Genomic DNA, 234,706 nt, shown 5'->3' on the forward strand with positions numbered 1-234,706 from the left:
GGTATTGAAAAAAGGATTCTCCGCCAAAAGGGGGTCCATTTTTTTGTCTACTTTGAACGGGTTTTCATGGAATTTTGGAAAATCACTTATCAGCACTGATTTCATGAGTTCCGGATCTTGAATCATGAGCACGGGCTTCTGAAGCTGATAAAATCCAATCATGCTTCGGCCTTTGTTCGCTTTGTACATTTTGTCAATGAAACAAGCGAAGGTCCTGTGGTTCCAAAATATCTCGATCGTATGGCCGAAAAATGGTATTGCACCAGGAAACGTTGGGATTCCTTTTTTCTCCCAGTATTTGTGAACTTGAATAAAATACTTATGGAAGAGATAAATAAGCAGAAGTATGGCGACTGTCCCGAGAACGAATTTCAGCTCCATCGTAATATTCGATTTGAAAATTTCACTTCACTTTTGAATGATCTGATTTTTTTTTTATTTTTCCCTAAATGACTTTTCATTCGAGGTGTAATCGGAGTTGAGGACCAGAGACGATAATCTCGACTGTCCTCTCTTCGACGTTGCCTCAGCGAGACTGACTCTGACTTATCCATTTCATTTCGCGCGTTATCGCCGCTCCAGCCAAGAATAGAAGCAGATAAACATATGCAGAAATAACTTGATACAGGTTCACGCGTTGTAGCGGTGCTTGCAAAATTCAAGCGCGTAGTTCCCTCCACTTCTGTAGCTCGATTCGAGCCAACAATTAGCTGATCGATGTCATATGCGTATCAATAAGGAGGTAACGAGTCTGGTAATCACTGATTATAAACCATTTTTATAAAATAGAGATGGGAAATGTCGATGTAATCTTTTTATCAGACGATGACAGTTTTCTTTTTTTTTATTGGTTTTGATTGAATTTTTTCATTATGAGATTTTAATTATTTAAATGGTTCGTTATCGATAATAGTTTCGATACACATCTCTACTTTGGGAAAATATTTCATTTTTTGTTTTTTTTGTTTTTTTTTTTTTTCATTCGAAAAGCTGCGATAATAATTGAAAAAGTAGGGTCCAACAACAAAATTTGAAGTGGAGACTTGGAAGAAATGATTCTAAGGAACATTGATGAATTTATTTTTAAACCATTAGTCAAATGATATTTGGCCTCGAACGTAAAATGTCGAGATAAATTGAGAAAATATCGATTAACCATTGTTATTCCCAGTTTTTTTTTTTTTTTTTTAGTTTTGTATCGTCAAAACTAACTTTTGACTTCAATTGAATTTTCTTTGAGAATCTCAACTATGCTAGGATCAAGGTTGTACCGTAAAACTACGTCGATTGAACTTAACGAGAAGTGTCGAGGAGAGACAGATTAGAATTAATTCGGATCTGTGTCAAGAGCGAGTGAAATTGATCGTTGCATGGTCTTATTTATCTGTTGAAGTTGAAAATTCTTCAAATCCTGAACAAGTACGACTTGAACGCAAAAATTCTATAAAAATACGAACTTTGGCATTAAATTGATTTTTTTCAAGTTTTGTTTTTTCGTGCTATTGAATGAATCATCAAAATTGATTTCATGAAATAAAAAGAATTCATAATAGAAGTTAAACACATATTTTGGCTTCATTTCGCCAATCGAAACGAATCTAGACGAGGTTTAACTGAACATTTAAAAACAATTTTGTTGTCAATTCGGTATTCACAAAATTCGCCAAAATTTGTTGTGCGGATTTTTGTGTAGGTGAGAAACTGGATATCGTGCCAAGTAAATTTGGCAAAAGGATACAGGTCCTCTGCATTTCGTCAATGTTTACATCAAGTTTTGCTGGTAAGTCAAGTTCCGGAATATGTCCAAGAAATAAGATCGATCAAGGGACTTGATTGTCGTTGAACACGTGTTCCTCGAAGCGTAAGACGGGCCGTGAACGCATCCCACGATATCTGGGCAATCCTCAGGTTAATTGACCCGAAAAGTGTCCAAAAGGAATTTCGACTGGTCCCGGCTGATTTCAGTGCGAATAAAATGCTTCAAAAATCCATAAGAACTACGACATTTGCAAAAATGAAATGTTGAGCGGTAGGATACATGTGTACGCCTCTAAACCGGATCAAAGATTGCTCGAATCAATAGAGCGACCGATGGAGACGCGATGTGCGTCTGCGCAGCACGTCGTGTCGATCGCACCCGAACAAGGAGACTATAGGTAAGGAGTGCAATCTCCGTATTGGGCGCCTGTTAGAAAAACGTCCGTAAAAATGTCGGGCAACCCGGGTTCGAGGAACGGCCACTACGCGTCGCATTGTCGTTTGGTACGGCTATATTGTAACGGTACGTTTGTGATGCACACCGTCACGCCAAGATTCGAGCAATTCTATAATAAAGAAGAGCGGGCATGAAGGAAAAACAAAAGTAAAATGAAATTAGATTGAAATGACAAATGATTTATTCAATTTTTAATTGTTTTAAACCAAATTACAAAAATAAAGGCTTTTTATTTGAAATCGAGTTTTTCCGCTTTATTTTAATTGCATGAAAAATTTTATTTCCGGTATTTTTCTTTGTAAAAAGAATAATTTTCGCAGAATTAATTATCATAAACTTCGCATGAATTTACGCTCGCTTTTATTAGAATAATAACAATTAATAGTTTCGCTTGCAATGATAATTTTTCAATGTAACAATCATTCTCTCGCCAACGCTTGCTTGATAAATTTTCAATTAACTTATTTGATAATTTGATAATTGAGCTCTAATTCTCACTTTTTGACTCTATACAATACAAATTAATTGTTCGAGTGGATTTTTGTGGTTGATCTCACTCTTTTGACTCGATATAATTCAAATTATGATTTTTTTTAGTGAGATATTTCGCTTTTGGAATGATTTAATTAGCTCAGAATAATAAATGACTCGAAATTGTTTCGTTTTGAATAATTTTGTTAGTTCAATTTGAAAAATAATAGCTGATTTGGAACTGTCCCGCTTGAGAATAAAGAAACTTGCTTGGTTTTAATAATTTTTAATGAATTTAATCGCCACTCAGAAAGCAATGGTTTGTAGATGGAAAAGAATCCACCCAGAGATCTTGAGACAGAACGAAGCCGAACTGTCCCGGCCCCTCTGGCGTGGAAAGGTAGGAGTCCTACCCAAGAATCTTGTGACCGAACGAAATCGAACGGCCATGGCCCTCTTGGATAGAAAAAGGATTGGAAATCTACCAGGAATCTTGAGACAGAACGGAATCGAACTGTCCCGGCCCTCCTGGATAGATCGGAAACTCACCTAGGAATCTTGAGTTCAAACGAAATCGAATGAACCCGGCCCTCCTAGCGTGAGGAGGAAAGGTGTTATTCTGTTTGAATTCTGAGTGGGATAATAGCGATGTTATTTTGCTCTTTGATTTTAGAGCGATTTTTAAAATGAGTGAAAAATTTGATGTTTCTTTATTCTCGTTTTATTGGCGAGTTCACGCGGCGAGATCCGGAGGCAAGACTGGCTTTTGGTTATGGTATGCGAGTCGAGCTCTCAGGGATTCGAGACGTGACTGGCTCTTAGCGTGGCGAGATTCGAGACGAGACTAGCTCTTAGCGTGGCGAGATTCGAGACGAGACTAGCTACCGGAGCTTCTGCGCTCGGGTTTTTATACTCTCTCAAACAAAGGAAATAATAATAATAATGCGCTTGGACTTTGTCCCTCACTCTAATTCGCTGCGCGACTTAATCTCGAACCAGGGACTCCCACTCTAAATTCTCTGATTGGTGCGCTAACTCCCCCGCGTGGGTCCCAATTGGCCGAGTTGAGCTGCAGTCACACTGCGCATGTGCGAGAATTTAATGAAATTTAATAAACTCAATTTTTATTGTTTTTATGCACAATTCGTATCTTTTTCAATTATTTTGCTATGATTTCTAACAAATTTCTAAACAATAACATTTTTATTTCATTTTAATTAATTATTTGATCGTGACTGCGTCTATTGCACGTGCCTGTGAAAGTAGGTCATCGCGCATGCGCATTGTGCACGCTCGATCTTTCAAAGAAAAGTTTTCTTATGTTTTTAAATAATTTTAATCTGAAATTTTCACCAAATTGTCCACAATACGTTTCTTTAACAATCCGCATCATTATTTTCAATAAGAAAGAGTTTATTTAATTGAAATTGAATAAAATCAAGAACTTTGAGAATCTAGGGAGTTTTGGTAAAATGAAATTGAGTTGGCAGCGCTGAGCGCCTCGCTTCCCGAGCGCCGCTTCGCGAAGTGACAGTTTTTCAACATGGCCGCCGGTGTAAACACTCGTGCGTGCCATGTCGTCGAAATAAGTGTTTAAGAGTGTGTTTCGCTTCAATATATATAGTAATAAAATCAATGTCGTTGGTGAAACTGACCGTCATGGCGGCTGATGATGGCGGCGGAATCGTGGATTTAAAGAGTTTGCCCCTATAAAAAATTGTTGAATCAACAATTATGACCGCTCGTGATCGAAAGTACTAATATGTATTGTAATAATATTCTCCAGCGACGTGAAACCCTGTGCTTCGCACATTCAAAGTATCAGCTGATCCCCCCTCGTATGTCGCGCTGTTAAGAAAACTATAGCATCCGGAAGATTGCCGGTTCATATATACTCATGTCGAAAAAAATTTTTTCTGTTACAAATTTTTTTTTGAATGATATTTATGAATGTTTGAAAATTAGATTGATAACTATAACTCTTGTGACCACAGTTATTGTTTCATAAAACCTTAACATATCAAGCGGCCCGGATAAGCCAGTAGCATTTTCTGCCGTTAGAATATCAAGAGTTTACGTGGTGTGACGGTTCCATGTTGGGCTTGTACTCGTGGAGTTGGCGGTTCGAATCCTCGTTCGTTTTATTTTTTTTTCCATCATAGATGTTATTGTTCGTTGACTATAGCAGAAATTAAAAAAAATCAATTGATGTTGTTGAATTATATTTTTTTTTATTCATTTATATAAAAAATGACTGCAATTTGTTAATGTATTTTAATAGTAATATCACAGTGTCAGCTGGCAGCAACGCATGCGCGTATATAACGCGTACATTGTGCGCATGCGCCACCGTACGAAACTACAACAGCGCCGCTCGAGAGGAACCCTCTTTCCCGACACTTTTACGGACGTGCCCGATCGCCGAGATTGCACTCCTTACCTATAGTCTCCTTGGCACCCGAATTTGAAGCCCGGGAGGTGGCGACGCTCGCGACAGCGTGAAAAATAACTAAATAATAATTCTCCCGACTCTGAGCACACGTATGAGGCCCGTTTACCGAAGTGACTACTCGAATCCAGAAAACTAATTACTCTGGCTTCTCTCCTGCCTTTTCAAAATTGCTTTACTTTTTTTCGCCTCGATTGAAGCTTCTTTCAGAAGGTGAACTATGCAAGAACCGATGGCGTACTGTAAAACTACGTCGATTGGACTTGATGAGGCGCCGGGGAGATGGATAGGAAATAATTTGGATCTGGGAGCCTATTCTCGAATCGACACGATACGTTTGTGCGCATCTTCACGCGTCGAGTGATACTCGTGTTACGCATTAGGCGTGCACGTTTCAATAGAAACAAATGCGAGTGACAGCTCATCATAAATTAAAAATTTTTTTTTTCAATTTAAATTCTAACCAAAAATTGAATGACGGTCCTTATGGAATCGATTTATTGGATGAAATGCTGAACGAAGGTCAACTCCCCTTGTTGATTTTGACCTTCGTTGACCTTGTTGATGTTGGATTATACACGGATTTTTCACGATCGTTGTGATCCGTTTGATCCGTCAGATGGAAAATTTATTCAAATATTTTTACTGAAGGAAACAAAATTTCTTAATTCTCAGCAATGCGAACATTTGAATTCAAACGTCCGCGCCTAATGCGCCCCTCGCACACGCGAAGATGCGCACGAACGCATCGTGCCGATTCGAGAATAGAGCCTCCCTGGTCACGAGCGGATGACGCTGATGTTTTTAGGTACAGTTGATCATTTCATGGTCAATTTTGGTTCATCAATTTCATGCGTTAATATGACAGTTGAAGATTTTTCGAATCTTGAACAGTGAAGAGTCGAACAAAAATTCGAAAGTATAAACTTTTGTATTACATTTTTTGCAAGTTTAATTTTTCTGTTCGTTCAGTTAATCGATTTGAATCTAGCCCAAGATTGATCGAGGATTCGAAAACAGTTTAACTGTCAAACCGCTGTTGGTCAGCTTCAATTTTATGCTGCTCATTTATTTCAGAGTAGATTTGGAAATTCGATTTTTGTTAGAATTAAGGCTTAAATATTTATTTAACACTAATTTAGTGATAATTCGATAATAATTTTATGAGGAGAATGAGTATCGAAGGAGTTGTCAAGGTAACGAAATGAATTTTTATTTGAAAACGAGGTGTTATTTAAACTTCAAATATTGTCACAAATAGTTGATAGATAGTAACAGAGTCAAGGTCGTTTGAGGGACCTCAATTTAACCCAAACGCCTCCCTCTATGCTGGTGAGTATTGCCCCGGGGCCGTAAACCAACGGTCGGTTATTTTTCGAGGATTTTTCAATGCTGAATTCCTTGAGGATCATGCTAGCGGCTGCTTTTATTTGCAACAAAGCGAATCTCATGCCAACGCAAATTCTAGGGCCTTCGCCGAATGGCAAAAAAGCCATTTTAGGACGTTCGTGTTTGCGTTCGTCGTTGAACCTCTCGGGGTCGAAAATATTTGGGTTCGGCCAATATTTTGGGTCTCTGTGGATCCCTTGAACCGAAATGACGAGGTCGGTGTTGGGTTCGAGCGTGCATTCGATGCCATCTTCGCCTACGATTTTCAAAGGTTCGCTGGATTTTTTCTGGAGAACACCAAGAGCCGGGTACAATCTCATCGACTCGTTGAGCGCTTGGTCCATGTACGTCATTTCTCCGAGGCACTCGTAACTCATTTGCCCCTCGTGTTTTTCGAGAATCGTATTAACTTCGTCCCTCAATTTTGTTTGTACGTCTGGATTTTCGGCCAACTGATAAGCGAAGAAGCCCAGAGTTATCGCCGAGGTTTCGTAACCATCAAGGAAAAAAGATGTCGCGCTCGCGGCTATCGATTCCTCGTCAATTTCCTCGCTCTTGCTCTTCGAGTTCTCCAGCATCAGCTGCAGAAAGTCGTTGCGGGGAATTCCGTCCTTTTCCCGAAGGCTGATCATCTCACGAATGATACGCCGGAAGAAACTGTCCATTTTCTTCGGCAGAAAAGGAAGCTGCAAAACTGTATTTAAGCGCGGACATAAGAAGAGCATTGTTTGCATGAAACTGTTCAAGAAACTCGGCTCCATAAAACCTTCTACAGCTTCGCGAAACGAATTTGGTCCAGATCCATTAACGAAGAAATCACCCTCGACCCCGAATCCCGCACTCGCTACTACTTCGCCGGTGAAACAATTGCTGAATATCTTAGTATCGATCTCGCAAATACCGTCTTTCGAACGTTCGACTTGATCGGCTAAATATTTCGTGAATTTTTCGCACACTCTGGCGATCGCGAGGCACAAAATACGGAGTTTCTTGCTCGACATGAGAGCGTAAGAGAGACGATTGCGTTGCAGCTTCCATTTATCACCGGAGGTGAAGAAAGGATTTTTGGAGACGAGTGGATCGATTTTTTCGTTCACGTTGAACACGTTCTCGTGAAACTTCGGAAAATCCTTGATCAGCACTGTCTTTATGAGCTCCGGATCCATGAGCATGAGCGTAGGATTTCGTGCTTGATAGAATCCAACCATGCTTCGACCTGTGTTCGCCTTGTAAATTTCAGCGCAGAAGCAAGGAAGTGATTTGTGGGTCCGAAATATCATGGACAGGTGACCAATCAATGGAAGGGCACCGGGGACCGTCGGGACACCTTTTTTCTCCCAATAGTTGTTTATCTCAATGAAGTATTTGTAGAAGAGATAAACAAGCAAGATTACACTCACTGTACTAGCAACGAAAGACAGCTCCATCGTTGTCTTTTATTTTACTGTTTTTTTATCGCATAAATTTTGACAGTTTGCTCTGAATAATCGTTCGCGAATGTTCATTCGAAGATCAAACACCGGAATCGATCGATTTTTAATTTATTCAACTAACGATTCCATCTTGCCTACTGCGAAACGTTTCCTCGATGCTTGCAAAGTTCAAGCGCTTTCTCGCTCCAGCTGTCGAGTCAGTACTGCTGCACGATTATTTTTTTTCTCACCGTTATCATCTCGCTCTCCCACCACGGACGTCATTTCGAGACTGATTTCATGAAAGTCATTCATGGTTGATAGTCTGACGGGACTGCGACGCAGTTTCTTGTCACGTCATTGCTGGACCGAGGCTCGCCGAGTTTAAACTTTCGTTCAACGAAAACGCATTCGAGGTGGCGAGAGCAATTCGTTCTTTACGTTTCCTTGATGACGAATTCGAAAAAGTATTGAGCGGCTTGCACAGCAGTTTCAAGTCCACTGCAGGATTCTCGATTGGAATTAGAATGGTTTTCGGCCAAGTTGCTGAGACAGAAATCGCACGCAGTCAAAGTATAGACAATGGTGATATAATACTAATTTTTTAAAAAAAGATCTTCTACGTTTTATTTTATTATCTTCTGCGCTTATCTTTCGAGTAGCAGTTCTTTTAGCATTGATCCATCGAAGTCGTAAATGTGGGGTCGAGCGCTTGTTATTTGTAGGAAATTTTCTCATAGCAGATGAATCTTTGGAACTTTGAGCCACTTCCAACGATTTCAGCGGTACATCAAATGTGACAGCACTTGCTCGCAGTCATTCACTCGTGACTGTTGATTTTTTCATTTTCATTGAATCCGCGCTCTCTCAGATCGAATGAAAAATGATGTTCAGTCAGAAATAAACATTGTTTCGCGTATAAAAACATTGATCGAGTTGCTTTTACATTTTTTATTTTCCGAGGAAATCGACGCAGCTTGTTAAGGCGATTTGCGCCATTACCAACCTTCTGAATAATCGATGTTATCTTGAGCTCGTTCGTTGTTGTTAAGCTGGATGAGCTTCCTTCGCAACTCTGACGCAACTATATAAACCGTGTTTTGATAAGGTCGTTACGGGCTGGAGCGCTTGTAAGCATCGACGTTTGCTAATTAAGTCACGATCTGGATCCAATGTGACAGGCAAATTGTCTGTTCATTGGGAGCACTCGTAACTCTCTGCTATCGACGCTTCGTCCTGATGTCAATGGACCCATCCTTCGTAGGAATCCAGTTTCGAATTTGTAGTGAAAATATTCTCTCCGTGTGAGAATGCAATCGAATCGAAAAATTTGATTAAGTCAATGGAGACTTTGAAAAAACTTTATTCTTTGTCGATTTTGTGTAATCGGTTTCAACAAATTTTCGAATTTCCGCCAAATTATTGACTCCAAAATGAGACTTTTTGTCGTACCTATGAAAAGAGTATCTATTCATTCGGCTGCCACCATTTGACGATGGTAGATGAAAATTGGAAAAAACGTACAGCGAAAAAACAAAATATTTTTATTTACAAATGAATACAAGAACGCCAGTTTTCACGATATTATCTTTGCATTGAAATTCCTTTTCCTCTCTTTTTTGCGAGTAGGGATTTCCGAGTTTCGTAGAAAAGCCTTCGGCGATTCCTTTCGCTGGACCTACTGCGAAGGCACTCCTTTATCTTTCCATTCGCGTCTTATCGCGTATCCCTTGATTTTTCGTTATGCTTTGACACTCGGTATCCAGTGTATTTTTTTTTTTTTTTTTATACAGATAACGACAGTAATGGAAAATAGACTGCGAGTTGTTGCGGAATCTCACCGGTGTAAAGAGACATGAAAAATATAATCGAATGAAAAAAAAACTTGACGAAATTTTATAAATCCGAATTGAAAATGATTGCAGTGCCCATAGATTTTTATAGGGCGTTACAACTTTTCAAACGTTTGAAGTTTCAACTCCTCCATAAGTTCGTTTCTTAATAAAATGTAAAACTTTCCCGTCACGTCCTCTGATCCTTAAAAAATTGTGTGCTGAAACGTTGTTCGGATTTTCCAAAATTGATTTCCAAACGAGGAGCCCCAAAACTGAGGGGTTTTTTCAATAAATGAAAAAAAAAAATTGCTGAAAATTGGTGAACGGTTGGGCAGGATTTTGGGTGACCCAAGTTATTAATTACCGTTTGGGAGAATCATGCGCGCACGTGCAAGTGACGGGCACCACAATACAGGGCAGAGGGCTTGAGAGTTTAGCATCGGAGGAATCGATCGTCAGCAGTTCTCTCGGGACTCCTCTCTAACTCTCTCGTATAATATCTGCAGCCTTTCCCCCGTATATCGTGTTTAGCGAATGATTTATATATTCCATACTACCAGGAACTAATTACCTTCAGGCCTGATGTTTAAAACTTTCGTTTAAAGATTCGATGTGTTCGAGAAACCCCCAAGGATCAATGTGTGATTTTTGATTGATTTATCATCTGCTCGAGCATGAAACATCACAAAATATCAACAAAATGTACAACGATTTCATCCAATGCTTGTATTTTGTTTGCTATAAAACTGGATATTTGTCGAGGAAACGATTTTCTGCATTGAAATGTTGTGCATAATGCTCTGGACGAAGTTTACGAACGAATTAATAAACTGGAATGATCGAAGACGGTTTTTTTGCCTTCGATTCGTATGCTCACACGTCCATTGTCACACCCTTTATAGCTCGGCCTCAGGGCGCGTGAAATCCTTTCGAGTTTCCATGCGAATATCAAGCTCCCTTTCTCACCTCTCTCGCCCCTTCTCGTTTTATGTAGCGGCTGCTGCTTTCTGCAAGTTCAATTGTCTCTGCTCGATTCTCCGAGCTTTTGTTCTACCGAAACGTATCCGGATTGTCGTCCCCGCTGCGTTCTCTATACGAGCTCTCTCAGCACGCCCGACTTCCTGGTCGAGTTTAACTCCCTTTTTCTCTCAACTTCTCTATTTCTCACCCTGGTCCTCGATTACTTATAAGCTTCGAAGCAGGCTTATTCAGAATTTCCTATCTACCGTGCCGAATCGAGCTTGAAAAATCAAAGAATAAAGTCCTCAAGCATTTTTTTTTGGGGTGCACCACTATCGAGATATCGGTGAAAACAGTCGAGAGCCAATCCCGTGCGCGTGGCTGCCCCGCCCATTTGTTGTGTCGAGCGCGATCGATTGGCTCCTGCTCATTTCGAGGATAGCTCGTTATCGACGTATCGGAAAGGAAAATGGAAAAGGACTTATCCTTTTCAATATTTCGTACTCGACCTGCCCTCTGGATCTCGAGTGTTTCTGTCGTGATGGTCCGAAGGGCATTATTACTCGACTGATGATCATTACACTTGATTAATAATAACCATGAAGTTAGAGCACGACTTTCCTGATTGCAGAGCATTGAATGATAGATGGGTGGGAATAAAATGTTAGAATGACTGAAAATTTGAACAGCTGTAATCTCGAATATAGAACCTTTGAATGATATTATGGAGATGGATGAATTCGACTAGAGCTTTGAATATCGAAAATATATAAAGTAGAAACTTTAAAGTTCGAAGAGCACGTTTACGTCGAAAATAGAATGTAACAATCGGCCATAGAACGACGACCAAAATATCGATTTTCCGAAAACTCGACTATCACTCTTTCGATTCATAAATTATTGCAATCAGCAATACTGAGAATATTCACAATTTCGAACATATAATAACGGAAGAGCAAATATTCTTCAGGTTGGAATACTGAAACACCAAAAAGTCGAACGGTCAAAATGGTGAAACGCTAGAAAGTCGACCGATCGAAATAAAGAAATGCAGCAGAGCTCAAAATACACGCTTCCTCACTCACTCACTCACTCACTCAGACTAGCGATCCTCAATTTCAACCATCGCCATTTTGACCTTCGTCTTTTCGAGCCATCGCTATTCTGCATATCCAAGTTTTGTAGTCTCAAAAAATTCACCTTCGATTTTTCGCTATTCTATATTCTGGTCTGTCTATAAAAAACAACTACTCTCCATATCGAATTCGAAATTATGAGCTTTTGATATTCCTATGGCCTGTAAAAATTGCATTCGAAATGCAAACTATCGAAATATACATTTTCGAGTAAATACGAATGCAAAGAAGGAATATACTATCAGACACGTAATCTGTTAAATAGTTGATAGGGAATAAGAATTTCGAATTACTCGTTATTCTCCACTCTGATATCACAACTTTTAAAACTTCGAAATATCGACCATTCTACAATTCGGTTATTCGACATACTGAACCCCACCCGGATCATCAGCCCTCAAATGATCCTGATCGATCTCATAGAATCATACTTGTTCACAGTAGTGATAATCGCCTCGAAATTGCGGCGTAAATGCATTTCTCATTAAAGAGCGTGTTTCCTAGCCGAAAAATCGAGGCCAGTGTATACGAGGATAAAAAAAATGGATAAAATTAAAGAATAAAAAAATGAGAAAAGGAAGAATAAAATGAAAATGAAGTGGTGAAAACTGGTGGTGGTGGTTAGCGTTTTGCACGCGCGAAGGTTTTTGTCCATGCGTTTGTAGGTGGTGTGCGGTACCATGAGAGATTGAGAAAAAAGGGGTTGAAAGTGAGAACGGCGGGGGAGCGGTCGGCGGGGATCGAGGGGCTGGCGTCGGAGCTTTATCGCTATGCGCTGACTTCATTACTCGGCAGTATTAATAAAAGGCCGACGTAAAGCACCGAGCGTAAAGCTTCTTTTTGCCATTTCTCACCCCCCACCCCGCTCTCGGAGCCTTTTATTTTTTCCCCATACTTTTTCTCCTCTTTTTCCTCTTTCTCCCAAACTTTCCTCTCTCGCCGTTTCTTTTTTTCTGCATTTTTCTCTTTCTCCCTTTAACTCATTTCCTCTCATCTCTCTCACTCTCACCTTCGCATTTCCTCTTCTTTTTTTGTGCATGCTCAGCGTACCGTTAAATACAGAAATGACCGTATAAAAAGTACAGTCTGCTCGTGGACGTTTATAGGAAAAAGTGATATGCTCGGGCCAGCAACCAACTGAAATATATCCGCGTTAAGGGTGATTGAGAGGAATAGCGACGCCCCGGAGGGAGGGGGATGCGGAACTTCGGCTGAGAGCGACTAATAATCGTTAACGAAGGGTAAACGTTGCTCGGAGGATTAACCTCCGAATGAACGAACCAAAAGAGACAGCACAATTAGTAAGGATCTCGAAACTGACGCAACTCTTCGAGCAGATCGTTTTCATAATCAGCCTCTGATTTTACGTTCCATCGCTCTTCTCCGTGCACGTTATCATTCATTCCGATAAAATTGTGTTCCTAACGAATGGAGAAAAAGTCACTACCGTAAAAAGTCGATTGAATTTTTGCACCCCTGGTAAGTTGGACCGTTCGAACGACTTTGGATCGAACGTGGTTGACATTACCAACGACAGCAAAATAATAATAATTGATAAACACACGAAAAACATTCGTCTCGATCCCAAGAGCCAATTGAATTGTTAGAAACACCGAGATTGCCCGAAACTCAACTTCAGGGAGTTCACAGAATGAGGGACCGAATGAAAATTGAACGGGGAGCCGGAGGGTTCTTCTGATGCCTACATAAGCAAACGATGGTTAATCTCAAGAGCCTCGCGAACAGGCAAACTATTCCTGAACGAGTCACCCCGAGTTCCAACTCGGTCACTTGGCGTCTCCCGAGGTTTCCTCAGCAACCAGAGTACGAAGATGAAATGCACTCTTCGTATGGAAGCGTGCACATTTATAAAATCCGCGTGTATCCAGTGAGTTTCGGACTCTATTCTTGGTAATCCGAGCCGAAGTTTTGCACCTTCTCATGAGACAATAAATAAGTCTAGACAAAGGGAACCCGATTCTCCTCCGTTTTCTAACATTTATACATTTTCTATTAATTTACTCGTAATTCGAGTTTTAGATTTAATGAAAAATTCTTTTTATAGTCGAAATTTGAGTGGGAAAGTCTTAAGGGAAAAAATTGATTGGCAACAGGCTTTTTCATTAGCGAAAAAGTTTGATGAGTTCTTGGTAATTTTCCTTTATTTTTCTCTTCACAAGAACGCAAAGACCGAAGCTCGAAGAAAATGTGTAATTCCAACACCCTGTACATCGTCGAATAAGGAGTAAAACAAAGTTTCGAGGTTTTACTCACCTGAGATGATATATATTCGAAACACCAACACCCGGCAAAAATAGCTTCGTTGACGGAGAGCGGAATGAGAGTGTCCTGAGATGAGAGGTCCATGTGGACTCGTTTGAGAACCGTCACTCGTGTAAACTAGACCAAGTACTTCCACCTTCACTCTTTTCAGACTTTTCTTGAGCGTGACGAAGTGGTTCGCGTCTCTTTTTTGCCGCCCTCTCTGATTCCGACTCGTGACTCCAGCCTCGATAAATCGAGGCTGGAATTATTTTTCTGTCATCACAGAAAATTAGAAAAACCAATGTAAGAATGGTGCTCAAAGTACCATAGGGAATACTGGAAAAATGCGGTTTACTTTGTTTTTTTTTGTTACTATTTTATCGTCGTTACCCGTTCTTGAATTTTCAACTGTTTTTTTTAATAAATTCCATCGACTGAAGTGAATGTTCGCCCTTTATTTTGAATAATTGAAACATTCCCGTCGATTTTTCATCACGGGCATTAGCACAATTTTCAATTTTTTTACACAATATGCTCATCACATCTCTTTCAATCATTTCCACTCTTTCTTCGCTCTTTGATCTTACAAATTCTGAACGAGGAGCAGCCCAGGAACAGCTGCAACTATAACCGCAGCTCCCAACTGGCCCCCGAGTACCTGGCTTCCAAGTGGAGGTCTCGTGTTTCGACTTTGAACGACCAACTTTAATTACTCACTCACCCCTTTCGGTATATAAATGTATAGAACGTAGAGTCCCTCTTTTGGCATCGTTCTCTCGGTCTCTCTCCCTCTCGCCTATTCTTCTCCAACTGCCATCATCTGTCATTGCTGTGGCGCTTGATCGTGGCGTGAAATTAGCAAAATGCAGTTGGATTCGTATGTGTAGAAAAGTAGGAAAAATTCGATGATCCAAAGACGCAGGAATCACGTGCTTGATGCTTCGTTAATATTTAGCATTTGACTTTATCGAAATATACGAATATTTATCAAGCACTGCGATTCGCTTTACGAGAATTCACGTTCAAACAGAACTTTCAGTTGAAAACAAAATCGACCATCAATGTCAAAGAAAAAGAAAGAAAAGAAATAGAGTTAAGGTAACTACTGTACTGCATGCTAGTCAAATGAGTACTAAATTTTCTAAACGCTTTTAGGCCAAGTTCAACGTACCGATTAAGGAGGGTGGCTACCGACGATACAATGTTGCCATGCTAAACCATGTTAAATACATTAAAAATTTCAAAATGATAAGAATTTAATAAAATTTGGTGAACATATTTTTTAGGGCCAAATTTGACAGTACAAATTTTTTAAGATTTTTCTTCTGTACAGTTATCGAGTAATTGATCACTAAAGTTCAAGTGTATAAGCATAGCGTTTCCATATATATAGGTATACATTCCGGGCATAAGAAATCTGCTTTAATCCGTAATTACTCGATAACTAAGCAGAAGAAAATTTTGAAAAAAATTGTGTCTTCGCACTTGATGTTGAAGAACATTATCACCAAATTTGATCAATTTCTTATCAATTTGACGAACGTAGTCACCCTCCTTAAATGTATTGTTAGTGCATTTGTATTGCAGCATATCTTATTAACATGTAAAAATATTAAAAACGATAGTTTTGCAAAACCGTCAACTGACAAATGCGAATCTCCACGATGACATATTTTCACTAGTATTTTTCAAAGAATTATCAGCATTTTTGACCGATTTTATTGCACCGCGTCTCATTTTGTTCATTAACTGATCTTCTGCAAATCCACCACGTAGTTTTTTTCTCAACTTATTCGTTTCACTGTTGCAGCTAATTGTTCATCTAGCGAAAAAACTTTTTCATTCATAATTCCTAAAGGAATGAATTTAAAAAAAAATTTACGTGGTGAATTCGTAGGGGATCAGTTGAGGAACAAAATGAGGTTTGGCGCAATAAAATCGGTCAAAAAATACAGATGATGCTTTGAAAAATACCAGTGAAAATGGGCCATCGTGGGAATTTGCATTCATCAGTCGATGGTTTTGTAAAACTATTGGTTTTAGTATTTTTTCACGCTTATAAAATATGCTTTAAGGCATATTCACTAACAATACGTTTAATCAGTGCGTTAAACTTGGTCTAAAAGCGTTTTGAAAATTCAGCACTTATTTGATTAGCATGCAGTACAGTAGTTAGCTTAAAAGGTTGAATTCGGCGAATGAAAAGTGTGCTGGATTCAGGTGGGACGAGATTTTTTAATTAGCTCAGTTGAATTTTTTCTGCTACATCTCGAGAGACCGAACAATAAATTTCATTGTGCTCCAAAGTAACATGACGCATGGCCATTATTGACACCGACTCAACCACGAATGTAGCAATTCATGGCTATGGATGCTTTGGCTAAAGTGTTGGAGAAATCGTATCAATGCGAGAGTGAAAACGAGAAATATATTTACAGGGTTTCTCTCGCTCAAATTACCCCGCGATAAAGCCACTACTCGAACAAGTTGTATCGCATTTTTCACACACGCTATATACGTATATTATAAACGTATGTATGACGAATTGGTTTGGCGCGAAATCGGACGAAACGTTATTGGATTATATGAGAATTGAATGATCTGACAGCCCGCCGGCTTTTTCATTTTTATTCAATTCCGCATCCATCCCATTCCCACCGTTAACTCTTCAATCGTGCAATTATTTTTTGCTGCAAATCGTCCTTCATTTTGATTACGACTTTTTAAAACCACTTCGCAAGTTCATTCTCTGCGTCGAATGGAACTGCGTGAATTCGATGATAAAAAATGTTTTCAAATGTTTTTCGTGCTCATCTCGTTCTCTTGTTTTTTACGCTTAGTCCATAATAATAATTTCTTTCCACTAGAAAACTCTGTACAAATATTCGTCAATAATTCTATCACTGTCACGTCGCGTGTCATTCGAGAGCACACTGTGTAGGTCACTCCAGCATTCGTTGGAAATTTTAGTTCCCCTGAGGGCGAAGCCGACCAGATCCAAAGTCGAAAATCACAAGAATTACGTCCTTTCGTTTCTCAGTTGGCGATGCATATTCGAAGCCACAGTGCGAACGCTGCTCTCGAAGCTTTATTTGCTCACCGTTTTTCCATGTACACTAGCACCGAATCAAATACCAGAGCAGAGTTCAACAATCAGAGAATTCACTCCACTCACTAGAGATAATGTTTTTTTGCTAATACTTTTGTTTTTTTTTACGTCGTTTCAACGCCACCCACGAACGTTGAAAGACTCGAAGGGCTCGACAACGTGTTTAACACGGTGAACAACCATTTGAACAATTGTTCGTGATCACCTCGAGTCCATTGTTTTCAATTGTTGGTATGAAAATTTAATCCATTTGCTAATGGTAACTAAATAACAATGACAATGACACTGAACAGTCAAAAAAGGGAGAAAAATAGTTTCACTTTGAAAACGAAGAGCTCTGGGTGCGTTTAGATTCAATTTTTTGAATCCCACTTTTTTCCAAAAAAAATTACTTCAGGTTTGACAATGGAGCGAAATTTTTCGTGTATTTCTGCTTTATCGAGGGAAGCAGTTCAAGTTTGAGAATAAAACGAAATTTTTGGTGGATTTTCGTCCAAAATAAAATTCGATTCGATTTTTCGTTCGCTAATCAAGCAGTTTAGATTCTGGGGATTAAAATTGGAATTGGAAATTTGTTTAATAACATTATTCCAATCGTCACTGATCAGACACTGAAATTCAGTGTCTGTTAAATGAGGTTTATTTCTGATCACACATTAATTGGATATGAAATTGAAATGGACTCATCGTCATTCAAAATAAGTGAATGAATATCAAAAAATATGAAGCCATAAAAAGCTAGTGAACCGACAAAAAATGTACAGGAAATTGAGGGATTTGAAATAATTGGCTGTTTACGAGACAATTTTAGTTAGTGAGAATCGAGGAAATAGGAATATGAGAGAAGCTGCTTCGCGATCGTTTCGGACCTCGTTCGTTGTGTCTGCACCGTAACCGTACAGAACTACTTACCGAGAAATATTGTACGTGATTCGTTTCTTGCAAAAGAGAGAAAAGTTGTTGTAGGTGGCGCCCTCGTGTCTCGAATTCACGCTTTCTGGCAGAGGGTGCTTTCGCGAAACGGCAACCGGAGTCTTATCGTAATTGCATCGTAATTGCGAGACATAAAGCCTTTGGGCGGAAAAGGAGAGAAAAAGGGGAAGAAAACTTAAATGAGAAGCAGACACAGACTTCTGGATCGAAGTTTTCTCAAATTTTCTTTCGGCCTAAACTTTCTTACATATTTTCTCCCCCTTCGGTCTTTCCCATCCGAAATTAGCAATTTGTATTTTTCGTTTTTATTCTCCATCGTAGAAGTGTTTTTATAGGACTTCATTCCTTTCTATTTAATGACAAAAAGACGATCGTAGAATTTTCATTCGAGCATGAAGGAATACTGGGGAGGCAAATTATTTGCATTTTCTGTCTCTTCTTGTGACTGCAGGCCATCGACTGAGTCGAGTGTTTATTTTTCGTCATGACAGAAGTCCCATTAAGGTACTTCTTTAATGATCACGAATATTCTACAAATAACTCATTTTAAATAAGCGTAAAGTAAAAGTGCATGCGAATAGATTGGCCAAATTTCAGGTCAGGCTACCGAAAATTTAATAAATAATTAAAACTCCAAAAATCGTCAAATTTATACGGAAGCTTATGGAGATTCCATCATCACCACACGTTTCTATTCAATAATTCATATACTCAATAATTCTAAATTCCTTACACAAACTGTCTCACAGATAGAAAAAAAACTTAAGGAATCCATAGCGACGATAAAAATGAAGGGTTACCGAATGCTTAAAAGAGATATTAACGGTAGAAGTTGGAAAATATATAACCGCAACTTCTCAGAGGTTAGGAATCAGTCCAAATTTCGAGTGCCCTAATTTATGCCACCAAAAAATACGCTCATGCAAAAAAAAAAAAATAAATTTCTTTAATTAGCAGAAAATTGAATTCTTTCCCCTGAGGTGGATTATATTGACCCCAAAATTTTATTTCCGCTCAAATTATCCAACAACTTTCGTCCTCTTTATTTATTAGCTCCTTTCCATATCAGATCGCTCGATTGATAGATCCAATTTACTAATTAATTGCATCCAGAATTTGAATTTGATTAAAATCGTTCGGGGATTAACTCACGTCATTAGCCGAGGATTAATATATCGGGTAAAAGTTTACTCCCAATTAGTTTTGAGCAATTCCGTCGGGTGTATTTCGTAACCGGAACAGTCTCATCTTCCAAGAGTGTTTCCGTTTCGTTATTGCCTCCATTTCTTTCCGGTCGATTCCAAATTCCATTTTTTATTAATTAGCAAATGATTGCTGATCGTCAAATTTTTGTATTACCCCATTTCACTGGCCAGAGCGATCGATCCATTTCCAATAAGAACTTTCATACATTACGTTCATCAAAATACTAACAATACTTAATGAGTACAGTGAGAGAATGTTCGAGGGGAAAAACAAGGCCGAGAGTGCGTACGCCAGTGTTTTGATGTTGGTATTCATAAGCTTCTTTGTCATTGAGCGTCCAAGTGTTGAGGGTGTGTGAAAAACAGAATGAAGGATATTCATAAATGTCGAAATTCGCTTTGAGAACCCCTTGAAGCATGGCGCCAGGTTGGCTGGAGCCCTGACGCCCGATTAATCAACCTGCCCGCAATGCTTTTGCCCTGGGCAGCCCCGTTTTACCTTTCCTCGTACTGTAACCCTGCCGTCTTTTTCACTGTATAAAACTTGATACATATACCCCAGTGAGTCCGTAGACTCACCTGAACGAAGCACACCGTTGAGTCGATAAACGACAAGCCCGGCTTCCTCGTTGTGTGCACCCCTGAGGAGGGCTTGAATACACTTGTCGAGAGAATCACCTCCAAACGGTCAGGGCCAGTGAACTCTCTTTTCCTCTCCTTTATCCTTTCCTTTCTATTTTTATCCCTCAACTTCATTCTTTCTTATTTATTCTGACTGTATTCTTCTTATTTTCTCTTCATTTTTTATGTTCCTTTATGTTTACATCTTTTTTCGCTATTGTATTTTCGTACTTTTTCTTTGCTGTTCGTCATTCTTGTTTCTTCTTTTTTTTTGGTTTTTTTAAATTTTTTTTTATTTTTTTTTAATTCATTTGTTTCATTTTCTTATCTCCTGCTGTATTTTTTGCTTCTCTGTTTATTTTCTGCTGACATTTTCTCTGACCCTCGGTTTTCTTGCTCATACTTTTTGTCGTTCTTTCACGTATTTGTTTTCCATCCTTCTCATTCGACACATTTCCATATTTTCTTTTAATCGCTTTTACGGCATACCTCGATGCATCGTTTTCAAGGAAAAAACGCTTTTTTATTGTCGCTTTGTACTTTTATTTGAATAGGGCGTGATTTAAATATTGTTTCCTCTAGCGAATTGGGTCAGAGCTCGGTAACGAAGAAATATATAAAAATTCTACAAATGAGAAACTCGAGTTTCATACTTCCTCATTATTTCATCTCGTTCGTACGAACTCGTCGAGCTGCTTTCCGCGTGCAGCTTGATCTCCCTATTTTTCTGTACCTCGAGCTGGAACATTCGTTTATTTTCTCCCTGAATTCAACAATTTTAACATACGATTTTCAAATGAAGTTTTTATTAAAACGAACAACAAACTCAAACGAGTGCTACGTAAAAAAAAAAACATTCTGAAATTCCATGCTTGAATTTTTCTCACAATTTGATAAAACGGGTATCCGATTCAACAGCCCACATTTATTCATTGCAATATTTTTTTTCCATAGTAAGCAAATATTTCAGGAAAAAAATTCAATCGATTCGGAAACGTTCGCAGAGCATTTTTCAAACAGAATATTTTGCCAATTAAAATAAAACGTCATGAATATGGGAGAGTCGATATTGCTAAAGGAATTTTATCGGTTTTTAGTCACAATCGTGTATTTTCTATCGGAATTTTTTACTTACATATTTCGCGATGTATCGGATTTTCGTTTTTTTTTCTGTGAGTATTGACGTCGAACAGTAAACCATCCTCTTGTCGAGAAACATACTCTCCGACTGCGCACAGTTATGGGTAGGGGTGGTCGAGGCGAAATGGGATGGAGGGGCATAACAGAATGGGAATGTAAACATTTTTCTGGTTCTCGAATCGATGTTTCATTACGTCGAATGATTTCTAGTTCATGAAACGTCGATGATGAGTTAAAGTAGTTCATGCACGAAACGATTTTCTTAAGAAGGTCTTGAAATTTACATAGAATTTAAATCGCGGTAGTTGACTAGCACGCATATCAAATTTTAAAGGGCTCGTCTCATTGGTCATTGAGATAAACGTGTTTAAGGTTAACCTATCGCAAACTTCAGTATTAGATACAAACGTGATATTTTTTTATTTCATAGTTAAAGTGCGCAGGAAAATGCCTGCAAAATTTTTCAGCGCATCATCGACTAGTTATAACAATAAATAATCGATAAAATTTCAAAATTTAACGCACAGCTTATGAAGACCGCACTCCAACAGAGACTTAAGCCACGAATAACTAATTTTCCCGATTAGATATGTTTTGAAAAAGAATTCTCAAATGTTAAAAAAATGATCCTCATCATTTTTTTATAAAAAAAACGAAGTTTGCCGAACAAATAAAATAAAAATCTTCGATTTAGTCGAGTAATTACGTGGTGTGTCGTCGTCTTCTGCTACTACCGCTCTGACTGCGTAAAGGTGGCATCGCTGCATAACCTCGAATAACACGGAACAGATTCGAATATGTGAACTGTCAAACTGTATTCATTGAATAGTCAAATTGAGGGTTCTTAACCGAGAAACAGAATGCTAGGAAAAATAAATTTGTTTGAAGACAACGTTTCTGGTCAAGCCGAACATTGCGTCGATTCATGGTCAAATATAACCTCCTCACACAAAGGGATATTACATGGTAAGCAAAGGAAACAGCGTTGCCATATGTATTAGGAGTATGGCTGATTGGACGATGTGAGTCAAATGAGAATGACATTAAAAAACTACATAATAAATGATGTTCCATAAATCATTACGACACACACCTGAAAAATCATGGACTTTCGTAATACTAATAAAATAATATATAAATCCATCATCTATAGTTAATTTAAAGTTTTCAAAATAATAAGGTGTGTCTTGACTAGCTGTTGCGATAGGTCAACCTTAAATTTGAAGAAAAACACACAGGGTTACAGGGACGATGCTTAAAAAATCTTTTATTTTTCCATATAACGAATAAACTTCTTACGAAGTTCATGAAAAAGTACATAATAACAATGAAGTATATAATGATAGTTTGAAAAAAAAATTCGAGACGATTGTCTTGCTAGTATTAAATTTATTACCTTAAAGATTGAGCGAAATTGGTAATCTCGTATAAACTCGCATTTGTTCATTTCGGCATTTTGTTTCTTCTTGGCTTGGCCCATTCCTGTCACAGCTTTCTGTCTTTTTATTAATACTTTTTTCTTGATCCATTTCTCGTTGTGTTTCCTTTTGCGCTCTCGAATGCGATTTTTTACATAAAAAAGTAAAGTGTTTTCGCCAGGGACGAATGAAATTTCGGGTTCGATCAGTGATGAATCCCCGATTAATTAATGCCTTGTACATTCATTCATGAAAAAATAAATTGACAAAATTTATTAACTATATCGAATAAATAACTCTGACATTAATTTAAAGTGATTATATCTTTAATTAGAAGTAAAAATCAAGCCAATTTAGGCACCCATAAAATACGGTCCTTCGGGCATGATCTACTTTAAGATTGTCACAAAAATTGAATTAATCATTACTATTTTTTCATTACTAGCCAAGTAACAGCGGTGGGACTTCTCTCATAAATGTAGAACGTCGTAAACGAACGCACGCTTCGTTTTTCTGTTTCACTCCACCGGATAAATCGCTCGCTTCCAATTTCCAAAGTTTTTTCACATTCAAGTTTTCTCGATGACAGCAGCGTTGGACGATGATTAGTTTTGTGAATCAGAGAGCTAGTGATGATAAATGTATTAGTGGTAATCGTTCGGACTGTGTGAGTCTGAAGTGACACCGGAGCGTTGATATTCCGGTTTATCTGTCGGGTACCACGAATGGGTAGAGCCTAACCGAACCATTTGTTCCGGACTTCGATCAATCCTGGGTGACGGTTTTTTCGTTTATTTCTGGCCATTCGACTCTTGTCATGCAATCACGATGCCTCCGTTATCTGCGATGTTTTCACCTTGCGCGTCGACACTGTTCAGCTGCGATACGAAAACGGGAGAAAAATATTAAACGAATGATTCTGAGTGGGCGGCGAAAAAAGTTTCGAGAATTTTATCATTTATTAAGACACCGCGGTGAATTTTTCAAAGTATATTCGCAAGAAAATTCACGTTCATGCCGATCTTCGAAACGGTTCAGTTCCCATACTGTTCAATTATGCATTGCTCGCGTAGGCAGAATTTTTTTCAGTGGAAGCGTCCACCGATCATCGAGTTTACCATCCACGTCGCGGGTCTCGTCATCGAAGTTTTCATGTCTTGTTATTTCGTCAATAAAAAATCCCACAGCACCAGAATTCATGTCATTCGATCGATCATGATCGAAGCACCTCCTGAAATGCTGACAGAAAGATCTTGCGAATTACAAAATCAGAAATTTTGGTGCACTTCAACAATTAGATTTTCTCAGGATATAATGATTTATATATACAAATTAATGTCATTCTTTCTAATGTCAGAATTTCCAAAGTATTTAGCCACCGATTACAAACAGCATAGTATTTTTTGAATTTTGCCATTTTTCGTACCTTTAATTCTAAACAGCTTTATGTGGATAGCAAAAAGTGATGCACGTGAGAACTACATTTCCTCTTGTTTTCGAGTGTTACTCGCCATGTCAGACTAGCACTTACTAATAAGTGTAAATGTATTGCAAATTATAAATTTTGTCTGTCAGCGTAGTAAATTCTATGATAAACACACGAATATACACCAAATACGTGTGACATTTTACCATTCATTCAAAGTGACTTTCAAATAAAGAAAAATAAAGATTAAAAGTGACTGAAAACATTTTTTACTATGCTTATAGAGAAAAACAGTCTTGAGTCTTCTGAATAAAAGTTATGGGAATTGGTATTTTTACTATGGTGGATAGAACAATTCTTATTGCAGCTCTTCGAATTAATGCTGCAATCTAGTACGAATGAACTGTCCCCGAGACACTAGGTTCCTAGTACTTTCCTCTAAAATTTTCGGCCTCGTTTTCTGAAGGGGCTGAACTGATTTTTCTGCACATTTTACAATGTATAAATAATTTTTTTGTCAAAAAGATTTTTCGTAGTTCCTGTAAATTGAAGTGTTTTATATATCAAATGTATTTCGACGTTACTCGATTATTGCGAGGCTCGTATTTCCATATTTTGCGAAAGTGGCTCATTTTTCCTGGAATTTTAGGAGTGTTTCACTTTTCTGCCTCTCACTCAATCGCATATATATGTGAGGGGTATCGATATATCTATTATATATTTGAATATATATTGGATGTGTTTCTGCGTGCTCGTTGTGTAGCACGATCGTCCCGGAGCTCTTGTAAATCCTCGTGTAAATCCTCCCTTACGAAAATAAGCTGGTATCTCTCGTTCTTTCGGTGCCTCTCATCCCTCGGTACTCCGGTGAAATTCGATAGTCGAAACGAGTCGCACACATACACGGAGGCACACAAAATGTGTCGTCATCGACGTCTCGCATTCTCGTCGTTCTCTCGTTTTATATACCGAAGACTTTTTTTTGCATCCTTCGTTTTTTTTTCGCACGTAATCCTCGTTGTATACGTTCATCGATTCTTTGGCAAAAAAAATACACCCTTCCATTCAACCCTTGCCATAAATTAATAGAAAATTCTCTGACATCGGATATTCGATATGTTCGGATCAATTTTTTTTCTTTTCACGCCTCCACTTCAGTCTCATCTTCTCCTTAATGTATTTGTTATCCGATCGAATTTCAACCCCCGATCCTCGCGACTCCACCAGTTTCAACCTGTTTTCCATTCATTTTTCCCGTCAGGGGATTCGCTTTTTCATTTCGCGTAGCGGTGCAAAAACGATCGTTTCTTCATTTTATCAACAATTTTCTTTTACGCCCTCATCGTAGACTCATCTGCTCCGATGTGTTCTTCTTATCAAAGTCAACCTCGATTTTCACGATAACGTTACTACGAGAAACCAATCAAAAATCTTTTTCTATATACTTTACTTTTTTTAAATTTATTTACAGTTTCTGCAATTAGCACACAGAGAGAATTTAATTTGATAAATTACGGTCCAGTAATGACAGTGCGCGGTGACGAGCTGCAACTCATCATTTTGTTATGGAAAAGAAATTGAACTTTCCTATAATAAAATAATATTCATTGTTCACAGTAGGAACTTTTACCAGAGTATTTAGTAAATTTTGACGTCACGGTGAATTTTACTGTCCTGCGCTGTACAAATTTCCCTACGAATGTTTATGCTAGGATGCGGCTGTACTGGGAACACGGTAGGACTATATTCTCGCTGCATCGGCCTATTTCCCCATTGTTTTTATATGCTCAGCCCTTTGTTGAAGTGTGTAAATCACCGTTTCAGTGGGCTGCGAAATTTGGAAACGAGCGATCGTTACCTGCGTTAGGGCTGAGACATTTTGCTGTGATGCACCGTAAAATTCATTAAATGTTTTATAAATTTTAGTGTACGACCGTGAATTTCACTATCTGCAATATTTACTATTATAAAACTGAAAATTCGGCAAAATATTGAAAATTTTAGGGTGCGTTAGTGGAATAAATATTTTTCGTTAACTTGTCAGTAAAAAATATCCGGTAAATTTTACAGTTCATTTCACGCTAATATTACCGTTTCATTTTCTCCGTGCACGCAGATTTTCATGAGCTTATAACTTAATAAAAAAATGGTTGAACACTTAGAATGATTTGAGCTCATGGATATTTTCCAAAAGAATAAAATATCGAAAGAATGGATGAAAATTTTTCGAATTTCTACTGAATATTTAAGTATTTGAAGAAGAAATCTCATTCCCCTCACGATACCAATTTTATGGACACTTTTCTGTTTTTCGCTTCTGCGAAAGAGTTTTCCGCACGTGGGCCATTTTCCCCCATAATTTTTTGGAATACGAAGGGTAGTAAAGTCACTCATGTTCGAGGCTCTCCAAGAAAGAAAGAAGAATGAGTTCGGAGTCTGGATCAGGTCTGTCGTGGAAGGGGTGAGGGTGACGCGTAAAATTTTCATTGGGAAAAAGAAAATGAGGGAAAAGCGAAAAAGGTTGCAGAACGTGCTGAAGAGATGTCTTTGCTCGGTGGACTGTGACACTGACGAGAAGATTCGAGAGTCAATCTCACCTGTCCGAAGTAAAACGTAATTCTATTTGGCCAAAGGGCGAATGAGATTTCGTTTGGATTCCATTTTCACCCTCCCTTCCGCTCTCTCTCTCTCTCTCTCTCTCTCTCTCTCTCTTTTCTTTCTTGGTTTTAATCTTTTATTCTTTTCTGTTTCGTTGTTCTTGTTTCATTGTTCTTCGCGTCTATTCCCTTTTCTTCTCTAACAATCTTTCCTCATCTTCCTTCATTTGCACTTCTTTTTTATATTTGTGAGTTACTTCCAATTTATTTTCATTCTTTTTTCCTTTTTTCATTTTCTCTTTCTCCCATCGTCTCTTCCCTTAATTCGTCTTGGTTAGAAAAAAGTTTTTTCTTTTTTTCGCCCTTCCGGATTCTTCTTCGTTTATTTTTTTTTCTCGTATCTTGAAAAGTTTCCTTTTTTCCCCTTCCCTCACCTGTCATTCGATTTCTCAGGCTTCATTTTCTCAAATTACGCTCGATTTTGTGCCATCATTTTTCTCATTCCGTCGCCTTCACCCCGCCCACCCAATTTTCTTATATTTTCTCTTTTTTCTTCGTATTCAAGGCACCCTAAACACGACCCTGAATCCACTAATTCCAACGTATCTCATTGGCCCGTCTTAGTTCAAGACGCCACCGCTGGATGGCGCTACCATCAGAATCGAGTAAATTACATCCTTTCAGGTTAATTCTTTGGTTAACGAATAAAAAGGAAGCTTCATCGAGGCTCCCCGTCCCTCTCACGTGTCCTCAAATACTCTGCTCCATCCTTTTCTTATCCATTCACTTTCATCGCGTTCGGCCTGAAAATACACGGAGAAATTCTTTCGCCGAAAGGTAGAAGACGCTCGAGGAGTTCGCAGATATCTCTCGCTAATGGCTTTCTTTTGTTACGTAAACATTGTAGCTTAATCGAATTTATCAACGTCAATAAACACCGGGAAACTTATATCTTTAGAATAAAGTAGAATGAATCGAGATGAGGAAGCACGTGGAAAAGTTCAATTTCACGCAAGTTCGAAAGAAAAGAAGGCGCGGTGATCGTGGTTTCACTACTCAAACGCCACCATTTTTTTTTTTCACTTCAAAAAGAAACAAACATTTTTTCTGCCCTCGTACTTTTCTACTCGTCGATCAATTCATTTTTTCATCCCAGCTAATGAATTTTTTATTGATTTCAAATTCACATAGTTCGGCCGTTCGATATAGTATGGTGAAGGTCCACTTTTTTTGCGGTAAATGATATTTTAAGGTCCCCTGGTAACGATAAGCATAGTTCCGGGGCTTCCTACCGGGCAAAATTTTGAATTATTTCATTTACAAATTTTGAGTTTTCAACACGCTACCCTATGGGAGAACTCACAATAATAATTGTGAAAAAATTGTACGGTGTTCGAGCTTCGGAAAAGTTTATATCGCGAACTAAATCACAGATTCCGTTCCTTTAAAAAAACATTACCTTACGGGGATTTTAAGAATGAAAACATGAAAAAACTTTAGTTTTTGACGTATCGAAAGCGGATGTCAGTTATTACGTTGGACTGCTGGTAACAGCTGATTGAACTTCGGGCAAATTCGGGAATCGCGGGAATTTCATAAAATTTATTTCTGAGATTGACTCACGTACTTTTATTCGTCTAGTAGCTTCACTTTTTTTCAATGAAATGACCATCCCTTTTTCTCGGTGTCATTATACCGATTTAAACTTTCTTTCGCCCAATGAAAATGTTCCCTTGGTAAAATTTGATCTTTTACGATATTTTCAAAGCACGTAATTACATTCTCATGATAAAAACATTCTCAATGTAATTGTTTGTTAATTTTATTGATAATCTAGACTTGAAATTATTCAACATAAAGTAGTTGCAAACTTGGCTAGTTATAGAACTGCCGAGTGCTACTTTAAAATATTTCATAGAAATGAAAAGGTGTTAGAGGTCACGGCTGTTAAAATTATGCAACGTCGTTGTCGCGTCATCATTGAGGTACAGAAACTTTAAAGCCGCGAAAGTAAAAGCAAATAATCCCAGCACATTTGTGAAAAATGTATTTTCTTTCGACCTCGTTCGACGTTTCTTGTTCCACTACGCTTCTCAGTAAACATCGAAAGGATCTCTCGACGCTGATGTATTTTTGGTAAACTTTAAAACCAGGAAAAGTTGGTCTCTCAAATGCCCAGAGATCGAATATTTTCCTATCACGTTTCTCACAGTCACTTTTGATGCAACTTGTGCCCTGTTTATATGCGCTGTATACAAGGACGGTTGGAAAAACGTAGCCGAATATACGCGTCGATGCAGCTGCGAATTCCGAGGCGAAAATTCTCCTGGCCTTTCTCGCGATACGACGAAGAAGTGAAGCGTTAGCGACCGTTTGAAAACGGACCAATCCGCAGCGCGCTCTCACTCGCTCCGCCCACCGACGCCACTTTCCTATTCGCTCAACTTCGATCTTCAATATCTCGTCGCACGATAATCGCATTGAAAAACAACCGAATGTTTTTGGAAGCCCCTGTACATTTATATACGCGTTTCCCGTCTAAAGGGAGCTTGGCCATACTCTTCCATCAGCATACATGTGTGAGTGCAATCCTGAAAACGGGTTTCCATTACTAGTTTCACCATAGCGTGAGAGATCAACGAGCGATGTTGGCAGGACTCTTGAATCTCCGGTTCGAGATATTGAGAGCTTTTGCCCGAAGAGTCTTCATGCCAAAGTGGAATAACCCGTCGACTGAAAACACTGAGTTTCAGATTTTCATCGTGCGAATACAATATTTTGATGATATCTCGATCACTTTTCTAGCAATCATTCGCGATGCTGCGATATTTGCTATTTCTCATTTCACACTGAGAAAAAAAACCGTTGTAACAACTAAATGTCTTTAGTTGATATTTTTGTTGCTTAATTTAACTAACATCCGCTTGCGATAAATAAGAAATAGTTCGATTATCCGAATCACTAAATTTTTGTTTATGTGAATTACCTAAACGAGTCGAACCAAATCTTTTGTTCGAAGAACTCGAAACATTTGTTTGTTTCTGCTTAATTCACATACACTTTTATCATATATTTATTTGAATATCAAGCACCGAAGTATCCAAACGGTTTTGTTGAAAATGATGAATATCTTGTTAATCGAATCATACTGGCCAGTTCAATATAACCCAAAATTTGTTGAAATTAATTATTATGTTAGCCAACACGATTTGCGGAAAAAAACAAATAATTTTGATGGTCGGATTTTTTTGTCGTACAGCTTAACCAAATCTTATCGATCACGAACCGAGTCCATCGTCATACAAATGTCTGTCTCGAAAGAAAAGTTTAGTAAACTTTATATCATTTTGTTAATTAAGCTGAAGGTTTTCTTACCACAACACAATCTATGGAGATTTAATATACAATTATTTTCGTAGCAACAAAATATGACGTTAGAGTAATCTGCACTTTCGTTAATCCAAATCGTTATCTATTTGAATAATTATCTAAATATTTTGTGGAATTCCATGAATATTTTGTCGTATGAGATTAAATATTTCAGTTAAATTGAACATTTTTTAAGTGTTTCAACCACATTTGTTTATCAGTGCGTGTACAAAGTTGATGCAAATATCGTCGGGACATTTAAGTAATTTTTTTCCAGCTGTTTCCAGTACTTCAAGTTTTTACGGCGCAAGAGCTCGGTAAATTTTTCTTTTATTTTGTCTTTTTTTTCCATATGATTTTGGAATAGGAGAATCTTAGGTTATGGTGTAATGAAGACGATATTTTTATAGCGGTTCCCATGAAAAAAACGTTTTTGAACCAGCCCGACGAAAGAAGTACGAAAGCCACAATGTTGCACTTCGAGACTTAAAAACTTGTACTATAACTACTCACGGACGATGTTTACCCAGACAAAATGGGGGAGGTTAGGGATTTAGGAAGCAAAAAAACACAAGATCGGGAGAAAAAATCACGTAAAGACTGAGAGACGAGGAGTTTTAGGGGTTGGAGGCTAACGGTAGGAAAGGCGAGGTGAAAGAAAAGGCGAAGATTCGACCTCAAGCAAGATTTATTTGCAGACAAGGGGCTTTCCTTTCTCGCTCTTTCCCCTTTGTCTTCAATCTCTACCAGTGCGAAAAAACTCATGACTCCTCGTGCGATGCGTTGAAAGAACAGAAATTGGGGAAAAAGAACGTAAAATCGACTTTGATAAATATTCAAATATTTGAATATTATTTCGGTGCTTGCAGAAGAGTGGAGAACACAAAATTACGGAACGAATGAACGCCTGAGTCGTGGCAGGTTGAGAAAAGCTGAATAGAGATACGACCATCCATAATCATCCAATCATTGGAAAGCGTATTAAGTTGAAAAAATATTTTATTATTTCCTTTAAGTCTGTTTCTAAAGCCGGAGCTTTTCAACTAAATTTAAGGCATCGAATCCGAACAAAGAACAGCGGGTTTAAGGAAGTGAGAAAATTGTCCCACAACACCTATGCCAGATTCGATTTTACGGGTTATTGAAATTCGAAAGGGCGTACTGAACGTCATTTAACATGTCAAATGATGCGGTATAGACGCTCTTTTGACTTTTATCGATCGACACAAACCGCTATAGAGCTCCAAATTTGCCCCCCACCTCCTCTTCAGTTTTTCGCAAGCAGCTGGTGTATGTGACCTTTCTCATATAGAGGGTGGTCCATCACGTCTCTGTCACTATCAGCGGTCACCTTTTCGATTTAAAAATACGTTAATAAAAAATGAGTAAAAGAATAATCGATAATTACTTCAACTCAAATTTCATCTCCTTCCGTTGAATCTCCAAACGAGATGAAATATAAAAAAAAATATATTTTCGAATAGAAATATCTCTCGTAACATTCCTTTTTCGAAACAGATGAAATTTCGTCAGAAGTATCGAACTAAATCCCCTTCACGAACAAATGAATGAGCGTCGACTTCACTATTTTGATTTGAGCTTTAGAAAATTGGAAAGAACGTTAATATTGAATTTCCGTCAGCGATTCATAAACACTCTGAATCCCAACAACAACGAATATCAACTCTCATATGAAAATCTCTCTCTCTCTCTCTCTCTTTCTCAACTATCATTTTTGCAGAGAACAAAAGTCGAAAAGTATCATCCAATCCATGCGTCCAGAATCGCTCCATTAGCCTAAAACGATTTTCCCCCACCCCGACGATCGATTTAAAAAAAAAGTTGCATGAGAAGAAAAATGAAAAACAAACTACGAGAGGCCCCACGTCAGCGGGACTTATTTGTAATACAAACCAGTCCCAACATCCACTGACAAACATAGGAAAGCTCACATTTCGGACACCCCGTACGTAGATGTGTTCAAGAGGGTTGAAAATATATATAGATATACGTGAAGAGGGAAGCGACGACGGCGCCCAAACGTCTGCCGGCCCTGGCTAGCCTTCTTCGACCCCCTCGCCGTACGAGGGACCACCCGCTCTGCTTTCCCCCGGCCTTTTCCCCTTCTTGCCATCTCCGCGGTATCAAGCGAGTGGTCGTCGCGCGACTAGTCTCTCAGTACCGGTATCGCAGTACTGCCGAACAGCTCGCGATTCGACGAGGCCCGAGTTCACCCTCTTCCGTGAAATCCTACATTTATATATGTATATATATAGATATATATGGATATGTGTGTATATTTATAAATATATATCTATACGTCTTTAAAAATATATACACATGTATATGTACACTTGAGATTCGATACGTCGATGCAGAAGGAGCCTTTGGGCCACGTGGCTCGCCCTACGCCGTGGATTTAACATCCCTTACGTCCCATCGTATCATTTTTATAAACCGGTGCAAAACTGTTGTCGGGAAGTAACGAAATTCGAGAAGTAAAATGACCACGTGGATCGGATTAAAGTGTTGAGGGCAGAAAAATTATTTTTCATCGATTTTTCGCCGACGAAAGTTCGCATTCAAACTTTTATAGGGTGTGATTTCCTTTGAGTATGGGGCTACGGAAGGGGTGAATTTTATTGTGAATGTTGCAGTGCTGTGAGTGAACGCGACGGCGGGACGAGACTTTTCGACGCGAATTATTGGTTCGTATTTTCGATATTTTATTGCCCTTTTTTGGCTACTTTTTTCCTGAAGCTTCATTGCGAATCGTATATTTCGACACGTCATTCGCGTTCACGTTTCTCAACTTTTTTTCGGTTTCGAAAGATACAATAATACTCCCGTGCCGAACAAACCAGGAGTAATACGTTTATCGATCACTTTTGAAAATGTGGAACGCTGCATGCTCGTCTGACTCATATCCTCGTATAATCGAAGTAGCAGACAGAACCGTTGGCTGACGCAAATCCAACTTGTGAGTGGGTAATTTTTGCGTTCAAACGCGATCGTCTTTTTTCCCTGAATGCTTTTCATCTTGGGAAAATATTATTGTTTGATAAATTTATTCGTTTATGCTTTTATAGTCTGAAACTTTTGATATTTAGCGTTAAAGAATTTCGGATTTATTTATCGTGTCACAGGATGGCACGAAACAAGAATTATAGTCGAGGAAATTCTTCTTTTTCTGTATCTCTACTTTCATTGTCACGGTTTCATTGATTTTCAATTAGTCCTTCAGCATTTTATCATTTATTTATTAATATTTTAGTACTTCATACGAGAATCATTTGCATCGATCCACCCCCTTTTATTAACGTCAATTTTATCTACAAGAAAAGAGGCGTCGCTGAGTTTAATTTCCACGTTAAAACGCTCCAGTTCTGACCTTTCGTGCTTCGTCGTTCGATATACGTTATTTATTAAACGATACGTGTATCAAAATTCAACGATAGACGAAGCGTAAAATTATTCAGGTCTCGCTCGAGCTGACTCGATTTCATTGTAATCGATCAGTCGTGCTTTCGTCCTATTCTCCGGCCCAGGACACACTTCGATTTCGATTCAACGACCGTTTCCTCTTTCCTATTCCCATATCTAATAATCGATAGAATTACCACATTCATCGTCCCCGTTGTCTGAGTCACCATTTCAAAATCGATGACATTTTGACCCATTTTTTTTTTATTCGTGTTAAATCAATATTCCTGAATGAAACTCAATTCTTTTCAGATAAACGTTTATTCCAACGTCCTATTTTTACTATTTTTTATCATTTGTACTCTACTCGGCGGTGATTACAAAATTGGAATAAAATTTATATAGTTATGAAAACCCAAAAAATATCACACAGATGTCAACAATTCATAAATTAATCGTCAATATTTGGGCAAAAATAAATAATTAAAATAATGTTACTTCTCGATATATTTGAGAATAATAAGAATGCCAATTATGATTCATTAATTGTTAATTTTCAATTTCATACATTTTGTACAGATACTCGTGATCTGATTTGTTGCGTTACAACCAGTTTATTCAATTTCTTGACCGTTCAGTTTATTTTTATTAATAATTTCATCAGCTGTTATCTTTTTATTGAAAAAAAAACAAAATTTTTTTCCTAGTGTCAAATCTCTAAATCGAGAAATACCTGGTTTCGTTTAATTGCTCAAAAGAAAGTTTCATCCATGAGGAAGTGCAATAACGAAGTGATAATTCCACGGTATTATTTTGCGTGGCACGAGCCTCTCTCACTTTTTTCTCTATCTCTTGTAATGTTTTAACACACATTGATCCCAGAACCGCCTCTCTACTTTTCTGACCCACGCGCCCCCCTCGGTGTCGTCTTACTTGCGAGTTATTCACAGTGCCGCTTTAACGATACTCGAGGCCCTCCGAGAATGTACTCTTCACCAAGTGCATCGAGACGAGCTCACACGTGCTCAAGAACGTGTGGGAGCAAAATGAAAAAAAGTTGGCGAACTCATTAATCTTGTATATTTTTGCGTCTGAGCATTCCACACAATGATACATTGCAAGATGCAAGGTCATCTGTTGACATCTTTCGTATTCATCCATTCTTTTATTATTTTTACTCGAGTAACTTGTGCGAAGGATGCTGATGCTATTTGAAGAATCCCCAAGATTTTTCGTCACAAATGAAATTCCACGAGGCCTGTATGATTGAATCAATTAGTTTTGTTTCAACTAATTGAATCAAATGAACTCAACGATAATTCCGGCATTGCATTTTGGGAGCAAACTAAAATTGAGTTTACGAAAATCATTAATCGATTCCATTTTATTCAGGGTTCGATAATCTCAACTAGTTTTCGATTTTTCTTCCCAAAATTCGAAAAGGTCGTCAAATAAATTCGATGCCAAAATGCTCAATCATTGCAAGGTCACGATACCAGCACTACGAGTTACTTACTGTCTTTGAATAACCATAATAAAATTCAATTTTGAGTTTGAATTTCTCTCGAGAACGCATCGAGATGCTCACGAGAGTTGAAAAAAGACGATAAAAAAGGAAGAAAATAATTGAAAAGACTTCACATTGCAGAGAAAAAGTTTGTTTAATTTTATCGTTCGTCTACCCACTACCAGCAACGATGAAGACATTTTTTGTCTGATCGAGGTTAAGGTCTCTCGATTATTGTTTCGTTATTCGTAATAGCTGCATTCAATACGTGAATATATACAAAGTAGTTACGGTCCTGACCGGACTGACATCATTCCATGGGCTGCAAGCGCAGCAGCCCACACCCACACGTATCGTTTCGCTGTCCAGCAGGCGTCTGATGACGTCACTCTCTCTTCTCTCTCTCTCTCTCTCTCCGTCCGTCTCCATATTTATATAGCATCCGTCTCTCTCCTTCGATGCTCCGATCGTTTTTTCACTCGCCTTCGATTTTTCATTGTCACGTTTTCTCTTTTTCTACTTGGAGACTTTTGTGCGATTTTTTCACACAGAAACGTGTCCGGGAGGAGGGCAAGAGTTTCTTGAGTGTTCGTGTCAAGGCGCCGGTTTGCCGCCACCGGCTGTCGCCGATTTCCTGATAACGTAAAAAGAGCAAAGTGAGAGAACGCGGGAGAGAGAGAGAGAGAGCGCGGAGGATGGAAGACGGGGGAGCGGTCCGAGAAGAAGAAAAAAATGGAACGAGCGAACCTAGAAAATGCATGAGCAGGAGGAACAGAGAGAAAAAGGAGTGTCGAGAAAGAAAAGAGAAAAAATATGAGAAGATAATGAAAATTGGAAAAGACTTTATAAAAATTGAACGATCAAAACCCGGGACAACGCGTGAGAGAAGAGGAGCGAGTGGTTCAAAGGAATTGGATAACCCGGAGACAAAACAAGATTGAGGAGAGAAAGGAAAAAACTAAAAACCTAACAAGAGAAACAGCAAGAGAACAGTGAGAGAGCGAGAAAAAGAAAATCCAGTATTTTATCGACACATGCGAATGGGCCACGCGCTCGTTCACTTTAAGTGAGTTCAACACGTTTTTCGTCCTCCTCCTCTTCTTCTTCTTCTCTTTCGACTTCTTTTTCCCTTTACTATGGAAGCGCAAAACTTGTTGAAAGTTTCCAAGCAGGCATATGTTCATTGGTGAGGGAAATAAAGGAAAATAAAATAACGTATTCGTGACGAGCATAGGGCGGTGTTAAAAAAAAGAATATTGTAAAAAATAAGGGTCTGGCACAACTTTTTGAATTTTGCATTAACATCCTTCGATTTATCGTGTCCTGATTAGATTCAATGATCATTAAAATTGCTCTTCACCATTCAACATTTTCGTAAGAGGATAAAAAAATTTTTCAGTTTTATTATTGTTACCATTAACAAAAGTTTCATTTCGCTTGTTCTTTTATTTTTTTTGTTTTTTCAAACGAAGTTAGGTCGACTGAAGCCGACCGAAATCCAACTGTACGAAAGCGGGGATTGCTATTGATTGAAGTTTGCTCCGACCCAAACCAACCGAGTTCCAACCAAACCAATCTAATTCCGGTCCAATGGTTGGAATTTGGTTACCTCAAGATTCGGTTTTGCATGAATTAATTGGTTATTCAGAAGTTGGGAGCTGTTTCCGTAAATGTGCAGGGAATCTCCGACTCACCTGATTATTTATGTTTCTATAGCAATGAATAGAAAATAGTTTTGAAACTATCCCCTATTAATGGTCCAACGACAGGATAGTCGACTCTCATTCACAGGAGGAAAATACATCTCCATTGATTGATCTCTTTACACTGAACTTATCAACCTTTGAAAATTCTCATTTCGTCGGGAATTTACAAAATGAAACTTTCCAGCCACGGCTCAACTAATAACAAAAAGAATGTTCCAGCGCACCCTGGGCGATGGCAAAAGTAGGCTGAAACTTTTCGTATTTCAACAGGACGATAGAGCAGGAAAATTCGCTGCTGACTCTTTCGTATTCAGGGTGGTGAGATACCGGCTAAAATAGTGTAAAATTACACTGTTAAAAAAAAATTCTTTTTCCAAGTAATTCAAATTATTTGAGGGAAATTCATTGGCTACTAAAATATTTTCATTTGGGTTGGATAAAAAAATATTTTACGTCCAATAAATCATTTTTTTGGCAGTTATTGATTAGTCGTTATAATAAAGGTTCTTGAAACTAAATACCGTTATTTAAATTAAATACAGAATTGCTGCCCAGAGCAAATAATATATTTTCGTGGTAAATAAATAATATTTTTGGTGACAATATTTTATTTTGATGACATACATGGAAATTACTCATGAAAAATATGCAATATTTTTCATTGGAAACACGCAACGTACTTGAAACAAGTAATTGACTTTTATTCCAGCAATCGCATTACTCTTCGGTATAAAAATAAAAAACTTTAATCGAAAAAATTTGTATTACAGGAAGAAGAAAGAAATTACTTTCTAAATTAAGATTGTACATTTTTTTCATTTCGAACAAAACATACTTTGGCTGCAAAAATTCGAAAGCTCTGTCGAAATTTTTATTTAGTCAGCCGAATTAAATTGACGCATTGTTTGTAGTGAACGTGCAATCTCGTCTATTAACGGTCCATTATTTTTAAGAAATTTATATTTGTTTTCATAAAAATATTAAATTTATGTCAAAAACATATTTACATGGAAACAATAATGAATTACTAGATAATATACAAGTAATTCATTTATTTGCATTAAAAAAAAGTTACTTGTTTGAAAAAAATTTTTTTAACAGTGTATATATTTTGTGATACGTGCCGATTCAGTGGAAAAAGAATGAATAATCAAGTGTAGAAAATAGTCGATTCGATTAATGATTTACTAGCAAATTTCATTGAGCATCGATGTAAACGTATCTAATGGATTTTAAGAATAATAATTCTATGACCGTAGCACGCTTGCGTAACAGCAACAAATTCAGAGCTTCATTTTGTGAATCTATGAATATTCATTTTTACAATGGGTCCTTTGTATTATTACTACCGAAGGCAGTACTAAACATAAGCTTTTTAACAAGGTCGAATCATTCTCTTTAGCTTTTACAATCACTGGAGGATGTACGGTACGCCAGGTAATTAGGGGAGACCGGAGTTGGTTGGCCAACGGGGCAAGTTGACTGATGAACAATAACATACGAACTACGGAATGTAAAAATACGCCCAAAAAAACATATAAAACCGAATCTTTACGTCAATCTTATTTATCTCCTGCAGCCTCGAATTTTTTTTCCAATCATTACAATAATCCTCCGCATAAAAATTAATATATTGAATTGTGCACAGTATTTTTTCTCAATTATCGCTATAATTTGCTGGTAGAACGTTTTGTTGCTCAAAAAACGAGTGTGGGGAAGTTGGCCAACAATGGTATGGGGTTGGTTGACACATGTGACGACGTAAATGAGTGCTCTAAATGGGCCTACTCAAGGTGTGCCAGTAAAAACATAATATTCTATGTGTGTAGAAACTGCGATTCTGGTTGTGATGACGAGGGTGAGGATCAAATATTTCTTTTCCTCACACTTATGTACAAAAATCATCTTTACATTTACTTATGTCAACATTTTGTATTCATTGTTCGAATCATCAAGTAAATAATATTGATAATAATCCGCTTTTATCAATTTCACTAACACGCAGTTGATTATCAGGTAAAAATAGTAGCATAGTCAACTTGCTCCAATGCTTGTGTCAACTTGCCCCGACCGTGGGGTCGGTTGACACAAAAACGGTTCGTCAAAAAAGCGATTCAATAACTCATTTCGTTTTACATTGAAAAATTAAAATTTTTATCCGAGATAGCTTGCTTCTATTCGACACAACCTTTTGGGTTTCGAGATCATCTTCAGTTCCTTGTTTACAAGCAATAGTTTGAAAAGTTGGCCGGCCCCTAAGCAGTTTCATCATTTTGTGGCAGACACCTCATCATGCAACCAAACTGATCGGCTATAAATTAACGAGTCAGATATCGACGCTCTGATACTCGAATTTGCATTTGCGTTATGAATTATAAATTAAAACGTGATATTTAAAAGACAATAATATAGAAACAATAAGAAATTTACTTTGAAGCTTCGAGTATACATATTGAACTTTATATCGACAGCGACCGTTCCCGGTTGCTGCATGTTTGACCCAAAGGCGTTAAATAGTATGGCGTGATGGGTACAAGGCATAAGAAAATTAAACTGCAAATTGTGGAATAGTATAGACATATATCACGGTTGAATGTTTCATTTTTAATAGTCTTGAACTCTCATAAGCTCCAAGCTGATGGTCTTCAAGTCTGATGACGTTATTAAAGACCCATATGAAGATTCGTGACTGCAGTTAGATGCCGATTATTGATAAACAGAAATTGCTATAATTATTTACAATCTATTGATGGAGTACCGTTGTGAATTTTTAATAATTGTGTATAAATGCGGTTTCTGTTTTGCGCTACCGGTAGCTACGGTAACGGTTGTTAATCGCAGCAGGGAAAGATTTTATTACAAACATGTGACATTGAATCGTTGGAAGCCTTGCTGTCAACATCTGAATTACTGCATTTTCGTTATTAGCTTTTGAAGCATGAAGCGGTTCAATTTTCTGATTTTTATATTAGTTTTGAAAACAGTCGTGATTTGTTCAGTTGGTGAAGAGCCAGTGGCAGTGTTTGAGCGTTCCCCTGATCTCGCGGCAGCAACGGTAAGCTGAACTGTTACTTAAAATTTCGATACATTTTTCTGCTAGCGGTGCTAAGTTTTCGGATAAGTGCGTATACAAATTTTGGGGCCATTCTTGACCATTTGGCTGGGAGATTCCATGAATGAATCCAATAACAGTTCTCATCGATCGTCTCACTTCTTATTAGACGGGGACCACATTTTGAGAAGAATTTTTCGATACGAATTTTTTTGAGTAAGTTTTAGAAAAACGCAACTCGAGTATCGACTTTCCACAGCCAAGTTTTCCAGGCTGTTTTCCCTTTTCACAAAGATTTCGATCCCTTGCGAGAAATTGAATGCAAAACAGTTTTCTATCTACGCAAAATACTTTTTATGATTCTGTCGGAAAATTTTTCACCGGCAATGGAGTTATTTTTGAAAAATGTTTTGGAGAAAAACTATTTATTATTTTTGATTTTTTGATAGGCTAAAATATTGGAATGGTGCTACGGGGATAGTGTAAAAGAGATTGGTCTGGCTGGAAATGTATCCGATTCTTTCGTCGCTTCTGTTTCATCGAGTGCTCTGATCGCTACAATTTTACTAAACAATGATAAAACGTTGGAGAGTGATGCAGTCTCAAAATGGTCACGGTACAAACTGCAGACCTTCGCTATCACGGCCACATCGCCACTGGAGCTGAAGAAAATCCTCGACGACATAAAACGTTCTCGATGGTGGAACCACATGGCTCAATTCTACATTTTCGCTTCGTCCAGTCAAGAACAGGGGTGTTCGGAGATGTTCGAATTACTGTGGACAGCATGGATGATGAATATACTCGGAGCAAAAGTCATTTGCAATCGAGATGCTGATAAAATATCGATTTACACGTTCAATCCTTACACCACGTATGCCCCGAGTCCTTGGAAGTTAGAGCAGATTCATCGAGGCGTTAACGACCATCCATGGACTCTCCTCGTACGAAATTACCACGGGAAAATGAACATATGTAAAAACATTGATTTCGACAAGACCAAAGATCTCGGTGGATACGAAATGCGCTTGACAATTTCACGCAAAATTGTTTTGTTAGATTTTAAGAAAACCGGTCAGATTTCGTCATACAAACAAAACAATATTCTTTTGCGGTTGATCGCACGATATATGAATGTAACATTCAAACTAATTCTCTTTGATAAAAAACCCCTTGGTTACATCGATAAAGACGGGAAAGGTCATGGTGGACTGAAGGATTTGACTGATGGCCTGAGCGACATGGTCTGGGTTGTGGTCCCTTTAGCTACTATCCCGGAACTACCAAGGAACTATCCTCATTTATACAAAAAAATGTATGCCGTCAGCCAGTACACGCCTTACTTGACCCGATGGCAAAAAGTTATGTCTGCGATTGACTTTCCTTCGAGAATTGGCGTGTGCATCGTAATCCTAGTCAATGTCATTGCTCTGAAATATTTTTTACGTCAATCGTTCATGAGGTCTGTTCTTGACACTATTCGTATGATTTGTAATTCCTGTTTCACCAAATTGCCTAATAATTCCGGTCCGAGATTTTATGTGGCTGCTTTGCTCTGTTTTGTCGTTGTTGTTCAAGCCCTTTATCAGGGACAGTTGTCTGCTTTGTTGGCAAAGCAAATTCGTTTGCCAAACATCAATAATATCGACGATCTTCTCAAGTCGACTCACGCTGTTTACGGATGGAAAATTGACAAAATCGCTTTTGCGGATCCAGCTCTGAAAGCTCGTTTTGTTGGGATTGATTTCTTCCTAGAGAAGTGTACGGATCACGTGTTACTAAATTCGTCAATTGTCTGTGTGGGCCCTAGAGATTGGCTGATTAAAGATGCTATTAATTCAAAATTTTACATGTCAATGTATCCGGTTCTCGAGATTCCTGTGACCGCAACCATTAGAAACGATTGGCCATTGGAAGAGAGGCTCAATCGGCACAATTCTCATTACCTCGAGTCTGGTCTCTTTTATTACGATTACGCAAAGGTTTTTGCAGCTGATCACCGGACTTTGGAGTTGAATGAAAATGCAAACAGCGATGAAGACTTCAAAATTTTAACAGTCGCGGATTTGGATTTTGCTCTCGTTATTTTTGGCTTTGGAATGGGCTGCGCTATCATAACTTTTCTCGTTGAATTATCTATTGGGATGAAACGTGCGAACAAGATCAAGACTCGTCAACGTGTTCGACGTCCGCTCAGGATTTCGTCCTTCTTACGAAAGAATTTCACAGTATAAAAATTCGGGGGTTTCAACAGGGTAACAGGTCCCAAAATATTGGTAATTTTTTAAATCTTTGTGTTTCGTGGTATGTTTCAACGAAACTGTGACTTTGGAACACTACCGTGAGAAAAATTTAATCGATTGAATGATGTATAAGTGTACCGGAAACGAGGTCGTTAGAGTTGCTTCAAAAATGCGTGGTTACATAGGTTAACAGCAAATTGGTGACCTCCATGCCATCTGGATCTCGAGAACCGACGAAATTTAAGTAGAATATACTTTGACTATCGGTGTACTGTTGGGAACTCGAAAATTTCCATAAAAAGCAAAATGGAAAGTTTATAAAACACAAACATCAAAATAATTCTTGCTCGTGCTCGTTCTGGCGCCATAAGTGCTGGGATAAGGATTCCCAGCGTTATTCCCAGTATTTTTCCCGAAAACCACATTTCTTTCAACAAGTCTCGTCAATCTAATTTCACGAGTCGTTCGCTTTATCCGGCGCAATTACTTGAAATGTGTGAAAATAAGTACAAGGTCACTCCTATTTGAGATTTTAATAACATTAGAAGTTTACGATTGAGCGATAATCATTTTCGGATGAGAAACAAATTCCCCGTTAAATTTCCGAAATTAGCGTTGGGTTAATACGTTTGTAGAATTTATCAGCTAACCTTATTGCTTATTAATTACAGTTGTTAATAATTCCTCATAATATGCAAACGAAAACGAATATTTATTGGTTGTATGTGACATTTGTGCTTAGTTCCTATTCATAATCAAGGTTTGTACTGCAGTGAATGAAAATTATAACACTAATAACGATTTCCAGCATCGGTGTGTACGCATTGGGATTTTCCGATATTAATAAATAATGTGAAACTTCTGGCGACTTGTTTTCATATTACCTGCACGTTGAATAAGTTAATGCACGAGCGGGTTTATAACATTCAGCGATTTTCGTACGTATCGTTTCGAGATTATTTCATTCATAGGTAGGAAAAATTCTTTACAAAATTGTCGATGTTCCATACTGCATTTTGGGTACACGCAGAATCAACGAAATCTTTCACCACCATCAAGCACTATCGGGTCCAGAATCCCATTTTATTTCGTCTTAACCGCTGTTGGTTATAAAAATGTATATATTTTTTAACTAAAAAATCCTCATTTCGGGATCTTCCAGATTTGAGTTCTCAAACCCAAAAGAGTTCAAATTGCAAGTAGCCAGAACTTCGTGGGAAACGGACATGGTAAAATGAATATTACACAAAAAAAGTTGAATAGATAAGCGACAAGCGCTACAAATCAGTGACAATCACCGAATGTTCCCTCACCGAATGATTTTTCATAACGTCACATTCATTTTGTATGATCAACAGGTTTACAGTGGAAATATTCGTCGAGGGTGAGGAAAAAGTGTCGCTGCGGTGCGGGGCAAGAGGGGGTACATCGGAGGGTGAATAAAATTGTCAGTAACTGCTGAGCTACCTATGTTGTGCGGTGAACTCTTGAACGGTGGCTTCGTGAGTGCGGGAGCTGTACCTGCGGTGCCCTGTGGTCTTCTCGGGCTCTGGTTACCCGGTTGCCTGCGAGCCACCAGTCCACGCTTACTTACATCCCCCTACATCGCATTATTGGCCGAACTCATCGCCGAGGGTTATCTCGAGCATAATCCATCAGCTGATTCTCCCAACGATCAAAACAAGCACGAGCTTCACGACGATTATCCATATTTAAGACATTTTTACGAAAACATGGATCTCGCTCGACGTAATCAGCACTCGAACACCACCAATTGCCAGTCCGACGATCTCGACCTTGATCTTGACAACGACGAGAGCGTATTTCTCGGTGAGTCAAAGCGAACGTTTTCATTAACTTTCATTCGTCAAAAATGTTTCATTTCATGACTCAAAGCAAACTTGTTAAGAAAAAAAAAAAAAAAAAAAAAAACAAACAAAAACAAAGAATACGTTGTAGTTTGCCAATAAATGGCAAAACAATCGATTCGATGGGGAGGAATTATCGATTTAAGCTGATTTTTCTTTTGGTTTCTTTCTAAAAAGTAAATGTAGGATCGAAAATCGATTATTTGAAACATTTGCTCCAGGAGGCGAGTAATTGCTTCGAAATTTGCAGTGTTTGAACAACAACAACGAAAAAAAGTGTTGTGATCGATCCCAACAAGAGCAGAAAATCCTTCATTTGATTGAGACTCGAGCCAGCCAATGGTAGCGCGCGTCGGTTGTGAAAGAGCGTCGAATCGACATCGATGATGAAATTCTTCTCAATCCGACTGCAAATAATCGAATAAACTTTCTTTATAAGTGTCAATCCTCGTGGATGGAAGAGAGAAACGAAACTTATGAGGGAAACGCGTCAGTATTTTGAAACGTCAATCACGAAAGCATTAGAATGCGGAGCGTCAAACGTGGAAGTATTCGAATGAAAAGTATCTTATTTTGAAACAATGTCCCGACGGCTTCCGAAAGTTTGGGGCGGCTTCTCACAAAGCATTGGATTTCAAAAACAGACACGTAACCAATATTCCTATAACATATGTAATCCTATTCACTGCCAATTCTTATACGTATAGACTCACATATATGCACACGTATGCCTATAAAAACAAACATATACACGTGTATATAAAAGAGAAATGTGGAAAAGTTTATCCTGTAATAGGTGTCACAAGCTGTCGTGACATTTGGTGAGGAAACTCGTAGCAGAGCCGTCACCTTGCATGAAATTCTTTTTCCTTTTCTTTTTTACCTCCGACCGCCTCTTCCTTTCTTAGTTCTCTATGTTTTTCTCTCGAGCCGGAAATGCAAGACATAGCCACGACCTCGATGGGCTAAACTTTGTCGCTTTCAATAGGTGTCGGGACTTTGGGGTCTCGGGGTTTCGAAGGGACAGGGACGCAAGCCTGCTGGGGATGAGAATCTCGAGGCCACGTTACTCCATCCCTTACTGTGTAACACACGGCCACCCTCGTTTTCTCGGAAAGGCGATATCACTGGCGGAAGCTTCCTTGCAATATTCGACCACCCACTCGGCCCTGAAATCTCGAAACATTCTACTCCTTCTTGCTCGCCTTCTCAACTAATTTTTAACTTCAATTTTTTCCCCGACTCCTACGTGCGGGAAAAAACTTGGCAACACTTTTGCCATCGATTTCTTTATGTTCGAAATGATTTTCTAACAACTTTTGGGTGGGGTTCGATATGTCGAATAGCCGAATTGTAGAGTGGTTGATATTTCGAAATTTTGAAAGTTGTCCTATCAGATTGGAGGAAAATAAGTAATTCGAAATTCTTATTCCCGATCGACCGTTTAGCAGATTACGTGTTTAATCGAATATTCCTTCTTTGAATTCGCATTTATTCGAAAATATATATTTCGATAGTTTGCATTTCGAATACTATTTTAACAGACTATCAAAAAGTTTATTTATCAAAAGTTTGTACTTTCGAATTCTAAATGGAGAGTTAGTAAAAAATCGAAGGTGAATTTTTCGAGCCTATAAAACTTAGACATGCGGAATAGCGATGGCTTGAAAAGGCGAAAGTCAAAATGGCGATAATTGAAATTAAGGAGGGTGGCTAGGGACGATACAATGCTGCCATGCTAAACCATGTAAAATACATTAAAAATTTCAAAATGACAAGAATTTAATAAAATTTGGTGAACATATTCTTTAGAGTTAAATTTGACAATACAAATTTTTTAAGATTTTTCTTCTGTACAGTTATCGAGTAATTGATCACTAAAGTTCATGTGTATAAGCATAGCGTTTCCATATATATAGGTATACATTCCGGGCATAAGAAATCTGCTTTAATGCGTAATTACTCGATAAATAAGCAGAAGAAAATTTTGAAAAAAATTGTGTCTTCGCACTTGATGTTGAAGAACATTATCGCCAAATTTGATCAATTTCTTATCAATTTGACGAACGTAGCCACCCTCCTTAAGGATCACTAGTCTGAGTTGGGTGAGTGAGTGAGAAGCGTGTATTTTCAGCTTCGCTGCGTTTCTTCATTTCGATTGGTCGACTTTCTAGCGTTTCGACAATATGCAGTATTTGAACCTCAGGAATATTTGCTCTTTCGTTATTATATTTTCAAAATTGTGAATATTCACAGTATTGCGGATCGTAGCAATTTATGAATCGAAGAGTGATAGTCGAGTTTTCGGAAAATCGAAATTTGAAGTTTCTACTATATTGTCATTTTAAGTTTATAAACTCGAGATTTAAACTGTTGGAATTTCTAGTCATTCCAACATTTGATTGCTACCTTAACTATTACTTATTAAAAAATTGTTAATAATCAAACAAAATATTTATTCTTTTTTGGCATGGAACCTCTAGCTTGAGTTTCTAATACTTGATACCTTAAAGAGGATGGGAGAATGAACGAAAGAATGGAGTGGCTTGAAAAAAATGTCGACATTTCCATTCGCTCACAAAACTGATGAATCATCGCAGCGTTTTATCGAAAAATGTGTACTCCCAGGAATTATTACTACGGGAGAAAGAGAGCGAATGATAAATCATAGAGTGATTTCACGTACTTTTGGAAATGAAAAAAGTTCGATAAGCGAATCGGGGACTGGGGCACTTTCCGAGTCTCACGAGAATTTATTGCTAATTACGTTTCCTCCGCGTCTCTTCCCATCCCGCGACTGGTCTTCTTTGATAAATATAATCCCGAATGTGTGTATATAATTATCGTAATTCTTACATTCTGCTAGAGGGATTTTTTCTTTTCCATATACGTATGCGCGTGATCGATGAAAAAGTCTTCGATCCGATCTGCGGCTATAATTCAAAACGAGTATCAGACTTGTTAAAATTTTCCGGTTGAATGGATGTGGCCAAGAAAAATAGTGAACACACGCGAGCGAGAAGGTTCACTGAAATATTCACAAAGGAAAGATAGAATGGAGAAGGGAGATATCGACAAAAGCGAAGGAATAATAGAGCGCGAAGGCTTCGCGAAAATGGCCGACAATGGTGGAATCCTAGTTGGAAGCGTGACAGTGCGGTCGCGAATACATCGCTACGTGAAAATGCACACTTTTATTTGTCCGCATATACAAAGTGGCCCGAAAGTTGCATCGAAGATTGGCCAGATCGATGGACGAGGCAATTCTAGGACGAAAAGTCTTCAGTCATTTTTCTTTACGGCGCTTCGTTAAAGAGATATTCGTCGATTAGTGACAGCGTCTAGCGCGTCCGTGGAAAACGCTCGGAGTGGGGGGAGCGTGCCCCGCCCACTCGGCCGCGACGGATAGGCCCGCGCGCTTCTACTCGGCACCGCCCACGCAGCCGGATTGGCTCCGATTTATCGATGATTATCTCATCAACGGTTAATCGCAGGAAAAAAATTCCAAGGACTTATCATTCAAGAATTTAGTCATTAAACAGATTCTCAGAGTTCGGCCACATTTCGGACGCGTTGTAGAAACATCAGGCAGAACGGAAGTAGCACACAGTCGAGCTAGGCATTCGGGTGGAGAGCATAAACCGAGAGTAGATGAACCACGGGGGAAAAGAGAGAAGCAGAGATGTGAAAACACAGCGAGAACATAGGTATAGTGGAGAAGGAAGCATCAACCGAAATGGGGGAAAGAGGGAGGCGGGAGTGGAATAGGTCCAAGGAGAAAGGGGTGAAGTACAATGGGTTGCGCGGTATTATTTCTCTGTTTGCTGCGTCATCAGGCTTTCCCACTGCAGACTCACCCCTGCACTATTAACAGCGAAAACTTTCCTTTATCCTTCATTTTTTTTATGAACTCTCCCGAACGCTCCGTTTTTATTCATCACTTTTTTTCGTTCCTGCTGTTTTTCCAACATATGGAATTCTGCAGTTTAAATCTCTTGATTTATTCGCTCCGTTTCGCGTGATAATTCTGCATTTGTAATTAAGCAAGCGCGAACAACCCTCGCAATTCACTTGCGCCCTTCAGTCGTTGGATTAACTCAATCGGAATGAATCCAAGTCGGCGCATTTTTATAGTCAATCAATAACCGAGTGTGCAATGTGTCAATATTGCTGCTGCTGTTGTGAGCGAAGTATTCATCGGCCGTGTTGCTAATAGTGTTTTCAAACGTGCTGAAAGTACGTGTAAGGGATGAATATACTCTCGATACGTTTTATCGGAAAGGATTTCCGATTGGGGGGCTAAGCGAACGTCTTAAGAGCTCGCTACACACTAAGTTACTGATATAGGAACGAAGGAACGAACCGACCGATAGGAAATAACCTACCCCCCCGGGGTTTCGGAAGTACCCGGAGAGATAGTTAGGGATGGCTCGTTAGCCATCTATCCCTCCGCCATCCTTTCCCACGTATATATTTCTCTCGCTCGAGAAGGCAAACAGTCATCGATCTCCCGAGAAAGCCCAGAGAGGAATAGCACCGGGAAATTACGTATTATATCGGATGAAACATATTCCTAATGAAAGGCTACCAAGCACCGCATGGAAGAGGCTACAATGCATCACATTGATTGCGATCATTAATCAGGCTTTCTTTATTCTGTGTTTAATCTTTTTTTTTGTTTATCTTTTTTCCATCATACCAGCTCGATTTCTCTCCTCTTTACTAAACGTTAATTAATAGGTGATGTTCTCTATTAACGGCCTCTCGAACAGTCGATGTTGCACAGAATAATTCTTTTTCCATCTACTAGAATCGTTCATTCGACTTTTTTTTATTCCAACTTCAAATTAACTTTTTCGACTTCACAACTTCGAACTTTGCTTCTTAGACGCCACGTGGCACACGGTGTCGAGGTTTATTTCGAGATATGGATAAATATAGAATGTAGAGAGAATTAAATTTAAAAAATTACCGTCCGATAATAATTGTGCGGTGACGAACTGCAATTGATGACATTATTATGGGGAAAAAATCGAATTTTCCTGTACATTACATAATATTCATTGTTCAAAGTAGGAATTCTTACTGGAGTTTGTCTAAAAGACACATGTTCGGTTACAGGTGCCGTACTTGTGAAAATTAATTCAATCTTTATTTCGAAATACTACATTAGCGTCACGGTGAATTTGAGTTTTTATATGCTCAGCCTTTTGTTGAAGTGACTAAATCACCGATTTAGTGTGCCACGAAATTTAAAAACGAGTGATCGATACCTACGTTAGAGCAAAGACATTTTAGCGTGATGCACCGCAAAATTCACTGAACGTTTTGTAAATTTTAGTATACGTACCGTGAATTTCACTATCTGCAATATTTACCATTATAAAACTGAAAATTCGGCAAAATATTGAAAATTTTACGGTGCGTTACTGGAAAATAAATATTTTTCGTCAACTTGTCCCCGCAGTCAAATATATCCGGTAAATTATATAGTTAATTTCGTGTGATGAAAAAACACTCAAATGAGTGTGAATTTTTGTATCGACTCGAGGTCACAGATCTTTCAGTATGTATTTCGGTGATGAGTAAAATTCTTCGAGTCGCCGAGTCTTATTGCTGATTCTAGTTTTATGATTATTCCTTTCTTGTCTGATTTATTTGTAATGCAAATAAGAAAGCGAGACACGTTTGCAAGACATTTTGCTCCTGATTCGGTATAAACGACAAAGGAACGCCCGAGTACTTTTGTTTTTCGATTAATCCAACAGAAAACGAAAAAGGGTGCTCTAAACACGCAGCTGCAGGGTTGGCTCATCGGTGGTTCGTTCGACTCTCAGTAGTAAGGTATCTTGCCCGGCTCTTTCATTTATCTCTTCTGTTTTTTATCCTCTCTACTTTCTTCTTTTTATCCCTCCCTCATCCTCACAGTGCGGCGCTCTCTTTCTGTATCCATTTCGTATCTCATCTCTGCCAGACCCTTCTCTTTTTCATACGTACAGGATCGTCTACGTTTTTAACGCTTCGCTATTTTTTATTTATTTTTTCTGTTCGAAAATATTTCTGTACCGCTTTTCAGACAATCAGGCAGCTTCTAGGATTAGTTTTCTTTCAGTGTCTTCTAATTGTTTTTTTTTTAATCTTGCACTTGAAATCGATCATTTTTTAAACAAAATCGATAGATCGCAACTGTTGGCATGCTTATAATTTTTGGTCCCACCGATTGTCATTTTGGAATAACGAGCATCCGTTGCATAATGAAATAAATATATTTTTTTAAATACTGTACTTCTGAGCAAGTTTCACGCTAAAACAAACTTGAGAGCTTGAATTTGTTGAATTTCACAAAAAAAAATGCCAATAAATCGACAATGAGTCATCACTAAAGATGGGATTTGAGAAACAAAAATTTCTGACGGTCGATGTGAGTCGAACTGACCTATACAATTTGAGCTCTTGCGCCACTCACTCGTCTATTCCCCGAGCGGAGACCTCGATGGATGTTGCTCTCCGTCCCCCCGTTTAATCACTTCCGTGAGAACGCGCTGGAGCATTTCTCTTTTTTTTTCCATTTTTTTTCCTCTCGCCGTCGTCCCCGACGAGTGTAGCGAGTTGTCATGTTGAGAACGAGTCTATTCTCGCGATTGGGCATATTCAGAACTCCAAGGGTGGGATGCGTTTCATCTCTGGTTTCCAGGCTTCTATTTCCCTTGCCTGTTTCTTTGGCTTTGAAGAGGGAAAGAGCAAGAAAGAGAGCGAGAAAAGGAGAGAAGAAACGCAGCAAGATACAAGTTTTTCTATCTCAGAGACGAAATTCATCTGGATTTCACCCACTCATTCTCCTCTGACAACCTTTTTTTTTGGTAATTGGAAGCATGCTCTGTCATTCCGTACTGCAAAGATTGCAGATAGACGAAGCTATCTGCTAATTTCGGAATAATTGAACTCAGAAAATTAGGATTATTAGCAATTCTGTTCCACTTTTTCTACAACCCAAGAAACAGTAATTTTCGTGGAAACCCAAAAAAATCTGAATCACCTTCGTTTTGCATTGATTGAACAAACCTTCAACCTCGCGCAGCCTACATGCCTTTGGTTTACACTCTTACAGCCGAGGATGGTTGAACATTCGAGACGGTTTTTCAACGCCAATCATCAGCCAACGCTTTGCGCGAGTTTCCAATATTGTGAACCCGATTAAATTGCATCAACTGGAAAGGAAACACTTTGCATGAACGTTGGACACGGATGAAACTAACGTTCAGGCTTTTTGGTGACCGCCGATGGGTTTGTCGAGTTAGTCGATTTTTATTCAAACTCTAATTCGGGTCAACCTAATTTTCAGTTCCACCTAACTCGAAAGTTTCCTGGAGCTGATTGGCGGTTCGTTTATTCGGTTATCTATCTTCAACTTCGTCACGATCCCAGTTTTGCGGATACTTCGATCTGGACCACTTTCGTTTTGATTAATACTTGGTTCGATGAAGAGTTCATCGGTTTCGAGTGAAAAGTATTTTGGCGTTTGTTTGGAAACACAAAACGACATATTCGCCAGCTGATTATAGCATTTAACGAACATTAACCCAAACTCTACAAATTGAGTTAGGTTCAAACACGGTAAATCACTTTTGAGCCAGCTCGCATCCAACGACAAAACTGATCGTTTATCCACTGAAGTTTGTTCGGACTGGAGTTTCTCCACGATGGAGTTTCCTTGGTTAGAAGTTGTTGCTTGATGAAGTTTACCAGGAGATCGTAGCTGCCCGATAGGATTGTGCTTGTAAAACTTCCAATACCTGAATATCGAGAGACCATGGACGATTTATTGATGGCGAGAGTACAAGATTTCGGAGCTCTGATGTTGGTCGTTTTGGAAGGGTCGAAGAGAGGAAAACGGCAGCCGAGGACGTTCGCTCAATGGGCTGTCTTCCGAACTTGATTTCTTCCCAAATCACGCAGTCTGTAGGAGCTTCTTTTTGGAACATGAGCCCCCGGCGAGTAGTTATTCCCGCTCAATGACGACCTGTACGAGCTCTCTAACGGTCCCTCCATCAGCCTTCGTTCAAAGTCCGGCTAGAAGTGTTTAGTGGCGCCACCTACGAAAAAAGGACGGCAGCACTTTGTACTAGAGGAAATATGTTGCCAACAAGTTGCCGCATGCATTCAACGCTGCTACTGCCATCGTCGTCTGGCCATGAAACATCGAGACTGAGAACGTGTCAATTGCAGAAGTTTTCCCAGAAGTTGTTTCCTCAGAAAATGGAGGACAAACGCGGAGGTCAGAAATGTCAGGGCGCTCGTGCCCAGATACACTTGGCTTAGCCATCTCTATAAACCGAGTTTTCTCAACTATTCGGCAATAAAATTTCTTTGCTAATACCACTGAGAGTCCTCTGTCGGCCCTTCTATATCCGTTTAATCGACTCCATTCGTTAACACGTCCCAACCCTCAGGATCCCCTTGGCACTTGGACCGGAGGTTCTCTCGGTAGTTTCGTCGCGAGAGCCTCCCTTCTCGGCTCAGATCGAAGCATATTATCCAAATTCCGTTCGTAAATTCCTACCGGCTTTCTTCGATGAAGAAAAGAGAGTGAATAGAGAAAGGGAGAAATGCCATTCTCTTTTCAAGTCTACCGACCATCCACGAAGAGACGAGTTTGCTTTTACTCGTTCGTCGATCGAGCAGCAATCCCACAAGGAATCACGTTCACCCTCTTCTTGCGCGAATATCCTGTACAGGATCTTCCAAAAACAAACGTCCACATTGGATTCGATTCGCGGTATTCCTCAAAAATCTGGGCTCAAGGTTGGACCAATGGGAAGGGAACGTTGGTAGGGTGAGCTACCGTAAGCGCTTTCCAGTTCCCTGGACACGAGGCTGTCACAACTTTGGTCATGAATCCTGCCAGCTTCGTTAAGCATATATACAAGAAAATTGATACGATTTTACTCGAAATTTGGTGGCACAACGTTTTAACAACATTGACCCTTAGTCGAGGGACACCCCATGGATCCATGGCTACATATATGTATCATGTACGGAACACTCGGTACGAGAAAATCCAGCCGAAGTCCGTGCCGACCCCCGAGGTTAAGAAGCAATTCCCGCACGATGAATTTATGGGTGCTCGGGATTAGCGCGCTCGGGTGCAATAAAAGTCACGCCGCTTTTTCCTCGCCCTCCCACACGCCCGCCATCTGCCTTCCTCATCTCGAGCTTCGCTCTCGTGTTTTTCTTACTTTTTCCTCGATTCTCGCACGTCTCGAGCTTTTTGTTCCACCTTGTCTAGGCATGTCTCACTTTTTGGCCGTTCTTTTCTCTCGACCTGGGTTCTTCGTTTTTATTGACTTCCTTCGAGCCCCAACATTTTCCCATTTTCAGGCTAAGCCGATATAAAAATGAGCTCAAATGACTGGCATATTGAAATGTCCCCACCGAATCGTCTCTCGCTTTCTCTTTATTTTTCTTTTTTTTTCCAAATTGTCAAATTACGACTTACGCGATTGTTCAATTTACAATTGTGTAATCTCTGTAATCGAACGAACTGGAGTGCGTGCTCAGCAAATTTTTCTCACACGCAGCCCCACAGCAAGAGGGATTATAACCAAAAAAAGGTTTTATGCAAACACCAACGTTTCCCGATACTCTCGGTGCACGGTGCTCCCCCCACCCCTTTCCCCTTGCTCTCTCTTTTCTATTGCTCTGTACACACGAAGTAATTGTTTCGATTTCAATCCAATTCCTGCATGGACCTATCGCGGTTGTGCAGCGAGTTAGTCGTCGATGTTTCCAGCGCCATCTCCGGGGATTTTCGTGTATTCTCCTCCGTTCCTTTCCTCTCTATCTTTTGAGCTTTTTTGGTCTAGCGCACTCGCTCAATTTTTCACTGAGCACAAACAGATTCGATTATTTTCGAACAAGGTATTAGTTAGATCGCGAGTTAATCCGAATGCCATCGAGTAATTCCTGTTTTATGGCACCTCGTTTACCTACACGGTGCTCTGAAATTGATGGTCGAGTATCCTGAAGTTGATTCCATATGAAAATCTAAAAATCTCGACTCATTTTTTTCCCAACGCTTCTGTGCTGGGATATTAATTGATTTCTGATAACCAATCGGATCCGTGGGAAAGTGGATGTGGGTTGGGCCAAGTTGGGCGAAGGGCGCACTCGAGCAAGCTCGCTGTGGGCACTTTCCCCACTCCGAACCTCTTCACCCCAACGCACCTGATTGGCTGTTATCGAATAATTCATATTTCGGAAGCCGTGGATCGGCGAATAAAATGCCAAAGGACATTTCACTTTGGAATTAGAAGATTTTTTCATCTCGACAATCTCGATTGCAACTTATCGGGACGTCCTTTTTGAAGCTCCATAACCGGACGAGGGAGGATGCCGAGGCACAAAATATGCCCATCGAGCACGTGGAAATACTTGACTCGATTGAATTTCCTTTCGACTACGGAACACTGCGGGACCAGGGTATGGGAAAGATAACAAGAGTGAAGAGAGAAAAATAGAATCGCAAATTGTAATGAAATTACTGCTCGAGATTCTGTTTTACTTCCCTCTCCTCGAATATTAACGAAATTCACGTTTACATCAAAGATGAAACTGTCTGGTATAACAAGGACATTAAAGAGGAAGGGTGTAAGCAGAGAAAATGGACTAGGAGCATGGACGGTCACGAACGGAACCCTACTAACGCAATAATATTTCAATTCGCGGACGGAAATTACTCGAGAACTCGTTGTCCCTCAGTTGAATCTGGATAGATATTTTTCCCTGTCCTCGAGGAAAAGACGACTGGGCTCAAATTCTCAAGCACCAAAACTCTCCCAAAATTTGTTTTTTTTTAAAATTTTTTTTTTTTTCAAATCATTCATTAGGGGTAGGGTTCAATATGTCAAATAACCGAATTGTAGAAACGCGGTCGATATTTCGAAATTTTTGAAGTTGTAATATGAGATTGGAAGAAAATAAGGATAATTCGAAATTTTTATTTCCAATCGATTATTTAGCAGATTATGTGTTTAAGGAGTTTCGGTACAGGCGATACAATGTTGCCATGCTAAACCATACTAAAAACAAAAAAATTCAAAAAGTTCAGAATTTTATAAAATTTGGTGAACATATTCTTTAGTGCCAAATTTGACAATACAAATTTTTTAAGATTTTTCTTCTACACAGTTGTCGAGTAATTGATCACTAAAGTTCACGTGTATAAGCACAGCATTTCCATATACATAGGTATACATTCCGGGCATAAGAAATCTGCTTTAATGCGTAATTACTCGATAACTTGGTAGAAGAAAATTTTGAAAAAAATTGTGTTTTCGCACTTGATGTTGAAGAACATTATCACCAAATTTGATCAATTTCTTAATATTTAGACTTCTGTACCGAAACTCCTTAATCGAATGAATTGATCCTTCTTTGAATTCGAGAATTCACGGATTTACTCGAAAATATATGTTTCGGTAGTTTGCATTTCGAATGCAACTTTAACAGACCACAAGAATGTCAAAAGTTCATATTCTCGAATTAAAAATGGAGAGTTAGGAAACAATTGAAGGTGAATTTTTCGAGCCTATAAAACTTAGATATGCAGAATGGCGAAGGCCCGAAAAGGCGAAAACCAAAATGGTGGTGTTTGAAATTGGAGATCACCAGTCTGAGTGAGTGAGTGAGCCGCGTGTATTTTGAGCTCCGCAGCGTTTCTTTATTTCGATGGTCGACTTTCTAGCCTTTCGCCAAATTGACCGTTCGACTTTTTGGTGTTTCAGTATTCCAACCTCAGTAAAATTTGGTCTTTCGTTATTATATTTTCGAAATTGCGAATATTCACAGTATTGCTGATTCTAGTAATTTATGAGTCGAAAAAGTGATAGACGAATTTTCGGAAAATCGATATTTTAGTCGTCTTTCTATGGGCGATTGTTACATTCTATTTTCGATGTAATCGTGCTTCGAACTTTGTAGTTTCTACTTTATATATTTTCGATCTCAAAGCTCTGTCGAAACGATCTGTCTCCATATCATCATTCGAAGGTTATAAACTTGAGATTTTAGCTGTTCGAAATTTTAGTCATTCTAACATTTTATCCCCACCCTCTGAATTCTTTCATTAACACAAATCGATAAAAAAGTTGAGAATAATCATCAACAACAAAAAACAAAACAAACTACTACCGTTTGTATTCAATCGGTTATTCCAGCTAATATATTTCCCCATAATTTTCGACAGACTCACAGTCAACTTCGTATACTCTAATTTTCCAAGTACTTGTGACGATAAGATAAAAAAGAAGCACTTTTTTCGTATGCAAAGGCACGAAGAAAGCAAGGAAGGCAGAAACGAAGCTGCTCCTGTTAAAGATCTAACCGTAATTGCATCCCAGTCTACATACATATGCGTATACGTGTATGTATTATATATATAGTAGAATGTACATTGCTTTAATTAATGCGACATACTTTTCAACGATGAAAAGTGCCACCTTCTCGTAATGCGGCCCAGGGAGTCAGGCTGCTCTCTCTCGCTTTCCGCTTCCACTTCCTGCGGAGTTCCTGCAGACGGATCGACGAACTTTTCCTCCCTCACTCCTCCTTCTCCTTCTCCCTTTTTCTTGCCTTCTCACACTCTTTACTTCCCTCAGCGTTTCTCCATCTCTGTTTCATTTTTTTCTCTTACTCTCTCTCTCTCTATCTTTTAGTCCTCAGTCCTCCATTTCTGTGTTCCATACTACTTAATTCCTCCTCGTTCCACCGCCAGTACTCTTCGCCCTCTCATAACCCTCCCTTCGTTTTGCAGGCTGCGCGCATTCGTTAAATATACACGTACATATGCGCTGTTTCGAGTGCAATTGGAGAATTCTGGAATCGAATCCCTTATTTTTTCTTAATTAGAAAATCGTTTTCCAAGACCGTTTGAAAGGTTACTTCGCAGAAGAGCCGTTTCGAGGTCGAGTTTCGAGTTATCGTCGTGAGGCCCTGGACACTTGACCGGAAAAATGGGATGAGAATTCTTGAAGCTTCGACTCACCGATGGGTTGATGCAACCGATCAGGACTTTTGGGTGCTGCATACGCGTTGATTTTGAAATAAGAAAAATGGGGAAACCGATTTACCTTTTTCTCGAACGTTAACTTATTTATTTGAGCATTTTTGGCGTTTGAGATTGTCCAACTTGATTTGGAACCGCCTTTACATAGGCGCTATGCGGTATAAAAGAGACTTCGCTCCGGGGCGGTTCGGGGATTCAATTTCTACGGTCGCCAACCTGCACTTCCGCTGGGCTATGAGATCGTCGAAGTTTTGCGAGGCAAATCCGATAGGACATCCGATGGCTTGCCTCGGGGGAAAGGCCCTTTAGAAATTCTTTCGATTTGCCACTCCTTTTTCACTCGCTCCCTTCATCCCTTGTAGTCATCGTCGCTCTGCTTTTTTATTTCCTTCATTCCCGGCTCTCTCTCTCTCTCTCTCTCTCTCTTTCCTCATTTTCTATGAACGCGTGCAAGAGTATGAATTTGAATTTCTCACCCATTTCCACAAATTCACACGCACGCGAAAACTCCAGACGTCATTCATCAAATCGGGTCAAATGCTCTTATTTCAATATTTCAACTATTTTCAATGTAAAAATACGTGATATAATTATGGAGCGTATACCAACCTCGTATGTTGAAAGGAACCTCTAAATAGAAATAATTTTGTTTTTCTTTGCCTATCAATATTTTATTAAAATTTAAATCGTTGATCCATCAACGAAAAATAAATGAAATAAAAACTCAACACGTTTCAATTTCAATAATCGGGAATGCATTGATGCAATTAATTCGACCAAATTCTGAAAAATCAGTCCAGCGAAATCAATTTATTTCAATTGAATTTTTTCAAATCATTATCCAAATGCACGTTTCGCTATTCGTTCTAATTATACGCACGTTTGTTCATACCTAAATGAAGTTTTATAGAAAAAACAACGAATTAACATAAAATAAAATCCAATTGGACTCCTGCTCACAGAATCTTTGATTTTATTTATTATTGTGACTGAAACAATATTAATTTGCTAAACTCCATATCGAAACTATAATTTCGAAAAGAAGTCTTAAAGGTGGACAAAGCGATCCACGACTCTGTTTAAAAATAAATAAATGAACATATGCACACAAAAATAATTCGATTTATATAATATTTGTCATATATCCATAAACGGGGAACAAACGGACCGGGGAACAAGTATATTTGCATGCGGGAGTATTTAGCTGCATTCGTACGTGTACGTGAATGTTCGACAAAAGCTCTCGAGTACAAATGCAACGAGAGAATTGTGGGGGTTGGTTTGGCGGGTTGTCTGTGTCCTGGCCAGGCGTGCGTATGGCTAGGCCAGATGATTTATGTGGATCATTAAGCGAGAGCTGCTTCCTCGTCCGGTTTGCACTCTTTCTTCGTCCCTCTCACTTCCTCTCTCTCTCTCTCTCTTCTGCTTTCTCTCTTTTCGCACACTGCAGCACATACAGGGTGTTTGGATATCAAATGCATAGACTCCATCCTAGAGTTTTGTTTCTGTTTTTATTCTCAAAAATAAAAGTTTTCACCAAACGAGTGCGTTTCTCAAGTTCAGACTCTTTCGAGCTCCAATTGCCGTTTTGTTTTCGTACTTTTGCAACTTTACCGTGTGATTTATCAACGATAGTCACTCGTACGTCGATTAATTGAGTTTGTTTTTTCTATTTTCGTTTCTTTTTTTCTTTGTCGTTAATTTTATGTTGTTATTTTGAAAAGAATGTTCGTCTCCTTCAGGAAGTAGATCGCGCAGTAAAAATTTCATGATTTAGGATAACGCTTTTGTTTCGTCGAACAAAAAACCAGACCCAAAGTCGAAGCTTTGGTGAAAAAATTCATAAACCGGAGTGACGATGGGGACACCCTATATATTCGAATTTAGTGGGCGATGCCTCTCCACAGAACGATATATACGCCACTCATCATACACCGTATCCAGAAAATGTATATCAAACATTCCACGTCAAATTCTCCCACCGCAAATTAACGGTAATTCTGAGCTTTCGTTATTAATTAATTTCAGTTGATTAAATATAGCAACGATTCCTCGAATCTCATGTTGGCTCGAGGAGGAGGTAATCGTAAAAAATGGGCGCAGTTGATTGTGCGCGGATGTAAATTACTCATTCATGCCATTTGCTTGCTCTACGCAGGTATTATTGTTCGTATTAACGGAGAGGGAAAAAGAGGAATTCCATGAATTCGAAAATTATACGAATTCTGGAAAGTTCGTTAATAATGTAAATTTGAGGGATTTCGTGAATTTCATGGGTTTCGTCAGTTTTATTGAAATCCTGGATTTCACGATGGCAAATAATTTCCTATTTGGCTCATTCGATTATTCAATTACTCTTATTTGTCTGTATTTTCAAATTCGATCTTATTTAACGTCAAATATTTTCTTGATTCATTTTTAAAATGGTCAATCTACCACGGAAAGGTCCATATACACCGTGACGTTATGATTCCCTCCACCTACCCGTTTAGTCGGTTTTCCACTGTTTTTATTCCATATAGTTGAATGCACCTACTGTTTTTATCAAGCTACCCCTATCTATTTTTCTCTCTCGCTTTCCCATGCTTTTCCCATCTCACACTCCTGCAAAAGCCAGTTTTTCCTCCACTGTATAAATCCCTCGCCTCTGTGACCTTTTTCTCATTTCTCCTTCATGCTCTACTCTTCTCTCTCTCTCTCTCTCCCTCCCTTCACCTCTCTTCTCTCTTTTTATTTTTCATCAACCAGGAATTCACACACTTAAACTTGTTCTCGTGCGTTGATGATCAATTTCACCGGCATAACTTTACATCCGCATATCACAATCGATATAAATGTATACACGTTGACGGAACTCGATAGTATTTCTTGGTGCTGGGAAAATATGAGGCCGTGCATGTTTGCAATTATGAAAAAAACGTTCTTCGATCAAGTTGATATTTGTTTGGTTTTGTGGCAAAAATAAAAATTCATGGGACAACTTATTTCCGATAACTTCAGAACGAATAACTGAGAATTATTTATTTGAGTTGTGTCCTCGGAAAAACTTTGGAAGAAAATGGCGTCGCGATGATTTAACGATTCGGTCAGAGAGTTGTTTTTTCCTCACGAGCTTTTAATTGCACGGATCTGTTCTTTTGCCATCTCTCATTTGTCAGAATTCTCGTGCAAGCTCGTGTAACGTCGAGAGCCATTTCACTGCGAGGGATAACTCAAGCTTAAACTCACTATTTCAGCGCACTCTGTATTTTTATGTTCTCAAGTTTTCGTGCTTTTTCTGTGCACCTCTTTTATCCCCGTTGAGTTGACGTTTTTTATGATTTTCTTCTCTCACTGGAACGACGCTCTCGTTTTCTGTGGTATGATGATACATGTCGAACTTGCGGAGTCTCTCATAATTTCGTTTTTCACGTACGTACATCATCGGATACAGAAATAATACTCCTCAAGTTCTCGTCGATATGAGAACACGAAAAATCGTATGAAATCTGTAAAAAAATGCGTAGATCGTCCAATTCCGGAGGGAAAAGTCCTGAGGCATACTTCGCTCCGACTTTTCGTTTTCGAGCTATCGAATCAAAGGTCTCCAGCCAATCCAGAGCGATGCGATGTGGGCGTGGCGAGCGTCACGTGGTTGCGCTTCCGCGTATCCGCTCATTCTGGACTCTTTTTCTCTCGCGCTCCGCATTTGTATTCCTAAGGTATTCCTTTCGCATGAGCTCCTACATAAATTTTACGAATTTTGAAGTTTTAATTCTTTATTAAACGTTCGATAACGTGACCTGAAATTTCGCTATTCTATTCTCATGCACCTTTACTTTACTGTCATTAAAAATCAATTATTTGAAGATTATTCGGGTTCGTCAAAGGAATACCTTGATTCGTCGATACCTCATCAATTGTACATTGCGGAGAGAAAAATCGTCAAAGACTTGTCTCTTGAGAATTTCATAATCTTTGTGTTTTCCGAGACTCAAACATGCCTTTTGGTGAATTCTCCTTTGTTTTTGGAGTTTTATCAACTTGTGAGCTCTCGTCTTCCACGGTTCGCTCTCGCAAGCCTGTCTTCGTGTCAGACATGTATCAGGTGCAAGTTCTCTATGGCGGACAACGCGTAATTAAATTTCGCTTCACTCCGCTCTCGTCGACATATGTTTGCCGTCACGTTCAGCTATACGTATAATCGGCTGGTTCGTTCGCCAACTCGGACTACTACGTTCCTCGCGAAAATTCGATACAGCGTACTTGCTGATTTAATTATTCTCGTGGTCGGATCATAATTTCTACCATCACCGCTGGACCACTGTTCTCTGGTGTTCCGCTCACGCAGGAACAGAAAATTCCTGTAATCATACTCGTGCTTGGTAATTCAGAGTAAAAATTCCATGCTTTTATCGCATTGCGCTTTTCTCATAGCTCAGATTCCATCATTTTAATTCTATTTAATATCTCTTAATATTTATCTCACATTTTCAAAGTATTTTCTGAGTATCCACTCAAAAGTTATTTAATCGGTAATCTTACAGATTTTTGTAACTGTCTAGTTCCATCAAGTAAGGCTAGGTTGCACCAAGGTACTCATAAACCAAGAGATAAACTGTCTTATCCCATCGAAATATCAATATGAAGCCAGAGCGTTTCGTGTCGAGTTGGCACTGTGTGAAAACGTGCTTTAGTTATCGCAAAAGAAAAGTGAGTATCCATTTCATACTCCGAACGTTGTATCCTCTTAAAGAGAAGCTAATATGATGTATTTAAGGTGTTAGCTGTTAGATTCATTTGTAAATTTTCCTGATTTTTTCCCCGAGTACTTGGTGCACCCAACATTCATAAATTCGTATTTCCCAACAAAAAGACTAAAGTGTCACAATGGATTCGTAAACTAGAAAGTATTTTGAGATAAATTTATGAAGGGAGTAATTTTCCTTCGACGTGAAATAGGCCTCGATCTGAGAGGATTAAAGTGAAGAAATTTTTAAATCTAAAATCCTACATTTTTAGATGACGCAATTCCCGATCAATTTCCGCCATGATGGGGGGTTTCTTATATGGAAATAATGTTTCTTCCGGGAAAGCAAATTTGTCAGCAGGGCCAAAGATTAAGGCGAAATCATCTGGAGATCTGATCTTTATTAATCGTTGGATCGTTACCTCGTCCCTTTGCGGTTATTATCCACTTTTGGAAGGGCTCAAACGCTGAATGTCTCCTCATGTCACTTGAATAATAAGGAGGGGGGGGGGGGGAATGTAAGACAAGGGCGCGTCTGGAGGGTAGAAAATAAAGAAAAATGTAATCTTTATTAATAGAGACATCGATCCGAGCGATGGAATGGTCCAGCACATTTTAGGGCTGGATAAGTTGTGCAAGCTGATAGGTTGGGGCAGAAGGGAGGGGGGGGGGGGGAGGGGGATGCGTGAGTAGTATGAAAACGTGAAATATACACAAACTTATTGAGCCATTAAGGATATCAAAACTATTACTGCTCGTCTCATCAAAATAAATGGCTAAAATTATTCCTATACGTGGACAGCGCCAAATAATTTCATTCCAGTAAATTCATTATGATAATCCTTAACCTCAGTTCAATATGCAGGAAAGAGCACGTGTGAATGAAGTAAATCTTCACTGCAAATAATACGAACAATAAATAACATAGTTTACCTTGAACCCCTACAAAAACCATAAACAGGACCGATTTTTCTTGAAGTGTAGGTAAATATAAATTAAAAAAAAAAATCATGATAAAATAAACTTCCGTTACGAAGTAGTAGAAATATCAAATTATCAGTAATAAAAAATGAATCTCAACTTTGATGAAATAGTCAAAATGAACGATAAGATGTGATTCGAACCTAAAAGGTCGTTAATTCAAGTTTTAATAAAATCTGTCGTCTTCGAGATTCGTTGATAACAATCGAAGGAGTTATCGTAAACGTTTTAAGGCAGACGGGGAATAGGTTCTTCATTCGAATAGAGTCCTAACTCGAGACGCGAGCCACGTCATAAGGAATCAATCAGAAACGCGAAGATAGTAAACAGCTCGTTCACTCATAATGAGACCACTTCATCGAAAAGGATCAACTTTAGTATCAACAACTTTGACGAATGATCGTCATAAACGTTTCGAAGCTTTTCGAGTCCTCGAGAGTGCATCTGCTTGCTTTTGGATTCAAACTCATGCGGACTTATTATTAAACAGACAAGGCGAAGCGGTTATTACTATACGACGTACTTTACGAGCTCCATGTACGATCATTTATTTTTCCAAGTGTCTTTTTTGTTTCCGGGTTCCTAACAATGAATTTCAATTGGTTTTTTCCTTGTTTTTCTCCCATGCTTTTTCGTGAACAGAGAAAAGGTGAGGGGACGAAGGAAGAGACGAAAAAATGAGATCTGAACATGCCGTAGGGCTTTTCTTCCAGTTCTCTCGATTCACCGAATAATTTAGTCAACGGTTGGGAAAACGGATGTTTACCACGGGACTATTTATAACCTCTCGCCAGAGCAAGAGCAGGGGGAGGGAGGGGTTTGGAAGAGCGGACGGAGGGGGTATGACTCGAGCAAATTTCCAAGGGCTTCGAAATTTCTCTCGTCGGATATATGGAAAGGGCTACGTATGGGTGAGAGCTTTACGAGCTAAGGTATCCGAGCAGCAGCAGCAGCGACGTGATTATTTATCGTTCCCGAGACTGTAACTTCAAATTTTTCCGTACACCACTTGTTTTTTCTTTTTTCATTTTTATTACCTCCCTTTACTCCCTTTATTACGTGTACAGTGGGAGCCGAGAGGCTCCATCTGACCTGACAATTCCCCAAATATATGACATCGTACGCTTTTTTACGTCGGTTACAACGCGAGTTTGCGAATTACGGATTATGTCGAGGAAGTATAAACTAATGTATTATTAGTATGCCTTCGTATTGCATTTTCATTTTTAATCCTCAATTCGAATCCTTTATAGCTTAAGGCCTTATACGCATTTGCAGCGGGCGGAAAAACGTGATTTTCTTGATTTTTTTTCGACAAGAAAATAAATTCTGAAAAACTTGGAACAACATTCATTAGTACATATTTAGGGTGGCGCAAAAAAATCGACTATTTTTTTTTTCAGCGTCTCCTATGAAAATATGTTAATTTATCATGTTTCAAGAGCCCCCTCCAAAAATCAAGTCAACAAAAAAATTTTTAAAGGTCGCTCAAGATTTTTAAAAATTCCAAAAATAGTCGAAATTTGAATTGTTTTATTTAAAAATTTTTTTTGCTCGATACAGCGAAATTTTGTACCGACAAAACCAATGAGTTTCTGAAATTTTCAACTCAAAATATTCATTTTAAAAGGTCACTCAAAATTCATTTTAATTTTTATATACTTAAATTTTATTGTTTCGAGGGACCATTAAATATTCATATTGATTATCTATTTAAATTTTGAGTTCCAATTAGTAAGATACTCGATGAAAATGCACTACGAAACGGAGGAAAAATCGTATATAACAATGTAGGTAATAGACCAGAAACACGGAAATTTTTTTACCGGCGTAGCAAACCGTGTTTGAGCCTGCGTTATTTTTGCTTTCATTCAATTATAAAGTACTTGTTCGCAAACAACAACTCGAAGTATTTTTGTTGGTAAAATCTACTTCATAATTATTAAAACAAATTGTTCAAACCATCACTCAGTATTTTACCAAATTCACTCATTATGAGATTCAATAAATGTTTTGATTAAACAGGCATGCTCTATTCATAATTACATTTTCTCTGCTAACTAGTTCTCGTAATTGTTTGAATTGTTTAAATAAAAATATCGACCTATTGTAAAATCATACCTTGTTAAGTCATATTTTTCCTCCATCTCAGTGTATATTTCTAACCATTATCTTACTTATTGAAAGTGATAATTAAAATGAATAATCAATATAAATATTTAAAGGTCTCTCGAAGCATCGAAAGCAAAGCATATAAAAGATGAAATTAATTATGAGCGACCTTTTAAAATGAATATTTTGAGTTAAAAATTTCAGAAACTCATTGGTTTTTTCTGGACAATATTTCGGTGTATCGAGCAAAAAAATTTTTTAAATAAAGAAATTCAAATTTCGACTATTTTTGAAATTTTTAAAAATCTTGAGCGACCTTTAAAAATTTTTTTGTTGACTTGATTTTTGGAGGGGGCTCTTGAAACATGATAAATTAACATATTTTCATAGGAGACGCTGAAAAAAAAAATAGTCGATTTTTTTGCGCCACCCTAATGTTCATGTACTTGTACAATTTTTTTCATCCAAAAATTTGTCAAAATGGTGCAACTCCAGCTGCATTCCAGGAACACCTTTTTTGAGCATCAGTCGCGGTGGACATGATTACTAAAAAAAACTCTCTTAATCCGATCCGTACAAAATTTATACCACTTATTTATTATAATAGTAGTTTGGGCCTGGACAACGGGATTCGTAAAAATGTTGATTTAAAAAAAAGTGGCGACAGTTTTAACGAAAAATTCATTTTTTGAGGTGCTAAATTTTCAGTTTTTTTGTTACAATTTTTTTTCCAACGAATTACGAAATCCCTCGTCCAGGCCCTAGCTATTATTACAATAAATAAGTGGGATAAATTTCCGATCGGTCGGGTTAATAGTTTTTTAGTAATCGTGTCCACCGCAAAGATATTTTTCAAAAAAGACGATTCTGAGATGATCGCGTTTAAAAATTCAAGTATTAGACAACTGCGCGCACCGGGTGGTCGGTTCAAATATTCACAGCTACGAATCTAATGCTCCGATCTTTATGAAATTTGGTGAGAATATTCTTCAGACATTGTACTTGAAGAATATGTAATATAAAAATTTTCGATTTTTCCGCCCATCACAAGTGTATATAAGGCCTTAAATTCCTGACACATGGACGAGGAAATTCGTTTCTCCAATACCTGCCAATACTAGTCAATGGGATTTCGGACTCAATTATTCCGATTAATCACACTCCCATCGACATATTTAAATTTTATCTGATATTTTGATGCTCACTCATTTTTCATGGGCATGTCTAGCTTTGGGAAATCTGTTACTTACGCGATAAATATTTGTACTAAAATTTGCAACGAGCACAAGGTTTCCGCATGTAACGAAAGCCCGAGGATCTTTTTTTTTTATTATTCACATTTACATGAATTTTAAGCATTGTATATTTGAATAAAAAATGAAATATGAAACGTACGAGAGCGAAATTAAAAAGCGATAGTTCGCCTCATCACCCATTAAAATGGGATGCGAAAAAAGAAAGGAATAAATGTGGATTAAAAAAGACTGTAAAGACGAAAGAAACGATTCGAGTAAGTCGAGGAACGTGTCAGCGTGATTTGCAGCGCCCTAAAACTCTCGTGGTGTCCCTACGTCATAGATACATCGGGGCAAGCACGCCTACGATCCATTGAACCATGCCCCCCATCGCCGATTTCCTCATCGCGTCCCCTCTGACCTTTTGATCGTTATATATACGCGTACATATATGATTCCTCGAAGACGAGAAGGGCGTATGAGCTCCTGGAGCAATGATTTTCCCGCCCTTTAACTTCCGTATTCCGACAAATGGACATTTTCGTTGCTCACAATGGAAAGGGCTCAATACCGAAGAGCCTTCGCGCTAAGGGTCGTGCTCCGGAGCCCTTTTTCCTCGATCGATGATATCCATCGCCGCACACCCGCACACGTCCAAGTTCGAACAGACACACGCGTGCAAATATCTCTTTTGCTCTCGCGCATTGTCCCCAAGTGGGATATTCTCTCTCGGTCTCGAATCGAGCCCTCCCCCGGACTCGGTTCAGTTACTTTTTCCCACTCTTTTGGACGCGAGCACACAGTGCAGAGCGTCAAGCTGTGCGAGGGAGAAAGGCGAGCCTCCGCGGGCGCATAGTCAGGCCAGAGTGTGCGTCAGTGAGCGCGTTTTAGAGCTGCATTCCGGGCGTGCAGCGTGGGAAGGAGGCTGATGAGAGCCACTGCGTGGGCGGGGCCTCGGTCGCTCGCGCACCGAGTCACGTGGCGCTCCGGAGCCCCCTCCTGGAGCTGGGAGTGCCGCGCGATTGGCGCGGCGCGCAGGTGCGCGTGGGGGTTTCCCCCAGGTGGCGGGGCTCCCCCTCGAGCCCCCCGGACGCAGCGCGGCTCGTCCACGCTCGTCGAGGAGCTCGGTGGCGCGCGACGAGGAGGGGAGAGACCGCGGAGCGGAGCCAGCAGCGCAGGGCCGAGGGAGACGCGCGCCTCGTGTGAACGTGTATAATCGCTCGCCGAGGATACAACACACGAGAAAAGCGGGGACGAAGGCGGCTTGAGAACCGCTGGCCTTCCGATTGCGGTTGAAACGCGAGGCACCGATTGAGGAGGGGGGGGCGACGGCGATTCGCGAAAGAGGGATGAAGAAGGCGAGACGGAGAGGAGGATAGATAGAGACGGATCGGAAAGGCGAGTGTGACAGGGGCTGTGCGAGGGGAACGAGGGTAAACGATGTAGCTCGCCAGTCACTGCGACGCCCGCGACGCCCCAACGTCTACGGGGTTTTATTGGTCCGTTTTATTCGCCGGGCCAACGTTTCTCTACGCGGGACACCCCACGAGTTAGCCTTGTACAAATACACCTCGCAACCCTTTCGCTCCTTTCGTTCCTCATCAAAATTCACTCGAACGCTTTGCTTCGTTATCTCTTTTTATAAATATTTAAATAAATATTATATATTGAGGAAAATCATTGTCGCAAATGAGGGAATAAAATATAAATCTCGCGTTCGTGCTCGGATAGCCCGACGACGTGTTATTGCCGGGAACGAAACACGCGATATCATCAAACGCCACTGCGCGAACCACAAATCGCGAAACTAACTGCGAGCGAGAAAGAGGTGGGGGCGACAAGAAACGTGCGTGTGAGGAGGAAATATTCGGAGAGTGGGAAATATTTTTTAGCTCCAAGAAATGATTGACCCGGTGTTCTCGCGTCGTGACGATTATCGCGGTCACGATTACGTTTGAGTGAATCCTTTCGAATTCTTTTTCATACTGCGTACAACTGTTTTTTATTTTTTTTTATTTTTTTTTTATTTTTTGCAGATCGCTTTTTTCTAAAGCGTATTCTTGTTAATCCCGAAAAAAAACGTAACAGTGACTCTTTTTCACGAAAAATCGAGGCATGTTCTTCCGCACCGTACCTCGACCTCGTCGACCCTGTGAACGAGACCGAGCACAATTTTGAATTCGTCGCTTATCGATAAAACGAGCCGCAGTGCGAGGAATTCGTCAGCCAAAAATCATGTTTTCGCATCTCTGAGCCCCGTTTACGTTTAGTGCTGCGCCGAGTTTTCTTTTTTCTCGGTAATATTTACGTGCGCTCACGTGATTCGTCTGTTTTGGTGGCATAAATACAAAAATACATAAACTCACCGATTCGCGTATTTGCATACTCGAAGTTCGAGTTTTACGGGCACGATGGTACTCCACGGGACGAATCGTAAGTTTTCAAAAAAACAATCAATGCCCCCACCCCCAACCCGCTCTTGTCTCTTGTCTACCTTCCCATTTAGGAGCTTCCTGTAGTTTCATTTCCTCACGCCGAATAAATCAACCCGCTCCGTAGCTTAAGGGATGTTATCGAAATTTATGAAAAATTCTTCATTTTTATCGGTACATTTTTTGAATATTCACAAAATTTACACCCATAGATGGAATCACGAATTTTAGCTCCTCCCATTTCGGTTCGTCTTTGACGAAACAATTTTTCTGTTCGTCCGCGAAGATAAAAAAAAAAAAACTATTCCCTCAAATCGTTTTTAGAAATTTGAATGCCTGGCATACTCGTAATTCCGTAGTCAAATTTTCGCATGCCGGAATTTCTTTTAGCACGAATAAACGTTCTGTTTGTTTAAAAATGAAAAGAAAAAACTTCGAATTATTGTAAGTCTCAGGGATCCGGTGAGTGGCTCAAAATCTCGACTGGTTTTTGTTTTTTCTCCTCATTTCGTTGCTCCCTGTATCGAAGTAACCCTGACCAGGCTCACGCAAATTAGTCGAAGCATAATTCATGCTTTCGTACGTTTTTATATTTTGATATGTGCAGATACGGATACAATATACTCGAATGAAAGCTTATGGAGGAGATCGCGTGACAAGAAACGTCCTGGCCTCGGGCCACCGGCAAATCACGCGAGATCTCACGAGCTTGCAACAATAAAAGCGAGAGAGGGAGAAAAAAGCGATTTCCGCTGATCCGATGTTTCGTGTCGTCGTGCATGCTCATATGTATTAGATATTCATTGCTCTTTCCATGTCTTATAAATCTTCAGCTTTCTCTCTCCCCTTTACTGTTTTCTTGATGATTCACCGTTCGATAAATGAAGAAATATCTTTAAGGAGCGAGCTGGATGACGAACCGTGATAAAACCTCGTTGCTGAAGCGTGTCGAATATAAATACATAATTTAATTGCATCGATCCAGGCCGCCGGACGTTTCAAAACAACACGTGAACATGAAATTTTTATTTTCTTGTGTACTGCTTCGCTGCGTGGAAAATACTTAGCCTCAATTCCATACACAATTTCTTCTCATTTATGTGGTTTAATTAAAAAATCGTTGCCTTGAAAAAAGGTCAGGATCTTCGTGTGGACGTTTTTGATGTTAAAATCAATGAAGAAACGTTCAATGTACCTGTACATAATTTTATACACGTAAATATACGAGTTAGCATAGAACGAGGTGCAATATCCATTGAGCTAGGAATCGTTCGCCATTTACGGTCGGAATTTTTCCTCCAGAATGTTTTTCATTCTCATGGGGTCGGATCGTCGCTTCTGAATTGGACTTTATAGCCAGCAATTATTGAGTGTTCGCGTCGGCTCGTGGCGAAGTCGAGAGATTCGTCGGCAAAAATAGCAAATAACGTTTTTCCTGTTGGCAGCAGCGTCGGGGGCGAGCTGCCGTTCGGGGGGTGAGCGAAGGTGAAGAACGAGGCTGACGCAGCCCGGTCTCGGGCTCGAATTTTATATGAGACGATAAGAAAATTAGAAACAGACATAAATGGAGATAAAAAGTGGGGGGAATGATGGAGAATTGAAAGGGACCGAGGAGGCGTGGGAGAGTGAAAAAAGAAGAAGGAAGGAAAAAAAACTGGAAAAAATGTGATAAAATACGTAAAAAAGAAAGAAAAACACAGGCTCTCTTTCGGATGCATTAGCTAATTGTAGTAGCCAACCCTCGATACTTTATTTCTCTTTTACTCCCTGCCTCATCCTTTCTTCCCTGGAAACTGTCGATATACAGGCAATTTGTCCAATTTGTTCATGCGACACGTCGCGATTCCGCCTCCGATACCACAAATCTGTCAGAGAGCACATACGAAAGCCAACCCCGAACTCGGGTTATAAAACCGCCACTTAAATGCCCGATACGCGTTGTCCTTCGATTTATAACCTTCGCCTCTTCCCTTTTTCTCGTTCTCGACAAACGTGCGCAGTGCTCGAACATGCTGTAATTGCGATTATATTGAGGGATATGAGCAGGATATTAATATTTTGAATTATTGGGGACAAGCGCTCGGGACGTTTAGGGGCCGTGAATCCTTGAGCTACTTTACACAAAAATATGCGAGTTTTTCTCCGTTTTACGACGATCCAACTTACGCAGCAGGTTTAAACATTTTTATTTCTTTTCTCCACCGAGGAAGCTTCACACATTACTAAAATCGGGTTTTTTTAAATAAATTTATACATTCTTTGACGATGTTTTTCGGCCGTTCGATAAAGCACGGTGAAGGTCCACTTTTTTTGGGGTAAATAATAGATTGAGGTCCTCTGATAATTTTAAGCACAGTCCGGGGCCTCTAACGGGGCAAAATTTTGAATTATTTCATCAAGAATTTTGAGTTCTTAACACGGCACCTTATGAGAGAACTTACAATAATATTAGTTGTGAAAAAATTGTACGGTGTTCGAGCTTCGGAAAAGTTTATATCGTGAAGAAAATTTATCACAGATTCCATTTCTTTTAAAAAAAGGCATTACCTTGAAAAAAAACTTGAGTTTTTGAAGCGTCGAAAGCGGATGTCAGTCATTACGTTGAACTGCTGATAACGGCTGATTGGGGTTCGGGCAAATTCGGGAATCGCGGGAATTTCGTCAAATTATTTTTTGAGACTGACTCACGTGCTTTCATTCGTCGCTTTTTTAAATGAATTGATCATTTCTTTTCCTCGGTGGCATTACACCGATATAAACTTTCTTTCGCCTAATAAAAATCGACTCAATCGTTAACTAGTCAAGTTGAAGTATGAATTTGATCTTTTATGATATTCTTAAAGCATTTTATTACATTCTTGTGATAAAAATATTCTCAATTGGAGTGTTTATTAATTTTATTAATAATTTAGGCTTGAATTAAATCAACATGAAGTAGTTGTGAACTCGGCTAGTCATAGAACTGCCGAACTACTTCAATCAATTTTTTAAGCCCTCCTCGAAAACCGATGAATTTTTTACTGCAGGCTTTACGAAGCTGGAACAACACCGATCCCTTCCGTTCGCTCTATTAAATTCAACGATGAAAGAAAACAATGTGAAAGGCGACGCAGCGAAAAACGTTTCCCATCGAAACCAAATTCTTTCATTTGGAAGATTAAGAAAATATTCGAAAACCATTCCACCATCACTGTCCGCGACGATTCCAATCACATTAATCACAAAACCGACGAGTTCACATGGAGAATCATCCCCGTGCAATTCATACGACGCAGACTCGATGTTAAGTCCCGTAATAACGAGGTAACCCACAAACTCTTCTGGCAACGTCAAACTTTATGATTTTCCACGATGCTGGGATAAATTGAGGGACCTTTTGATGCATATCTTCCATCTTGAAGAGGGTGTACGTTAATTGAGTCTCGAGTGTTGCGAGCTCGTAGATCATTGGGGATGAATTACATGTAAAGGTATATAATTCCGTAACTATATACAGTTATATATAAACACGAATCCAACGAGGCTAGTCTATAAAGTATAGTTGAAGGAATATCTTCCAGGAACAGCTGCACCTGGAGCAATCTACCTCCTCGCTTTCGGTAAGCCAGTAAGCGTCACAAAGAGAAAGAGAGTGAGCACGATGGAGGTAGGGGCTCGAGGGGCTTCGAGCTTCTCTTCTGGTCCTCTTTCTTCAACCAGGCTCCACCTTGATAAAACACAATTACGTGCCTTAACCAAGTTGCAACGCACTTAATTACTGAAAAGTTCTAAAAGGAGCAAGCAGGAGATGTGCAAAGTTGAAACTTTGAGGTTCAGGAGACAGAGGGCTTCTCCTTTGTCCCTTTATCTCCTCCCCCCTCCCCTCTTTCCTCCCTCGCTTACACACGTTCAATGTAAAGTGACACATACTTCCTTATACCGTCTCGTAACTCCGGGGATTTCTCAAGCTTCGACTAAACTCTCCGGCCTCCTCCCTTCCCAGTTTCACTTCCTTCTCTCTCCCCCCCCCCCCCCTCCGCCCCCTTTTCTCACTCATCTCGAAAGCTCCTGTCTGCTGGAGTTTTTGGCGTTACACAAGGGAAGGAGCGTTAAGCGGGGCTAGGTGTCTGCGGCACCCCTGTCAGGAAAGCTTGCCTTCCGACAACCGGATAATCACGCTCTGACGCTTCGTTGCTTACTGACGCTCATTCCACGACGTACACGTGTCACGCCTAACTGAACGACCAGCCTACCTCGAGCTGGTGCTGAATTATTTAAAATTCTCTCGCTCTCCTCTCCCCCCATTGACGCCATTGATATGAGCGTGTCTGCTGGAGCTTCGGCCTCAAATTCCAATTACAAGACGTGCATGCCTGCTCCAGCTCCAATTTACCTAATGTGCGAATGACGTATTAATGTTTGACATATAATTGTTAATTAGAGCCGCAGTGGCTGAAACGTTGCTGAATATTTCATAAATTTCCTCCACTCACAGTGATTCCGAATTTACGTGTTAAGCTCCGAGCGAAATACTGAGCTGAGCTCTCGCCAGAAGACGCGTCTCTGAACTCAATTTTCTCAACTTCGAAACGTTGGAGACTGACAGTTCACTCACGATCGTAAGTTGAGGGCCTCCCCCGAGATGCGAGACATTTTTTCATCCACCGTCCCTCGCATACCTGCTTCCAAAACGGTTGAGAATGTTTGTATAAAGTCGTCGATCGAGCCTGGCCTCAATCTGGTTCCAGCAAAATAATCCTTTGCCACGATTCGTTGATCCAATGAAAAGATGGCTGAGTCAATGAGCTTAACCTCTCAGAGAATATCCGAATGTGCGCAAGAGTATCATTGCGAGGTCCCAGCTCGGCAGTCCAATTAAAAAGGATGCCTGCAGGGCGAATCCGATTAAGGGCTCTACCCTGATTAGAATTTTCGAAAAATCGATTTTTTTATTGCATTTTTCGAATGTATACATATTTAAAAGTATCGTACTAACGTTTTATAAAGATCTGAGCAGACTAAGTGCACTTTTGAGCGACGTTTACTTGGCTGTCTGAGCGCGCTAATACCCACCGCTCAGTGCGGTGCCGCCTTTGCTTAAACGCGTTTTTCTCAAAATTATGTTTTTGGACGGTTCGTTGATAAAATCTCCGAAACTGTTCAACCGATCCTTACCAAAATTTTGCCCCATGTTTTTTATGATTATAGCTGTAGCGCGTGTCATACGAATTTTGAAATTTAGAGTAGAACTATTTTTATTTTGCAAAAAACGATGAAAAGAACGTGCTTTTTCATAGTTTTTGTATAAATGGCCGCCATTTTGTCATTTTTGAAAAAATCAAAAATCTTATGATACGCCCTACAGCTATTTATCTAAGGAATCTAAAACCATTTTTTTCTCCGATCATCCATTTCAGAGATTTCATCAACAGTGCGCAACCATCTTTTTTGGACCTGTCTTCTCCTCCATTTTTCTGTACGAAAACTGAGTAAAATAAATAGAAAAAAAAATTTTTTTTCTGTACTTCAAGAGTATATTTTCGAGGCCTAACATTTTTTATATCCATATTTATAATTTATACCGTTGAAAAAAATTCGTGCATGAAAACAGTCTTCTTTTCGGCCGTCTAATTATGGTAGACTTCTTAAGTGTATAAAGTTGTATTAACATCTGCCGAGTAATTGTCATCTCCGGTTCTCCCTGGAGAGGTGTTACAGAATTCCAAAGCAAACGCCCTCCACATGGGTCTCGAATCAGTGTAACACGTACGTGCAGAATCCGGCCTCGCAACGTTAATTTGACCGCGTGCCTCCAAGCTCACTTAGCTAAATACGTGAACGAATCGAGGGTATTTACGATCCAGGTACAATTACGAATGGGGGGAGGGTCGAGTTGCAAAAATGAGGACGAGCGTCCCTCACGGAAGTGCCGAATTCGTCCAAAAGTGTATGCGTAAGTCGTTAGTCCGAAACTTCAATTATAAAGTGAGTCTCTTCGAGTGCTATTTGGCCGAGGTTAAGCGGACCGTTTATATTTTAATTTGTGAATAAGCGCGCGACCTCTCTCAAGGCAAAGGCGCGCAGGAAGCAAAAGTGTGATTCGCACACGAGTATAAAATAACGTGCACTCGGTCTCAGATCGTAATTCCAATTAGAAAACGTACCGGTTCAAATATGAATGGGGGGGCGGGAGAAATGGGAGGTGAAAAAACTGCGAAGCTCCCAAACGAGGAGAGCTTCTGTGCGAAGCAATAACTGCCCCGGACCATGCTCTGAATGCTCTGCATATTCATGCACCCCGCGTACATGTAAAACTATACTATAACGGATGAGCTTTGTAGTGTAACGGAGAGAAGAGCCGAGCATAAACAGCTCCCTCGGATGGAAAATCGCGAGTACCCGTAGACGCGCTTTCTCGGGTGTCGCGGGACAAATACAAAGATGAAAGCTTTGTGTATTCGCTGTTTTCTAGGAGTGCCGCAGCTTCGTTACCAAATATATTTAACCGAAGCTTTTCTTCTTTCCTTTTGTTGGGAGTAAGCGCTTTAATAATTAAACTGATACTAATTATGCTAATGAAACTTTATAATAGTGTTTTCACTTGGAATTTAATCGAACCACAAAAAATCCTCGGCCATCACCGACACTTGATGAAGAATTATTGACCAAATCGTCACCGTTCACAATCGAGACTATTTAATCCGCGGCTAAGGACAGGCAGGCATTAAAAAATCGACAGTTTTCTAAACCAATCGGGGCCCATCATCAGGCATTAAAATGTGCATTCAATCATACGGAAATTTTATTACGAGACCAAGAGAACAATAGAAATTGGGATAAGTCAATTGCTTTATATTTTTTTTGATTAAATATCAATTTGTTTGGAAATAAGAATTTGATATTTTCGGGATCATGAATCAGTCCAAGAAAAGATTTTCAACGTAATGACATCCGCTATCGACGCGTCAAAAACTATAGTTTTTTCATGTTTTCTTAAAAGCCTCGTAAGGTAATGTTTTTTTAAGAAAAATAAGATAAACAAGATAAATTTTCTTCACGATATAAACTTTTCCGAAACTCGAAGTAATATTTTTTCACAATTGATATTATTTTAAGTTTTTCCATAAGATACCGTGTTAAGGTATTACTGGATAAATTGTACCCAGCCGATAAATTATACCTGATCGGAATTTCCGTACTTCGTGATGCAATAAAAATCTGAAAAAATTCAGCAACATTTGGCAAGTTATGAATTACAATTATCAATAATAATATTACCCAAAAGTTATTAATAAATTGTTCAAATAAATAATTTTTTAACAATTTTACAGCAAACCCTTGTTTTTTTTTACGAATCGAATGTGCGCATTTTTCTGAATGCTCGTGATTTTTTTTAGAATTTTCATGGATTTTTGAAATTCCCTTTTTTAAATTTTTTAAGTGGGTTTTTTGATCCAGTAACCTTGAGACTTTTCAAAACTGATGGTAAATATGTCTTCTAAAACATATCCAAAATTCAAATTTTTAAAAATTTTTTTCAAAATTTTTTCAAGAAATTTCAAAAATCCACGAAAATTCGGAAAACATTCATGAGCATTCGGAAAAATACACACATTTGATTCGTAAATAAAAAAACAATAGGTCACCGCAAAATTATTGAATAATTAATTGTTTAAACAATTTTTAATTAACTTTTTGGCAATATTATTATTGATAATTGTTGTTCATAGCTTTCCAAATGTTGTTGAATTTTTTCAGATTTTTATTGCATCACGAAGTACGGAAATTCCAATCAGATATAATTTTTGGTCGAGCTATCCATCCGCAGTTTATACCTTAAAAACTCAAAATTGTAAATGAAATAATTCAAAATTATGCACCGTAAGGGGGGCCCCAGAACTGTGCTTATCGTTATGGGAAGACCTTAAACTATAATTTACCGCAAAAAAAGTGGACCTTCACCGCTCTTTATCGAGCGCGAAGTGATCCAGAATAACCAAGCAGCTTCATCTTACCACCAACTAATCGTAATTACAACGGTCAAGACACATGGACGCTGCGCTTTCGAACCCATTAAAAAAAAGGTGGCTGCAGTGATATTTTTACAATTTCTCTAATTATTCGTGCGTCGGTTCGTTTATATTCGCAATTTCGTGTGTGTTCCGCAACCCGTCCGCGTATATGCGTATCTCATTCGCAATGAGAATTTCGATATTCCCAAGCGCAGTATGCGACGTCGTTGGAAATACCGCAGCTATATAAACGCGGCTGAGGGAGGGAGGGATATGTGACCGCAGGGGTCATATTATGGAAGAGTGGTGGAGAGAGAAAGCGAACGGGTCGAGGAAAAAAGGAGGATAAAAACAAGGAGAATCTGTGGAGTACAGCAATATGGGCTCTGGGTTCGCTGGTCGAATAAAAATCTGATACATTGGTATTCCTATTGTATTATAGACATGTACAGCTCTCGTATTTCCCATACGAACTTCCTATGAAAAAAAAACCACGAAAAAGAGAAGAAAAAAAAAACAGGAAAATGCGAAGAAAAGCCTTTGGGGTTGGCTTTTCCGTAAACGTGGAGGTCGCGAAATAGGAATCCACGCAGCTCTATATATCTATAGATAAACATGGGAAATGAAGTCGAATGCGTGGCAAGCTCTTTGCCATTCCTTCTCCCCACACACTCGACGACATTATCGGTTTCACATCAAACCTACATTTTACACTGCTCACATGTACCATTCACTTTGTTTTTTTTCTCCTTCCATCTGCCAATTTGTTTATTTCATATTCATGTTTTTTTACATTGAAAAATACTGCTCTCCGTTGAATAAATTATTCGCTGGACAATCCTGTCTGGGATTATCGACACGAAATACTCGGTCGTTGCACGTTTTCATCCGTCTGTGTATAAATGTGTTGGGAATGTGTGCACGCGGATAAAACTTCTCAGACATTCGTGAACAGATTGCTCGGGTTTTTGCTGCGTTTTCAGCTGTAAAGAATCGACAGCTCTCGTTTTTTTCAAACGTACGAATACTGAAGTTAGGAAAATGTGGAGCGAATCTGAATTGTGCAGGACCGAAGTTCTTCGGCTGGGTTCAACAGTGAATCTGGATATATTTGATAATTCAAATTGATTGCTATTTTTCATTGAATTTGTCCGAGGAGAAATCGATTTCGCTCGACACCGAATGCTCTCGAGAGTAAATATCGGAGGGTCGAGTCCCTCCTACGCTTTAGCTGACTTGATTCGGGGTTTCGGGGGGCCGTAGGCCTTCGAAGTCATTATAATGAATTTAGTGCATGGAGGATCGATACACGGGGTGGAAAACGACGGAGGGAGAGAGAAGGAAATAAAAACAAAGGAAGTGCTCGCAGAAATATTCAATTCGATATTCAAGACATGCTCTACTAACTCGAGTCCAGGGGGTGGATTCACAACAGAAGACTTTTGCTGCAGGAGTCTGAGCATATTTCGGTAGGATTCGAACCGAGCAGACGAGTCATGGTTGCTAAGGAACAATTTTTCGAATTAATAGACTCCCCTTAAAGGGTTGGAAAGGGTGGGAAGGACGAGAGGGGTTATAAGGGTTTTTCCACTCTTAGCCTCTTTTCCTCTTGTTCTACTTCAAGCCTCATGCATAATACATCGAGTACGCTGGGCAATATGTCCTTCCTGCGCTCTCTACCCTTGTTTCATGAATCTCCATCTTCCCTCTCCGTTTCCTCTTCTTTCTTCCTCTTCTGCTCCACTCCCTCGATCATCTTCCTTGCTCTTCAGCAGCTTCCACTCCGCGAGTCCCGGCTCTTCGTCGTCCCTTGTGACCTTTATCTACTTCAGGAGAATTTCCTCTCTCACACTTTTCTCATTTGATCCTCCATATACTGCGAATGAAAGTGAGGAATATTTTGCAAATCCATTGATCAATATGAAAATGTACTTATCGACGAACAATATCGAGCACCCTGATCGAGGCGAGCGCAGGCTACGAATTGCGTCAAAAAATAAGGTGGAAAGGGAAAAAGGGGAAGGACAGCTTTTCCAGTAATCTTGTTCGGAAAACAGAATTCGAATTTCAACATGATCGTCGCGTAACCAACTCAAAATCGGTCGTGACGAGTAAATACGGTCGCTGTCACGTGTCAGACGCTTCGCGTCTGTTTTACCTGATCTCTGCGTGATTTTTTATTTAAATCAACACAATTTGGGATAAAATAATCTCTGCGACCGGCGTAAAAGGTCGCATGCCGTACGCAAACTGCTTCGTAGTTTGATTTATTAATTGCGTTGATGAGAAAAATCTGGTGCCCGAATACGGGCCGCAGCCGGAATCGGTTAATTAAATCACATTTTTGATATTTTTTATGTTCCTGTAATCGTTGTATTCGCGACGAAACCCGGTAGAAAGGGTTTTTAGTTTGATTTTTTAACACCTGGCGCTGCGTATGCTATCGCTCGCGATCACAAAAAGTCCTCCGGACGAGCTTCGATCATTTTCGGTCCCTAAATTATCTCGATTTTCTTCCACCTCGATTCTCCCTATTTTTCGACAAATACTTTCTGTATTATTTGCCATTATCTTCCGAACGATTTCACCATCGATACTCGGCCAAATCGACGCTTTCAGAATTTCACCGTCGAATCGGCGCTCTCGGTATATTTCCGCGGACAAATTTATGGCAAATTGTTTTATCCCGAGCTGCCACGGTCTACCACCTGGTATCGGTGAAATGTGACCCATATATATGTATGTACATAACACGAAAAGCCCCCTCGAGAAGAGATTCGAAGACTTTGCGTCTCGAGATGGCTCGAACGAAAAGCCGATTTTCCAGTGGTAAAAAAGCACTGCGGAGAGTAAGAATAGCGTAAAAAACGCGGAAAAATACACGAATATAGATGTATATTTGTGGATGCAACCGTAGAGAGAGAGAGAAAAAAACACCAGTCGAAAAAAGAAACGAAAAGGAAGAAGTTGGCATGTCTGCAAACATCCCCTATCTCTTTCCACTTTATTGGCGAGGATTTTAGTTGCGATGCTTTTGGCACACGCAAGAAAGACTCTCTTCCATCTCTAGGGACATTTTTGAGACGCAGAAGCCCATGAAGTACGAATAAATGAGAAAAAAAATGGACGCTGCGAGAGAAAATCAACGAGTGATACGACCGGAGAAAAAATCCGCTTGCTCTGAATCGTTGCATCGAAAAGCTGCAAAAATGGATCGAGCGCGATCGAGAAAGGAATGGAAAAGCCTATGAAGCTTCTCCCGAGAGAAAAAAATTGTCAAGCTTCCCGAGAAAATTTTGTGAAGTTTTTTCTTTCGTGAAACTTTTCGAAGGAAAGTTTCATTGAGGGAACGAGTAAGGAAGGACCCATGAGGACGAAGGGCCATTGAAAAGGGCATGAAAAATGCTCCTTATTACCCTTTTCGAAAAAAAATCACGGCCTTTTGAGCCAGAAGCGTTTTTGTTTGAATCCTCGAAATTTTCCACGTGGAAGCAACTTCGAATTTCTCTTTTCAAACTTCAACCACATTTTTCGTTAACTTCAGACCGTTTAGGAATTTTTCAGGCTCAGGAATGTTGAGTCGTACTTCTGCGGTTGATCAACGAGAAAAAGCAGAAAAAGCGGAATAAGTAGTCGGGAAAGCATGAAGTCTCGGGACGTTTTAATCTCCACAAATCAAAGAGGAAAGTTCGAAAAAAGAGTACAGAAAAATGACGAGGTAGCGAGAGAAGACAAGGTTTTTTTCTAGTCCAAACTGCGCAAGAAAACGTTGGCAATCTCGAATTGCAGAAGCTAAAAGAAAGTAGCTTTACAAGAGCGAAAGGAGGGGAGGGAGAAAAAGCTGCAAACCTTCCGACAGGGAGATGCTGTGCTCTCAGTTTCTACCTCGTTCCTGGATTCAGGGGGGCCGAGGGGAAGAGAGGAGAAGAAAATTGAAAGATAAATAAATGGGCGAACGAGATTATGTTTTGTCTAGCTGCTTTCTGCCAGGAAAATAGTAGAAAATGAGAGAGCCAGAGAGGGAAAGAGGGATGTTCGTGAGGTAATGAGGTTAAGGTATGAAGCAGCAAGATTCTCCATGCTGTAACTAGGCAACCCCTTTCTTCTTGTGGACTGTACCTGTCTTCAAGAAAATTATAACGTTGCATACGCAATTGTATACATTTTAATCTGTACTCGAGAATTTCATTTTCATCAATACAAGAAATTATGACGAAATATCAGATTTTGTGCACTCCTGAGAGTGGCATCACATGGAAGGAATTTGCTAAATGTTCAAGTGAATTAAAGTGAATGGTTAAATCATTGAATAATTTGAATTGAGAGAGGTGAAAACTAGCGTAGGATGTTCGAGAATTGAGCCTTTTTGGGTGGCATTTTCGTTTTCTCGAATTAGTCGGTTCTTTGAGATAAAATATTAAGCAGGGGATCCGAACCGGTAGATTGCCTCGTGGCTGACCGTGGATTTTTGTTGGAAAGGCAAATGGTTGTCCAAAGGGAGAAAAACACCCTTTTCATCTTTTCGAGCCCTTCAACACCGGAAATTCGAGGATTAAAGGCGAAAGAGAAAGAAAGAAAATGGCAGAGAAGCTCGGGCGAGAGTATCACGCCTCCTGAAATTCCTTCCGGGGATCGGAGACCATCCTTGAATATTAATGCTCCCTTCTTCAGTCCCTACCCTCGTTTTCTTCCTCAACCCGTCATCTGTCCAACCTCCGAGAAAATATAACCCTCCGAACAAGCAAAATTTTCTCGTATTACGATCTCTACTTCACACATTTCCTGTTTTCGCTGTTACCGTTTTCCCGCATACTGTATTTACCGCGTAAACAACCCTCGTGAAATTTGCATTCTGGATTATTTCGCCTTTGTTCAGAATTAAAAAAAAACTTCATTTTTCAAAATAGTGCCTTTTCGAGGTGATTTTTCTAGCACTTTTCTCCCTCACTTTTATTATATTTTTCTTGCTCATTTGAATTTTGACATTTTTTTTGAATATTCTTTCTGTTCTTCGACCATTTCATTTTTTCTAAATCATTTCTCGAACTTCTAGTAAAAAACATAATTTCATTCACTTTTATCGCAAAAGCCAATAAAGAACTAAAGTGATCAAACATCGTTTTTTTTAACTTTTTATAAAAAATTCAATTACAATAAATATGCAATTTTCATTTGACTCATCTTCAGTTTAGTCTGAACAAAATACAACTCGATTTGGAATGAAAATCCTTGAGCAATTTTTTTATCAGCATCGCACCTCACCAACCTAAATCGGTACTAAAAAGTGTTTAGTTTATTCCCTTGTAAATTTTTTTTCATTTTTAATTTTCATGCTTTCATTTTGTGCGTTCGAAGAACCAAATGACGGTGATATTCGTTTCAATGTCTTCATACACATTTGCGGTAGAATAACGAACATTTCAAGAATCGATCGTGCAGAATATTTTTGTAATCTCGGTTCTCAACCTGCGACGAGAATATAAGAGTGAGTCAGAGATATTACGAGAAAGAGAAAAAGGGCCAGAGGGAGGGTGGAAGAGGCAATGAGAAAAGCAGCTCTTTATACTCGCGTCTGCTTGAGCGAGCAAAATCAATATAGCAGGTGTATTTATATACCCTCGTCGGACCAACGTGTGCTTTCCTGGGGACTAGACATCCCGGTCGACATGCACGAGCTTCTCTTGCACATCCATTCGCAAAATAAAATACAGTCTTCCCTTCTTCCTTATTACTACACTTTGCTCCATTACAATACGAAGATTAGTGGGGAACTAATTTTTTTGAAATTACATTAACCGATGGGTTTCTCACGAAAAAACTTTCCGAATTTTGGAGCCAAAGGGGAGCTAGGAACTGCTCGAAAATTGCCAACCAATGAAATTCGCATGTTGCCTCAAATCAATGATCCACTAACGTAGAAAATTTCAGTGTCTCGATTCAACAGTTTTGGCTTGTACACGAAGCCTTCGGAATGGTCGTTACGAAATTAGTGAAAATTTGCAAAAAATGAAAATGCACAAATTTTATTGTATTTCAATAAAATTAGAAAAAAACGAGTGGGATAGTGACAGTTAAAATAATTAAAATTTTCAGCGTGTGTTCTGACGACCCTAGAAACGATTCCACTTATACTGAATTTATTTTTCATATTTATTTTTACATTCATACGTGATTTTATCTTTGTCGTTAACTATGAAAACGATTCTATTGTAAATGTTCAATTGAATCGTGTTTTTTCTTTAATTTTCTTAAACTTATGTTAAATATCGAGCATGAGCTGAAAGGTGGTCGTACATTTTTTTTATCGAGGGACATTACCGAATTCTCAAAACTCACATTTTCTCGTCTCGTTTCGATTAGATGGTCTTTTGACGTGAAACTTTGGAGCTCAGCAAGGGTGGAGCATGATATTCCACCCTTGGCGTCTTGGTTCACCCTTAAACTTTTTGGTCCCCACACATTGAACGACGTCGAGTTTTTCGTAGGATCAAACGATGGATCGACACGACCAGTACGAGTTTGCAAGGGACTAGGAAGTGGGAAAGGGGGAAGAGAGGGCAATGCAAATGAAATTACGTCCACCATTTCTGGTCTGTCGTTCATGGGAGTTTGGAACGGTGCGGTGATCGACGTCTACGGAACTTTTGCGAAAAGAGTGGGGCACAGGAGGAGAAAACGTTTGTCGCATTTTCCATTTACCTCACCATTTACCCTTCGCTCCCATGAAGTTCTCTCTATCTTTCCTTTCTCCTCTCACCACTAACTTTCTTTTCCATTCTCCGATTCCTTTCTCTCTCTTCTGTCTCTCCGTTTCACTGGATCTAGTTTTCTCAGCTCTCCCTTTGCCCTTTTTGCCTTTTCTACTTTACCCTTTCCTTTTGTAAATTCGGTTTTCCTGATTTTTCCATTCCGAATTTCTTGGCACTCTTCCCGCGTCCTTCCTTAATTTTTATCTTCTTTTTACTTCCCTCTCGCTCAGTCTCCTTCACAAATTCCATTTTCGCCGTTCCTCGATTGTCTTATTCTCTTCGTACTCCATTCCCGAATCGCTTTTTATCCTTCTTTTTTCACATTTTTTTCTCCTCCACGTTTTCCTCTCCTTTTCCCCATTCCTCCGCTCCCCCTTCCCGCCAGACTATTCACTCGCGATATTACTCGCTTCCTATTGCCTTCTGCTCGATTTTTTCCTCCCTTGTACCGGCTCACCCTCCTTCTATCTATTTCATCTTCTCATTCTCATTGTTCGTATATTCTCGAACTCGTTGTGCTTCTCCACCGAGCCTTCGATCACTTATCCTTCGCACACGTTACATGTCACGTCATTCGGAAACACGTATTTGCTCTTTCGCATTCGCGCAAGCTCTCGTGCCGCCGATTTGCTGTGAGGAAACTCTAATGCACGTATATATACATAGATATATTCGGGTGTAAAAGCGACGCGTCACATTGACGATCGATCGACTCTGCAAGGACGCTCACGCCAGCTCGGGAGTGAATAATTTCCAACAATTTTCAACGCTACTTGCACTCATGCCTGCCTCGTTTGTTTTTTTCAATCCATTCTTTCCTTTTTCTCTCTCTCTCTCTCTCCTCGTTTTATTCCTCTTCGTTAAGCCGATGAAATCGGGAGGCATCAAATTTAGTGAGAGTGAAAATTCGCCAATGAGCAGCAGAAAATGTGATTGTGCACGATCAAATAAATCATTGCTCCAAACTTGCGACATTCTATACCGAATTTTTATAAAAAGAGGCTATATAAATTTTATAAAAAGGGATATACTGTACTACGGGAGGTACCACCATCGATTTTGAGTTGATCACGTGAGCTCGATGAGCGGCAAAACAAGGAAAACAAGATGGTCAAGATGCACGATGCTTAAAACTTACTGTATGAGGTGCTATATTTTTCATTTTGGCTTCCTCATAGAGGAACCTTTAAGCATTGTTCTAAAAGCTTGAGAAAGCAATTTGTTATTTTTAAAAATTTTTTTCAATTAAATTTTAACTTATTTATCGACTTTTAACTTTTCCAAATTAATTTCCAAAAATTAAAGCGAATTTTTCGTATAACTCATATTTTCGTAAATTTCAAAAAATCATAAAATTTAAACAGCCCAACCGATATTTCCCAAATTCAATACCAACCTTCCCATTATGATAATCTATTTATAAAGAAAAAAAAATTAGTAATAAATCTTAAAATTTCCGGAAATTGGAGCATCGACACCCTTTTTTTAAAAATTTCAAAACGCGTCGTAGGATTCGTATTTTTTTTCAAATTCTGACAAAATTGTCAGAGAATGGAGAGCTTGTTCAGATTAACATCTATGGAAAACGGTAGCCCTGCATCTCAACACACACACACACACACACAAACACACACACACATCCGGAGATTTTTTCTAGATACAAATTTTTGGACATTTTGAGCACATTGACATTGAAAACTGGAAAAAAAAATGTTCATCCGTCACGTGGCTTCCTCTACGAGGAAGCAAAAGTAACGTTCATTATTCTGATGATTCATCTTCGTATTTTTTCGTTTTCTGCCATTAATGAATTTAGAGTCTAAAAAATCAGTTCACTGAATAATGACAGTTATGTAATAAAGCAAGTGAGAGGAACCGAGAGAGCGAGAGATGGGAGTGGGAAAGAGGCGACGAAATGGAGTTGAAGGGAGAATCTCGTCCGTCAGATTCAGGTAAAATCCCAAGCGAATATCCGAGCTAAGGAGAATGCACACGTTTCCAAGTCGGAATGCTCCTCTGTGCTCTACGTTGTAATCGTATAAATAGCAACACTGTATAGGTATATCGAAGTTTAAGATCGTAGCTGTTTCTTCTTGCCTGGCGTTTCCATCTTCCTCGGCGTTTATATAAACGCTGCAGAAGGATATCGAGTCCAGGGACTGAGGGACGCTTCTCCAACGGATCCACTTCATTGTTGTCCTGGAATTACGGGAAGCGACTTGGTCGTTTCCCATCCCACAACTCGATGCTATTCTCGCAGAGCTCGTCCAAGGCCCGCTCGACGACTGATGGAACTTGGGCATGTATAGAGCTACACTCACCGCTGTAGCTCTCCATCCGTAGAGAGAAGGGTGGAGAGGAGGGAGAAGAAAATGTGGTTGACTCGCTCTCAGTCCATGCTCGAGACAAGTCCCCAGGGCGTTGTCCTTGGGGAATGACGGAGTTCGCGAAACGTGAGAGACGCCTCTTCTCCGAGGAAACCTTCGTGCAGTGTCCAGCACCAAATTCACGATGCTCACGAACCTCCTCTCGGCCCCCTGGTGTGTGTCCTACGTTCTCTACCCTCGCCGAAATCCACCAACCGTTTTCCCTGATACCGTCATTGGAAAGAAATGAACCGGTGAGGGTCTCTTTTGCAGCCCGTCGAGGGGGTCCATTCTCTTATTTATTCTGGTCCCAGAGTGGAATCGCTGAGTTTGGAGAACCGAACGCTCCGGAGGTCCTTAATTCTGGGGATGGGAATTAAGAGCCATTTTTACAGGAATCGTTTAGAGATATTTGCCGTTGCTTCAGTCTGTTTGCTTTGCTGTATTTTCATCGAGATTCTCGACGATCCTTCAGAATTTTTGGAGTACTTTCCAACGGGAACGTTGGCCACCAGGATGAAATTAAATGTGGATTGAGAAAAGTCGATTGGCCATCCGAGGATGGTGAAATTATCGGGTAAAACCGAAAGGAAACTATTGAAAGAACTGGAGGAAATGCTTCTGATCTGCTGGAGTCCTCATATTGAAGAGATCGACGAAGCGTTCATCCGGCTCACGCTAGTCCTTCCGGAACATTTTTTCAGAATAAGAGCCGGGGAAGCTCAAAGTTGTTTCCCCTCACTGTTGACATTCGAGTCGAAACTGAGCGATTAGAGGCTCCCTTGAATAAGACGAAAAGTTGTGGATGCCAAGGGGACCAAGATCGGATGAATTGGAGGGTTGTTTTCTATGACTCAGAGAACATAAGATGTGATGTCCTTCCGTCGATAAGATGCGAACTATACGATAATTGAGAGGCTGGAGCTGGGAGCACGACGAATGCAATAACAGAGGTTGGTTCGAACTCGTCGTTGTAAGCTAGAGGCTGCCCTCCGGGACGAAATAGGTTCGCAGAAACTACCCTCTGACGGCACGAAGTGAATACACGGAGAATCTCGATCTTGGAGAATCACGACGAGCTTGCTAATCGCTGCTATTATCGAGGACAAGGAGACTCGAGCTCGATGCCAGAGTCCCCCATGCCCAAATAATTAAATGTTAGAGATAAGAAATCGGACTTGTCGGACCCTAGAGCAGGAAGTATTTCGTCTACCAGATAGCGTTTATCGATTATCTTGCAGGAGATCGATTACTCTACTCAGGTTATATGAGAGCTTACGATTTGTAGTTTATCACCGAGCCGATAATGCACTTAATAAGAATATCGAGTTTGCCAAACTAATGAATCACCGGCTGGGATAACGTTGGAGCTAAATGAAAGTCTGTTGATCAAGCGATCGGAGTGAAACGAATCCCGACCGTTTTTTCTTCGTATTTGCATTGCCTCCAGGCGCTCCGAAATTCTATATGGGTTTAGCTGGTTCGTCGAACGATTAGAAACTCTGCCAGACTTTGTAGACGAGAGAGCTTCGCGGGGATTATGAGAGGGTGGGCAGGAGGGAGAGCGGGTATCGCGCGCGCTACGGTAACAAGATTATCCCGTTTGTTGGAGAAAGTCGCGAGGGCTTGGGAGACCGAGAGGGGAGTTGGCTAAGGAGGGTTTCGTGAGTTTGTCGGAAAGGGTGGTGGAAAACGTACGCTCTCGAAGAGAGAAGGGGCGAGCGGGGGATGATAGAGAAAAGATGGAGAGAGAGAGAGAGTCCCGGGAACGAGAGCGTGCTCCACTTGAAGCCCTAGGTCTGAGGTGTGTCCGGCTGCCTGAACGTGTACCACACTGATGTCGTTAACGTCTCCCGTTGCAAAAACTTGCTGTAGGTTAGCTACGTGCGGAAAGAAAGCGAGGGAGGGAGCGAAAAGGAGAGCGGAGATCAGCGAGTCTCGAGGTTCCGGGGAGAGAGAGAGAGAGAGAGAGAGAGAGAGAGAGAGAGAGAGAGGGATAAACATGAGGAGAGTGTACGAGAGGTATATTAGGGCAAGAAAAATAAATAAAGTGGAGTGACACGTTTTGTGGAGGAGAAAAAATACGCGAAGGAAAATACTACAAGGGAGCGGCGACAACGAAGATTTTGCGGTGGCACAAAAGCGACGAAACGAGTCACGTGATCCGCCAATTGTCCAAGCATAATACCCGTACTTACAAGACTTTTCCTCCGTTGAAAACCACACGTGGGTTCAGAGAATAAAACACTGTCGACGTTGTTCAAAAGACGACTTGTAATTCGTGTTTCCCGTTGGTGCCGTATAAACAGACACGCAGCGAAAAGCATTTGTAGATTAAACCGTAAGGGTCAGAGTGCAAAGGATCTCGGCGTTTTATTCCGCAACAGAAATTCTCGGGTAAACGTGTCTGCAGGGTCGTCCGGATTCACGGAAGACTCTTGTAAAAGTGTCGGATGAAGAGATAAGGACTGGAAGGGCGAGGAAAAAGGGACGGAAAAAAGGATTATCAGGGATACACGCGAGGATGGAAAATAAAAACATGGCTACCGATGAAGAAAATTAGAAGACCTGCGGATGGGGCTCCGGTGAAAGTTGGACCTCGAAAGCACGAGGCGAGAGGAGGAAGAGTTCGTCGATCGTTGAAATCGATATTCCCGCTGCTCTCTTGGGGGCGAAACACCAAAGACGGGGTTTGCTGTTCTCGCACGTCGTTGCACGCTGTGTTGGACCGGAAATTATACCAGGCTCGTTGCCTCTCCCGTTGTTGTCCTCCTACCATCCTCGCCGATATCGTTTTCTCACCCCTTTTCTCTTGCCCCACCCCATCTCTCTCTCCCTTCGCTCTATCTCATTCTGGCTCAAATATTCTCTTGTCTCGTTGCTTCAGCATCGTGAACTCTCCTCCTGCTCGATTAGCGCCGTTATACGAGAAGACCGGCGCACGGCCGAATTAACGCGAAATCGCTAGATCTCTCGCTCCGTTCGCTTGTATATACACTCTCTGACTGGCATCTCGTTTGCCTCCCATGCCCGGAAAAACAAGATGGAGACCCCAAGCTATCGATACAAACTCCCCAACCTCCTACCTTCTTCCTTTTTCTTCTCTTCGACCTTCATTTACCCCTCATTCACGCCATTCCAGGCTCCAATCACTTTTAACCCCTGCCGAAAGAACGCTCGCTCCTTTCATCTCCACGGACTGATGCCTGTTCTTTGCTTCAATTAAGTTAAACGAATTCAGGGAACTGAAACTCTCCGAACCAATTAAAGCGACTCGGAAAATGGGATAATTGGATTTTGCTAAAGAAATATTCGGCATCAACATCCGTTTACGCCTTCCGGTTGGTCACTCGTCGGACAGCCAACCAATATTCAACTGCACTTGGTCCGTCGCATCAACTTTCGTTGCTGCCTCACCCAAAACTTGCGACTTTACAGTGTCCAAGTTGTCAAGAAACCTACGATTGTTCTTAGCCGTCCCTTCTCATTCTACCTCCAATTCCGTCGACCTTTGCAAACGGCATTTGTAGATCTGCTCAGGATCAATAATGCGTTTTTCGTTATGAAACGTTTTTTCGACGAACGAGTGGGTGCACTGAATAAGCGGCAGGGGATCGATGCAAGGTCGCCTGTTGCCCTACTGAATCGATCGATACAATGTCACGTCTGAGGACTCAGAATTATAAAGAATTACCAAGAGTTCAGGGCTGAAAGCAATGGCGAATGTGTGTTGGCGCAGTCGTCCGTTCGTGTGTGTTTTTCACTGGCGTATAGTGTCGTTTAAGGACGTCAGACAGCGTTGGTCAGAACGAATAACGAGCCGTTTGTTTGCGCTCGATCTACCGAGTCTCTTCGTAGCTTTGTCTCACGGAGTCTGTCCCTCGTTTGCCTACACTTTCCCAACCCCCATCCTCTGGGTCTAGTCGCTGTGTGCTCTCGACGCTCCGCCAAAGTGTCGAGACCCCAACCTAATTTCTCCCCTTAGAAGTTACAACTAACGCTCTAGCGCGCCTTCTCATGGGAACTCCTTTAATCGCTCGATGCATGAGACATGTTCTGCCACCTGGTGGCCTTCTCGTCGACTTTATGGCCTTTGATAAACAATTAGAAGCTGCGGGACTGATCTTCATCAACGTATTTATCATGCGGTTGTGTAATTGGACGATCGGGCTCAATCGTTTTTCACTCCCTGCAGAGACACCGCAGAGTCTTTGATCCTCCAAGTCTCTTCGGACTGTCTTCAGACCCTCGAGTATCCAAATGAATCGACGAATTTTACAAAAGAGAGCCTGACCATCCTGGTTGGTGGTTAAAAAATAATTAAGGGAAAGCATTTTGAGTGGGGTTCAATATGTCGAATAACCGAATTGTAGAATGCTCGATATAATTCGAAATTTTTCAAGTTGTAATATGAGATTGGAGAAAAATAAGTAACTCGAAATTCTCATCTCTGATCGACTGTTTAGCAGATTACGCGTTTAATCGAATATTCCTTCTTTGAATTCGTGTTTACTCGAAAATATATATTTCGATAGTTTGCACTTCGAATGCAATTCTTATAGACCATACGAATGTCAAAAGTTCATGTTTTCGAATTCAAAATGGAGAGTACTTGTTTTTTTATAGACGGACCAGAATATAAACTAGCGAAAAATCGAAGGTGAATTTTTCGAGCCTATAAAACTTCGATATGCAGGTTTCGCCATTTTGACCATTTGACTTTTTGGTGTTTCAGTATTCCAACTTCAGTAACATTTGGTCTTTCGTTATTATATTTTTGAAATTATTAATATTCCCAGTATTGCTGATTGTAGTAATTTATGAATCGAAAGAGTGGTAGTCGAATTTCCGGAAAATCGATGTCTTAGTCGTCGTTCTGTGGGCGATTGTTACATTCTGTTTTCGATGTAAACGTGCTTCAAACATTGAAGTTTCTACTTTATTTATTTTCGACATTCAAAGCTCTAGTCGAATCGATCTGTCTCCATATTTTTAGTCCATTCTAACATTTTATTTCCACCCAGCATTTTGTATCCTCGGATTTAGTATATCCAGAAAGAAAAATCAAACGAAAAATAGTCACATTCAAAAAGCTCATTTTCCTCAAGGCCAGAGTTCATTACCTTGCAGACATGGTCAGTATAAATTTGATGTATTTATCGTTGAATCGTCCTCTGATTTCTCGTGTCCACTTTCGCGTGCTCCTTCAACAAAGACCATCGTCTTGAGTCTCGATTCTCAGTGGTACGAGCCTCTTTTGGAGGATCGATCGACGCGGATATCGCGATATTGTTATCCGTCTGGAACGTCTCGAAGCTTTTTTGTTCCCGCCACAATTGACCAGACAAGCAATTGTATCGGTCGTATCATAATACAGATAGATTTGCAGGATAAGAAGCAAAGGACGTAATTTTATCCACTCGTATAAAGAAGAATAGTTAGAAAAAAAAAAAATCTTTCGAGCGAGTAGGCGTAAAAAGAGAAAAGTATAAACCCGACCGTGTTATCTTCTTGCACTCGTTTTTTCATCCCGAAAATTCTTCACTCTATCAGCTTTCTCCAGGGAAATGCTTCCTTCGCGGTGAGCTCACTTTTTCTCCCTCTCTCTCTCTCTCTCTCTCTCTCTCTCTCTCTCTCTCTCTCTCTCTCTCTTTTTCTTCATCTCTGGCAAGAGGTGTGCAAACTCGACACTCTGCCTCTTTTTTTTTACCACCCTCTTCTGTACGTCTCGACGTTTTACGTCGCTGCACATTTCCAGCACTCCTCTTCTTCTTTGCCTCGTTATACGGACGTATCAGAGTAGTCGAGTCTCAAGCCACTTGATGCATTTTCCGTTTTTCTCACCCGTTTCCTTATTTCTTGCCTATTTCTTCAGCTTTTCATTCTCCCTCACTAATTATCGATTTCTTTGACCGAACGTTGTACAAGCCGATTAAATATTAATTTCAATTAGCCGGCTCTCGACCTCTCTAATTAATCGGTTCGTTATTTATCCCGACGCACTCATCGAAAATTATCAATACCGTTTGATTGATTTATGAAATTAGTTTTTGTAGATTAAATTAAATGAAATAATGACAACAATAAGGTTTTGGTAAAAAGCTTTGTAAAGCCATGAAAAATCCAATTCATTTGAACCAGTTTAAATGTAACAAGATATAAGCAAATTGAAAATTATTGGTGTGAATAATAATGTGTGAAATATTCGACGGAGATTAGGAGGAAATTAGTATTGACTCCTTAGTGGTTTTGATGAGGATTCTCGACTCGTATGGACTTTTGAAGTCGCTTTTATCGAGGGTCAAACCTCGAGCTTCGAATCGGCTGGCCAAACCGATCGCTGTCGTGTTTGATAACAATTTCTGTTGAAATTGTTGTTTTACTTGTAACAATACTTGAGCAAATGTGTGCGTAGAATTGATTATATTCAAAACGAATATTAAGGTATTCCTTTTACGAACCTGAATAATACTCTACAAAGAACTGATTTTAAATTACAGTAAAGTAAAGGCGCATGAGAATGGATTGGCGAAATTTCAGGTCAGATTATTGAACATTTAATAAAGAATTAAAACTTCCGACATTGCATAATTTATACGGGAGCTTATGGAGATTCCATCATCACCACATTTTTATTCAATAATTCATATACTAAATAATTATAAATTCCTGATACAAACTGTCTCACGGATAGAAAAAAAACTTGAGAAATTCATAGCGACGATAAAAATGAAGGGTTACCGAATGCTTAAAAGAAATATTGACGGTAGAAGTTGGAAAAATGGCAGAAGCAGACAACTTTTCTTATATAACCGCAACTTCTCAGAGGTTAGAAATCGGTCCAAATTTCGAGTGCCCCAATTTGCGCCACTAAAAAATACGCTCATGCGATAGGAATACCTTAATAAGAACTTTTTAACTTTTTTTAACTCAAGAATGTTGCGTGTGCAGAGAATGATATCTTGAAGCCAACTACCTCTGTACTCGGTACTAAAACAAGAGTTTTTTTTTTTAATGTACTATCATATGTTTAAGGGGGAACATCAGCTTCACGTAAAATGAGGTTATGTAAATACGAATTTGATTGTTTTTATCCAAGTTATCTAGGTCATGTAAACTCTGTTTGTTTTCTTTATACGGGATTAACTCCCAAAAATACGTCATTTTTGGGTGGAATTTATGTGAAATATTAAAAAATGACAGAATGAAACAATCTCCAATTTTGCATACATGTTCTTTAGAGTTCAAACTGTGAAATAATACTTTTCTTTCTAACCTATCACCATTTTTTCATTTGTTTTTCAGTATAAAAGATGGAGCCAGTGGACTTATTTCCCATGCGTAGGTGTTAAATATTCCAAGTTTGAAAATGATTTACCGAAAAATGGCTGAATGAAACGGATTAAAAATTTGAGAGGCTATAGATAATACATCCAAAATTGTATTCTAAAAGTTTCATTAACCTATCACCATTTTTCTCAAGCTGATGTTCCTCCTTAATAGTGTTTTTTTTCGCAACCCTTCCTACGAAACATCATTTTTTATTCACATTTGAAAATAACTCAATAATCGTGATCCAAGGGGTCCCAGCACTTTCGAATTTGGTCGCATCGTTCGAACCTGCTACTTTCCAACAAAAGCAATAATTTTCGTCAAAACCGAAAAATCTGTCTGTCGTTGGACAGTTCGTTTCGACTATGAAGTGTCACAAGCTTCCCCCAGTTATTAGAATCCATGCGATATTCAGTCGCAACTTGATTACTTATCGATTCATATAAATTCATCTATAAGGTCGTTCAATTTTATATGTAATCGGATTACCTACGCGCCAACGCAAATGAAACTTTTCGGATGTCGATATAACGTCCCACCGAAAAACGCTAATTTCCGTTGTACAGTTTATCCCGGTGTGCATTCGCGTGTATAAACATACGTATATATTCATGGATATCAGATGATATATTTGCGATGTTCGCTCGCTCGTGTGTCCCATCAGTATATTGGCATTTATTTGAAAAGATACATACCGTTTCCTGTGTATTCTGTTAAAAACATATCCGTGTACATAAATGTCTATATTCTGAAAAGTATTGAGACACGAAGGCATACACAGGGTGTCCTCAAAGTGAGGGAAGGAAAGTCTCGGAATTCGGGTACTCGACGATTTTACTCAACATGGAATTAGTCCGACTCGATTATTAATTGACCTCATTATTCGTTGAAGCTTCCCATTGAACTCATTGGACCTCCAACTGGTCATTTTACTCGAAACAGTCTCCAGGGTGTGGCTTTCGTGTGGCTTTTTTGCAGCCATAAAATGACTGTATTAGCGAATGGTGCGAAAACATTTTTTCTCAGTACCTCGCGTTTAGAGTAAGAATTTTTCACTCATTCGCCGCCGTTCGTAATTTACGTTTCGGCCATCCCTTTTGTACGGATGTGAGTTTTCATGCGTATGTATAAGCGTTCGACTGCAATGTGTGTAATATCGACAGCCATCGACGAGCCGTGAAAGCGGATACAGTAAAAAAAAAATACAGGCGGATGTATACGTATATGGAGGAGTTGGTAAAATTCTGGCGTCCTTCGTCGTCGGTGTTCGATGATGTGTCCATCAGAGTCTCGGCAACACGCTCCGTTTCATCGCGAAATGCTTTTCCCGCCTGTTTTCCAGGCCATCTGCCATTTTACGAAATTGTTTCTCATGACGATTTTGCAAGCCTCGTGTTTTCTCTCTCCCCCCCCCCCTCCCCCTCTCTTTTATTCGTTTCTTTTTTTTAGACGAGCCACCGGTATTGATAGCGATATCGCTTTTTCCACCATTCACGTTTGCGAATATATAGTGAATACGCGGTGCAATCTGTGCGCCGATCATTGCCCCATTCGCTTTATCATCACGATTATTCATCACACTGACCGCAGAGACCACTTTGCCGAGAAAAAATTCACGCGGGGAAAGAGAGAGGAAGGAATAAAGCGAGAGCAAATACAAAAGCGAGATAGTAAAAATTCGAGCATCCCTGTCGGATAGCAATTTTTATCTGCGCTCCATATAAATCATCAGTCTCCGACACTCCTGACGTCATCAATTGTAGGGAAATATTATTTATTGGGGCAATAAATCGATGGCTTTGTTGCCCGGGAAATAATGGTTTGCCTCAAGGAAATTGACGTTCGATACAATGTTCAGTCTCGGTTTTTTTTTTCATCCCCATGAAATGTTCAGTAAAGGATCAAGATAATGAAATATAATCAATGCGATTGAAGCGTAGCGCCGATTCTGAGGGGCGATGAAACGTTTCGAGATGTAATTTTGGATTGACCGAGAAAGATTGATCAGCAATGATGCTCCGCAGGAGCTCAGAAGCAGAATGGGGAAAGAACGATTTAAAAAATTGGCCGGGCTGAAGAAAAAAGTGGGACAAATGAGCTAATAGAAGAGGCTTGAATAAGGGGAAAGAAAAAATAAGAGAAATGTAATGCAGCCAGAAGAACCAGGGAGAAGAACGCAGAAAAGAAAGGAAGAAAGAGAAAGGTGAAATGGGAAACGAGCAGACACACAAATAGCAAAATAACGAATGAGAGAAAAGAGGAACGAAGAAAGAGCGCAACGAGGAAAACGGACGCGAGAGAAAAGCATCAAAAAGGTCGAAAAAGAAAGAGGATAAAAAATGTATGAAGAAAATCGTGATAGCGGAGGCCAGAAAATTCACGTCGGAGGCACAGTCCCCGGTAACTCATCGCAACGAGCTTCGTAAATACGAGGAGTGGACATAATAGGCCCCCTTTCCCCCTCCCTCCGTGAATGCCATAAGGAGGATCTTTATGTCCCCATAACCTGTCTCGTAATTACGACAACGGAGGCTTGCAACGCGTTTCGAGCTTTATTGCCACCCTCCTCACTTCCTCTTTCGATCTTTCTTTCTCACCCCGCTCTTTTCCCTCTTTTCAACACCCTCCCCCTATTTCTACTCGATCTACTCAGAGGCGCACTCTCTTCTTACAGTTTCCCTCTTTATGCCATGTGTATTCGTTGCGCATGCGAGCAATAACTAGCCCACAAATACACTGAAACACGTACCGTGCACAAAATGCTCCGGATTTTTCACTGTCTGACCAATTCGTCCCTCCAGCCCTCTCTTCTTTCTCTTATATCCCGAGTAATATTGTCAACGATACTTATTTTTCTCTACAGTCTCCTACCGTCGTACTTTCTTCCATTATGGACCTCGTACATTATTTAGAAATTGCAATGACCGGAAAAATACAACTTTCGACATGCTCATAACTATATACTGCCGTATGAAGGTATATACATGGACTTTTACGGTAGAAAATAACGGCCCCAGGGCATTGACTCTAATAGCATTCTAATGGAACGTTAAAATCTTAGTGGGTTGTTAACTCTTATAAAAATCGTCGTCCCTTCTACGAGTCTCCTAATTATTTACCCACTTTTTCTTCATAAATTTGTTTCGTTACTTTGCTCCGAAAGTCCTGTGGCGAAAAGATTTATTCGGTTTTTGTAATAATTGTATTTTTCAGGCTGATTTACTTGTTGCTAAAGAGTCGTGAGTGGCAGGGAAATTTGGAAAGGAAAATTTATCTTGTAAGTTTGTGAGAGAAATAAATTCATTTCGGGAGATTTAAAAAAATGGATTCGTACATTAATTTTCGACAATTATCAGAAATCTTGAACTGCAGTAGGGAAAACTCTCGAAGCTGTGAGCTTTCTTAAAGTTTAAATAAAATTTTATCTCCCCGAAGCGTGTGATATCGCGTCAAACAGAGAAAATGTAAAAACAGCTGAATTTGGAATTCGCTGATTCCGCAAATGGTAGAAGCCGAAAATAAGCAAGTTTTGTTTCGCGAGAAAGAAGATTGGCCAATTGCAGAATTTTCACTCCCTCTCAGCCCCTCGACTGATCAAGCGAGATGAAAAACGGGCCACGTCCGCTTTCCTTCCCAATTAGTCGACAATTTTACGAGAATACTCTTTGCCACGGCGGGAGAAAGACAGAGAGAGGAAGAGCCAGGGAGAAAAAAGGAGGAAGAAGGAAAGAGCGCGTCACAGCGTAGCCCAGATTCTAATTAGCCTTGGGCTTCCACGATGAAACGAAGCTTTTTTCTTCACGGCCCTTATTTTCATTCTTCTTAATATATTCTTCTGTTTTTTCTTGGCACTTTCGTATATAGCATCAATTTCAAGAGGGAACTTTATGGATGTTTTGTGTGAATAAAGCTTTGAAGATTCAATTTCTATGAAAAAATAGTTCCAGACCTTAAAGAATTGATACATGTAACTAGATAAACAATCGAATCGATTAATATTTTTATAATAAAAGCTAATAATAAAATATAAGCTAATAAAATAAAAGCTATTAATAAAATCGCGTCGAGAGCAGTTTATTTTTAAAAAATTTCATTTGCACATTTCGCAAGATATTGGCATCCACGAATTCATGTATGTACAATGAACGACATAAATTTGCCTATGGAAGTATATACGTATAAATATTCTACATTTACTTTTTTTATTCGCGCATGTTCGAGGGAAGAGAAAACGAGAAAAGTAGATGTGAAGTTGCGACGAGGGAGTGACGATCCAATACTCACGACCCTTTAATAATATTTCATCCGCGAATAGCGAGAAGCACGCGCTTTTCATACGCCTGACACGCTTGTACAAAAAGGCGAAAAAATCAAGTAAAAAACGCCCAGAGAGACGTAAATAAGTTTTTTTTCACCTTTTTCCCTTCTTTTCCTACACTTTTCTCGCCTCGGAGAAACTCTTCTTGAGAAAAATACGTATAAAACATACGCGGATAGTACGCTACCCTGCCGTAAATAGTGTCGCCAGTTACCTTACGAGGAAGTAAAAAAAAAAAAAAAAAAAAAATTAATTTTTTTACTAACCTTTTCCGTCACAACTTTTTTATTTTTTATTTTCGTCTCGACTTCTCAACTTTTCCAAGAAGACTCACGTGGCGCAATATAAATTCCAACCTCTTAAGTTTGAATTCTTGAAACTAACGACTGACTTTGAAAAAAAATGCTGATTTTGTCCGACTTGAAACAGCTAAAGTCTACGCAGGCGAATATTGTTAGTCTTCGTTTCGTATTTTCTAGAAATGAACAAAATATTTTCTTGTAGATTCAACCATCGGGAACAGTCTCGAATGCTTATAAATTTTCACAGGGCTAAGAACGGATTTTTGTACAACGAGAATTTTAGGTATTTTCATGGAATTTTACCTCTCCAATTGTAAGAATTTTCAAACATTCAAGATCCTCACCGGTTCCCATTACAATTGCGGCAATTTTTAATCTCCTGATTCACTATCTTCATAGAAGAAAATCACTAACAATAATATAAATGGAAAAAAATATTTTTTGGTTTTGTTTTAATGAAAAATGTTTTTTTTATTGCAACGTGGAGCGTTTCGGTAAAAAAACGAGTGCACTTTTTCGATTTTTTACGAACGAAAAGGTCTCTATTTTGAGATAAAAAATATTCGGGAGACTTTATACTTATCTTTCTAGAAAGAAAGTGCTTTGCAGAGTTCAGTTCTATTTTTATATTTCGAACAAACGTTTTTCATGCAATCTCGAACGGAGGGCTGATAAAATGGGGGTAGCGAGACACGTAGAGGATAAAAAAAGAAGAAAAGTAGCGTGTAAGACAAGTAAGAAAAGGGAGCAAAGGGCGACGATCGTAAATCTCGACGACGACGTCCTCTCAATTCGACTTCGACGTAAATAGAGGACTCAGGACATTTCGAGAGTGAAAAAAAGAGAGGACGCAGGGGCCGGGGAAGGAGGAAACGTCGCGGAGGTTTTTGTCGCACGGGAGAGCTTGATGAAGGGAGTAAAGAGCGAAGGTGCTTCGAGGAAAAAATATATAAACGAGAACGCGAAGGACGAGGATGGAACGTCCTTTTTCGTCCTTGTTGCCAATCTAACTGCGAGCACACGTAATCCTGTCCACGGTTTATAGGTTAGGAAAGCGAAAGACTCATTTTCGCTTGTAGTTACAAGAAAATTAGCCGAGACGAGCCCGCGCGCGCGTGGATATAACAACGATGGGGACACACCCCCAAATCCTCGTTCTCGACCCTCCAAACTCCCTTTTCTGGCCTTTTCCTCATTTCGGAAACTTCATTCGTATCGACAACCGCCGTTATATCGTTCCTCCATATTCGGCCCTCGAGCGAGCTCCACTTACTCATTTTTTTCAAATCATACAACTGAACCACCCTACGAGGACTCGAACCCTTTCGTTTCCCATTCTTGCCTCGTACACAAACGTGACGACTTCCCTTCGACTCTGAGCAAATGTAAATTTAGCCTCCGAAGCTTCCTTTGACAATCAACAAGCTCCGCATTTCCTCCCGTAATAATGTACCGAGATTCAAGTAGTGTAAGTCGGCCTCCGCGCGTCATCAGCAACATTTTTTTCAACAGCGACGAAAATGTACGCGGTTTATTGTCGCAGAGAAATTTCCCGCTTCTGTTTCGGAGCTCCGGAGCCTGAAAAAGGGCTGGATCACTTTTCATCGAAGCTTTTTTATATTTATAGTTCAACATTTGTATCAACTTCGAGTAGCTTAAGCGTCGATGCCGATTTGATTTGCTGTGCAATCTCTCGACTCATTTTCCTCCCAATTTCATGGCAAGTCTTCATTCTTTTCGTTTTCAAATAAAAAAATTTTTACTTGCACTAAGCAAAGGAAGGAGAGTGCAAAAAAGTTTGCAGCGTTTCGGTATCATGGAAAGTCACATAATTTTATTTTTTATCTATCCTTTACAGGAGCGCTTTTTTTATCTGCATCATCGAATATCGTAAAAATTCTCTATGACCGAAAAATAATAGGGCGAGCCAGAAAGTGGAGAGAAACAAGCGCCGTTCCACCGGATTGTGCACAAAAACTCTGAATTGGTAAATGAAGAGACTGGAATATCCGGAAAAGAAAGCAGAAAGCTTATTCTCCGAGGGTTAAAGCATTGACCGTAAACGGGGCGAACGATACTTTTCTCGAAAATGTTGGGAAAAGTCGTAGTAGGATGAGATAGGGGTGGTTCCGATGAAAAAAAATGAAAAGAAGTACGGCGTTGGACGTGGAAATGGAAGAAAGAAAAACGGAGAGAGAGAGAGAGAGAGAGGGGGGCGGTTGAGAAGAGGTTGGAAATTTCAACGAAGCTGCAGCAAGAAAAGAGCAAGAAGGGTTGTGTGCAGAAGGTTTAAGGCGTCAGGAGGAGAGGACGGAAGGAAAAGGAGCCGGAGGGAGGGGGGAGGGAAGAAGCAATATCGGTTTTACGGTTGGCTGGTCCTCAGTTATATACACGGTTAAAACCGAAAGACGCTTAAGCTCGTCGTATACGAGCCGGACGTGACTGGAACCCCCTTAAAAGGGGGTGAAGGGTGGATCGGTCAGAGGTTGAGCCATCGTGAAAGCAAAGGGTTGCTCTTGGGAAAAGACAGCGAGAGAATTCCCTCTGCGGTAAAGGGACATCATCTCGGAAGTGCACACACGATACAAAAGGATCGAGGGGGGGGGGGGGGGAGGGGGGCACTGAAAAATGTAGAGAATAGGAATAAATAAATAAAAAAGATTGACGTCGAGATATCAGAGGATCGCAATACCCGGGAGGAAAATGGCGCTGAGTTTAACCTCCGGAGAAATTGAGACGTTGAATTTGCCTCGATGGAGCTTCGGTCAATGTTAACTTGGCGCCAACCTTCATAAACAGAAAGGTTGGTCGAAGGGAATCTTCAGTAAATGCAGAGCTGAAAGGTCGCGGGGATGACGAACTTTTTTTTCATCGGAAAAAAGTTGGGAAGCTGCTCCGGTGGGGATGAAAAATGTTTTGGAGGGTGTGACAGGACGAGAGCTGAAAGGGCTCGTCGAGCTGCACGATTGTCCCAGAATATTTTCTTCCATTCCGACAACAAAGAAATACCAGAAAAATGGAAACCGCGGGGTGTTTGTTTCTTTACTTTTGCAAAGCTCTCTGCATACGAGGAGAATTTTCATTTTTACGCTCCACGAATAACTCTTCAGCACTGAAATTAAAACAGCGGAAAAACCTCAAACCTCTATTTACGAAGGTTCTTAAAATACTTCAGCAGTTCAACTTTTATTGAAAAAACTATTCCACCGAAATAGAGAGTTTGCTCGGAACGAATGTTTTTATCAACCGAAGCTCCTATTAAATATTTCACCGGAAAACTCTTCAGCAGCCCAAAAAGAATCATTCCTCGAGCTAAAGCCTTTTCTATGAAGCTTCAAAAGACATAAGACTTTCGGGGGATGAAAAATTGACGAAGAAATAGACGAAGGCGAGGGGAACGCCGATAAGGATAGCTGCGGAATTGTTGCCAGGGGCCGGATTAATGCTCGGTGTATAAAAGAGGGCGAGGGGGTGGGGACAAGAGCGTGCAGATTGGCGGAGGTGAAGATTTTTCACTAGGAAAAAAAATGAAAAGATAAAAATATCGGACAAAAGGTGAAAGGGTTGGTGCGGTGAGTTGAGGGGGTGAATAGAATTTTCAGAGGAGGAAGCCAAGCTCGGAAGGACGAAGATGAGGAAAATAGCTTTTCGAAGGTTACATCGGGGGCTGGGCTCGGACGAATAGATGAGACAGGGGGTTGAACGAAACAGACGAGTCGTTCGAGAAATAAGTCCTTCGGCCATTTCGTGAACCTTAAGGGTGGAAAGAGGCACGAGTAAAACGTGCGAAAGAAAGAGACGAAGAAAAATATAAAGAGAGCGGGAAAAAGCAGAGATAAAAATAAAAAGAGAGAGGCATGCAGGAGAAAGGGAGGGCAAAAGAAAGATGGCGAATTCCCAGTACCTGGCGAAGCTCCAAGTAGTAGAGGTCGAGCTCGAAAAGCGGACGAGTTGCACGATCAGAAAAGCTCGTCGAAAGGAAGCCAGGCACGTATACCACCCCCTGCTCCAAACTATACCGTGTGGACTCTTCTCGCGTTCACCTTTCCTTCATCCCTCTTCCAAGCCCCTCCCTCCCCCTCCTCTCGTTCCTTCTTCTTTTTCATCCTCGAAGACGTGTTTACAATTTGCGGTTTAAGACCAATGAATTTTCTTGGCGAATGTCCTTCCTTCCTTCCTTCGTCTATGTTCTCCGCAGCACTATGTCACAGTTACTCGCTTATATAACACTACCGTTTGTGTATCCAATTATCCCCTGCGGGACTCGATATATAAAATTTATTATGGACTTATACACGCTTCATTTCATCGAGGCTTTCTCTATTCAGAGATTATGAACTCTCTGAAGGTGCCTTAAATTCTTACTTCGTTTATCAATGTTGACTTTTCGTTTTTTCACAATCCAATCTCCCCCCCCTCCTGGAAGGCCATGGAAAAGGAATTTTATTTGTACTCGACGAAGGTTCGTCAATCTCAAATCCAGCGAGGTTCGATGTTACATTTTATTGATCGATCACGACAGATGTTGGGGTCCGACCTTCGCAGGACAGAAAGCCACTTTTTTGAGCTCTTTTTCCGTAGGGTTTTTAGGTCCGCCACTATCACGATTCCCACTTGGCCACGCTCTCCTGGCCACGGAGTCAACGATTCGGGAATTATTATAGCAGGTAATGCCTCTTTTCCAACGGAGCATTAGGCGAGCAAACATGCAGAGAACTTGAGCAAGCGAGAGGAGGAAGAGGACGAGAGAGAAGGGAAAAAATTCAGGGCCGAAACTTTGGCCATTATATGCGAGACTGTTCGCAATCTAAATGCGAATCTAACGAGGACAGTTCGCTCAACTAAAATAGAGAAAGAGAGGAAATTTAGTATTAGTACGAAAATGTCACTGAAAAAATTTTACGTTCGCAACTCCGGCTCGACTCCTTCGCCCTGCGAGGCTCGAAGGGCGGCTGAGAGACCGGCAAAAACTACGTGGAACCGAGCGAAAGATAACAAAACTCATACCAACTTGAGCTACTAGTTTTCCTACATTTTTATCATGATTAATGAACGTTCCAAATTTATTTCCACCAATGAATTCGTCTGAGCAGCTTGTAAGCTTTTCGTGAAATGTTCATTCGTGGTAACTGCATTTATCCAATTATCAGTTTTCATTTGCTTTTGAAACATCCGCCCAAGAAAATAGCTGTAAATGCTCATTTTTGCTAAAACAATTTGTTGGTTTCTGTTCTGAGCTCAGTCGAAAGGTGAACTGAGTTTAAACATTGATTAAGGGGTTTACCCTAATGAGACGGGCGAAAAAATCTATTTTCACGATTTTTTCGACCGGTATATAAATGATAAATGTGGATATAAAAAGTGTTAGGCCTTAAAAATACACACTTAAAATACACAAAAAAAATGTATTTTCATTTTACTTAGTTTTCGTACGGAAAAATGGGGGAGAATGCAGGTCCAAAAAAAATTAAAATCTCTGAAATGGATGATCGGAGAAAAAAAATAAAAATGCTTTTAGACTCAATAGGTAAATGACTATAGCGCGTATCATACGATTTTTTATTTTCTTCAAAAATGACGAAATGGCGGCGATTTTTCCAAAAACTATGAAAAAGCACGTTTTTTTCATCGTTTTTTGCAAAATAAAAATAGTTACGCTCAAAATTTCAAAATTCGTGTGATATGCGCTACAGCTATAGTCATAAAAAACATGTGGTACAATTTAGGTAAGGAACGGTTTAATAGTTTCCGAGATTTTATCAACGAACCGTACAAAAACGTAATTTTGAGAAAAACGCGTTTAAATAAAGGCAGGTACACTGGGCAGTACGTATTAGCGGGCTCAGACAGTCAAGTAAACGTCGCTCATCAAAAGTGCACTTGGACTGCTCAGATCTTTATAAAATTTTAATATGATACTTTTACACATGCATACTTTCGAAAAATGCAATAAAAAAACGATTTTTTGAAAATTCTAATTAGGGTAAACCCCTTAAGATCATTTCCAAATGAAAGTCTCGATCAGAAGAGTTTTTTTTAGTAGGATTATAGTAAGAAATTGGAAGGAATCATTTTGTTTTAATAAAAAAATGGTAGAGTCTATTATTAGCCAAAAAAATGTTTATTGTATCGAAATAAATAATCGCCACAGATTTTCGAATGATTTGCTTTACGAAATTTTCAAACTGTTAGTATTAGCTTTTCGTTTTGTGTTTAAAAACAACTTCAATCTGACAGTAGTCGTTACGAGGACTCGTATAATTTTGGGATCGTCAAATCAATCCGGAGATGAGACGAGCACGTTTTTTCTGCATTCTCCTCCAATGGCTCGTATCTGTGCACTATCGATTTCTGCATGAGCAAGCGTGCTTACGGATCCGAGAGAGGGTTGAAGGGTCTCAAACTATTTCAAGATGGCGTTCAAATGCAGAGGGCTCGGAGTCAAAGTAGGCCGGAAAGACGTCGTCAAATTGGATTATAGTCCACTCGGGATACCATCTCGTAATACACTGATGCTAATGGACGTAGCTACGTGTCTCTAAACTTTGCATTAAATCTCGTGACTCTGGTCGAAGAATTGGGGTGGAAGAGGTGACCGGAAGAATATGAGGAAAAGAAAATTTTAACGGAGCTGTTGTCTACAGATCGAATTATAAAAACAACGAGTGATTTTAGTGAGAAGAAACATAAATTTTTCACGAATTCTAGTCTTTACTCAATTAAAGTTTAATTCGTGTACAAGGTGTCTCTAGACTCGAAGCTTGACACACCCACGTGAGGTGGTAGATCATGATTTTCCGGAGGAAAAAGTCCTTGGATATTTTTCTCCATGACTCACCGTTGCGGAGATATTCATTACGATCCATGAGCGCCAATGCGCTGCGCGAGCGAGACGAAGTGGGAGGGCTGGCAGAGCGCCCCCTGGCTCCGCCCACTTTTTCTCGCCCGCGCATCCCATTGGCTCCGACGAATCGTGATGAATATTTTCGCAACGGTACGTCGTAAAGAAAAATGTCCGAGAAGTTTTCTCTTCAGAATTTCTGGATCTATCTACCACATAAAGATCTACTAGTAGTTTTAAGGTACCCTATACATTTGCCTGCACGACGATAACGAGGAACTTGCCTCCTTCTTGAAGGCCCTCAGGACGATAACGCACGAAAGCGAGCTCTCGCCTATTAATTAAGAGCGACGACAGAGTTTAATCTCTGTATTCATAATGGCGGTGTACACCTTATCTAATATATGACGCGAGGCATGGAAAATCTTGATATACCGAATTATCATACCGAGGTGAGAGCTGAAAGAGTGGGAGGAAGAATTCCTGGTAACGCTTTCAAATATTTTCACATTCACGATGTATGCTGACTATTCAACGGTCACAATCGTTGTACTTTCGTTCGGTGACTTTTTGTCATCTGCCATTTCAAGCATTTCTTGATTACTCGGTTCCCTGCGCACTTTCTGCTTCACAAAATAATTATACGAGAACACTTTTTTGAGACAGAAAAAACAAGCTTTTCAACCACTTTATATCAAACTACAATTTTTTGTTGTGATTAACAAGTTTTCAAAAGAAGTCACTGAATGAATTGTGGAAACGGGACATTAAAGAGAAAAGTCGTATTCGTTAAAGTTCACATTGTATAAAACAATGACAAAAAGAACAACTCTTTCTTGAAAAACAATTGAAAGTGAAGAAAAAAAACATCAAGAGAAGTGACAGTTTTGTTCGTGAACCTCGGAGAACGAAGTCGTTTAAATAAAAATATTGTGATTCGTTTGAAATTGAATTTGAAAATAAAGAATTTTGAATTTGTTACAAACGTTTCTATAGAATCCTTCGAAACGTTGCTATCTTTCGGCAATCTCTCTTCGTTTCTAGGTAAATTTTTAATACTGCATTCTCTGAAACAGAAATGTTCTTTTTTGTTCGTTGACGAGCTTTTCTGTTTCCGAGTTGAAAAAAAAAATGTTTCTTTGTTCTCGCTCATCGTCTACAATCCTGATGTGAAAATTCTAGAAAAATGGTCTATTTATTGACGTTTCTGTTTTCGGAGCTGAAATTTAACGAAAATTTCGAGTTTTTTCGCTCAGTGCTAATCGTCGCCGATAACACTGGTGGAAATATTCAGGAATGAAAGCTTTTCTCGTGTTTTCTTTTACGCGCGTCGAAAAGCGACGCCGAGTTTAACGAGAATCACCTGTGCATGTGTACGTTGTGAAGTGAAAATTGCTCGTAGCGAGTCAGACGTTCGCCTGCCGCCTTCCGGTCTACGCGAAGTTATACATAATACGATGTATAATACCTCGGACATGCAAATTGCACGGAGCCTTGCTCGTTGCACCGTTCCTCCCTTCCATTACTTCGTTTCTATCTCACACTGTTTTTCGCTCTTTATCTTTTTCTCTTTCTACTGAAAATCGGATCGATTCTCGGTGGCCGAGATATCGAGCGAAAGCTCTGTGTATATCCAATGTTTCAACCGACACTGTTACACTTCGCTTCGACTTCCGGTTACGAAAAAAGCATTTATCTCAACCGCTGAAACGTAACCGACGAACTAATTATTTTCCCCCTTGCTAATAATTCCATCGAAAATGAATAAATTCACTTGAAAATTCATTTATTCGGAACAGTCAAAAAAATGTCTAAAAACGAAAAAATTCCATAGAAAACGTCATGAAAATTGGTTTTTTTGACCAATCTCAGGTGAAACATTACTTCCAGTCTCGATCGCAGTGACTCGAACTCGCGTCGCATCGAGGGTCGTAGAGGTCATCGTCATCTAGCCGGCGTTGAGGGCACGTGGAATTTCACTAGTACTTAAATAGCAGCCTTCTCCATATTCGATATCGTACCAGTAACAACGTTAAGCACGTACATCTATATACAAAAAAGTTGCCTTTGAGAGAGCTGAAGGGAACTCCTATAACTACCCTACACGCGGCTATACATATACATTACAAAGTAAGAGAAGCAGATATAAAGCGAGAAAGAGGAAGAGAGAGAGAGAGAGAGAGGGGAAGCAATGGAGAACGGATTAAGGGAGGGAGAGAGAGAGAGAGAGAGAGTAATAGCGTTTAAGGGAGGTTGCGTGTGGCGCCGTGTATGAACGGCGTCGCGACGTCTAAAGCGCTCGACGTACCTACCTAACGTATAGCTACTGTGCCCACATGCCTGTGTACGCTGGAATAAATCTCCAGCTTGAAGTGAAAAGAGCGTATAAAACGTGTGGGGGATGAAACTTACGCCTTTTCCCGACTCGAACCCTTTCGTAGACACATATTTATATATGTTTCCTATGTGCGAACTATATATTATGTATTTTATATACGTATACGAACGTGGCTTGTACATAGAGAGATCGTAAGAGAGCTGGCTTTGCCAGGGCGACCGGTAGTCTCTCTGCGGCATTACACATCGGTCTTTCTCCCTCTTTTTTTCTCTCTTTAAACCACCCATGCGTTTTAACGCTCGAAAACAAATATCTGTTCAACTTTGCTGCAGTCGCCTTGCTGAATATCCGTGTATATATGTATTTTTAATACGGCCGAGGTTTAACGTATTTCAAAAGCTTTTCGTGTCATTCCCCTTTGTCGTTACGCTTCGCTGGGTCGTTTTAATATGAAAAAATAAAAATACACTAACGATATATGAATTCTGCTCCAATTTTTCTTTTATTCTTTAAATGGTGATGAAAATTAATAAAATAACGAAACGATAGCGAAGGATCGAGGCTCGGGGAGCTCATGGAAACAGCCGCGGGCGAGGCCAGCACTCGGATCGGTGATCGCCCGGCCGAGCACCAACTCTTGCATGGATCGGTCCTAACGAGATGAAACGTGGGTGCAATGGGGGGGGGGGGGGGGGGGGGAATACAATTCTTTTTTACCATAAAAAACGTAACACAATTACGTTGGACTGGAGAGTAACAGGTAAAAAGATCGTGCCAGCTTTCTATTATGATTCCGTGCGTGCTACCAGTTAATTACCCCCGTATTTTGCACGCGATTTCACTGATAACAGCACCCTCCGCGATCGATAGCGGGGCTGCAGCTTCAAAAAACTTTCGGAGCGCAGAATGAGAAAAACAACATTTTTTCTGCGCCGTTGTTGACAATGATTTTCGACGCTAATTCTAACTCTTTTCGGAGCTTGCAAGCTCTCTCGGTTCCGTTCATTTCAGTCTGCCACTGTTGGACCGATGTCTTGCGGTTTATTTTTGGTAACCGGGAATTCAAACGATTTTCAATTCTGTAATTGGCCAAACTGTTTGACGGTGGAAAACGAACGAATATTCGGCAACGTTTGACGGCTCGTGTCCGAAAATTATTGGAAATGTTTTCCTTCATAATTATTTCCAACTCGCTCGCTTTTCATTTTAATTTTGAGATAACGATAAATGGCACTACGAGAATAGCGAAAATTCCATTAATCTCTCGAAGCTGAATTTTTCGTGCAATCGATACTTCGTTGCTCGATAAATTATTGTTGGAATGAAAAAAAAAAAAATAAAAAAAAATAACAAAAAAAACCCAACAACTCGGCCCTTCGTTACGGCCTTTTCTACTGTCTGACTCAATGAAGCATTCGTGCTTCGAGAACATTACACTCGTACTAAGCCTCGAACGATACTCGTTGAGGAAATTACGTAACCGTTAGAGAGTTACGGAACGAGGGAACGAGGGAAAAAGGTAAATTCTCACGAATAAAACGTGCGATCGCAATAAAAAGAACGATCCACATACGTAACGAATTTTCTTATATTTTTTTCTGCTACTTCAACCACGTATGGTTTCGTCAAACGAAGTGAAACCTTCGTAGTTAAGTAAAAATATCTGCGGAGGTCGAAAAACGGAATCACGTCGAAATCGAACTCGAATAATGCGCACTTTGGCTCTCGGCCGAAATGAAAATCGACCATCAAATGATCGGGCATTCCAAGATTTAAAATGAAGCTGAATAAAAATATTTTCGAACTTGGTTGTATTTTTATGCCTTTTTTTGCCGAAAAATATCGATCGAACGAAGCATTTCTGTGGAAAAACGTTTCCATTTTTTTTACTCCTTTTATTCTCGCTCAGAAAACTGTCCAGTGAATTTCTACGTTTCCAAGCTTCCCTCCCACTCGAAGCTCCATAATTGGGAACGGTCTTTTTGCTTAGATTCTCGTTCTTGAAGCACAGTCAGTTGAGGTGATTCAGCAAAATTACGATCGTTCTGTCTGACCATAATTTACTCTTACTACTTGAGAGCTCTTGAGCTAGAAAGAATACTTTCTATCGTGGAAGATTCCTTTGCGGTTTGTGCTTTTTTTTAAGTTTCTACGAACTTCATGGAGCACTCTGCCGTGATTCGACTCTTGACGACTCTTTATCATCAACGCGAAAGATTATTCAATTACTTTTACTGCCACAAATCACGATCGATGATCTTCCCACGATTAACTAATATTCGAGAATTCGATCGCACTGATCGGAGGTATTAAAAAAAAAGAATCAATTCTGAACAACAATTGGAAATAATTGATTTAAACATTGACAGCAAGGTGTTGATTCACCATAAATAATATTTTATTCAATAATCTCGAGTATTAAATTCGATTAAAAATGACCTCGCATCAGTCCACATGGACGCTTCACTCGTAAACAAACGAAATTCATTCCCAAATTTAAATCATTTTACTGCAAACATAGAGCAATTTGCAAATGAGTCACGATCAAAAGATTTCTATAATTTAATCATCGCACAAATATTCCCACGAATAATTCATCCCTTTTCACATTTATTGACTCGTCATCGAAGCAAATTGAAGCACTTTTTCTATCGAAAAGTGATCCCACTCGGATGACGTGCACCGGTAGGAACTGGGGCAAGCAAAATTTTACGTGACTCACAGAAATTGTCATCGACAAGCTGAAGTTCATAGAAAGCTAGACATTTTCAGAAATTGTGCCTACATGGAAAGTGATAACGGCTCAGAATACAAAAAAACAATGGAGAGAGAATGAGAGAGAGAGAGAGAAGTGAGAGGTTGGAAAGTCCCAGCCTCGGGAGAGCTCGTCGATTGGATCGATACGGTGACTCATCGAGGGGTGGTGACAAGGTCTCTCTAGTCTTTCTCTCTACTCTCGTTCTCTCCTTTTTTCCTCCCTCTTCCTCACAGTGCTGCCTCTATCGTCAACTGTATATTTCTTTTCTCTTTTTCCCCTCTGTCTCTTCTTCGTCTTCTTTCATCCCCTTAACGCTCATCCCTCCCCAGCTCCATCTTTCTCCTCTTCCTTTTTCTTTGCCTTCTTCTTTTCTCTCTCTTACTTTCTTTTTTCATCTCGTCCTCGTTCCATCATCCCTCGCCAGCTCCATCTTTCTCTCTATCTCTCCATCTCTCGTGTTCTAATACAGAAAGCGTGTTTGAAACTTCGCGAACGTAAATTCAACCCCGAGGCACGATCTTCTATCCCTCTTCCTCCTTCGCTCTCTCTCTCTCTCCCTTTCGTTCTGACTCCACTTCGCATCCGTCTACTTTATACCCCGGACGAACAAACTGAACGCCAATAGTGATTCCTCCTTCGGCTCTCTCCTCTCTCTCGCTATCTCACTTCTACAAGCTTTGTGGATAAAGTTTTCTATCACCCGTTGCATAACAAACAGATGCATTAGAATCAAGCTTTAGTTGCTTCGATTCCTTTATGCGGAAGGAGCATCGAAAAAAAATTCTCAGTCTTGAAAATTCATTTCAAAAGTCCTCTCATCTGCTTCATTGATATTTTTTTCACGAAACTCAGACCTTAAAATTTTTTTTTATTACTAAATATTGTAAATACTTTCTCAGTCTAAGTGATTTTGAGCCAAGCATTTGAATTGGACGATTTTTCGTCACTGTGCGAAGGAATTAAACGGTAATATTTCGCATGAAATTCACTGCTAAATTTACGATAATATATTTACCGTAAAACATCGATTTTCCGAAAATTTGACTATCACTTTTTCGATTCATTTATTACTACGATCAACAATACTGTGAATATTCATAATTTCGAAAATATAACAACGAAAGAGAAAATATTAATGAGGTTACAATACTGAAACACCAGAAAGTCGAACTCTCCATTTTGAATTCGAAAATATGAACTTTTGACATTTGCAGGGTCTGTAAAAATTGCACTCGAAATGCGAACTATCGAAATATATATTTTCGAGTAAATACGAATTCAAAGGAGGAATATTCGATTAAACGCGTAATCTGCTGAATAGTCGATAGGGAATAAGAATTTCGAATTACTTATTTTTCTCCAATCTGATATCACAACATTTAAAATTTCGAAATATCAACGGTGTTCTACAATTCGGTTATTCGACATATTGAACTCTATCCAAATTTCCAGTTTTACAACACTAAATTTGCACACAGGACGTCAAAATTTACTAAATACTCCGGTCAAAGTTCCTACTTAGAACAATAAATATTATTTAATTTATATGAAAATTCAATTTTTCTCCCATATAATAATATCACGAATTGCAGCTCGTCACCGCACTATCGATACTCACAGTAATTTTTCAAATTTAATTCTCTCTCGTGAAAAATCTCGAGATTCGTAATCAGAATCTCGATTACGAATCTACGATTATTTTGCCATCGTCCCGCGTGGACTGACAAAGTTTTTTTGTAATCGATCATGCCCCGTCGAAGATTGAAACTCTGAAAATTCGAGGTGAGCTCAGGTGCTTGATTCATACGCCTGGAAGAGAGCATCTTGCTCTCCTTCAACAGAACAGAAAATAATCGAACGTACATAATCGATAATGCAAATAGTTGATTCGACATTCGCTCGATGGTTGTACAAAAAGGGACGAGAATACGAAGAAAATTCGAGTTAAGTATAGTCTCGTGTACCCGAACTTTTTCTCCCAGTGCTTTGAGTAACTCGTCGCGGTTGTACATACAGCCGAACCGGGGAGGCTGAGATTCGCGAAAGGTAAAATAAAGAAAAGGCGAAAAACAGTGGAATAAGGAATCGTCCACTCGGTAGTTCTCGCCCACGTAACTCGTCGTGTTGGAAAGTTTCACGGATTCGTTACTTTTCTCATATATACACGTATACCTCGCCTAACTTCATCGGTAAATATGCTGCTTTACCTTTTCTCAAGAAAAACAAGACTTTCCACTTCTACCTGAAAAACAAAAGCTCCGAAAAGAATTTTATAAACTCTACTTCTGGGGAGGAAAACCGAGGCCTGGACACTCGAAGGAGGACAAAAAATACAACGAAATTCTTTTTTTTTTGTTTTTTTTTAATAATATCGACAACGGAAAAAATTGGGACTTTAATCTCAAACAATTTTTGAGAACAATTTTTTGGATTTTCTGAAAAAAAAACCACCTCGTTTTCCTCATTTTCAATTTTGTTTGTTCAATCATTACAAATTTTAGCTCACGAATTTGGTTTAGTAGTTACTTTGAAAATTTTCACTTTCCAAATGTTTATCCACACTCGACACTCACTGGAATAAAAAAGAGTGAGATCGAGGTGAAAAAAAAAGCGAAATGGTAAACTATTGTTGGAACGTGGCGTGTGTATAAAATCATAGGGGTTGCTTAATCTCTGGGTGTTGTAAAAGTACACGTTCGTGGCTGAGTGTTTAATGACGCGGGCAAGAGTGCCCGGCATCGGCCACAGAAAGAGCCTCTTAACCGTGAATTCGTGTTCAGGGATTTGAGACTCTATTCTGCTCCCTGTGTGTTGGTGTTACTTTATATTGGAAAAAAAAATTCGAAATTTTTTTCGACAGGAAATCGTTTTTAGTTGTTTTATTCACGCAGTCAAATATTGAACGATTAAGCAAGCAGCTTTGGTCACGTATCCTTTCGATAAAGTTTAGCAAAATCGTTGAAAATTTTGAACCTCAATGTCATAAATTATCCCATCAGCATTTTTGGAATCAAATTGAATTGAAGTTTCATCCAATTTATTTATCTTTTCTCAATTCTCCAGGATCATCTGCGTGGGTTTCACATTTTTGAGAATTTTCGTTAGGCAGTTTACTGATATTTAAAGTCGAGTGAAAAGTCACAGTGAATTTAGCTCCCTCCCAAAAACAGGAGACTAAGAGACACCACAAAAAGTAATAAAAAAAGATCGTTGAATTATCACGAAACTTACAGGCACACTTTTTAATTGAATTTGAGAACTGGCTCATCGCACAAACTTGCAACGCTCCTTTTGCGAGGAGTTGATCGTCCCTTCGATCGATCAGCTCGGAAAACAACTTCTTTGAACATTTTTTTCCGCCCTCATATTTATGAACCTCCGATTGAAGGATTCGTTTCAAAGTTCTCTTGACAGCGTTGCAAGAAAGTGCCTTTTTTATGACATCAAAGTGCTTTATTCGCCAGTTCTCTTTTTCAATTTACATTTTCGAGGCAAAGAAAAAAAACTCATGCGAAAATTGTTCCACTTGTGATGGAACGGCCGCTATAATTTGATGTAGAATAAAATCAAAGTTGCACGAGTTTCCACCGTGGCTATCGTCGGTTTAACGGACAAGATGAAAATCTCGATTTGGACGGGTTCGCAACCTCGTAACCCCGCTTATGGACACGCTTTGCCGATGGCTCTGCAACATCTTACTCGGTGCTATTCTACTGCTCAGGAGCTTGAGTGAGTCTCATTAATTCATAGCGCGCCAAACAAAACGTGCGTTTGTCTATCGCATTTATCGTCAAACTTTTGTCTGCGAGTGAAAGAGTGCTTTTCTCAAACGAATCAATATGCTTCGACCTCTCGATATCTCTGTTGTCGTCATTTATTTGCCTGTCATTTATCGAACGAATTTATTCATGCTACTTGCACCCCTGTATGCAGGCTTTGTACATTTTCTCATAGTGACACACACGTACACGCTGAACAAATAACTGTCTAAAAGTAGGTTAATAGTAGGACTTTGGTCCCAGCATATTTATGAATATTTACCTTTTGCCCATAAAACTTCAAAGTGGTTCAGACTTTCTTTCATTTCAATGTTTTTTCACACGAAATAATTATCACGTTTCATGACTGTGAGTGCGTCAATTATTTGCGAAGTACTTCGCTCCGTTTTTAACGACTATTTTTAAGAAGCTGTTGATTATTGGAACGAAAAAAGTAGTGCCTTAAAAAAAGGAGGGAAAATGTTTCAAAGGAAGATTTTAAGGGAATGTTTTTCAAATAATTCATCGAGGTACCACTCGATTATAAGACGCAAACGTACGATTTGTAAAACATCATTCCACGCGCTCTGAAAATCATGAATCATTGATCTCAATTCATTAATTCATCGACTCATTCATATTCCGTTTATTTTCGCAAGTGATTTATCGATGCGCAATTTCCAACTTGATTGAGACTTGAAAAATCGGGAGACGATCGTTTGACTTTTGGAAAATGACTTTCTGAAAAGCTCATTGAAAAACTGGCTGAATGGAAAAAATGAAATTAATGAATTTTTGAATTTATTATTAATCATTGAAGAGGATTGTTTTGTCGAATCGAAAATTTAATTTTCCTTTTTCATTCTTATTCGAACGAGTGTTTATAGCTTTTGGGCTTTTTTTCTTCTCGTCATTGCAGAGAACGGTTTGCTGTCTTTCGAAAACCCAAACTATCATCTGGACCCGGCCCGTCTGGACGACGCCTTGAACAGTAATGGAAACGGTAGCTCGATTTTCGACGAGCTTTATCAGGAACTCGTTGGTGGCAGTGGACGAGGAGGCGAGGTCACAGGGAACGGGGGTGGCGGTGGTGTCGTAGGCACTGGGGGTGGGAGCACGAGAGTCCAAGCACGCAGAACATACGCGGCTCTCGATCTCGGGAGCATGGGGGTCGATGTGACACAAGGACCCTTGACGGAGGACTCCACGAACGAGGAACCATCCGACAATACTGATAATCACAATCTTGGGTGAGTTTCAAACGTTTTTTTTGGTTTTTATATGATTTTAGAATTTTTATTTATCATTATTATTATTTTTTTTTTGGAAAAAAATGTATTTTTTCAATGTTTTGTTTTTTTTTCTTCACTACTTTGTCGATTGATGACGCATTTTAAGGAAGGATTTTCGAATGTTGTTCAATAATTGTTTCAAGCTTTCGGTGGAAATTGGGGAAATTAATTTTTTAATTGACTGTACTTGCTGGGTCAAATCTGGATTTATATATATTTGTCTCGAGGGTGGGAACAAAGAACGGTGAAATAAATAGCCGAGTAAAAAGCGATGAGGCAAAAAATCTTATTAACTTTAGTTTCCTCGCCTGTTTTTCTTTTTGCTGTAGGTAAACTTTGTTTCTTGGTATTCGTGAGATGAATCTTTACGACAACTTTGGGTAAATTTTACCATGGAAAAAACTTTTTTGTACTTGACCACTCGAAGTTTGTGCCAATTTTCTCGAGGAAATTTCGCAAATATTGCAATTTTCTTCCTACTTCCTTACACTCTTTTTACGATTCGAGTTTTCACGCAATCCTCGAAAAAGTAGCAACACTTTTTTCCTCAATATTCCAAACCACGATTCCAATAGAACACTCTCAGGTCATCGAGACACAGTTGAAGAAGAAAAAAACGAAATTAAAAAAATTAACAACGAAATTTGGTTAAAAATCATGAAAAATAGCGCGCAAGAACGACGAATAATCAAAAGCCAGTTTCGTTCTACTAATTACTCGGGCTCCCACGTCAATCAATCGCGCTTAGTCGAGATCCATGACCGGAGCGTTTGCCCGACTAAATGGTTTGCCATACAGTTTGAAAGATCCTCGACAAACTCCGACGAGCAATTGACCCGAGGTCATTGGAGAACAGAATCCATTGTTTGCCTAACGAGACTCTTTGTTCGAAACGTTACGGCGGGAAAAGGAGGTAGAATCGTTCCGATCGGGGGCTTCGCGACTTTGATCTCGTGGCGGTTTTTACTCTCTCTTTTTTCTTCCTTCACCCTTTCGTTTCGTTCTTTTAATGACTTGGGACGATAAAAAAAAACTTTTTTATCGCTCGAAAATGTCTAATTCAATTCCCGATTGATTAATTTCTTATTCTTTCAACTTTTACTATTAAAAAAGCGTAAAGTTTCAATGAAAACGAGATAAATTATGAAGGAACATAGTTCGGAGGTCGATCTTACGGTAAAAAAGATCTCAGAATCGTGGGAAGGTGCGATCGAACCGAGAAAACTCCATAAGAAAAACAAGGTTTTTTTTTGAGAATTCAAATAAAAAATGACAATTTTGGGATGATTGCCATTTTCTATTTTTTCTCTTTGCGCCATAAGAAACTTCGACATCTTTTACAAATTCTCTGAAATTTTCAAAGTAGCATCTTTTCGCTTTCTGTCCTTTTTTTTCATTACAAAAAAAAAAAAATTTTTTTCAAACCAGCTTATTTCCAATGGCACCACTTTGAAAATCTTCCAGGATGTACCGAGTACCTTAAAAGTTGAAAAGCAATGATAATTACAAAAATAAAAAACGATAATCATTGGAAAAATTTCAATTTTTTTTTTTCTTTTTAATCAGAAAACATAATGTTGAGTTGACAAATTGGCCACTTGGCCACCGCTGTAGAGTTGTCGATGTTGCCAAACTATGGGAGTTGAAAAGAAACGAATTGAAACCCAATGAAGTCGATAATACAAGCTTTTCTCACGTTTTAAAAGGCCGAATATCGAATTAGTTTAAAAATGATTTACTTACTGGTACGAAAAGTTGTATTTTTAGAAGTCGAGGTCTCCGCAAACAACGGCGAGTTACAAATTTCTGTATGAAAGCACAAAAAGAAAGAGAGGAAAAGACGCACAAGGCAAAAGCTGACACAGAAAGCCCCGGGCTTTGAGGAAAGGTTGAAGTTTCGTGGTAAAAGCTTTAGTTGTCACGATATAGAACACAAACTGCAGCGTGTGATCGTCGAAGAAACCGCTCGCGATTCTCTCCGCAATCCTCGGGAAACTCGCACGTGCCTTCCTGCTTCGACGCAACGTGGTTTCCTTGCGGCCAATTTGCTCCGTGCATTCTTCCTACACGAAATAGTTGCTGTACACTAGCTTTATACGAGATCTACCAATTTGTAGATATAATCTTGCCAACTGAGGAACTTGCTCATCGGGATAGAAAATCCTGAAAATTAAGCACGCCCCTAGGAACTTGGAGGGACTAGCGACTGGACGGTTCTCAATGTATAATTTCCAATGGAGGTGCGATCATTGATGACTGAACGATAGTTTCAAACTCCCTTTTGACCGGAAATTATCATTTTTGTGAAAAAGTTCGAAACCCTTCAGGGCTGCTCGGAATGCTGAGATCTCACGGAGAGAAAAGCTCTTTGACATTTTTCCGTCCGCGGAGAGAACAAAATTGTAAAAATTACTGTGACGCCATTGCGCTAGGCTTCTATAATCGCCCATTTTGCAGGTTTTTATCAAAAACGTTCTAATTTCCAAGTAAATTCCGAATAAAAATTTTTAAACTGCGTATTTTGCTGTGAAAAAGGTTCAAACTGTGCTATTTTTTCTGCGTACTTCGCCGAGGAAGCATTGTGAAATTTGTGTCGAGTCGATGATGAACTGCAAAGTAGAACAATTGATGCCGCTTCGCCAAAGTGTTTAGAAATTTACTATTGGACACGGCAGAATTTCATTGGCGCTTGTACGATAATTTATTTCGGTATTACATGAATTTTCATCGAGTTATCTTGCTTCACTAAAAACGATTATGTATGTTCGTAAGAATAAACAAATATTACGACATAGAATCCTATTCCTACGGGTTGTAAATTTTTTTATGACTTCTGTATGACCTGAAAGCTTCATTAATAGTCATGTCATGTTGACGCATGTCTTTTTTAGAGAAAAAATCATTTTTTTTAGACGAAATATCATAAATTTGTGAATACTTATCTCATGTTGTTTTCAAGTAATAAATAAGTCATGAAAACGTTTACAAGCCGGTTACAACTGGTGCCGCGATACTGAATAATTACCGCAGTTTTTACTGGAATTTTCTCTCCCCGTGCGATGCACAGTTGCGGTGGGAAGCTCATTGCTCTCTCGTCGGCGAATCCGAAGCGTCGATTCGAGAGAGTAGGCGTGGCCGTCTCGCATCGAATGCGGGCTGCAGCGCCGCGATTGGCCGAGCTTCGAATCCAGCGATATCGGAATCGGTGCATCGCACAGAAAAACAGCCGGGAGCGTTTCTCTCCGGAATTCCGAATACTAATTGCTCCGTTAATCCAGAGGCTCGAGGCTCCCATTGTGCTCCTCGCACACACAATAACACAGGTTCGAAGAGCGCACAGCCAGGCGGAAGCTCACGACGAGAAACGCGAGGAACTCACGTGCCTCTTTGTTTTCCCAATCGTCCTTTGAAGAGCTTTCACCTCCAGGGTGGAGATTGATGCCAGGAGGCTGTTATTCAACCTTCGTCCAGCTCCTGCCGAAGCTCGGTCAGCGCCGAGTGAAGCTAAAGACGGACGAAGTGAAATAAAGACAATCGTTGATTGGCTGTAACTCTTTTTTATTAATTTTCAAGTTACAACAAAAATTAGATGCTCAGATAACAATAATATTTTAATCCAACGATCACCGAGATTTCATTGGTGTTCAGATTTTAAACATTGTGAATATAATCATATCGGATCTAGTGATCCGGAACAGAAATTTCTATCGAAACATACAATCGCGCCTATATCACCCGCTCACACATACACACACATACAAATCCATCATTGAGATTTCGTCTCGCTTGTACAAACATGAGAATCTTGACGTCGATAAATTAGTCTTTCGGTATAGTGAAAAATTGAATCGGTGAATACAAAAACAAAATTGGACTTATCTCACAGAATTGATAATATTCCCTCGTTGGCTCTTGCCCGAGGACTGGAGGCTCAGATGCGATGTATTGAAATCGGTCAGATGATATTACGATGTGGCTGGCCAGCGGTAACGGGTGATTTTTTCTGTGCTTGGATGAAATCCTTTGGTGATCCGACCTCGTTGACGTCCCCGAGCGAAGAGAGCGAGGACGAGATAATCATCGGGATCGTCAGGTGACAATTTTTGGTGGGGGTGAGACAAACGAAATAAGTGGGGCCATCGACGGACGACTTTTGGATTGTCGATCAAGGCGCTTTATTCGAATTTCGTATCTCACATGGCCAAGAGATGAATCTGGACCTGTGCAAGCTCGGGCGAAGTTTCGCACAGGGAATAATGCTTGTTATGTATTTATCGACATGAGAAATAACAATGCGATTGAAGCGTGCGCGCACGACGCTGCGCAGCCGAGGGATCTTCGAGCCCTTTTCACTCACGATTTTCGTACTCACGTGCCTCGAGGAACGGCGCCCTCTTTTAGCCGCTTCCGCGGAAAAAAACTCTTACGACCCTCTTTTTTAGTGTCATGCGTACAAGCAGACGAGTAGCTTCGACGCACACGAGCACGAAGCGTTCGTGCGCTTCCCTTTTGTAAATACGCGAGGCCAACTTCGGCGGCACACGTACGTAGGGGAGTGAATAAACAATTTCGTGGGGCCGCCACCTCCATTTCGGGATCTTCCAAACTTTTTCGGGAAACAAAAGAACCTCGTAGGACTCCCGCAGCAGCCGTGGACGGGGAGCCTGAGAGACGTGGAACTTCCCCTCCAGCGATTTCTTCCGCGAGTCTCCGGGAGCTGGGACTTCGAGAAGGAACATTATCGGACGAATTTCGAGCGGTTTTTTCTCCCGGAACTCGCCGATCCTCGGAGCTGAAAACGGGGCAACCCGTCGCGATTCTTCGGCGATAGCGTCCCCTGTTTTGGCCCAACTGTCGAAATTCGGTGGGGCTTTATTCTCGCGAACGTTCAATTGCCGGGAGCAATTTCATCGAGATGGGAAATAACTTTGCACGGGCTCCATGCTTTCATCCAAAATTCGACCCATTCATCGGCGACGTTCAAAGTCATTTGGGAAGCATCGAATCGACGGGCAGATGAAATCTGAACTTATGATATTGAACTTGTCCAAGTAACACGTGTACGAGCTCACGTGTATGCGAAAAAGAGAGAATATCGAGTCGCCGTGAGTCTAAATCCTTCGCAGTATAGGGAAAGAGAAAAACTGAAGTCGCCGCTCCAGCGAAGAAACTGGCCGTGGGCAACTTCGTTCCCAACTTTAGATTAACTTCACGACGCCATTCTCGTCCTCGACGAAGAAGCTTGGGGAACTCGACATCGCGAGAGAGTACACGTCGTTCTATCGCTTGCCATAGGCGAGCGGCTTATCGTCTAACATCCACGGACGAAAGCCTCCAAAGTACCGAAATATCACGATTCCTTCGTTCCGCTTCATTTCCCCCACGTTTACACGCATGCCGCAACGACCAGAAAAGCTCCACCATTTTCGTACAAAACGGAGCTCCGATACTTCGTGTAAACACCGACTTTGAGCCCTTTCATTCGAGGGCACATACGCGGACAGGGGCCTTTCATCAAGTTTTCGAGACCCCGTTCCGAGCCGACTTTTATCGAGTTTCGTTCGCGTCGTTTCAACATTTCTTTTCTCTTTCAGTGTGCATGGGAAGTGCACGAGGCCCTCAGGAGCAATCGAGATCAGTTTTCGCCTCTCCCGATCCCCCCATTAATTTCTTCTACTTCCAGAGCGGTTCGATTGTAAAAACGTTGTGGAACGTGCTCGATGATTGACAAATAGAACGAAGCTCCGAGGCCGATAACAAGAGTTTAAATTTTCAAGGAGCAATATGATTTGCGAAGGGAGGCAATGGAGGAAGGGAGAGAAAAAAGAGGGGCGCAGCAGCGAGGACCGGGAAAGGGCGCGAGGGGTTTGCCGACACGGCGACGAAGGACGACGCGGATAGGTATCTTAACGATCGTGTCTGAGGCGAGCTACATTGGGCGTGAAATAAGGCGCCTTTGTTCAGGAGGAGCACCGCTTTCTTCGAACTCAGCCCTTCGCTCTTCGCACCCTTTTCCTCGGCCTTTTTCTTCCCGGTATCCTGCTGTGCATAGTGCCCGTGTATTTGTTTATATGCACATGCATAGCCCTGGTACCTGCGTCGTCATTTTCACGCTACTCCTCAGACACCCCTGCAGACTGCTGCCTTTCGATCCTGCACCCTCTTTCAGCGGAGATTCCATCAGCTCTTCTCGTCTCCTGCTTCCCTTTCTTGGCACATCGACTCTTCCCTCTCCCTCTCTTTCACACGTTCTTCTCTTTCCTGCGATTAAGATCCATTCTTGTCGTATTACTTCATTATGGTTGTTGGTAGCGGCGAGAAGCCGATCAAATGCAATTTCGTGACCCTTTGTCTCTTGCACCATGATTTAATCCCCCGCTTTCCTCTACGCTCTTGGTTCCTTCGAGCGAAATAAGGGCATCAGCAGACTTCGGAATGTCGCTTTTTCACTTCCGGACGTTTTTTTGACTTCCTGGATATTTGTTTGATTTGATTCGCGTGGAAAATAGATTGATATTAATGGAGCCTCGATGAGGAAGTCGATTGATTTTCTTCCTTCATTCGTTCGGCAAAGGATCGAAAAATATTCAGGCCAGAACTTTTGGGTTTGGTTGGCTCGGCCGACTCAACATTCAAGGTGAAAATTCCTGTGAGATGCCGAGAAGCGTTATTGCAGAAAGAGAGGAAGAAAGGGCGCCCGCCAACTGCCGGAGCATTGCCAGCCACCTCGTTTTCGCTGTAACGCTCTAAAAAGGGGTGCGAAAAAGTGTCTCGCGGGAAAAACGGAGGGAAACAGAAGAGGGATACGGTCTACTGGTTCAAACCGAGATCCACGCTTTCCCGTCGAAATTCTCTCCTTACGTACACTTCAACTTTCTCATTTGGTCTCTCTCTCTTTTTTTATCGTACTTACAGGGTGTCCGGATTATCTTAACTCGTCAAAAATTCATCGCTGTCTGGGCCTTAAAAATGTGGCAGTAACAATAACGAATCTTCAAAATTCTCCTCCAGTTACTATTGCATAGAAACACTTTTTCTATTAAAACGTTAATGTTAATAGAAAGTCTAAAAAATATACATTCACATTAAATTGAATTCAGTTTGAATCGAGCTAAATTAAGGTAGTTCATGCACGAAACGATTTTCTTAAGAAAGCCTTGAAAGTTAGGCAGAGTTTAAATGGCTAGTCGACTGATAAGCATCTCAAATTTTAAAGGGTTCGTCTTATTGATTATTCAGATAAACGTCTTTAAATATGAAGAAAAATAAAATATCTTTACCTTAAAGATTTAGCGAAATTGGTAATGAGCACTCTTGTAACCCTCGCATTTGCTTATTTCAGCATTTTGTTTCTTCGTCGCTTGGACCATTCACGTCACAGCCTTCTGTCTTTTTATTAATACTTTTTTCTTGATCCACTTCCCATTGTGTTTTCCTTTTGTGCTTTCTAATGCGATTTTTTAACATAAAAAACTATAGTATTTTCGCCAGGGATTAATGAAATTTCGGGTTCGGTCAGTGATAGATCCCCGATTTATTTTAATGGCTTGTTATTTCATTCGCCAAAAGATAAGTTGAAAAAATTTATTTACATTTTCGAATTAATAAGTCTGATGATAATTTAAAGTGATCGTATCTTTAATTAGGAAGTGAAAACGGTCCAATTTAGACGACCATAAAATACGATCTTTCGGGCATGATCTCTAACTTAATGATACTCAAATAAATGAAATTCAATTGAATTTATAAAAATTGAAGCGAAATCAATGAAATTCTAATTACATGCTAAAGTGAAACTCATTTAGAGTTGAATTTCTCTCGAGATAGAATTTAGTTCCAATTCAACTGAAAATTAAAGATAAATATTTAAAAATCTTGTTGATTAACTTTATTCGTTCATCTGGAAAGTGATTTATTGATCATAACTCAAGAATCACACTCGAAGAAAGAAGAAACAATCAGCACACCTGTCGCAAGATTTTCGTTGTTATTTTCCATTGATTATTCACTTCTTCCATTATTTTGTGTTCACCCACGAAACACCTTGTACATGAGTATACGTACTCCCAATTTTTGTACATATACATGAGCAAATATATAAATGAAGGAAAATGGAGAGCGCCATCAGGGACTGTATTACACTTTATTCAAATGAATTCATTTCGTAGTGAGAATTCCGTTACAAGGGAGACAAGGGTAGAAAGTTGAGGGTAGAGAGAGTGTACCAAGGGTACACACAGGGCAAAGTATCCTCACGAAGGAGAATCGGGATAGAATCTCGTAATAGGACAAAACCCATTCTCTCGTCACGTATAATTCCCATATCCGACGAAATCACTTGGTGCTGGCTCGTGTCTTCGTGTATACACAACGACGATGATACAGACATTTGAATAAATGGCGTGAAATTCTCTCGTCTGACCTATTAATGTCAAAAATCGTGTATTTTCAACGAACAAACCCTCGCGATTCTCCTACTGGAATAATCCACGCTATTCTCAGACCTTTTAAGTATATTCACATTCTTCCCCACCTATTTATGCTCCTGTAGAAATCTATATTTTCAACCTTATTGACGTTAAGGCTCGAAGGTGTCTCGTCTATAAATAATTCACACGAAAAGTACTGTTGTTGACGAGCTGACATCGAAGATTTTTATTAAAACGAATAAAAACAGTGCTGAAGAATGTACGCAATGAAAGTGTTTTAAAAGTTTACAAACCGCTTAAGGAGTTTCGGTACAAAAGTCTAAATATTAAGAAATTGATCAAATTTGGTGATAATGTTCTTCAACATCAAGTGCGAAAACACAATTTTTTTCAAAATTTTCTTCTACTTAGTTATCGAGTAATTGCGCATTAAAGCAGATTTCTTATGCCCGGAATATATGCCTATATATATGGAAACGCTATGCTTATACACGTGAACTTTAGTGATCAATTACTCGATAACTGTGTAGAAGAAAAATCTTAAAAAATTTGTATTGTCAAATTTGGCACTAAAGAATATGTTAACCAAATTTTATAAAATTCTGAACTTTTTGAAATTTTTTATGCTTTTAGCATGGTTTAGCATGGCAACACTGTATCGCCTGTACCGAAACTCCTTAATCTATTTGATTACTTTTTTTCAGTGAACGACCCTTTTCTTATTGAAATCTCGTTCAAAAATTCAATGACAATGAGTTAAGTTCGCGCGTATCTAATGGAAATCGAAAATTCCAACTTTAAGAATTGGAATTTGGAAATATGCTAGAAATATACATCGTACATCTATTCCCGGAATTATTATAGGATCTACCGTCTAGTTGTCGAAAAAACAATTAACGAAAATCACATTTTTTGAAGGGTTATACACAGGCCTTTATGGCAGGCGGCACCCTCTGCAACGATTGGGATGAAATAAGATCCTCCCAACTTAAAAGAGCCGAAAAGGAGAATAAGAAAAATATAATGTTTTTAGATATCAATGATGTCTTGAGAAAGCCTTGTTACTGGTGAAAATCACTTGGAAATGGAAAAAGAAAAACACTTGTTTGAGGTTGACGAGTAATAACGACACAAACGGTGGAAGATTTGACAACACCATGAGCCAGCTGGTTCGAAATATGGATATCCATACGCACATAAATAGAAAATGGCTGTTGTCTCATTTTGCTTGACGATTTTACTACGAAAGTATTTTAACTATTATCATTATATTAAAAATGTATCAATCTCAACAAACAAGTAACACATAATTTGAACAATTGCGAGAATAAATTTTATTCGTTTCTTTGATCATGAAAAGAGCAAAAAAGTTCAGTTGCTTTTTTGAATCATAAGTAACGCATGATCTGACTTAAGAATTTCAGAGTTCACGGAATAGGACGAAACTTGTTGGCAAAAATGAAAAAAAAAAAAAAAAAACAAAATCAAAGTATTTTGGAAGCGATCATCAAGCTTGAAAGCAGTTTTTTCAAGGCTTTCTTTTTGATTTTTTTAACAAAATTCTGAGTTGAAAAAAGGTTAACGATATTTTGGGATCAAAGAACAGAAAACATGGTCGTCTAAAAAAAAATTGGAAATGGGAATTTTCGGTCGAATCTCCTTGAATCACTTCGAGATTTTTCAACAACGTTCAGTTGTTTTCAAATTTTCAAAGTCGAGGCTCAATTTCACGCATCTACAAATACCAAGAAACGTTTTGATCAAAGGCCGTGTAATGAACAATGAACATTCGAGTCTAGAAAAATGGTCGACTATCGAAGACAAAGTGAAAAAGGAGCCTCATGACCTCCACCAGATATTTCTTGTCCAAGTTTTTTTCCCGTTCAAAGCAACCAGGCATGCAAGAATCTTTTCATGTGAAGCTACATTCATTCACGGTTTATCTAAAGTGCGGATGGAAAAAAATTGTAGCGTGTAGTAAATGGAGAAGAGATGCGATGCATCCATCGTCCCTCTCTTTTTCCTTTTCCTTTTCCCATTCAACCTTATTTCTCTCCTTCGAAATTTATTCGTCAGAATCCTTCTTCAAGCCCATTTCTCGTCCCTCAAATTGTCTACTTTCCTCTACTTTCCGCATTTTTCTCTCTACCTAAATTTCTTCCTTTCTCCTTTTTTTTTCGAATGAACTTTTTGTCCTCGAATATTTGTCCACTGCCCCATTTTTGGAGTTTGTCTCTTCCCTTTCAACAGGAAAAATTCCCCCTTTTTTCATGCCGATTCGTCAGTCCCGGAATTTGTTCTGCCCTCCTCTGTCCCCCGCAGCCCCCTTTTCCCTCCCAACATTCTTCGACCCCATTTGCTCCTCTTTACAATTGTTACAGCCCACCCCTCGCCCTGGCCGGTGAAAGGCCGGGCGTTTGTACACCCCCGTGATTTTTTTTCTCCTTTCGTCTTTCTTGCCTTGCACAATTTCTTTCGATTTTCCACCCTTTTACGCTTTTGTCTCCCCGCAGCTCCTCGACGCTCCTTTTCCTCGTTTTTTCCTCACTTCCCTTTCTCCGTTGTCAATTTCCCATGAAATTTACACCTTTATCACATTTTTCATCCCTCGCTACACTTTTTCAGAACATCCCGTACCAAAATTCGAGGAAAATGCAACAAAGCTGCATCACTTCGAATCTCGCACGGTCCTCAAACACATGAAAGTCCTGCAAGTTTCCCCCTCTATTCGCCCTGCTTAACTTCCTGCGCTGCAACCCCCCTTCTCCTGCTGTTCCCTTCGTGGGAGGATTACGCGGATTACACGTGTACGAGGAGCGTTCTACGTCAGTAAATTATCCACGATTACTAATGAATTCCGATTCAGGATAGGCGGAAGCCTCTCTTATGACTCGTAATCCCGAATTGTAATCCAACAAGTGTCCGGTCACTGTGTGTGATGAAAAACATTCGTGGATTTATCGTTAAATAACGGTTTGAAGAACGTTCGAATGAAAAGGAAGATAAAAAATGAAGAGGAAACGTATCGAGGTCACGATCCTCTCAACTCGCTGACTCGCTTCCTGAACTCGATTCGTGGTCGATCGTTGTGTGCCCTGGAACGTGATTATTGAGAAATTCGTTGTAAAACAGCGGTTTGTGTAACGTCGAAATGGGCTGAAACAAAAAAACAAAGTCTCTGATTCTTCTAATTCTAAACATAAAAATATGAAATTCGTTCATTTTTTTGTAAAATTTCAAACATTCGATAGAAAATAAACTGCTGGCTAAAATATTTGGAAAATTAGCAAAATGTGCGATTATTGGAATAAATATATTTCAGAATCATTCGTATATGAACTTTGTTCGATAATTTGAAGTTTTGCAAAAGATTTTCAGGGACGAAAATGTTTCTCGAGTTCAGAACAATCGTCTTTGTTCTCTCAGTGAAAAGTTGATGAAATTCGTCGAGTCTGAAAACAAGAAAACATCGATTTTCGAGGATTCGTCCTCATCCGTATTCGTCGCTCCTCGCAGAAGCACTTTTTCGAAAGGGTGCGGCCACGCCACGTCTTAAGTTTGTTTCCGTCCCTTTCAGACGACCATGGCGAATTGGTCATTTGTATTCGCTCGAGAATTGGAGCCACACGAGGGAAATGTGCGCTCTGTTTCACGTGTCACATATGCTCGAGATGCACACACACTTGCCAACACAAGGCAAATTCTAGGTCGAGTCCAGACCCTGTTTCAAACAAAATTGTCCCTGAAACGAGAAATTTTCGCTCTCTAGTTTCGTAACATGTTTTCCCTTCCCTGTGCACAAGCATCGGAATATTAGCTCTACAGAATCGACTGACCGTGTTTCCTTTCCGTAAACACTTGTTTATACTCTATTCCATATACAAGCTCCGAATACACTGATGTCCCATATCATAATTAAACCGAGTCACGTGATTATTAACAAAAGCACTGGAATTTCGGAGCAAAGCAATTTAACATTTAGCAAAACTCGTGAAAACGGTATGACGACAAAAATTTAAAAAAAAACGAATAGACAATGAAAATCGAGGGGTCATTTTTATTTCAGTTAAAATAGTTCAGCCGTTCGATAAAGTACGGTGAAGGTCCACTTTTTTGCGGTAAATTATAGTTTAACGTCCTCTGATAACGATAAGCACAGTTCCGAGGCCTCTTACGGGGTAAAATTTAGAATGATTTTATTTACAATTTTGAGTTTTTAACACGATACTCGAAGGGAGAACTCACAATAATATTAATTGTGAAAAAATTTTACGGTGTTCAAGCTTCAGAAAAGTTTATATCGTGAAGAAAATTTATCACAGATTCTGTTTCTTTAAAAAAAAAAAAAATATATTATCTTACGGGGCTTTTAAGAAAGAAAACATACAAAAACGTTAGTTTTTGAGGTGTCGAAAACGGATGTCAGTCATTATGTTGGACTGCTGGTAATTTGAGAATCGCGGGAATTTCATTAAATTTATTTTTGAGACTGACTCACGTGCTTTCATTCGTCTAGTAGCTTCATTTTTTTTTTAATGAATTGACCATTCCTTTTTCTCGGTGGCATTACACCAATATAAACTTTCTTTCGCACAATAAAAATGTTCCCTAGATTATGTGTATTTAAAGTAAGACCGGAACCGACTCAATCATGAACTAGTCAAGTTGTAGCATAAATTTTATTTTTTATGATATTTTTGAAGCATTTTATTAAATTTTTATGATAAAAATATTTTCAATGTGAGTGTTTATTAATTTTATTAATAATTTAGACTTGAATTTAATCAACAAATCCTAAGCTACAGGAAATAAAAATCCTATAAGCTCGCTGAGCCTGAAGGACCTGAAAATCACATCGAAGTCAAATCCCGTACTCGACGAAAATTATTTTTACCGATCACGCGTTGTTTCGGTGTAATAATGAAATTTCAGCGTTGAAAATTTGAAATGACTCGTCGACACTTGGTCTGAAAAGCCAGACGTTTGTCGTGCAGCATGAAGGATCGAAAGTAGAAAAAGATGAAAAAAAAATAAATTCAATTCTCTATCACTCCCTTAATGAGATTCCGCAGGATCGTTGTAGAACGAGGGAGTTTTCAATTTCATGTAAATCGCTGACTCGAGAGCCAGAGGGAGAAAGGATAAAAAGACAAAAAAAATGCAAGAAGAATGTAGGTAGAAAAATGGAGAGTGAAGGATCGTGCAAGTGTGTTCTTCGCGTATGTCAACTGCCAGGGAATCACAAGAGCGTTATTCACTCATTCCAGCAATTAAATTTCAGCAATTTATTCATGTATTTATGAATTTATATTTCCACTATAAATTTTTCATTTCTCATCAACATTATATTTATTTTTTTTTCCTCAGTATTTGACAAATTTATTATTAAATTTTTTATCAACTTTCTCATAGCTATATACAAATTGGCATTGATGTTCATATTTATATAACGGGGTTGCCGTTATTAAAATGCTCACATCACGGTCGAAACCCCACGAGGAAAAAAATATTTCACAAAATTTCATATATTCCTCACGTATCCCCGAGCCCCTTCCTTCGTGACGAAATAATAATAATAATAATAATTGTAATAAGAGCCCTCAGGAAATAGCGGAAAAAAATATTTTTCATTTTAATTCGACTACACATCCCTCGGGAAATTTACTGGAAGCTTTTTTTTTCTCTCCTTCGCGAAGTCGTATTTAATCTATCCATTCATTATTGCGGATACATTTTTTTATTTTATTTACGTTCTGTGGAGAAAATGGGATTGTGGCCATGATTTTTCGCGTGTATATTATTAATAAAATTCTTTTTCGTAGGATGAAATCGTCACGTCAACGGATCTCGAAATTTCTCGTAGAAAATTTGAACAAAATTATCGTTTTATTTCGACAACAAATGCATGAAAAAGTGAATAATCTTTTTTTCAATTATTTCCCAAAAAAAAAAAAAAACAAGGGAAATGTTCATGATGGAGCGAGATAAAAATGATAAGCTTGACAAATTATTCGATTTTTTTGAGTCGAAATAAATTTTGAAGATTTTATACGAATGTGAAATTCTGAAGAAAGGCCGTGTATAATTTACTTGGGAGTTGGAAGCGCGAAGCAGGAATTCACGTTCTCCATGCACCTCAACGAGGAAACTCGAAATTTGTCTTCGAATATTCACGCTGATCGAGTCATTTGCGTACGTGAGCCAGCAATTCTGGGGTACGTGGTGAGGGAAATAGGGAAGCAGAGGCAAAAGAGCGAGAGAGAGAGAGAGAGAAAGGGAGAATCGCGAATGTGCGTTGGCTCGAAATCGAGACTTATAGTGCTCGCGATCCTCGAGTTGCATCACGATCAACGTTCCGCACGAGGATTCTCCTCGAATTTGCGATTTTCTCAGAGGAAAAGTTATCGAGCTAGAAAAAGAGAACAAACAACAATACGAAAAGTGCTTTCATTGTCAAGACGAATGAACATTAGCTGAAACAGTGTTAAGTCATAAATTTGGACTAGAGAAAAAAGCATTCGAAATATGGACGTTTATGGAACTGTGATTGGTAATTTTTTCTCATAAAAAATTTAACACTGAGAGAAAAAATGGTTGATTCAATAGCAATTGATGTTATTGGAGAAAAGTTTTCTTTATTTAACTGCAATGTTTTTGGAGAGAATGAATCTGCAGTTTGATCAAAAACTATTTCATTCGTTTGATCATGTTTAACCTTGCGATGTGATCATACATTTCACTGGCCACACAAATGCCACGTTTCGTTGTTCCAATGACTTTTTGTTTCTCAGTAAATGAGGATATTTTATTGAGATTTGAGTTATCACGATTTTTGGTCGCTGGCTTTAAAAAATTTGTAATTTTTTTTTTTTATAGTCAAATTTTATAAGTTTAAAAGTGTTGAAAGTTCCAGGACCTCGGTGGTTTTAAAAAAACTTTAAAAAATTGGCCACTTTGAAAAATGACCTGAAACATTGCACTTCTAGCTGGATATTGAAGTGACAAAAAAGTGGAATGAGCCGGATCAGGGGGACACGTAATTCCGCTCGCATTGCTTCGGACAATGGAATTTGTTCAACGAACTTGAGTGGTGTCACTGGCTGTGGCACACATTTAATGTGGGTAATCCTGTGAAGTGCATTTCCTCTCGCTTTGTGAACCTCCAAAGTCATAGAAAAGTCTCGGAAGTACAAGAGAAAGAAATAAGGGAGCGAGGAAAAAAGGGCATAAAAGTATGAGCTGGGAGTAGCAAAGGTGCGAGTTGGTCAGACACGGACGTGAATAAAATCAGAAGTTCGTAGTTACAGATTTACAGAGGAAAAGGAGAAGGGAAAAAGCGAGAGGAAAAGGCGAATGAAACGAGAGCGTCTGAGATAGAAAAAGTCGTCAGAGATAGCCGATGAAAAAGTTGATAATTAGACAGTCGTTTGAAGGTGTCAGAAAGTTACTCTCCACCGATAGATTAGGGAGGAAAAACTTGGATAGAAAGAGCAAAAGGGAGACGAAAGTAATGAAGGCAGGAAAAGTCGGAATCGCAATAATTTTAGTAGAAAAATACAGTTTTCGTCAGACACGTTAAAGTATTGAAAAAATGGTAAAAAGACGCAGAAAGAGAGAGCATGGAACAGGAATAAATGAACAAGAGAGCAGAGAAGAGAAGAAAAATATATTTAAAAAATAGTAACATGCGCAGTAGAAAAAGAGAGATTTAGTCAGACCTTTACATGTATAGAAAAAGGAGGATTTGGACGACGAGAGAGGCAAGTGAGGGAGGAAAAGAGTCAAGAAAAATCCTGCTGCTGCTGCTGCATTGATATTCAACGGACTTGCCCGGATTTCATTTATATGCTAAGCTCCGCCTCGTGCATTTTTCGTTTCGCGTTTAGGACTCGCTCCCTGAGATTCATGTTTCGAAACGAGAAGCTACATTTATATATATGTATATACACAAGAGGCCTTGCCACAAAAAGTGCCACAATTTTTTAACGCCAGACCATTTTTAGCGAGCTTTTACATCACGTAACTCCGAATCTCAATAAAAATAATCAAGCACGTAGAAAAAAAATGCCTCGGAACCACCAATTAAAATACTAGCCTGGAGCTACGCGACGATGAACGGTAACTTGAGTGTTTTTTTCTATCAAGCTCTCGCATCGATCGCCTCAAAATGTTTCGAGTCCTTTACTCCCCGTGGAAAATAATTGAGAATTATTCGTTATTGATTTTGACTCGTTTTTTTACGAGATGAAAAAATTTTACCGTAGTGCTTCGAGCGACCATTTCGAATCGAATGAAAAGCCGTTTCGATCATTCGAAAACATTCTACAGTCAACTTTTTCGTGTAAATGCACAAAAATCCCGCGCACGCATGTGCAGAGGTGCAAGGCAATCTCCAAGAAAGCTTTTCACCCGCGATTTTCAGGTCTTTCAGAAAATATAAAACTGCCAATAATCAATTATAATTATTTATTCTTTTACAATGTCTTCTCACACTTGCTGTTCGACTGAATTATGCTCGAATCATCAAATATTTTGTTTTCCTTCGTGATGAAAAAATGCCTGATCCACCTGGAACGGCCCGTACAGGAATGTACACGAATATAAAAGGCCTCGTTGTTAGCTGGGCTCGCCGATTATTCCTCATGCCCACAAGAAAGAGCTCTCGTACATCCGGGAGTTTTTTTCGTCAAAGCTTTTCACGAAGGAGAGAAAGAGAGAGAGAGAGAGAGAGTGCGCCAGCAAGCACCGAGCCATCTCATTTTTTTCTCCCTCTTTCTCTTTGGTGCGTCGTCGCGCTCTTCACGTTTGAGTTATCCTCAGTTTTAGCATGTTGTCCCTTTCTCTTCTGCCTCTTCTTGCTCTCCTCTTGTTTTTACTACAAATTAGCCAACCACACAGGGGCCTGGCTTCTCTTTTTTCCTCGTGCCTCTTTTTCCAGGCCTCTCGGTATCGTTTCTTTTCCCGTTGGCTCGTACGCTTCTTCGTCTTTTATTTGTTCCCAGGCCTTTTTTTCGTCTCCTAAACGAAGAACGTTATCGGAAAAAATGTTTACGTTAACCGAGACAGGGGAGGATTTTCTTGACGTTGCAATTAGAGCTTCATCGCGCTAATTTTCCTTTTTCCACGCTTTCCTTTCCTCCCTTTCGCTCCCTCGTGCTCTTCTTTCTTCTCTCCTTCTTCTCCCCTCTTTTTTCATGTTTCTTGTATAATTAAGCGTCCCGAGCACCGCGACAAACGGCAGGTAAACGAGGTCGTTAATTCGCGAAGCGATCTCCATTTCTCTCCTCCCCTCTCCCTCTCTAACCCTCGCCCCCTTGAAGCCACGCATGTCATATACATTTTCCCTCGAAACGTACACCGAGTATTACGTCCCATCAGATATGCTCTTTCCCACACGAGGGCGATCCACAGGAAATTTTACGTCGAATGGGCCATTTCGGCATGCATACATTCCAGAACTTTGTACGTTTATGATTACGATGAATTTCTCAATTTTTTTCCTTCTCGAGACAATCAAAATGAAATAAATACAAAGCTCTAAATTTCATGAAATCACAACTGCAGAAACATATCCTCAATTTTTTAAGGTATTCCTTTAACGAACCCGAATGTTCTACAAACTACTGATTTTAAATGACAGTCAAGTAAAAGTGCATGCGGATAAATTTCAGGTGAGATTATCCAACATTTAATGAACAATTAAAACTTGAAAAATCGTAAAATTTATACGAGAGCTTATGGAGATTTCATAATCACCAGATATCTATTCAATGATTCATATACTAAATAATTCTGAATCACCTGATACAAAATGTCTCACAGACAGGAAAAAAATTTAAGAATTTGGAAAAATGGTAGAAGCAGAAGCTTTTTCTATATAACCACGACTTCGCAGAGGTTAGAAATCAATCCAAATTTCGAGTGCCCAAATTTGCGCCACCAAAAAACACGCTCATGCGAAAGGAGTGCCTTAAAATATTCTCAAAATGTAATAAAAACAGTCGAAGAGGTTTCCATCGAAAAATTGTGGAATTCGGGAAAACATACGAAGAACAATCGACAATCGTACGTCTAATGATAACTGTTGAATACTTTTTCCCATGTTTGCCCGAGTTTGAGCTTTTCCAATGAAATTTTTAACCCTCGTTCCGACTCGAATTTCCCATACGCGCGGTTCAATGTACTATCGAAAGATGAAAAGGGCCTGCTTCGCCCCGCTAAATCTGTTTGACGGTGCGCGAGATATGCCCTTAAAACTATTAGAAACCGGTGCATAAATTCATGCGGAGTATATTATTTCGGGTGTCAGCCTGCCTCTGTATATTCCGTGTAAGCAACACGAAATTGGACCTTAACGAAGAGGACGAAACGCTTGCGTACGGCAAAAGGTCACTCTCTCGGCTTGCTCGATGGCTAATCCGCGTGGTCTAATTAGCTCCGTTAATTGAGTTTTCGTCCTCCCCCTCCTTCCTTGGCGTCCTTTCATTCCCTGTACTCTTTGTCTTCTTCCCTTTTTCTCGAAATTTGATATCAACGTGTCGTCTAAATTTCACGGGAGCTCGCTACTGAATAGAAGCTGGAAACGAGAGCTACGAAAATCGCGATCGGAGCAATGCCTTTTTACATTTTATTTGACGAATCATTTTTGGTACTCCGGAACATTATCATTTTAGACTGATTTTTCAAGAAGTTGCAACGAAATGTTTCCAGGAAACGGGAAAGAATTTTCTGAGTTCGTATCGACGTTTGTATGAAAAAGGAATTTCGAAAGAAACGAAGAAATGATTTTCCAAGTGCTCAATAGCCAGGAGAAAAATTCTTAAAACAGAGGCTTGGAGTAAGCAGGCGGAATGACTCGAAAGAATTTTCCAATTCAGTCGCGGGAAAGCGTGCAAAAAGGGAGGTCAAAAGTCACATGCAAACGCTCAAATTAATTAAAAAGAGAGTGAACGAGGGTGCAATTAAAAAGAATTTATAACCCCGGAAAGAATGGTAATCCAATCCCGGCAGGTTTTCTTTCAAGTCAAATAAAGATAGTATCGAGAACTTAGCATTTAAGTGAAAGGTAAGCCAAGCCTGTGGTAAGGGGTGAAAAATATTAAGCTCCGAGATTCACGAGTTAAAAAAGGCAGGCTCTCGGAAGATTAAAAACAAAAAAGTTTGTTCCTTTGCTTTTAAAAAGGTTTTAACGTTTCTCGAACTCCTCGGACCACGTGACTTATGGAGAGGTCGTGCCCGAGCTCGACCTTACGTCGGATGAAGAAAAAAGTTTTCTTCGAGCCATAGAAAAGTGCGTGGGCGAGGGTGAACCTCTCAAGGGCTCAGCAGCTTCGGGAAATGAAAAAAAAATCGTCTCGGATCGCGCTGTAGCGGTGGGGCTCGTTCCTCGTTCCTTCCTGAGCTCCTCGTGTATAACACGTGTCGCTTGCGGTCTGTCCTCGTAAACTTTCCCTTCCCTACTTTCGTCTTCTTCCTCTCTCACTTTTCCAACCCCCCAAACCTGTTTGCCTTGGTGCCATGAGGTTCTCTCTCTTTCCTCTTGTCCTCTACGCGTTACCTCGGATATCCTTTATGACGCAAAACCCTCTTTTGTACGGGAACCCAAGACGACTCGTCGTTAAAATGCCTAACTTCTAGAAACAATACGCTTCCAATCGATTTCACCCCTTTCCGAAACCTATCGGAAAACAATCATTTAAGGTTGAACCTCTGCGACAGCCCCAACCAAAAGTTATGTGCTATCAGCATATTAAAAGGCTTGATAATTCGTTCGGATCGTAATCAATAACTTTGTAAAGACCCTATAGACGTACTCGGTGCCAGCAGATATAGTACAAATATCATTTGCTTTCGTAAAATTTATTCTAAAAGTATATTTGATCCGACATCGTGAGTAAATTTTTTGACGGAACTATCCAGGTTACGCTTCAACACACAGAAAAGGTTGTCTATACAGACGACATTCGCTTGTTCGCTTGCAAAATATATCGTATGCAGCCTAAACCTTCGTACTTCCCGAGGCTATATCTGTCAAACTAGATGGTCAATCACCTTGATTTTTTTTCACAATATCTGTGATATCCTGCTCTAGCTTCTCCTCGTTTTTTATAAACTTCCTAATTTTAGTACTAGCGGCAGAATTAATAATGTGCCGTTTGCTTATGCATGGTCCATATGTTACGTGTTAATTGAGTCAACTTCAATTACATATATCTCGGGTTCGGGATGGTGAAACTTGTTAAAATTTTATAGAGATGTTGTTCATATGTTAAACAATACGTATGCCAAATTTAAATAATTTCCTAATTTAACTGTCTCGTGGAGGAACCACCTTAAGGGTCATCGATAGCGTACGGAGCGCCAAGTGTCCAAAAATCAAACTAAAATTCGTTACTACCGGATTTCGTCGCAAATATGACGATCATACGAATATAAAAAATATCAAAAAATGTGATTTAATTAGCCGATTCCGGCTGCGGTCCGGATTCGGACACCAGATTTTTCTCATCAACGCAATGAATGAGTGAAAATACGAAGCAGTTTGCGTACGCCATGACACCTTCTGCGCCGGTTACAAAGATTATTTTATCACAAATTGCACACACATTCGTCACAAACGAAGAGACCAAAGCCGAATTCACACCTCTTCCTACTCCTAACATCGATTTTGAGTTGGTCACGTGAGCTCGATGACTCGTAAAAACTATGTCTTTAAAATACTTCAAATGGAGTTGTTTGAGTCATCGAAATTTTGTTATCGAATTACGTAAAGTTTAGACAATGATACGAAAATGTAAGTGGACAAATTTTATTCCTCATTTTTTGATCATTTTTCGCGGACGAACTTTTTACATTATTGAGATTCCAATCGAAAATGTTTGACCATGTTTTGACCATGATTTCAAACCAAAAGAGTATTATAGATAGTATTTTTTTTTTTTTAATATTTCCACTGATATAAATAATTCAAAAATAATTGAAACTTAAGGAGTTTCGGTACAGAAGTCTAAATATGAAGAAATTTATCAAATTTGGTGATAATGTTCTTCGACATTAAAAACGTACAATTTTTTTCAAAATTTTCTTCTACCTAGTTATCGAGCAATTACGCATTAAAGCAGATTTCTTATGCCCAGAATGTATACCTATATATATGGAAACGCTATGCTTATACACGTGAACTTTAGTGATCAATTACTCGATAACTGTGTAGAAGAAAAATCTTAAAAAATTTGTATTGTCAAATTTGGCACTAAAGAATATGCGTTAACCAAATTTTATAAAATTCTGAACTTTTTGAAATTTTTTATGTTTTTAGCATGGTTTAGCATGGCAACATTGTATCGGCTGTACCGAAACTCCTTAAATTAGTAGTTTTGTAGTAAAATTTTTTAAAATTTATTTTATCTATATTTTATTCATTATTTATGGTTAAAAAAGATGTTATGCATGAATGGAATAAACAGAGGAATTTCTGTATTCGAAAACGATTGGATGAAAATTCATGAAGTTGGCTTCAATCGAACAAAGCTCAGTGAATTCATTTGGTAGATTGAAATTCAGATCACGATTCTCCCTTTTTGTATTCAGTTGTATACGATCTCAATTAATATGAATTTTGAAGAGAAGTTGAATGGGAAAGCCTTCCAATGTTGTACAATTCGTGAAATAACGGATAAAAAAAACCACTCTTGACGTTTCAGAATGAAATGAAAAAGAGCTTTTTCGTTACGATCAAATTGGACTAATGAATACAGTTTTAATATCCCCTCATGAGAAAAAACTAAAAAAGTCATCAACTTTCGAGTGATCGTCACTCACACTAATCCACACCTCGAAACGAGGTCGAATGCACGAAACGAATGTTGAAATCGATTAATCCACGAGGATAAACATGCGCAATAAATCCTGTTGTATACTTCGAACAATAATAATAATAGTGGGAGACGAAAGCGTGTAAATTCCGTAAAATATGATCGATCGATGCGAAGGAATGATAAAGGCTAAGATAAATCTTTGCTGACGTAAAACGCGGGGCAAATACAAGCCTGAGAAACGGCCGCGGAGATTTTCGGGGGTTGGCACAAATTCTACGAGCCTTTTATACAAAGACGCGAATGCAAATATACGTGAGCGTGTAATTTTAGTGGCAAGTAGAACACGGAAGGGACGCGAGTCTTCAGGGGCAGAGGGGTTGACCGGAAACGAGAAAAGGGAGCAGAATTGGCCTGTGTATGTGTACACGTTTGTACACGAGTGTGCGAGTGTCCTCCTCGAATAACCATGCACGGCCAACGACCCACTCTGCTTTACCTTTTGACCCTCGGCTCAATAAATTTTACAAACGAAATTTCCTATTTTCTTAGGACCTAGAAAAGCCTGTTCACTTTCGCGTGACGAGAAGTATGACAAACTCCGATAATGTTCAATCAACATTTATTAATTACCGTGCTAAAAAGGTCACTTGAAACAAATAAAATGAAGGAAAAGCTCGGACAATTCTTCATCGATCAACGAATCTTATACTTCCAACTTGGGGTAACTTTTGATAATGGGATATTTTACAGGATCTAAGAAAAAATATAAAAATGCACGTTTATGACAGATTTCGTAAGAAGTAAACGAGAAACGTCAATATTTATTCAGGAAAATGCAATGTAAATTTGATAACTCTATTTTTAAAATCGTCTTTTTTCATCTGTTTTTCAAATGTCTGAAACGCCATCCGCCATATTGGATTCCAACGTGAAGTCACTCCGATAGTAAACAATTGAGATTTTTATCGTGCTCGTTATTTTGAAATTTTACAAATTATTATCACGTATTTGGACTTTTATCATTTATTTTATTAAAATATGGAAGACGGTTTTATGAAATCAGAAGGTAAAAATCTACCAATGATAAATACGCTGATGATGACGATGAGTCCACCATTTTTGTGACGTTTTTACACTTGCATTATTGCATTCAGGCACAAGACACCAATGATATACATTACAACTCATTATTTTCACAAATCTTGTTACTTGGTCTTTCGCAGTCGTATTGTTTACTAACGGAGTGACGTCACAAACCGAAACAGCACAGCGGTTAGCGTTTCCGCGCGAATATTTAAAATCATAATTATAAAATAGTTTTTAAGAGACTTTTTCGTCTTATGAAATTAACATTAAAATTATGCTGGTTCATTACGATCTCAAGATTAATATAAAACAGTTATTTTTAAAAAAAGGTGCAATACCTTTTGCAGTAAATACGGTTGCTGTCACATGTCAGACGCCTCGCGTGTATTTTACCGGACTTCACCGTTTCGTTGAAATCGCAAAAAATAAATTTCGTAATGAGCACTGAAGTGGTTGAATCATCATAATTGTTAATGAGATCATGCCCACCACACGAGCGTTGAACAACTGAATTTTTTGTCATAATAAGGGATTGGTGCTATATTATATTCTCTCAAAATTTATAGATTTAAAAATTAACATAACTAATCAATTAGTCCGTTGTAATTATCAATTATATAAAAAAAAATATCATTATTAGTAAAAATTTGACTAGTTAACTTTTTGATTTGGCAACTTTGTTGTTGGTGGAGAGATATATCTATCTTGCCAACGGTAAACTGATGGCTTGTCACTCACATATAACTTGATACACATAACCAACAATTTATTTGAATTTGAGGTTACGTCATTATTTGTGATTACAAATATTTTTGTCATCACAATGTTTGTATAAATATGAACAAAAAACATTTTTCTATTAATTATACCGAGAAAGTATACACGCCTGTACAGTACCGATACACTAATGTAAGCACGTCACAACTAAACACGATATACGTCGATATACATATATGTAAACAGCTGATAGAGCGGTGTTGCCGATGTCGTACCGAACCTAGTATTCAACGACTCATCGTGAGCGATAATCATAGTTAAGGAGTTACGGTACAGGCAATACAATGTTGCCATGCTAAACCATGCTAAAAACATAAAAAATTTCAAAAAGTTTAGAATTTTATAAAATTTGGTGAACATATTCTTTAGTGCCAAATTTGGCAATACAAATTTTTTAAGATTTTTCTTCTACACAGTTATCGAGTAATTGATCACTAAAGTTTACGTGTATAAGCATAGCGTTTTCATATATATAGGTATACATTCCGGGCATAAGAAATCTGCTTTAATGCGTAATTACTCGATAACTAAGTAGAAGAAAATTTTGAAAAAAATTATGTTTTTGCACTTGATGTTGAACAACATTATCACCAAGTTTGATCAGTTTCTTAATATTTAGACTTTTGTACCGAAACTCCTTAATTTATGATTTCATTCTTAAAGTTTCGGTGACCTGATATTTTTATAACGCCATTAACGAGATAAATGTTCAACGAATACGTATATGATTTAATTTTTTTTTTTTTCCAGCATTTACGATCCCTTAAATTTGATTGAAAAATCACGATCCATTTACTGCCACTGCGATGTCCAATTTTTAATACTTATTTTCTTGCTTAAATGTTCGGTAACCTCCCCTCAATTTTTTTACCGTCGTTTTCGAACATTTTTCTATGCTGTGTAAAAAAATCAGATTTTTCTGCAGATTTTTAAATAGTGGCCATGATCTCATTGAGTGACGGCTCACCGTTTTCATTTTCATTGCAAACATCTGCGAAAAAGGAAAACGCGTTATCGAAGTGTCGAAACTTGGAAATTCACTCTCCGGACACCCGCTACAGCTTGTTTTTTCTTTCGTAAATTTTTGCCGATACGTATGTCTATATATGGGGACAAAGAGTAGGACAGGAAGCATACATGCTCGAGGAGTATGTCAGGGAACTCGACAAGAGACCCTTCTCGCTCCTCGTGCTTCATACAAGGAGAATAGTATTTTTCTCTCTCTCTCTCTTTTTTTGTAAAGCCACCAAAGAGCCAAAAAATCGTGCACCCATAGAGAGCCCTTTTCCTCCGAGCGATAGACGCTGTTCTGATAAAAAGCTCGAAGCCAAAACTCTTCTCGAAGCCAAAGATCTTACGAGGAGGGAGAAGGGAGGGGACCGACTTGAGCTTTTCACGAATAAACTCTCTCCGGATTATCGATCTTCCATAGAATACTTGCATACTACATTTGAAGGCAAGAAGCGCCATTGCTTTTTCGAGAAATTATTGCTGGAATGGTTCTTCTCTCCCTCATCCTCTTCTTTATGGAGAAGAGGTCAAAAGTTCAAGAGATTATTCGACAATCTAAAAGAAAAAAAAAAAAAAAAAAAAACTCGATTTATCATTCATTCAGACTCTACGCCAATCAATTATAAACTTATATTATAAATTTCGTCGAATCCTGCTTAACTACTTACCAACTTGGCGAAATCTTTTCCAGAAGATCATTCATTCTATTTGATCCTGCATTGAGCCTTTTTGGACGCAAAGGAAAAACCAGGGAACGCCCTACTAATTCCGAACAAATTCATTCCTCGTTTTTATCCTCATTAGTGAATACGATTTAAAAAAAAGTTCATTTGTGACTCCGACTGGAAGAATTTTCAAAGAATATTTTTCATGCCAAAAGGTTGGACCGACGAGAAAAAAAACGAAAAAATAAAATCAATAGGAAAGCATAAAAATAAATTGATGTCCAACTTTCTGCCAACAGAATAATCGAAAGCATTGCAAAGTCTGAACCTCGAGTCCCCTCGAACGCATTTCCATACGCGGACTTTATTTCCGGAAGAAAATAATATCTAGATAAGAAAGAGTGTGACGAGTTTGACTCAAAAGTGCCAGCAAACGGGAATGCTCTTTGTATTCCCACCATAAAATATGCAGAACGGTGGCATAAGTTATTTTTAATAGAGAGACAATGCCAACGGCCTCGAATTCAACCCGATCACCCTTTTTCACTGGCGCAAACAAGCCGCCTTTTTTTGGCACACATACACACCATTTCTCTCGCACTCCTTCACGATTATTCGTCGGGCCAACCCTCTTTTCATCTATTCTTCAGTCTCGGGGTGGAACGACCCCGGCCCCTCGATTTATACATACATATGCTTGTATACAGACACATATAAATATGTGAAAATATATATGTATACGAAGGTAAAGTACGAGACTGAGACAGAAAGATCGTTTCAGTGGCTCCGGCATATCTGGCATCGGTAGAATGCACTCGATAAGGCTGGGGGAAACCCGAACAAGTGAAGGGTGCTTCGAGAAGGGGCATATAACGAAGGAACTTCATGGAAGAGAAAAGAAAGAGAGAGACGTGGCTCTTTCAGTGATATAGTACAGGAGAGGACGGACCAAGTGGAGACGGGCTCGTTGGAAGAGAAGGAGGCAAAGAAAACTCCCTCCTCCGGCTCCTCTCTATACATACATAGTTTTATCGATTGGTCTGCGTTGCGTTCCATATCGAATTCCTCTGGTAATCTCAAGCAACGTTCTCAATAGAGAGGACCACTGGGCAGCGACCCATGTACGAGAAATTCTGTGTCGAATAAACCGTGCGAAGGATCTGCAGATTCCGGGGACACTGGACAACAAAATGTCGACGATATGCGCTCAGTTTTTTGTCCGATTCACTGAAAAATTCTTGTAGTCGATGGAAGTTTGGAGGATCACTTGAAATTCAAATTTGACGAATGCGTTCGATTTTCATGAGAGTATGGCTAAATTTGTTGGCTGTAATGAGGCTTGGGACTTCTACTTTTTTAAGGATTAATTGAGCACTTATTGTGTAGCAATAAATTATTTTTCAAAAAATATGTATTCAACCCGGAGACACCACAGTGGCGCAAATTTGCGGCCACGAAAATTGCAAGTGTTTGCTTCGAAATTCCTTACTTCCATTTGGCCATTTTTCTATAATGAAACTTTATTTTTCAATTTTTTTAATCATTGTGATCGATTACTAAGGAATTATCACCCCTAAAAAGTCTCGATGAAATAAAATATGAGAAAAATAAAAATTAAGATTTAACAAAATAAACAAAGTCGAAGTGCAAATTTGCACCCGTATGGTGAATGTGTGAACTTTAGGGAGCGTGGTGTCCACGGGTTAAATAGAAAAAACATTAATTTAAATAATTTTTTTGTTACTGAAACGATTATGGAAATTTTTCAACATTTTAAAAATTTTAGAATTTTAGAAATTTTAAGAAAATTTCGGGTTAAATAAAAATTCACGGTTTAAATGGTAAAAACATTAATTTAAGTTATTTTTTTGTTACTGAAATGATTATGAAAATTTTTTAACACAAATAATTTTAAAAAATTTCATGTCAAGTTGAACCGAAAAAGTGTTTTCGACAAACCCATTTTTTAAATTATCGTTCCCGAATATCGTTTCGGTGAGAAAATGTGAAATTTTTCGTAAAGCTTGCCATGTGTGAACACACGATACAGTAGCACGGTCAAGAGTACAGCGATTGGCAATTTTGAGAATTGGAAAAAAAGTGGAGCTACCGGCAGGCGAATTCACGAGAGACAATGACCGAAAGAGTTGCCAATAAATGTGCGACGTTGATTTCTATAAGCCGTTAGCAAGTATCGCACGTATCGAAACACCAAATGCTCGCCCGAGGTTCGACGAAATAATCGAGCGTCGCTGGCAGAGCTGCAAGAGCTTTTTCTCACAATGGCTATTACCCTGATACACATCTACCTTTCTCGGCTTTTTCTATTCGCGAATAAACGTAATAATACCTCGAGCTTGGCACCGTACAGTTAAACAAGAATAAAAAATGAAAGACACGATAAAAGAGAGTGGCAACTGTCCGCAAAGCGTGGAGAATTCGAATGAAACTGAATAAAACTTCATATTTTTTAATGAAATTATCGTAGGATTTTTCTTGGAAAATATCATTCGTTTATTCCTTCATACGAACGGGGGTTCACTGATATATTTCTCTTGTTATTTAAATATACATTGACTCGTTAAAAGAAAGTGAAATTGTTCAATAAATCAGATAAATAATATGAATTTTGTAAAATTTGTGACAATTTGAAGAATTTTAGTATAACCACGCCGGATTGTATACAAACAAATGATAATTTTCATTGAATTCATTGATTTTATATGCGAATGGAGCTTATCCTCGATTATGATTCGAATGAAATCCATTGGAGCGCCCGTAATAAAGAGCCAATTATGAGAAATTCTCTACGATTATAACGAAGGGATGAACGACGATATAATTGTTTGAATTCCAGTTTCGTTGGTTATGCAAAACGATTATAATGGAGAATAATTGGATATTAACGTAACACAACGCCATGTCCCGGTTTATCTTCCAAATCGTATATATTCTCGTATCAGATCGTTTATTTTTTTGTAAAGTAGTTCGGCCTTTCAACAAAGTACGGCGAAGGTCCACTTTTTTTTGCGGTAAATGATAGTTTAAGGTTCCCTGATAACGATAAACACAGTTCCGAGGCCTCTTACGGGGCAAAATTTTGAATTACTTTATTTACAATTTCGAGTTTTTAACACGGTACCCGAATGGAGAACTCACAATAATATTAATTGTGAAAAAATGGTACGGTGTTCGAGCTTCGGAAAAGTTTATATCGCGAAGAAAATTTATTACAGATTCCGTTTCTTTAAAAAAAAAAAAATATTATCTTACGTGGCCTTTAAGAAAAATGAATGAAAAAACGTTAGTTTTTGACGCGTCGAAAGCGGATGTCAGTCATTACGTCGAACTGCTGGTAATTCAAGAACCGCGGGAATTTAATTAAATTTATTTTTGAGACTGACTCACGTGCTTTCATTCGTCTAGTAGCTTCGCTTTTTTTTAATGAATTGACCATTCCTTTTTCTCGGTGTCATTCCACCGATATAAACTTTCTTTCGCATAATAAAAATGTTCCCTAAGTTATGTGTATTTCAAGTGTCACCGGTACCGACTCAATTATTAACTACGTCAAGTTGAAGTATAAATTTGATCTTTTATGATATTTTTAAAGCATTTTATTACATTTTTATGATAAAAATATTCTCAATGTGAGTGTTTATTAATTTTGTTAATAATTTGGACTTAAAATTAATCAATATAAAGTAGTTGCAAATTTGACTAGTCATAGAACGGCCGAACTACTTCAAATTCCGATAAAACTTTTGGGTAAATAAACTGTGCGATGTTTGTAAGAAAAATGAGTGCAGAGATACTATGAGAAAATCTTGCTTCTGATGAACCTGTGTATTTTTATGGGATCAGTAAGAGCAGCTCGAAATGAACTCGGTTCATTTCGGTCTTCTTTTTATTCTTCGCGTTTCTCGTAAACACAAATAGCAATACTTGCAATTCTTCCGATCCTTTTACTCTGTTCCGCTCTCCTTCTTTTTCTCTCTCATTATTTTCCTCGTTCCTTTTTTCCAATTCTCGGGCGATGTCTCAACAAGACGAATGGGAAATCGATTGCCACGTCGATTCTCTTTCAGTTCGATTTCACCCATTGTTTTATTGCTTTCGTGTACTACCATCTTTCTGCCTTGTATTTCACTCCGCGTTCTTTCCCACTTATTCCGTACTTCTGTACACTGAAATAACCATTATCAGCTCCCGGACGTCCGAGTTCATTTGCCCTTTTCCTGGACGAAATAAACCGAAAGGAAAACGAACATTTCTCTCCCTACGTTTCTTCAAAGAACCGACGAATTCCCATCAACTTTTTCTCCAATTTTCTACATCCAAAATATCCTATGGAAGTACGAAATTCGCCTGAAATGATAAACTCTCCAATTCCCACGGCACTTTACTACAAAAAGTTAGCACAGCGGAGGAAAATCCAAGAAGAAAAAGCAGCCCGATTGCTACACCTCAATTTCCGAAAGCCTCGAACGGCAGGGTGTCAAGTCTACAACGGGCAACTCTACATCGTGTCATCTCGCCAGTGTATCTCTCCATCGTTGAAACTCTCCAACCGTAGCAACTCTACATCGTGTCAAGTCTTCAAGCGTGTCAACTCGCCAACGGGGTGAGTCCCGATCGTAGCAACTCGACATTTCCCCGATTCTCGTTTATCCCCACTCTTCATCGTGAGACTCAGGATCGCACGGGGAAAATCCCCACTATGCCGGGCAATATGCCTTCGTTGAAACTCTCCAACTGTGTCAACTCTACATCGTGTCAAGTCTTCAACCGTGCCAACCCGTCATCGGGGCAAGTCCCGATCGTAGCAATTCGATATTTCTCCGACTCTCGCTTATCCCCACTTTTGACCGTTAGACTCGGGTTTGCAGGGAAAAGGTCCCCACCATGCCCCACCTAATCAAAATCCTAATCTAATCTCCTAATCAAAATCGGCACATATTTCAATCAAATGTTAACATTAATTTAATCATGTCCATTCTCTTCATATGCAGATGAATTTAAATTGAATTGAAAAAAAAACCATATCTGTGAGAATCGATCTCGAGTTTTTCATTTGTGAAACGGGAACTCCACCATCGTGCTACCGCACATTTTGAATGAAAAGCAATGCAGCCTACATATAAATTGTGAATCAGCGAAATCCGTAAGGACTATGCTCCGAGAACAGCACGTCATACGGTTTATTTTCTGCCAACAAGATAGATATTACGCATTTACGGACGGATTATTAGACATTTACTGGACGGCGGGCTATTGGAAAGAGAAAAAAATGACAGACGATTGTATGATTTCAAATTTTTTCTATCTACTAGTGCAACTCAAAAAAATACGCGCTGACTTCAACAGTTCTGTGTGCAGTATTCGATAAAGAGCACCATCACGCCTTCTAACGGAATTATTTTATAATCGATCTAACAACAGATTTATTGCAAAATGACGAGAGATCCTCTTTCTATTGAGGCATAGTCATGGCAATTATTGTACATTGGCCCGTTCGTGAGTTACAAAATTAAGAAGTCACCAGTGATTATTCAAATGGGAAACAGAAAATCGTTATGAGCGATCCCTAAAAAATTTTTTGAAGAGCTGAAATGGGGACAGGACTTGATGATATTGGAAAAATTGAAGGGTATTCTTTGGAAAAAAAAACATTTCTGTTTGACACACTCTAATAAATATATACCAAGAATATTGGAATAAATATTTTTCGAATTGGTTCAAGAAACTAATAAGTTAGGATGTTGGAGTACTTATCGCTATATAATGAAGAGTTGTTTATCATTTCAAAATATTATAAAAAAATCTATTATGATTGTCATGAATGTTTGCTCGTAGCATTATTGAATGACAAAATCATAAAAGAATAATTCTATTTGAAATTTGTCGATAAGCTAGAGAGCTGACGAACCAGGCAGCCGTACATACGGAAAGATCGATACGCTGCAAAGATTTTCGTCACGTATAAGCGGATCTGTGGGAAAAGTACAGTCAACGAAAAATACGAGCACGTATAACAGTCGAGGAAACGTCGCATTGCTACGATCGGGACTTGCCCCGATGACGGGTTGGCACGGTTGAAGACTTGACACGATGTAGAGTTGACACAGTTGGAGAGTTTCAACGAAGGCATATTGCCCGGCATAGTGGGGATTTTCCCTGTGCGATCCTGAGTCTCACGATGAAGAGTGGGGATAAACGAGAATCGGGGAAATGTCGAGTTGCTACGATCGGGACTCACCCCGTTGGCGAGTTGACACGCTTGAAGACTTGACACGATGTAGAGTTGCTACGGTTGGAGAGTTTCAACGATGGAGAGATACACTGGCGAGATGACACGATGTAGAGTTGCCCGTTGTAGACTTGACACCCTGCCGCCTCGAACGTTTGCATTTTTTTCTCTTGCCAGGTTAAAAGATCGAGTATTTTCGAGCTCTTTTGGTGCTTTCGAAACTGAGAGGTTTTTTGCTCCCGCGGGCTGTCGACGACACCGTGCTCTCGGGCACCTCAAGGGAGGCAAACACATCGTTGGGTCCGAAAACGTGGTAGAAAAGGGGAAAAAAATGTTGGAGTTACGAGAGGAGGCGAGCGAAGGGAAACTCGGGGCGAGAGGAACGAATACAAAGTGTACGCTCCCGAGGCTTTTTGTTCGAGGAAGAGCGACGAAAGTTTTGGAAACAGTTCGACGGGACGCGTCATAGAGAGATTTCTCGCGAAAAAGCACACGAGCACGAAGCCGACACACGCATGCGGACACACACGGGGCGAGTTCTCGAACGAAGGAAAATGCAGCGGAGCAGTTTCCCCAAACATTCAGATTCCTCGAGGGCTGGCTTGTCTGTCTTGTACAATTTTACTGCCCTGTCCAGAGGGGAGGCTCGTAAAGCGCGGGCATCCATGGAAAACGAGAGATCCCCGACGACTGCGACTGTAAACTAAAGCCCGCCAACTCAAAATACCTTTTCCTCCTTTTTTCCTCCTCTCCTTTTTCATATTCTACTCTAACTAAAGTTCTCTCTCGTATATACGTTGATCTACACTATTCCGACGAATACACTCGGTCATATAACCCTGCGAATGGGGTTTTTAAAGAAGTGGGCTAAAATAGACTCGGCAGAAACATTCACTTCTGCGAGCCCCTACTTTTTTTCAACCCTCATTACTTTGTCCTCATTATTGGCTTTTTGACTCCGAGAGTCCCCTGAACAAACGTTATGCAGGGGGATCCGAATGGATCGTGTTGCAAGATCATTTTTTTTGTGTCAATCAAAATATGTAGTATCACAAGAATATTCATTTTAAAAAATATTTTAAACACAAAAAGAAAACGATACAGTCGACAAAATGTTGAGCCGTGTTAAGAAGAAAAAATTTCAAAAAGCTCAGAATTACAAAAAATCCGGTGATCATATTCTTTAATAGCAAATTCCACGATACATATTTTTTTTAGATTTTTCTTCTACACAGTTATCGAGTAATTTAAGACGGAAGATGACGTGTATGAGCATAGCGTTTCAATATATATAAGTATACATTCTGGGTATGAGGACCTGCTTCAATGCTTAATTACTCGATAACTATGTAGAAGAAAATTTTGAAAAAAATTGTGCTTTTGAACTTTATGTTGAAGAACGTTATCACCAAATGTTGTCAATTTCTTAACATTTGAACTCCTTAATCCATTTGAAACTCATTAATTTAATTCAATATAGATTTGTCAAATATGTTTTGACAAAGTTTCACGCATCCACGCAATGCATACGCACACGCACACGTGAACACATATGCAACGAAGAAAAATTTGAATTTCGTTATCGTCTTACGATTTCGACAAGAAAAAATAACGATAGAAAGAGAGAAAGAGAGAGAGAGAGATTTATATTTACGATATTGAGTATCTTGGCGAGATTTCCAGGCTTTACTCGTAGCGAGGATTTTTTTGAAAGTAATTCGACAACGATCGAGATAGTAGTGTCTATGCTCTCGTGAGATTTCGGACGACAGAAAATGAGGTGCCTGCTTCCCCACTCTTCTCATGTGAGTTACGAAATGTGGATCGGCTATTGGTCGCCAATTTTTGTGTATCGAAAGACCCGCCAAAGATCCTTCAAACGCTCGCTCACAAGTAACGCTGGATTGTGCAAAGTCCTCTGTTTCCACTCGTATTTCATTTTTCATAGTCCCAGTTATTCTGCCTGGCCTCATAACACTCGATTCTTTCACATTTTTCCATACTTTCTTGGAACAATGAATTTGATAATTCGTGAATTGCTGCCATTCGTCAAAGGATGACAAACCGTCGGAGAATTTCACTTCACTCGTCAACCCATTTTTCATTCTCATCAAAGTCGTTCGAGCTCAAACGAAAGCTTGAACGATCTAAATTTTTGGGTCCCCGGGAATGGTTCAGTGGCAGAAATCTCCTTTGAGTAATCGATTTTTTCCGGGTTCTTCTCATGCTGCCGTAGGCGCGAAGTCACCAGTTCAAAAGTATTTTGCTCCTCTGTTTATTAAGAGGGTGAAAAGTTTCGCGGTTATGCCCACCTATATGGGACCTCGAATTCTCGACTATTTGAAGAAAAGTGCTTTTCGTCCTATCGCCCTGGAGGATCCTCCTGAGGAAACCACTTTTTTCTATGCCTATACCCATCCATCCACAGTTCGAATACGTGGCAAAATGTGTTAAATTTCGCACCGCACCTTTTGCCAAAGATAATATTATCTCCAACCCCTCAATCTCCAAAGTGAAACGTGCCGTTCGCAAACACCATGAAAATTTCGATATTCAGCGCGTCTGCTCATCACCATCCGTAACTACTGCACGAACTCGAGCTTTCGAACTTGATGTATCTCATTTGACGTCGCCCCATCACAGCAGCTTTGTTCCATTTTTTTCCTCTTATTACTTGCGTTCCGAATATGTTGCTGTCGCCAATCGCCAAACTCGAAAGGGGGTTCAAACCACTTGAGAGAAGATGACACTTTTCCGATCGGATTCTATTTTCTACTTGGAAAGGAACAGATTTTTTATGATCTCTCTGCTAGCAGGATGTTTATTTTTCATACGCAAAGTTCGTCCTACTCGCTCGGAGACATCGATTTAATAAATTGGCAAAAATATCTAATAAGTCTAAAGTTGTGTATAGCAACAGGGAAAAATGCTTTAGGTTTCCCAAGTCGATGACCGACCAAGCCACTCGATTACGATCCCAAAAAGAGAAGGAAAGTTGATGAGACGATTCCTGAAGGTTTGGCGATTAATAGACTTCTGAGGATCGGGCCAATCGGTGCTATCCAAAAACTTAAATGAATCCGATTTTATTGACCTCGGTAGAAGAACTCGTCGATGAATTCAATTGATTTATATATCAGGAAAAAATATAAATAGCAATGAGAGTAGAGGATGACCTGTTTTAAGAGATCTACCTTAATTGGACGGGCAAAAAAAATAACGATCTTCACGAATTTTTTTAATCGATATAAATTATAAATATGAATACAAAAAGTATTAGGCCTCAAAAATATACGCTTAAAATACACAAGAACATTTTTTTTATTTTTATTTTACTCAGTTTTCGTACAGAAAAATGGGGTAGAAGACAGGTCCAAAAAAAAGACGGGTGTGTGCTGTTGATAAAATCTCTGGAATGGATAATCGGAGAAAAAAAAATAAATATAGTTTTAGATTCAGTAGCTAAATGGCTGTAGCGCATATCATACGATTTTTGATTTCTTCAAAAATGCCAAAATGGCGGCCATTTTTCAAAAAGCTACGAGAAAGCACGTTACTTTCATAGTTTTTTGCAAAAAAAAATAGTTCCACTAAAAATTTCAAAATTCGTATGATATTCGCTATAGCTATAGTCATAAAGAACTCGTGGGAAAATTTTGGTGAGGATCGGTTGAATAGTTTCGGAAATTTCATCAACGAGCCGTCCAAAAGCATGATTTTGAGAAAAACGCATTTGAACAAAAGCAGGTACGCGGCAGCGCACTTGGGCGGCGCGTACAGTAAAAGGCGTAAAAGTACACTTGGACTGCTCAGATCTTTATAAAATTTAAGTATGATACTTTGAAATATGTATACTTTCGAAAAATGCAATAAAAAAAATGGATTTTTTGAAAATTCTAATTAGGGTAGACCCCTTAAACAGATAGGATCATCGGACTGTGGACTGCGGACGGAGGAAAAAGAAGCAGAGAAAAAGTGAGTTTCGTGATATAATAAAACAGCGCGCAGTAGTAGTAAAAGAGAGCGGCGAGGCGGGAGGGGGATCCGGCCCAGCCGGACGCCACAGTAGTATAGACCACGCGATGGTATGACAGGGATGACGTCATGCCGTGGAGCCGATGTGGTCCGAGATGCACCGAAGTTGTCCGAAGAGTTGGTGAGCTTGGCGCAGCTGCTGGGGCGTTCAGTCTGTCGCCGGCCATGGTACGGCGGTGACTACTAGTGAAGCGTTGATCCTTGCGATAAAATAAGAAGCATTTGAGCCCTCAGGAGTTCGATGTATTTCATTTTCAACGAAAACCGTTCGCACCACTAAATATTTCGATGTTTCGTCGCAAGAAGCTCAAGTGTCTTTGACCCAGTGCGGACCCTGAGTTAATCGTGCCGAGGATTTGAGCGATAAGCCTTCCAAGCACGATTCGAGGGGACAGTAGAAAAGCCCGGTTCGTGGTCAGACACACTTTTTCTCCAGGCTTTTCCTGTCCGAGGGAGAAATATTCGGTGAGAAGAACGCGTGTTGAAAAAACATAGCGAGTGTTTTAGATTAGAGCACGTAGAAAAAGACGGAACTAGTCCGCAATAAAAAAACAATATTGAAAAACACTAAAGAGAAAAACTACAAAAGAGAAAACGTAATCGTATTAAATGAATAATAATCCGAGTGTCGTGGAGGTCGAGCTGGTGGCACGAGTACCGTTGGTTCCTGAGCTCCGAAGTGCCGGAAGCTGACTGTAAGTTTGTTCGACTTTTTTTTTAACTCTCCCATAAATGTCACCCATGTGCCTCGATCGATTCGCGATACGCTTTTCATCACTCTTTTCACACACCACCATCCGTTCAACTGTTTAATTAATACGAAATAAAAACTATCATTTTGTGAAATGCTGTAATGGATTTATAGGAACAAACCCGAGAACTGACACGACAAAGAGAACTCGATATGATTTTTTTCGCTACAAAAGCTCGCGCCACGCTTTATTTAGTACAGTCGATAAGTCGATTCCAACGAATGCTACGTGCACCTATATCTCATAACGCCGCACAAATATACCTGTGTCGTCGATGTCACTTGGTACGACCCAATCGATGAACGAATCACAATTCTGGGTTAAACGGGGCTGCTTTTGGCCCTCGATAAATCTTACATAGCGTGTCTTACTTCGTCACTGAAAAATTTCTTTCTCAACATTGGTTAACCAGCTTACTGGATATTATTCATTCTCGTCGGATTCATACGACTCTCGCCCAACATTTTCTCATGGAATTCTCTCCACCTCGCTCTTCTTGCCTCTCTTTTTCTGTGCTGTTTCTCGGTATTTTTTTATTTATAAAGATTTGAATAACTCTATTGATCAACTCCTGAAAGTTTGGTTAGGAACCTCGCAGCGCTTGAGCTCCACGATTTCTCACATTGGGGAGTATCGTGTCAGAAAATAGTTTGGTTTTTTCATTTCCAGCCATCATTTATCTTGGGAAAGGTTTTTTTTAAATAAATTGGCTTAAAAATCATCGATGATTTTTCAAATGAAATTTCGTTCAAGGAACGTGAAAATATTTTTTTTTCTTCACCACGTCGTTCTCACTTTATCGTATTTTCATGACTTTTTTTAAAATTTAAACATCACCGCTGCATCGTCGAAAAATACGCCGGAATTCCCGTATCCGGGTCAGAGGCAAAAGTCATTTAACTTTATTATCGACACCATAGAAATTCCGCACACTTTCAAATTGGAGGAGATTCGGAGCCTTGACATTTTGGACTCGTATCGAGAATGTTTCGACCCTGAAATGAAATTAGTCGAAATGCGGAACGTTTTCTACTGTCACACGAATTATGAATAACGAAAGGCGAAGGTCGCCCATCATTTCGGACGTCCGAAAAAATCCCAAACTGCTTAGGAGTCCTTTAAACGTTCGTTCTTTCCACATTTTTTCATTAAACTGCAAAAAAGTGCTTGAAAATAAAATTGTGCACAAATCTTGGCCCAACCTGCGATTCACGATACTTTTCCAGTATCAACTTCACAGAAAATTCAAATAACAAAATTCACAAACATTCTATGAAAACTATTTGTTCCGAAAATATCAATTTAAAGTATTTTTCAAATGAATTTTTCAAATGAATTTTTCATCGATTTAATAAAACTCAAAAATTTTGCCAACCTTCCAGCAATGTTGAGCCAAAATTCTTCCTACTTCCGGTTCCATACCATTTCCAATTCTTCTCACAAACGAAAACATGGATTTAAAATAAAAAGAGGAATTTCTAGTCCACCTAATCCTTGCACCTTTCGCCTGTCCTTCGTAACACGAGGAATGATAAAATTACAAACGACTCGACGCTCGTTCACTCCCACCTCCGATCCTTTCTCCTTCGGCTGACTATGCGTGCACGCGTCCACGTAACATATCGAGCCATTACGTTTTTCCGTCCCACTCATTTTCCTCCTCGGTTTCTCGCGCGCAAAGATCTTTCATCTGTGAGCGCATTCCACGCAGGCACTCCGCTGTGAAAAGGTCTCAAGGGTCATACACGAACATCGATATCCCAACACACGAGCCTCGCTCGCAGCCGATCCACCGAAATAACACGAACGAAACGCTCGTTATTATTTTAATGGATAAAAATGAATGGAAGAATTTCACGATCGAATCGATCCCAGTGTGAACTTTGTGGTCACCGGTTTATACGGCATCGTGTCCTTGAACTCGTTACCGTTAGTTTTTTTCATTATCGAACCATTCGAGCCACGTGACGATATTTTTTCATGTCTCATACGATTGTTTCACTTGATGGAGACCCTGCTCCACTTCCCAACGATTTTCTGGCTCCAATCACTTTTCCTCGAGTTAATAGACACTTCTCAGAACGATAATTGTTAAACTCAATGACCTCGTTTCAATTTTTTACATTTTTGAAAAATATACGTATCCGGAATCGAGGCAAATTCCTTCCCATTGTTCGCTCCTTGTTCGACCGAACTGTCACAATTCACTCTGTTTCATTCGTGTCAATTGATCTCGTTGATCGATTAATGAAATAACATTCCAGCCTCTAATGAATCTTATTCTATCCCACGCAGCTTGACGACAATTGAAATGAAAATAAAATGTTTCTGAGAAAGTGAGTTTTTTCTTTGAGAAAAAAATGATAAAGTTTTAGATCGTTTCCCTGATTCTTTTTATCCATTCATTTTTTTCACATAAAAATCATGACGAAATTAAACGAATCAGAATGAAAAGTGGTGAAAATTTGTTATTTTCGTTACGAACTGAATCGATACTTTTCCGGACATTCATTTTGAACGTCTGCGACATTTCTGAATCATCGTCCCCCAGCTGCGCGATTCGAGGGGGGCGACTTGAATTACGCGAGGCATCTCGAGACACAGAAGCATCTCGTTGGCACTCGAAAATCTTGGTGAGGTTTTACCAGCTTTTGGATGAGGCACGAGCTTCTCAACGTGAATGTTGAACTCTGAATGACTCAAATAATAATGAGAAAAGCGTATTTTTCAATTCGAGAAGGGAAAAACGAAGAAAGAAGAGTGACGAGAGCACATGGAGAATCGTTAGAGCGTGTGAGACAACGTCGAAAAGAAAATCTCCACAGAATTCTATACTTGGGCCTCGAAAAGCTTGCCAGCAGTGAATTCTATACTCTGCTCCTGATGCTCGAGTGTTTTGTACATCGCACTCGACCAGAGATTATTTTAGGCCAGACACAGTTCCAGAAAAGCTCGAGTCTACGTTCACTCGTCTCGCCGAGCACAAAAAATACTTGCATTCTTTTCTCATTATTTTCATTATATTTACTCAAACGTACGTGATGAATTGAGTGATCTAGAACTTTTTTAATTATACTATGGTCCTGGAACTCGTTATCCGCATATTTCTATGTTTTTCTCGAGATCTTTACAATTTTTTTCTCCAAAGTACCTCAAAAATCGAGTCCCCGTTTCCCAATATTATATTTACCAACAATAAATATCCGCCAATTTTCGAAACGACCGTGGTAATTCATCTCCTTCAACTGCTGATCAGCTGGAATGTGTTTTTTATTCGAAATTATTCTTTATTCACCAAACTTAAATTCGAAATTTCATTCTAAATTAATCTCGATTTTTTTAATGTCTCTTTTTAAAATTTTATTTACAATTCATTTCTATTTATGAAGTTACTTATTTTTTATTAGGTCTGAAATTAATTTCAATTTTTACATTCGTATATAAAAAATTAGACGATGAAAGCAGATTTCTGCATTCCACTGTGAATTTACAAAATTGTCGACGTTCGAGTTTTTCAATTTTTTGACGTGAAAAGGTTTACAATGCCGAACCATTGTTTGTTAGGACAAAAAAGGGAAAAGAATCAAAAAAATGTATTCCGAATTTATATTATTTTGGTCTGATGGGAAATGTCAGTTATTGCTGAAAATTATGGCAGAAAATAAAACGTACGAGGAAAAACGTGGCTTCATAAAATGAGGGACGTAGCTGAGCTGAGGGGATGTTTGAGCTGATGTTGGGCGTAACATCGAGAAATCGCTGAGACGACCTGCACCAGAGCGGAGTGCGACAACACTGCACCGCGTATATAGCACACATATTATTCCAGATACGTATATATATACAAGTCGGAGGCACACGGGGTAACGGTCATAAATCCTCCAAATGGAATTCTCTCTTCTCTCACGTCTGGCGCGAGTTTCTCTTTGCCCCTTCCCTTAACACTTTTCTTCCGGTTTCTCTCTGCCTCTTCTTTCTTCTCTTTTCTTCTCAATGATGCAAACATAAAAAAAAAAAAATAAATATTAAGATGAAAAATTATTTTTCATCGGAAATGATACAAAATTATACTCAAACGCTAAAAAAATACATAAAATTACATTTTAATATGGAAGTACATTTCGAAAATTGTATTTGAATATGAACAATGATAGAATTTTACATTCGGATGGTGAATTACGTTCGAAAAAATTGTCTCTGCGAAAAAGGATATAAAAATGTATTTTAAGGTAGATCATGCTCGATGGATCGTATTTAAGGGTGTATAAATTGGACCGATTTTCACTTCCTAATTGGAGATATAATCACTTTAAATTAACGTCAGAGTTGTTAATTCGAAATTGTAAACAAATTTGCTCAACTTATCTTTTGGCGAACGATATTACAAACTATTAATTAATCTGGGATTCTCCACTGACTGAACCCGAAATTTCATTAATCCCTGGTGAAAATACTATAGTTTTTATGTAAAAAATCGCATTAGCGAGCACAACGGGAAATGGTTCAAGAAAAAAGTGTTAAAAAAATGACAGAAGACCATGACAGGGATGGGCCAAGTCAAGAAGAAACAAAATGCCGAAATAGGCAAATGTGAGGTTATACGAGTGCTCGTTACCAATTTCGTTCAATCTTTAACGTAATATATCTTTATCACTAGTAAAAGAATCGTCTCGAATTTTTTCCCAAACCTTCCTTATGTACTTTATTGTTACTGTGTACTTTTTCATAAACTTTCGTAATAAGCGTTCATTCGTCATATGGAAAAATAGACGATTTTTTACGCACAGTCCCTGTGTATTTTTTTCCCCATTTAAGCACATTTATCTCAATAGCGAATAAGAGGATTTCTTTGAAATTTGATATGCGTGTCAGTCGACTACCCATTTAAACTCTGCCTGACTTTTCAAGACATTCTTAAGAAAATTGCTTCGTTATCTCTGCCTTACGAAAAAATGATGAAAAACAATGTTTCGCAATTAACAAAGCGATTAGATATTTAGATGAGCTAATGAACAAGATTGATTGAATGAAAATGGATGAAAATATGAGGAGACATTTGAAAAACCGAACGAGAATAAAAAAGAAAGAAATGTGGAGTGCTCGTCGTGTTTTTCCCTCTTTCGTTGGTGCCTCTAAATGCGCGAGACGTAATCGGTGATCCCCGGAAGTCTGAGAGGTTGCGCGCCGATAAGCAACACTCACACAAAAACAGACGCGAGCCTGAGGGCCTTCTGCGGAATGAGAGAGCGTCGGGGATATCGCCAGAGCTCATCTTCCTTTCGTCCCTCGCGGATGAAACATCCGAGACACTATCGCTTCTCCTTTAAAGTGAAAGGAAAAAGAGTGCGACTTCGGTGAATCAAACCTTCCAGAAGAAAGTAACAAGAGAAAAGGGATGGAGGGAGAGCGACTGGAGAAAAGAACCCGGAGCTGATTCCTATCGGTTTTGAAGCGTCGAGTCGTTGCTAAAACTCGACAATTAACGTTCGATTCAATCAAAGATTGCAGCTCGAAAAAGCGCAACTCGATTCGTAACAACACAAAAACATCCTTCCAATTCGTACCGTTTCGTTCGCTCGATGACATCAGCACTGCTGAATAAAAAATAATGATTATTCTTTCAATCCCCAACGCCTTAATCCCCAGAAACATTCAAATCCGTCGAAATGAACGAACCCATAAATCCATCCTCCTCTAAACCATATTTATTTCTCCATTATTCTCTACTAAAACGTCATTCCTCGTAACAGTCACTGAGACTCGCTTAATGAACTCACCCTCTCCACTCAACACGTCAACTCGCGTGCCAGATGCCAGAAAATATTTATCAATGTACGTGAACCGCGCTGTACGCGCACATTTGCATCGAAAGAACGAAAACAGACCAGCGCGATCGAGCTCCCCATCTCAAAACCTCCGGACTCGCGCCCTTCTCAGTTTCAGGGCTCGAATAAACACACGTATATTCTCCACAGCTCCGAAACTAGCCCTACATATTTTTATATATATGCGAAGGGTGGCAAAGCGAATGGGAGAAAAGCTTCGACGCGCGCAAAGCTTCGGCTCTTGCCTCGGAGTGGATAGAATGGCGAACTCTCGCGAAGGGTGTTGGGTGGTGGTTGCGCCGGTGGTGCTGTGCGTATTGATCGAACGAGGCAAGTCCAACGACGCCAACGACGTTGGCTACCGTTACGGACCCCTCACACCATCACCTTTTATACACACACGTGTTATACACGAACTGTGACACATGTGCACATACGAAAACAGGCTACTCACGTGTACAGGAAGCTCCAAAAAGAGGACGGAGGGGCTGGTCAAAAATCGCCTTAAAAAATTGTGAAGCTCGACCAATTTTGGAGCTTTATTCTTTTTCCGTCGTTTGAAAATGCCTGGAAAGTCACTCGAAGCGAAGCTCATTCCAATGAAGTTTTTCTCCTTTGGGCTCCTCTTCCTTTATTCTTCGGATCACAAGCTTCACTATCGGATACTAAGAAAACTGGGAATTCCCACTTCCGGATCGGAGGCAGGGCAAACTCGGGTTCATTCGAGATCGAATTTAGTTTGGACGGAAAATTCCTCAGGAGTCAAAAGCTCGTTTTCTCACCTTCGGAAGGAAACTTGTTGCGCTGCAAATGTTGACTGAAAAGCCTGGTTTTTGGACCACTCGAAAATGGCACTTCCGGTTCGCTCCCCTTGGATCTTACTGTATTTTATCTACACACGCTCGATTATCTACATAATCACAAAGGCACGTGTACACTTGTGCGTGTACTTGTGTATTTAGGGTTCGTCCGTGGACAATTTGTGGTTAATTTATACACACGCGCTAAGTACATGTGTGTTCATTAAGGTGGAACGCAAACGGCGTAACTCGCGTGACTTTATGATCGATTAGTCCTGACTCGAGGCCCTTATCGCTGTCGGATCGTCGGAGTGGCTTGGATTGAATAAAAAATGTGCAAGATCCGGATATCCAGCTCAGCTCTTATCGATACTCATATTGTTATTTCTGTAACAAATATGATTTCGTCGATCATTATTGGGATGGGAAGGTGATTATAGTTTCAGGAAAATCAAAGCTCTTTTTCGGTCGACAAATCATTTTTGTCGGCGTCAAAGAAGCCTTTTGGATCATTTTTCAAGCATTCGATTCGTTTGAAGTTCATTTGGAGTCAACAAAAAGAAAGAAAGTCTGAAAAGCGTCAATAGAGGTTCATCGATTTCAGACCAAAATTGATTGCTCACTGTGATGAAAAAACTTGCTGTTCACGTTTTGCAAAGCCTTCACAAAATTCGCAATTTTTCTAGTTATTTTTCATTTCTTTTTTTCAGCAATCTATGAAATTGGATGACGTGTACTGTGAATTGAATAATTCAAATAATCGAGCCGTGAGTCTCGTACGTAGCAGTACGTTTTTCCCCCCGAAGATCGCTGATAGAGTGAAACTGGCTTCGTGCCAAAGTTCACTTTCCGAATATTCTCCAAACTCTCTTTCTGCCCCCGCTCTTTCTCCCTTTTTTTCTTTTTGTCGCGATTCCTCTCGCCGGAGGATTTTACATACACACAAATACACGTACACACTACGAGGGCGAGGACGCTTTGCATAAAACGTGGAGAATTTAGCAGAGTGATTGAGCTGCGACTAACGATATATCGAAGTCAGGATGAAAGCAGTTTTTTTTTTACTGCAAAATGTATGAAGAAGGCTCTTTCAGACCCTCGAATTTTTCCGGTACTTTGCGTCGTTTTGTCTCGTCCACCATCTCACCCCGAATGTGTTCAGAACGACGTCACGATTGACAATTAATTTTTTCCCCCTCTCATTACCCCGGCTCCTTTTTCCTGAATTTTCGCCACTTTGTTCTCGCGTCCATCCAAACTCGAGAAACGGTACTCTTTTATATCCTGTGGAGACTTTTTTCGAAAGAATTTTTATCGCTTTTACGATCTCGACTGTACGAACTTCGTATTTGTTTGGTGAACGGGCTGCTTTTTTACTCCATTTTTTATTCCTCTTCCACTTTTTATTATCCCCGATGTAGCCACGCTTTTAATACTTTGTTTGATTCCTTTCCACTTTTTTCTCATACCCCGTTGCCCCGATACTACGTCCGAGAAATTGCGATATGAAAAATGATAGTCACCCCCGGAAGGGGGACTGATTTTTCGCTTCGTCCCCGGAGCATCGATGATGCCAAGCCGAATTTCATTCTTCTTGACAAGTCAAGTGCAATGGACACTTATTTCCATGAAAAAATATGCAAGTTTTCAAAATCCGTTTTCTCTACTCCGACGACTATAAAAAAATCACACGCGTTACTCCACAAAAAATCGAGTTTTCCAAACTCTTTTTTATCCCCCACGAAAAAAAGAATTCGACAATATCTTTTTTTTTTATTTTTTATCGTTTACTGTAAAAAAACGTATGTTTATTGGATAAAATAAATGACGAGAATCGTAAAGCATAATTTACTCTTGGCAATGGACGAGGGAAGAGTCACTCTGATCCACGCAGCCGAGAAAAAAAAGGGGCGGAAAAAATGTCACACGTGTTACGACTCTTTGGGATAATAAGGGCAAACGACACGAGACACCCAAGTTTTCGAGTACATACACAGGCATCTGTGTAGATACACCGAGGGGGAAGCCACGAAGGGGGGATAAAAAACCTGAGGTGAAAATGGAACAATTTGGCCTCGCATAAAATTCCGGGTCTGACCTTGAACCGGCCTATCTACTGAAAATCTAAAACTTCGGTTACGGAGTCAATAATGATGCTGGAAATTAAAATTTCGTATAGACTGAACGATGTTTATAAACGACCGTAAAAAACACTGGAAACATTTCGAAAGTAACGTGAAAATGAATCGATTAACTTGAATGACGAACGTCATTTACTCAGAATATTCCATGTACGTGGGATCTAATGCTAATTTGATGAAAAATCCTTGCGAGGAAAATATCAAATAAATGAAATAATTTGAGTAACGACTTCAATGAGAAAACGACGAAGATGCAGTGAAAGATGAAAAATTCGTTGGCCTCGGAAGAATCTCTTGGCAACTCTCGCCAGGCTAATTCTTTAATTACTATGAAACGGTTAGCGAGCCTGTGCTAAAGAGTAACCGGCATCGTTTCTCTTTGATCGTTACACGGAAGTAATGCGAGTGAGCTCTCCCAACTCGTACCTGTAAATACATTTATGAGCAGGATCTCAATCACGTTTATGCAGATCAAACGAAATTTCCGAGCATCCAGATGCAATCGCTTCAATCGTATTGTATCCCATCCGAAGAAATTACATTATTCATATTTCCGTGGAAAATTAGTTGCGTTTGAAACTGTAGAATTCAATTCATAACCTCGAATGAAAGTCTCTACCGATCAATTCTGATTCATTATTTTCACCATGAATGAGAATCTTTTTATAAAAAATTACGTTGACATTGTAAAAAAAGTTTTCACCAATGTGATGAAGAATGTAGAACGAAGATTTTGAGAAATCCATAAACTTTATTTACTCACAAAAAATAAAATTTTCAATGAATTCTGAGGGTTGAAACAATTTTTTTTTTTTTTTTTCAATCGATACACAAAAATACGTTGTTCAGATTATTTATTATATTGTGACAGTAAAAAATGATTATCTGAAATCAATTAGTCAAGGATTCGGTGATTTTTCGAATTACTCAAGTTTTCTTCCCTTTTGACGTGGATACGATGAATAAAAAACGAAAAAATGGAATGTCTGATTGTACGACATTGGTTTGCTCGTCATCGAATGTTGGCGGATAGTGAAAACATTAAAAAACAACCGAAACTCTTTCGATGGTAATATTCAAGAAAATTGAAAGACTTTGAAAAACGAAAATTGGCTATGTTGAGATATAAAATGAAAATGACAGGACTCATAGTTTTCGAGTGTTTAAAATGAAAAATAGAAAAAAAGAAACAAACGCCCTCGTGGTAATGATTCAGGTATGGCAGTGAGGGTGCGGATATCGCTGAATCGAGCCTGGTTGACGACACTCTCAATGGAAATCCTCGTTCGGAATCTACGACGAATCCGTCCCCTCTGCATCGTACCGATGGTCCTCTAGGACCTTCCGCGAACCTCGATGATGTTGCTTTAGACCACAGCCTCACTACTAAGTACGTACTTTATCGTGAGTCGTACTTGACCTAACTTTCTCTCTCTTGCTCTCATTTTCTCTCTCTCTCTCTCTCTCTCTCTTTCGCTCTCATTTTCTCTCTTTCTTCAAATTCATACGAAAAGTGTCCGGAATTCAAGAGCAATAATTTCGATTCTCGAGTAGAAATTTGCCGAAGGAAGTCCACTTGAGAGTAATATTAATTTTCAAAATGAAACATTTTTGTCAACAAGCTGAAATTATCCGATGAAACAACGTTTTATTCATTCATAAGAATTTGTAGCTGACTTTTGAAGTTTAAGGTATTCCTTTCGCGAACCCAAATATTCTACAAATAACTGATTTTAATTGACAGTAAAGCAAAAGTGTATGCGCATAGATTGGCCAAATTTCAGGTCAGATTTCGAACATTTAATGAAGAATGAAAATTTGAAAAATCGTAAAATTTATACGGGAGCTTATAGAGATTCCTTCATCACCAAATTTCTAATCAACAATTCAAGTACTAAATAATTCCTAAGTCCTGATACAAACTGTCTCATAGATAGAACAAAAATTAAGGAATTCGTAGCGACGATAAAAATCAAGGGTTGCCGAATGCTTAAAAGAGATATTAACGATAGAAGTTGGAAAAATGACCGAAGTCGAAGCTTTTCCTATACAACTGCGACTTCTCAGAGGTTAGGAATCAGCCCAAATTTCGAGTGGCTCAATTTGTGCCACCAAAAAATACGCTCATGGGAAAGGAATACCTTAAAAAAGATTTTTTTTCTTATACTCGATAGTGAATCGCGGCATGAGTTGATTCGAACGTTAAATAAAATCGTTTGTTTTCAACAAAAGCTTTTAATTTCCCTTCAATTGTCTTAACAGTTGAAATATGTGCCCTTAAAATCCGGACACTCCTCAAATGTATAATCAATGAAAAAAATCATTTTATTTATCCGTATTTATTTTCGTATGTAGTTTCCTTCTGTATCGTTGAAGCAGCTTGTCTCACTAGAACGTCCCGATCCCATCTATCCTCGTAAAATTCGTATCAGAATTTAGTATTTTTTAAATTACAAAAACACACACACACACACACACACATTTAATTTTCACAACAACTGTTAACTTTTATTTCCTACAAGGTTCCATAATATTTTTTCTTTTTCAGTCCTTTCGTAAATTCTGTTGATTCTTGCGCTAATTTCTCTGCGGTTTATATTCCGAGGCGTAAAAACATGAAAAAAGCGCTCTATTGCTTTTTGACAATACCGAAACGTGGACGGAGCGTCTCTCTCTCTCTCCGAGGCCTCTTGAAGCTTTCGAGAAGTTTCAGGACCCTTAGCTCTCGTATATGAAAAGAGCTTCGAACAACCGTGTGCTTTCGCTCTCTTTCTCTTATTCCCTCTCGCTCTCTCATTGTGTTATTGCTTAGTGCTTCTGTGTGCTGGCTCTCTTTGTGTATTTCTCGCCGGTACGATCCATGTCCCAACGCCCACGGACGATCCACGAGAGACCATGGCCGACCGCGCCTCGACCGTAACTACTAGCAGCCCTCAAAAAGCCAGACTCGCTTGAAAAAGACTTTTTTCCGCCCAGTCAAACGAACGTTGTTCCGCATTTCTGTTTTTCTTTCGTCCTTTTTCCAGCTCGTCCTTTTTTCTGGCTGTTTTTCTATTTTTTCACAATACCTCCTCACGCGACATTTGAAACTAGGCAACGTCGTTAACGAATGAAGAAAGTGCATTTTCGTCTGTCGCTACTCGAGACAGTATCGGGGATAATGAAATTCATTAAATTCGATGATTCGAAGCTTCGACGAGTGCGTCATTTGTAAAGGAGAAGTTTGATGAGTACGAAATTATTTCGGCAATCGAAATATCTTCATTTTTGTTAAATAATCATTTTCTAAATATGACAATGCCCTCAAAAACGAAGACAAATATATATAATGTAATTATTGTAGAAATAGTGGGGCTTCAATATTTACCACGATTATACCTTTTGTAAAACCTTTTGTAAAAATTTACCTTTTGTAAAAATGATTTTTCCTTTTCTCTCCATCTCTCACCATCGATCTTGTAAATCGATGAATTTATGACGATACTTACTCTCACGAATAAGGGTTTACAGTAAATACGAGCGGGCTTAATTTTAGTGATAACGTTGACAGTGTAAATATCGGTGCACTGGATCGAGATTTTTTGTTGAATTTACTCACAGCCCTTATTCTCTTGAATGTACATATTTTCATAAAACGATATCTCCTCATTCGATTTTCCATCACTTTTTCGTTTTTATCCCATTCCGTGTCCTTTTTTCTTCCTTTTCTCTCATTCTCGTGTTTCTTTTCGATTTTTTTGTTTTTTCGTTCATTAATTTTCTTTCTTTCTGCTCCCTCGTTCTCAGCCTTTCCTGTGATTTCTCTCCTCACCTTCATTTTTTTTCGCTCATTATTTCATTAATTTCGTTTGCCCTTTTCTTCCTTTTTCTTCTCATTCACTGCATTCTCTCCCCTTCCCCTTTCCTTTTTCTCTATTTTTCTCGTACTCGATAACAATAAAAGCTTACGAGCCCAACGAAGTGAAGTTTTTAACCATAACTCGATAACACCCTCGCATGCACCCTCTATAACCCCACTTTTCAATTGGTCATTTCGAATACCACCAGCCCAATGACGATAACCACCGTTGCACGTATTCCACCCCCGATATTTCCACCCATTTTCTCTCCCACCTCTCGCTCATCTCGTTCGACCACGTAATTTACCTACTCCTATTGGTTAACTTGATATTTTCATATTTCGTCTGAAAATAACCACTCCGAATAACCATTTCGCTAGAAGTTAAAAAAAAATGTAATTTTAATTTTTTATTGTGTTGTTGTGGCGTTTTCGATCCTCGAAACATGAGCTCCCATAGCAATAAGTTGATTAAACGTTGTGCAAGAAAAACATTTAAAAATGCGTAAAACGTTTAATGGGATTTTTTCGTAGTCTTTTCTATCGATTAACTTCAAATTTTCTTTTCTTTTTTATCTTTTCGATTTTTTGTTTGGTAAAAAAGATTTCCATGCCTGCGATCGTTGAAGTAGTTTTGCTACGCTTCGTTAGTTTCTTATTGAGGAAAAACTGTGAGAAATTGAACAAACAAAACTGTAAGAAATTGATGAATTGAGTTTTTTTCATGAGTTTTTCATTTGCTCTTTGCAGGTACTGCGAAAAAGCCGATAACGAGACAACGGACATGGGCGGTGTTCCGCACGTCGAGGGCGGGCTCAATAGCGAGCTTTATGCACTTCCGGTCAAGCGAAGACAGCCGAAATGTCAGAAATCGAACGGGATAACGCAAAATCAAACGGAAAAAATTCCTACCGGCCTTGATACGAATAGCATCGACACCGAAGACAAGGACGAAAACTTGCCAACCGGATGGGAAAAGCACGAAGGTATTTATCCCTTTTCAACCATTTTTATGAAACATTTTCATTTTTTTCGACGAACAAGCGAGCTTGCTATTTAATTAATTAATTTCCACTTCTTTAAATCAGCATTTTATCAGAAAAATTCCCTTTCAAATTTATTTCATTATTGCACCATTTCTTTGACAAATTTCCGAATCTTCAACTCGCCAAAAAATTGGTTGTGTCCCCTTTTTTCGAATTTGCCCGTAGATTTAAAGGTCACTAATTTTCGAACGCGTTCATTTCGAAGGCAAGCATTAGGATTGCCTTTCACTTGATTTTGAGCTCTGTAAAATGGAGAATAAAGAGACATTGATTCGATTTTCATGAGGCGAGAATTTATGGAGCAAAAGGTGATAAAATAAGGAGGCGAGTTTGCCGGTGCGAACGAGACAAACGCGAGTCCTGAACGCAACAGGTGTGATGACGCAACAGACGCGTTTTAACGCTCACGGGTCTGCTGTGTTGTTTCAGACAAAGATGGCCCTTACTATTGGCACATCAAGAGTGGCACGATCCAGAGGGAACCGCCCGAGGCGCCGCTCAATACCAAGATCGAGAATCGTCGAAGTTTCGTCAAGGACAATGACAGCGTGAGTGAAAAATCGAAAATTCGAACGAGCGGTTACGCCGATTTTTCCTCCTTTCCGGAATTATTTATTTCTCGGATTTCCATTTTCGTCCAGACTCAACGAAATATATTTTAAATTCTCAAACTATTTTTAATTTTCTCATTCTTATGCTTCATGTGCTGAAATGATGATTACATTTTCGATTAATTCAGATCAACAATTTCCATGGACTCGGTGGAATGGTCAATACTGTCACTCGGAGCAACACGAGTTCAGCACTGGACCAAGAGTTGGAGAACAAGAGAAAGGAAGAGCTCGCACTCAAGTGAGTACGAAGGAAAATGGTTGAATCGTTGAATCTCTGAAATTGAATCAGCCCTGCTAAATTCATGATATGGAAATGTGAATAAAAAATCGTCCGTAAGATAATGAAATAAAGTTAGTGGGCGAATAACTATCGAAAAAATCTAAAAAGCTTGAGACGTTGAACGACTTGTTAAAAAACTGTCGATAAGAACTTAATTACGAAGCATTTAATCGCAACTTATGATAAACTTTGGTACAACAAAAGGAGGAGAAGTTATCCGGCTCGAGCAGACTCCGAGGGCCGAGATAAGCCGATAAGATTCGCCGTGAGATCGCTCGGATGGACCGAAATTGCTGAGGAGGATTTAACGCCCGAGAGGAGCAGCAAAGCCGTTAATAAATGCATAGTCGATCTCTCCCTTGGTAGAAACGATCTCCTCGACGTCGTTGGACGATGGGGCGACGTAAGATTTCAAATAATACTATACGAACACGAGAAGGAAACTGGAGTGAATCGTAGAAAAGAATTGAAAAAACGTTCAATTTCCTAAAATGATCGAGTAGCCAAAGAGCACGCGAACGAAGGAATATAAAAAAATATTTCTTTTCGAAAAAAACATTTCTTAATTAACGTCCACGTGTTTATTTCTCTCCCTCGTGAACGATGCAGGGAAAGGATCTCTTCATGGACCTCGACGAGGGTGCTCTGAAACTGATCGATCCCGAGAATCTCACAGTTCTAAATACACAGCCAATTCATACACTGAGGGTATGGGGAGTGGGCAGAGACCACGGACGGTGAGTTGGTCCCCCAAAGAGAATCCTCTTCTCCAGAAAAGGAATGACAAAGCAAATTCCTACGGACGAAAAGTTCGTTCGCATATTCTGATACTAATGTTAATCTATTTTTCCATGTGTGCTATCCTTTTACTCGGATTCAACAGCGAGAGGTAATTTAAACCACAGACTGGCACGAGTATTATAAAGAAATAAATAAAATCGAGGATGAATGATACTCACATTCGCTAACTCAGCTTTTGCCAGCGCATTTCGAAACGAAAATTCGTTCAATTTCAACATTGCACTTGTTTCTTCATCAGGGACTTTGCATACGTGGCCAGGGATCGATCAACCAGAAAGCACATGTGTCACGTCTTCAGATGCGACATCCAGGCCCGCACGATCGCCAATACGCTTCGGGACATTTGCAAGAAAATAATGATCGAGCGATCGCTCCATCAAAATCTCGCTAAACCCATCGACATCAACGGAAGAACGAGCCTCGCGACGAGGCCGACGAATCTACCTACGGAGCATCGACGTTTTCACAGAAACGGTCAACCACTAGTCAGTAAGTGCAGATTCACCTCATCACGAAACTAAACTCAGCAGTACGAAAAGATTGCGTTACCACTGAAAACCTCACGAACTTCATTCAGCTCGTTTGCGCTTGACCTCGCGACTTTAAATGACCTTTGGGCCTCAGATTATATGTGATTTCAACGAATTTGTGGCCTCGGGACGTCGCGTGGCCTGGCGAAAAGCCCTTTCATCTCAGATCACATCATCTGCGTTCAGAAACCTCCCAAACATCTAAGAAAGTAGAATCAATCTTATTGGAGATAAATGTAAACAAACCCGAATTTTCAAATCAAAGAGGGGGTGATGGAATGAATCTTACTCGGAGAAAACGAGGCCGAAGTATCTAGAGGAAAGTACTATGAATATAGAATCTCGGGGACAATTTATACGTACTGGATTGCAGCATTAATTCGAAGAGCAGTAATAAGAATTTTTGTTCAAAAGCCTCAAGAGTCTTTTTCTCTATAAGCATAGTAAAAAATGCTTTCAGTCACTTCGATGTTTATATTGTAAAGTATACTCGGGCAACCCTGAAAAAAAACTGTTCGTGTATTTATCATAGAATTTACTATGCTGACTGTCAAAATTTGTGATTTGCAATACATTTCCACTCATCGGTAAGCGCTAGTTTGACATGATGAATAACACTCGAAAACAGAACGAAATGTGGTTCTCGCTGTTCAGAATTAAAGGGACGAGAAATGGTAAAATTCAAAAAATACTATGCTCTTTGTAATCGGTGGCTAAATACTTTGAAAATTCTTGAAAAATAATATACTTCTGACTATACAAAACGGATCCGTTTTCTCCGTGCACTCATTTTAACATCGCCCCTTCAACTGACTTTACACGAGCCCGAGTGAGCAGCAAAAATATTGAAATTCAGTTGGATAAATTTGTATAATTTTTGCAAAATATTGATTGACGTTTTAATTTTCATTAGCGCAATCGTTTCCAACTCCGATGGAGGAACCGAAAAAAGTACTTCGGGCCCAGTATCTCGGCTCGATGCAAGTCACGGCAGCAACCGGTATGGAGGTACTCAACGACGCGATAGATCACACTGTCACAAATACACCGTTAAATCAGTGGCGAAACGTGAACGTCGCCGTTGCACCGAGCATGATCTCAATCATGACGCCGAACGTGAGTTCACCCGGGATTTTTATCTCTCACGCGCTATCGATCCGGTGCATTCGATTGGTCGGACGCACGGTTTTTTCCAGTATCGCGTTTGCTTCCGTTGCTTGAATCAGTTCTATTAAATCTTTCGATAAAAAAATGAGTGACTCGATTCGATTTCCCATCGTTGGGGATTCGAGGGCTGAAAATAATGTCAAAGCTTTCGAATCAAGTCCTTTCGGTTTACCGAGTCACTTCGATACGATTGTTTGGAATTTAAAAAATGAAAAAATTATGAAGCAAAAGGATGAATACGGAAACCTCGAGATAGATGAAATTTCGTCAGTTCCTGAATCCAACTGACCATAAATGATCTTCATTTGACTTTTTTCAGGACGATAAACTCATAACGGAGTGCCGAGTGCGTTATCTGTCATTCTTGGGTATCGGACGTAACGTCAAACAATGCGCCTTCATCATGCACACTGCCCAGGACCTTTTCATCGCACACATATTCAACTGCGAGCCAAGTAGCGGAGCGCTGTGCAAAACTATCGAAGCAGCCTGCAAAGTGAGCCTTTTTCGACCTCCATCAATTTATCGTGTCAAATATTCGTTCCCGAGTTCACTGCAGTGTTCTTAATCGGTTGCCATAATTATTGTGAATCGAAAATCGTTTCTTTTTCGTTAATTTACGAATGGAATAATTTATTATTGTTCCAGTTTGCTTCTGGACCTTAAATTTGTTTAATTGAATCCTCGATTCACTCGAACGTTGCTCAACGATCGTGGAATAATAATAATTCATTTATTTCAGTTGAGGTACCAAAAATGCTTGGACGCTCATCCACAGGGGTTTAGGAATGCGAGCAGCCTGAACACCCCGAGTGGCCGGGGCCTCGGTGCCACACTTAAATCTCTGGTAGGCTCCCTCACCGGTCGACGAAACAAACAGGGCGGTGAATCCTGAGACGAGGCTCTCTCGCTGCAGGTGAATATTGCCAATCATTTCAACAAACGAAATATGCACGAAATAAAACATACTTAGTGACAAAAATAATATTGTAAATTAACAAAATAATAAAGGAAATGAATAAAATAAAATAACGCAATAGTGGCACATATAATCGAAGTAAAACGCATGATAGAACGCAAAATAACGCTAAATAAAATGCACAGTATGATCAAAATGTCTAATCATTGACAGGACTTTAATGAATGGGAAAAAAGTAATATTTTGAAAATCGTTGGATTGGCTAAAACTTGGTCTTATGTACCCTCCTCATTTTCTTTACGTTCATATCTGAATCTCTTTGAATAATGAATCAAATGATTTTTTGGAAGAAGATAAGCCAACGGTTTTGGTTCTCTTTTAACAAAAAGTCATATGTATATTGTGCTGTAAAAATAGAGAAAAAATAATGGGTCAATGGCAGCACGCACGTGTATCGAATAAATTTGAATTTTTATAAAAATTGAAGGAACTTTGGCCGTTGCCTGCAGAGCGAGAGGTGATAAGACACAGGCATCTGCAGTCACCGTTGACGCTTAAGTACTTCGGTGGTTCTCCACCAAGCGCATCCCTGAGATCCTTACTTTCGCCCTCGCTCGACACGAGACGTATACAATTGGCGCGTTGGGAGAGTAATCCTTGAGCGTCTTGAGAACAATCGTCGCGAGTATGGCAGCAGGTAGAACGGAGTGAAGAAGATCAACGTGGGAGCGTCGATGGAGCGGGATCGAGCTGAAAAAAATGGGAGAAAAAATAAAAGAAGATATTTCAAAATTCAAAAAAAATTTTAAGAGAGAGAGTGAGAGAGAATTTGATTATTTAATGGAGGGAAAAAAACCAGCGTATTTGAATAAATAATCCAGAAAAACGGGGACGACTTTCTGCGTCTTGATCTCTCTACTGATTTTATTACCGCTTTCAAATGTGTCGCGATGTTAATTATTAACAGGAAAATATAACTTTTCCCCGCAGAAGAATTTTCTTTCCCCCTGGAAAATTGTTATCTTGTTTTTTCTTACCACGACGAGTGGCGGCAATGAGCGAATGAGCGGTTGGAAAAAAAAAACAATACAGAGGGGCACGAGGATAATCACTTGACTCATCGATCGTTTCATTCCAATTGTTTTCTTTTTTCAATATTTTATTTTTTTTTTCTTACAACAATTTTTCGATCGATGCCGGAATCTCGAAAGCGAAACGAGTCAAATAGTCTGTAAATATCAACATGCACGATGGATCTGCACACACCTGATTGTTACTAATGGAAAACAAATTATTATTATTATTATTATTATTATTATTATTATTATTATTATTATTACTGAAAGAAAATCATTTTCGTCCTTAACCCCGAATGAATACTCGAGGCGAAATAAAATTGCAAGAAAAATAGAGCTGTTAATTATTCTCAGATTCGCAGCGAGCTTAGAAATTTTCAACACGATTTGTCGATCGACTATTTAACGATTGTCTCACCGATCAATCGAATAAACATTCTCAACGAGAGTCGAGATACACTCACATACGCAAACCCACACATACACGTATACACACAGACACATACACACACGAACATTGCACACGTTTGTCATTGTGTTCGCAATGAGAGAAGAAAGAAGAATTCTTCGAGTCTCGTGGAATTACGTAAATTAATGGGAAAAAAGAATAAATCGTTTAGCTGATAGGGGAATTTATTTTTTATGCCAAATAATATGTGAGCTTGCGGCGAGAGGTGATATGACAAATATTAGAAATGGCCATCAGAGTCGTTATGAATTTAATGAGAAAACATTATAAATTAACTGAAAATTGAATAAATATACAATATTATTACTCGAATTGTATATCGAAAGAGCGTAAACAAGACTATCGTCCTATCGGGCCGAGTATCGAACTATATTCTCGGATTGTTAGTAAAGTAACGAGAATAGTCAACTTAGACAAAGCAGCAATGACACGAACGTGGAAATGTGAGGAGAAAAAATGACACTTGAAAATCGTTTATCAGTCTGGACTAACAAAGTTGAGGGTGAATCTGAAAATGGAAAGCGAATAATCGTTTTGCAATTTACAAAGGAAAAATGATGGTGAAGAAAACTAGAAAATGCGAACGAAATCCTTTTTTCGATTTCTCATCGAGATGGACAAAGATTATGGGGAATTCGATTTGAATTTTTTCTTTCCAAATCATTCGGATTCGTTGATTTAAGAATTGAAATACGACACAATTGTGAACAGCTCGTTAGACTGATACGATAATTCAACGGATTTACAGTTTCTTCTCAAAAGAACATTTTTGTATCGAGGTAAAAATTGTTAATCAATAGTCTTTCAACAATTCTTTTGTGACTTCACAAGCTCGATGCGACGACCGATAAAAGGGTTTCAAACAAAATTCAAAAAAATAAAAAACAATGGAAGAACGTGAAATAATATGGAAAAAATGAAAAGTGGTAAGAAACACAAAAATGGAGTGGGACCCAGTTCGAGGGTGCACGAGATCGTGGCCCTGAGAAAAAAAAAATATTGTATTACAAAAAGCGTTAATAATGAAGAAATGGAATGACTGCGTGAATGAAGAATTCCCAAAAAAAAGAATCATACGAAGAAAAATCCAATGGTAGAAAATAAAGAGGAGTCAAGAGGTTGAAAGAAGTAAACCAAATAAGAAGCGAAACAAATGGGAAACGAGATAGTTTCCAGAAAAAAATTATTGTTGTACTATGCATAATTATTTATTTATCATTTCCTCTTATTGCGAAATATTTGGAAAAATGAAAAAAAAAAAAAATGGGGTTATACGTGCGATTTAGGTTTAGAATGCTGAGCGAATTAAGAATTGTATCTTAGAGAGAAAAAAAATAATAATAGTAACGATAAATTAATGAAAACTAAATTAAACAAATAAAAGAACAAATAAACGGAAAGTCGACGAGAGGAAGAAAGAGATAGTGAGAAAGAAATGAGTGAGAGAATAAAAACAAATGAAACAAAAATAGATCGAATACGAGATAGGGAAGAAGAGAGTTATCGAAAGAAAGATTTACAGAATAAGTAAAGAATCACTATTGTAAATAAGACACGCTGAACGCCCGCCTTTACTATGACTTTAACTTAGGTATGTATACATATATATGTACATGAAGATCCATTTCCATATACAGAGTGTCCCATTTTAAACGAGACATCAAATTATTATAATGAAAAAATAAGACCGTGCAAAGAAATAGAGCTGACGAAAATTGAGCAATTCAACGCTATCTTTTTCGATGAGACGATCGCCTTTTTTTTATGAAATCGTTGGAATAAAATAGAGCACAGCTGCAAGCATCGAAGATGTAATAGGACCGATTTCATTTGATTAAAAGGTCGGGCAACATTGTGGAGAGTCATTGAGAAAAAGATGACTCTGTTGTTTGACAAGTTTCGATTAGAATTTGTCGAAATATTTCGAAAAATAAAACTCATTTCGTACCTATTCGAACTAACAAAGAAAACACGAGAAACATCGAGTGATTCCGAATTTTTTAACTGATCAGAGCGAACCGATCATTTTTCGAAACAGGAAATTGACTTAAACCTTTACAGTGCTCGAATTTTCGAGAGTTGAATAATTGTTTTTTATTTCAAGTACGTTCCTCTGCACTTTTTGCCTCATGAAATTCCACACACCAAAAATGTTGGATATATCGACCGAAAAATAAAGATCTCAAAAATTTAACTATACTTTCGAGTATTTTATTTACGGTCTGATTGTTTTCAGTATTTTAATTTGGTGTACACATCAAAATGGAACATCCTGTGTGCATGGTTTTCGTGAAGAGATTGTAATATCACGCGAAGATTCGCTATCGCCGTCTAATATTCGTGATCGACGCGATACCGATTATTATTATTATCATTATAACTGATATAATTTGATTATTTTGTTATTATAACTATTATTATCGACGCTGAAGCGCGTCAAAATCGCGATCGTAATCGGCTATAGGTGTAAACGCAAAAAAAACATTGTCACTGCTATATCATATATTATATATACTCGTCCTGTATATGATATAAAATATAGTTAAAAGAAAAATAATAAATAAAATAATTAACAAATACGTATTTGCGCGTGCCTGTGTTTGTGTGTGTGCGGTGTGTACGTATGCGTGTGCGTGTATGTGTGCATGTCGTGCCCGTACGTGTAGGCATGTGTGTGAGAACGAATTTTATTCAGCTGTAATATCGTCGATGATTTTTTACACCGAATCAGCTAAATTTTCTGAAATATGTGAAAACAATTGAACTCTCTGACGAATCCAACGAATGATCGTGGATATCAACTGTTTTGATGATAAATAAATGAGATTTTCTAACGTTGCTTAAGTTTTGTAAGCAGATTTTATTTACTCCAATATTTCATGAGACTTTTATTGGATCGGCAAATTGGTTTGAAAATTCGCAACTTTGGGGAACATTGAAAATTGTTAGTTTCCTTTTATTTTTTTGAATAATACTGTTCGAGAAAAAAATGATTTGCGAATTGTGGACGTACGTGATCGGAAAATACGAGTGGGAGGATAAATTGTAAATATACAAATAACTTGAATGCCGAGCGTGTTTTATGATCAATCGAAAAACGTACGTCGGCAAATTCGCATGACGATTTTACGGTGAATAAAACGAGAAACGTTCTACACACACAGTTCGGAAATACTCTGAACCCGGAAGAGCAAGCGAATACGAATGAAAAAATGCGTTGTGTAAAGATGAGAGAAAAAAACAATCTTGCGAGCATTAGCTTATCTGTTTCTTAATAAGTGTTCAAAAAATAAATCGCTGTAAGAGTATGCTGCGAAAGAGAGCGAGAGAGAGCGAATGAGAATAAAAACACGACGAGGTAAGGGCGAGGTGCACTGAAACGAGTTTATTTAAAAGTATCAACAGCTATCGAATACTCAAACTCACGAATTTGACTTCATTCATTTTCCTCCGAACGCGATGAAACTCAACATTTCGATTGATACCACGAGAGCCAAAATCTTAGTTTCTGATATCACCAAATTCACTGAAATTTTACGCAAATTCTCGTTTTACACAATTCTGTTAGAAGAACTGCAATTAAGAAGAATAATAAAGTGGAAAAAAATGTATCGAAGCACCTTTCTAAGTACGCATTTCACAATTTCCTAGTTTTTCGACAATCGAAATTCGAGGTTGTTTTAATTCGAGCGCGATCGGTTGAAAATGGTGGTCAAATCGACGGTTCGATATTGACAGTCCTGAAGGATGAAAAAAACCGGTGAAAAATAACGAAACGCTATTCCGAGTCTGAGTGAGATCGAAGGAAGGTTAAGGTTGAGTGTGTTCAAGGAGCGATTTGCGATCTCTCGCGCAGAGCAGGTGACGCATTGGAAAAGCCGTAATAACCGAAGACACTAGTGTTAGTACACGAAAAACCTACTATATATAACTGTCAAAATAAAATAAGCCTCTAAAAGGTAAAAGGTTACGAGGGGAGAAAAGGTAAACCCATAACAAAACACTACCGATACGATAGAAGAAGAAAAAAAACGTTGTTCTGCACAAAATAAAAGAAAAAATATCACGGATGCTTGATCGATAATTAATATAGTGTTTCGAGATTAAACGTACCTCTCTGTTATTGCCCACTTTCACCCCTTAAAACCACCGCCGCCGACCCAACGTTCCGCCCAATGAAAACAAACAAATAACAAAATAAACGAATATTACAATTTAAATGATCATAAATAACGAAAGAGAATTTTAAAATAACGTAAACGCTCGTCGATCGGTCACGAAACAATCTTTTTAGATTTCGTCGCTCATTCACACACTCGTATGAAAACATATATGTTTATATGCATATATAAACATATATATATATAAATCTATGTGCGTATGACATATGAAAAATGCATTTTTAAATCCGATCGAAGTATATTGCGATAACAGGAATCTCTTTGATTTTCCATCTCCTCATCAATTTTTTTCATTTTTAATCTCGTTTGTTGTCGTATTATCATCGTTATCATTGTTCCAGAAAAGCTCTCGTCATCGATCCTTCTGAATCTTACAGATTTTTATTGCCATTCAAAGCGAGCAGAGGGCTCATTATTTGTTCTATAAATGTATATGCATATGTATATGAGCATTTATTACACGTCGAGATATCAAACGAGCCTCGAGAAACACGAAGTTTCGTATTATATGTGTATATACATTTATGTCCGTACATAGATATGTTGAATGTTTCTTCGAGAAGCGTAAGTAAAGTAATGGGGAAAAAAAAACAATATAGAAAGTTTTTAATCGATCGTGTATGTTGCACCGATCGCGAAGAGTCGAACACGCCCTGTGATGAGATGTAATCTCGACGAGACGCGCTTTTACGGATACGTTTCAATAAATCGAATGAAATAACGAGAATGAGGAAGAAGCTTGAACACGAAGAAACAATGAGGTTTTAAAAACGAACTTACTTTGATATGCACCCGCGCCACCACTGTAACACGCCCATTCGTATGCGTAGTCGAGAATTGAAAAAAAAAAAACGAAAAAAAAAATAAAGACAAAAACAAAATAATAATGAATAAAATCCACAATTTCGTCTCGTTTTATTATAATAAAATGGACGCCAAGAGTATAAAGATATTACAAAGCGAAAAAAAAAGAATAACAACGTGAATGAAACAATGTAGCCAACACACCCGCCTCTTGTGAATAAACGCCTGTTCGTTTCTTTTCACTTTGTCTTTTTACAGTTTTACGCGAAAACTTCTATCCCGTTATCCCAAATTTTTATTCAATGTTTCTGGATCTTTTCACAGATTCTTTTTGTGAAAGAAGAATGATACTCTTTTTACAGCTTCTCCGATTTTACCATTTTTTTTTCTGTGAAAAGTTATTCAATTTTTCCTCTAACCTCGCACCACTCAAGCTACGATGACCAATAAATGTTCCGCACTGAAACAAAAATACTTCTGGGTTTTTAGAATCTTTATTCCACTTCTAGACACAAAAATACATCAAATTTTTCAGAGAAGATTTTTCGTAATTATTTGCTTGATGTTAAGGCCCTGTTCCGATATTTACTGCGAGTACGTGCTTTGGTATCGGGCTTACAGTACTCACAGTCAATATCAGAACACGGCTTAAGTAGTTCTATGACTAGTCAAGTTTGCAACTACTTTATGTTGATTAATTTCAAGTTTGCATTTTTAATAAAATTAATAAACACTCACATTGAGAATATTTTTATCACAAAAATGTTATAAAATGCTTTAAAAATATCATAAAAGATCAAATTTATACTTCAACTTGACATATTTAATGAATGAGCCGATACCAATGACACTTGAAATACACATAGCCTAGGGAACATTTTTATTGTGCAAAAGAAAGTTTATATCGGTGTAATGCCACTGAAAAAAAGGGATGGTCAATTCATTGAAAAGAAAGCGAAGCTACTAGACGGATAAAAGCACGTGAGTCTCAAAAATAAATTTGATGAAATTCCCGCGATTCCCGAATTTTCCCGAAGTTCAATCAGCTGCTATCAGCAACCCAACCTAATGATTGACATGCGCTTTCGACACGTCAAAAGCTAAAGTCTTTTCATGTTTTCTTTCTTAAAAGCCACTTAATATAATATTTTTTTTTTTTAAAGACGGAGGAATCTGTGATAAATTTTCTTCACGACATAAACTTTTCCGAAGCTCGAACACCGTACCATTTTTTCACAATTAATATTATTGTGAGTTCCCCCATAGGGTGCCGTGTTAAAAACTCAAAAGTAAATGAAACAATTCAAAATTTTGCCCCGTGAGAGGTCCCGGAACTGTGTTTATCGTTATCAGAGTACCTTAAACTATCATTTACAGCAAAAAAAGTGGATCTTCACCGGGTAGCACGTCTAAATATCACAGTCAAAATATCACACGAAAAAATATCACGGACAATACATCACCACGACAAAATATCACACGTCAAAAGATCACGCACACAAAATGTCACAAGACCACAAATAACTGTGACAAAATATCGCATCGATATAGTATATAGAGGCAAATCTCGAATATATCACGGATTAGTCGAAGCTTAATGTTTGTTTGTGTGGTGATGTATGCGATTGTCTGTTTAGGTTTGTTTGTGTATAGGTATTGTTTGGGTTTGTTTGGGTAGGGATGCATGTGTTTGTCTGCTTTGGTTTGTTTGTGTAAGGATGTATGTGTTTGTCTGTTCGGGTTTGTTTTTGTAGGGATGTATGTATTTTTCTGTTTCCGTTTGTTTGTGTAGAGATGTATATGTTTATCTGTTTCAGTTAGTTTATGTGGGGATATATGTGTTTGTCTGTTTGAGATTGTTTGTGTATGGATGTATGCGTTTGTTTGTGTAGGGTTGCACGTGTTTGTCTGTTTGGGATTGTTTGTGTAGAGATGTATGTGTTTGTCTGTTTGGATTTGTTTGTGTAGAGATGTATGTGTTTGTCTGTTTGGGATTGTTTGTGCGGGGATGTGTGTCAAAAGATCACGCACACAAAATGTCACAAGACCAAAAATAACTGTGACAAAATATTCCATCAATATAGTATATGGAGGCAAATCACGAATAAATCACGGATTAGTCGAAGCTTAATGTTTGTTTGTGTGGTGATGTATGTGATTGTCTGTTTAGGTTTGTTTGTGTATAGGGATGTATGTGTTTGTCTGTTTGGGTTTGTTTATGTAGGGATGTATGTGTTTATCTGTTTCAGTTAGTCTATGTAGAGATATATGTGCTTGTCTGTTTGGGATTGTTTGTGTAAAGATGTATGAGTTTGTCCGTTTGGGTTTGTTTGAAACCCAAAATAATTTAATTGAAACCTTTAATAATTTAATGGTGATATACTGTCCGTCTGATATTTTGTCGATGTGATATTTTGTAGTGTGATTTCTTATCGGTGTGATATTTTGACCGCGTGATATTTTGTCGTGTGATTTTTTGTCGGTAATATTTTGTCGGTGTTTTTTTGTCGTGTGATTTACAGTCATGGAACCCTTCACCGTACTTTGTCGAACGGCCGAACTACTTTAACTTCACTTCGTGCACAATTCGTTCCCCCTTGGACTACCAAGTATTTGTGGTGCTCAACGAGAAAATTTTAACAAATTTCAAACATTTCGGTTGGTTCCTCGTCCAATATACAATTCAACAAAGAAGCATACGAACGAACATCCCAATCCAGCCTCAAGAATCACGAACGCGAAATCCAAGTCCTTGAGATGTATAACCTTGAAACTATCGTCCTCCTCTTCCTTCCGGATGATGTCCAAAGTTCGATGATCGTCGGCATAAGAGGACTCGTAATCGTAGTCGCGGATACCACTCTCAACGTAACGAAAATTATACCGCTTGTACCTCTCTTCCAGCAGCCAGTCCTGTCTGGTTGGCTGACTCAATGCGAACTCATTGACCGGATTCATCGACAAATGTAGCTTAAATTTAAGGACGTCTTTCATCAATCGACTCCTTCCACTGATACAAGCGATCGATGAGTTCCTCAATAGATAGTTTATGCAGTTTTCTTTATTTTCGTCGATCCCAACAAAACGCCTTTCGAAATCGGGGTCGCTAAAAATCAGACTGTCATTGGAACGTCCGTAAAGAATGTAATCCGAGTTTATCAGCTCCTGCTTATTCTCAACGTTCGGATATCGCATTTGCTTCGTCAGCAGAGCCGCCCATTGTCCTTGAAAGAGGGCCTGCATAACAACGACGAAGGAAAACAATCAAAACAGATAGATTCTGGGGCCAAGATTATTCGGCAATTTAGTGAAGCATGAATTGCAGATCATCCGAATCGTATCCAAAATGGTTATCGCGAAAGATTTTTTCATGCCGTACTTCAAGAAAAACACGGTGACGAGGCAAACGATGCAGAAGCCGATTCTCGAACGAGCATCAATCGCCGAAATGAGTTTCTGCCACTGGGACAAATGAGGCGTGTTTTGGGTTGCTGCATAAAATTTTCCGTACAAGTCGGATAAAGCGCCGAAACTTCCGGTATGGATTGCCGTAAGGTGTAGCGAGAGATAGTGTCGGCTCTACCATTGGTCAGATCCGCAAACCTTTCCCTTCGGCATCAATGAACCTCAAAAATTCACCTTCCGAATAGAGACGTATGTTCCACGAAATGTTAATGTAACGGCACGCAGTCTCCCGGTGCTTGTCATACGCTCGGTGTCGGATGAACCGGCGAATCTTATCGCCAGTTGGAACCATTTCAAATTTCGATAGTGAAAAGCGAACTTCATATCATTCGCCTGCATCTCTGGTTTGATCAAAATCGATATATTCGTATATGTCCTCATTCTTGGAATAATTTCGGACAAATAGAGTCCAAGGATGCTGGTTGACTGCTTTGAGGCTCTTGACAAATTGCCAAGGCTTCGGTGCTGCATTGGTGTAAGGATTGAATGAGTAAACCAAAGGTCCTTCGACATCATCGTTGCAAATGTACTTGGCTCCGAGGATATTTTTCATCGATGCTGTCCACAAAAATTTATAGGCTTTTGAGCACCCTGTTGCCATGTCGAACGAATGGAATATGTAAAATTGAGCCATGTGATTCCACCATCGAGACTTCTTGAGATCGAGGAGAGCACTCTCCAATTCCATCGGTGATGCAACCATAACTGCGAAAACTTGCAGTTTGTATCGAGACCAGCGTGAGATTGCACCATTTTGCAGTGCTCTTTTATTCGAGTCGAGCAAAACCGTAGCAATTGGATTGGCGGACGACGTCGAAACAACAAAAAAATCGGATAAATTTCCAGCCATACTGAAATTTTCAAGTTGAAGTTCCATTTTTATTCCGCTAGCTTTGTGCGTTTACTAAGATGCTTAAGGGGTCTACCCTAATTAGAGTTTTCAAAAAATCGATTTTTTTTATTGCATACTTTTGAGCGACGTTTACTTGGCTGTCCGAGCGCGCTAATATGCACCGCCCAGTGCGCTACCGCGTACCTGCCTTTCTTCAAACGCGTTTTTCTCAAAATCATGTTTTTGAACGGCTCGTTGATAAAATCTCCGAAACTATTCAACCGATCCTTACTAAAATTTTACCACATTCTCTTTATGACTATAGCTATAACGCATATCATACGAATTTTGAAATTTTTAGCGGAATTATTTTTTTTTTTTGCAAAAACGAAAAAAACGTGCTTTTTCGTAGCTTTTGGAAAAATGGCCGCCATTTTGTCATTTTTGAAAAAATCAAAAATCGTATGATATGCGCTATAGCCATTTAGCTACTGAATCTAAAACTATATTTATTTTTTTTTCTCCAATTATCCATTCCTGAGATTTTATCAACAGCGAACACCCATCTCTTTTTTGGACCTGTCTTCTCCCCCATTTGTCTGTACGAAAACTGAGTAAAATAAACATAAAAAAAAATTTTAGTGTATTTTAAGAGTGTATTTTTCAGGCCTAACACTTTTTATATCCATATTTATAATTTATACCGGTCAAAAAAATTCGTGAAAATAGCATTTTTTTGCTCGTCTAATTAGGATAGACCTCTTAAAAAAATTGATTTTTTTTCTCGGAGCTTCATTTGAAATCGTTAATGTATCAAAAAAAAAAATTTCCCAAAATCAGAGCAATTTTTAACGGCCCAATCGATCAATTTTTTGAAATGTTATAGACAATTAAAGAAAAAAAATTCAAAATCTCAGATATTATCAACCACAAAAAAATCAAAGAAAAATCACGGAAGTGTTTCTTAATGGTTACTAAAACATTTGCTAATTACAACGATCGCAGATGTTAATTACATGATAGCAATAGCAGATGAGCAGTATAGCTATGCTGGTTCCGCCGCATGTAGGAATCAACCTTACCGACAGTCGGTAAAGTAGATTCCCTGTTCAAACCCAAACAAACCCAAACATCGAATTGACCCAAACATTCAAAGTCCGCGCGCCGGATAGTTCGCGTAAATACTGATAGATTTCGATTCGGGTAAGGCATCACGGAGAAGAAAGTTTAACGTACCCAAGGGGGTCAGTCTTTGCGTTTTCTTTGTTTGGCTGGCCCTTGAGTACGTTAACCTTTCTTGTCCGTGATGGAGCAGCCTTCAGGAGTGGGATCGAAATTGTTCGGCGTTTACCATCCCCTGAAGGCTGCTTCACCTTTGTTGGGCGAGGGGGACGTCATCCTCATCAGTAGAGAGGAAGAGGTCGTTCTCGAGGATGGACTTCTTCCTCTCTACAGTCGCAGCTTTCTCCGGCTCCTGCACAGACTTCGGCTCCTGCACAGCCTCCGGCTCCTCGATCCCCGCAAATGCCGGTCCAGGACCTGCCGGCGAAAGCGGGGATCCCACTCGTGGCCACCACACAAGCATATGTTGTTATACACCTGCAAAAAATGGTGGTTACAAAAAAGGTACATGAGAGAGAATTGTTTTGGGAATTCTCTGAAATCCAACCGCTACTCGCTCAGCCGAGGCTCCGCACACGAGATCTCCCTTTGAATGTTTGGGTCAGTTCAATGTTTGGGTTTGAGCAGGGAATCTACTTTACCGACTGTCGGTCGGTAAGGTTGATTCCTACATGCGGCGGAACCAGCATAGCTATACTACTCAGATGCTAATTCATTTCATAGGTAAATCTGATACGGAATGCCCCAAGTATATTGCATAAAAATTTCAAAAAACAGCCTCCAATTTATGTCCTTATGGAAAAATTAATATTTACTATAATGCAAAAATTTATTATACAAATTCAAGCAGTGTGATTGTAATAAAAACAATCATCGAAATATATTGCTGTAAAACTTCAAACAATCAGTTGATATTTTTCAAAAGGTTTGTAACCAATGGATTTCATGAATAATATTTAACGGCATATACGTCTTTAACCTTATTTTATGCATGGAAAATCCAACTGTACGGTAAAAGCCGATCCAAAAAAATTATTTCGAGCTGTCTTTTTCGGTAGCTTTGTTTTTTTTCGCATAACACGACACACTGAATGCTCATGGAGCTCGAATAAAAATCTCGATTTCTTTCAATGCAGCCTGCTACTGGGTATGCACCCGATTCCATAAGAAAACAAAAAATCGCTTACCGTAATAGAAATAAGGTCCGGTTTCGATTGCAAATACTCTCGTCCAATGCCAAATGCCTCTGCATTTGCTCGTACAACGAATAACACAAAGAGAAAACTTAGTTTATCCATATTTGGTATTTTTAACGGACGTACTTCTAACGTTGGCAATTCAGAATTCACCGATTGTCTGACCGAGTCGTTATCCACGAAGCCCTTTGATACGACTATAAACCATTACCAATGACGACGAGAACAAGAAAATATATTTTTATGAATAATCCAGGTATACCGCAATTTTATTGGGGCTCGTAAAAATAATGACTTAATTAAAATAATCACTTTGACAGATCTTCTATTTATGCACAAAAGAGTGCACCGCAGTGCACTTGTTCGGAGTGCAGGTCAGGAAAATCGAACTTGTTCGTATTTGCAGCAATTAAAAAACCCGACTGTACTATATTACAATGTTGTAATACAACGGCGAGAAACTCATTTTCGCATTCTCATCTCGTCAAACGATATTGATCGCATTGTAGTTGTCATTTCAGTATTTTCCAACTTTACAATCATCTTTAGAATGCGAAATGAAAAAATTTTTAAAATACCATTTCAATCGCTACATTTGTTCATTACGTTTCGATTCAATGATTTTCAAAGATCGAAAGTACGAGAAAATCCCTTAATCTTGAGGACAGACCGTTAAACTCTTTATAATTTTATCTTCTGATAACTATTTTTTGAAATCTTGATGTTCTTTTTTTCACTTATTTTTCCGGGACTATAGTACAGCTCTGAACCGACTCGGCGATGCTCGTCTTGTGCAGTTTCTGCATGGTTGACGTACGATCCAGCAATTTTTACAGTCATGATTTTCGCAGTGAAAACAAGCTGACAACTATATAAAAAAATAAATAAATAAAAGAAAAAAAAGTACAATAAGACAATAAAAACTTATTGTTCCTACTATAGAACTCTTAAAATATGCAGCAAGTATTAAAAATATATTAAGGTAACTCCTGTACTGCATGCTAGTCAAATGAGTGGAAAATTTTCAAAACGCTTTTAGACCAAGCTAAACGTACTGATTAAATGTATTGTTAGTGGATTTGTATTACAGCATATCTTATTAAGATGTAAAAATATTAAAAACGCTAGTTTTGCAAAACCATCAACTGATAAATGCAAATTTCCACGCTGAGACATTTTCACTGGTATTTTTCAAAGAATTATCTGCATTTTTTGATCGATTTTATTGCACCAAGTCTCATTTTATTCTTCAACCGATCTTCTGCGAATTCACCACGTAAATTTTCCTTTAAACTCATTCCTTCAAAAATTATGAGTGAAAAAGTTTTTTTACTTAATGAACAATTAGCTGCAACAGGGAAACGATCAAGTTAAAGAAAACAACTACATGGTGGATTCATAGAGGACCAGTTGACGAACAAAATGAGACTTGTTGCAATAAAATCGATCAAAAAACACAGATAATTCTTTGAAAAATACCAGTGAAAATGTGTCAGAGTAGAAATTTGCATTTATCAGTTGATGGTTTTAGAAAACTAGCGTTTTTACTATTTTTACATCTTAATAAGATATGCTGTAATACAAATCCACTAACAATACATTTACTCGGTACGTTAAACTTGGTCTAAAAACGTTTTGAAAATTTAGCACTCATTTGACTAGCATGCAGTACAGGAGTTATCTTAAGGTATCCCCTCCAATGTTATCACAACCGGAAAGGTGAAAATGAAAGAGCTGCACGATACCCTGCGCGAGCAGTCCAATCATAAGAAGATTTTAGAACCATAAAAAAGCCCCTTATTCATCCACAATTTGTAAAGTACCAAATTAAGTCATTTTAACGAGGATACGATTATACTGCAACGTGCATCGTTGCAACAGCGACAGGACCGTGTCACTGTCTCACAGGCAGTTACATTATAACACGGAGCAAAAATATTTTCTTTTTAAATTTGCTTTCTTATCATGACGATATCGTGCCCGTACATCGCACTCCTAAAATAAAGAGCATATAAATCAAGCGTTCTCAGCATAAATGCATCGACGCCGAAATATCGACGTTCCCGAACGAGCGCATCGACCCTCGATGTCATCACCAAAACTTTCAGAAAGAATATCACGCCATATTGTCGCAAGAGGGGGAGAAACCCTCGAGTCTATAAATTTACCAACTAACCAAAATTCGACAGTCTTTAACGAGAATTGTAACGATTGGTCTCGAGGCAATAAAAGTATAGCTCAGATATTAGTGCATATATTTCTACTGCATTGCGTTGAAGTTTCCCTTAGTTCCTGAGCTGAATCGAGTCCCATTGGACTATCGTTTCCATTTTCCAAATCAATATCATTGCAACAATCATCGCATCCTCGAAGAGAACGAAATGATAAAGGTGACCTACGTCTGAATATCATCTGCAAATTTCAACCTTTTAATATTTATAAATTTAAATATTTTACGATCTGGAGGCGCTTGAGCGTGCTCGCACTGCCACCAGAGGGGATCAACCAAGTACCGGCTGCATCGGCAAGGTTTTCTGCAGTTTCCCTTCGCCCTCGGCAAATGCGATACAGTGGGGAGTAAGTCGGCTGCAGCCGCAATAGGAGGGGAAAAAATGGAATAAGGGAATAGGGAGGGATTGTAAAAAGGCAGAATGCCATACACTGGTAACAATAAAAATAAAATATATTTTACGATCCAAGCTTTGTAATGTAACGATCAGCAGTCATGGGTTAAGTCTTTTGTTATATTATATCATATTATATTATACAGGAAGGTTAGAGGGAAACTTATCTTTCGATAACTGATGTTCTTTTATCGCTGCTGATATCGACTCATCAAGGACACGCAAAAGCAAAATTGTTGTCCACGTAAACAGTAATATTTTGAAATGAGAAATTTTGGTCATTGTAAATAGCATTCGTCAGTTGAAAGATTCTCAAAAGTTTTTTTGTTTCTTGAGCTGCAACGAGCAAACTACGATAGGTTCTATTTCGTAAAAAAAATTCATAAAGATCATCTACCCAAAACGATGAACACAAACCTACGATGGGAAGTACAATCTAAAAGGAGCTCTAGGTCAATATCTCCCGACAATTATAACAAATAATGGTATAAATATTATCCCTGGTAAAAATAACGTACTTTAAAAATATTCCATGTATATAATAAAATAATCAGTCTATAAATATCCTAAGCAAAGACAAATCACAACACAAACTTATGATCATGTATTCATGTGATATGAATAAAATTGTATATTTCAACACAAGCATATGTGACGTTATGCCCCAAAATATTGTTTTTCAATTGGAAACAAAAAAAAAATTATTACATTCTTGGGTTGTGCGCTGATCCACGCACATGATCGGTAATAGAAGACTCTCCATACATTGTAACATTATTTACAATTCTCTTGTTTTAATCCAGATATTTTTTTGCACGACCATCCATAATCCATTATGACGCTGAAGTTTGCGACGTTGGAGTCTAACGAAATGATGTAAAAAAAACCCTCCAATAATTTCAGTAATTCTCCAATTTCGTTCCCTGCCAAATTTGCAATTTGTAGCTTTTCAACCTGCCCCAATGCTTTGAAATAAAAAATTGATGAATTACAAATGTTTTTTTTTCGTTCTTTTCGTTGGACTCGAACGTTGCAAACTTCAGCGTCGTAATCCATAAAAATAATCCTTTATAACCATACACAAAAATACACCCATATCAACGTGTTCCCAAACTACTTGTATCGGGTTGTTTTCACATCATATTTTGTGCATGGGATGTTTAAATAGCTAGGATATTATTGCTTGGTTATTATTCCATGGGACATTTAGGTCGCAAAAGGGATACTTCGTTGCCGGACACTTGCAGCCAAAGTTCGAACTATCCTCGGACCAGGGGCTGCTTTCTACATTTGGAGTTTCAACCGAGCCTTGAAATTGAAGAAAAGCACGTGACTAGCACGCTGCATATTGCAACACGAGTGGTTCAAGGGTCCGTGAAAAACGTGCAGATATAACGAAAGCCTCAGAGAGCCGTTGTTGACATGTAGTGAACTTTGTAAACTTGCAATCGATGCATCTCGTGATAACGCGAAAGAGACTAGAGCGTCGCCTGATTGTTCTCATCGATATGTTTGCAGCGGTAACCGTACGTAGAAAACGACTGGGTGATCTCCTCGCCCCAATGTACTTGTTGAACAAATCACGCATATTCGCTTTTTTCCTCCATATACCGGGTGTAATTTTGGTCCAATTTGTTGAAACAGGACATTCCCCGTATGAATGATTATGACGTCACATCTCCGTCTTCGAACGTCGACTCTTGACAAACCTCATAAAAATAAGCTCATCCGTAAAATCTCCACATTTCCAATTTCACAAAACGTGTGTATACCAACAAATAAGCCTGAAAATACGAAGGTTTATTCACTACTATGAGCGACGCTGCTATACCCAAAATTCAGTCATTTTTCTCCCCATTTTACGTCGACGTCAACAGTTGAAAAAGTTGCAAGTCAATCCATCTGTTTTTTCGGAGGCTTGTCGCAAAGAGCTCACCACGAATACGATTAGCTAGTCGGCTTGTTGAGGGCTCGCCTCCGGCACCGCGATAACGCTGCCAAAAACAGACTCCACCAGGCAAATCTTGAGGGGAGTTGACTCTTGACCATCCCAGGCGTTCGCTACCAAAAATATCACCAACTACACAGGCCTACGACATTCAACTTTTTTCTCCTTTCAATAATTATATTATTTTTTTGAATATCTAGGTATTTCAAATGAAAATACAGCTTCGTTTTTTTTTAGCACATCGAGATTCATTTTTATTGATGACGATCGTATTTTAGAATTTTTAACTAATTTTTGCAAATAACAAAAATTAATGATTATAGAATGAAGTTTTTATTGAAAAAAACCAATAATTTCGGTTAAAAACAATCGTCTGTATGGTTTTGCGGTTCCACGTCCAAGCCATTGGAGTTTTCAATATAAATAAACGTTTTTACCCCGTGACCATTTACATATGCGGCGCCCATTTCTTAAGCAGAGTCAAGTCCAAGTGATTTCACGTAATAATAAAATGTACCAGCAGAATATTTCAATATCATGTTCTACTCTGACATCAATGAATGTCAACTTGGTTCGCGTGAAAATAAATGAACAAATAAAAATTGCCGAATTTTTAAATAACAAACTATAATTTGGAAAAATGTTCTACTCTCTGGCTGAGATTACTCTGGACGAGGAAAATTCCTACAGCTTCCCTCGACACTCTCAAGGACGTTCGGCTATTACTCGAAATGCAACTTTTGGACTTGAAATTTTTATGGGATATAAAAGAATACTTTACGCAGCTGTTTCCAAAATTTAAACAATATTCACCGTTTCGTTCGTACGCAATAAATCTTCAAAGTTGAGCATTTTAAGTTGACAAAGCACGTCCCTTATGAAGGCAATCTGCGGAAGTTCAGTTATCACAGTTTTTGATACTCCTGCATCCAACTGAGGTAATCCAAAGATTGAATTTCGGTAGATGAGATATAACAGATATTGTAAAAAATCGAAAAATGCTACTGCACTATCTTAATTAATTACTACATTACGATAAAGTTTCACTTCCCCGTCAATGATTGTCGGAGAGAGAAATAGTGGGGGTTCAGTAAGCCGCCCAGGTGATGAGCTAGACAACAAAAATTCTACTAAATAAATAATTTATCAAGAATGTGGCACATTGTAAGCAATCATAATCGATAAAATGAATATTCATCAGAAATCAGAATAATTGTGTATCATTTTAATTTGAGCTCTTTTTTCACTTGACCAGAGTAGCCGTGTCTCCTTAATGCTCTGAAATAAAAGCTCCAAACTGAACGTCGAACGAGCTTCCGTCGCGGTGCAGCGGCACCCTGTATATCGATACACGATTGTTTCGAAACTTGTCACAAGTGCGTGGATACTCGTGTAGAAAAAAAACGATCCCGATTATAATCGATTGGAGACGCACGGCGCCTTCCAGGCGTCTTTATCGCGATAAAATCGCGTCGCGTGCTTTCTCTCTCATTCCCTCTTCTCTCGCGCAAGCCCTATCGCCTGGGCTCGTCATTGCGCAATGTTTAATTTGAATTTATTGTTTGTGTTTACGGGTGTTTATCGCGACTGTCGCCATCGTCAACACAAACACACGAGGACACAGCGTGTTTGTCGCTGGCGACTATATTCCCATCCTCGCTTTTTGGGTTATGGAATATTTATAATCTCCTCCACTTCTCGTCTGGCATCTCCGTCGCCGTATCGCACGGGACAACAAAAGCAGATCGCGCTTTACGAAACCAATAAATAAACAATGCTTTTTAATCAGATGAAACGAATCGATGAATTCGATCGCAATCGCTCTTTCCAGATAATTATTTCTTCATACTGCTTTTTAAATCTCTCGCCTATATCTCTGCGTAAAAACTTGTTTTCCAAAGCTTTGTTTATTGCAGAATGCACGATCACGAGACAAACAAAATCTTTCTAATTTTTCTCTTGGTTCAAACTTTTGGTTCAAATTTTTGTTATTTTTTATTTTAACCGCTCACGAAAAATCTCGCAATTCAAAGCGAAGTTCTTGCAACTGAACAGATTTTGCTGATCAATTTAATTACTTTAAATTATACAAAATGCAATTCCAGAGCCGAAGATTCTCGGCAGTTTTCCGTTCCGGCTATCCAGACACCGAATAAAACATTTGTGACCACCAATCCGATTCGTAGAGGATAAAAAAAAGACAGAGCACCAAACGATCCCGTTCCGTTCGCCCCGACGCGACAAAGGACACGCTCCTAACGATGCGTCGGAGCTGGGGACTTTTCCCCTCAGAATTTCGTGCAAAATCATATAATTCTAGAATCGTGGTAGCGAACCGGGAACAAGTACATTTGAAAAAGCGAATTCGCTGCCAGAAACTTAAAAAATTTGTTTCTTTAATAATTAGTTTGAACACTCGAGTCTTTTTTGTCTACTCAAGCTGAGACGATCGATCTCTCGATTCATAAATGGCGAAAAAAAGAATGATTGTACGTAGAATTTAGGGCATCGATAATTAAATCATGCAGATCTTAATAATTTTTCATGGCATTGTATCAAGCCAAAAGTCTCATCCTGAAGCTACTATTTCGAAAATATTTCTTTATGATGTAACGAGAAAAAGAATTCTGGGAGTACCGATTTACGATATATTGACATCTGATATTAGAGGAAATCGATCGAGTATAGAAAATTTATTAATGGAGTACAAAGTCGATATTATGTCATTACACGTTTTTGCTTAATTATGTCAAAGTTCTAGTTGTCATTGGAGAATGTCTTCGAGGCCACGTAGATTCGTTGAACTCTACGCAGCATCCTGAAAAAACAAAATTGAGGTCAGTGGAAACTCAGAGTGTGAACGTTGAAAATAGAAAATGACTTATCACTCACGTATTTCATGTACGAAAGAAATATGTCGTAAAACATAGTCATCAAATTAATGTAAACGACCCTGTACTGAACGGGCACAAACAGGAAGTTGACAAACTGCGTTGGTGGCCAAAAAAAACAGTCAACCTGTGAACAAAGAATCGTTGTCAAATTACGTTGCATATGCATTTTATAGAATCTTTTCGGAAGATTGTAACAATAACAGGAAGAAGCAGAAATCAAAAAGATTACGAAAGATATAAATTTGTGTTGTTTTTTCTTTTCCTGTTTTTATCAACATACTTTGTAAGTATCGAAGAACTTGAGTTTGACCTCGCCACTTATATCCTCGACTTTCCGTTGTTCGAGAGCGCCGAGACCGAAGAAAAAAATACCAAGGCACGTTGGACTGGCAACGAGTTGATCGACGAGTGTTTTCTTGACGACCGAACTGGTGTTTCTACCAGGAAGGAAGCGATCGAGAATCGCGTAGAAATAGTGATGAAAGGGTCCTTGGACGAGGCCAACGGCGCACATATTTTTCGTTCGTACATAATCGTGCCCATAATTTTTATTCTCATCGGAATCGTTCTCGATAATCGTAAAAGTTTTTTCGATCGAGGAATTAGCCTCATCTTGATTATTACTTCGTATCTGTATCGCTTCAGTCACGAGATTTCCGTCGTTATCGAGCGATCTCGCCTCTTCCTTATCCGACTCGAAGTACTTCGGGAACGCGTGACGTTTCCAGTGATCGCCACGTTGCTGCAAAACGTCACCGAAACCCATCATTACTCCGCAACTCACAGTGTTCGTCACGAGCAGATATTTTCCTGTAACCAAATCGTTTTTTTGTTTTTTTTTTTTTTTTTTTAATTCAATTATTTCATTCGATATTCTGATAGGACTGAAGCTCTGTGTTGGGAGCAGAACTCATAACGGTGCAAAGGATTGTCACCGAGGGCCACAAAATTTGAAATGAGCGTACTTAAGGAAGTTGAGGCTGTACAGTCATTTTTTTTACCCAAAAGTGATGACCTGTACCTTTCAAAAGTTAGGCCAGTTTACAGTTTGGCAATGTTGCATACACTTTAAAGAAAAGTTGGGGAAAAAAAGACGAAAAACTGGTGAAAGCTCAGTCGAAAACACGAACAGTGACGATCCTAGCCTCAAAAAACTGCACGGAAAACAGATTATTATTAATATAATCTCAGCAAATCTCCTAATAAATCTGAAAAAAATTGACATTATTCGGCAAGCCTTGCTCATATTGCCCAAAAAATTTCATATTTTTAGCATCATTTTTAACGGAGATATCACTGAATGTGTCTTGACTTCCATAAGATTACATGTTATTTGGCCCAAGTTGTTATTGATTTTTCTCAGCAACGACGCTCCTAAACTGTCTGAAAATTTAACTGATTTTTTTTTACACTTCACTTTCTAAGATGCAATCGGTTTAAAAGCGGTGACATCATTTTCATTCTAATGCCTCAACTTCCTTAATGACCCACCAGAGATCTTTGCTGCTTTTTAATTTTCGATGCAAGTTCAATTGCCTTCAAAAAAATTTCACGATTTTAATCGTAAACCGCCAAATGTATTATTTTTAATTAATTAATAATTGTGTATTAATAATTAATTAATCAATAATAATATTTATTAAATTATTATTAATAAATTAGAAAATAAAATATTTTTTTTTAATGCAGTGAGAACAAAGGCCTTTTCATCACTATGCTAATTTCATCATGTTCCCAAATTCTTTTGAATTTTTAATCGGACTTTGAAATACGCAAAGGAAAAAGTACGAGATCATGGAGGTCACGTGCCAGGGCATGGGACCTTCGATTAAACAAAACGTTCTACATTTTCATTAGGCAGTGTAGCCCTCCCTCCAAATATTTGAAGGTAAAATTTTTTAACACGATTCGACTGATTACAAAATAGTCTCAACCCACTCTAGACAACGACAAAAGTAAGCTTAGATCTTTTATCTCGGTCGGACGAACCGTGTGGAAAAAAATTCATTTTCAACATTTGCACGTATCACTCAAGCCCAGGATGATGAGATACCAACTGAACCGCACCCTTGAATTTAGATATTTCGTACCAAATGGAAATTCTGTTGACAAGAATTCAATTATATTATTGAATCGACTCTATACGAGTGAGATATTCGAAATTTATCCCCAATTAAATAAGGAGAAATGAAAAAATACTCAATAGCCGAATGGGAGAGTGAACGAAACGACAGCAATTTATAAAAATTTCGAATTTTTTTTATTCGTACGTAAATAGTGGTCAATTTCGAAAATCAAGATTGGCCGATACTTTGTTATCGCTGCTGATATTAATTATATCAAGAGACTCGGTAGAGTCTCGGGACAGGTACATTGACAGCCCTGTCGTCTGCTCGCCTGAGGCTCTCGCCGAGACTATCTTTTCTCTGAATAAAACGATTCGCGGTTTTCATTTTATCGTAAAAATCTCCCAATATCTTCTTCTACACTGGAACTTTCGTGTTCACAGCTCTCAAAATAATCAAATAATCAGTTACAAAAAGCTTTTCGAAAAGGTTGATAAACTTGTCTTTCCTTGGCATCAGCTTCTTTGAACTTTCAGCCAATAAAAATGGAAGCCCAATGATTTTTGAATGGGAAGAATGCTCCTTTAAAATGAAACAAAAAATATGTGAATTATGGAGTGATGTTTTATATATGAAATATGGATTGAATATACTCCAAAATAGTTATTTCTCCGGATGAAAAAAAAATAGTAGATAAATACAGTTTTTTCAAACTTACCAAACAATTTTCCGAATACACCCATTTGTCAAGCTTTTTTTCAGGCAGATGAGCGTCGTTGGAAAATAATGAGTTTTCGTTTGCGAAGCAAGCCCAATTATTGGTTTTCTTATTATTTTTCAATTGTCAAAAAATCGAGATTTAATTATTCAACGGTAACCTCATGGTGTACCTTGGATTTCGAAGCAAATCTTTCAGAATAAATTTGAGGATAGGAAATTGCGAAGAAAAAAGCAAACCTTCCCAGAAGGTTTAAGGCTTGGAAACTTTCTTTCTCTATTTTGCTCTCTTCGTTATATTATCTCTCTCTCTCTCTCTCTCTTCCTCGCTATATTTCCGGTTGTCGATCAATCGAATTTGAAAAGATTCAAGGACTACTTTATAGTGTCCTGATCGGCGCGAAACTTGATTTTTTGGTGCTTGTGGAGACGGAATGTTGGTTGAACTTTGAGTGGCATAACGTTCCACCCACTTAGTCCCGACGTACGTTGATTCTTTCTAATGCCTCTTTGCAGAAGGACGGTTTTTCGGGAACACCGTCCTTGCGTTGAAAAAAAACCAAATTTCAATTCGGACCTCAAGTTCTCACTCGTGCCTCGAATTACTCTTCGGTTCTCTTTATGAAAATATAATTGGTGGCTGTTCAGTGAAAGGCGATCGAGCAACTTCTCGTTCTTCCCATCTTCACTCGAAAGCTCAACGTGACTGACTGACATTTCGTAAGTCGAATACCGCTGATAAATAGTCACCACGCTTCCGATCGCATCTCTTCTATATAATGTCAAAAGTTTGCTTTTTACCCGAGTTTGCGCACTCGCGAGTCCGAATATTCCGCGACGCAAGTTCTTTCACCTATTTTTATCTAATTTTCTCTCTCTCTCTCTCTCTTCCTCTTTCTCTTACAAGTGTGCAAACAGAGCAACTCGTGGTCGAGAATATTATTAAAAAACGAGCTATCATTCCACTTTTTTTTTCGTAATTCCCTTATCCCTCTAATCGTCTAGTTTCCCTCCCCCCCAGGCCTCTCAAGCTTTTTATACTACCGGGGTTTCGTGTAAACAACAATAAGAACTTTTGTTAGTTTGGTTCTTCACTTTGTCAGACTCGAACTCTGTTCCGATGTTAGTCATCAAGTGAACACAAAAATAGATGCAGAAACAGGAAATACGAACAGAAATGTGATAACTTTTGTAAATAAAAACTCCCTCGTGAAACTCCGTTTTTCTAGTATTTTTGAAAAATATACAATTTTTAATTTCTCATGAGAAATGGGAAGACACCGTCAAAATGAGTGATTGCTAACAAGGATAAACTTGGAATCATTTTTATCTACTATCTAAAGTCAAATTTTCACGCTTTAAAGTTAGAAATTACAATGAAAAAAAAAAAAAAAAAAAAAAAAAATTCTTCAGCCATCGCTCTACTACCAATGATACGTAAATATAGTTTTTGAAATACTTTGTATCTTTCTGTATTGAGTTTCGACTCGTGAGATGCCCGAGTATAATAAATCATTTGTTCATTAATACTCGTTCTTTCTCAAGTTAGTCTGAACGGAGAAACATGTTCGAGCACATTCTACTGAGAAAAAGGTGAAGGCAACGTTCGATTCTTTCATAAAATCCTCTTATCCCAGCCATCATCTACTTTTCTCTTTTTGCTCGTCTATTAGCTGGCGCCATAGTCGCGGAAATGCACACACAGTACGACGTCGATAAGCCGCGGAGAACACAGACGTACGAGACGAGAAGAAAAATCAACGATAATTAAACATAAATACAAATAAACAAAAGCGCTACAAATACTCACGAAAGTCAAACAGAGTTATAAACCTTCAAGATCTTTATTCGAAGTTATAAGCGATTATACAGTCCATAGAAACAAAACGGCTTTTTCACAGTTCTTCAAGTCTTTTGTGTTTCAAAAACACGCCTATTTCGCTGCGACTGCTTTTGGCTTCGGTAGACCTTCCCTGAATCCGTTCCTGTTTGGAAAAAAGATAATAAATACAAAAATTTTAGTCTTATCGATGTATCGACATTGCTAGAGATGTAGCCGAATCATCATTCCATGCAATTGTGCTTTAAACTCATTTCAGTTGTTGCATTATGGATCAGTTGTTCTCTTAAATGAGGACTGATCCATTCTCTTCAACTCTATTCAGTCGTCAGCTATTCGAATTTTTACTATATTTTTTCGACTCACTTGAACTTGCGGCGAACAATCTTGAGGTGACGCATGCGGCCGGTTCCGGTGGTCTTCCTCCTCTTAGCCTTGATCGACCAGTTGTCTGTAATTCAAACATAATGAAAATTTTTATCATGAATATCATGTATTCTACCAATCCACGATTAAATAAACTTTGAATTGCCAAGAAATATTCAATAACATTTTTGATTATTATCTTAGATTATCTTAGAAGAGTGATTTTTTGAAGATTCATGCAATTATCACTGATTATTTAAAATTTGAATTCCACTGTTGTTAAGTATTACAACTAGCTTATTCACTTGAAAGTTTTTTTGTAAGTTTGAAATGTTTACAATTTGACAAGTTCGTTTGTGTTCATGGAAACGAAAGATAATAATTGACTTTTTTTTTTAATACTCTCATACAATCATTCTCACACGCTTTGGTGCGAAGGGAAAAATGAGTCATTCACAACATTTCAATTTTCTTTATTGAGCAAAACTCAAATACTATGAATTTAATTATTCAATTTGATTATATTAAACAAAACAAAAATCAATATTACAAATAAGACTTTTCATATTTCTCTTGAATTGAGACTTTGGTAAAACAAAGAAAATTCCCTTATCTCTCAAAGGGAAATAAAATATTTGTTATTATATGCTCAAACTATTCCACAAACAATCAGTAATGCTCATGAATTTTGAACATTTCATTTTTTTACACTCACTCATTCGTTCCATCCATGCATCTATAGTAGCTTAATGAATAGACTCAAAATTACTTACAAGATCTCATCTTTTTGGCAGGATATCCGCACTGCGCACATTGCGACTTTTGAATGTGATACGAACTACGACCGCATCGCCTGCACAGCGTGTGGGTCTTATTGCGCCGCTTACCAAAGCTCGATGTACCCTTCGTCTGTGGAACAAAAAATAATTTGTAAAAAGAATAATTTTCTATGCTGAAACAATGTTTTTTGACATTCTTGCCTAAACAATTTGAACGAAGAACAAGTTTTTGAATGAAACTAAAGACTTTTCAAACTTTTGAATACATCAAACTGTCTATTCAATAATATCAAATATCGAAATAATTTTTATAACTTTGACACTAATTGAATTTACAACATTATAGAGACTTAAATATGAAAATTGCTTTTGATAGTAGCAACAACCGAAACGAGCTATTGATAGTGAAAAGTAAAAATTTCTGTTTCAATTCTTTATATGGTTTTGACTCAAATTACACTTTCTGTGTCTTGACTAAACATTTGTGTCTTAAACTAAACAAACATACGAGTTGTATAAAAAATCGTAAAAAAAAATCTTTCCTTTCCTCATCCAATAAAACGGATTTTAAATGAATTTAAGGAACGTAATTAAGAGAATCTAGGGAAACATTTGCTGCCTGTGTTCGAACTCGAAATAGTCAGAATTCCAAAAAATAATAGTTCCTTATTTCTCATAATAAATTTGTAATTCTGTAAATGCAACATTTTTGGATATTAGGACAAAACATGGAACTAATTAACTAATTGTGAAGGAATTTCGAGCTTCAACAAAGTTGTATTTTTGAAGTATCTCGATTTTTCAAGGTCACTCTTTCGAGCAAAATTTACTTGGATTCCAAATGACAGAAATCTCAACGTTTATTTCATCAAATTGTTTAACACTCGTTTTCCAAAGCTGACAGGCTTCGATAATGTACCGCAGCAACGTGATATTAAACTCGTAAACACTGCACGCTATGATTAACCTCGAAAATTACAGCGAATTTCAATCACTCGTACCACTCAATTAAAAATTGCAAATACGACAACTATTATTTTTCCGATATCGCGAAAAACTCGAAGAATTTTGTGATGATCGCAAAAGCATTTTTAATTCAAGGATTGGAGGACGAAATTCGGATTTTTTTGATGCTCATTTTCACTCACCATTTTGCGCGAAGGATCACTTGAAAAGAGACGACTCAGACGACAGAGGTCGCTACAAAAAATTTACTCCTCTGTGAACGGAAATACTACTGAGCGTACTCGTGTACATGTGGTTTCCGGTTTAGCGAAAGAGTGGGGAACCAATCGAAAGCCGATCACTTCTGGCGGGAAATTCAAATAAAGTAATTCCCATCTCGTCTCAAACGAAAATCAAGTTTTTTCAACTTCAAAAATCATTAGACCATAAAATATAAAAAATTTTTTTATCCCAGGACTTCACACAATAATGTCAATATCATGAGCACAAATTCTGGATAAAAACAATTAATAAAGATGAAAAATCGAATTTCTGAAAAATCAGTTAAAATCAAATCAAGTAGATACGAAAAAAATAATGAGTATTTCAGAACGGTTCGATTGGGTTTCGAAAAATCTACAACTTCATATTAATATAAGCACTTTATTGATAAAAAAAATTATATTTCCATAAGTCGGTCGGCGTCGGTGAGAACTTCCTGAGAATGACGACTGTCTGAAACAACGATGTGCGAGGCCCCAACTAAACAATCCTTCAATTCCGTCCCTTCGTCGATGACGCATCCGTTGCATAAAATGCAATTGTTTATAACGCATCTAAGAAAAAAGCGGAGATTTATTTCAAAACATAATCACGAAGGCGATGAAAACGTTAATAAATCAAATTGTTTGAAATCGTCGGAAAGTGGTTGAAAATAAGAAGATAATTATTCCAACGAAAGACAAGGAAATTTTAATTCTGTTCGGGACCGTGTTGAGAAGAAAAGCAACTCTACCTCTGACCAACAGTAACGTTTCCCATGAGGATACTATCGGAAATTCGCGTTTTCATAGCGACGTTTGCTGAAGGTCCGATGTGACTGTGTTTCAGAGAAGTTTTCTCATCTACGAAGGCACCTTCATCGATGCGACAATTGTCCACTTGAGTACTTTTGACAATTGCAGTTGAAGATACCGGTCCAGACAAAGACTCTTCATCCTTGGATTCAGGGCTGCTCCAAATTTCCGATAACTTATTGGAAATAGAAAAAAAATTAATTCATACATATGAGAATCGGATTTCCTTATTTCAATTCATTTTTGCAATATTGGTCAGAGAATGTTTGATATTTTTCATCCAATGGGAAATTCGGGCAAAACATAATGATTTCTTGACATGGAGTTACCATTTTATTAGCGAGGGCGTACATCTGAACAGTATTGGCTCTCAAGCCAAATTTTCCTGTGACCATGTGAGCATAACATCTGATAGGATCATCGTGATAAGCATCCTCCAAATCGGTGTTATGATCGTTGAAAGCTGACATCTTTCTAATGAGTTCATCAATTGGTTTTTCAACAGCAAAACGAAAAATGTCATCCAATGTGTCCAATTTTACTATCGACGTATTCTTATCATCAATCATTTGCTTTGCTGGCCTCGACAACTGTTTACTCACGACATATGGCAATAATTCACCCTTGAGAGTACTCAAATTTCTAAAAAAAAACAAGATGAAATACAGATTTTGATACATTTTTCAAAGCGTTATATTGACATTAAAGTAAAAATATCCATCGTTTGGATGGACGATCGATGGGTCAAAAAAACATAAATGAATTTTAAAAAACTGAAAACTTTTGTACATAATCCAACAATATATGGAAACTTAATTTATAAATTGAAGAATTTTTTTATAAATTATTAAATTGCGATCAATTAAAAAGGATTGTAATAAAAATATGAGATCATAGTTACGAATCGTTTCAAGGAGGTGTAGTTAGTAAATAACCAACAAAATTCGGAAAGCGACTCAAATGAATTGTACTAAAAAATTTGGGGATTCAAAAGACTTATGAAAAATGAAAGCTCGAGAACAAACAGAAAAGTAAAATTTTCAGCTTACTTGTTATGGACTAAAAAATCGAGAACCCATTTATTGATGATATACAAATGAGCATCCATCAATTTTGAGTGTATAGTAAAGCTGTTGTGTTTTCTGAGTAATTTTCTTGAGATATTGATAGTTTCTTCAAAGTCTGAAGCAGAAGCCAAGAACACAAGGCGACTGGTTGTGTTGTCGATGCCGATGAGATCAGTTTCTGGTTTTTGTTTGCTTTTTGGTCCAGGAGTGACAAAATCATGTGGTACTTTAGGAACTGGAAGCATTAGAGCACTAATGCTAGCATTGTGTTTTCTGAAGGAATCAACAAGTTCAGAAATATCAATATCCGCAATCAAATCACACGATACAACGATGCAGTCGTGGTACAGTTTGTCGTAAATTGATCTTATTGAATCTGCTGTTCCGAGATCTTCTCCACCAGGGATTCCTACCAGTTCCAATTTCATTCCAAAGCCCAGTTTATCAACACAAGTTGCAACATCATTTTTTATATTTTCTGTCACTACAACTATTGCCTCGGTAAAACCAGCTCTCTCCAGGAGTTTGAGAGGATACCAAATCATTGGAATATTTCCAATAGGAAGAAGGCATTTTGGTTTACCCGCCGTCAACTCTGTCATTCGGGAACCTTTCCCCCCTGCTAGTACAACTGCTTGAAACTCAGTGTATCGTACCATTTTTGTCAGCTTAAACACAAATTTTGTTTTTTCATTATGAGAACTAAAATCACTGCTAGAGGTTTAAAATTTGTTTGGGAGATGGCTTGTGAACTTAACAAGTCCTATAATTAAAGCCCGGAGTTGGTCAATAATGTTCTTTCACAAATTTCAATGTTCCATAATTCTGAAGTGAAAAAAATAATTGATCATAGAAACAATAACTTATTATCTTATAAATCGAGGCCAAAATTAAAAAGAATATTGCGGAAGGTCATTGTCACATTTAAAAATGTTTCTAACTATAAATTTTGAGATCTAGAATAATCAATGACCAAATATATATTTTAATCAATGGAATAGATTTTTCCGGGGTGAAAGGAATATCGATATTGTTATTTATATCCATTTTTATTGCGAAAAATATTGAAAATTCTGAAACACATCTCGAATGCAAATTATTATAGTGAAATTATGGCAGATGTTGCTGTTGAAAAAGTGATTGTAATCTAACCTCTAAGATTGAATCTTACCTTATTTCGTCTTCCAACTTATACTTTATTGTTGAAAACACATTGTACAGATATAAATTTTTATAAAAGCAATGCTATTGTCGACGCATGGAAGCAGATTAATTTCTATTTACAAAGGGATTTACAATTTAAATAAATTCGATTGGTTATGTCTGCTCAGGTCGTGATCACAATAGTCGTGATAAAAAAACAAAATTACTTTACTATCATATTCCAGATGGCCAACGCACCCAATCGAACACCATGGTGGGTTGTTGTATTATTATTATATTTTGAAACTTTGCTCGGGGATCTATCGCCATTCGTTACCGTACTGGGCAGTACCGTTTTATGCGGGAATTTCATTCAAAGTTCAAACCCGATTTAGCTTCATGGCCTTGCGAGAGTAGAAAAAAGTTAAAAATTGACGTTTTTTTATCGCGTTGTCAACCATCTCATCCCCTAAACAGAGATAACAGTACAAATAATGTAAGGAAGCTTTTTCAGTTTTTTAATTTTCATTTTACATTCGTTTACCTTTTCTAAGAATTTCCAGAATAATATACGTTTTATAGGTTATTCATGTATTAATTGACACCACTCTGATCGTATTTCAACGACACGAGCTTTTTCTCATTTTTCTTTATTAACGACCTATCTATGTCCTGATTGAAAATGACATCAAAGGCACTGTGGCGCATCAATAATTGCAACAATCTTCGAGCGTTGCATCTAGAGAAAATAAAAATAGGTTTAATAATATTGATTGTTTTTTCATCGTGTCATAACAATTGTTTTCGAAAACAATGTTTTTAAATGTGTAATGATAAGTTTACCTGGTTTCTGTGCTTGCGTCGTTCAAAAACTCTAGACACATAGAGAAAGTTTTTTTTCGTGAATCCCTCAGATTTGACATGGTTAAAAATGATTCAACTCCTACCCCACGTACAACATCGTACAACAGCCTGCTTACTGTTGACCGAACAATTGGATTCTTGTGACTGAAAATGAAAAAGCAGCATTCGGTGTTATACTCGACTTTTTAAATATTTTTGCTTTAAACCGACTTGGCGAATGTTTCTTTTTATGAAAAAAATCTGATTTTTGAAAAATTTATTAAATTCTGTCGATTGTTTATTTTTTCAAAAATCAAACAACATTTTTCAAATGACATAAATACATAAATGGTATAACTGGATCAGGGTTCAATGTTGAATATTTTTGTCTATATTTTATCTTGTATCTTATATATATCCAAAGATCTCAAATTCGTTTTTGTCAAATACTTGGAGAGAATAGGATATTTTTTAATACCATGCCCCACAGCTGAACATGACAGAGATACAATGAGTCGCCGGTATATAAACGACCATAGCGTCCAAAGCCCGGCTAGCGTCTTGTCTCACAGCTTTGTTCATGTGTGATGTTTTTTGGAGTAGAGTGCCAACGAGTTGATCGAATTCTGGTTTTTGGGTACATTGCATTGTTTTGAATAATTCTTCAGCAATTTGGCACGCTGTTCTGACCACTTGTGGTCGCACGTTCCTCATTAAACTACAGGGAAGAAAATATCACAGAAAATAAATTCAAAAAGCACAATCTCATTGTCGTCAATTTTTACAATTTTATTTCAAGAAAATCAATAGAAAATTGGGAATTTTAAATATTTTTTTAAAAGGTTTGATATTTTTAGTAGAAATTAATCAAACTCTTTCTCAACTACAATCCTCGCACAAAAAAACCAAGGGGAGGAATTACAAAGAAGGTAAAAAGAATATTCTTTAGAGTGGAACAAAAATGTATCGTAGCGATGACTCGAAAATAATCATTAAATAAATACCTGTGTAGGCTTCTGGTAATCAAAGGCATACTCGAGTCAATCATTTCTGGTTGAATACGCGACATGTGAACGACATTGAGAAGAGCAGAAACACTAGTTTCCCAATTGTTTTCTTTCAACTTTAGCACAACGAGTCTGAGAGTTTCTTGAAGATTAGTGCACTTTTCGGACTCATGAAGATCGTGATCCAAAGTCACCACATAATCGGCTGTAATGTCGATACGATCAGAACTATCGCGATGGTTTTTTGGAATTGTTTCCACTTTTGAATCGCTTCCAACTGCTTTCAAATCAAGAAGTGTTTTTCTATCATTCATTTCACTTGAGGGCCCCAAAATATCTTTGGCCTTCTTCAGTATTGCATTTTCTTCGTTCAAATTTTTCTCGTTCAAATAACCTGAATGAAAATCAAAATATTAAATCGATGCTTCGAACAAAAAATACACGTTACACGTCAGACGTGATGAATTAGACATCACGTCTGACGCATGATCTAAAGATACAATGCTAATTTCCGAAAATTCCTATTCATTTTTCTAAATTTAATATTTCTTCATTTTTTACCTGTGCCTTCGCACATTGGGCAAACTTTTTTATTGCTCAACATGTAAAGTCAAGAAAAATATTAACACTTCAACAGCTCGTCAAGCGTAACAGCTAAATGACATTTTTACAAAATTTTATTCGTTCTGATAGGTTTTTGTTTTTTCTTCCCCCTTAAACACAGTTAATTCTTAAAACTATCAGGAATAATAATTTTTCGAATACTCTAAAAGAGGATATAGGAATTAAAGTCCATGGAATGTTCTATCTGAAAACTTTTGTGAAATGCATATAATTGAACAATCGAGAGGTCATTCACACTCCAGAAAAATGTTCTGCACTCATTTAAAACGTAAATTTTTGTTATTGTAAAATAAAAGGTATTGGCAGCCAGTATTTCATTGCATTTTCTTAAAATATGCGACAGGCGAATTGAGTTTTTATCCTTTCGTCTTTTTTTATCTCTTCGTCGTCTTTTTTGTCCAATTTTATTAAATAATTTGAGGATTTATAAGGAAAGAAATTGAATTGAGGCTGGCAAATTCATTGATCCAAGTCTGGAGCAACTCATTCGATATATTTTCATTCATGTCAGTATCGACAAACGATCTTACATATTTGTCACTTTATTTATAATACATCTTTACTGGCTAATGCAGTCCAATCATCATTTTTCATAATCTTATTTTAAAAAAAAAAGAACACTCAAGAAAACGAGACTTATGATTAAATCTAAGGTAACGAACCAACTCGAATTTTTACATTTTATTATTTTTTCACACAGTATTTCACACGATAATTTGACTTTGAGTATGTTGGTTCATGAGAAGCGCTCGAATTTTGAGGAATGCGTCGTGGGGGCTCGAGTCATGATGGCTTATCGTCGCTTAAAAATGTCTTACTCTTTCTCCCATCAACTTTCAGTTTTTGACGATAATTGTTTTTTGTTAATCATTCTGTACAACATTATAACGACGAGATTCGCAATTCGGGAGCTACGTTTTTCACCGTTTTTCCGGTTACTCGCGTATGAATTTCTACCGTTTCCGAACTATTTCCAATCTCGACAGAACAATCACTGATGAAATAGTATTCTCTTCATTTTCACGAAATGACAATCGGCTTGACATCACGAAGGCGCGGGCTCTTGCGCGATATTGTGTTCCAAGTGATCGCAATGCAACGGACATTGATAATACGAAACCGCACTCGCGTGACCCGATCTGCCGGAAGTCATCGGTAGTCCTAGCTCCCACAGATCTTTCCCCGGATCGTATATTTCAACAATACTTAAAAATGTCGTTCCATCGTAACCACCTGAACAGAAAATTAGAAAGAAATTCAGTTATTCGATTCTTTACCGATTTCCTGGTAACTAGAAAATTACGGAAAAAGTTGTCCACTATTTGAGCTAGAATAAATTTACCAAATGTACCAAATCATGGAAATTCATTTCGACTAAAAATTCAACAAAACATTTACGAAGAATGAAGATTGAATGACCATTGCGTTATCGGAGAGTTTTTCACTTCTCAAAATGTAAAAAAAACAACAATAATGAATGAACATAAAGTTGATTATAAAATGAAGTTATCACGCTGTTGCAAATGATTTATTGCAATTAAAGAGAAAAAAAAATGAACGTCATCCGATCGATAAATCTCTCGAGAAATTGAAAAGTTCAAAATTAACGGGGACGGACGATTGAAAGTATTCAAACCCGGAAAGCTGACAAGGAAAAATATAAAATCCGGGAAAATTGGACATTGATAAATATTCAATCGTAATTAAATTGTCGAAGAAGGTTTTCTTACCCATGGCGTATAATTTGCCATCGAGAACAGTGACGCTCAAAGCGCTTCGTGCGATGGAAACGCTGCTAATGTATTCCCACTGGTCGTTTTCGGTGTCATAACGTTCTACCGTATTCAATTGTTCATTGCCATCGTATCCACCAACAACATAAATAAATTGTCCGAGACTGGCGACCCCAGCTCCGGACCGGCTGCATTTCATCGATGTGACCATTGTCCATTCGTCGTTCTCCGGATGGTAACACTCGACCGAGTTCAGTCGGTGTGTCCCATCGAACCCGCCGATCGCGTACAATAATCTACGAAATGGATAATCAATTTGATAGTAGGAAGAGAGTAAAAGATTTTAATTTATCGACACACACACTGAGGCGATTTTTCCGAAATTGACAAAAAGTCGTTACCTATTTACAACGGCGACTCCGACGCCTAATCTTTTGACATGCATTGGTTTGACATTGGTCCATTGGTCCATATCGGGATCAAAACATTCGACGCTATTGTGATATTCAACACCAGCACTGCCACCAACAGCGTATAATAAACCATCCATAACAGCTACGCCGACACGGTTTCGAGCTAGTGACATTGGACTGCAGGGCCTCCACTGATCCGTAACTGGGTTGTATCTGTCGACCCAATCGCTATCGTATCTGGAAAAACAAACACGCAAACTTGACGAAAGATTAGATTGATCTGGTTTATCTGAGATGAATTGTTATTTTCGTACATTAAATAAATTTCTCTTGACGCTTTACTTTTGGTCGAACAGTGTTGAAGGGGGGAATGTTTTGCAATGAAATTTCTTAATTTGAAAAACTGTATTCAATCAGGGTATAAAAATATCATCGGAATTGGAACTAAACTGGTTTGCCATAAGCTTGAAAATCTTTGATAGAAATGAAACAAAAATGTTATTCGTCGACCTGGATTCGAACGTTGTTGAAATTTACCTCGTGTCAGGAGAGTTATTGCGTCCTCCGACGGCGTAAAACATTCCCTTGAGGAATGCACCACCGAGGCCGGATCGTGGTACAATTAATTTGGCATGTTGAGTCCACGTTTTGTCATCGGCGTTGTAGCCTTCGAGAATGTCAAGAGAATTTTTGTAAAAGCCTCCAGCGATATAAATGACTCGCGGCGTGTTGGGCGTTCTTTCTTTGACGATGGGTTTTTTGTGGAGAGTCAAGTCCTTGAATATTTGTGCGAGATATTCGCGACAGGCAGGAACTTTTTTCAAAACGTCACAATTTTTCATTTGCTCGCGCAAAAAATTGGGCGTCAAGTATTGGCAGCGTACAGCGTGCAGAATGTGCTCCATTTTTGGACCTCGGGCTTCTTCGTTGTATTTCACCCACTTCAACACAGCGTTGTAAACCTCGCGCTCTTCCTGCACGTTGAGCTCGTCCTTCCTCACCAGCGATATCAACTGGATCGCCGACAGCTGCAGAAATTCTTCCTCCTGACAAATCTGATTAAAATGCTGCACTATGAACTGATTCGCCTTGTGACAAAGGCTGTGACAGCCATGCTGCTCCGCGAAATTCGCTATACCGATTGCGTTCGTTGGATCCAATTGGCGCTCCAGAAAAGTACAACACGCGTCGATTACGTTGCTAACCTGAAAATTAATGGGCTCAAATCAGATTATTTCATCTCCAGCTCATATTCTATTCATTAAACATCAACTACAGTCTAAAATCCTATTCCCCGAGACGATTTTTCGGATGGATCTCATCATATATAAATCTGTTCATTTATAAAAGTTAGCTATTTTCCAGAGAAAAGCCACTGAACCGACTACGATGAATTCGAGCCATGCTTGTCGTTTGAATTTCGCCAAAAGACCAAAACCAAAAGATGACTAATGATTGACTAATTTACTGATAGTTCGAAAAACGAAGAAAACGAGCAGTGGCTGAGGATTTGATTTTTGATGGAGAAAAAAAAATTGCAGCAATTTTAATAACACGATAGAAATTTTGTTTTTTAATTAATATCGTACGTTGAGTTATTTTATGAAATTGAAGAATTTCTTATTTTCTCGTATATTCATTGAATATTTTAGTTCATTAATGATTCAATTTCGTTTGCAATTTGATTGAGTTGAGAAAAACTTGAGAAATCCAATAAACATTTGCATTCTCCATTTCCTTTGATCTTTCAAGTTCATGCTCTGGTTTGTTGCTAAATAATCTCCGAAAGTAGGACGATTCAAGTGATTTTCGAACTTTATTCCATTCGACGAACCTGGAACATAGTGGCTGCGGGTAGAAGCGAGCAGACGGTGACCTCGGTCACTCGAATTTGTCCGGTGTACATGAAGTACATCAGCCTCGCCATTGCCGTTGGACAAACGCCTTGCAGTTTCACTCTGGTCATTTCGCACTCTTTGAGTCCTCCCGTGAACATTGCCTGTGCAAAATAAAAACCAACTATTACTGAAGTTTAAAAATGTGCAATTTCATCGATTTCCTTCTCAACGAGGAGTTTCAAGGGTCTCTGGAATTAAAAAAAAATCTTTCTTTTCATCAAACGTATTTTTTCTCACATCAGGGTTCTTGAACGGTTATTTATGGAATTATGATAAAAGTACAAAACGTGAATAAATGCGGTAAAAAATCACCTTGAAATAGGGACTGGCAGCAGCGAGAATAACTTTATGAGCGTGAAAAAGTTCAGAACCGACTTCGAGAATGACGTCGGTGAGCATGTGATGACTCCGCATCATGAACATCATCTTCATAGCATCTTTGATATAATTAGCCATGCAAAACGTCAAGTCCCCGAGGTTACTCTGTTTCTCGGCGTTGAGTAGATCCTCCAGATCATTCTCGTCGCTGAGGATGAGGGAAACTCCGTTTCCATATTTAAGAATATTACTGCCGCTTGATGCTTCGTTCCTGTTCTGTTGTTGATACTCCTCGTCATCCATCAAAGTGGTGTTGCCGGAAACTAAAAATAATAAAAACAAAACGAATCAATCGATCCAATAAATTAGACAAATCATTGTAATTTAACAATCGATTGTAAAACGTATTTCCAGTGTGAACATTTCTTCACATAATATAAACAGTTTTAAGGACAGTTTTATACACTTGTGATGGGCGAGAAAATCGAACATTTTTTCATTAGATACTCTTCGAGTACAATGTCTGAAGAATATTCTCACTAAATTTCATAAAGATCGGAGCACCAGATTTTTTTGTTGGAAAAAAAAAATTGTAACAAAAAAACTGAAAATTTAGCACCTCGAAAAATGAATTTTTTGTTAAAACTGTCGCCATTTTTTTTTAATTAAAACTTTTATAAATCCTTCGTCCAGGCCCAAGCTATTATTATAATAAATAAGTGGTATAAATTCGGTGTGGATCGGATTAGTGGTTTTTTAGTTGTCATGTCTTGTCACTTTGAGCAATTTTTTGATGAAAAGAATTGTACGAGTACACGAAGATACGTACTATTAATGAATGTACAGTTTTTTCAAATAAACGTTTATTTTCTTGTCGAAAAAAAAACAAAAAAATCACGTTTTTTCGGCCGCTGCAAGTGTATATAAGGCCTTAATAAATTTCCTCCCTTTTACATTACACAAATTGTTAAAAAATGTTAAAATTTGAAAAAAAACGTTCGTTCATTTTTTCGTTACTGTTACATGCAACAATTAAGTGCTTTTCAAATGATTTTTTCTACCGCGACAGCCTGAAAAAAAGTCCACTGAAAATTGAACATTTTTTCAAAATACTCAAAGCCCGAATTGTTTTTTGAAGACGAAAAAATTACGTTCAAAATGAAATTTTTTAATTTATCACGACATATCGAAAAGCAGGAAGAAAAAGTAAAATACCGAATAAATTTCACGCCATCTGACACACTCTTTTTGTCAGATAAACTTACTGGAATTACGACAAAATACGATTCGCTATAGTTTCGAAGAATCATCTGACACGATATTTTTACCCAACGACAAGGACCTCGCTGTTTTTTTTCTTCGCAGAACTAGCGTTGCCATTGCGATAAGCTGTTAACGTTCAAAGTACAAAAGAAACGCGGTGGAAAGATTAAGCCTTTACCTTTTGCACAGTCATGTTTAATTGAACTAATTTTTCATCATTCAATCTTTTATTTTTTCCTCAATATTTCGGTAACATTTCTCAATTAATGAATTTATTTATTTTTCGTCCAGAAGAATACGAATTTGAAAATAGCTGCGAAAAAATTTGGAAAAATTTCAGCCGTCCATTTTCCAGGGTGGGTCAATCTTATTACGTTTATTTGTGTAATTTTTTTTTTACCAATATCAGTCAAACTGCTGTGCTCCTTAATATATTACCTCCCGCTGAATATGATTTTTTTACTTATCGCCATGCAGAAATGGACGATTTGTTATTTTTTTTACGGTCATCACTAAATGTCACAATTGTCGAACATTTATTTTTATTCTTATTTCACAACACGTTCTTACATTATTATTATTATCAATGATGCTTCAATGATATTAATTGTCATTACGAAGAGCCTGCCTAAAAAATATCTAATGAATTCCTGGTGTAAATTAAAGTGAAACTGCGATGAATCAAATTGACATTAAAAGCAAACAATTAGAATACGAGGAATCAGCTGATTTGGTCAAAAGTCCAATCTAACCTCGTCAGGGAGTCGCGATCGATTTGTTACATGTAACCTTAAAAAAAAAACGAATGGAGAAAAGACTTGTAAAAGTTTGTGAATAAAGGAGAATTAACATTTACTGGAGTCATTATCATTTGACAGATGGAACGTAATTTTTTGTCGTTGAAAAGTTGCAGCAAAAGAAGTGAGTTGGAGGAGAGGTTAGGCTCTTGCGGCGTTCGTGAAGGAACGAGCATTCGTCGAGTTACGAGTCGCATTTAATTTCACGTAATTGGCTTCTTTATTCATTCGTGTGGAATAATGAGGAAGAAGTGCACAGTTACGGGCATTAATAACACATGCAATTATTCGTAATTTCAGCAATTCGTTGAAGAAATATTTGCTAATCTTCTAAGTTGCCATTCGTTCATTGTTCTTTTTCGAACTTTCTTTTTCGAATGTACGGTAATCGCAATTCATTTATTTGTCGAGTCAGATGTCATTACCGACCTTAGTTCGAAAATAAGAGCTCATATTTTCAGCTGTTTTGATATATCTGAGTCTTTCGAAGTTTGCAATATGAATTATGACGTCTTGTCTCTGGTCAGGGTGTCAAACAATTCTACTTTTACGTCTTCCTTATCCTCAACAACAATATCTGAAATGATAATTTTTTTCTACATATGTAAAGAAATGAAATATACAATCATTTTGAGATAAATATTAAAGAGAACAAATTTAATTGAATGGGACAATTCATTGACTGAAAAAAAATACTCATTGAGTAGTGGTTAATCGAAACGCCACGACGCCCCGATTATGAACATTAGAATTAAGATTTAAAAAAATTGTTCTCCACAAAAATTGCATAAGTATCAGATAAGCGTTTACATCGTGATAACAAAATAGTCAGAAATTGCGAACAATGGAATTCACAAATGTGTAAGCGAAGAGGGGTAGAGCAAAGAGAGGGACATTTCAATGGAGAAGGGGTAACCGCTAATGACCTCGATGTACCAACTAAAGTTCACGATCCAAATCGCACCGGTCGTGTGACACTCGTATTTTGTTTCCACAAAAATGAATTTTATAGCAATCCAATAATTATGAAAAAAAAACAAGCTGAAGGGGCGAGTGTAATCGAAAAAACAATGGAAAAGGAACAAAAACGAATCTCGTGTTGTCGGACGTGCATCGCGATATTAACCCAAAGTGCACACTGGGTCGTTTTGACCCCATAAGCATATGGATGACGCAATAAGTGTGTGCACTCGAAGGGTTAATTATTTGTAGTAGCAGCGACAGAGAATTTACGTCCTTGTCATTTCTGTCAATTTTCAATACATATTATTCACTTTTTAAAACTCCCGCGATATTGTTACGATATCAGCTCTTTAGGGGGGGGGGGGGGGGGGGGGGGGGTAAGGTCAAATCATACGAAAATAGCCATGTTTTTGTGAATTTTTTACTGACGACACAGTAAAAATATCTTTACTTAACCAATGGTACATTGAAGTTTAATATTTGGAGAATATCTTCTCAAATTTTCCGAAAAAAATATTAAAAAATACGGCAATGGCAGCAATTTTTCGGACATATCTCCGAAAAAAGTAGGTGCCCCTCGTGACTCGCCGCTGGATCATCCGAAATCAAAAAATTAAAATTCATTCGTTAGATAATAGTTTTCCCCAGGTAACGCTGGGAGGGTATTTCGAATTTCGAATTTTTCAATTTTTCCGACCACTTTGAAGGGAAAATCACAATTTTTTGAGAAAAAATCGGCTAATTTCTTATTGCAAAATGAAAATTATTAACAAAAAAAAAACTCTCCAGCGTTACCTGGGGAAAACTATTATCTAACGAATGAATTTTAATTCTTTGATTTCAGATGATCCAGCGGCGAGTTACGAGGGGCACCGACTTTGAAAACGTCAGTTGTGGGAAAAACGCTTTAAAGTTTTAAACACTAGATATTATGCATTCAATTTCAAAAATAAAAAAAAATGAAAAAAAAAATTAAATACCTTACCCCCCCCCCCTTAAGAGGATGGATCAGTCGGTATATCGCACCGTGAGAGTGCGAGAGAGATAGCTGCAAATTTCGAAATCGAAATTCTTTGACACAGTTTAACCGATTGAAAAAAGGCTCTGTCAGTCGATTTTTACCATCGTTCTGTGCAGGCTGACAGAGCCTTTTTTTAATCGATCAAAGTGTGTCAAAGAATTTCGATTTCGAAAATTCCAAGTGAGGTTAGTCGACTGATCCGTACTCTTAACCTTTTAAGGAGTTTCGGTACAGGCGATACAATGTTGCCATGCTAATCCATGCTAAAAAAATTGAAAAATTCAAAAAGTTCAAAATTTTATAAAATTTGGTGAACATATTCTTTAGTGCCAAATTTGACGACACAAATTTTTTAAGATTTTTCTTCTACACAGTTATCGAGTAATTGATCACTAAAGTTTACGTGTATAAGCATAGCGTTTCCATATATATAGGTATACATTCCGGGCATGAGAAATCTGCTTTAATGCGTAATTACTCGATAACTAAGTAGAAGAAAATTTTGAAAAAATTTGAGTTTTCCCACTTGATGTTGAAGAACATTATCACCAAATTTCATCAATTTCTTAATATTTTGACTTCTGTACTGAAACTCCTTAAGGACGGGAATTTTTATGTTGAAATCGACCTTTCTTTTTAGACAAAATTTGTGCATAACATCGATGAATTTTTCAAGCGAAGTGCCCGACCAAACTAGTGATAGATATTTCGACCAGATCCGTCCTTTAAAGGTTAAGAGTATGGACTGATCCATACTCTTAAGTGAGGTTAGTCGACTGGCCGTATGGATCAGTCGACTAACCTTAAGGTATAACTGATGGATAGGCTCGACCAAAAATTATATCTTGATCGGAATTTCCGTACTTCGTGATGCAATAAAAATCTGAAAAAATTCAACAACATTTGGAAAGCTATGAACAACAATTATCAATAATAATATTGCCCAAAAGTTAATAACAAATTGTTTAAACAATTAATTATTCAATAATTTTGCGGTGACCTATTGTTTTTTTTTTACGAATCGAATGTGCGCATTTTTCTGAATGCTCATGATTTTTTTCAGAATTTTCATGGATTTTTGAAATTCCCTTTTTTAAATTTTTTAAGTGGCTCTATTTGTACATTTTTGATCCAGTAACGTTGAGACTTTTCAAAACTGATGGTAAATATGTCTTCTAAAACATATCCAAAATTCAAATTTTTAAAAATTTTTTTCAAAATTTTTTTTTAAAATTTCAAAAATCTACGAAAATTCTGAAAAAATTCATGAGCATTCGGAAAAATATACACATTTGATTCGTAAAAAAAAAACAATAGGTCACCGCAAAATTATTGAATAATTAATTGTTTAAACAATTTTTTATTAACTTTTGGGCAATATTATTATTGATAATTGTTGTTCATAGCTTTCCAAATGTTGTTGAATTTTTTCAGATTTTTATTGCATCACGAAGTACGGAAATTCCGATCAAGATATAATTTTTGGTCGAGCCTATCCATCAAGTTATACCTTAAGCTATCTCTCTCGACTGATCCATCCTTTTAAAGCTTATTTACCCGATAGACGTTGGGTCAATCTCCGAAAGCGACGAGAACGGAGAGAATAAAAAGAAACAAACGACGATGAGTCGTCCGAACGTCACTTTCCTCTCACTCGTGCTCGCTCACACACTAACACTGTCGTTTTGTAATGAAGAATCTTCAACGAAATAACGCACTCCGATTGTCTCTCGAGAAAACGTACACGCACTCTCGTTCAACATTAAAACCGATTGCTTTTGGTTTTTACAACACCTGTTTGTTAATTTTTTCACGAAAGTACGAAATAGCCAGTCTCGATCAATAATATCGATGATACGTTAGGTTCATGACGGAGTTTTGTTACCGTTTTCGAGCGCCTTCCCTGATTTTCAGTCACGAAACTCTCACTTCTTGTTTTTAATCCTCACAATCAATCACGTTTCAATTATTTTCAATTTTTCAACTACATTGTAAAAGACGTTTATTTTTTCCTGTTGTCGAAACAAAAACAACGATTTGGTAGTACGAGAAAAAAAGATTAACGAAAACGTGGACCGAGAGAGGATTCACGATTACGTCACGATACGTTCCAAACGTCGCTTTTCACACAACTGAAACTGATTCGCTTTTATACGTCTTAACGTTCGGTGCGGAGCCGCTCGAAACTAGCGCCACTGTCGGCAGAATGTTCAACCAAATGTTTCGCTCCCATCCCTCCCATCGCTCCAGTTTACATCCAGCCTATCCAGTCAGCTGTAACGCGAAAATATTTTTTGTCTCGAATTTTTTACAGTCGTAAACAAACGATGATTTCCATAGTGAAAATGACAGTTGCTAAGAAAATTACGACATTCGTTGAACTTTCAATTTCCTATTCCCTAATCGATTGATCCTGTTCAATACAGAGAATACGAATAAAAAGCAAACGTTTGTTTTTTCTTACCAACGCCATATTCATCAAAAATGCTTTTCATCTCGACAACAAAGATAACGGATCATTCTGATTTTCGCAGTACTTTCATCGATTAAATTAATCAGTAGAATCAAAAAACTAAACTCAGTTATTTACCAAGTGCGTTAAGTGGCCTTCCAGCATCAAATAAAGCATCTCAAAATAACCAAACATTTTTGGTTGACATCTGATCCGCACCGAGAGATACCCAAATTTCCAACACAAAATTCGAAAAATGGAGGACACCTTGAAGATTTTTTTCTACTTCGTTATACTGCATTCAATTTTTATAAAGTAGTTTAAATATATTAATTCAATAGAATTTGTACAATACCGGAAAAAAAATCGATCAGTATACTTTTGGCCACAGAAAAATCGACTACGGAATAAAACAAATTTAAAAAAACCTGAAAACAGTGAATCTTAATCTAAATAAATAAATTTGTAATTTCATTTTATCACGACAAGAAGTTAATATACTTAATTGTCACACACGATTTTGAATTCAGCCGCAGGTTTCGATTAACGCGCAATTAATCGGAACACCCGCAAACAATAATAAAAAACAACGACGAAGCTGTGTACCGCTGAATGTCCAATTGTTTTTCTTTTTTTTTACTCCTCACATCAATACGACAGTCGATGTTGCGCTCGTTCGTCAAAAGAATATAAATACAGAAGAAAAATTAGAGAAAAAGAGAACGTGAAACTCGTGACATGCGATGACTTGCAGATTGCAGAATCGGCCAAGTCCATTCCCAATCGATTCACCGCGATAATCGAGCGTAAACGAAGTATGAAGCAACAACGGAGAAAGAGAGAAGAGAGAGAAAAAGATAGGAAACATCGTGTATACGCGTGTCTACCAAAATGTCAAATTAAAGAGAAGAACAAAAACGATCGAAAAAATAAGTCTGATGAGTCAGCTGCTTGGACTCTGGTTGAGCGAATTTAATAATTCTTTTTGTAGACTGTAGACAGTTCAGAAAAAATGACGGCAAAAGCGAATCAAGGATAAGAATCTTTGGAGCTCTTATCGAAAATAGATTTTTTTTGGCGATTATTCATGTCCAAAAAATTCATAAAATCTTTTTGATCAAATGTTTTTAACTTTTTCCTCCCTTTTGTTCGACTTGAAAAATATTTTAAAAAATCATGAAATTTGGAAAAACTGCTGTTAGCCCTAAAATTCTTGGAAATTTTATAACCCGAAATAACGACATTCGTTCCCTGCCTCAAAGCCGCCCCGCCCCGCCATATTTAATCGTGTTTTTTTCACATTTCGTATCAGAAAAACGACGCGAACAGCTTCAGCGACAAAAGAACCAAACTCACGCACGTCTGGTGCTCGTACTTTTTGATAAGTCATCCTTAGGCTGCACTTTCCTTGATGTGTACAGCCACGAGCAAGCAGCTCATCAGTCAACACAGAACTAACACTTGCGTCCTCGCTCCCAACTCGCTTCTCTTTCCTGAGCCCTTCAATGCCAATTTTTTTCATTTGCTCGTGCATAATTGGTACTCAAATTCATTTGGCATTTAAAAAAAAATCCTCATAACATTTCGGATCAAAATAAAGAGGAGAAAGAAAAAATACAGAAAATTGCTTTCGTTCTTTGCTGGATGAAGCCAGAGAAAAATATGGGTTGAAAAGAAAAATTAAGGTAGCTCATGTCCGAATGTTCGTGTTTTATGGGTGTCTAAATTGGATCGATTTTTACTCCCTAATTAAACGTATATTATCACTTCTAATTAATGTCAGAGTTATTCATTCGAAATTGTAAATACATTTTTCCAACTTTTTTTTTTGGTGAATGAAATTACAAGCCATTGATTGAACGGGGGCTCATCACTGACAGAAACCGAAATTTCATTCGTCTCTGGCTAAAATACAATTATTGTGCTTATGTAAAAAGTCGCTTTAACGATGTATGGTACAAAAGTCAAAATAATTTGAAATTGATCAAATTTGGTGATAATGTTCTTCAACATCAAGTGCGAAAACACAATTTTTTTCAAAATTTTCTTCTGCTTAGTTATCGAGTGATTACGCATTAAAGCAGATTTCTTATGCCTGGAATGTATGGAAACGCTATGCTTTTATACACGTGAACTTTAGTGATCAATTACTCGAAAACTGTACCGAAGAAAAATCTTAGAAAATTTGTATTGTCAAATTTGGCACTAAAAAATATGTTCACCAAATTTTATAAAATTCTGATCATTTTGAAATTTTTCATGTTTTTAGCGTGGTTTAGCATGGCAACATTGTAAGCCTGTACCAAATATCCTTAAAGAGTGAAAATGGAAAATACAAAGGGATGAAGAAAAAAATATTAATAAAAAGACAGCAGGCTATGACAGGAATGGGCGGGCCAAGCTATGAAGAAACAAAATGCCAAAATAAGCAAATGTGAGGTCATACGAGTGCTCGTTGACTTTTTCGTTTAATCTTTAAAGTAATCTAGAGTCGCTGCCGCGACTCTGAGACAAGTACATTTATGTTATGACGAGTTGCTGCCAGAGAGTCTTTATTATGGGAGCGATAGCCTTTCCAAAACTGTTTTCGAAATTTTTCAAAATTTGTTTCTTTAATAATTCATTAATTATAGTATTTCAGAGAATATTGTAAGTTGACTTATTTTTTATTTTTTTTAATTTTTCTTTCACTCTGTAGCTCAACGCATTGAAGAAATATGAATTATTTATTTTTTAATTGCATTAAAAATGGGTCGGATTTTCGCACACACTTTTGATGTTCATTTGTTTTATATCTTTATTACTAGTAAGACAATTACCTCGAATTTTTTCCCAAACCTTCATTACAATTGTTATTGTATACTTTTTCATAAACTTGGTAAGAAGCGTTCATTCGTTATATGAAAAGATGAAGAATTTTTTAAGCATAGTCCCTTAACCTTGGGTATTTTTCTTCATATTTAAGGACGTTTATCTCAATAACCAATAAGACGAAGCCTTCAAAATTTGATGTGGGTATCAGTCGACTAACCGTTTAAACTGTGTGTGAATTTCAAAACTTTCTTAAGAAAATCGTTTCGTGGATGTTCAATAACAAATTTCTGTAATAATTTTCTTGCTCAATTTTCCTCGGTTTTGGTATCTCTAAATATGTTTGGGTTAGTGACATTTAATGGTGAAACTCGACAGCCCTTTTTCAGGCGATTGGTCATTTTTGCTCATCTTTCTCGGTTCTCGAAATTCGTTATTTATTCCGATTGAACGCTCGTACGAAAATATTGACGCGTCGATAAAAATTCGTTAAAATAAATCATTTTAAAATCGCGGAATATCGAGCCCGTGAATCGTCTCTTGGGCGTTAAAAAATCAAGTATTTTCACTTCGTGAAAAAGGCTCTTTTCCTCATTCGCTGAAACGAATATTTACGATTGTTAATTTGTAGAGACCGACGAATATGCATATTGTACAAAAAGTTAATATTTACAATAGGAATGTGATATTATAAAAATGTACAAACGATACTCGCGGAAAAAAAATGCTAGTCATGCTCCGACAAGCTCACGTTTAAATAGGCAGCGGCGATACTTGTCGCGATAGTCGCTTTCTAATATTTTTTCCACCACAATGCTCGACATTGTATATGTATATCCGCTAAATATTCATGAAAAAAAAAGCACAGAAGTGAAAAATTTGAATGAATTCTTGAGTAATCTCAGTGGCACGAGCTCAAAGATTTGAGAACGAAAATATTCCGGTCGATTTCTTGGACTGTATAAACGTAGAAAACTCATTTGTTTTTTTGCACGAAACGTAATTTCACTAAATTTTTCAATTTTTATTTTTTATCTCTGAAAACAGAGTTTCTGACGCGGGCTCGCGAACAATTAAGCGATGAGTCAATAATGAATTTATATTTTGCAGTGGTTCATGAAATATTAATAAACCGAAAGAGCAATCGTCGCGACACGCGTGTCAAATTTCGTGTAAATGAAGCCCCCCCGCATCGAGACAACAAAATCGTTATCGGGGACTCGACCGAAAAATTGGTCACCTCATCTATGTATTTCGTGACAACGTTTTTTTCTCAAGATTCCGATTAAATACCAGACTTCCACAACGAGTTCTCAATATACTTTTTTAAAAAATGAGTTACCACCTCGCGGATGAAGGCAATCAATGAACTTCGTTCTTTGAACTCATCCAAGGTACACAGACGAAACGTCAACTGCTTGATGCCTCGTGAGAAAAATCATATCGAATTTAGACGAGAAAAGAAGCGAACTGTCCAACGCCGAGAGTTCCACGTTGGTAGATAAATTGAATAAAAACTGTTGAAAAAAAATGAAAAATTATTTCAAAACGAATAATCATAACAACAATGAGAGTGTCCATTTTTATTTGCACACAACGTGCAGGAGGATTTGAGGAGATTGATAATTCGAGTTGCATGATACACTGATGCGGCGGCCAATATCTCATCGGCGTTGATCGAAAAGTGATTTTAAAAATTACTCCGGTGCATATTTTTCATCGATTTTTTTGACAAATCGTAAAGTTTCGGGCTTCCGGGACCTCGATTAAAGAACAAGGACATCAAAGGATTAAAAATTTGAAGTTTTTCGCGATTTTTTTATCACGTGAAAATGTAATTTTCGACTCTGTAATTTCGAATCCTTTTTCTTAAGAAATGTTGGTACGTAATGATGTACAATTAACTAACGTAATCAAGCGATATTTGAACGAATCGAAGTTTCAATAATCGAGATCACAGTGGATATTTTATGGTTTTTTTTCGATGAAAATCTAGAAGAAATATTACTTTTTTAGTTTTAGATCGTTATTTTTGAAATTTTCGCAAACTCTGCGATACGAGAATTCAGTAAAATCAAAGCTCTAATTCCTTCTGGAATTTTTGTTGCATTTACGGGCACACGAACATTGATTCCATCGAAATTGGTTCAATGGTTTTGAGTAATCGCTCCAACCCAACAGTTGGAAAAAATATTTTCAAAACGTACACGCACGCAGTTGAAAATTCGAAAACTCAACGAATTTTAAGCAATTCTAGAACAATAGAGCGCACCTTCGACTTCCCTTTGACACCGATTGCTCTCCGGTTCCTCGTAGGGAAAGTTTGCAAATGGCTTTTCTTCCATTTTGAAACTGAAAACGGACGCGCCCAAATATGCTTCCTCGACCTACGTTTTCCCCCGACATATAATTCAACGAGAAAACTTATGAAAGCGCATGTTGAGCCAACGCCAAAAATAAAAAACGCGAAATCCAAGTCCGAAACAGTCAAAATTTTAAAGCCTTCGCGACTTTCTGCATTTTCATCAGACTCTAAAGTACTCTGCGCATCTGCATAAGCCGTTGTGTAAACTCCAGGTAATGAGAAATATGCCGATTGAATCTCTCTTCCAAAGGCCAGTCCTTTTTTAATATCCACACCATGGGAACCTCCAGGACCGAATGTTTCGACATGTGGAGCTTCGATTTGAGAGCATCCTCAATTAGCCACTCTCTACTGTCTACACACGGAATCGATGAATCTGATAAAACATGATCTATGCATTTGTCGGACCAGGAGTCGATCCCTACGAAACGTCCTTCGAATTTTGGGTTGCTAAAAAGTACGCTGTGATTTTGCCATGCATAAATGACATAAGCAGAATTGAGGAGATCGTCGGGATTATTGATATTTTGATGGCGAACTTGCTTCGAGAGCAAAGCAGCAAGTTGTCCTTGATAAAGAGCTCGAATAACTACGACGAAGCACAACAAACAGCCTAGATAGATTCTTGGGCCCAAGTTATTCGGCAATTTGGTAAAACAAGCGTTGCAGATCATGCGTACAGTATTGAGTATGGCAATCGTAAATGGTTGACGCATAGCAAATTTCAAAAAAATGACATTAAGTACGATGACGATGCACACGCCAATTCTCGAGGATTTATCAATTGCAGATATAACTTTTTCCCATTGGGTAAGGTAAGGCGTGTACTGTGTCACTGCAAAAAATTTATCGGGCAATGAGCAAGATCTCGGTAATTGCGGTATGCTGGATAAAGGCATCGCATCACAAAACACGTCGCTCCGGCCTTCGGTCAAATCTATAAGTCTTCCGCATGAGCTTTTCCATTATCATCGATGAATCCCAAAGGCCCGTGCTCCCATAAGACCATAACAAATTTTACGTTCATATACCGTAACATGGTTCGTAACATAACATCAGTTTTTTTATGCGGAGAAATCGGACTGGTTTTCGTGAAATTCGGAAAAATAAACTTCCGCAATGCTGTTAAGCGAATGTCATATCCACCAAGGTCCCTAGTTTTATCGAAATCAATGTTTTTACACATGTCCATTTTATCGTCGTATTTCCGTACGAGTAGAGTCCACGCATGGTCGTTTACGCCTTCATACGTTCGCTCTAATTTCCATGGGCTCGGCGCATAGTCGGTGTATTGATTGAACGTATAAATCAATGCTGCACCGGAACCTTGATTGCAGACGAACTTCGCACCGAGGATATCCATCCTCCACGCTGTCCACAGAAATCCGAACGTTCCCGAGCACCCAGTTTCTTTGGCGGAAGAGTCCAATATATAAAACTGAGCCATGTGATTCCACCAGCGTGAGTTTCTGACGTGAACGAGAATCCGCTCGAGTTTTAGTGGCGACGGCGCCATAATAACGAAGACGAGCAGTTTATGACGGGACCATTTCGAAACCGCATCTTTTTCAACTGGTCTTTCGTTGTTGTCAATTACAACTGTGGCAATCGGTTCGCCCGATGAGAGACTGGCGAAGAAAGAATCGGACGCGTCTCCGACTATCCCGACCTCTTTCACCTTTTCGACGTAGCATGATTTTATTATATTTGCCTTAAAATAACGTATGAAAATTTAGTTGTATTATAATTTAGGTGAGCCGGATTAATTGTCTTTTGACCGTACTCAAAAAGAACTTATCACAGGGGAAGATAGAAAGGTAGACTTTTTCCTTGTAGTTAAGGTGGTTCCTCCACGAGACAATTAAATTAGGAAATTATTTAAATTTGGCATACGTATTGTTTAACATATGAACAACACCTCCATAAAATTTCAACAAGTTTCACCATCCCGAACCCGAGATATATGTAATTGAAGTTGACTCAATTAACACGTAACATATGGACCATGCATAGGCAAACAGCACATTCTTAATTCTACCGCTAGTACTAAAATTAGGAAGTTTATAAAAAACGAGGAGGAGCTAGAGCAGGATACCACAGACATTGTGAAAAAAAAACAAGGTGACTGACCATCTAGTTTGACAGAAATAGTCTCGAGAAGTACGAAGGTTCAGACTGCATACGATATATTTTGCAAGCGAACAAGCGAATGTCGTCTGCATAGGCAACCTTTTCTGTGTGTTGAAGCGTAGCCCGAATAGTTCCGTCAAAAAATTTACTCGCGACGTCAGATCAAAAATACTTTTAGAATAAATTTTACGAAAGCAAATGATATTTGTACTATATCTGCTGGCACCGAGTACGTATATAGGCTCTTTACAAAGTCATTGATTACGATCCGAACGAATTATCAACCCTTTTAATATGCAGACCGTACATAACTTTTGGTTGGAGCTGTCGTAGAGGATCGACCTTAAAATAAAAATTGACGAGGACGAGGTTTAACTCTCAATGAGCGTTTTCTTCCAACGTAATATTCGACCAAAAAGCTTATCACCGCGCAGGTCATACCGAAAGCAAAAAACTTGAACGCCAAATCCAAGTGACCGGGGGTCAGAATTTTGGAGGTTTCATCATTGCCTGCTCTCTCATACAAATCCAAAGCACGGTGAGCTTCCCCAAAAGCTTTTGTCCAGTCATACACATATAGGTAATGGGAAAAGAGTCGATTGAGTCTCTCTTCCAGAGGCCAGTCTTTCTTAACGATGTATGGTACAAAAGTCTAAATAATTAGAAATTGATCAAATTTGGTGATAATGTTCTTCAACATCAAGTGCGAAAACACAATTTTTTTCAAAATTTTCTTCTGCTTAGTTATCGAGTAATTACGCATTAAAGCAGATTTCTTATGCCCGGAATGTATATCTATATAAATGGAAACGCTATGCTTATACACGTGAACTTTAGTGATCAATTACTCGATAACTGTACAGAAGAAAAATCTTAAAAAATTTGTATTGTCAAATTTGGCACTAAAGAATATGTTCACCAAATTTCATAAAATTCTGATGATTTTGAAGTTTTTTATGTTTTTAGCATGGTTTAGCATGGCAACATTGTAAGCCTGTACCAAATATCCTTAACCCTCTCGGACCGTATGTTGCTTCTACGCAACACGCGCTTCCAGGCCCAATAAAACTGCATCGGTCAGTAAGGTCGGGGTTCTAACTGCCTATTTCCATGAAGCAAGGTTAGATTGCACCTTAGATACTCCTAAACCAAGAGATAAACTGCTTTAACTCATCGAAATATCAATATGAAGTCGGCGTTTCGTGTTGAGCTGGCGTTGTGTGAAAAGGTGCTTTAGTTATCGCAAAAGAAAAGTGGGTATACATTTTTTTTTCGTACTCCAAACGTTATTTCCTTTCAAAGGGAAGCTAATGTGATGTATTTAAGGTATTCGGTGCTAGATTCATTCGTAAATTTTCCTGATTTTGCTCCCCAAGAACCTGGTGCTGCGCGCAGCGAACATTCCAAAATTCATATTTCCCAACAAAAAAACCGAAATGTCACAATGGATTCGGAAACTAGAAAGTATTTTGAGATAAAATTATGAAGGGAATCATTTTCCGTCAACGCGAAATAGGTCTCGGTCTGAGAGGGTTAAGTACCCACGTGACAGGAACGTCCATGATTGAATTTTTCGACACGTGGAGTTTCGATTCGACAGCATCATCAATTAGATATTCGTCGCTGTCGATACAAGCAATCGACGAATTTTGCAGCACGTAATTTGTGCACGATTAAGCTAAGCTGTCAATGCCTACGTAACGTCCTTTGAAATCGGCGTCCCTAAAAAGTTCGGTGAAGTTATGCCAGCCGTAAATAACGTATGCAGATTTGACGAGATCAGCTCGATCATTGACATTCGGGAGGCGAATTTGCTTCGCTAAAAGAGCAGCAAGTTGTCCTTAAAAAAGGGCTTGAATGACGACAACGAAGCAGAACAAACTGCCTAAATAGATTCTTGGGCCGAAATTATTCGGCAATTTGGTCAAATAAGAGTTGCAGAGATCATGCGTGCAGTATTGAGTATGGCAATCATAAACGGTTGACGGAAAGCAAATTTGAAAAAAATTACGTTAACTACGATCACGATGCATACAGCAATCCTTGAGTATTCATCGATCGCAGAAATGACTTTTTGCCATTGAGTCATATATTGCGTGTGCTGGGTCACTGCAATAATTTTGCTGTACAGGAATGGGTACATCCCCGGTAAGTCCGCTACAGTCGGTAACAGTACTGTGACGCAAATTATGTCACTCCGGTCCTCGGTCAAATCACCTAATAAACCTTTGCCCTTTCCCTTTCTATCAATGAATCCGAAAGGCTCGGATTCCCAAAGCACGAATTTGAACTTTGCCTTCGAAAAGCGCAACATCGTACGAAATATCATATCAGTTTTTTTAAGGTAAGAGTCGCGCGACTCTATGGTCAAATGACTATTTATTAATCGTCGAAATAAAATAGGTTATAAGAAAGGTTTTCTGTATTGAATAAATCTTGGGGCAATTTTAACTGTATTCGTGTAAATTTATACAAGATCATGTTTAATAATTTATGATTAAAAATATCTTATGATTGCTTATTTGACTCGGTTTTTCAATATATACACATATATATCGGTTCTCTTCTCACCTGACAGTCGAAAGATATCCTAGCCTCCAAACTCGCCGGCTATCACGAAAAGTATATATATGTGTATATATTCTTAACGTTGCCAAGTATATCGAGCCACTTCATGGCAGTCGATCTCCTTCCATTTTCTGAGTTTTCATCGAGATTATTTTAAAAATTCTCTTCGAATTAGTCGATGGCCCTATATTTTTATGGTCACATTAGAATCTTTATAATATAATCTATGAGGAGCAATTTTATCATAAACTGTATCTAATCGATAAGGAAATGAATTCTGCAATCATAGTGTTGGCGGGATGGGTTTCTCATACGATGCCGTGTTATATTTCTATTTTTGATCGTAAATTTCTTGATAGAATCTTCGGTAACCTACTAAATCCTTTAGCGATATGAAAGTTTATCACGTAAAAATGATATAATTTAAAAATCACGAGTTCGTCTAATATCGATTGTCGCGCGACTCCCACCTTAAGATGATGGATCAGTCGGTAATCACAACCGTGAGTGCGAGAGAGATAGCTGCAAATTTTGAAAAGGAAATTTTTCCACATCGTTCGTCTGATCGAAAAAATAAAAATGTCATCGGATTTTTGCGATCGTGCTGCGTACGATGACATTTTTATTATTTTAATCGGGTATGAATCTGACTGTCTTTTGTGAGATTGGTATGAACGTATCTTCGTAATGTTGTTAAGCGAACCTCGTATCCGCCGTGATTTCTAGTTTTATCAAAATCAATGTTCTCACATACGTTCAGCCGTTCGCGATACTTCCGTGCGAAGAGAGTCCACGCATGTTCGTTTACGCCTTTATACGTTCGCTCTAATTTCCATGGGCTCGGCGCATAGTCAGTGTATGGATTGAACGTATAAATCAATGCTGCATCGTAACCTTGGTTGCAGACGAACCTCGCGACGAGGATATTCATCCTCGACGCTGTCCACAGAAATCCGTACACTGCCGAGCATCCAGTTTCTTTGGCGGAAGAGTCCAATATATAAAACTGAGCCACGTTATTCCACCAGCGTGAATTTCTGACATGAACGAGAATCCGCTCAAGTTCTAGCGGCGACGGCGCCGTAATGACGAAAACGAGCAGCTTATGACGGGACCATTTGGAAACTGCATCCTTTTTAACTGCTCTCTCGCTGCTGTCAATTAAAACTGTAGCAATCGGATCGTCTGTTGAAATGACAGCGGTGAATGAATCGGGGACATCTCCGACTAGTCCGATCTCCTTTGCTCTTTCCCCGTAACATGATTTTATCAGTTTTGCCTATGAAATATGAACAGTTCTGACATTTTCTTATCCACTGTATTGAACAATCAAGCAGGATGTGTATTGAGGGTGCAGTCGGGTGATGAAAAAAAAAAAGTTTTTTCGTTTTTGCTTGCAAACAGGCTTAAAAGTTTCTTTTCGGTATAAAAAAACACCAGTTAAAATTTGAGCTTTCAATATCAATATTTAGATAGTCCGCGTCCCACTTTTCTATTTTCCACGAAAATAACATTGGAAAATTCTTTTTTGCACATTCTGATTTTTATTGCAAGCTGATCGTGTGTCATAACAAAAATGTATTCACTTATTCTTGTAGAAAATCGTACGCGCGGACCAGTTATGAGACTTGTTGCAATAAAATCGATCAAAAAACGCAGATAATTCTTTGAAAAGTACCAGTGAAAATGTCTCAGCGTGGAAATTTGCATTTATCAGTTGATGGTTTTGCAAAACTAGCGTTTTTAATATTTTTTACATCTCAATAAGATATGCTGTAATACAAATCCACTAACAATACATTTAATCGGTACGTTAAACTTGGTCTAAAAGCGTTTTGAAAATTTAGCACTCATTCGACAAGCACGCAGTACATGATTTACCATAATTTGATTTTTTTTTAATAAAAAAATTTTTAGAAATTTCTTCTAATAAATTATTCCAAACTATTCGATTTTTTCACCCCGTTCAAATAGTAAAAAAAAATTCTCTTCATACAAGTAAAAAAAAAACTCGCATAATTTAATACGGTTTTATACCCGACAAGTTAAAATTCATTTGAGCAACAAATTTCAGCTTACCGTTATTGAGGCGAGATGATCAGGCATTCGTTGCAACACCGACGTCGACTTTCGATCAATTAAAATAATTCCAATCGCTTTTAGAAGTGACGCGCCGATCAGGAAATGGAACTGCTTCATGTTCCAGCAGGTGCAAACCAAAATACTGCGCCTCCGATGCCAACGGAATTGTTGTCAACGACTCGCTGTTAATAAAATCAGGCCTCCTATTTTGTCGTACTACTTTCAACGTACGTACGATTTCATACATTTTCAACGACTACCAGTAGAGCACAATGCACTTTCGTATGCAAACACTGAACATATATATTAACAAAAATATTTATCAATACACCGTAAGAAGGGCTACCAGCTTCTAGCCCCATTTGCCATTCGATAGACAACCGTTGTCAATTACTACCGGAAGCACAAAACAAAACGTACTTCGATATGCAAATTTGAAAAATTCATAATAACATTTTACAAGGCACCGTGAATACATTAACCGCATTCATACCATAAATGCATCGGATCGCTGTCGCGTGGCTCCGGTCGCAAGGCTTCAATAGTATCATTGCACTTAAGGAAGTTGAGGCTGTACAGTCATTTTTTTTACCCAAAAGTGATGACCTGTACCTTTCAAAAGTTAGGCCAGTTTACAGTTTGGCAATGTTGCATATACTTTAAAGACAAGTTGGGGAAAAAAAGACGAAAAAGTGGTGAAAGCTCAGTCGAAAACACAAACGGTGACGATCCTAGCCTCAAAAAACTGCACGGGAAACAGATTATTATTAATATAATCTCAGCAAATCTCCTAATAAATCTGAAAAAAATTGACATTATTTAGCAAGCGTTGCTCATGTTGCACAAAAAATTTCATATTTTTAGCATCATTTTTAACGGAGATATCACTGAATGTGTCTTGACTTCCATAAGATTACATGTTATTTGGCCCAAATTGTTATTGATTTTTCTCAGCAACGACGCTCCTAAACTATTTGAAAATTTAACTGATTTTTTTTTACACTTCACTTTATAAGATGCAATCGGTTTAAAAGCGGTGACATCATTTTCGTTCTAATGCCTCAACTTCCTTAAGGGCGGGGTAAGGTGTTAAAATTTTTTTTTTTTTCCTTTTTTTTTTGTTTTTTATCTCAATGCATTATATCTCAAGAATATTGTGTCGAAATTTCAAGTCGATTGGAGCAAAATTAACGGTGTTTTGAGTTTTTTTTATCAACTGATTCCATATACGTATAAGCCGTAATAATTTTTGTTTTGCAACAAAAAATTAGCCGTTTTTTTCGCAAAAAATCGCGTTTTTCCCTTCAAAGTGTTCCGAAAAAGTGAAAAATTGAAATTTCGAAAAACACTCCCAGCGTTACCTGCGGAAAACTATTATCTAACGAATGAAATTTGATTTTTCGATATCAGATGATCCAGCACCAAGTTTATTTAATAAAGAGTTTCACTCGTTTTCACTATTGTTTTTTGTTCACTTGCATTTTTATTGTAGTAAACCCTTACTCCAAAGATGGGAGAGCGAACAGTTTCACCCCCCCCCCCCCCCCCCCTCTTTGAGCTCGTGACCAATTTCATCTAGAGATCAGGCTATCGACGATGAGAAAAGTTAGTAATCGTTGAAAGAATCACACGATCGACTCGAAAGCTTGATAATAAGTCGCACCATCGGAGATAATCGACGGTGACTCTTGTACAGAAACAAGCTCGTTTTCTTGATTTGATTCATCCAAGAAAGCATGTTCTTCAATTATTTCCGCACTCCAGACGAATCCGTTTTGGCGTGATCATCGCCACATTATCATTTTATTGGAAAATTATCCAACAAGCAATCATCGCAGAATCGAACCCAGTCACCCTAGCGTCAGTGCAGGTCCTCGATCCACCAGATCGCCAATTGAGACGAAACAAACATGATCTACATCATCAACCGATAAGTCAAATTTATGTAAAAGTCATTACATCATCGCCTTTATAAGATTAAAATGTACTGTGTGTGGGAATGTGTGTGAGTAAATGTGATCATGAAATGGTGAATACAATAAAGCGAGATTTCTTCATTTATCGCAATAATCGTATAAGCAAATTTTTTTATTTTAAGCTTGAAATCGGTGAGGATTATTTTATTGAACAAAACGTATGTAAATCAGGATGTAGAATATAATTTCACATTTGATATAATCTTAATCAAGTACATGAATGTTAACATAGTAATTATTCTCCCATCGACGAGCGGGATGAAATCGTGAGAGACATTTGAACAAATAAATGAACTTATCTGGTAAGGAGGTGTAAATTCGCTTTGTCGTCCCGGGACCCCGATTTCCTTCCGATGATCAAAATCAATAATGACACGATACAATTATATTCCAAAATCGAGGATGGCCAGTCCGGGATTTGATTACGTGATTATAAGTGAAGTAATCGGTTGACGGTCCCGGCACGAGTAATCACAAATTACCGGCGAAGAATTGTCGGCGAGAAATATTTCGTACATCCACCGAAAGTGGGGATTTGTACTTTGGAGGGGAGATTTGGAGCGGCGAATATTTAGATTATTATTATTGGAGTTGATAGTCTCCATGATTTTCAAATCTCACAATCGTCCATTCAACAACATCATTACAGTATAAATCATCATACGACAAACTTTAAGGCCTATCGAGCTAAGCTCTAATCAGGCAATACTCAATACTTTATCAGGGCCTCATAAAGTATTCGTGGAAAACGAATAAAAAAGGAAAAAGAATAAAAAAGGTAATTCTGGAAAACGTGATAATAACCACATCAGGCAAGAGCTTGTAAGGTTGCCCGTTTCATAACCTGATCATGGGGTTATCATGAACAGGCAAACCCTCGCAAGTTTCTAAGTTGGACATTGTATGGACTGCATCGAAACTCCTTAAACACGTTTATCTCGATAAGCAATAAGAGGAACCCTTTAAAATTTGATATGCGTGTCAGCGGGCTATCCATCTAAACTCTGTGTAAATTTCAAGAAGACTTTCTTAACAAAATCGCTTCGTGTATGGACTGCCTTAATGGCAAATTTCTGCAATCATTTTCTTGCTCAATTATCCTTGGTTTTTAACTCAGATAATGTTTGCGATACTCACATTTAATGATATGAAACTCGACGGCCCTTTTCAGGCAATTGGTCAATTTTTTTTTCGATCGTCAAAATTCGTTATTTATTTCGATTGAACGCTCGTACGAAAATATTGAGGCTCGATGAAAATTCGTTAAAATAAATTATTTTAAAACCGCGAAATGTGGAGCCCGTGAATCGTCCCTTGAGCCGTTGAAAAATCAAGTTTTTTCACTTCGTCGTATCCGAGCTAACTCTCAGGCTCTTTTCCTCATTCGCTGAGACAAATATTTGCGAGTGGTAATTTATATGGAGACCGATGAATATGCATGTTCTACAAAAAATGAATACTTATGATATGAATGTAATTTCAGAAAAATGTACAGACAATACTCGCAGAAGAAAAATGCTGATCATGCTCCGTCAAGCTCGCGCTTAAATAAACAGCAGCGAGGCTTTTCACGATAGTTGCTTTCTAATATTTTTTTCCACCACTATGCTCGACATTTTATATGTGTATCCGCTAAATATTCATGGAAAAAAAGCACAGAAGTGAAAAATTTGAATGAATTCTTGAGTAATCTCAGTGGCACGAACTCAAAGATTTGAGAACGAAAATATTCCGGTCGATTTCTTAGACTGTATAAACGTAGAAAACTCATTTGTTTTTTTGCACGCAACGTAATTTCACTAAATTTTTCCATTTTTATTTTTTATCTCTGGAAACAGAATTTCTGAGGCGGGCTCGCGAGCAATTAAGCGATGTTTCATTAATGAATTTTTATTTTGCAGTGGTTCATGAAATATTAATAAACCGAAAGAGCAATAGTCGCGACGCGCGTGTCAAATTTCGTACAAATGAAGCCCCCCCCGAATCGAGACAACAAAATCGTTATCGGGGACTCGACCGAAAAATTGGTCACCTCATCTATGTATTTCGTGACAACGTTTTTTTCTCAAGATTCCGATTAAATACCAGACTTCCACAACGAGTTCTCAATATACTTTTTTAAAAAATGATTTACCACCTCGCGGATGAAGGCAATCAATGAATTTCTTTCTTTGAACTCATCCAACGTACACAGCTAAAACGTCAACTGTTTGATGCCAGGTGAGAAAAATCACATCTAATTTAGACGAGAAAAGAAACGAACTGTCCAACGCCGAGAGTCCCACGTTGGTAGATTAAATTGAATAAAAACTGCTGAAAAAAAATGAAAAATTATTTCAAAACGAATAATCAAAACAACAATGAGAGTGTTCATTTTTATTTGCACACAACGTGCACGAGATTCGAGGAGATTGATAATTCGAGTTGCATGATACACTGATGAGTACAGTTGATGATTTTTTTATTTTTTTGACAAATCGTAAAGTTTCGGCTTACCAGGACCTCGATTAAAGAACAAGGACATCAAAGGATTAAAAATTTGAAGTTTTTCGCGATTTTTTTATCACGTGAAAATGTAATTTTCGAGTCTGTAATTTCGAGTCCTTTTTCTTAAAAAATGTTGGTACGTAATGCGATGTACAATTCACTAACGTAATCAAGCGATATTTGAACGAATCGAAGTTTCAATAATCGAGATCACAGTGGACATTTTATGGTTTTTTTTCGATGAAAATCTAGAAGAAATATTCATTGTTTAATTTTACATTGTTTCATTGAAATTGCTGCATTCTTTTTTATTCCGAATGAGTTTTTCGGATATCGATATTTTTAAAAGACGCTCGATAAAGCATTGTTTCGAAAATTTTCGCAAAATCTACGACGCGACGATTCAGTAAAATCAAAGCTCTTATTCCTTCTTGAATTTTTGTTGCTATTACGCTCACACACGAACACTGATTCCACCGAAATTGGTTCAACGGTTTTGAGTAATCGCTCCAACCTAACAGTTGGAAAAAATATTTTCAAAACGTACACGCACGCAGTTGAAAGTTCGAAAACTCAACGAATTTTAAGCAATTCTAGAACAATAGAGCGCACCTTCGACTTTCTTTTGACACCGACTGTTCTCCGGTTGTTTGTAGGGAAAGTTTGCAAATGGCTTTTCTTCCATTTTGGAATTGAAAACGGACCCGCCCAAATATTTTTTCTCAACCTACGTTTTCTCCCGACATGTAATTCAACGAGAAAACTTATGAAGGCGCATGTTGATCCAACCCCAAAAATAAAAAGCGCAAAATCCAAGTCGGAGAGAAATATAATTCTGAAGCCTTCGTGACTGTCTGCGTTTTCATTCGAATCTAAAGTATCGTGTCCATCTACGAATGATTTTTTATAATCGTAATCATACAAACCTGATTCAAAGTAATGAAAGTTATGCCGATTCAATCTCTCTTCTAGAGGCCAATCATGTCTGAGTGCAATAGTAGAAATAGTCTCCAGGACTGGATGCTTACACATGTGAAGTTTCGATTTGTAAGCATCATTGATTAACCATTCTATATCAGCTACACAAGCAATCGATAAATTTTGCAATACATAATCCGTACAACTTATTTCTGATAAGAAATCAATCCCCACGAAACGTCCTTCCAAAGCTGGATCACTGAAATAGATGCTCTCGGTATCCTTTCCGTAAAGAGCGTATAATCAGAGTTTAGGAGATCGTGACGATTATTGATGTTTCGAAGACGAACATGGCTCGTTAACAGAGCAGCAAGTGGTCCTTGATAACGAGCTTGAATAACTACGACGAAAGAGAACAAACTACCTAGATAGATTCTTGGGCCCAAGTTATTCGGCAATTTGGTAAAACAGGAGTTGCAGATCATGCGTGCAGTATTGAGTATGGCAATCATAAACGGTTGACGCATAGCAAATTTCAAATAAACGACATTAAGTACGATAACGATGCACACGCCAATTCTCGAGGATTTATCAATTGCAGATATAACTTTTTCCCATTGGGTAAGGTAAGGCGTGTACTGTGTCACTGCAAAAAATTTATCGTATATGATCGGATAGGTGCTCGGTCGATCCGTTAAGGCTGAAATTGGAATTGCAAAAAATACAATGTCACTTCGTCCCGTAGTCAAATGTCTTAAGGAGTTTCGGTACAGGCGATACAATGTTGCCATGCTAAACCATGCTAAAAACATAAAAAATTTCAAAAAGTTCAGAATTTTATAAAATTTAGTGAACGTATTCTTTAGTGCCAAATTTGACAATACAAATTTTTTTAAATTTTTCTTCTACACAGTTATCGAGTAATTGATCACTAAAGTTCACGTGTATAAGCATAGCATTTCCATATATATAGGTATACATCCCGGGCATAAGAAATCTGCTTTAATGCGTAATTACTCAATAACTAAGTAGAAGAAAATTTTGAAAAAAATTGTGTTTTCGCACTTGATGTTGAAGAACATTATCACCAAATTTGATCAATTTCTTAATATTTAGACTTCTGTACCGAAACTCCTTAAGTCTACCATGACCCGTTCCGTTCCTATCAATATATCCGAAAGGCTCACCATCTTTCATTAGCACCATTTCGAGTGATATATTCATGTATCGTGACGTTGTACCAAAAAGAGCGATATAGACATATTGTGAGGTGAAAATAATCTACCAGTTTTCGTAAAATTCAAGAAAACTTGAATCGGCGATACTGTCAAGCGAAACTTGTATCCGCCAAGATCTCTAGTTTTGTCGAAATCAATGTTTTTACAAATGTCCATTTTATCGTCATATTTTCGAACGAGCAAAGCCCACGGATGCTCGTTCACGCCTTTATACGTTCGGTCTAATTTCCATGGGTTCGGCGCATAGTCAGTGTATGGATTGAACGTATAAATCAATGCTGCATCGTAACCTTGATGAGCTCGGCACATTTCCGACTATGCCGATTACGTTCACGTTTTCGCCATAGCACGATTTTATGACTTTCGCCTGAAAATGTCGAATAAATTTGTTAATTTTGGATTTTCATGCTTATTTTAAAGTGTAATATAATACTCGAGTCAACGACTACGATTTTTCCATTTATTATAAAACAAAGTCTTTTTAAAGAGAAAAAATTGAAAATTTTTTTTTCAAATGTTTCGCGAAATTCCGAACTTTACAGTTTCCACGATTGTGTTTTTATAGATCTCGAAAACTGTTTTAGTGACAAAAATGGGTTTGGATCTATTTCAAAGGCGGTATTTGGGACTGTGGAAAAATAGTATATTACGACCCTAGGCCCGAAAGTTGGATTTCCTGGCATGTGCTATCCTGCATGTCCTACCCCTCAAACGACTCTTCTATGTTTCTTCCTATTTTGAGGAAAATCATCATGGAAAAATTCGAAAAAAGTCATGAAACGTTATGCAACCTTATGCAACCTTATGCAAACATAAAATGCATTTTCTTCCTTGAATAGGAGAGAACAGGACAAAGTGGAGCAGCCGGGTAAAGTGGAACCCCCTCCCCCACGAAAAGTTAGACCATATTTTTCCATTGGAAAACTGCGAAATTTTGTTCTTCGGCTGAGATTCGGCTTCAAAATCTCAAAATTGAAAAAAAAAAATCTTTTTTTGAAAATTGAATTTGAACAGCGGACAAGAACAAGCATATATAGGAGAGACCGGGGCAAAACGGGATATCGGGGCAAAATGGGATACCCGAAAAATGAGAGAAATTTTTTTGCCTTTTTTTTTTTTTTAAATTTTTATTCTATTCCGAAAAGAACATGAAACATATTTTTTCCAAAATATCTTGTTTTTTTGGATTTTCATTTTTCTTAAAAAAATTAGTTTTTTTCAAATTCTCTTTTTTTTTACATCACTTTTAAAGTGAAAACGTTTTTGCACAGATATACAAAAAGTATTTGTAAATCTGCGATTACTGCCTCGCAGATTACTGTCTACGACAGTATTCGCAGATATATTTTTGCGGACCATCATTTGTGGTTACACCTGCACACGAATCATGTGCCCACTCTGCACAATTTTGACACTGAATCCATGATTCAGTGGATAAAGAACACAAATTTTTACAAAATAAACATTGACAATGAGCGCTGTAAACGCTGAGATCGCTTTCAACGTTTACAGCGGTAAGTCGGAAGCACTCGGTTACCGGTGTAAAATACACCCAAGGTGCATTGAATTAAAATCCTAGTAAAAAGAAATTCATGAGTTTTTGAGGGGTACCCCATTTTGCCTCGGATTTTTTTTTTTTTTTTTTTTTGAAAATTGAAAAGAATTCCAGTACATTTCATAGTTTTTGGAAGTAAAAAATAGACAGAGCTTCCCAAACTTCTGAAAAGTTCAATATTTCCTTAGGTATCCCGTTTTGCCCCGGTCTCCCCTACAGTAATCCTGTTGCGCTCTCCTTGCCCGCTGCTTTCCCCTCATCATCACTACTCTCGCGCGCTCGATCGATTTTCGTCATATTCAGCTCTATTCCTAACATATTTTTCTTCGGCGTTTGTACGCAAAACCAAGATGAACGTTTTGAAGTATCAGACTTCTACTTTCGAAATCGTTTTGATAAATTAAAATCGCATGATATCCGTAGCAATTATGCCTGCTAGGAAATTGCATAGTAAAAAATTGAAATGGCCACAGATTGGAAAGTATACATTGAACGGTGCCTGCTCTTCGCACACATGAAGTTTATATTAATAAGTAGTACTGGCCGGAGGGTCTACGCCACAACACAAAAAATGACCGAGTTATGAATTTTTGAAAAAAACTATTTTTTTACCGCTTTTTTTTATTTTCTCCTAAACTAACGGTCCGATTGAGTAGTTTGACCGCTCATTTTCTTCGTAATTTAATTATCTACAATTTCTCTATTTACACTATCACGATTACCCTCATAGTTTTCATTTTATACGCAAAAAAACAAAAAACAGCGATTTTTCGCATGAAATTGTTAATAACAAAGTTGTTGGTTGAAATTTCGCGTGACAAACATGTCACTAGATTATATGGAGCTATCATCCAAACAGTGGCCCAGCCACCCGGCCGGTTTCCACCCACATAGCCTACTCCAAAATCGATACAGCTTGGCCTAGTGACCCACTTAAGGAGGGTGGCTAGGGACGATACAACGTTGCCATGCTAAACCATGTAAAATACATTAAAAATTTCAAAATGATAAGAATTTAATAAAATTTGGTGAACATATTCTTTAGAGTTAAATTTGACAATACAAATTTTTTAAGATTTTTCTTCTGTACAGTTATCGAGTAATTGATCACTAAAGTTCATGTGTCTAAGCATAGCGTTTCCACATATATAGGTATACATTCCGGGCATAAGAAATCTGCTTTAATGCGTAATTACTCGATAACTAAGCAGAAGAAAATTTTGAAAAAAATGGTGTCTTCGCACTTGATGTTGAAGAACATTATCGCCAAATTTGATCAATTTCTTATCAATTTGACGAACGTAGCCACCCTCCTTACCATGGTGAGCCACCCCGTATAACGAAATACCATTTTACGCTTTGACTACCATGAGACAAGATCGGAAAAATAAGCATTCTCATAAGGAGGTTTACCATGTCAAAGTGAAAGTGATAGCACGAGCGATTTGCATCGATAGAATATCTGTCATCGGGCTCTATACTCCAATAGCTTCGAAAACTGTTGA

The 234,706-nt window shown here is 38.5% G+C and overlaps 8 protein-coding genes across 15 annotated transcripts in view; 1 reads left to right on the top strand and 7 right to left on the bottom strand.

Moving 5' to 3' along the window:
• LOC122414588 (cytochrome P450 6a2-like) overlaps positions 1-546 on the bottom strand; it is a 1,871-nt gene extending 1,325 nt beyond the window's left edge. Inside the window, exon 1 of the mRNA XM_043426008.1 lies at positions 1-546. This exon is cut by the window's left edge and continues 1,325 nt beyond it. Within this exon, the coding sequence (XP_043281943.1) occupies positions 1-381 (381 nt within the window). The 5' untranslated portion in view covers positions 382-546.
• A 5,780-nt stretch (positions 547-6,326) lies between these two features.
• Positions 6,327-8,168, bottom strand: LOC122414669 (cytochrome P450 6a2-like). The gene has a single exon (XM_043426173.1). It carries the CDS (start codon positions 7,949-7,951, stop codon positions 6,416-6,418), a length of 1,536 nt encoding a protein of 511 aa, XP_043282108.1. The 5' UTR covers positions 7,952-8,168; the 3' UTR covers positions 6,327-6,415.
• Positions 8,169-32,148: 23,980 nt separating this feature from the next.
• Positions 32,149-175,901, top strand: LOC122408804 (protein Fe65 homolog). 6 transcript variants are annotated; one of them, XM_043415856.1, is made up of 15 exons: positions 32,149-32,658; positions 43,240-43,711; positions 113,974-114,304; positions 161,151-161,324; positions 164,523-164,758; positions 165,248-165,366; positions 165,558-165,670; positions 165,917-166,115; positions 166,322-166,449; positions 166,596-166,601; positions 166,752-167,002; positions 167,957-168,159; positions 168,530-168,706; positions 168,953-169,126; positions 169,617-175,901. In XM_043415856.1, exons 2-14 carry the CDS (start codon positions 43,351-43,353, stop codon positions 169,103-169,105), a joined length of 2,451 nt encoding a protein of 816 aa, XP_043271791.1. In that variant the 5' UTR covers positions 32,149-32,658; positions 43,240-43,350; the 3' UTR covers positions 169,106-169,126; positions 169,617-175,901. The 6 variants fall into 6 exon arrangements, with proteins under 6 accessions (XP_043271791.1, XP_043271797.1, XP_043271805.1 ...); XM_043415862.1 differs by having other exon boundaries at positions 169,639-175,901; XM_043415886.1 differs by lacking the exons at positions 32,149-32,658; positions 43,240-43,711 and adding exons at positions 67,304-67,715; positions 67,906-68,302.
• Positions 175,902-189,524: 13,623 nt separating this feature from the next.
• LOC122414562 (mpv17-like protein 2) lies at positions 189,525-193,253 on the bottom strand. The gene is made up of 4 exons (XM_043425957.1): positions 192,525-193,253; positions 190,021-190,550; positions 189,739-189,864; positions 189,525-189,664 (listed from the first exon to the last, which is right to left on the bottom strand). Exons 1-4 carry the CDS (start codon positions 192,547-192,549, stop codon positions 189,653-189,655), a joined length of 693 nt encoding a protein of 230 aa, XP_043281892.1. The 5' UTR covers positions 192,550-193,253; the 3' UTR covers positions 189,525-189,652.
• A 1,098-nt stretch (positions 193,254-194,351) lies between these two features.
• On the bottom strand, positions 194,352-196,780 carry RpL37a (ribosomal protein L37a). Its single transcript, XM_043425969.1, has 4 exons — positions 196,657-196,780; positions 195,503-195,638; positions 194,730-194,814; positions 194,352-194,508 (listed from the first exon to the last, which is right to left on the bottom strand). The coding sequence occupies exons 1-4, from the start codon at positions 196,657-196,659 to the stop codon at positions 194,457-194,459; spliced, it is 276 nt and encodes a 91-aa protein (XP_043281904.1). The 5' UTR covers positions 196,660-196,780; the 3' UTR covers positions 194,352-194,456.
• Positions 196,781-197,100: 320 nt separating this feature from the next.
• Positions 197,101-199,939, bottom strand: eIF2Bgamma (eukaryotic translation initiation factor 2B subunit gamma). The gene is made up of 5 exons (XM_043429574.1): positions 199,768-199,939; positions 198,579-199,264; positions 197,859-198,171; positions 197,469-197,704; positions 197,101-197,289 (listed from the first exon to the last, which is right to left on the bottom strand). Exons 2-5 carry the CDS (start codon positions 199,253-199,255, stop codon positions 197,133-197,135), a joined length of 1,383 nt encoding a protein of 460 aa, XP_043285509.1. The 5' UTR covers positions 199,256-199,264; positions 199,768-199,939; the 3' UTR covers positions 197,101-197,132.
• Positions 199,940-200,076: 137 nt separating this feature from the next.
• On the bottom strand, positions 200,077-201,903 carry LOC122416544 (uncharacterized). Its single transcript, XM_043429611.1, has 5 exons — positions 201,587-201,903; positions 201,061-201,300; positions 200,583-200,747; positions 200,284-200,478; positions 200,077-200,208 (listed from the first exon to the last, which is right to left on the bottom strand). The coding sequence occupies exons 1-4, from the start codon at positions 201,901-201,903 to the stop codon at positions 200,334-200,336; spliced, it is 867 nt and encodes a 288-aa protein (XP_043285546.1). The 3' UTR covers positions 200,077-200,208; positions 200,284-200,333.
• A 768-nt stretch (positions 201,904-202,671) lies between these two features.
• Keap1 (kelch like ECH associated protein 1) lies at positions 202,672-212,741 on the bottom strand. 3 transcript variants are annotated; one of them, XM_043429554.1, is made up of 7 exons: positions 212,505-212,741; positions 206,570-206,898; positions 206,194-206,358; positions 204,897-205,564; positions 204,348-204,617; positions 203,944-204,242; positions 202,672-203,446 (listed from the first exon to the last, which is right to left on the bottom strand). In XM_043429554.1, exons 2-7 carry the CDS (start codon positions 206,876-206,878, stop codon positions 203,259-203,261), a joined length of 1,899 nt encoding a protein of 632 aa, XP_043285489.1. In that variant the 5' UTR covers positions 206,879-206,898; positions 212,505-212,741; the 3' UTR covers positions 202,672-203,258. The 3 variants fall into 3 exon arrangements, with proteins under 3 accessions (XP_043285489.1, XP_043285498.1, XP_043285482.1); XM_043429563.1 differs by having other exon boundaries at positions 204,348-204,596; positions 212,177-212,741; XM_043429547.1 differs by having other exon boundaries at positions 212,177-212,741.
• Between the last annotated feature and the right edge of the window lie 21,965 nt (positions 212,742-234,706).

This window comes from Venturia canescens, chromosome 1 (assembly GCF_019457755.1).
Source record: "Venturia canescens isolate UGA chromosome 1, ASM1945775v1, whole genome shotgun sequence".
NCBI classification, from domain to species: Eukaryota; Metazoa; Arthropoda; class Insecta; order Hymenoptera; family Ichneumonidae; genus Venturia; species Venturia canescens.

Excerpts from the sequence above, each read along its gene's own strand:
- LOC122414669 (XM_043426173.1), bottom strand. The coding sequence starts at position 7,951 with ATGGAGCTGTCTTTCGTTGCTAGTACAGTGAGTGTAATCTTGCTTGTT.
- Keap1 (XM_043429554.1), bottom strand. The coding sequence starts at position 206,878 with ATGGATGACGAGGAGTATCAACAACAGAACAGGAACGAAGCATCAAGC. Across the intron at positions 206,359-206,569 it reads CTGCCAGTCCCTATTTCAAG|GCAATGTTCACGGGAGGACT; the intron begins GTGATTTTTTAC and ends TATTTTGCACAG. Across the intron at positions 204,618-204,896 it reads AATAACTCTCCTGACACGAG|TTTGCGTGTTTGTTTTTCCA; the intron begins GTAAATTTCAAC and ends TCTTTCGTCAAG.
- LOC122416544 (XM_043429611.1), bottom strand. The coding sequence starts at position 201,903 with ATGAATGATAGAAAAACACTTCTTGATTTGAAAGCAGTTGGAAGCGAT. Across the intron at positions 200,748-201,060 it reads ATGTTCAGCTGTGGGGCATG|TCACAAGAATCCAATTGTTC; the intron begins GTATTAAAAAAT and ends TTTCATTTTCAG. Across the intron at positions 200,479-200,582 it reads GACGCAAGCACAGAAACCAG|ATGCAACGCTCGAAGATTGT; the intron begins GTAAACTTATCA and ends TATTTTCTCTAG.
- LOC122408804 (XM_043415856.1), top strand. The coding sequence starts at position 43,351 with ATGTTGTGCGGTGAACTCTTGAACGGTGGCTTCGTGAGTGCGGGAGCT. Across the intron at positions 114,305-161,150 it reads ACTGATAATCACAATCTTGG|GTATGGCAGTGAGGGTGCGG; the intron begins GTGAGTTTCAAA and ends GTAATGATTCAG. Across the intron at positions 164,759-165,247 it reads CGGATGGGAAAAGCACGAAG|ACAAAGATGGCCCTTACTAT; the intron begins GTATTTATCCCT and ends GTGTTGTTTCAG.
- RpL37a (XM_043425969.1), bottom strand. Across the intron at positions 194,815-195,502 it reads TGCCAAAAAGATGAGATCTT|ACAACTGGTCGATCAAGGCT; the intron begins GTAAGTAATTTT and ends TTTGAATTACAG. Across the intron at positions 194,509-194,729 it reads ATTGTTCGCCGCAAGTTCAA|GAACGGATTCAGGGAAGGTC; the intron begins GTGAGTCGAAAA and ends TTTTCCAAACAG.
- eIF2Bgamma (XM_043429574.1), bottom strand. The coding sequence starts at position 199,255 with ATGGTACGATACACTGAGTTTCAAGCAGTTGTACTAGCAGGGGGGAAA. Across the intron at positions 197,705-197,858 it reads ACGCCCTCGCTAATAAAATG|TTATCGGAAATTTGGAGCAG; the intron begins GTAACTCCATGT and ends ATTTCCAATAAG. Across the intron at positions 197,290-197,468 it reads AACGTTACTGTTGGTCAGAG|ATGCGTTATAAACAATTGCA; the intron begins GTAGAGTTGCTT and ends CTTTTTTCTTAG.
- LOC122414562 (XM_043425957.1), bottom strand. The coding sequence starts at position 192,549 with ATGGGTGTATTCGGAAAATTGTTTG. Across the intron at positions 190,551-192,524 it reads TGTATTCGGAAAATTGTTTG|GAAAATATCTGCTCGTGACG; the intron begins GTAAGTTTGAAA and ends ATTTGGTTACAG. Across the intron at positions 189,865-190,020 it reads AGTTCTTCGATACTTACAAA|GTTGACTGTTTTTTTTGGCC; the intron begins GTATGTTGATAA and ends CTTTGTTCACAG.